Source organism: Lissotriton vulgaris, chromosome 5 (assembly GCF_964263255.1).
Source record: "Lissotriton vulgaris chromosome 5, aLisVul1.2, whole genome shotgun sequence".
Lineage (NCBI taxonomy): Eukaryota > Metazoa > Chordata > Amphibia > Caudata > Salamandridae > Lissotriton > Lissotriton vulgaris.
The window spans coordinates 1149021644-1149310001 of NC_141693.1; the positions used below are offsets into that span (position 1 = coordinate 1149021644).

The 288358-nt window shown below is 44.1% G+C and overlaps 1 protein-coding gene across 4 annotated transcripts; it reads left to right on the forward strand.

Moving 5' to 3' along the window:
- The first annotated feature begins 19114 nt into the window (after positions 1-19114).
- LOC147712123 (pancreatic triacylglycerol lipase-like) lies at positions 19115-220293 on the forward strand. 4 transcript variants are annotated; one of them, XM_086922905.1, is made up of 14 exons: positions 19154-19276; positions 21471-21519; positions 41993-42147; positions 95074-95199; positions 108490-108624; positions 116109-116217; positions 138049-138168; positions 138269-138388; positions 151615-151788; positions 160808-160926; positions 176042-176168; positions 190816-190927; positions 212088-212255; positions 220177-220293. In XM_086922905.1, exons 2-14 carry the CDS (start codon positions 21471-21473, stop codon positions 220238-220240), a joined length of 1578 nt encoding a protein of 525 aa, XP_086779031.1. In that variant the 5' UTR covers positions 19154-19276; the 3' UTR covers positions 220241-220293. The 4 variants fall into 4 exon arrangements, with proteins under 4 accessions (XP_086779033.1, XP_086779031.1, XP_086779034.1 ...); XM_086922906.1 differs by having other exon boundaries at positions 19239-19346; XM_086922907.1 differs by lacking the exon at positions 151615-151788 and having other exon boundaries at positions 19115-19276.
- The last annotated feature ends 68065 nt before the right edge of the window (positions 220294-288358 follow it).

Consider the following 288358-nt stretch of genomic DNA (forward strand, 5'->3'; position numbering starts at 1 on the left):
ACATTGGCCAACACATACAAATGTAATGAAATCTGAATGATGACCTCTTAGACCCTCAGATCATATGTGGAACAGTTGTACATTTGACAGGTACACATGCCAGCATGTAGGCATCAAAATAGATGACACCAGTGGTGTTGGCTAACTTATGATACTGTACATTCCCCACTTACGAAGGGGAAGAAGTGCACAGTGTCTGCAGCCAGAGTGCATTGTATGCCATGCCACAAGTAAGGGGTCCATCGTCAAATGAGAGACAGTAGTGAGGGAGCAACACTCCGGGCACAAGGATGACAAGTGGCCTGTTTGGGACCACTGTCACACATGAAATCAAAAGATAATGTAGGTTATCTGAGACATTAGACAGCCATGTGGTTGTTCAACTATTGAAACTCAATTTTGACTGGACCCTGCTTAATTCCTGGTCACATGGACAATAGTCTATGGTTAACACCATGCACCTACTACTACACCTACACATGCAACAATACTCCCATTGCGTGGGACATGAGTCACCTTCAAGCTTGAAAGGCAAATAGCGGTCTGTAACAAAAGACAGACAGTCATGCATAATGTTTCACTTAGGCCAATATTCATCCCCTCCTAGCTGCTGTTGGGCTCTCAACTGTCCATCAAAGTCCGGGTATGCAACTGCCAGTATGAGGGCCATGGGGAGGTCAGGGTCCAGCTACTTCCAGTGGCAAAATGAGTTCTTCATTCAATCTTCTGGCACTTCAATGGGAAATTGTGGAGCGCCTACGTACGCAAATATTTTTATGTATCAGTTTGAATTGGATCACATACTCAATAATCAAAAATAGACCTCAAATGTAATTCTATGCAAACAATACATAGATGACATTTTTGCTGCATGGAAAGGCTTGAAAAGAGAACTAATTGAAACAATAGCGGAACTAGAAGAAGTGAATGAGAGAATCAGCTTCACTCCCAATATTCAAAAAACTGAAATTACATTTCTGGACGTATTAATACAGAATAAGAAGGGTCAATTAGCTACCAGTGTTTACACCAAGACAACAGATAGCAATAACCTTCTACATTACAGAAGCTTCCAACAACCTGCGCTCAAAAATCATTTGCCATTTTCACAACTACTGCGAATAAAAAGGATCTCTTCATCAGAGGAATAATATACTACAAGCAAGATCAACACAGTCGAAAAATCCAGACTAAGAGGTTACCCAGAAAACATTTTGGAGGAAGCAATAAAAAAAGCAGATGAAGCAAAGAGAGAACATTTACTTTTGAGCAAACCAAATAAAATAGAAGCTCGATGAATGGTATTCATATAAAAATTTTCTACAAGATGCACAAGTATAAAGAAGTCCATATTAAAAAATTGGCCTATTGTAAGTCTCGAAGAAGATTTCAAAGGCATTTATAATCAACCACCAAGATTCGCGCATTTAAGAACCCTTTAACCTCAAAGAAATACTGAACAGAAAATCCGAAAATAAGAACACCACATATAAAGGCATAAAGGCCTGTGGCAATTGTAATGCTATCATTAAAGGAACCCACATATTACATCCCACAAAGGGATTGCAAGTAAAATTGAGAATACCACCACATGCGATAGTATGAATGTGGAATATATGCTAAAATGTCCGTCGGGTATGCACATGTAGGAAAATCAGAATGCAAAATCAAAATCCGTATAACCGAACACAAAAGCAATGTCAGAACGAAAAATTCAAAATCTACGGTTGCAGTACATTTCAATTCCATGAATCACAACATAAGTTTACTGAGATTCACTGTATTGAAGCAAGTATCAATCCTACGAGGGAGTGACAATACACAATATCTTCTACAAAGAGAAGTTTTTTGGATTAATCACTTCAACACCGTTAGTTCCAAGGGACTGAATGAGAGATTGGACTTAAATTGCTTCATTTAAATGCATTTTGTACTTTTTACATTCAGAATAATGCTGTTTATTTGGTTTATGTTTTGTCTACTTTATCCATTCCAATTTGTAAGGGATTAATGTATCGAACATTATTCACTTCAGCGTATCACTTTATTACTCAACGTACCCCCAGACATACATCTAATATATCTCTGAAGTCAATTCAACATTCGGCACACCCTCCGCCACTGTAACAATAAAGTTAGGTGAATTCCAATACCGCTGGGTTCACCAATCACCATAGGTAACTAATGTAAACATCTGACGATTGTCCGTCTTTTGTCTTCTCAACACATCCCGCAAATCGCTCCACGGGTCCGTCCTTTATTTTTTCACCACAGTAGCACTTCCGGGTTGATGCATTCAAATCGAGTCACGCTTTCCAAACATAATGGATTCCGGGAATCGGGTCGCGAACTCGGAGATGGAGTAACCGTTCATAAGAACTTTTTCACAAAAAAAGAGGTGAGATAATTAACCCCGCAATATATATTATTTTCGGACGAATATTTTGAAAAGAAAACTGACGGTCAGTTTATCATAGGTTATTATCGTTTTAAATCTATAGAGTTCGATTCTATGGACTAAAGGCGACGGATTGCGTCCACGAACGCAATGCGTTTACCATTGTTACAAATCAACAGAGTTTGATTCTATGAGCGAAACTAGATGGATTGTGTACACGAATGCCAATAAGGTCTGTTTTTTAAAACAGACGTATCATTTTTTACACAAGTGAACCAACTCATGCAGTTTTTAATTCACGCGCTCTTGCGTAGCTGTCACAATATTCAACACCAGAACCCCACCATCCGCCACAGCGCCGCCGACTTCTGCATATCGAGCTATTACGCTCCTGATCCAGACGACTCTCCACGCTGGGCAAGGCAGTACCGATTCCTCCATTGTTCATGGTATCTGCTGATCCGATGATTTGCCTGTTGTAATACGCAATTGCGTTAAAAGGCAGTGTAATATTTAAAGACAACAATGACTATATTTTTGTCCTGATGATGATGCCCTCACTTAACTTAGGCATCGAAACGTCGTCGGCCAAAAAACCCCCTTAAGCAATATGATAATTAAAATATTGTGAAATTCAATGGTATGGTTATGACGATCTCTGTCTGTAACACTGACTACAAGTACACAGACATATTTTTGCTTTGCTCTTTTTACCATTTTATTCGTTGTTTGTCTGAATGTTGTGGGTAACGGCTGTGCCCACTTGTTATTAATGTATTCATTCAGTTTTATTAAGAAAATTGTTAAATAAATTCCTTGTCCGGCTGGACAAAAGACATAACACTTATCCGGTGTGTGATTAATAGCTCAGTATACCATTGTGTCCACGAGTAGGGACCACTGTTTCTTGGAACACAATATGTTAAAACAGCATGTCCGGGTACGTTACACATTCACATCTACCACTGTTCACCTTCTGCATTTTAACTTGTCATCTCAAAGTATCTGCACTCAGTCACTCCACATAATATTAATGTATCACCCACTGCGCTTACCAAAAGTCATTATTGATTAGTTTGTATTTGATGAAGCAACCATACCAACATCAAAGTTAACCAACCAGCCATGGGTATATAAGGTTACAGAGTTATAATATAATTTTGACTATAACATATGTATATGGTATTATATGAAAAATGTCCTCTATGTTTCCAGAAATAAAGGCCCCGATGAAGGGCAGTGACCGAAATGCATTGGGCATGTAAATGTATTTGAGCTTATATAGCGCACAGCTACCCACAGTGGGTTTCCCGGCGCTTGCTTAGGGAACCCGTCCTGGTATTCCCCTGTGAGATAACCCCAGCAGGGTATCCACAAGGTGAAAGCCAGGCATCCCGCTGCGAGGGGCCGTTGTGGAGATTAAGCAAGCTATTGCCCAGAGTCGCAGAGTGTGAACCCGTGAGTCGAGAAGGCAACGGAGCGAGAATTATCGAGTCCGTGGAATTTTTTGCCCAAGACCCACCGAGGCGGGGAATTGAACCCTGGTCCAGGACCAGATCTCAGCTTCCGGGTCTGCCGCCTCTAACCCCTGAGCCACACTTCTCCACTGAGAAATGTTCTGAAAAGAATTCATAAAATATAATGGTAGATCACTGAAGAAAGTCATATAACGATGAATGATCAACAATAAATAAAAAATGTATGTGACATACAATTTTGAAGAGTGATTAAATTACTGAAAATTCAAAAGAGTGCAATTGGTGACGTCCTCTCGTCTAGGGAGCAACGCAAATCAAGTATTTATTTCATCCTCTTTCTCAGGAGGATTTACCAATTAGCGCCAACCACCCATCAAAGAACTTGAATAAAGTATACACCAGGTGTGCGACGTCCTTTTCCATTTGGATGCAACACTTTGGCAATGGCCATCAGCTGTGTAGTTTTATTCAGCATCCAATGGACACTGTTGTGGTGTTTTACAGTAGCAGTACTACGGCAGTCTAATGTTGTCGTGATGTCTCCAACAAGGGACCGCCAGTACAAAAGTTTGATCGTAATCTGCTTGGCGGCAGTATCACAGCCCTGATGGCCTTGGAGTCCTGACCGCTGCAACCCATGAGTTGACTACTCCGACCGCCATGGCCCATGCCGAGAACACTTTGACCGCTGTGGTCAGCGGTTTAGACAGCATCCAGCCTAATACGATGGGGGAAAGTCCGCGGCCTCAGCGGTCAGAATAGAACCACGGCCGTAGCAGTCAGATGGTCAGTCCAACAGGCATCATAACGAGGGCCCTAAGTACCTACATGCTGATGTCCCATCATCCCAGGCATAGTAGTTCTGTTTCTAGGCTGATTCCATGCAACAGGTGAAGCTTGCATATATCTCCCTTTCAAAATCAAGCGCAAAGTTGGTGCTTACACTCACTTGCTTTGATGGCCCAGTCCGAAATGTCAGTCATTTATCACGTTCATTGAACAAAACCTTAAAAAGCACGCCAGTGCAAGTTAGTAGTTGCTGTTTTTTTTAAATATCTGAAAGCTCAAAAGTAAAACTTTAGTAATGACATGAAATTGCTAAATAACATGTTAGGGTGTGTTTTATGTAAAGTAACGTATTGCATTGTCAGGCCAAGGACAGAAATCAAGATGATACAAGAAAAATATTTTCACTAGGTCATACATATATTTTCAGATCGGCTGTTCTTTGAGGTTTGTTGGAAGTCTTGAAAGGTGTTAGAGGTTTGAGTAGTTGCTCTGATGAAACATTTGCAACCTGCAATTATAACAAGTTCACGTCCCAGGAGGGTGGTGTTGTCTCTGCCTTTCCTTCTCCCAGGGCAGTTTTCTTATGTGAGAACAACTCCTGTTATGGATTCCGGTTTGAAACGGTCAATAGTTTTGCAGAAAGACACTTGCTGCTGCTTTGTTTCGACCTGTTTGGTCCTCAAAAGGAACCTCGGCTCTGCAGACCTTGCCCTAGCAGAAACCCCCCCCCCCCCCCCCCCCGCATCCTCAGAAGCAGAGCAAGCGGAAGAGCCTTCTCCTACGTCGCAGCCAAGGCCTGGAACGAGCTCCCAGTCTAATCAGACGCTCCCCCACCCAGCACACCTTTAGGAAGAACTTCAAGACCTGGCTTTTCGACTGAACCGAAGCTGCACACCCAAGCAGCGCCTTGAGACCCTCACGGGTGAGTAGCACGCTTTATAAAACCCTGATTGATTGATTGATTGATTGAACTGCTATTTTATAGAAACTTATATAACTCTGCGCCTACTCATTACTTACAACAATTAATGTAATTTTCACTGACAAACAGTGCCCTGCCACACTGGAAAATATTTGCTCTCCGTCCTTGTTGATTTGGGCAGCTGTTCACAGATACAATTGTGAAACCTATCCGTCAGATCGCAGTGAGTAATCGTGGGAGCAGGCAGTGGGAGCAAGTCTGGTGCAGTATAATCAGCGTTTTCCTGTCAATGGCAGTGCATTGCTCTTTAAATAAATTAGTGGGTATTAGGTGTCCTAGGATTGGTGTGGAAACCTGCAGGGCCTGGTTCAAAAAAGGTAACTGCATATGAAAAGCAACAACCTAGGCAATTACGGTAAACTTGTCATATAGAAAATCCGCAGAGAGGAAAGAAACAGGTATATTTCACATTCTATTGTTTATTAATATATTCATTTAAAAAAATACATATTACACACACAAAAGTATATTCTTCTGCAACAGCATATCAATATACTTCAATAATGAAATATCAGTCACAGAATTATACAGAAACAAATAATTTAGGAAATGAATTAAAGCAGTGAGGAGGCAATAATAGAAAAAATAAGAAAATGTACCTACCGCCTAGCTATTTTGGTGCTCTTCAGCACCCAATGCACAGGCTCCCAGACTCTCCTGCACCAAGCCAGACGCTGCTCTTGTGCTGGTAGTGCCCAGCATGAGAGAAGCACCAGGCTTGGGCAGAGCAGGCTGGTTTTATGCACCAGCAAAGAATGGGAGCCTGTACCTGCTGCTCTCACATATCCTGCTGCTCGCCATGCAATAGCACAGAGATAGCTAAGAGTGCATGTTGGTTTCGCCTTCCGTAGACAGCCGGCCCAACCGTCATGTGCACTTACTTGCAGTGCCCTGTGCCCACCACTCCTCCTCCTGCTGCCCCGTCCTCAAGACTCGCCCTCGCTTCACATTGTAAAATAAAATGATACTCAAGCAGTTTTAGTCATTTTACTTTAGATGTATTATCTGTTGGCTCCAGCAGTGGGACGATGCTCTCCGCCATAACAGACTGACCACAGCTGCTATTTGTTTGACATTCACAAATTATGAGTTTAATTTTACAATAGTAACTTTACAACTGCAGAGACTCAGCACATAAAATGTTGGGCCTGTCGTGAAGTATGTCTGAAGTTCTCAATCCCGACCATGATCAAAACATCTTAGAAAGTCAAAGACATAATAAAGGTTAAAGTGAAATTATGGTTAAGTTTGCTTCATTACATATGGTTGAAAATCTCAGGAATTTACTGAAAAAAAATAGTTAAAGTGCAATTATAGTTGCAAAGCAAAGCCTAAAAACCACTGAAATTCATCAGTTATGGTTCAGTAAAACTAACTATAAATTGTGCCCCGTCAGGAACTGTTATGACCTCACATATTCTATCACTCATGATGTTAAATGACATCACTGATGACATTACTGATGACATCATTGATAACATCCACTGAATAAATCAAACACCGATACCAATACTCTCCCCATTTCATCTTAATATAATATTTTTGGAGAATATCATTATTTAGTGAATATCTTACTTCCACTAATAATATAACTAATAGTCTAAAAATTATTCAACTATTGATACATGTAATTTGTGCATTATTACACTATGCAAATCGTGCACTGCCATAAAAAACTCTGCCTTGCACATTAATGCACTTCAACCTTATCAATATATTTTTTATAAAATACCTGTGCAACAATTTTCGGGACGGAAAACCAATGTTAAAAAACACTGTAAGAGAAACGCTGTTGGAAAGGATACCCACTACCTCAGTATCACAATGTTTACCATCACAAAAAATACATATAAGAAGAGAGCACACAACTGCTGTAAAAACAGTCAATATCATACACAACACATTCTTCATGATTTTGAAACTTCCCATGTAATTTAAACATGTTGATGGTATGATACAACCAACACTGCACTCAGCTGTACCTGCCTTCTCTCTGGCCCTCGGACCGACGTAGGCCAGATTACTCGCATCAACTGTGCGGTTCACGGCGATCGCATAGCGAGGTGGCCTATAGCCAGGGAACCTTTGCAAACACCAGTGCGGCTCCCGTTTGTGACGCTCTAGTGTTTCGCGGGTCTCGGCTGAGACCCGGAAGCACCCATATACATTGTAGCACCTTCTGGCCAGGCGTGGCCAGAAGGCTATAAATAAAGGGACGAAGGTTGCTCGTGGCTTCCGGTCCGATCGACTATCCAAAGTGTGTGGTGTCATTTATTGTTGTACATGTGGGCCCCGCAGTGTGTTGACCCTCACTCCCTTACACTGGCGACGAGGGTGGGATGTTCCTCGTAGAAACCCAAAGAACTCAAAGGAAGAGTGAGGAGACCTTACCGGCGCCGCTTCACAGCGTGGCCGCCGATCTGCACGTGGGCTGAGAGAGCGGTGAAACTGCTGCCTGTTTCAGGGGAGGCCGCTGAGCCAGCGAATTCCGGTAAGCAGCGTGAGGAGGGCTGCGTGAGGGACCGGTAAGCAGGGCCCCAAGACGGAGGAAGACACGGCAAAGAGCGGGCCGATCGAACCAAAGGCCCGGCTGAACAGCCGCGTGGTGCGCGCATGCGCAGTGTGTGCGAGACCGGCCCTAGCGTAGAAGACGCATGACGAGGCCTCCATGCAGCGCCGAAGCAGCGGCTCAGGCGAAGGGGCAAGAGGCACCCCGAGACAGCATGAAGCCAGTGAGCAGCAGACTGAGGAAGACGAGGTGGCCGAGGGGGATGAATAACAAGCATTGGCACATGCAACAAGGAGAACCAAGTTGGAGCCACAGTGGAAAAGACAGTGGGGAAGAAATAGTATGCCAGGACACGTAGTGAGACGAACAACAGACACTAGTGGTGGCAAACGAGGTGTGGAAGAAAGTCTCAAATGAAGACAGCAACAATGTCAGTTGTCCCAGACAACTCAGCGCAAGGAGGAGCGCAGCAGGCAGTGGCCCCTCCACAGGTGGCAGGGCCGGCAGGACAGCAGGCAGGGGGACCAGTAGTCCAGCAGTCACCACACTCACAAATTAACCCAATACCGCCATTCAGTGCACTGATTGACTCGGGGACGGCGGCACCAAGGTGGACGGTGTGGTTAAGCCGATTGAACAACTACTTCACTGCTACACGGGGAAAAGACAATGAGGTGAAAAGATGCCTACTGCTGCATTTTGGTGGGGATGAACTCTACAAATTATTTACACACTTGCCTAACACTGGGGTAGCAACGGACTCTGATGCTGCGGTACAAGCGCTAAATGCACACTTTGACCCACAGTTAAATCCCCATTATGAGCGTTTCAAATTCAGGCAGTCAAGTCAGCGGGAAGGAGAAACGATGGATGCCTTCCAGGCGAGGTTGGGGGAACTAATAAGTACATGTCCAGATGAGGACCAAACAAAAGAGGTGACGGCGCAGTTGATTCAAGGCTGCAGGAATAAACATCTCAGGACACTGATACTGAGAGGCAACCCCGAATAACACTGGATGAGATATTAATGTTGGCCAGGTCACACGAGTTGTCCGAAGCGCGAGCCACAGCGATGGAGGCTGCCATAAACCCAACAGCAAACACTGAAGCTACAATAAAAACGGAAAGGGTAGATGTAGTACGGAACAGTGGCCGAGTAGGACGAGGAAGATGGCTGACCAGAACGCCGCGCCGCACGCCATGCAGTTTCTGTGGATATGAAGAATACAACCAAGATGGCTGCCCAGCACGTGGCAAGGCGTGCACCAAGTGCGGAGGACTAAACCATTTTGCCAGTGTCTGCAGGGGTGGTGCGAGAGGAAGTTTTCGAGGACAAGGAACAGCAGGCAGGAAGACACCAACCAAAGCGGTCAGACAGCTTGCCCTAGAGGAAGCACACCACTCGAAAGGAACTAGAACACTCCCGCTATCCACAGCGGTTAGATGATTCTTCGACCGAGGATGAAGAAGAGTGCTACTATGTCTCGTTTGTGAGTGAACTCAAGAGGAGGAGGAGACCTCAACCGAAATGTCAGATTCAAATTGACGGATCGACAGTCACTGGAGTCATAGACACAGGAGCCACGATCAATGTGATGGGCATTCAGCACTACAAGGCGCTAAAACCGAGGCCACAACTGATGCCGTCGAAAGCTCGGATTCTGACATATGGTAGCAAGACCCCGCTACCATTGCGAGGAAAAATGACTGTGCGAGTAAGAGCAGAGGATCAGGAGCTGACAACAACTTTTCATGTGATCGACAAAGAGGCAGATTTGCTAGTAGGAAGTCACACAGCGGAAGACCTCAAGCTAATTGCTTTTGCTAATGCAGTCAAAGCTCTGCACACAGAGGAAATCCTTCAAATGCTTCCATCATTGTTTCAAGGTCTGAGAACCATTAAAAGACCACCAGTCAAACTACACATTGATAAGGCAATACAACCTATAGCATTGAGGCATCGGAGAATCCTGTTCCATCTCCGATTGGCGGTTGAGCAAGAGCTGAGGACGTTGGAGGAGCAAGGAGTAATAGAGAAGGTAACTGGGCCGACGCTATTGGTTTCACCGATGGTGATTGCTGAGAAACTCCGACAGCCAGGCCAAATACGAATATGCATTGACATGCGGATGCCCAACAAGGCGATTAAAAGGGAGAGGCATCTCACACCCACGGTAGAAGATATACTAACAGACCTGAATGGAGCCCAATGGTTCTCCAAACTAGATCTGAATGCGGGCTACCATCAATTGAAACTAGCTGAGGAGAGTCGCTCCATCACGACGTTCTCAACGTACCTGGGCCTAAGAAGGTATAAGAGACTAAATTTCGGGATAACCTCAGCTGCGGAAATTTTTCAAAACTCAATCAAGGAGATCTTGTCAGGACTGCCTGGAGTACTAAACGTCAGTGGTGACATACTCATCCACACAAAGACAAGTGAAGAACACCATCGAAGGTTGAAAGCCACGCTTCGGAGATTGGCAGAATTTGGAGTCATACTCCACAAAGAGAAGTGCCAATTCTTCAAGCAGTCCATAGAATTTTTCGGATACGTCTTTGACTCGGAGGGAATCAGGGTGGATCCCCGAAAGTCGTCTGCCATAAAGTGTGCTCCAGCCCCAACAACAACGTCGGAAGTGCGAAGTTTCATGGGCATGGCGCAATACTGTGCCCGTTTCATCCCTCAGCTTCCCACCATAGCGGAACCACTGAGGAATCTTATGAAAAAGGAGAATCCCTGGCAGTGGTCCAAGACGGAAGCCGAGGCATTCGACAAGGTGAAGGCAGCGCTACTAGACAGTACAACGATGGCGTATTTTGACACGGCTAGACAGATGGAAATACTGGTGGACGCCAGCCCTGTAGGTCTGGGCGCGCTCCTAACGCAGGAGGTGGAACCAGGAGTGTGGGTTCCCCTAGCTTTTGCGAGCAAGGCCCTTACAGCAACGGAGGCCAGATATTCACAAATTGAGAGAGAGGCATTGACGGTGAAATGGGCCTGCAATCATTTCCACCTGTATATATCGGGGCATCCTTTTCGGATGGTCACAGATCATCAACCGCTGATACCGTTGTTTAAAGGAACAGCTCCGCACCCCCGCCTCGGATTGAGAGATGGGCCATCCAGGTCCAACACTATCAGATGGACCTTGTCTACAGACTGGGGGCGAAGAACCCCGCGGATTTCCTATCAAGACATCCCCCGGTTGAGACAAGCGTGGCAATAGATCAAGAAATACTGACTGAAGATTTTGTGGACATGGTTTCTCAACTGTCATGTCCCCAAGCGCTAGCAGCCAACGTCATCGTGGCCCAGTATGACAATGATGCAGTAGTGACAAGAGTAAAAGGAGCAATAGAAGCTGGGTCATGGGAAAACTTCTTGCGCAATGTCAGTGGCTGCCAATGGTTGATGGTTGGGCACCCGAACCGTATGTGCCAGCGGCCACCCAAGAACGAAGGAAGAAGACCAACGAAAGGGCGAGCCGTAGGAGGCGAGCATGAGAGAAAGAGCTAGTCCCCGGAGACGCTGTGTTGATACGAACACGTAGACCGGGAGGAAAATTCCGGACCCCATATGAATCAGAGCCATGGACCATTAAGACGACGAAAGGCACTGCTGTGACTGCACAGAGAAATGCGGAAGAGGTGACCAGGAATGTATTGTGGTCCAAACGCATCCCATCTGTGCCCGCAACCCTGGTAGCTGATGCAAGGTCAACTCCTGAAGTTACTAGCCAGACTGAGGACGCCGGTGACCCTAGCGCCGATGGTGGACCTGCCACCAACCCGCCATCTCTGGTAAGAAGAGAACCTGAGCCCCCGACAGCCCGGGGTCAAGGTCACCACAACCTCCAGCCAAATCCCAGGCCAAGCCAGAGGTTGGCAGACTTTGCATGTTGACTGTGGGGAAAAAGTTCCAGGACAAAATACCAAGTTGGGAAGGGATGTGACGCTCTAGTGTTTCACGGGTCTCGGATGAGACCCGGAAGCACCCGCATACATTGTAGCACCTTCTGGCCAGGCGTGGCCAGAAGGCTATAAATAAAGGGACGGAGGTTGCTCGTGGCTTCCGGTCCGATCGACTATTCAAAGTGTGTGGTGTCATTTATTGTTGTACATGTGGGCCCTGCAGTGTGTTGACCCTCACTCCCTTACACCGTTGTTGAACTTTCGCTCTTCTGGGATCTCTCGTAGCGGTATTACTGGGGAGGTCGAAATCAGCGGCAGTCGGATGCTGGGAGCTGCATTTCAGTTGGGATTGTCGGCGTTGCGGTGCCGGAGAGGGAGGGGCGCTGCTGCGCTGTATGAACACCTGTGTGCCTGGTGGGTGTGTGCGGGCCCTGCATATCAAACAGTCGGCTTGGAAAGACGCTCCGGGGAGCTAGTGACAGTCCTGAGGTGCAGCGAGGTGGCAGATAACCCCGTGAAACTGCGCTAGCCCCACTGCTGGAGAAAACGCTCTACCCCTGGGAAGAGGTCACCAACATAGGGCATCTGTTGCTAACTTCTGTTGTTTTGCTGTTCGTGGTGTTTTGCTGTTTGTGGTTCCCCTGGTGGGACAGGAGTCCCAGCGCTACACTACCATCCTTTGGAGGAGGCTGGGCTGGGCCTTCCCCCATGGTTTTCTTTTCTGAAACTGAGACTGAAGGAGAACTTTTCTAAAAGACGTTTTACTGTTAGAACTTGTAAGACAAACGCTTTTTGATATATAAAGTGTGTATGCTCCTTTTAAATAAGGTTATTTTTTCTTTTTTAATTTTAATTCATTTTAATTTATGTTAATAGCCAAATTCCATTTATTTAGTTCTTAAGGTTTTAACATTTAATATGAAGAAGTATATTACGAAAGCCCTGTGTCATTCTCCACTGGAAGTAGTGCCTCCTCCTCTTCCCCAAACATCTATTGATAAGATGCTCCAAGGAGCAACAGGGGTGGTGGCAACTGAAATAGAGCGCACTGAACGCAGATTATCATTGACCTCAGATTTCCAATTGATCTGTGTTGAGCCCAGTTCTACAACCTTGTTGAGTGACACTCCTCCAACACTAAAAACGACAATACAAAGCACCTTGTTAATCAAGAATGTTGGTACCATACCAAAAATATCTCTAGGAAAAAGGGGTCCGGCGAGAGGGGCCAAAAAGCCTGTTATGAGTAAGCCCCATACTAAGACAACCAAAGTTGGGGCAAAGAGGAAAAAACTGAAGGAGATTCTCTATACGACCCAGAAAGTGACCCAGAATCACAAAACGCTAATAAGGCCCAGGAAAAAATGGAAACTACTGAGCCCACCTGGTTACCTACTTTATTGAAGTCCTTTGACATCCAATTAAAAAACTTGTTAAAAGAAGAGTTTGCCCACATTCATGCACGCATGGACAAGTTAATAAATTTATATGAGACCAGGAAAGAGAGAGAAGTTGCCCCTGTAGCAAGAGATATTTCGACTGTTACTGAGGTCCCTGTTGGGCTGAGGCCAATTGAGAGAGGGGTTGGAACCTCTGATCAGGGTGGGGGGAAATGTATAACTCACCCGGGGAAAAAAAACTATAACAAATGGCCGAGTAGCGGATAAATATGGTGGTGGGGGTCTTCCTGAAAAGGAGGGTGTAGGCCTAGGTCAAAGCCTAGGTCAAAGCCCAGTGACCAACGTTCCTTCAGATAAAATTCATATCCAACAAAATTTACCAATACTTGATTTGCCCCCAGCTTCAATACCGTATGAAGTTATCCTCTCTGGTGCTCCATCTCCCAGTCTAGGAATAAAAGAGACCCATTATGAGCTAAAAAACAAATGTCTCCATTTCTTCTCTAGTAGAGGGCAAATAGTAAATCCAAATGATATTTTACTGACACATAGAGTTAGTTGGATGGGAAATAAGACTAAAGATATTGAAGGAGAGGGTATAGTTGTAAACTTAAGGAAACCTCAATTCACACAATACCTCCTACATTCCTACCAGACTCAACAACTTACAAATGGTCACATTAAATGTCTCCCTCTCACATATTTTTACGAGACAGGGGTTACTAATGCAAGGAGGGCTGATCAAGGCAACGGATTTTATGATTGGCAAAAAGTGCATTCGCATCGGGGACATAATCTCTCTCGTCAAAATCCTCACCAGCCCAATATCCCCTTATTCAATAGATTTTGGCCATTGGACGAGGTCAACTGACTAGGGGGGAAACTTGATGAAAACCTAAGAGGTAGACTAGATGGTGATAAATTAAGGAATATTGGACCCCAGTCGTCTATAGAGACTTGCCCGAAAGGTTCCCGCACTGTCCTCCCCTTTGATCTAGAGGTTCCTCCTTCTTTTCTTCCTTTTCCTGATAGTCCAGCTGCGACATCTTTAAACATAATGGACCCTTCTCTAGTAACGATATATAATGTGAGCACACAGATAGGGAAAACACCTATCTCTACTACTTTGGAAAAATTCCATCCTAAGCTTAAACTGTTTTCATGGAACATTGCTGGGTTAAAAACGTTAACTGAACTGCCCCAAATGGGAAAAACTGATAGACACTTGTGACATATGTATATTCCAGGAAACCTGGGCTGTTGAGAATTTCAAACGACAAGGTTTTGCCTCCATTTTTATTCCTGCTATCTCTAATGGCAAGGGAAGACCTTCGGGAGGACTTATAACATGGATTGGGAGTCACTTAGGGTGTGAAATTTCAATGGAGGGTCAGACAGGGCCTGATATTTTGAGTCTTTGTTTGACATTTAAAAAAAGATTTTAAAATTAAACTACTTAATGTGTACTTGATGCCTGTAAAGAGTGGTAAGGAGTCCTACACAATAGAACAGTTAGAAGCTGTATTAGAGGGACAGCCTGATGACGGCTTGATTCTTGTATGTAGCGACCTAAATTGCCACTTTGAACCAATCAAAGACTTTGATGATTCATATGGACGGGAAGAGGATGAGGTATGGGCAATTCCTGAGATTAGCACCACCCCGATCAAGGCATGGACCTCTTTGGCATTACAATTAAATGCCCTGACCCTCAAACACTCACTTCGAGCCTGTTATGGTCGATTTGGTTCTGACACTTCGGGGAATTGTACCTATAACCGGATAGGCCATGAGTCAATCCTGGATTATGTTCTGATTGAATGCAGGGGATGGTCCCTGGTTACAGATTTCAGCATACTCTCTAGGTATGATAGTGATCACAATGCTCTCCTAGTATCCCTAATGCTCCCCATAGACAGAGAACTTACCAATTCAGAGCCATCCACTAGGGAAGGTCTTTTTCTCTCAAATAATAAGAGAAAGGTAAAGTGGATACAGATGGAGAAGTGTGAAAAAATCTGATCTCACTTTATGAGAGTCTTATCCCTGATTTTGTGATGCTTTTTGAAGGTGCTGGTATAAGTTTTGAATCATTAATAAAGTTGGGGTTGTAAATGATACCATGTATTGTAAGCTGAGAGAAGCATTTTGTAGACCTTGCACTAAAAGCGGAAAGAGTCAGAAAAAGGTGACTTGGTTTGATAAAAGCTGTAAAAAGGCCAAGAAAGTTCTTATTGTGGCAATTAAAGATAGAGCCAAAATACCATTAAATTAACAAAAGCTCAGTATAAAAAATGTATTGTTGACGCTAAGATTACTTGGGGAATTGCACAATGGGACAAGATGAAAAGTGCCTTGGAAAGTAAGAATGTGAAGGCCTTTTGGAATTTAGTTGCAACTGGAAGTAGCGAAGGTCGGATACCCATGGACTCAAAAATTGCGCAGAGAGTTGGGAGGCTCATTACCAGGCCCTTTATGCCCTGGAGCATTGTATTAGTACAAATACAAGCACATTACCCACTAGTTCTTCCAGTATAGACACAGATTTTCCCTCGATCACTATGAATGAGGTTGAAAATTCAATTAATAGGATTATCCTATGAAAATCACCAGGTTTCGATCATGTCCCGGGAGAACTTTACAAGAAAGAGCCTAACATTTGGAGTCCCGTTCTGTGGGTGATTTTTAATGCTATTTTATTTGGAATGGATCTACCTGCATCTTGGCTAGGGACAGAGGTCATCCCCATATATAAAAAAAGGTTCTCCATTACTCCCAGGTAACTACAGACCTATTAGGCTGTTAGATGTGTCTCAAAAGGTCTTCGCTAGAATTATTCTAGATCGTGTTCAAACCTGGCTAGACGATAATGAAATCTTGTCCCATCTTCAGGCTGGGTTTAGAACCAAAACCTCTACAATAGACCAGGTATTTAGGCTCCAGCTCCTCTACTGGAAATCGGTGAAGTCAGAACGAGGGAGTCTATATCTGGTCTTTGTTGACCTGCGTAGTGCCTTTGACATGGTCCCCAGAGAAGCTCTCTGGAGGGTGTTGTGGGAATTGCGGCTTCCCCATTATCTTCTAGAAATAATAAAACGCCTCCATGAAGGGAACTATGCTAGAGTTAGATATGGTAAAAATGGGGACCTTACCACTCCCATCCCAGAAATAGGGGAGTGAGACAGGGGTGTGTCTTAGCCCCTACACTCTTCTGCATATACATCAATGGATTGGTGCATGCCCTTGGCCAATGTAGGACCATCGATGCCCAAAGTTGGCACAGGGACATGTGCCGGCATTGATGTTTGCAGACGATACGCTGCTTCTCTCTAAATCCCCTATGGGGCTACAAAGAATTTTGGATGGATTTTTAAATTTTTGTAAGGACCGGGGCTTGGAGATCAATGTCCAAAAAACTAAGTATATGGTCTTCAATCCCTGAAGATCCACCCATCCTGGCCCCCACTTGAATGGAGTTCCTTTAGAAAGAGTTCAGGAATTTGAGTATCTGGGGGTTACTTTGAACGAAAAGATGATCGGGGGACCTCAGTTAACTAAGGCAAACCTTAAATTAATTCAAACTTCGGGGGGACTGGCTAAATTCTTTAGAAATACGCACTATAAACCTCTAAGTCCTGTGATAGAAATTTACAAAACACAGTTAAGAAGTGCTACTCTTTATGGTGCGGAGTTATGGGGCCATTCTAACATCAACTCGATTATGACTACCGAGAACAAGTTTCTCAAGCAAATAGTTGGGCTCCCAGCAAGCACTCCTTTAACCCAACTGCGCCTAGATCTTGGCATCAGACCTATCACTCATGGGGTTGGTTGTAGGCCACTCCTCTATTGGCAAAGTATTTGGACAACTCCTGAACTAGCCATATTTAAAAAAGAGTTAATCGAGATTCTTAGTTTACCTGGGAGTGAGAGCTATCCGTGGATAGCCTATATTAAACAAACTTTGTTCGCTTTAGGCTATGGTGATCTTTGGGAAATCCGAGTACTACTTGTTTTAGAATCACACGTAAGAAACTGATTGGAAGATATTGAGATGTGTACCTGAGGAATTTGTACATAGGCCCCAGGGTTGGTACCAGGATATCTTCCTTTCTGGAGGTTAAATGCACATATGCCATGGAATCTGTGCTTGATGTGATTCACCCAACTCTTGCTAGGAAACTCTTCCTGCAGTTTCGACATGGATGTCTCCCGCTCCATGCTGTGACAAATAAATGGACAAATGGTCTGGAAAAGCGTTGTCCTGCATGTACTGCCAAAGAAGAGACTGACATACATGTGCTGTTCTTCTGTGAGGGTTATCGTAGAATATGGCAGTATGAGCTAATTAATTTATGCAGGAATCTGGGCTCTCGTCGATGTATGGAAGTATATAGACTTTTAAAAACAAACACTGATTTGGCCATTGTTTATGCAATCTCTAGGTTTCTGTATCGCATGTGGTGTAGAAGGGCAAAACTTCTCAAATCGCAATGATTTCTTTTTTGACCTATGTAAATATTTTATTGCTATTTTTATTCTGATTTACTGTGGATTTAAATGGAATTTGATACTATGTAGAATGCATTTTACCTTCAATTTGTCTCTTTTATGGCCTTTCGCCGAAATAAAGATATTGTGACTGACTGACTGACTGATACAACCAAACATCCACTCCTGAATAAAGAAAAAAATAATATATGTCAATTAAGTTACCACAAACAAGAACACGTATATAGTGTTAGGTAGTCTATTAGCATGTAACATACATTAAGATAACTATACAGTGATGTCATCAAATATGTAATTTAACAGGACATGAGTGATGGAATATGTGAGATCATAAGTTGTGTATGGCACAGGCAAAGTTATGGTTAGTTTACTGATTCATAATGGGATAATTTCAGTGTTAACAGGCGTAGCTGATGCCTCTTGTTGGGGGTTGTTTAAAGTCAAGGTATTGTGCCAGGAGGTAATGTCTTCCTTGAGGAAGGCTGATAAGGGGTAATGCCTTCTTTAGTTAACGGCAATTTTCATTACAATAAGCCCTAATATTTCTAATAACCACCCTTAAAGTAAAGTCTCACTCCTGCAATCGCGTTCTATGTTCAATTTGTCTAATTTGAATAACCCTTTACATTCCAGAAGGGTTCAATCTGGTGTTAAATTTACAAAGCATGTATTTGTAAAACAAACATTCACTCTTCAGTCTCTCCTTTACCGACCTTGGAAGGATGAAAGGCTTAGTGGTTGTGCAGGCTTTAAACATGAGACCATGCGTTTTAACACTGCTCCCTGCAGTGCATGCTCTAATCCAATTAGCCAATATATATCTGATTCACCATTGAAAATATGAGGTGTTAAAACTGACGAACTCAGAAGTAAGAATTCAACCTAAAGCTCACAGAAAAGATGTTCAAAGTGGGAAGAAAAGATCATAAACATATCTCTGGGTCAAGCGCTCAATCACACCTCAGTGCCACCGAGGAAGAGCTGACGACCTGACGCAGGTCACCCCCAGAGACGCGCTCACCAGTGCCAGCACAAAACAGATCTCCAACGAAGGACGGGCCCTGGAACTCAGCCCATTAATAACTGCAGACATATCTGGGAACGCAGCCCACTAATAAACTTGGTGACTGCAGATGACCCTTGGACGGAAGATATGAACCCGGTCCACGTGTTTATCTCAGCTGCTGCCCTCCCATGGCTCAGGGTGCAGTATTTGAGAACAGGTGCTCGGCCTGTTGCTTTGGCGCTTCAGACAGCGGGTGAAGCCGACAGCAGCAGAAGACAGGTCGGAAGGTGAGGTTACCCTTCAGATTTTTTCCCGTTCCCACCTAATTTATCGACACTGCGGATACCTCCGACAAAGGTGCATATTGAGGGAGATCCTTGGGTAGGAATTCGTTTCCCAAATTCTTTATAATCATAACCAATAAAACTTAATACTGGGGGGTGGGGCGGTGAATCGGAGTAGTATATATCTAATGTTTTGTAAAGCATACAGTCAACTACGTACAAGTGATATATTCATTAGTCAATTAGGCGCTATATATATTAGTGTTGTTTATTAATCCTTCCCTCCAAGAATTAAGATTGAAGGGGGGAGTGGTGGACTTTGAAATCTCTGAAGGATCCCGCCCTTCCCGGCTGTAAGATGGACAACGACGTTATATGTAAAGTCAGCATTGTTCTAACCTTTCTCAGTAACAGACAGGCATCTCTCAAAGGCGTTCAACAATCTCAGACATCCTTTGCTCTAGTTGAGCCCTGTCGGTAGGACAGAACTGTTACATTTTGAGGGTAATATAATGTTGTGTCAATAAAATAGCGTGGAAAATATTAGTGAAACCCTGAGCGAATGAAGGGTACTCTCTTTAGCTCATTTACACACTCTCGAGGCAGTCCCTGGCAGTGAATCCTATCAAAATTCCTCATTACATCGCTTCCATCCAAAAGTATTACAAAGCAGGATGGCCAGGACTAAAGGGTGTTTCAAAACACTTTAAAAAGTTCAGAAATATTTTTTAGACTTATAAATGTAGACTATAAACAGCTTTTACTAATATGTTTAGGCAAATTGCAGTAAGCATTTCCTGGTATTCTCTGGGAAGTAATAAAGTAGTTTTGCCACTTCCATTATCGTTATATCACCTTTACCAGAAACCACTTAAGTACTTGGGCCCCGAATCACAAAGGTAAAGTTAGACGATAGTCTAACTTTACGACTGTCGGTATTCACAAAGGGCATTTACTACTGGCAAATGCCCCTTGTGAATACTGAAAGTCGAACTTCATGACTTTCAATATTCACAAAGGGCATTTACAAGTAGGTTATGCCCTCTGTGAATACCAAAAGGCGTAAAGTTCGACCTTCGTCTAACTTTACCTTTGTGAATCGGGCCCTTGGTGTGTAGCTCTTTCAAGTGCCAGAGAAAGCATTTTTGCAAATCTGAAGAATCAAAATAGAATCTCTTGCAAAATTAAACACATCAAAAAATCTTAGATATTTGTTGCAAAAAGAACTTAAAATCAGTTTTATACGACAGGCTTTTTATTTTACCACAGTAGCTTAGAATTTGTAGAAACATGCTGAAATATTCTAACTCATCTATAATTACCTAAAGAGTGTAAACAATAAACATGTTTCCTTAAATATCTCCTTTCTGCCTGTTACTGTAAGCTAGATAAAACAGATCTTAAAAAAGAAAAGCAAACTTCGATGTGCTCCATGAGCTGAACTGCCTTTGCGCTCAGCTGCCTGCTCTGAACATTGTGATGTCAGAACTCAACTGTAATACATCAATTCTTTATAACAGGCGCCCCAGGTGCACCAAAAGCCGCCTATTATAATCAAGCAATTGCAATGAATCAGGACTCGCATTTACGCAAGACCTAATGCTTTGCAAATGGTAGTGATCACGGACAACGGGGGTGGAGCATGGACAATGTGAGTGCAAAGGCACGGTAGGCATGACGACAACGGGAGGGACAGCGGCGGGTTACTTGAAGGCACGGACAATGGGAGGGGGAGAAGGCACGAACAACGGCAGGGATTGGGGGAGTAAAGAAGGCACCAAAGCACGTTGTGCCTGCAGTAGGACAGCTGCCATTGTCAATAAAGTAAATAGTGCTCACCCAGCAGATAAAGCATGCCATGTTAGCAGCAAAGTAAAAGCTCCGGTCCTTCTGTGCGGCAACAAAAATGGAGACAGGGCGATAGTGAGGCGGGACTAATAAGCCTCACAATGAATCGGAAGCCAGTGTTTACCAAGGACATTGACACCAGCCAATTAAAAGTATGGGCAGAGAGTGGGCGAGGCTTCCCCAGCAATTCCACAACATACCTTACTACAGCATGCCTCGCAGAGTGAGCAGCGCATGCTCGCTGCAACGCTAGGCTCGACCTAAAAATTAGAGAAGGATCTTTATGCAGGGCTGGCAGAATTCCATCTATCATAATTAAATGAATCTGTTATCTCTTGTGTCTTTCCAGATGCTGGGAATCTGGTTGGTGTCCCTTTCTCTGTTGGGCACGGTCAAAGGTGAGAACACATACATACATGTCTTTTTTTCTAAACATTTTTATTTTCAACCCTTTCACTGCTGGGGTGCTTGCTCACTTCTGTGCTGGAGATTTCTTTTCCCAAAGAATCATAGCATTAGATTGTTCAAGGACATATACCTCTTTGCTCTCTTTGCGTGCTCGTAAACACTTTATGTTTTTTGGTGTATTCAGGGCTATTTAATGGTATGCACTGCATCAGTGTCTCTTTCTAACCTGAAGAATGGGACAGTCATAAATACCCAAACATTAACCAAGGAATTGTGGCCTTAAGTGGCTGGATTCCGGCAATACCAAATATGTGTGGGTTTTCCTAGGGATAGGTAATCCTCACAACCAATTATATAATATTCGTGCAGATCACGTAACTGTGGAAGAATCAGTGATAATGGTACTCTTTTAATTTGTTGACTGAAAACAAACTCAGAACTATATGACAATTTTAAAAACTATATTTTCAAACTTTATATGACTGATGGAATCTATTGGTGCAAATCAAACCTCCCAAGCCCTAAAGGCTGGTTCATAGAACAAACTGAATTAAAAAAAATTCAGATTTTTAGCAAGTTGTTTCTGAAATATGGTAATTCCCTTCAGTTTCCCTAAACTGGAACATACTAATTCCTGACCCCTGACTTTCTTCCTGAACATGGGGTGCCAGTCATGGATGTTTTTCCTATGGGCTCAGGAAGGCAGACCTTCCTGCACATAAACAATCTTCCCCTAAACGCAGACGCCCTTGCACTATAGTGCAAGGGTGCCTGCGTTGGTGCTAGGATGCCAAGTTTAGCGCCAGTGGAGGGGGAAACGCAGGGCTGCACCATATTGTTGTAAATATGGTGCAGCCCTGTGTTTCTGAAGTGGGGGACTTTTGGCGTTAAGCCAGGAAGGCTAATGCTACACTCGGTCACTTCATTGTAAACATGACCCAAAATGAACGCATCTTAGGGTTTCTGTTACTGGGTGCCTGACCTCCCTCACCCTGATTGACTGGTTGGGAGATTATGCTGAACAAGACATTCAGATTTTAAGATTTGTTTTCCAAACATGGCAATTCCTTCCAGTCTCTCTCACGTAGGAACATATCCCTGCCACAACTTGACACTCAACTTTGTTCCTCTAGGTCTCCTGAGAGTGGGAGTCCCAGACATGTAGGGGTTTTCTATGGGTTCAAGGGGTACTCACAGGCAATTATTTGGATGCAGTGCAATTTTGGAAATTTAGAAAGCAGAAGGCAAAATGTTGGTTTAGGGTATCTGTCTTTTATTCCCAGATATCAGCCTCTGACTGTATACAAACATGCCTCAGCCATATATTTAGATTCGTTATGGTGGAAAAGGGTATCCACCCAATCGCGCACTGTTCACTTAGTGCATTTGCACCTTTTATTTTTATTTTTTATGAGCTTTATTTAAACCAAAAGTATATCTTGTTCTTTCTATATATTTTTATTTATTTTATGCTTATATTTACCACTTCATATAAGCTGTGAATTTGCTATTCAACTATTTCATAACAATTTGCTGTCAAATGCATTTTTTCAGTACATTTTCATATTACATCATATTTGTCAAAATTTTCAGTATTCTACATGGCACATATAGTATAATTCATTTAATCAACACTTCTTGGTTGAGCCCAATGCATTTCGGCACTCGTGAGTGCCTTCATCAGGGGCAGTTCTGCAAAAAGATAAAAGTGAGAAAACATGGTGTAAGTGTGTTGGCTCGTTTGATTCTAGGGGGTTCTCTAGGTTTGTAACTTTTTAGTTTGCGTACCTTAATGTTGCTGATGTGTAACGTGTGAAAGCTGTGCTCCAACTCGATCACTATACTTCTGTTTAAAACAAAATACAAGCCTCTCTGTAATTATCCGGGTTTCATGTGTATAACTATTTGTGAACTACCAGCCACTTAATAACCTACGTACCTTCAGCTATAGTATCGCGAATTTCTGAAACAACAAACGAAAGATATCTTAGCACCTTGATTTTATATACTTTGTTTGACGAGTCTACCACTCAAAAGGCAACGTACCTTATGTTAATATGCCTCGAGTTTCTGCAACAATAAACGAAACAATGTCTTAGCATCTGGTTTAAATAAGATGGAAACTTTAAACGATTTTCGGCGCCAAGCCGTATTTACCTTGTCTTGCGTTTTCGACTTGTTTCTAAAGAAACCAGAATACACAGGTATAATTATTATAAGTTGCCCTTCGCTCCTCATTACTACCAAATGCTCTACTCTCCACTTCGGTGTTACACACACCAATCGTACCTGTATAAAAGCTTTCTGCCGTCCTCTACGAAAAACCGCAACCTGGTAAGACGATGTATGTCCTGCATTTCCGGACAAATACCGATTCACCAGGTCGCGATTTACCGAAACATCTGAAACGCATTAATACCTACACATAAGTACCTATTGAATACGGATAGTATGAAGATAGGGAGCACACATAAGGTGATAGAGCCATGGTCCATGGGTCCACCCAAAAATGTAAAGTACTGTTTTTATTTGTAGAGGTTTGGGAGCAATATGTGTGACAGACGTTTTTCTGTTCCACACACATTGCAAAACGTTCCATCACAGAAATGTAGAGATTATTTTTAAAAAGTCATTGACCTATGCAAAGTTTCTGGGTTGGAAACAGTTGTGGGATCCCCACAAGGAGTCTACATTTCAGAAATGTCCTGGTTTGGTAGGTTTCCCAACATGCCGGCTTGCCCCAGGCCCAAATGTATGTTTCTGTGCACCTGCAAAGAGCCAGGTGCTATTTGCAATTGTTTCCGGCTAAGAAAAAATCAGATCACTGTCTAAGCTCCTCACTGGACAGAGACATGAGGGAGTCCATGCCTCATCAATGTGTGAGTGCAGACGTGTGTGCATCTGCACCGCAACATAGAGGCAGGTGCTGTTTGTACTTTTTCTGAGCATAAGAACACATCTAAAAGGATTCTTGAGGCAGTACAGATGTGTGTATCTGTTCCCCAGAAAGGAGTCAGACACTGTGTGGATTTTTTCTAAGGATAAGAAAAAATCTGAGCAGCATATGGTTCCTTGCTGGGGCACAAAACTGTGTTCCCCAGAAAAGAGTCATACACTGTTAGAACTTTTTCTTAGTTTAAATAAAATCCGAGCAGCATCTGGTTACTTGTTGAGGAACAAATACAGAGATTCCTCTCCTGATGCTTCTCTTGGATAGAAAGCATTGCCTGAGGAAGGAGCTCTTTGAAACTGAATGAGTAGGTGGGGATTGGAAGGAGTGATGTTTGTGTTGTCACAATTGTATTAATGAGGCTTGGGCACTGGCAAACTCTTTCCCCACCCCCAGGCCAAGAATCCATCTATCTACCTAGCAGTGCTACAGGTCCACTAATAGCATTTAATTTACAGGTTTGTGGCACATGTAGTGCACTTTACTAGGGACCTATAAGTAAATTAAATATGCCAATTGGGTATGAGCCAATGTTACCCTGTTTAGAGGAAAGAGCACATACACTTTAGAATTGGTTTGCGTGGTAAAGTGCTCAGAATCCTAAAGTCAAGAAAAATTAATTTAGTAATCATAGGAGTAGGAAGGCAAAAGGTTAGGGGGTGACACTGCAGAGAAGGCCATTTTCTAACACACAACCCCCCCTAGCCTAAAGCCAGGGGAGACTAATAAATAACTTGATGGACTTCCCTGCTTAGGGCTAGAGAACTGGGGCAGTGGTCCTTCACTGCAGGGGCACGTGCCAGTTCTATATCTCTCTGAACTCAGATGGATCCCTCTGTCTTTACTCTCTGGGACCACTGAACTGACCCATGGGGAACCCCTCTGCTCATCTGTGAACCCCAACTTTGCAGCACCCAACAACTTGCTGACAAAAGTATCTCAGTAGGCAGACAGTACCACCATAGCCAACAAAGTGATGATGCCCATTCCACCCCTTGGATTAGATTTTTGTCCCCAACCCAAGTAAAACTCTATCCATAAGGACAACAACCAACAAAAGCCACTGACCGCTGTCAGTGTCAAGAGCCAGCCCATCGACTGCCAGGTGGAGGCCCTAAGCGGGGTGTAGGGTAAGCTCCTCTTCCATCTTTAGGGTTGGCAAGGAGTACTCTATTGTCTCCTGAGCGTTCTCTGACCTCTGAGGTTTGCTAGAGTTGGGGGGACAGTGGTCCCAGGTGTTTTGCTCGTTTTTTCCACTCTCCCTCCCTCCAGATCAGGGGTGATATCTTGAAACTGGTCCTTCAATCCAGGGTCTGTACCCTTAGGCTGAACACATGCTTGGCTAGCCAAAACCTCTAGGGGGTGCCACCACCCTCTCAAGGGTGACACTATGTCTGGGTCATACAAGAGTTTGCCTGGTGCAAGTTCCCAGTCCTATGTCCCTGTGACAGTTCATGAAGCCCCCTTGGTCAGAAGTGGCCTCACCACAGTAAGTCCTGGGGTACTCCAGTCTTGAAGCTGGCAACCACTGAACCACTGGTTCTCCCACTGTGAACTGTTTCCACCTCCTGCCCCTCGATATGTGCTCCCATAACCTTCGTTTGTGAGAAGCAAACCCAGAAAATAGAACTGGTAGGGCATTGTGGTGGCTGCCCCATCCAGCTCTCCTGACATTGTGGAGCTCCTACCCATAGATGGTCTCTTGGTACAGACTGGGTTCCTCTGCCTGTGCCACCTTTTGGAGCGATCCAAACTCTGGGGCTGAAGATAGGGGACCCTGGGCCTTTGCTCACCAAAACCTCCCCTTCTATACTTAGTAGACATTCAAACCCTTTCCCCCTCACCACACTGGGGTCTGCATGGGTCTCTGGGCATCCCCCCCCTCACTCTGATGGGATCACATGAGCCACCTTCCTTAGGATCACTTCCCAATGCCTTCTCAGACCCTTTAGTGCTCACTCAGAGACATGCCTTTTTTGCAAACTCCCTGGAACAGTGAGCCTGTAATCAATAAGGTGTTGGCGTAGCTCTGAAAATAGTGGCTGAGCATGTGCTCTCTGGGGACAAAATTACACAGCTCCTCATAGGTGTTGATTTCACTACCCTTCACTTAGTCAGCCAGTGCCTTGCAAAAGTAAACCAAGAAATCCTCCCGTTACTGGGGAGACCCTTCCTGAAGATCCCCAAAGCTCAGCCTGCACTCTTCTAGGGTTAATTCATATTTCTTTACATTGTCTTCCTTCATGGTGGGATACCGCTGCCTGTCCCCCATTTCTAGGGAAAGTATGGGTTCCCTACCATCACTAGGTATATGTCTCCAAAGGTCAGCTCTCCAATCTTCCTTAGGGATCCTATGCACCTCCAGAGTGATCTCATATGCCTCAAACCACCTCTCAATGTCATCCCTCTCCTCGAAGTCGGGCACCGAGTTTCTGTGTTTGTGAATCCTTCCTTCACCTGTGGATAATGTAGTTTTGCTGCCACCATTTTTGCTAGACTCTAACAACTGTTTGACTTTCAAGTCCAGCTCTTTAAGACTCAATTCATGAGCCAAAAAGATGTTTCTTTCTTAAAAGGCTCTTTCAGCCTCAGCTCTCTTCCATGAGGGCTATGCCTTACTTATTCTCTCTTCTGCGGTCAGTTCGGCCAGCTGCTGCTTCAGGTTCCTCTTAGCCTGTCTGTCCTTCAATTCCTCAGGGACGGGGTTTGGCAGGAGGCACTGATTCCTGCATATGATCCAGCAGGGGATTCCATCTCTGTGTGCTGGGAAAATGTTAGTGTGCAGTTCCTAAGGTGTAGGGGTGTTCAGGTCTCCTATGGGTTGTCCTCACACACCCTGGAGGATGTCATGCGTCATCTTTGGGCACTGCTTCTCATCGGGCCGGTGATGCAATGCCTGACGAACACCCGCGAAGGGACTCTTTGCCAGAGATCTTTTAGAGGAAGCCGTTGGTGTGTGAGAGTATGTGATCAGGGCAGTGAGATGAGCGTGTGCTGTGATTTAAAATAGGTCTAGTACTGTCCTCTGTGAAAAAAGCGATGGGTGGAATGTAATTCCTTTGGCCCGCATCCCAGTCATTATTTTGCTCACCATGCCTTCACAGATTAGACACAACTACATGGAAATATGCCTTGAGCCTCCTTCAATAAGAACATCTCAGCCCATGCTGTCAAGCCGGCCCTTCTCTGAACCAGAACACAAGCAACCCAAGACTGTTTTCACCTTGATTGTGGCTTGTCAGTCAGACACAGCCTGGTTCCAGTGGCACAGTGCGTAACCCTGAGCAGCCATGGTTTAGGTTATTGCCCACACTCTGAACAACTGATTTCCACCCACCACCATTTAGATCGGAGCCATATGTTCAAGGCTGAACAATTCCTGGCAGCAGCATTTCCCACCCTTTGTGCACAGATAATCTGGCTTCAAGAGATCATCACGTACATCAGGGCAGCCAGGCTAAACATGAGCAACTTAGACCATCTGCACAAAGAGTGAAGTGATCCACTTGGACTGATTTCATTGGTGAAGTATTGAGCTTTGCACATCCGTAATACTGATCCTGACACCTGCGTCTGTGTCCAACTAGGTGAAGTTGCTTTCAACTGTAAGTTGAGTGCATCTAGTTGTGTAAAGTAGTCAGTTATCCTCCTCACTCTACTTTGCTTCTAACTAAGGTAAAGTGGATGAGCAACACATCCCAGTTACTAATGATATGATATTAAGAATCCATTTTAGAGATGCCCTACCAAATACCCAAAGATCACTCTTAATGACTGTTTTGAGAGTTGTTTATATTAAGATAACAAAAAGCTTTGCTGAGTGGGTGAAGCAAATATAGGTAGGTGGTCCTCCAGCGGGCAAAAGGTGACCATAGACTCGGCTGGCCAAGTGAGCCAGGGCCCAGCCCCCCGGTAGGAAAGTGCCCCTTTTTTGCATGGTTACCCCCCACTTTTTGCCTAACATCTGATGCCACCCGACTTGATGTTCTATGGGTCCCTGCCAATCAGGCTCATAGGGCCTGTGTTCTTTCCCAAAACTGTACATTTGTACCCCCGATTGGCACCTCTCTGGCCACATTTAAGCCCCTTGTAAAAGCTACCCTGGGAGCCAAGGGCACTGTGGACAGTGAAGGCCTCCAAGGGCAACAGGACAGATTGTACTACCCTTATAGGCCCTGTACCTTAACACACAAACACTCCCATTGCAGGCTGTGTGTTTTGAGGCACAGAAAAGTGAATAGTCATAATGGCCCACATCCCTGTGGGCCATGCCTTCAGACCACTGCCTAGGCCCTGAGTAAAAAAATACATTTTCAACAAAGGAGGGAGGGAGAGGGAAAGTGGATTCGATCTCCCCTGGCAATTTACATAAACAAAGTAGAATCCACTCTAGTGGTGGTAGTGGTCCCTACAATGGTGGGGAGCACACAGTGTTGTGTAAAATACCCCTCGCACACTAACAGGCCCCTTGGCGTCATGCTTCATCATCGGGGTCTTCGCACCCCTCTACGGGATGCGGCGTGCTACGACTTACGACTACGTAGGAGCACTTGAAGTGAACTATGTGTTGGTGAGTGTGGGGCGTTTTAAGTGTGAGTAGTGAAGTGGTGAGAGGTGAAGGTTTAAAAAATACCTGGCTCGTAGGGTAAAAATAAACTTTATTAAGCCCTCGGCTGGTATCGTTAAAAGGGTGCAGGGTGAGGTTGTTACTGTGTTTTAAGGTACATCAACCTCGGAAAGTGCGTCAACATGACATGTTTCGGAGTGTGGAAACTCCTTCTTAAGGACGAGGGAGTGCACAAACCTCCTCACCTTACTCACATGTAGTATAGATGTTAAAGTGTTAGTTACAAAAATATTATCTACAAAAAATTAGGTGTAATGTTCCTAATGATGTTTTTTATCCAGAAGTCTGTTGCGCCCAGTTGGCGATACTAGAACAGGACTTATATATCAAGGCAGGGTGGCCTCATGAGCCCTGCGTGGTATGGGGGTAGTCTTCCGGCTCAATGTGGCTACGGTTACAGCATGCTTAGATGGGCTGTCAGCCCCTCAACGCGGCTCCAACGATATTTTACACAACACTGTGTGCTCCCCACCATTGTAGGGACCACTACCACCACTAGAGTGGATTCTACTTAGGCCCTGAGTAAGACACCCCTCTAGCAGGGGGCACTAGCCCTAAGGTAAGGGCACAGAGGCATGGGTCCTGTCACCCTACAGTGTCTAAGTCCATTCTTAGACATTGTAAGTGTAGTAAAGCCACAAAGAGTATATGCTCTGGGAGCTGGTCACTACGAACTCCCACAGCTCAAAAATGACTTTACTAAAACATGGGAAGTTTGTTCGCAATCTTCTCAGCACATTAAACCCACACTGATGCCAGTGTGGAATTTAATGTAAAAAGCACTCAGAGGGCATCTTAGAGGTCCCCCTGAAAATTGACTCACTCTGGTGTGGTTCCTGAATAGCTACCAGCCATTTTCCACCATCAGACAGGATTTTGGACATCTGGGTAGAGGGCCTCTGCTCTCTGGGTCCAGAGACAAAGCCCATCCTGGGCATAGGTGTCATGCCTCCTCCCCCAGGATGGGCTGGGTGCACGGAAGGGGAAGCTTCAAAGGCCTGCTGCCTTTTTTACGCTGTCCTTCCCTTTTCCTGCCTCAGCAACTGGCTTCCACCGGTTCCGACCCCCACTTTGGATGGGAGAATCGGTTGGAAATCCAAGTTAGGAAGAAAGGTGTGCCCACCTTGCCAACCCCACCCATCAGGTAAGGTAGGTGAGGTGGATCACACATCTCAGTCCTCTCCATCTTGAAGATAAAGGGACTCAGCCAATTAAGTAGAGGATCATGACCCCCTCCCACTGTAGGGTGGCATAATAGGGGGTGTACTCACTCTAAGGAAGGGCCCCATTGGTCCTGACCTACACACAACTGTAACGCCCCTAAATTTAGTATTTTTAGGTGACCCTGAAACTTGCCTACTCAGATTTGAGGAAGAAAGAAGAAGGACCGAAGAGCTGTGCTGATCGAGGAAAAAACTGAGGACACCAACTGACTTGGTCCCAGCCCTACTGGTCAGCCTCAACCACAACCTGCCTACAGCGTGGAAACCGGTGTGTTCCACAACCGCAGACCCCAGAGGATCTGCCCTGCACTCAACTAACTGACTCTGTCTCCCGTGAGCACTGGATTCGCTCAAACTAAAGACTAAACTCTCATAGTCCGGACTATGTGATTCTGCACCACTCTGCACCCTGGCTGCCACGGTCCAAGGCCGAGTGGCTCCATACTCCAAAGAGGTCCCCCCGGTGATCCTAAGTTGGGATCCGGTTACCCCTGACCTCCCACAAGCTTCAACGCTAAACCTGCAGCCTTTTACTTGAAGGGTCCCCCGACGGACTGCGGAGGAAAACATGGCGGCCGCCGGTTAGGGCAGGTCGCGTCTCTGTAGAGGAGTTCCTGTAAGCCCGTGGAAATGCGGTGATCTCGGCATGCAATTCGGCATGTAATCGGCGCGACCGGCTTACTCCCTGAAAAGGCGGAACCTGACTATTCCTCGCTGAAGCTAATGCTTTTCCTTTCGGCATTTTCCCAGATACCGACGCCCACATCCACGTTTACACCCGAGGCGCCTTCGAGGTAGGTGCCGAGGCAGGAGCCGCTCGGAGCGGAGCGGGGCAGCGGAGCTCCGTGTGAGGTGTGTGAGGTAAAGTCAGTCACCGGCTGCTGGGGGCTACTGGGGGTTACCTGCAAGTCTCCTGTCGTGTTGCGGTTCCGTCTCTTCTTTTGTATTAATTCACATGCTGGCAGTGTTCGGCGTCTGACGCCCGTAGCAGCCTAAGGCAGGAGCTAAGCAAGCAGCACAATTGTTTTACGAGACAGGCACAGAAGGTCTACAGTAATCGTTTTGGCTCCCTCACTCTTTTACCCCACAGGGGAAAGAAAAGGAATTGGGAATGAATAATTAAGGAAAAAGGAAAAAAAAAAAAAGGGGAAAATTAGAACAGAGTGGATCGTGGCAGTACTGGCTTGCTTTACCCCAATCAGAATCATCCAGCTTGTCGGTGTGTGGATGTGTGGTGGCAAGACCCCGCCTTTTGCCACACTCTCCCGGTGGGCAGAGGCAGCCATGGAGCTGCGAAGGAGCCGCAGAGCAGCTGCTAGAGGTGACCTCAGCAGTCTTACCACATCATTAAAGTGCCCTACCTCAATAAAAGGAGCTCAACCGGACTCCTTCAGCCTGGATAAAACCCAGAGAATCCGTCGCATTAAATCAAAGACAAAGACAAAGACAAGGCTAGGGGCAGAATCAGAGGAGGAAGGTGTTGGAAAAACATTCGTCCAGCCACTGCCATCAAGTAAGGAGCTCGGGAAGGGATGTGTGGATACTAAAGGGGGTAAGGTTGATTATATCCTCACTGATACCTTTTCTAAGTTGGGTCTTAGTCCTGGTGACGCTAAAAAGGGAGCTCAGGAGGGAACCAAGGACGTGGCTGTGGATCTAGAATTCGGACCTAAAGAGAGCACTCCGGGCCCTTCTGTTTTTGTGTTTTCTGGCACTCACATCGCAAATTCCGCCATTACAGTAACTGCGGCCGCTAACCCGCGGTCGGCTGGGCTAAAAGGTACTAAAGATTCAATAATTGGACCTAAAACAAGATCTAAAAAAACTAAAGGTAGTGCAGCGAAGCTTACCTTCTCGCTTAGATCTTACTTTAAAGTGTTACCTCAAGTTCTAGAAATCCCCAGTGGTCCACTAGAGGACAAGAATAAGATGGGCGATACAGATGTCACTCAAGACTCCGTCCCGGTGGAGGCGGTAGAAGTTGGGGAGGAAGTAGACTCTGCTGCTGTTCATAACACCCCGGATGAAGCTGGGCTTCTCGCCGCCCAGGACAAGGATAATGCAGGAGAGTCCTCGGGGATGAAGGAGAAGATTTCACTGGAGGATTTACTGCACAAAATTAAAATCGGTTTTGCTGAATCTAAGCGTAACCAGTTGGAGATTAAAGCAGCTTTTGATGCCTTGGATAAGAGAGTAGATCTTCTCTCTGAAAGGACAGATACTCTTGAAAGCACAGTAGTTGATTAAAGCTAAATTAGAGTCTGCCAATGAAAAGATTTACTATCTAAGGCGAGACGGGAATGCAACAAAAGAGAGAGTGGAATCTTTGGAGAACTACTCAAGGAGAAACAACATTAGAATTCTAAAAGTTCCAGAGGGGAAAGAGGGGAGTGATATGAAAAAATACGTAGCTTCCCTGCTTAAAGAGTCCCTAAATTTAGAGGAATCCATTGAAGAGCTAGAAAAAGATATTCAGCGAGCTCATAGAGATCCCTTCCGTCTCAAACAGGGAAGGTCTAAACCTAGGAAAATTCTAGTTAATTTTCTGACCTATTCGGTAAAAGAGTAGATCCTAAACCTAGCTCTAAAGTCCACTGCTTTAAAAGCTCCAGACTTCTCATATGTTGTCAGATCTGATTTATCTAAGTCTACACTAGACAGACAATGGGAGTTAGGCCAGAAAATGGAGAAGTTTAGGGCTCTGGGAGCAACTGTTCAAATGAGGTTCCCCGCCTTTTTGCGGGTTATGTATAACAACAAAATGCATAACATTCATTCTCCATTAGAGGCTAACGAACTTTTGACCTCCATTTATGACCATCAACAGGGTAACATCTAGCGTTAGTTCTTAGGGTAATACAGTCATTGCAAATTGAGTCACCGAGTTAAAATATCATGATAAGAAAGGAGGTGAAGGGGATATAAGGTCGAAAATAGGAGAAAAAATGAAGGGATGAAATAATGGGGAAAAGAAAAGGGAAATAAAAAAGGAAAAAAAGGAAAGGGGAAAAAAAAGAAAAAAAAGGGGAAAGAAAAAAAAAAAAAAAAGAGGAAAACTTAATTTGAAGAAAAAGGGGGGACGGGTGTAAAGAGGAGGTGTAAAAAAAAAAAAGTATAATAAGGTATTCACAAATATTTGAAATTAAAAATATATATACATAACTTTTTTTTTTTTTTTTTTAAAACAAAAAAAAAAGGGAGGAAATCGTATTAGAACAATACTTCTGTTATGTGTGATGGTGTGCGTATAACACCTAAATTCACCTAATTTTCCAAACTTAAGTATTTCCATTACTTTTAGTTTAAATAATTATGATGGCTTTCCCCTAGAAAGAATCAAGGCATGCCGGGCCATATTCAATCATGTAATGACCTGGGCAAACGGAACTCCATAGAGAGGCAAATCTGGCAGCAAGAGCCAGATTAATTAAGGGGGGGGGGGTTTCCAGGGTGGGGTGGGAGGGGGGGAGGGGTAAAACTATAAAACATCCTCCCTGTTCAGTCACAGTCTCAAACTTACTAGTTCGATTGAGTGTATTTTTATTTATACTCCACTTAAGTCTTACTGGGAGACACAATCCTTTATTGAGTTGGAGTAGGAGGAGGGGTCTGGTCACTGGCTGATGGTAATAAAATTCCTGTCCTGGAATGTCAATGGCCTGCGTGTTAAGAGTAGGAGACAAAGAATATTGCAATATCTGAGGGACTCACCGGCGCAGGTCATAGTCATCCAGGAAACACATCTTCTCCAACATGAAGTGAAGGAAATCCTGAGTAAAACCAGATGGGTTGACAGTTATATTTGCACTAATCATAATGCGAATATTCGTGGTATATTAATCATCTTCAAAAAGCAAATCAAAGCCCAGATTCTTGCATATGAGGAGGATTTAAGCGGCAGATGGCTATACGCTAGAGTCAGTCTAGTTAATAATATATACAATTTGGTAGGCTATTACGGTCCTAACCAGGATGACCCCTCATATTTGATTAAAATTCAGAACCAGTTATTATCAACACAAGGTCTGATAATCTGGATGGGAGATTTTAACCTGGTACTCAACCCAAGGCTGGATAAATCCCCTAATTCAAGGGCAGTAACCTTTAAAAAATCCAGGCAGGTGTTGGGGGATGTTATGTCGACACTCGGATTGGCAGATCCATGGAGGGAGAGAGCGGGTAGGGCACTCGGTGTTTCATACCACAACTATAAATATAATCATAAATCAAGGATTGATTACGCCCTTTTTAGTTACTCACTCAGAGACCATCTTAAGGATGTAACGTATTTACCTCCACACTTATCGGACCATTCCGCTATAATTTTTTGTTTGCAATCGGGCCAGCAACCCTCTCAGGCTTTGTGGTCATTTGACCGCACTATTCTTCTAGATGAAGAAGAAACAGACCTTCTCATCCACGAAACAAAACTTTTCATGGACACAAATATTAATTCCACACAGTTAAACACAGTATGGGAAGCCTTTAAAGCTTATATGAGAGGCTACATAACTAATAGGGCCTCTTACGAGGGAAAATCTACAGAGTTAAGATCAATAGTATTGAAAGGGACATTGCATTATTGGATCAACATATTGGTACCGGAATCGGAACCAATACGGAGCAAGAACAACGTAAGGGGTTAAAAGAAAAGCTAGAAAACATCCTGCAAGAAAGAGTCGCCCTAAAATGGGAAGTAAGTAAAATCTCCAATTTTGAATATGGTGAGTCTGCAGGTAAAGTCCTGGCGTGGAAAATTAAATCGGACCAGGCAAAAAAACACATAAAACATATCAAAGTAGATGGAGAGGCAATTGAAAGAACATCTGTTAAAGATATTGGGGATGCATTTTTGGAGTTTTTTCAAAAAATATACAAGGAAGAAATTTTGGAGGACCCCATTTCAAATCATAGATGGTTGGAGAAGATTACTCTTCCCACTCTCAGTTCTGAACAAAGCGAGCGTCTTGATAGGCCTATCTCAGAAGAAGAAGTGAAGGAAAGCATTAAAAAGGTGAAGAGGGGCAAGGCAACAGGCCCGGATGGCCTCCCTGGCGAATTATTACGGGTCATAGCCCCGGAAATAATTTTGGTGCTGACAAGACTCTTCAACGAAATCCTAATAAACGGTGTGGCTCCTCCGAAATCTTGGGGAGAAGTGATTATTGTCTTGATTCCTAAACCCGGGAAAGACCCAGCCAAATGCGGCTCATATAGGCCGATTTCACTTTTAAACAGCGATTATAAGATCTTTGCGGCTGTGCTGGCAAACAGACTGGGACGTGAGGTTGGGTCAATTATTCATACTGACCAAAAAGGCTTTATAAAGGGTAGACAACTTGCGGACCTAACATACGATTTGATCGGGGCAGTGGACATTGCCTCCACTTTTTCCCTTCCTTTGGCGATTATGACCCTTCACACAACTAAAGCGTTTGACCGGGTAAATTGGAACACTGCTCCCTTGACCGAAGCGTTCCAGGAAGTCCGACCATGTCTGTTTGACTGACGCCGACCATGACTGAACGCAGCCTAAGGAAACCGACGCCGAAGCCACCTCACCCCTGGACACCTTTCCGGCCTTGGCTGGCCAAACCAACCGTGTTCAAGCATCCTCCTAGATCCCCAGTTGTAGGCCACCTCCAAGAAGATCTCCCAACCAACCTTGCAACTGTCCGAAGCAAACAGTCTCCACTGAGAAGCACAGGGACCGTGACGTCCACTTTGCCTCCTGCACCCAGCCACCTTGGTGCCACTGGCGGTGCAGTTGTAACAGTTGTTAGCCCCTGCAGTGCCGACCGCAGCCTTAGGAGCTCTGCTCCCACACCCAAGTAGCTTGCCTGCCAGCAGACCCCATCCAAAGGCCCTTAACCCGTTAGCTAACGTTGGGCCCCTGCATTCTGCACACAGCCGGCCAGTGCAGCTGGTGATCCAACTAGAGTGACCACTTGGACCTTGGGGACACTTGGTGCTAATCCAGAAACCTTAACTTCGTAAATCAAATACTTACCTCTAAGTTCGATAAACATTTTTCCTCCCACATGGAAACACAGTATGAGATTTTGGGTCAAGAAGGTGTTCTATGTAGAACTACTAATGTATGGTGAAAAGTGAGCACTATTGTAACATAATCTGAAAGTAATCAAAGAATATTTACCATGTAATTCCAATTATCCTAAAAAGCAATATCAACTTGTAGCTGTTACAATTATGAGAACAACAGCATTTCCTCACACAGTTGGGCATTTGCCAGAATTTATATCTACCTGTACCTAGTCCTGCTTGGTTCTAAAAATAAACCCCATAAGTATACCTTTTTATACTTACCTAATTGATCTGGATTCTGTTTCTGAGTTTGTGATATCAGCCTTGATTGAGTGAATACAATAAATGTTTAACACACCCTACTGGTAAGCTTAACTGCTAAACCACACTACCACAAATAGAGCTGTTAGTGATGATCTAATTTAGCCTCTGCTATACCTCAGGGGATCCACTGGACTCTGTGCACACTGTACCTTACTTTGGTATAGTATATGCAGAGCCAGCTTCCTACACCCCTATTCTGTAAGTGGCACTCTTAGGGGCTAAATCTCCAATCATATAGCTAGTAAACGGGCTTTTGTTATGTGTAGGTACATAAAGCATTTATAATCGTATGTCCACATCTTTGAAGTAATGAATACGGTCAGATATTGTACCTTGGTTTTGAAATTTAATTTGTCTTCTTGACCCATATTTTGGAGTCCACACCGTGCATTGACCATCTGAGGCAATTTAATAAAAAGCACAGAGGTCGACCTATGGCCCAGATGTGATTCACATATAAGGTGGAGATTGCAGGTAGTTCTGTGTAAGGTGCTAGTAGCTGTGTACCAAAACTGAAAATTCCACCTAACAGAACGATGGCTGGAGTCTGGTGTGATAAGTTGTGTGCCTGTAAGTAAACACCAGTGGCTTCGCAATGACTGGAACAAGGGGCTAGATGTAGGTAATTGCAATTTACCTACTCTAAAATACCAATTTTACCAATTCGGTATTTCAGAATCGGTAAATGCAATGTAGGTAAAAATTCGATATTTTTTACCGATTCAGTAATATTCAGAATCTGACATTCGGTATTTACCGAATTGGTATTTACCGATTTGGTATTTACTGAATCGGTATTTCCAATTCATTACTATGGGCCAAAAGCCCATAGGAATGAATGGGAAATACCGATTCGGTAAATACCGATTCGGTAAATACCGAATCGGAAAGCAAATAAAAGTGAAACTTAAGTAGGCAGCCAATCAGGTGCTACCACCCTCCCCCTCCCTACCAGTAAGTGGCTAAACAGGCAGCTGCAAGTAATTAGAAGCTTCTGGAGAGGCTGTGAAAGCTGAGCTGAGTCCCTGAGCCACAGGAAAAGTTTTGTGCTTTTAAACTTTGAAAATGGCAAGCAGCAGTGAAAAGGAACTTCCAGAGAGGAAGAGAAAAATAACATTTAGCACCATGGAGCTGTAGGTCCTCGTGGAGGAGGTGGTGAAGGAACACCAGCAATTGTTTGGCAAGCTGTCCCTGACTGTGGCTGAATCTGCCAAAAGGAAGATTTGGCTGGACATACAAGCAAAGGTGAATGCTGTAGGAGTGACTCCAAGGGACATAGATGACCTGAAAAAGAGGTGGTATGACCTGAGGAGCCTGACTAAGAAAAAAATTGCAGAGCTGCACAAAGAGGCAAACAAAACTGGAGGAGGGAAGAACCGTGCACCCCCCCTGACTGAACTGGAGGAGCTGGTGGGGTCCACCATTGAACCAGAGAGCGTCTGTGGACTGGGAGATGCAGACAGCTCAGCCAGAGCTGCCACCAGAAAAGGTAAGAGGCATGTACAGCAATCACCCCCATCCCATCACCTTCCCTTTTTCCTATGTGGCAAAGTTAATCCCAGTCCAGTAGAGGTAGCACTATACAGGAGCAATGCATTATGGGACATGTAGTCATTAAATGATACACCATGTCATACAGCACAGCAAGCAACAAGTTAGGCAAATCATATCAGACATAATCAAGCACAGGCAACATGTACAGTGTTTCAGTGTGAATCATTTAATTGTAGAGGCTGTGAGGCAGGAGCACAGATCTAATGTACGCTTATATGTCCACAGGCGAGACATCTCGCAGGCGTACCAGGGAGATGGAAGGCATGGCACCAGAGAGGGATGACAGCTAGGAGGCAGCCACAAGTGCAGAGAATGTCACAGAGGACACAGGTGCACCAACAACGCAGCCGCCATCCCAAGACCTTGAAATGTCTCCACATCTGCAGGCGTCCCCAGAACGTTCAGGATCCCCTCTGCCACTGTCCTCACCTGAACTGCTTGCGTCACTGCCTCTAACAACACCTGCATCACACAAGAGCAAGAGGCATGTAGTTGCCCCACTAGTCCCAATGGAGTCATCAGCAGGTGATATGGAGGGGGATGACACTCAAACCTTGGCTGGGGAAGGAAGCACTGCCACACAGCAGTCCAGTGCAGAGGGTGCCTGTACAGGTACCAGATGCAGCAGGCCCAGAGATAGCAGTGTTGCAGCACATGTGGAGGGTCCCAGTGTCTTCCGTGGGCTGGAGGGTAGCATGGTCAAGATTCAAAGGATGCAGGGGAAGGCCATCCAGTCTGTGCAACGCCAGATGAGGAACCTGAACACAAATATGGAAGACATAGGGAAGGGCATTAGAGAACTGGTTGATGTGAACAAGGAGATGGCTGCAGGGATGCGGGACATGACATAATCGGTGCAACTTCTGTGCAGTAAACTGGACCAGGACATGTTAGCAAGGCACAAGGAGAGGCAGCATGCGAGCAACAAATTAAGGCAATGAACCGCCTGGCCACAGCCACTTCCCTGCTATACAGACGATGCATCAACTTGCAAGAGGGACTCACACAAAACAGCAATGAGGTGTCTAGGGGCATTGCTAGGATGACCAGTGCTGTAGAGGTGCTGATTAATGCACAGACAGTACAAACTGCTGCTCTGGATGTACCGGAAAGTGAGGAAAGCACCAGTAGGAGCAGCATGACAAGCCCCCTTGCTGTTGAGACACGGAGAAGCAGCAGGCGCCATGGTGAGCCAAAGCCCAAACACACAGTGAAGAGAGCCAGCCACTTACATCTGGCACTGGTTGGCATGGGCGGAAATGACTTGTACAGTAAATGGGTAAGTGACCCAGGACTACCATTATTAAATGGATTACATTTGTGTTCACATTTGTGCTTCTGAGTACCTGCGTAGTGCTAAATATTAAACTACGTTGGGTGCATACTCCACCTGTCTGTGTCTCTTTACTTACTTAAAAGTAGTTGCGTGTGATCTCTGCCAGTTTGTGTCTGCCATCTGTCGGTGTCGCAACTCATGCTGTGTTGGGTTCACGCAGTGCATGTTCATCATCATGGTCCTCATAGTCGCTCAATTCCACCTTGGTGCCCTCCTTAGTAGCAAGGTTGTGCAACATTGCACAAGTTGCAATCATCTTACAGCAGATGATTAGTGAGTACTGCCGTGCCCCTCCACTTTTGTAAAGGCAGTGGAACCTGCTTTTTAACAGCCCAAAGGTGCGCTCCACAATGTTCCTAGTAGATTTGTGTGCGACGTTGTATCGTCTCTGGCTGGGGGTTGAAGGGTTGAGGTAGGGTGTCAGGATGAAAGAGCGGGTAGCATATGCACTATCCCCTATTTGAAAATGAAAAAGCCATTACTCACATGCACACATACACATACATCTGCAATATGTATCAGTTTTGAAAGTGTTTAATCTAGATAAAAATAAGAAATACGCTTCTAAAAAAATATAAATTCTGGGACTTGTGGGAAGAATATCATAAGAGGTGAATTAAGGGGAGTGGTATATATAAAATGTGCATATAATATGATGGTAACATCCCTGGATTTCCCACTACTTCCTCTGTAAACTGTCCAATGATTACGCTATCGCAACAATGTCGAGGAAGGCTTGCAAGAGTAGCAAAACATGGCTAGCTCAACTTACTACGATTAATCAAGCCTCCTCCTTATAAGTATATGGACGTAAGGGGTCTCTTTCCTCAGGGGTGCCACGAAGTTGAGAAAGGTCCCTGAAAACTCCTGACTTTAACTGTTGCGTAATGAGGACAAAATAAAAAGAAAAAAATATATATATGTATCAAGGGAGTGTCACACAGTGTTTTACCTAGCAGGTATACTTCGTCAAATTCCCCCGCTGTCAGGCGTGTGTAGATCCCACTGTTCTGAAAGATGTAGGAGTCGGGGGTACTTCCTGGGAACTTGGCCGCTATGTCCGTGATAATGTTCTTGGCATCACAGATTACCTGTACATTGATTGTGTGGGTTGACTTTCTGTTTCTGTAAATGTACTCTGTGGCAGCAGGTGGGCATATTGGTATGTGGGCGCCATCAATACAGCCGATGACATGTGGGAAATGTGCAATTTGATAAAAGTCAGTCTTGGTCTTGAGCAGTTCGGCGAGTTTCAGGGAAGCTGATGTAATGATGCATTCTCTGCCTCATGGCCTCTAGGAACTTCCTGAAGAAACGGGACAGGCAGCTCTGGGACACCCCACCCACCACAGCAATCACACTCTGCTAACTCCCAGATGCAAGCAGGTGTAGGCTACACAGCACCTGCACATGGGGTGGGATGGCGTGCGCCCTTGGGGTTGGGTGCTCCAAAAGTGGGCGCAGGTCCCTGATCAAGTCCAGGATGGTGTGGGGGTGTAGCCTGTACCTTTGCAATATCTCTGGCTCAGTTAGTTGAAATAGCGTTATCTTCTGCCTGTAGACTTGCTCCTCCCTTCTACAGACCCTCTCTCCTGCCTCTCTCCTGCTGCCTGTAGCTGTAGCCGCTTTGCTATCACGTAGAATGCCGCCATTCTGGTCACACTGTTGCATTTTGGGCCCTTTTTTTATAGCCTGCACCTGCTTACCACCTGCTTTCAATCCATGGTAAATACCGCATCTTAAATACCGAATTTCATGAAATTCGGTATTTTAGAAGTTACCTACATCTCAAAAATCATTTTTTAGCATTTCCTATTTACCGATTCGGTAAAATTACCGACTCTTATTTACTGAATCAGTATTTTTTTTTACCCTACATCTCAATATCCAAATACTGGTCGGTAACGGCCGAAATTCGGTATTTTCGGCCTTTACCGACCGGTATTTGGCTACCTACATCTGTCCCTAGGTTCTGTATCTTGGAGAGCCAAGTGAGTTGGTTTGGGTGAGGTTATTTAGAATCCTGATGTCAGGGTCTTCCATTTTCTGAGGGTGGCTCTTTGATCCGATGGTAAGCAAGGAAGATTAGAAGAGTGCAGATCTATAATGCTTTGGTGGTGATATCTGCTGTACTCATTAAAACTTGGAATAAACCTAAATAAACAGAATATTTCTTTTTTAATCAGTTATATTAATTGCACAATATGACTAGATTTATAGTAGCATTGTTTGAATTTGGCAAAACCCACATATGCCAACTGTATTTAATTTGTTATACAATATGTTATTCATTGGAGTAAAACTGGCAACAAACAAAAACACGTTTAAACAGTGAAACGTGCATGGCATTTCTCATCTTGAATATCCAAAGTATCAACAATTATGTATTGAACTTGCTCCACAGCAAAAGAAGTCTGCTACGACCCACTTGGATGCTTTAGCGATGACATCCCCTGGTCGGGGACGGCAGAAAGGCCAATCTCAAGGTTACCCTGGTCGCCAGAAAAGATCAATACACGTTTTCTTCTGTACACCAGAGAAAATCCAAACAACTTTCAGGTAAGATACTTCATTGACTCCCTATATTTTATGGCAATTTCCTAATTCATTTTTTTTAAATTAGGTGTATCTCCCCATAAAAGAGACTGCCCAATGTACCTACAAAATGCACTGCCTACTAACCTTTGAATCAAGATTAGTCTTTCCTACATCTCTAAAAAGAGAGACCACCGTCCTCTGGTTCTCTCAACCCATAAGTACCAGCACCAACCCATCTATTTGTACAGTGAGATTTTTCTACCTACTAGTAACAGAAAACACTCCCTACTTAAATGAAAAACAGAAATATTTGGTTATATTACCTACCTTTGGAGAAAAACGTCCTACATATTGAGTCTTCTGCCTACTATTGCAAAAAACCAACATCTAGCAATACATTGTGGCTAGAAACTTGGGCTAAGGAAGGCGACCGACTGCAGACCTCTCCATTGTATTTCGCTTGTCTTCCACCAGTCATATAGATGAAAAGTGCATCCATTCACACTTTATTCTTATACAATTTATGTTTGTGCCTGGTTAACATTAGTGTCGCCTGTCCCAGGTTGTTGGAACCTTCCACAGATGCTTACCCAACTGCTAAGTCTTGTAGTTGAATCAACCTCTCATGCAAACTGTGCAGGGGGGCTAGGAGCAAGTCCCATTATTTTAACAAACTCACTGCACCTTTGAGTCTACCCTCATAGCACCGTTGATCCAAGAAGCAGAGAGAGAGTGGGACGCCCTGACCGACAAGTAAAAGATGGCATTGGTTGTGCAGTCATGCTTGGCCTGTGCATCCACATACACTGCATAAAAGAGGGCTGAAGATTCAGATGGATCATGCCGGATAGAGGGCAAAGCTTCCTGTCTTTTGAGGCGAACCTGTGACACCCCCAGAGACATACCCAAAGCCCCCTTGTGAAAAGCTGGCTTGGTATAGGTGTACACTTATGTAAGTGGGCACCTTCCACCAATCCAGACAACCCATATGGTGATTTGAGTGGTCTTAGACAACCTTAGAAAGCTCTCCAAGTGGTAGCTGTGGGAAGCAGCCTTCAGGCTTAGTCCAGAAGATGTGTAAAGCAGCTTGTTTTACCAGCACATTATTTTATAGGAATAGATTAAGTGAAAAGAACCACACGGAGTACTTTTTTAAAATATGTATTAATTTGAAGACTCTCACTAATACATGCAGATATCTCCTAGCCGGAGATATACACAATTCACACAATACTTTGCAATAGAAAAAGATAAAATACACAGTGGTCACCAGGGGTAGACCAAACCTTATACTAAAATAGTGGTATGTGAACCACAACTCAATTCAAGACTATACCCAGAAGACGTAAAAGTGCCAGGGACCCAAGGAACCACCCAAAGTAGGTAACCAGGATCCCCACGGAGGCCATGTGCAGAGTGGGAACACGACCGCTGGATCATGCAAGTCAATGGGTAAGTTGCAGTTGCAATTTTAAAGAAGAAGGACCCTTCCCGGTGGACCCTGAAGAAACCCAGAGGACAACAGAAGGTTGGAGAGCCACCCCACCCGTGGATACCTTAGGAACCAGGATACCTGCCCCAGGGAAGCCGGGTGCATAGGTGGCAGGTGGTGGCAGATACCACCGTCAAACTCAATGGAGGACTACAGTAAGCTGCGGTTACTGGAGAAGGTGAAAGTGTCTGGTGAAACCCAAAGGTGGACTCAAGATGTGAAGAACCTGCAAGCAGAGGGGACAGAGTCTATGCCACTCAGGAGTGACCAGGAGGTAACGAAGACGAATGCCCACTGATGTCGAGCATTGCAGGAGAGCTGACAATGACCTTGAAACTGCAGCTGTGTGGACCAGGTGATGCTGTGGAACACCAGGAGCCATGCAGGAGCTGTCCCACTTCAGATGTCGAGAGTTCAGAAGTCGGTGTCTGCCGGGAGCACCAACAAGCCTTTGCAACTGCAACCAACGTGGAAGTTGAAAAGGTGCAATGTCGGGACCAGCAAGGTCCAGGAGTCTCACCACAAGCAGGGGAGTCAGGGCAGGACCCGAACAATCAGGGGATCCCAAAAAATTCATATATGACCCTCAAGAGGACCCACAGGCTGGAGGCACTAGAGTCCCAAGAGGACCTCGAGCAGCTCACCAAAGATGCCGGCCCACGGTGCAAGTGATGCGGTGAGGAAAAAGAGATGCTTGACGTGGTGCTACTTAGAGCCCAATGATCTTGGTGGAAGGAAGTCAACAAGCTTTGCAACTTTAAGTTGACACTGTGCACAGGTTATCGGTTCCTGCAGCTCCGACAAGGGATACTGGCCTCAAACGTAGTGAGAGGACAGGGGAGCCTCAAGGGATGTGAAGAACCACTACCTGTGTTGCTGAGCCTTTTGGAGTCCTTGGGAGCCCAGGATCACCAGACCGGTCAGCTTAGTTGCGGTACCTGTAGATGCAGGGAAGTGACTCCTTCACTTCAAGGAAGATTCCTTCAGGTGTCTTGGATGCCCACAGGGCTTGGCAGGTTCTTGTATGGTGCACAGACATGAACGTTGCCGCAGATGAGCATGGCGATGAAATCAGAAGCAGCAGGAGTTTTCCCTGTTGCAGCCTTGATGCCCAGTGCGAAGTCCAGAGTGCCCAGACAGTTGAAGAAGAAGTGGTGTCTAAAATAATCTTGTCCCATGACGAATCTAGGGACCCACCCTCAGGTCAGCACTTAGGTACCCTAAGGAAAGAGTTGGGACGATTCAAGGATCCCTCTGTTGTAGCAGGGTTTCCGTTCTCCCACAGAACTGTGCATAGAGATCTAGAACCTCAGTGAGTTAGGATGATCCAAAACTCATCTCAGTGTCAGAAATCCCCTTACCTAGCTAGCTACAGTGTCTCATGGATCATTATGGAATGAACCATGTCTTAGACAAACCAGAACATGATCTTTAGAATACCTCAGGAATCGTGGAACACATGAACACTCTTTCGTTATATAATCATTTCAAACCAAGACTGAGAGTCAAAGAACACAAGTGCAAGTTTGAAATATTTATTATTCAATGCAAAGTTCTCAAACGCAGTATCTTGTATAATACCAAAATGCAGATTATAAAAATCAGAGTCAGCAGCATAGTCACTAATCCATAGTAAGCAAAAGGTGCTAGCATGTTATAATGCAAAACCTATAGAAATCTATAGCACCTATATTTCGCGCACCCTATCTAACATATTATTTTATATATATGAAGGTCTCATTCGGGCTTTAGCAGGGCGGCCCCATACCTCTCAATGTCAGTAGGAGCAGTTCACATCAACAGCTACCAGCTCTCTTCATGCGCAGCACCAAGTGTCTGCGTTCATTCCGTGTAACTCTATCTTAAACCCGCGTAGAGCCCAAAATGTTGGCATCAACATTATTTGTGTTATGTCTAATGTGGTGCGAGGATCAGGCCTCCCAGCAACCTTGTGTTAGGTTAATCTTAGAGTGTGCAGCTCTCAGTGTGCAGACAGTTGTACCAAGTGTACCAGGCAAAGCTGATAGCATAGAAATAACATATTATTCTCAAATAAACCACCTCACCGCTTCTAGGGTGAAAGCTACAACAACAAGTATGTGTCGTGTGCAAAACTAAAGCCGAAGGCAGAACCGGCTGTTTAAACATGTAATACACTCATGCTAACTTAACGCAATATATGTAATGAAGTATCCATATGACACCCCCCCATTGGTCCGAGCACCGTCAAACATAAGGGAAAAGGCAATACTAAATCAGATACAAAAATTGAAAGCAAAGTTCAACAATCTTGAGCTAAAATAAGCTAAAAATATGTATGAATGAATATGTATGAAATGCCTACAGTGGCCTCAAATCAAAAATTTAAAAACAAAACCTTTGAACCAAAAGTCATCCGCCAGGTCGCAAAAATTATGAAATGTAGGACCAGGTCGCATCAATTCAAATGTTTGTAACAGGAAAAACAAGGCACTTATCCGATTTCCAAAGTCATGTGCCACATTGACGTTATCCTCAGCGACATCACGTGATTGTATTCTCCATCAGCTGAACATAGTCCATCCCTCCAACTCAGCGAGGGGAAAGTCATATTTCACAACAAAGCATTCCTCCCAGGCATCTCACGATTGGAAAGTATATGCAAAGAAAGTGGCAACAGCCTCCAGAATGAAATCACTGCCATCATCCGAAAATAGTTCAGCAATCCAATTTAGCAATGGGAAAGAACATACGTGCTCCTCCAGCATCGGATCCTCATGTACCGTCAGAGGACAACTCAGTGGGTTCACCAGATCGCTGTGTGTCAGAAAGGCATCCGCCGCTGCAGAAATCTCCCATTGGCCCAGAACTCCATTTATCGCTGCCAAGGCCATAACTCTCTCGCCAGAACAGATCAGCTCGTGAGCCACCACGGGACGCATTAGCTGATCAAAATCGACGTCAGGAGCAGTCCTCAAGCATAGGCACAAATCAATTGCCCAATCGAACTCGCAGTTCAGGCAGTGAAACACAGGTTGGACACACGTGAAGTCGGTGAACCGAAATGACAATCTATAGGCCGTGCTTAATGCTGCAAGCGGCAATGTTCCATAGTAATTGAGCATCCGATTACGGCACAGTGTCAGGAGGCGTTGAACGGCGTCTTGCGCAGGATGGGCATCCATGTTTTATGAAGAAAAACACCAACAGAATGCCTGCTGCTACAGCCAGCAACACAGGTAGTCCACCAAACAGACTCGAAAAAATAGTGTGGAAAAACATGGGAATGATACCAAAAACTTTTTCAAACGTAGTCACGAGGCCACTGCTTACTAACTTAAAAAAATGTGCAAGCCCAGACGTTGAAGAAGCATTAAAAATCTGGTGCACCAGTTCGCAGAAATGAAACGGCAAATCAGTATTTAAAAGCGCCTGCACCTCTGTGCGGGTGTTAGCTATGTGAAGGACATAAGTTTCCCGGGCCGAACTCAGGGTCACTTGTTTTTGAGACAAAAGGGCCCTTATTCTGCTTAAACCATTGAATTTTGCTTCCAAGGTTGGAATCCGTGGCCAGATGGAGACATCTGAAGACCCATGCGTGGGTGGGTATAGAACATTCTTGCAGCACACCACACGCTCTGATACAGTTACCACATAAGCCACACCAATTAATAAACCACAACATAACTCGTTGTTTAAAAGTAAATAACTACCATTAGCTAATAATGTGAACGTGGGAACCACTGCTGGAACTGGCGTGCCTTTTAAAACACATGCTAAATTTGGGCGGTCCTGATTACAAGAACCGTGTAACTGAATGTGTCTGCATATTAATGACTGGTCAGGTGACTGTGTGCAATCCTCACCATTAAGATTCACTTCTTTTCCATCCTTCAGACATCTGTATGTGTATGGTAATGACCATGCCTCGTGTAAGAAAGCTTTGCCTAGTGGTTCATATCGTCCTATAGCAATATACCGCATACAGTTAGTAAATTTATATAAAGGAAATGGTAATGTAATTAAACTATGAATCAGCCACGTGGCAGTAGTGGTTTCAGCAACAGAGAAAGGCAAGGATTCTAGCTTCTCAATATGTAACATAGAAAATGATGCATCACGCATTGAAAGCATGCGCTGTTTTTCAGTAAGATTAAAAGGTGCGAAAAGGGATGAAACGTTCAATGAGTTCCAGGGAACTCGACCTGCCTTAATTGTCTGTAGAGTCCAGGCAAACTGCATTACAGAACGTAATTGATTTTGACCATGGTATAACGTGGACACTTCATCATGTACAATATCAACAACAGAAGAAACAATATTATCCAACGTGTAAATCCTGGAAGAAAGCATGTTAATACTGTTATCTACTACTGCTAGCACTTTTTCCAAATTTGCTTGATCAATCGCTCTCAGGCGTTTAGCTGCCTCAACCTGTGAAAACTTCCAAATTTCATTGTATACAGCATAAATAAAGCGTTTAGATCTACCCCTAGTCGGGCCTTTTATAAAATCATTTAGCTCTATATTCTCATTCAACTGGGACAGATGCAGTTTAACTGCAGCCAAAGTGGAATGTTGTAACCAGTTCTGACACAATTTACCTACTGAATAAGTGGTAACAGTGTGATCTGTTTCGAACCTGGGATCTGGCCTGATGTGCGTAAAACCTTCAGATAAACCCAAAAACCTACGTTGGCAAGCATCAGTGCTTCTTTGCCACAAAAGCCACCCCTCCGGATCAAAATGGGAAATATTAAAGGAGGAATTCTGCAAAAGCGCTTGTATCCCACTGATGGATATTGTAGTGAAATTACTCCAACCTGAATACTCTTCCAAGTCAGGGATAGTAGGGGTATTTAATTTTTTAGATGTAGCCAATCCAAAACATGTTGTTTGAGAAATAGTAGAATTTAAAAACAACATGTGATTCGGGATGAGACATGCACGATGCAAAGCCTCAGTGCCTTGTACCTGCCAATCTTTGGTACCCCAAACCGATTTAAGGTCAATAGCATCCTTCCATAACTCATAGCCATCCACAGATAACCTTTCTAAAAAGGATTTTGAATACAGCAATTTTGTATCAGTAAGTCTAACTTTGGGCATGAATTTCTGGTTCACTTTAAAATAAAACGACTCAGGATTCGATTGATTAAAATCTGTAAAATAAGAGTATTTTCCCAGAAATGTACTTGAACTCCCCTGTAAGGGAGTAGGGCAATGTTCCCACTGAGTGTAATTCACAGGAACCCTCCTGGAACTTGTCTTGTGTAAGAAATGATTCCCATAATGTTGATAACAAAACAAATCACCATAATTGACAGAATCTAAGTACAAATCCTCAGCATCAAAGGCCGCATAATATTTCAAATCAGAGAACAATGCTTCTACGGCCTGAAGATCCCAATCATCAGAACGAACATCTTGCTTAATCACATCTCCCATGTTTACTCTAAGCACATTAGGAACATTAATAACTTCTGTGGGGCCATGTATCTGAAACCTAACCGCATCCCACACAATCCCATCAAGGACTGGCCAAGCAGTAATCTGTACTGAATGTAAGTCTCTCTTTAGTCTGTGTACTGAATGTGAGGAGGATAGAGGGGCCAATGTTCCATTAAGGTACCGAATTCCTGTTCTTTCTTTCACATAATGGCCATCGATCAGTCGGAAAAAATAAAACACAAAACCAATCGACATAAAAAGATGAAATAAAAATAGTATTAGCCAAATGTATGTCCAAGGTGGAATTAAAAAATGTTTTTTAAACAACGTGGCATATTTTGCAATAGTCGATGGTTTCTTTGAAAGTTCCGAATCAGAGTCAAAAGAGAATCTGGATTGGTTAGCCAAACGAGCTTGTAAATCGGACATGGATAAATCAGCAGGATCTGCATAAGTCACCTCATCAATGTTAGTAACAGGAATAGTATTTAATAAAGGACTGGATATGGCAGGCATCTCGAGGGACACCTCCTGATCTGCACCAGATGTAATAGCCAGCACAGAGTGCCTCACCATGGAAGGACAGGATACAGCCGGTGTCATGCTATGAAGAATCGGCCACCCTGTGTGTCTTGACATTGTCAATAGAAATAAATCTGTTTTCTTTACGACCTGGAAGTGGTGGTAAAATGACTGTTCTTGTGCCCTTCACTCCAAGTACTCGGACTGGTGCTCGATATGAGGGACCAAACTCTTTCTTGTTATCGATCTTCTCTCGAACCAGTTCTCCAACTTGGGGTAGCCAGCCAACTACCTGGATCTGCAACGCATCATCCGGCGTGGAGGGCAAGTGTTCCTTTGCAAGACTGTCTCTGGTCTTTTGTAGATTCTGTAAAACATTGCAATGTTCATCTACGTCAAAGGCCCCGGCCTGGGCCTTGTAGTCCGGCCCATCAAGGTCAGGTACATACATCTTGATACCAAAGAGCATTTCGTATGGGGTCCGCCCACCCAGAGACCTTCTAGGGAGATTATTAAGCGCACGCTGCACGCCATAGAGGTGGGTCAGCCAGTTTCTACCAGTGCCTATAACACGGGCTGTCAAAGATTGCTTTAAGTCGCGGTTCATTCTTTCTACTACAGAATTGCCCTCAGGCCTGTAGGGGCTTGAAAACTTCACCTGTACTCCCAACGAAACCATAGCATCCTTATACGCCTTAGAGGCGAAAGCCGGACCCTGGTCCGAATGGAAAGTACCACAAGCAAAGATTCCCACAAAGACACGCAAATCCTTAATGACAGTTCGCGAATCAGCGCTTCGATGCGGCCATACCCATACAAAGCGTGTGCATGAGTCAACTGCTACTAAGATGTATTTATACGCAGTATCAGAAGAAAAAGGACCGCAGTGATCCAAATAAACACAACCAAGTGGTTTATTAGAGATGTACAACTGTGTCTGAGGCGGACGCGCAGCAGTAGAAGGCTTGATCTGCTGACAAATGTCACACATAAGGACATAATCGCGCGTCTGTTTGTACAGTCCCTGCCACCAGAACCTCTGTTGTAGCTGAGATACAGTGGCTGAGACGCCCGCATGCGCAGACGCCACACCTTCATGAGCCGCTGTAATCAGAGAAGCTCTGCGATCCGAGTTGGGAACTAGACGCTCTCCAACTTCAGGAATTTTCACATAAGGAACCTTATCGGGACTTAAGTGGTATGTGTACTTCGAAGGGAACCCCGCAGGATATTTACCTCCCTTCTCCGTGGCAGCAACAGCCGCCAAGATGTCATCATCTATTTTGCTCTTGGACCTCGTGACCGCTGCAACTAAGTATTTTGATACCGCTGACTTCGCTGCTTCATCAGCAAGCGAGTTGCCAACAGCGTGGACCCCCACGCGCTGGTGGCCGAGAGTATGAATCACAAACACGAGCGGCAGTTTCTCTTTAAGTTCCGCCACTCGGACCCAGATCATTTTATGTTTTATTGTGCTACCCTTGGAATCACGAAAATCATTCTGAATCCAAAAGAACAAGTTCTCATTGTAAGACTGGACACAGTAGTAAGAATCACTTACGATTAAAGTCGTCACACAAGGATCAGCGTACTCCAATGCGAGCATAAGAGCACGGAGCTCTGCTAATTGTGCGGTGCAGTCCCCTAGCGTTTGCGTATGCACAACACTGGACTTGAACTCATCGTTCACCATGGCACCGACCACAATGGCGCAAGCGGAAACGTAGGCGTGTTTAGAGCCATGCGCAACCTGCGCCGAACCATCCGTGTAAATGATACAATGGAAATCCTCCAACGGCCGCATTGATAAAGGAGCAGGATGAACGAATTCATACTGTAAGTACTCCTGCGACCGTAAAGCGGCGTCAAAAATAAACGTGACATCCTGAGATGTCAAGGATGTAGCCCACTGAATCCACCGAGGGTGCAAAGCTTTAGAATTCGGTACACTGGCTTTCGTGACCGCCTCCAAGGCTGGACACGGGGTGACAACCAACATGCGCTTTCCCTGCGACAAGGCACGTTCCTTAAGAATTGCCATCTGCACAGCCGTCAAAACTTTCTCCACAGTGGAAAAACGCAGTTCAGCCGAAGTGTACAAGTGTGACTTGTAAGCAATAGGTACAGTATCCCCTTCATTAAAAGTCAGGTACGTGAAACCCACCGTCCCAGGGATAATTCTTATCTCCAGGTTGGTCTGGTTATCACAAGTCTGTAAGTAGTCAGAAGCTAGCATATCAGCCTGCAAGGACTGCAGAATGGCTGAATGCTCAGGCAGCCAGCATGATTTGGAAAAAGATGGTTGTACCAAGGCATATAAAGGCTTGATACGCTGGGCATATTCCGGAATGTATGTCCTCCCGAAATTCAAAAAACCCAGCAAAGACTGTAATTTTTTCAGCGTTGTCGGAGAGCGCAACTGCGCGCACTTCTCCAGGAACTGAGGAGCCAATCCCTTTCCTTCATGGTTAAGTTCATAACCTAGAAACAACACTGTGTACTCCGCAATGTGCGATTTTGCAAAGTTAAACTTGTAACCCATGTCTGCAAAGTTACAAATTATGCTGTTTACTCGACACAGATGCACCCAAAGCTCGTCGTCTGTGAGACAAATATCATCCACATACGAACATGCAACTGGATCGAAACTCTCTAAAAGAGAGACTATGCGGGCGGAAAACACTCCAGGACTATTTTTATATCCCATTGGGAGTCGATTAAACTTTTTTTGTACGCCGCCGCACGTAAAACTGGTCCATTGGGAACTTAGACCATCTAATCTATGTGCATAAAAACCATTGGAAATGTCAAGCGTGGTTTTGAACCGTTTACGCTCAAGACTATTCACTAGGGCAGAGCCGTGAGTATTCTGTACTGCACAGTTACGGCAATGCGAGTTCAAATGCCGGTAATCCAAAACCAGACGATATGAGCCGTCCGGTTTGTTAACAGTAAAAAGGGGATTATTCATTGGTGACACACACGTTTCAATTACACCTTGATATTCCAATTGTTCAAGGATAGCCGGGACCGAAGCTTTAGCTTCACGCCGTATGGGATACTGGGGTTGTGGCTGCGGCTGTGACCGTAAAGGAATCTCATGGCTAGGGGACAATTTATCCCAGCCACACTGATTTCGGTACACAGCCGGCGCAAGCGCCAGAGCCCACTCTTCTGCAAAATGCAGCGCTTCCACTCTCGATACAGTGTGCGCGAAACTGGGGAGGATTACCTCCTCCCCTCGCGGAGCTGCGAGAACAAAAGGTGGGGGCCAGTCAGCCTCCGAAAGCAAAATGTCATACGTGTCCGAAAGATTCTCCCAAAATACCCCTTTTACAGTTCGCTGCATGTCACCTTCAATTAACAGGACAATTTCAAAAAGTCTTTCAGGGGGAGCAACATGTGTATCAGCTGTTTCAATCACAATAAAAGTCTCAGTCGCTGTCACCTTCAACAGTGGACGGAGGGCCTCTCTCACTATGGTAATCCCCGCCGCGCTGTCCAGCAAGGTCAGAGCCCACGTCAGATTCCGAAGCCGCGTTCTCACTATCTGGGGCATATCGATGCGCCGTTAAGGCTGCGACTTTCTTCTTGGCAAACTGCGGTCTCTTTGGCGTAGAGTCGTCCCGCTGTTCCCCTTCACTCCGCGTGCGGGGCTGGCCACGTCTTTGCTGGCCACCCCTGCCCCTGCCGCCCCCTCCACCACCGGTTGACGGAGCCGACGAGTCCTGAAAGGAACGAGGAGAGCGTTGGTCAGATGCCTGATATCTGTCAGGCGATTTAATCGTAGCGCGATCGCGCAATTCATAAACTCGATCCGACTGCGCAGGTTGTGAAGGCGCCGGACTAGAAACCTGTGTCTGTTGTTGTTGTTGCTTACCCTGATTCTGTTTTTTAGGCCAATTTTGTTTTTTGGACTTGGGTTGTCCACCCGTTTCCGAAGACTGTCCCTGGGGCTGCTTCTTTTCTTTCTCAAGAAAAACCTTTACACCCTTAGAATTGCGGCCAACCGTTTTATAAGCCGCCACAATAATTCTTGCCAGCTGACGGGGTTTCTCGGCATCGGGAACTAACGCCAGACCATTGGCCACCTGAAAGTTCACTGCATCCCCTTTTACATTAGCAAGGATAATACCGCAAACCGTCTCAAATGAACCGCTCAGGCGCATACCCAACTCGACCGCCGACTCCGGTCCGTGATCATCCTGAACACGTTTTAGGACCGCAGACAGGTTCGACACTGACGGGGTGCCAAAGCACCTCGAGTAAACCGCCGCAAAAGTCTTACCCCATGTTTCACAGTCAGCAAGTTCAGGGGCTAAATCCTTCGGTAAACTAAGCGTAAGAATCCGGTGTTTTTCACCCGGAGTCGTATTAGGAAACACAGCCTCCAGCTGGTCGAATTTCTCGGCAAGCCAGTAAGGAAAATCATCCTTATTTTCTGGCTTTCTGCCCATTACGGAATTCACCAAGACAGGACTGATTTTCAAACCAGCCTGTTCCGCTCGAAGCTGCGCACCTGCGGGGGCTGCGCCATGTATATTACGACCAATGTAATGAACAAGCGCTCTAATCACGTCAACCGCGACATCATGCAGTCGCCGCAGATCACCCACATTACACGTGGCGCGATTAGGATGTGGAGTAAATCCACCCAAGGCGGGCCAGGCCGTGCCCGCAATGGACAACGGACCTAACCTCGGAGCCGTTAAAGAATGGGGTAGGGCGCCACCAAACCAAACTCCGTGCTGCCAAACATCTATAGGTACTTCCAGTGCTCTGTACGGAGCATAAGCCGCCGGAACAGCCGAGGCAGTGTATGAGTGGTAGACGCCCGAATTAGCGTTTACTTCCGGAAACGTCACCCAGGAATAAAACAATTCGTACGGGTACGCATGTTCCGCACTCACCACTAGAACCACAGCCAAACCTTCCGCAGGGACATTATATGCCCGCAAGTGGTCGCGAACCGCGACGCGGCTATGCTGCGCTATGTCCACGGCCATGTTAGCACTGGAAGTGAAAAAAGACAAAGAACACTTTGTCGCACAACTGGGTAGTAATTCAAAGAAACCGTTTAAAGTAGAATTCAAGCTTGAAAAGACCTATTTCAAAAACAGGTAGGTTTTCCGACACCACCGTTTACCGGAAACGGGAATGAAGGTGTCAAGGTATGAATGATATACTACTCGAGTGTCATGTTTTAAGGCCAACCAAACCGTTGGGCGCCATGTAGCAGGGTTTCCGTTCTCCCACAGAACTGTGCATAGAGATCTAGAACCTCAGTGAGTTAGGATGATCCAAAACTCATCTCAGTGTCAGAAATCCCCTTACCTAGCTAGCTACAGTGTCTCATGGATCATTATGGAATGAACCATGTCTTAGACAAACCAGAACATGATCTTTAGAATACCTCAGGAATCGTGGAACACATGAACACTCTTTCGTTATATAATCATTTCAAACCAAGACTGAGAGTCAAAGAACACAAGTGCAAGTTTGAAATATTTATTATTCAATGCAAAGTTCTCAAACGCAGTATCTTGTATAATACCAAAATGCAGATTATAAAAATCAGAGTCAGCAGCATAGTCACTAATCCATAGTAAGCAAAAGGTGCTAGCATGTTATAATGCAAAACCTATAGAAATCTATAGCACCTATATTTCGCGCACCCTATCTAACATATTATTTTATATATATGAAGGTCTCATTCGGGCTTTAGCAGGGCGGCCCCATACCTCTCAATGTCAGTAGGAGCAGTTCACATCAACAGCTACCAGCTCTCTTCATGCGCAGCACCAAGTGTCTGCGTTCATTCCGTGTAACTCTATCTTAAACCCGCGTAGAGCCCAAAATGTTGGCATCAACATTATTTGTGTTATGTCTAATGTGGTGCGAGGATCAGGCCTCCCAGCAACCTTGTGTTAGGTTAATCTTAGAGTGTGCAGCTCTCAGTGTGCAGACAGTTGTACCAAGTGTACCAGGCAAAGCTGATAGCATAGAAATAACATATTATTCTCAAATAAACCACCTCACCGCTTCTAGGGTGAAAGCTACAACAACAAGTATGTGTCGTGTGCAAAACTAAAGCCGAAGGCAGAACCGGCTGTTTAAACATGTAATACACTCATGCTAACTTAACGCAATATATGTAATGAAGTATCCATATGACACTGTAAGGACGGGCTGGAAAAGGGGGAGGATACCCCCTTGTCCAGTTTCATGCCATAGTGGGAGCCAACGGCTCCCTGAACTGGTTTGAGCTGGACTATGCATGGAGGGCACCAAGTGTGCCCTGCACGCGGACTATGTGACACTGGCAAGCGCCCCCACGCTGCACCAATACATTAAACCCTGTCTAGGAGGTGCTCACACCGCCCTGTGACAAGATACCTATTGTTCTGCCTTCTGCTGCCTGAGCTTGGCTCATCAGCAGGAGGGCAGAAACAAGTCTGTGGACAGCAGCAGCCCTAGTTTGCTGACGGGCCTGGAAAACTGGTACCAAGAGCTCCGAGAGCCTCCCAAATGACCTTTACGGTGCATGGTATCATACCCCCACATCATACGATTCCAACATGTTTGATACCAAACATGATAGGATTTGTTACAGCCAGTTTCGGTATGGCCATCGCCTAATGACACAGTGCCCCTCTATATGTCATGTGGCTGTCTCACAACCCAGAAGAATGGACTACATGGGCTGTAGGGGTGTCCTGCTCATGCAGTGGAACCCTCACACTTAGAACCGAGCACCCTACCTTCAGGATTGTAAGGCCTGCTTGAGGGGTGACTTATAGGTTTTATGTGCAGTGACCTTAGATATAGGTAAACCTATATCTTTCATAAGTGGTGCTAGCACCAACGTACACAGGCTGCAATGACATTCCTGTAGTTATAGTCTGAGTGATCCCTCATGGGTGGCATAATACATGCTTCAGCCCACGGGGGACCTCTGGTGCACCTATGCCCTGGGTACCTTAGTACCACATACTAGGGACTGGTCAGTTTACACCAGTGCCTAAGTTCTTACCAAATCAATTTAGAGGAGAAAGCACAGAGACTAGGGACCTGATTAGCAGTATCCCAGTCAGACTAGTCAGAAACAGTATTACATCAAGCAAAAAGTGGGGGTAACCAGGAAATCAGATCCTACTTTCCTACATCCCTGAAACCAAGAATGGACAGTGAGAGGGGCTCATGGGGATGACGATATGGATAAGAAAAATGTGGTGGTCATATCAGTGGTAGGGTAAAGAGGTTGCCCCACTCCCATGTGCAGAAACCATGAAGCAGCATAAAAGGATGCCCCTAGCCACTGAATACATGAGGATGCCTTAAGAACCTGCAGGCCTAGAAGCAGAGAAGAGGTGAACTACTGCAAGGAAGGGTAAAGCAATGCCTCCCTCTGTAAAATTCCAAAAGAGAGTAGACCATAAATCTAGGTAAAGTATAAATCTAGTTTAATAAGATGAGCACAATATTGCAACTGCAGGAGTTCAGGCTAGAATGGCCAGAACTCCATTCCATATGATGCAATGACAACTGTATAGCAGGTGCCATAGTTAAAAGTACATAGAACCATTAAAAGGGCAATAGATAATTAATAGGGAAATATATAAACAGATTTACATGAATTATAACACACTTTCCCCCTTGGAAACATTACGAAGATATCATAGCACATTTAGAAACACGTCTTACATTCCAAACCTGTCCATCTTTAGTGACTACGCTATTGCGATGAACCTTGACAACTTTCACAGGTCTGCTGAACTTAGCATCACCTTTAAGGAGAATACCAGGCTTGCGTATTCTTACAAAATACCCAACCACAAATGTAGGTATTTTAACTTTCATGCGAAGATCATAAAGATATTTACTTTTCTGTTGTTTTTCTTCAACCCTTTGGGCTATGTCTTCCTTCTCCAATTCAGAAGATTGAACTCTAACAACCTTCTTAAACCACCAGGGACATAATTTAGATACTGGATCTCTCCCCTTAAGTAAATTGAAAGGTGAAACTTCAGTCGTTCAATGAGGAGTTATGCGGTACAACCATAACTTCTCTCTCAGTTTATCTTTCCATTCTGTACCAAAATTCCGTGCCCAAAGAATATCCTGCTTGGGAACCCTATTGAACCTTTCCACTTGACCATTCCCTTGAGGTTAATAAAGACATGTGGTAATAGGACAAATATTATGAAACTTTATAAATGTTGTAATCTCATGAGATTTCAACTGTACACCATTATCTGATATAAGCACTTCAGGGCTACCTTCTCTGGCAAAAACTTCTTTTAAGACCAAGACAACACTACTGGTGGTGACATGCGGAACTAACTTTACCTCAGGCCATTTAGAATGGTAATCCACCATTACCAATGCAAATCTACAATCCTGTGGTAGAAAATTAAAAGGGCCAGCAATGTCTAATCCAACCTTTTGCCATGGATAATCGGGCCACTTGACAGGAATAAGGGGAGCAGGATTACACTTGAGTGTTTTCTCACTGCACACACATTCAGGACATTCCCTTACCATTCTATAACTAAACCTGTCTAATCCAGGCCACCAAAATACCGACCTGATAAACCTATTCATAGAAGACATTCCCAAATGGCTTTCATGACTCAAGGACAGAATGGAATCACATAACAACACATGTGGAATACATTTTCCTTGTCTGAAAATCAAATCTCCTTCTATAATAATCTCATCAGAGATTTTCCAATAAGGAAATAACTCATCTGAATTTTCCTTCTTAGAAAGCCAAACAATTCTGGTATAATTAACTACTTGCTGTAAAAGACTATCTTCAATCATGGCCTTTTTCTACAATTCTTCAGAAATAGAACTAAATCTTTCTGATAAGACTTCATAAATGCTTGCAACAATTTCGTCATCATCTGTAGTATCATTCACATCGCAAGGAAGTCATGATAAACAATCAGCTGTAACATTCACTTTTCCTGGAATATATTCAACAGAAAAAGTATATTCTTATAACCGTGACATTAACCTAGCTATTCTGGCTGTGGCATAGAGGCCACCACTAGGAGATAAAATGGGAACCAAAGGTTTATGATCAGTTTTTAAAACAAACCGTGCACCCCAAATGTAGTTCCTGAAGTGTTCCACACCCCACATGTACGCTAGTAATTCTCTTTCAATCACTGCAGAACGTCTTTCTGTAACATTTAATGTGCGAGAGGCGAAAGCCACATTCCATTCTTCCTTACCAGCACACTGAGACAACACACAACCAAGTTCATACAAACTGGCATCAACAGAAAGTAGTACACAAGTTTTTCCAACAGAAAATGGCTTGAGAGAAGGAGCAGCAATCATTTTCGCCCTAATGTTTTCAAAGGTGTCCTGTTGTTTTTTACCCCAAACAAATTCAATTCTTTTCCTTGTTAGTTCTCTTAAAGGTTCCATTTTAGAAGCAAATTTACTTAATTTACTATAATATTCGCAAAGTCCTGAAAAAGAATGACGTTTTTCTTTAGAGTCAGGAGAAGGCGCTTTGAGAATAGCACCAACAAGTGATTTTTTGGGAACAACACCTTCTTTGGAGAGTGTGTGTTCTAGATATTCAACAGATTCTTGGAATAATTAGCATTTGCTCCTCTTTAGAGTAAGTCCATAATCCTTGAGAATGCCACACACTTTTTTAAGATGTTCCAAATGTGTTGCTTCATCTGGTGAGTAGATCAAAATGTCGTCCTGGAAACATTTTACACATGACTCCATTTGTTTAAAAAATTGTCACATAGATCACTTAATTACAGATGCTGTAGATGCTAAGCCGAAGGGCATCCTCTTGAATTGAAAATGTTCCTGTGGTGTAATAAAAGTAGTCATGTGGTGAGAATCTTTGGCTAACACAATATGATGGTACCCTGACCTAAGGTCCAAAGTGGAGAACACTGTAGCACCCCCTAACGTACTTACTACCTCATTAATATTCCGCAGGGGGTGGCAATCAATCAAAATATTAGCATTAAGTGCACGAAGATCTATGGACAACCTCTAAGATTTGTCTGATTTACTTGCCAAAACGATCGGAGAAACCCACTCCGATGATTCAATTTCTTTAATTACTCCCTTATCCAACATACCTTTCAAAAGCATCCCAAGGTCATCCCTCACATTGATGGGCACATTCCTAAATTTTTGTTTTACAGGAGATGCTCCTTTCTTAAATTTAATCTCATAAGTGAAACCTTTGAGTTTCCCTAAAGAATCTGAGAAAACTTCTAGAACTTCTTTCCCAATAACATCAAAACCATCACCTTTTCCCATAACACCCATGCTATCACTTTATCCAATGATCATAACAGCTTCTTTGTTACGGGATTGAGAATAATCCCTAATCTCCAGTTTTCACGCCAATCTAAAACATTAACACCTTTCCTTGCCACATACAGTTTTATAAAAGCTGACCTACCTTTGAATTCAACCTCTGAAGAAACATATCCCTCAAGATCAATCGTGGATCCATCAAAGCTCTAGGCTAAGATATCAGGGGGCATAAATCTTTTAAAGACATGACTTTACCAAACTTTTTATTGAAGTAAACGTCAGTGATAATGGTCCACAGAGATCCTGAATCAGCCATTAGTTCTAAAATCTCATTTAAAAACTCAACTTCACATTTAGGTGAACTTAAACTCTCCTTGAGAGAACACACATCAACAATAGAAATAACTATACCTTTTTCACTAACCTGATTTCTATAAGAATGGTGGATACTTCTCACACAAGAAACGTCATTGATTCTAGAGCCAACACTTTTTGTATATCGATAGTTCTTCTACGATCATCCTAGCATGCTTTAGCAAAATGTCCTACCCTTCCACATTTGATACACTCTTTTACTATGGCAGGACATAAAAATTGAACAATGCTACATGGTTACTATCTCCATATCTAAAACAAACAATATTTCTGATATCTCTATTTTCCTGGTGAAACATCTTGGCGAAATATGTCTTTTTAACAACACAAACCTCATCCATCCATTTATTACTACAGTCACCTTGGGCATTAACATCTTCAATGGTTTTCATCCAGTTATTAGATTGTTCAAAAGCTTTTGCAGTGGCTTTTGTGTCATGTAGATTTGGATTTCCTAAAATCCATAATTGCTCTTGGGTTTTCTTGCTTCTTACATTTACAATAATCTGGTCTCTAATCATCTCATCAGTTAGATTGCCAATATTGCAAGAAACTACAAGACTCCTAAGTGCTGTCCAAAACTCATCAAATGTTTCAGCTTCCCTTTGGGCCCTAGTATAAAACTTATAGCTGTTAAGTGCTTATGCTAATCATGGGTTTAAAACGAGTTTCCATACTCATAAGTGCTTCTTCAAATGTGCTGAGTTCAACATGTGCAGCAGGTACAGTTCTAAAAACGGCTTGACCCTCTGATCCTAAACAATGCAATAAAATACTTGTTTTCCTCTCATTACCCATCCTCTCTCCATCAATTGCCTTCATATACGTTAAAAATGTCTCCTTCCACCTAGATCATGCAATAGGAGGTTCTCCTTTGGATTGCAAAAAATCTGTAGGTGGATCAAATTTCATAGTGACACACTAAGAATCAAAGGTATATTAAATGTAGTACAAACTAAATCCTAGCAATTGTGTGTTAATTAAAAAAAAAATAGTGTGCAGCCATGCAAAAAAACTGTAGGAAATAGATAACAAATAAATAAAGCAACAATGACTGATATATTGAAAGTTGTACACATAAGTGTGGTATAAAAAAATATGTTAATAACTGTAAACACAGTAATCCATTATGATTAAACTCTTGTGAAAATATAGTCAAATTCTCAAATACACCTTTTTCCTGTAAATAGAATGAAGAGCTGTGCGCATCAGCGATGTGCATAAATATTGAAAATAATTGATATTCCAAATACCTTATATTTTCAAATTGAACAGCGATGTGCTCAAAAGCGGAAAATGATTGAAATTGAATGCGCTGCCGTGCGCCTAGGCGATATGAAGTAAACACAAGTATGCTGTGGTGCGTATCCACGGAAACGCACTTGAAATAGAAGAAAATGTCTGCCACGTGATAACGCCTTTAGCGTGATGTGTTGTAAGCAGGGGAAAACCAATCAACCCTTGCAGGCTTAGGCGCTGTACGATTAAGGTCAAGGTGTGCTACAAGGGACTTAATTCAATAAAATAAACTTAGTTATGAGTTGTACTAATGTAACACACTCGAAGGAATCCACAGGATATCTAACTGAATATACAATTGAAATAAATCAATGGAAGGGTAACAATAGAGCACACAGAGATGGAAATTCTGAGAAATTTATATTTACTCTAAGACATATGGTTGGGGAGACAAATACACAAAGTGAATTAAAGCAATAGTTAAGAACAGAGGTAAACAATAATTTCTCTACAATTCACAACTAAAAACATCAGTTCCTGGTGGATTAAACAGACAACCAAAATTAATTATTAAAGAGTGGTCATGTGTTAGTGCCAAAGCAACGTGACTGGAGATGATGGAAGTGCCTTTAGCGTGATGACACAAACACGACGGGTGATGACGTGAAGCGTCTTGTCATGTGCTTATCTAGGTTCCTGATCGATACTGTGACCTTATGCCCCTATTCGGCTATAAAGCCCTTTATTCCCTATATTGGCATAACCGTTCAAGTGCGATTTTCTGAAAAGTCATCTCTGGCCTCACACGAGCAGAGCCACAGAGCCACATTCCAGCATGACTCTCTGCTACTTCCTTTGCGACCAATTAGTGCAATGACAGAGCAGCAGTCACTATCTGATATTCCTAGATAACACTCCGAGTTCTTCAACAAGATAAAAACTTAGCAAACCTGGAAATCCCCGCTTGCTATGTTTTGATTAGTAATAGAACTCTAATGAGCAACTGATAACTGCCACTTCCTAGTGACATCTTTAATTGACGTCTTATGTCCAGCAAACTTGCGTCAAACCCGGCACCTGTCAGGTATAAATATTACCAACGTTGCCTTAAGCAATGAGCGTTGCCTGTTGCTGATGCCAGCTGCCTGCATGACCAGTGTTGGTAAAAACTAGCACTCTGTCGCTGCAGCCTGCTATCCTGTGGTGGTGAAGCTACTGATTACCATTATCGCCGCTACAGCGCGAACTATGGTTCAGTACGCTTGAGGAGCCGTGCAGCCGTCCTCTGCGAAGACATCCAGCCCAGCTGCCCGCGGACGCTGTCACCCCTCCTTCCTCGACGCGCTGAGAGAAGCCGCTGCCTTTCTCGTGCAGAGAAATCCAGTCCCGGCGCTTCCAGTTTACCCTCGCAGGTGACTGGGATATCGAGAGAGACTGAAAAAACAATAAAGGAGTAACCCCTCGTGGGTAGAGAGAAAGATAACTCTCTTACAATGAGCACTAGTGCTCTGGTTAGCACATTTTGCCCCAACCTGTTACTGGATAAAGCATATCCTTATAGAAGACCCCTCACTCACCAACCTAGTTGGTGACATGCTTCATCATCGGGGTCCCACCCCATAGGCCGAGTGCCTACAGGGTGTGCTGCGACACCTGATTACAGTGGAGCTGGTTTCGTTTTATGTGTACAAGACTATCAAAATTGTGTATTAAAAAGGGCCAACACTACTCACTTCAAGTATTTATTCTTGAGCGCTTGAACCCTTAGTAAAAATAAAGTGTGGCACCTTTGCCCAATTAGGAAGGCTTTGGTGTCAAAAAGTCGTGTTAAAATATATAAAAATAGCGAAAGTGTGCTATGTGAATGTGAATGTACAAAACTATTGTTTAAAAAGGTCTACATGTTTCAACCCAAACATGGATTCAAGGGTTTTCGTCAGGACCGTAGGTGATTTGAACTGGGTGGTCCGCCCACGCTAAGGAGCGTCCTGCCCTAGTTCAATTTAGAGATCGTAAATAGGGATCTCGTGCAAAAAGGTGCGTTTTTCACTTTTGAAAAAAAACCTATGAAAAGACAGGGAAACAAAAAACAGGAAGGGGTCACACACGGGGGTAGACAAAATGGATTGTACCACATATAACATATATATTCATGATTATTTAGGAACAATCATAATATCCACGTGTGGAATCATACCAGCATATCACTATCGTGATTAGAACATATCTACTGCGTGGGTGGCCACAGAAATATAGTGATAAAATGCCGGGAGGTGCCTTTCAATCAAAGGGCAGCCGCCAAATGAGAGGTGTCGATATGGTTTGGCGTCTGGGATACGTGAAAATCAGGGGTCGATAAATGGGAGAGTGACCTGTTAGCGTGCTGCGCTGTGAACGGCTGCCAAATAATTGTGAGCAGTCGTGAGAAAAAACCGTCTCAATAGTATTGAGGCGGCTAGTTATTCAGTGCTTACGCTTGAAAGCGAAACTCTCGCTTCATAGGCACCAGCGTTACCAAGTGGACAGGATTCCGTTCTCCTGTAGGTGAAAAAACAAGTTTCCAGTGTCAGCGCTGTGATCAAAGCGCATTGACAATCGAGTATTGCCCCAAGTAGAAATAGTAAATAATACAGGCGGTCGTTCCCGCTTAGCGGTCCTTCAAGTGTACTTACTTGTCGCTTCTGTTCATCAGACCGATTAACCTACTTGGTTCTTGCTCGGCGTGCCCCGTGGAGTGTCTCCGGTGCCTGTTTGCCGGTAATGTGAACACTTCCTCGTTGGGCGTGGCCGGGTCACGTGTGGTGAGCACGTGATCCGGAGATGGCCAATCACAATCTTCGGTGAACACTGTTGTAGGACTTGCCCGAGTCAAGCAATGTATACATTGCCATGGAGACAGGTGCAGTGATCTCGGGCGGACAGCGCTCGCGTTGCTTAGCTATATTTCTTGGGTATTTTTATCGTGTTTCTAAGCACATACATGGGAGTGGATGGGCAATATTTACAAGGTGTTTAGTATACAGAGATTACTTTCAGGACATAGGAAAATGATTGTTTTTTAGAGACTTTGACAAAACCGGACAGGCATAAGATAAATCCGTCGGGTGGGGTGCTCTCTTATGTCAGTACATTGTTCCACGGAATGTTATCGTTTAAGCCGGTTTTGTGCGTGGAAAGTCTGTAGACCCACCTCTGTTCCTTCTCGTATAGGCGTTTTTCTAGGTTTGTACCAGGTTGTATTTGTTCAATTATTGTCCACTTTATGTCATCAGCAGTGTGACCTACCGACAAAAAGTGTTCAGTAAGCTTTGTATTCGTTTTCCTGCACCTGATGGTGCTTCTGTGCTCTCCTATGCGAAGTTTTATTTTTCTGCTGGTCATTCCTACATAATGCAAGTCGCATGGGCATGTCAATCTGTAGATGACATTCTCGCTATTGCAGTTGGTCTGTCCTCTAATTGTCCACACTTTGTTAGGTTCCAACAGTAGTGTTTTTGTATTTGTGGTAAAGGGGCAGACACTGCAACTTCCGCATTTGTAGTGACCAGTTACCTTAGGTAGACCCCATAGATTAGTTTGTGTTTCTTTCTTAGGGTGTATCGCTAGGGGTCTGGTATTGACTACCGCATCTTTTATGCTTCGTGCTCTTTTGAAAGAGAATAACGGTTTGTTCCATCTTAGGTTGCCTGTATTCAGAATGTTCCAGTGCTTTTTTATTATTCTTGACACGTCATTGGATATAGTGTTATATGTTGTAACACACGTCAAGGGGATCTCTTCCGGGACCCTTTCTTTTGGTTCCAAGAGCGCTGCGCGAGGCTGATTACGAGCTCGCTTCTGGCTTTTCTGGAGGATTCTTTTAGGGTAACCTCGGTTTTGAAGTTTCTGAGAAAGATCTTTGGCTTGGCTCTTGTAGTCATCCAGTTCACTACAGTTCCTACGGATTCTAAGGTATTGCCCGTATGGTAGATTTTCGCGTAGGGGTCTGGGGTGAAAACTTTCAAAACGAAGGAGGTTATTTTTGGCAGTAGGTTTGTAATGGGTAATAGTAGTCAATTTCCCATCTTTTTTTGTGATTTTTACGTCTAGGAAGACCAGGGTGTCACTGCTTTTTTCATATGTGAACTTTAGATGATTGTCTCGAGTGTTTATCCAGTTGAAGAAAGAGGTTAGTGATTCCTCTGAGCCTTTCCAAATGGTTAGCACATCGTCGATGTACCTACGCCATATCAGGAGATTGGAGCTATAGGGGTTTGTATCGCTGAGAATGTATTTCTCTTCAAAATCAAATACATACAAACCCGCTATGCTTGGAGCAAAAGAACTGCCCATGGATGTCCCACCCGTCTGTAGGAATATTTGGCCCTCAAACTCAAAATAATTCCTTTTTAGTGCTAGCCTTGCACACTCGAGAATGAAGTTTTTGGGTGTTCTTGATGTCCATGTTTCCTTCTCTAGAGCTCTTTCTAGTACTTCCAGCGTTGCATCTTGAGGGATGCTGGTGTACAGGCTCTCAATGTCAAAACTCACCAGGATGGTGTCATTATCCACAGTGAGTTGGTCAAGAATTTGTAGGAGACTCTTTGTGTCCTGTAGGTATGTGCTGGTTCTTTGTACCATGGCTTTGAAGAAAACGTCGCAAAATTGTGATAGTGGTTCGAGGACTGATCCCAAACCAGAGACAATTGGTCTACCTGGCGGTGGTATCCTGTTTTTATGTATTTTAGGGAGGGTATAGAAGTAGGGGATTTTCCCTTCGCTGTTGCAAAGGAAATTTGCCTCCTGTTTAGATATAAAACCCTTTGTTTCTCCATATTCCACTAGCGATGTTATCTCGCTTTTCAAGTCTTCTGTTGGATCCACTGGTAGTCTCCGATAACTATTGTCATCTGCTAGAAGTCGAAGACATTCGGTTTGGTAAGCTGTGCGATCTTGCACAACAATTCCTCCACCTTTATCAGCAGGTTTTATCACTATTGTTTCACAGTTCCGCAGGGTTTCGAGGGCCACTCTTTCCTGATTAGTCAGGTTCATGAATTGTTTCTTGGGTTTTGTATTCTCAATTTCATTGAAAACAGCCTGCTCGAATGTGGAAACTTCCACAGGTATCGAGTGTGGCGGAGGGGTGAAAGTGGCTTTGTTTCTCAGACCTGTCTCATTAGGATCTGGATTCTCCTCAGTGATTGGTCTTTTTTCGAAAAAGGCTTTAAGTCTGAGTTTTCGAAAAAAAGACGAGAGTTCGCAGTGAAGTCTGAATTTGTCCAGATTCGCTGTCGGTACAAATCCTAAGCCTTTATTCAGAACTGATTCTTCGTCTGTGCTCAATGGTCTAGTTGCGAGGTTGGTTATTAGGTTCTCCGGTTGCTTGGTCCTGCTTGTTGCGGTCTGGGCTTGTTCTGGTTCGTGCTCGGATCTTCCGCTGCCCAGTGTACCTGAGCTCCCTGGTTTTGATTTCTTCGTTTTCCCCTTCCTCTTCCGCCCCGGTATAAAAAAGGGGGTGTGTAGGGGTTTGGTTGGAAAAACGGCTGCTGGAATGGTGGTTGCCAGCCATACATTGGCATATTTTGTGGGTGATAGTATGGATCAGGTGGTCCTTGCATTGGTACCGGTGCGTAATGTGACCAGTTCCCTTGACCTCTACCCCGTCCTCTCCCTCTTGGTTTGGAGTTGCTTCCTCCAGAATTTATACTTGAATTAGAAGTATTGCTTGAGGCATTACTGGAGGCATCTGAGGTATCTTCTTCTTTAGATTGAGGGGTAAACTCTGGGTCAGAGTATGGGTATGCCTTGGTATAAGAAAATCTCTTTAGATCCTTATGGAACTTTTGCACTTTTTGCTGGGTCAAATTGTCTTTATAATCTGTCATTTCCTTGTTTAATTCATCAAGTTTTTTCTTAAAGCCTGTAATCGTAGTCTTCATGTGGCTTTCTGTCACCTGGATCTCGACTTGTATTTTTTCGGACAGTCTTAAGGCTGTCTTTAATATCAAAACGATCCAATCGTGCGTGCAGTGCCATGCTATGGCCGCCCAGTCTTTTCGGAAGGCTTCGTCTTCAAGGAAAATGCGGGGTGCATTTGAAACCAGTAGCCCTTTAGGAGCCATACTGTTACTCAAGTATTCTTTTAGAATTGTCCCATGCAAGATGGTCCTGATTCTGTTTCTCTTCATCTCTGTAAGATTCTCCCAATCTTTTGTTGTTGAAATACTTTGTGCTATATTTGCATCTGCGAACACAGATAGGTCACTCATAATCTCATCGACCTCTGCAGAGGTATATGATAGACCCTGGTTTTCGGCCATGTTGCCAAAGGGTTTTGGCAAGTGTAGTGTGGTGTCTAATATGTATTATACAACTCTCGCAGCTGTGCGCTGCCTAAATTTTCACAACAATGGAGAGAGAGAGGGAAAATAATAATGCTAGGCACTATGTGAGGTGGGAACTCCTGGTCCCCCAATTAATCTGAAAAAACAATAAAGGAGTAACCCCTCGTGGGTAGAGAGAAAGATAACTCTCTTACAATGAGCACTAGTGCTCTGGTTAGCACATTTTGCCCCAACCTGTTACTGGATAAAGCATATCCTTATAGAAGACCCCTCACTCACCAACCTAGTTGGTGACATGCTTCATCATCGGGGTCCCACCCCATAGGCCGAGTGCCTACAGGGTGTGCTGCGACACCTGATTACAGTGGAGCTGGTTTCGTTTTATGTGTACAAGACTATCAAAATTGTGTATTAAAAAGGGCCAACACTACTCACTTCAAGTATTTATTCTTGAGCGCTTGAACCCTTAGTAAAAATAAAGTGTGGCACCTTTGCCCAATTAGGAAGGCTTTGGTGTCAAAAAGTCGTGTTAAAATATATAAAAATAGCGAAAGTGTGCTATGTGAATGTGAATGTACAAAACTATTGTTTAAAAAGGTCTACATGTTTCAACCCAAACATGGATTCAAGGGTTTTCGTCAGGACCGTAGGTGATTTGAACTGGGTGGTCCGCCCACGCTAAGGAGCGTCCTGCCCTAGTTCAATTTAGAGATCGTAAATAGGGATCTCGTGCAAAAAGGTGCGTTTTTCACTTTTGAAAAAAAACCTATGAAAAGACAGGGAAACAAAAAACAGGAAGGGGTCACACACGGGGGTAGACAAAATGGATTGTACCACATATAACATATATATTCATGATTATTTAGGAACAATCATAATATCCACGTGTGGAATCATACCAGCATATCACTATCGTGATTAGAACATATCTACTGCGTGGGTGGCCACAGAAATATAGTGATAAAATGCCGGGAGGTGCCTTTCAATCAAAGGGCAGCCGCCAAATGAGAGGTGTCGATATGGTTTGGCGTCTGGGATACGTGAAAATCAGGGGTCGATAAATGGGAGAGTGACCTGTTAGCGTGCTGCGCTGTGAACGGCTGCCAAATAATTGTGAGCAGTCGTGAGAAAAACCGTCTCAATAGTATTGAGGCGGCTAGTTATTCAGTGCTTACGCTTGAAAGCGAAACTCTCGCTTCATAGGCACCAGCGTTACCAAGTGGACAGGATTCCGTTCTCCTGTAGGTGAAAAAACAAGTTTCCAGTGTCAGCGCTGTGATCAAAGCGCATTGACAATCGAGTATTGCCCCAAGTAGAAATAGTAAATAATACAGGCGGTCGTTCCCGCTTAGCGGTCCTTCAAGTGTACTTACTTGTCGCTTCTGTTCATCAGACCGATTAACCTACTTGGTTCTTGCTCGGCGTGCCCCGTGGAGTGTCTCCGGTGCCTGTTTGCCGGTAATGTGAACACTTCCTCGTTGGGCGTGGCCGGGTCACGTGTGGTGAGCACGTGATCCGGAGATGGCCAATCACAATCTTCGGTGAACACTGTTGTAGGACTTGCCCGAGTCAAGCAATGTATACATTGCCATGGAGACAGGTGCAGTGATCTCGGGCGGACAGCGCTCGCGTTGCTTAGCTATATTTCTTGGGTATTTTTATCGTGTTTCTAAGCACATACATGGGAGTGGATGGGCAATATTTACAAGGTGTTTAGTATACAGAGATTACTTTCAGGACATAGGAAAATGATTGTTTTTTAGAGACTTTGACAAAACCGGACAGGCATAAGATAAATCCGTCGGGTGGGGTGCTCTCTTATGTCAGTACATTGTTCCACGGAATGTTATCGTTTAAGCCGGTTTTGTGCGTGGAAAGTCTGTAGACCCACCTCTGTTCCTTCTCGTATAGGCGTTTTTCTAGGTTTGTACCAGGTTGTATTTGTTCAATTATTGTCCACTTTATGTCATCAGCAGTGTGACCTACCGACAAAAAGTGTTCAGTAAGCTTTGTATTCGTTTTCCTGCACCTGATGGTGCTTCTGTGCTCTCCTATGCGAAGTTTTATTTTTCTGCTGGTCATTCCTACATAATGCAAGTCGCATGGGCATGTCAATCTGTAGATGACATTCTCGCTATTGCAGTTGGTCTGTCCTCTAATTGTCCACACTTTGTTAGGTTCCAACAGTAGTGTTTTTGTATTTGTGGTAAAGGGGCAGACACTGCAACTTCCGCATTTGTAGTGACCAGTTACCTTAGGTAGACCCCATAGATTATTTTGTGTTTCTTTCTTAGGGTGTATCGCTAGGGGTCTGGTATTGACTACCGCATCTTTTATGCTTCGTGCTCTTTTGAAAGAGAATAACGGTTTGTTCCATCTTAGGTTGCCTGTATTCAGAATGTTCCAGTGCTTTTTTATTATTCTTGACACGTCATTGGATATAGTGTTATATGTTGTAACACACGTCAAGGGGATCTCTTCCGCGACCCTTTCTTTTGGTTCCAAGAGCGCTGCGCGAGGCTGATTACGAGCTCGCTTCTGGCTTTTCTGGAGGATTCTTTTAGGGTAACCTCGGTTTTGAAGTTTCTGAGAAAGATCTTTGGCTTGGCTCTTGTAGTCATCCAGTTCACTACAGTTCCTACGGATTCTAAGGTATTGCCCGTATGGTAGATTTTCGCGTAGGGGTCTGGGGTGAAAACTTTCAAAACGAAGGAGGTTATTTTTGGCAGTAGGTTTGTAATGGGTAATAGTAGTCAATTTCCCATCTTTTTTTGTGATTTTTACGTCTAGGAAGACCAGGGTGTCACTGCTTTTTTCATATGTGAACTTTAGATGATTGTCTCGAGTGTTTATCCAGTTGAAGAAAGAGGTTAGTGATTCCTCTGAGCCTTTCCAAATGGTTAGCACATCGTCGATGTACCTACGCCATATCAGGAGATTGGAGCTATAGGGGTTTGTATCGCTGAGAATGTATTTCTCTTCAAAATCAAATACATACAAACCCGCTATGCTTGGAGCAAAAGAACTGCCCATGGATGTCCCACCCGTCTGTAGGAATATTTGGCCCTCAAACTCAAAATAATTCCTTTTTAGTGCTAGCCTTGCACACTCGAGAATGAAGTTTTTGGGTGTTCTTGATGTCCATGTTTCCTTCTCTAGAGCTCTTTCTAGTACTTCCAGCGTTGCATCTTGAGGGATGCTGGTGTACAGGCTCTCAATGTCAAAACTCACCAGGATGGTGTCATTATCCACAGTGAGTTGGTCAAGAATTTGTAGGAGACTCTTTGTGTCCTGTAGGTATGTGCTGGTTCTTTGTACCATGGCTTTGAAGAAAACGTCGCAAAATTGTGATAGTGGTTCGAGGACTGATCCCAAACCAGAGACAATTGGTCTACCTGGCGGTGGTATCCTGTTTTTATGTATTTTAGGGAGGGTATAGAAGTAGGGGATTTTCCCTTCACTGTTGCAAAGGAAATTTGCCTCCTGTTTAGATATAAAACCCTTTGTTTCTCCATATTCCACTAGCGATGTTATCTCGCTTTTCAAGTCTTCTGTTGGATCCACTGGTAGTCTCCGATAACTATTGTCATCTGCTAGAAGTCGAAGACATTCGGTTTGGTAAGCTGTGCGATCTTGCACAACAATTCCTCCACCTTTATCAGCAGGTTTTATCACTATTGTTTCACAGTTCCGCAGGGTTTCGAGGGCCACTCTTTCCTGATTAGTCAGGTTCATGAATTGTTTCTTGGGTTTTGTATTCTCAATTTCATTGAAAACAGCCTGCTCGAATGTGGAAACTTCCACAGGTATCGAGTGTGGCGGAGGGGTGAAAGTGGCTTTGTTTCTCAGACCTGTCTCATTAGGATCTGGATTCTCCTCAGTGATTGGTCTTTTTTCGAAAAAGGCTTTAAGTCTGAGTTTTCGAAAAAAAGACGAGAGTTCGCAGTGAAGTCTGAATTTGTCCAGATTCGCTGTCGGTACAAATCCTAAGCCTTTATTCAGAACTGATTCTTCGTCTGTGCTCAATGGTCTAGTTGCGAGGTTGGTTATTAGGTTCTCCGGTTGCTTGGTCCTGCTTGTTGCGGTCTGGGCTTGTTCTGGTTCGTGCTCGGATCTTCCGCTGCCCAGTGTACCTGAGCTCCCTGGTTTTGATTTCTTCGTTTTCCCCTTCCTCTTCCGCCCCGGTATAAAAAAGGGGGTGTGTAGGGGTTTGGTTGGAAAAACGGCTGCTGGAATGGTGGTTGCCAGCCATACATTGGCATATTTTGTGGGTGATAGTATGGATCAGGTGGTCCTTGCATTGGTACCGGTGCGTAATGTGACCAGTTCCCTTGACCTCTACCCCGTCCTCTCCCTCTTGGTTTGGAGTTGCTTCCTCCAGAATTTATACTTGAATTAGAAGTATTGCTTGAGGCATTACTGGAGGCATCTGAGGTATCTTCTTCTTTAGATTGAGGGGTAAACTCTGGGTCAGAGTATGGGTATGCCTTGGTATAAGAAAATCTCTTTAGATCCTTATGGAACTTTTGCACTTTTTGCTGGGTCAAATTGTCTTTATAATCTGTCATTTCCTTGTTTAATTCATCAAGTTTTTTCTTAAAGCCTGTAATCGTAGTCTTCATGTGGCTTTCTGTCACCTGGATCTCGACTTGTATTTTTTCGGACAGTCTTAACACGACTTTTTGACACCAAAGCCTTCCTAATTGGGCAAAGGTGCCACACTTTATTTTTACTAAGGGTTCAAGCGCTCAAGAATAAATACTTGAAGTGAGTAGTGTTGGCCCTTTTTAATACACAATTTTGATAGTCTTGTACACATAAAACGAAACCAGCTCCACTGTAATCAGGTGTCGCAGCACACCCTGTAGGCACTCGGCCTATGGGGTGGGACCCCGATGATGAAGCATGTCACCAACTAGGTTGGTGAGTGAGGGGTCCTCTATAAGGATATGCTTTATCCAGTAACAGGTTGGGGCAAAATGTGCTAACCAGAGCACTAGTGCTCATTGTAAGAGAGTTATCTTTCTCTCTACCCACGAGGGGTTACTCCTTTATTGTTTTTTCAGATTAATTGGGGGACCAGGAGTTCCCACCTCACATAGTGCCTAGCATTATTATTTTCCCTCTCTCTCTCCATTGTTGTGAAAATTTAGGCAGCGCACAGCTGCGAGAGTTGTATAATACATATTAGACACCACACTACACTTGCCAAAACCCTTTGGCAACATGGCCGAAAACCAGGGTCTATCATATACCTCTGCAGAGGTCGATGAGATTATGAGTGACCTATCTGTGTTCGCAGATGCAAATATAGCACAAAGTATTTCAACAACAAAAGATTGGGAGAATCTTACAGAGATGAAGAGAAACAGAATCAGGACCATCTTGCATGGGACAATTCTAAAAGAATACTTGAGTAACAGTATGGCTCCTAAAGGGCTACTGGTTTCAAATGCACCCCGCATTTTCCTTGAAGACGAAGCCTTCCGAAAAGACTGGGCGGCCATAGCATGGCACTGAACGCACGATTGGATCGTTTTGATATTAAAGACAGCCTTAAGACTGTCCGAAAAAATACAAGTCGAGATCCAGGTGACAGAAAGCCACATGAAGACTACGATTACAGGCTTTAAGAAAAAACTTGATGAATTAAACAAGGAAATGACAGATTATAAAGACAATTTGACCCAGCAAAAAGTGCAAAAGTTCCATAAGGATCTAAAGAGATTTTCTTATACCAAGGCATACCCATACTCTGACCCAGAGTTTACCCCTCAATCTAAAGAAGAAGATACCTCAGATGCCTCCAGTAATGCCTCAAGCAATACTTCTAATTCAAGTATAAATTCTGGAGGAAGCAACTCCAAACCAAGAGGGAGAGGACGGGGTAGAGGTCAAGGGAACTGGTCACATTACGCACCGGTACCAATGCAAGGACCACCTGATCCATACTATCACCCACAAAATATGCCAATGTATGGCTGGCAACCACCATTCCAGCAGCCGTTTTTCAAACCAAACCCCTACACACCCCCTTTTTTATACCGGGGCGGAAGAGGAAGGGGAAAACGAAGAAATCAAAACCAGGGAGCTCAGGTACACTGGGCAGCGGAAGATCCGAGCACGAACCAGAACAAGCCCAGACCGCAACAAGCAGGACCAAGCAACCGGAGAACCTAATAACCAACCTCGCAACTAGACCATTGAGCACAGACGAAGAATCAGTTCTGAATAAAGGCTTAGGATTTGTACCGACAGCGAATCTGGACAAATTCAGACTTCACTGCGAACTCTCGTCTTTTTTTCGAAAACTCAGACTTAAAGCCTTTTTCGAAAAAAGACCAATCACTGAGGAGAATCCAGATCCTAATGAGACAGGTCTGAGAAACAAAGCCACTTTCACCCCTCCGCCACACTCGATACCTGTGGAAGTTTCCACATTCGAGCAGGCTGTTTTCAATGAAATTGAGAATACAAAACCCAAGAAACAATTCATGAACCTGACTAATCAGGAAAGAGTGGCCCTCGAAACCCTGCGGAACTGTGAAACAATAGTGATAAAACCTGCTGATAAAGGTGGAGGAATTGTTGTGCAAGATCGCACAGCTTACCAAACCGAATGTCTTCGACTTCTAGCAGATGACAATAGTTATCGGAGACTACCAGTGGATCCAACAGAAGACTTGAAAAGCGAGATAACATCGCTAGTGGAATATGGAGAAACAAAGGGTTTTATATCTAAACAGGAGGCAAATTTCCTTTGCAACAGCGAAGGGAAAATCCCCTACTTCTATACCCTCCCTAAAATACATAAAAACAGGATACCACCGCCAGGTAGACCAATTGTCTCTGGTTTGGGATCAGTCCTCGAACCACTATCACAATTTTGCGACGTTTTCTTCAAAGCCATGGTACAAAGAACCAGCACATACCTACAGGACACAAAGAGTCTCCTACAAATTCTTGACCAACTCACTGTGGATAATGACACCATCCTGGTGAGTTTTGACATTGAGAGCCTGTACACCAGCATCCCTCAAGATGCAACGCTGGAAGTACTAGAAAGAGCTCTAGAGAAGGAAACATGGACATCAAGAACACCCAAAAACTTCATTCTCGAGTGTGCAAGGCTAGCACTAAAAAGGAATTATTTTGAGTTTGAGGGCCAAATATTCCTACAGACGGGTGGGACATCCATGGGCAGTTCTTTTGCTCCAAGCATAGCGGGTTTGTATGTATTTGATTTTGAAGAGAAATACATTCTCAGCGATACAAACCCCTATAGCTCCAATCTCCTGATATGGCGTAGGTACATCGACGATGTGCTAACCATTTGGAAAGGCTCAGAGGAATCACTAACCTCTTTCTTCAACTGGATAAACACTCGAGACAATCATCTAAAGTTCACATATGAAAAAAGCAGTGACACCCTGGTCTTCCTAGACGTAAAAATCACAAAAAAAGATGGGAAATTGACTACTATTACCCATTACAAACCTACTGCCAAAAATAACCTCCTTCGTTTTGAAAGTTTTCACCCCAGACCCCTACGCGAAAATCTACCATACGGGCAATACCTTAGAATCCGTAGGAACTGTAGTGAACTGGATGACTACAAGAGCCAAGCCAAAGATCTTTCTCAGAAACTTCAAAACCGAGGTTACCCTAAAAGAATCCTCCAGAAAAGCCAGAAGCGAGCTCGTAATCAGCCTCGCGCAGCGCTCTTGGAACCAAAAGAAAGGGTCCCGGAAGAGATCCCCTTGACGTGTGTTACAACATATAACACTATATCCAATGACGTGTCAAGAATAATAAAAAAGCACTGGAACATTCTGAATACAGGCAACCTAAGATGGAACAAACCGTTATTCTCTTTCAAAAGAGCACGAAGCATAAAAGATGCGGTAGTCAATACCAGACCCCTAGCGATACACCCTAAGAAAGAAACACAAACTAATCTATGGGGTCTACCTAAGGTAACTGGTCACTACAAATGCGGAAGTTGCAGTGTCTGCCCCTTTACCACAAATACAAAAACACTACTGTTGGAACCTAACAAAGTGTGGACAATTAGAGGACAGACCAACTGCAATAGCGAGAATGTCATCTACAGATTGACATGCCCATGCGACTTGCATTATGTAGGAATGACCAGCAGAAAAATAAAACTTCGCATAGGAGAGCACAGAAACACCATCAGGTGCAGGAAAACGAATACAAAGCTTACTGAACACTTTTTGTCGGTAGGTCACACTGCTGATGACATAAAGTGGACAATAATTGAACAAATACAACCTGGTACAAACCTAGAAAAACGCCTATACGAGAAGGAACAGAGGTGGGTCTACAGACTTTCCACGCACAAAACCGGCTTAAACGATAACATTCCGTGGAACAATGTACTGACATAAGAGAGCACCCCACCCGACGGATTTATCTTATGCCTGTCCGGTTTTGTCAAAGTCTCTAAAAAACAATCATTTTCCTATGTCCTGAAAGTAATCTCTGTATACTAAACACCTTGTAAATATTGCCCATCCACTCCCATGTATGTGCTTAGAAACACGATAAAAATACCCAAGAAATATAGCTAAGCAACGCGAGCGCTGTCCGCCCGAGATCACTGCACCTGTCTCCATGGCAATGTATACATTGCTTGACTCGGGCAAGTCCTACAACAGTGTTCACCGAAGATTGTGATTGGCCATCTCCGGATCACGTGCTCACCACACGTGACCCGGCCACGCCCAACGAGGAAGTGTTCACATTACCGGCAAACAGGCACCGGAGACACTCCACGGGGCACGCCGAGCAAGAACCAAGTAGGTTAATCGGTCTGATGAACAGAAGCGACAAGTAAGTACACTTGAAGGACCGCTAAGCGGGAACGACCGCCTGTATTATTTACTATTTCTACTTGGGGCAATACTCGATTGTCAATGCGCTTTGATCACAGCGCTGACACTGGAAACTTGTTTTTTCACCTACAGGAGAACGGAATCCTGTCCACTTGGTAACGCTGGTGCCTATGAAGCGAGAGTTTCGCTTTCAAGCGTAAGCACTGAATAACTAGCCGCCTCAATACTATTGAGACGGTTTTTTCTCACGACTGCTCACAATTATTTGGCAGCCGTTCACAGCGCAGCACGCTAACAGGTCACTCTCCCATTTATCGACCCCTGATTTTCACGTATCCCAGACGCCAAACCATATCGACACCTCTCATTTGGCGGCTGCCCTTTGATTGAAAGGCACCTCCCGGCATTTTATCACTATATTTCTGTGGCCACCCACGCAGTAGATATGTTCTAATCACGATAGTGATATGCTGGTATGATTCCACACGTGGATATTATGATTGTTCCTAAATAATCATGAATATATATGTTATATGTGGTACAATCCATTTTGTCTACCCCCGTGTGTGACCCCTTCCTGTTTTTTGTTTCCCTGTCTTTTCATAGGTTTTTTTTCAAAAGTGAAAAACGCACCTTTTTGCACGAGATCCCTATTTACGATCTCTAAATTGAACTAGGGCAGGACGCTCCTTAGCGTGGGCGGACCACCCAGTTCAAATCACCTACGGTCCTGACGAAAACCCTTGAATCCATGTTTGGGTTGAAACATGTAGACCTTTTTAAACAATAGTTTTGTACATTCACATTCACATAGCACACTTTCGCTATTTTTATATATTTTAACACGACTTTTTGACACCAAAGCCTTCCTAATTGGGCAAAGGTGCCACACTTTATTTTTACTAAGGGTTCAAGCGCTCAAGAATAAATACTTGAAGTGAGTAGTGTTGGCCCTTTTTAATACACAATTTTGATAGTCTTGTACACATAAAACGAAACCAGCTCCACTGTAATCAGGTGTCGCAGCACACCCTGTAGGCACTCGGCCTATGGGGTGGGACCCCGATGATGAAGCATGTCACCAACTAGGTTGGTGAGTGAGGGGTCTTCTATAAGGATATGCTTTATCCAGTAACAGGTTGGGGCAAAATGTGCTAACCAGAGCACTAGTGCTCATTGTAAGAGAGTTATCTTTCTCTCTACCCACGAGGGGTTACTCCTTTATTGTTTTTTCAGATTAATTGGGGGACCAGGAGTTCCCACCTCACATAGTGCCTAGCATTATTATTTTCCCTCTCTCTCTCCATTGTTGTGAAAAAATATCGAGAGAGACCCCTGAAGGAGATACCAATCCTCCATCATTCTATTCAGAGGTATGGTGTTGACTAAACCCTTAGAAGAGAATTCTTGAAACAAACCTTGGCAAAACCAACTTAACTTAAGCTACTTACTTACTCCCCCTTCTCACGTGTTAGGCCTAGGTCAGGCACACCGGGGTAGGCTTAGTTAGAAGCACCAGTTGAGTATGTTAGCCTAATGTATATATGACTGTATATATGTTTTATTACTTTTAAACCATTGTATGGCTAAGAAACCATATCAATGCTTTTACAGTTCTATTTCGCAATTCTTATCTTACTGTACGTACTTTTTATAATAACAGTTATTGCAATTGTGGCAATACATTTCTCTTGTACGAGAAGAAAGACTGTTCAATAAATGTTAACCTTTATTGATAAACGCCCGTCTCTCTATTCTCTACATATTGTGAAAGTAAACTGCACCAGACTGACTGAGTGAAATCTATGTCTATTGTTTCACACGACCCTAGAGATCGACTCTTGATCTGAGGAGCAAAGTTGTCATGTTGCACGGTTGTTGGAAAACTGAATCCCTTCTTGTCTGTGCCAGGGAAGCTGATCACTTCCTATGCAGAGAAGAAAGTTTCCAGTGACCTCTGAGCTAGTTGGTAACACAACCCAATTAAGTTTAGCATAGTCAGTGGAGGCCTGGAATATAGCCAGTTCCACGTCGATACTACTGTTTATGTTATTCCAATGCGCAGGGCCTAGTGGGAAACTAGGAACTACACTACATGGCGCCCAACGTTTGGTAAGGCGATAAACTAACGTAAGACTTGTAGAGTAACTCAGTCGTGCATATTTCACACCCCTTTCACCCGTAAATACTCCAATAGACGTCTGGAGTGGGTGAAAGGTTAAAATCCGCCCGACCTTAGTAGGAAGAGATTCCTATGTAAAGCTCCGGTTTATTCAACGTTGAAGGATACAGTGTTCCAAAATATTGTGCATCTAATCTTTGTCTCCTTGGAGACCTACTCTGCAAAAACCTGCATTTTTTGAAATGTCAGTAGAAAACGGAACCTCTGGGGCCGCAGTAGATGCGACTCAGCAAGGTCCCGAACAAGCAGACCCGGGTGCTATCATCATCCCGGTCCAGTTAAGAAGATCTATAACTTTAAAACTTATAGAAAACGGACTGACACCTCAAGGTGGTACAGTAGTTTTCGTGATAGAGGCTCACGAGTATCGGCAGACAGAGGTATTCTATTCATGGATAAACTTTCCAGCGGTAAACGCTATAACACAAGAGTTTCACTATTACAAAATAGAGGAACCTCCGGGAGAGTACGCTCCTTTCGAGGAGATTGAAATCCCACTTAAATTTCAAGAGCACCTGCTCTGGTTTAATGGCGCCCTAAAACACAATAATCACATAACTAGGCTCGGTCCTCTAGGTAGACCAGGAGCCACGTGGCCGGTTCTAGCCAGCTACACACCACATCCTGACATCATAAAAATGTCCAAGGAAGAGCTGTTAGCACAGCTAAACACATTAATAAAAATACATAGGCAGTTAGTCCAATATGTAATACGGACTGCAACAGTCCAGCCAGCTGTTAATACTCCACAGCTGACCCCTCATCAGGGGAACACAAATAAAATTACACCACAGAACATACAGTCATGTCTTGGTAAAACACCCGTAAAACGGGAACAAATTCCTTTCTGGTTAGCCCAGAAAATCACTCAAATAGAGGCAGTATTTCCTGATACTACCCCTATTGAGAAACACAGAATCTTGACCATCTGCCTTCCTATGGGAATCGCACCACACGTGGAGGACTGCGACACTTGGGGTACAGTCTTTGCTTCCATTTACACAAAAACACACGGTGTTCCGTCTATGGCGGTAATACCAGACGTGCTAAAACAGATTCAAAATGAATTCGGTCCAGAGCCCGCTTTAAATCTAGGTATGAAATTACTGAAAGACTTCAAGCAGGTCACGGCTATATTATTAGCCAATGTAAAGGGAGAAGCAGCATCTGTGGCGATTCGCCAGAAGTTGAGGGAAACAGATATAAAAGATCCTGTTGAGCTTGCAAAAATCATAGAAAAATGCTATGAAGAATTAGGTAGAGACAGCTTGGGTGGAAAACCAGTTAAACCCCAACTGCTCGAAAATCCTGAAAAATTATTTATTAAAAATAATTTAAATACTCCTAAAAAGAGCTGGGATGGAAATAAACAATCCACTCCCAAGGAAAAAGTTTTCCAGTCCAGAGGAAGGTCTCCTCGACGGAGGGAGAGAACTCCGACTCGAGAACGCCAGTCTCCCCAACGGGAGCCCTCTGAGAAAAGATATAACCTTAGAAATAGGGATAATATAAAAAAACCTGATAGATATCAAAGTATTGATACACGTCCCTCTCGATCTTTTCCACAGAATTCGGAAAGAAGAGGACGGCCAGACCCAGGAGAGCACACCAAGTCCAAAGACAAGGAACCTGCTCAAAATAAGAAATCTCAATTTCAGAAAAAGAAGGTAGCCAGTATTAGAGTAATCAATCATGCCGAGAATACTGAGGACACAGTTGAAAAACGGGGAGTGGGCATTGACAATGTTGGACAGTGCAGCAGAAATCAGTATAGCGCGCAAGAACTTGATGAGTCATCTGGAGACAGTGGACACGAATGAATACATTCAGGTTGAAACTGCCGACGCCAGACTTAGCGAGCCCCATAAAATATACGAAATAACATTGCGTATGGAGGGTGATAAGACTAGGAAAATTAAGGGTCTATTTTGGGATAAGCTCTCAAAAGGCTATGATATTCTGTTAGCTGAAAAAGATTGGCCCCCGGAGTTTGTCAGGGAGTGCCCTCGTGGCGAAGAAGTGATTATGCCTGCCTTCTCGAATCACATACCGATTCATAAAAAATATACATATGCAAGGAAATGGGCAGTAGCCCAAGCACCTGCATTGTATAAAAATCATGTAGGATGGGATGAGGATTCACCACCTCACAAAATCCAATTAAAAAGTGAACCAACTGCCCAACGGCAGTATCCCATAAAGCAAGAAGCTAAAAAACAGGTCAGGGAGATCTTAGATCAACTTGAGTACCAGGGGGTGATTAAAACATGCACCTCTCAAATGAACAATCCTTTGTTTCCTGTCTCCAAGCCAGACAATTCATATCGTCTAGTTTTGGACTACAGACATCTTAATACATGTTGCAAAACTTTTGCAGTACAAAACTCGCATAGTGCAGCCCTAATGAATAACATAGTTAGGAAAAAATACAAAACGACATTAGACATTTCTAATGGCTTCTTTTGTCAAAACATTGCACCAGAAAGCAGATACTTGACCGTTTTCTCCGCATTTGGGTCGCAGAAAAAATTCTGTCGACTCCCACAGGGGTTCAAGAACAGCCCAGGACTATTCTCAGCTAGGGTAACAGAGTTACTACAAATCTATGATGATGAAGCATTATCTTACGTGGATGATATTTATCTCACAGACGACGACTTGGATACTCACTTGAAAAGAGTGAACACCATTATACTTGGGTTCGCAGCAGAGGGTTACAAATTCAACTTTAAAAAGTCCCGAATTGCCCATCTGACAGTACTATTTTTAGGGTACGAATTATCAAGTGAAGGGAAAAGCCTAGCGGACAACTTCTTAGAGAAGTGCGCTGTACTCCAAGCTCCAAAAACGCTGAAGAATTTACAATCAATACTAGGTTTTCTGAATTTCGGAAGAACTTACATCCTAAATTACGCAGAGAGGGTTAAACCTCTCTACGAACTAATTAAACCTGATTTAAAACAAATCAATTGGACTCAAAAACACACAGAAATTTTGAGATCACTGCAAACAGACATGTTAGCAAAAACAAAATTAGATACACGTGACAACACACGTGATCTTGTAATCCGAGTCATCCCAGGAAGATGCGGATTCACGTACCTAACCTCTAATGAGGGAGAAAAAGTACCAATTTCAATTAAATCTCACTTGTACACACAAGCAGAAAAAACATTCAGTCACACAGAAAGAACTGTGAACGCAGTGCAAATCGCATTAGCAAATGAACGAGAACTAGCACACGGCAAACGGATTAATATCCTTACAGCGGAATCCGCCTTCGAAGCGCTATTCAGCCCAGTAAACCTGCCTACAGTGTCACTGGATCCAAAATGGATACAGTGCATAGATTCTCTAGGAGCGGAAGACGTGAAATACTATTTCGCCCCGCAATACGAAGAACTGAATGATTTAGAATATGAAGAAGAATATCCTCTGCCAATAGAAATCCTGCCTCTCCCACAATACGCCTGTATAATCTATACAGATAGCTTTGTACAGCATTTCAACGTAGAGAGCAAATCCTACAATACAGCGTGTGCGATCATTAAAGGTCGTTGGCTGTGCGGTAAATTCAGACCGAAAGTAACAAAAACTGAATCTGTAAGAAACTGTTCGGTTCAGAGAACTGAAATCAGATCTTTAAAGATGGCGCTCGAAAATGCAGAACGCGAATTCCCCACACTTATAGTGTGCGATTCTCATTTTTGCGTCAATTCTTACAACAATAAACTGCAGAGTTGGATCGAAAACGACTACAAAGATGACACAGGTGCCACAATAAAGCATAAATTGCTTTGGGAACAAGTAGCTCTTTTACACAAAGAACTACAAAAGACTCACGTGATTCACGCACAGAGTCTTCAACGTGATGGCGTTCACGTTGCAGGGAATTCATTGGCTAATACAGCCACCGCGGAAGCAACTAACCCGGCTTCCGTAGCCACAAAAAAGCGTACAGATAAGTATATAGACGGGGAAACCATGCTAGCAGTAAAAACGACCGTAAAAGGCGACTGTGCAGCACTACCCGTAAACTATCCACTCAATTATGCATACATAATCGATGCAAACTCCGTTCCTTTTGCTCGAATCCCTGGAGTGGGGGATAGAGTAATTCCAAACAGGAGCAGGAGGGGCTTCCTCCTACTGGAAGCACACATGGGGTTGGGTCTGAAACACCAAACAATCAAAGCCTCTCTGAAAGAATTGCAATCAGAGTACTGGTGGCCAGGAATGAGTATAGATATTCAATGTTTTGCTCAAAATTGTGCAGACTGCAATAGAGATCGCAGTAATGAACAGGCCAGTGTAGTTTCAGGATCCCTTCTAGACAGCATAAGGCGGTCTATCTGCGCAATCAAAGAAGAGAAGCGCGTCCCAGTGTACACCATTAAGACGAAAAGCACTTAAAAAAAGAGGCCTCCAGCGCTCGGCTGACGCTAGAACTGTTATAAAAAGATTAGCGAGTCCATATCGGCACATACGCAATTACCACGTTCCATTCTGACCAGGGTCCTGCTTTCAGCTCTCGAGCCTATAGGGAGGCCATGGCCAGCATGGGAATTGGGTTGCGGTATTCTTGTCCGTCGCACAAGTGTGATAGAAAGAAAAAACCGGGATATAAAGCAATCTATAACAGCGAAGGTATTAGGTTCAGGCGCTGGGTGGGTCAAACATTTAATAAGTGTCCAGACTAGTCTTAACAACATGCCAAGAAATTCTCTGAAAGGTTTCAGCCCATACGAACTATTGTTCGGAATTAGAATGAACGTTCAGGACCTCGATAGTCAGATGTCAGTGGTACAAAAAGAAACAAAGCAGTTTGAAGTAAAAGACCGTTTGGCTGTTTTACAGGAACTGAATGAAACAAGAAAATCATTAAGCAACATAAAGTTAAAGCAACAGCCAAATACCACTGACGAGGCACCACCCGCAACAGCCCCAGCAAGGCCTGTCTGGATTCCAAAGATTGGGGATCTAGTCAGAGAAAAGATCGCGGTTAAGAAGGAATTTGGGCCTTCTTACAGAAAAGCAGTACCTGTCTTGGCAGTCACCGGAACAAGATCAGTTGTGCTACCGCCCCTTGCTGGTAAAAAGGAGAACAGAATCGTATCCATCGATCTGGTAAAACCACAAGCATGTGGCCTATAATCAACAGTAGGCCCAGTGGACTCCCAAGAAACAACAGAATACCCAAACTTGCAACAATCCAAGAGGTTCAAACTGAAAGACTCATCACATTCGATCAGCCTGCAGTGCACAATGAAGGACTATGCAATACAGCCATGGAACTCGTGCCTCTTGAAACACAGATTGAAACAGTTCGTCAAGAAACACCAGTCTACAATGATGTGGCATCAGAAAGTGCTACCGAAAGACAGATTGAAAGAATTGACAGAACTGCCTCTGGTTATTTCATCAACTTCGACAACTTCTCTGAAGATTTTAACGACCCCGAAGTGATGCCAGAAACAAAAAAGTATTCTAAAGAAAATACAACAGGACTCCTTCAACAAATAAAAGAACTATATCTGGATTCACCGTTGATTGAGCATTGGATTATCACAGGGGTATTCATACTCCTACTCTGCCTAATTTTAGTTTTAATTTTAGGAAAGTTCATTACAATTGAATGGACACAGCAAGTCAGAACATCAACCTAGTCCTGAAACCACACAGATCATCCCACGTGAAGAAAAGAGAACTGTCAACAGTAAATGTCACAGCAATTCCAATACCTGGTGGGGTAGTATGGGAGAAAACAGACTATGAGATCTATGGTCCGGTCGAAATCCTGAAGTATCCTCATCAACTAAAGGTTTCCTTAAGTGACTTTGTTACACCTAGTACATTCTCTGATGATTGGGACTTTAACAGTATTAATGACATGATGTCTGATTTAGTAATGTCAGCTAGATTCACAGATCATGATTATTTACAAGGTTCATCTAGTTATGAGCAGTTATTCTGTTACACCCACTATGGGGATCATTACTTGCATAAATCTGCACAGCCTAGAAATGTTTTTATGTATAATCAATGGGAACATTGTTCTACACCACCTAAAAGCAGTTCTAAAGCATTTTTTGAGAAATTCAAATACTTCTCAGGGTTTAACACAAGTGATGCAGATACGTTTTATTATAAACTGTTAGATAAAACAGGAATGAAAACAATGCTGACAAATTCTAAATTGATATATTCAGAAGCATTTTATGACAAAATGATGACATTTGGTTTTGATTATTGGAAAAATAATATTGAAACGAAAACAATTTGGGGTACAAAAGATTGGCAGGTGCAAGGCATAGAAGCACTATTTAGAACCTGCATGATACCAGAACAAATGTTATTTTTAAATGACACTGTACACCAAACATCCTGTCTTGGCCTAGCTAAGAACAAAGAAATGAAAACACCGTCTATACCAAAGCCAATACCAGAAAATGCAACTGCAGATAATGAGTTAGACGTGTCACACATTTTACATTTCAACAGAACACATCCTGATTGGAAAAAGTGGTTAATCTGGCCTACAGACACAAATAACTGTCAAGATAGGTTCCTGAATAAAACACAGGGTTTAAAAATGACCAGATTAGACTCAAGATATTCCCAGAGACAACATCCAGGAATAATAACAACATACAGTGTAGGGAAACTCTGCCTAGAATGGCTAACTACATCCACACTGGCTGAAATTAAGCAACACTTGTCTTTATTAAAAGATGGTGCTGATTTGCGCGATTTCATTCTTGGACCACGCAAACAGCGTCAAAAGCGTTTCATAGCGACCAGCATCTATGCTGCTTACAACGAGGCTTGGAAAGTAAAGCAAATTGAAACTGCTGAAAAGATACGAGAAATTGATCGTATTAATTTGGAGAAATCACTTTCTGTAGTAGACAATGGGTTAATGACTCTGTCTTCCAGAATATATTCTTTGGACAATATTGTATCCTCTGCCTTTGATGTGATAGACAGAGATTTGCTAATGTTACAACATGGCCAGTCTCAATTACGCTCTATTATAGAACTAGGCTGGACGCTGCAAAATCTTTGTTCAGGCTATGTGCCTTGGCGTTTAATCAACACAACGTCATTGTTTTCCATTTTTAACCTTACTGATAAACAGATCAGTTTGGCACAGAAAGGAGCAGACTATACAATTTTGAGCATCGAGAAACTCGAGAGATTACCATTGACAATGTCAGAGAGCCCTGTCATTGAATGGATAATACACGGAATTATCACAATTCCGCTTACAACTTTCCGATTTCATAAGTGCCTTGAGTACATACCTGCTGGCCAATATGAACAATTGGGTAAAGGATACTTAAAATCCGAATGGAAATTACCATACACTCATTCTTGCTATAGTGACAGCGACAAAAATGTATTTCTTAGTGGTGAGAACTGTAAACACTCACTAAGCGGTATACTTTTGTGTCAGGGTATTAATTTACACGGAGCATGTGATGGCGATTCTAAAAACCTTTCATGCCACCAGCTAGTCACACCTGCAACTCAGATAGAGCCCTTCTTTATGCAACTCGCAAACGGGAGTTACATTCTAAGAACGGATCACAGGTGCTGTGGCCTCGCGCCCGGACTAAGTTATCTAGTAGAAGTAACGTCCATGGTCAAATGCTGTATGCAAGCATTGTTTCCGAGCGGGCCTCCAGACATAGTGACTCCCATCTGGCCTCGTCTGAATCTCTATTCTATACGAATTGATACATTAAGCAAAATGAAATCTGTGCTTTTACAGACAACAGTGCCTATAACGTCATCTAAAGAGACGTATGATCTTCTAGTCGCAAGGACGGCTACTGAGGTTCATGACCTTTTATCAACAAATTGCCCCGTGCATTTCGTACAAATACTCGACCAACTCCTTAACATGTCTAGTGCTACAAGCATCCCAGGCATATTTAAGACAGTCTTTACGGGACTGCTAACACCCTTCCAGGCAATTTTGGGAATATTTCCTAATTTTGTGCACTCCATTTTTGGTGGTATTCCACTATTTTTTGGACTCATCGCAGGGATTCTATTTTTGACCCTCCTGCTACGTTATGGCAAGCCTCGGCTCAGACATAGCTCCCATGGGAATGGAAGAGACAATCCTAGCAATGCGCTACAGGGACAGGATAACTAACGTCCTCGGATTGGCCAGGCTGAGAGATCTAAACATGACCTGGTTCTTTTCATTCAGACCGATATGGCAAAATTGCATTTTACCTGTGCTACGGTGTATGCTTTGCGGCGAGGAATGCGTGTTGGACATCTGTCTTTCACTTCCATCAGCAGTACCAATGGACGTCGATACTTTGCTAAGTCCAATAACGGCTCACGCATTGTGTTGTCCCCAGCGGCTACCAATCCTGATGACGGCATTTGTGGAGACTCCTGTACTACAGCCAAGTGGTAACAGTGGAGCGAGTGACAAAAGCAACATCATCCAGGTACAACGTGCTGTGAGCATTGCTGGTCCTGACTTCGATGACAGCAATCATTCTCACACCTGCCAAGTTACAGCGCTATCTAATTTGGTTGAACTATCACCTGATTTTGTAGACCAATTCTTTGCGAGCCTGTCTGATACGATGTTCTCACCCATAGAGAAACAATAACTTTTGAAAAGCTTTCCGACACACAGCGTTCCTATGAACTCTGGATTCGGCCTTCAGTTTTGATCAACAAAAAACTGCCAGGAGCTTTGGTAAAACTGATTTTTCTTTGAATTGGACAATTTTTAAAATATTGACCCTTTTTTTTGGCACGAACAATTCTTTGCTTAACGTAAAAACTATTCTTAGAGAACAGAAGCTTCACACTTCCATTTCTAAACACATCTAGAGACATAACAACATAACACCAGCCTCTAGCACACATGTTATTACAATGCATTTTTATGTGATGACTTATCTCGCATTTCTTCTGTCAGAGATACTTCATGTGTAATTCTTTATGCATAATCGTTCATTGATTTTATATGCAATGCCTTTTGAATGATTACTATGCTTTTTTAAAAAAAAAAAACGTACAGTACCTAAATTCCATGTATTACAAGTACGCCTATTTCGAATGCATTTATGTATTTTGGGGTGGGCTATGTTACACAATGTTACACATGCATCTAATTGCTTAGTTTTAGTAATTTTGATGGACATGAATTCGTGGAGTGGGTGTCATGTGCTTATCTAGGTTCCTGATCGATACTGTGACCTTATGCCCCTATTCGGCTATAAAGCCCTTTATTCCCTATATTGGCATAACCGTTCAAGTGCGATTTTCTGAAAAGTCATCTCTGGCCTCACACGAGCAGAGCCACAGAGCCACATTCCAGCATGACTCTCTGCTACTTCCTTTGCGACCAATTAGTGCAATGACAGAGCAGCAGTCACTATCTGATATTCCTAGATAACACTCCGAGTTCTTCAACAAGATAAAAACTTAGCAAACCTGGAAATCCCCGCTTGCTATGTTTTGATTAGTAATAGAACTCTAATGAGCAACTGATAACTGCCACTTCCTAGTGACATCTTTAATTGACGTCTTATGTCCAGCAAACTTGCGTCAAACCCGGCACCTGTCAGGTATAAATATTACCAACGTTGCCTTAAGCAATGAGCGTTGCCTGTTGCTGATGCCAGCTGCCTGCATGACCAGTGTTGGTAAAAACTAGCACTCTGTCGCTGCAGCCTGCTATCCTGTGGTGGTGAAGCTACTGATTACCATTATCGCCGCTACAGCGCGAACTATGGTTCAGTACGCTTGAGGAGCCGTGCAGCCGTCCTCTGCGAAGACATCCAGCCCAGCTGCCCGCGGACGCTGTCACCCCTCCTTCCTCGACGCGCTGAGAGAAGCCGCTGCCTTTCTCGTGCAGAGAAATCCAGTCCCGGCGCTTCCAGTTTACCCTCGCAGGTGACTGGGATATCGAGAGAGACCCCTGAAGGAGATACCAATCCTCCATCATTCTATTCAGAGGTATGGTGTTGACTAAACCCTTAGAAGAGAATACTTGAAACAAACCTTGGCAAAACCAACTTAACTTAAGCTACTTACTTACTCCCCCTTCTCACGTGTTAGGCCTAGGTCAGGCACACCGGGGTAGGCTTAGTTAGAAGCACCAGTTGAGTATGTTAGCCTAATGTATATATGACTGTATATATGTTTTATTACTTTTAAACCATTGTATGGCTAAGAAACCATATCAATGCTTTTACAGTTCTATTTCGCAATTCTTATCTTACTGTACGTACTTTTTATAATAACAGTTATTGCAATTGTGGCAATACATTTCTCTTGTACGAGAAGAAAGACTGTTCAATAAATGTTAACCTTTATTGATAAACGCCCGTCTCTCTATTCTCTACATATTGTGAAAGTAAACTGCACCAGACTGACTGAGTGAAATCTATGTCTATTGTTTCACACGACCCTAGAGATCGACTCTTGATCTGAGGAGCAAAGTTGTCATGTTGCACGGTTGTTGGAAAACTGAATCCCTTCTTGTCTGTGCCAGGGAAGCTGATCACTTCCTATGCAGAGAAGAAAGTTTCCAGTGACCTCTGAGCTAGTTGGTAACACAACCCAATTAAGTTTAGCATAGTCAGTGGAGGCCTGGAATATAGCCAGTTCCACGTCGATACTACTGTTTATGTTATTCCAATGCGCAGGGCCTAGTGGGAAACTAGGAACTACACTACAGTCTTTCCACACACTTGCGTGAAGATAGAACAGCAGTGTTCCAGCAAGAGCATCTTTATGGTAATGCGTGCTCGAAGAGCAGTCAGCAGAAAACAGCGTGTCTTACAGTACCAATGATGACGTTGGCATCCAGCAGGTAACAGTGATTTTAAAAGATGCAAAACTTGAAAAAGTCCTCATATTGCTTAAAACATAGCTGTAAGTTTAGGAATATTGTAGAAAATCCAGAATAACACAGTGGTGAATAATGTAGACAGATTATTCACATGAAATACACAAACTTCAAATCCAAGCAGAGGAAAGAAAATGTAGATTCCAAAGTGAAATCCCAAAATGAATAGTACCGCTACTGTGCTCCAAGAAGTAGCAGGTACAGTGTCCCTCTTCGCCAATGTAAAATTCCAAAAGAGAGTAGATCATAAATCCAGGTAAAGTATAAATCCAGTTTAATAAGATCAGCACAGTTCTACAACTGCAGGAGTTCAGGCTAGAACGCCCAGAACTCCGTTCCATATGATTCAATGACAACTGTAGAGCAGGTGCCATAGTGAAAAGTACACAGAACCATTAAAAGGGCTATAGATAATCAAAAGGGAAATATATAAACAGATTTACATGAATTGTAACACCCTCCCCTCAAAATATGAAGTCCAGAGGGCCAACAACAAAGGAAGGAAGAGAAAGAACAGACGATTTAATGTAGGGGACCTACGGTGCAGTAGGAGAGCCCCCACATTGAAAGACTGGTGGCACATATTGAATGGGTGCCTGATAGAATATTCCCTAATTGGCAGGGCAAATAGTGTGATCCAGCAGCATTCACACCCCACACAAGGCCCCATCAAAGGGCAATATTGAATAACAATGGGTGAAGACAAGGGTTCGAAAAACGCACAACAAACTGATTGGAAAATGTTCCTCTCGTAAGGAAACCTCTGAAGGAGGTATGAAAAGTCAATGCAGGAGAAGACGACTGAGGGACACTCTGGAGTGAAAAGACCCATCACTAGGAAAGTCCTGTTGTCAGTCGGTGGAGCTAGATTACTAGAACAAAAAATTGATATATTGGCCTTTGGCATCACCCTGCTCAGACAGACCTCAGGGAGTTCTATGAAGCAGTGGGATCCGTGGAGAACTCAGTGAGTGACCACATCACCTTAAAAAGCCTGAAGGAAAAGATTAGACTACTTAGAGGGGACTAACCACAAGAGGGCCCAACAACTGAGATCTTTGTGGAATAATTCATTTGCAATAACATCATGCTGAAATGGCTGTCAACGTTTTTACCCACCAAAAGTGCTTGCAGAGTCTTAGAGTCCCACCTAAAGACTGGAGCAAGACCATGGGCCATAATTACATGCTTCCTAATTTGAAGGCACCCCGCCGCATTCCTCCAATCAACTTTCTCCTCAGCAGTTGCCCATTTTGTGCTGCGGCTACCTGAGTATAGGAGAGTGATAAGGTAGAAAGAATTCCAATAAGCTGACTGGTCTTTCTTTTGTACATTTAGCACCAGGATAGTGTTGGGGATTTCTGATTTTAAGACTTTTGCCAGAGATAGCAAAATTGTTGCATGTTGAATGTGCCTTTGTCAATTGATCCTTCATGTGATTTCTGGCCTTATGGAGTTTGTTGTCATTGCTGAGTATGCATGAAGGGTAAGCCTGGACAGGTACTACCCTTACTAGACTTAGAGCCTGATTTAGAGCTTGGCGGACCCGTTTCTCTGTCACAAAGCCAACGGATATCCTGTTTGCCAAATGTGCATTATATCCTATGGCACTTTCAATAAAGCATCAGGATATCTATCATGTCTGTGGTGGAGAAACCCTAAGTCCTACTCAACCCTCTTCCCATGACAGTTAGTTAGAAAAGAGAGGTAAAGAAGGAATCTGTTGGGGTGGACTTGACCCATGTGCCTGTTTGTCCCCGTTTAGTGTTCATTCACCATTGCTATTTATCGCTTAGAAAGCCCTGTACCCATTGGCAACAGGGCTGGCTCCAGACTGTGGCCAAATTGTGTGCAGCACCCAGAAAACCTGAGAAAGAAACATTTTAAAAGTACATTTCTAAAAATCAGCGGGGAGATGGTCTTTGATCACAAGCAGCTACTGGTACTACCTTTGAATGTTTTCAGCAGCTGCAATAATTTTATTCCAAGCCTGCATCAGCGAAAAGTTAGACCGGTCTCTACAAATTGTAAATAAATAATTAGGAAATATGTAAAAACCAATGGGAACTAGCTATTGGATAGAAGCTCCATGTTTATATTGCGGAAAAAACTTTTGTTTTTTAGGAAGACCCTCACCCACCAACCTAGTTGGTGGCATGCTTCATCATTGTGTCCCACCCCGTGCGCCGAATGCACCTACGGTGCGCTTCAACGTCTGATTAAAGCGGAGCAGGTTGTGTAGAGTGAGTGTGCAGTGAAAGTGGAACGTGTGTAGGTTAAAAACTGTCCAAAGGGTTCTGAGATTGGAAAAATGTAATACTGGGCCCTTGGCCGTATTAAAAACAGAGAGGTGGATATTTGTGGAGGTAAATTATGTCTCCAATATCATGTGCGGTCTACAAGTTTCAGCCAGGTCTCAGGATTGTGCTGGCTTTTGTCAGGACATATGTGAGTGAAAAACTGGTGTTGGTCAAAAATATTTTGTGTGTTTAAGACCAAAATCTCTTGCACGCGCTAAGGTGCGGTAACTGGAAGAGGAGGTATTCCTCTAATAGCTCAGTACCTGTTTGGGAGGAAGAGTAGGCAAACAGAAACATACAAGCATAAACCTTTAGGAACTGTTGGCTTCATTTTCTACATTGAATCATGTGACTGAGTTGACGTCGTGTCCATACACTATGCGATAAATGAGCGGGAGTGAAACGGTTAGTGACGTTTGTGGAAAAGTGGCTATTTAATCATGCCGGATTATGCGCTACTGTGCAATAGTTCGATAGCGTCTGGCCAGCAATCTGCTTTAGTTTACAGTGGTGAGCATAACAAAGAAAAATATGCTTACTCTGAACTTTTCAGAATGAGCCCCATGAATCCCGTCGGGGGCCGGACCTATAATCACACACTGTGTGTGTTAAGGGAGTAAAACAAAAAAGTTGTAGCGTAAACGCTGGCCGTGGGTAGGCTGGCATCCACCGGCCGGCTGAGTGAGAAAACCCCCCTTTATTTTTCCTTTTTGTAGCACATTACGTACTTCATCAAGGTCTCTGGCCCTCTGTCCATACCTACTGCGGCCTGCAGCGGGACTCCGTTGATGTCAGCCTGTGGCCGGGGGGGGGGCATTTAAGTACCCCGTGTTAGCTCCAGGTGCTGTGCATCAGCGCCAATGTATCACGTCGGGTGTCTGGTGCTTGTGAGTAGCGTCTGATGCAGCTGAAACTGTGGAAAGACTAAGTTTGGTGTGTGTGGGCTGGGGATATTAGTTGAATAAATAACATTATAGCCAGCGTACAGCGGTGAGAGTACGTATTACTATCACACATATCCGCCCATCAAGATGGCAGAGAATCCTGGCCTGACCTTCACTGAGGATGACATCAATGAAATCCTCAATGCCCCTCCTTACTGGTTGACTTTAAAATATATCAGACCATTGCCCAAACCACTGATTGGGAGAAACTGACTGAGCAAAAACGGAACAGGATTCGCTCCATTCTCCATGGTGTGATCCTGCCTGAATACTTAAACACCAACACAGCACTGGAAAAAAGGGGTGTTTTCTCATTCAGCCGGCCGGTGGAAACAAGTCTACACATGGCAAGGCTTTGCGCTACAACCTCTTCATTTTTCTCCCTTAACACACACAGTGTGTGACCATAGGTCCGGCCCCCCAACGGGATTCATGGGGCTCGTTCTGAAAAGTTCAGAATAAGTATATTTTTTTGTTACACTCACCACTCTAAACTAAAGCAGATTGCCACCCTGATGCTATTGAACTATTGCACAGTAGCGCATAATCGGCATGATTAAATAGCCACTGCTCCACTGCTCGTTTCACTCCCACTCATTTATCGCATAGTGCACGGACACAACGTGAACTCAGTCACATGATTCAATGTGAAAAATGGAGCACGCAGTTCCAAAATGTTTATGTTTGTATGTTTCTGTTCGTCTACTCTTCGCCCCAAACAGGTACTGAGCTATTAGAGGAATACCTCCTCTTCCAATTACTGCACCTTGGGGCGTGCAACACATTTTGGTCTTAAACACGCAAAAGATTTTTGATAAACACTAGTATTTGACTCACGTAGGTCCTGACGAAAGCCAGCACAATCCTGAGACCTGGCTGAAACATGTAGCCCGCACAGGATATTGGAGACATAATTTACCTCCACAAATATCTACCTCTCTGTTTTTAATACCGCAAAGGCCCAGTATTTAATTTTTCCAATCTTGGGACATTTCAGACAGTTTTTAACCTACACACGTTCCACTTTCACTGCACACTCACTGTACACAAACTGCTCCGCTGTAATCAGGCGTTGAAGCATTCGGCGCCTGGGGTCGGACCCGATGATGAAGCATGACACCAACTAGGTTGGTGGGTGAGGATCTTCATAAAAAACAAATGTTTTTTCTACAACATAAACATGGAGCTTCTATCCTATAGCTAGTTCCCATTGATTTTTGCTTACATTAATAGGGGATGTGAACTAGCACATTCTTGTCCTCTCTCTCTTGCTTGATACATAACTAATTAGGAAATCTCCCACATTTGTAAATATGTAGACTAACCTTTTTATTCCATGTGATTATTGTGTGTGATACACGTTTAGTCCTTTGAAATAAAAACATACAGTTGCGGCCTACACAATGAAAAGGTTGTGGGACGGGTGGAGGGGATGCAGGGGCAGTCAATAATTAAAAAACAAAAACGCTTACCTGCTGCTGGCCACATCACTCCTCGCGCCTCGGTGTTCTGCTGCTTCCTGGTCCCAGGACACCCTGGGACAACAGCAGAGACTCCCTCTGCAATATGGCACTGCTCTCACGCTATGAGAGCAGCTCGGGGATTGGCTTGAGTGGGCAGCTTTGACGCTTTGCTCTGGACAGGGAGTTTGTGCTGTTTCTCCAACCCAGCTGTTCAATACAGCCCAGTTGGAGAAACCTAAGTGCACACGTGTGTGTGGCCGGCCTGAGACGGCCAGCCAAACATCCATGCGCACTTATAAGTGCACAAACCAGTCCTCCTCATCCTTCCTTGGCCCTGGCCCTGCCCCCCTGCACACGATTATAGTATATTGTTTTTTTTTCAGCTGCGATCTCTGAGCCAGTGGGGTGATGCTCCTCGGCCATTGCGGAGTAGTCTCCTAGAAAATATAAGCCTTTGATTCATTTTATTGGTCTGGAATCTCTGTTTATTACCGAAGAATGACCATGCTGAATAACTTCAAGCAGGAGTGGTGGGCTTCGTTTCCAACAATGCATGTAAACTGCAGCAAACATTCGGAATGTAATCTAACCATAATCAATCTTTCTTCCAACAACAGGAAATTACAGCAAAAAATCGAGAAACCATTTCATACTCGAACTTCAAACCAAGCCGAAAGACAACCTTCATCACTCATGGATTTATAGACCAAGGAGAGGAAAAGTGGCTGTCAGACATGTGCAGGGTAAGAGTTGGGTCATGAGAACCATTTAACTGGTTTCATGATGATTTGTAACTGTTCAGGTGTATATTACGATGAATACTGGAGAGTGCCAGGAGAATGTAAAGGTAAGTACCAGCAGTGCGAGCTCCAGATGATGTTCTTACTTGCAATACAACACCCATCTCTTGGTATGAACAAGGTTCAACTTGGTGGTTGTCTCACATTGACTATAAAGAGTTAATAAATGGACCATGGGATAATTCAATTTTCTGATAGTGACAGGCTCCACTGCTATCGCAGTGCTCGCCAGGTCAGGACTGAAAGCCCATAGCAGCCCTGGCAATTTTGTCGGCGTGGCCCCCTGGCAGAGGGGTGCAAGTGTGAAGCACTGCTGCTTTTGTTACTGGAGGCCGATATAGCAGCACCTGCAAAACCTGCCTCCAGCACTGATGTTTTGTTACTAGGGGCTGGTATTGATGCAGCGCTGCAAAATCGATCGTCAATAACAAAACTGGCCCCCACTACTCCAAAACCAGCACTCACCCTTCCAGCCTTTCGGGTAAATACCCATGCCCGCTATGGCCAGTTCAGCCATGGCGCCATCCAATGAAACAATGAAAAACAGGTCCCAAAGTCAGAACCATGTGACCATGTGTAATAATCCATAAACAAGAATGGGCTCCTCTGCCCCATTTACCTGTCCTACATTTATATATCTGTACCTGATAAAAGCAGCCTTGGACTGAAAGTGGTGAACAGCTGATACTAATTGTTATCATGGCACACATGCTAAATGCACATGCTGCGCAAATGTCTGGGTCATTTCTACTCGGAATCAGTGGTTGACTGCCTCCTTCATTTGTCCCCAGTCCTCTGTGTTTATTTCCCTTCTTTTATCTCACCCTGCCCTCTCTCTTAATGTTTTCCTTAGCTTCTACTATGTTCCTCTCCTATGGCACCTTTTGAAGTACTCTAAGATTGCACTGATAATCTAATTTAAGGGCCACATTTCTTACCTAAACTCGGTACCTATTGGAGGAGTAGGTTAGCTCCCAGCACGCACCAGTGTTTTGTAAAACATATGAAATGGCCCTCAAATATCTATAGGATTTATTGGAGTAAAAATCCCAAACCACATATATCTTCAGGGCCTTATTTATGGAGGCCTGTAACACTTTTACGCCGCCGGTACTTCACTTTTTGTGACACTGAGGTGGCTTGAATAATATGCCACATTGCACCATATTTACAAAGAGATGCATCTAAGTAAATGCATCACTTTGTAAACGCCTGTGCTACATTATGCCTGCGTCAGGTATAATGTATGCAGGGTGGGCGCTCCCCTGCAATAAAAGGTCATAGAAGTGGCACAGTGAAATCTGTGAGATTTCACTGGAAAACTTCCTTCTATGACTCTACTGCATCAATATCTTGCGCCTGCCTCACAGCAAGGATAAGACTGATGCAGGCCCCTTCACATGGGGCTTGCCCCATGTGAAAGGACACCTTGCTGGAGTTCAGACACACCCAAGCAATGTGCCACTTTTGCTCCCATAGACACCTCAGAAACGACCAGGGGTGCTGTACATTAAATACGGCAAAAAACACAGTTGATGGACAGAATGTAGAACAATGTCATACATTCACCCCAGTACAAGGATCTGGGCCTAAATCCATCATTTTTTTGCACTCCACACCACCGTGGGTTAGACACTAGCTATATGCAAATCAGCTCTGACCCTGTGCCTCATGGGAACAGTCCAGTCCGAACTACCAAGCCATGTCTTTCCCAGACCGGAATTAAGCATCCAAGGACCGGTTTCTGGCTATCAGCCTTCATCAGCCTGGATAGCTTGACTCCAGTGGTGTGGAGAGCCTGGGACTCACGTCTGAGTATACCCAGCACACTCGGGGTGAAAATTGCAAAAAACACAGTTGATGGCCAGAATGTAGAACAATGTTATACATTCACCCCAGTACAAGGATCTGGGCCTAAATCCATCATTTTTTTGCACTCCACACCACCCTGGGTTAGACACTGGCTATATGCAAATCAGCTCTGACCCTGTGCCTCATGGGAACAGTCCAGTCCGAACTACCAAGCCATGTCTTTCCCAGACCGGAATTAAGCATCCAAGGACCGGTTTCTGGCTATCAGCCTTCATCAGCCTGGATAGCTTGACTCCAGAGGTGTGGAGAGCCTGGGACTCACGTCTGAGTATACCCAGCACACTCGGGGTGAAAATTGCAAAAAACACAGTTGATGGACAGAATGTAGAACAATGTCATACATTCACCCCAGTACAAGGATCTGGGCCTAAATCCATCATTTTTTTGCACTCCACACCACCCTGGGTTAGACACTGGCTATATGCAAATCAACTCTGACCCTGTGCCTCATGGGAACAGTCCAGTCCGAACTAACAAGCCATGTCTTTCCCAGACCGGAATTAAGCATCCAAGGACCGGTTTCTGGCTATCAGCCTTCATCAGCCTAGATAGCTTGACTCCAGTGGTGTGGAGAGCCTGGGACTCACGTCTGAGTATACCCAGCACACTCGGGGTGAAAATTGCAAAAAACACAGTTGATGGACAGAATGTAGAACAATGTCATACATTCACCCCTGTACAAGGATCTGGGCCTAAATGAAGGCTGATAGCCAGAAACCGGTCCTTGGATGCTTGATTCCGGGTTGTGTGGAGTGCAAAAAAACGATGGATTTAGGCCCAGATCCTTGATAAGTGGATCTTATCTTGATAAGCTCATGATAAGTGGAGGTCAATTGTAAGTAGTTGCAGTGCAGTGAAGCGCCTCTCGTATACCGCGGTTCTGTAACCGGTTAGGAGTATACATCAAAACGATGAAATGAGAAAGATGGCAACACTTTCTGCAAGTGCACCAGGGACCCTCTTGATACTCCTCCACTCACTTGCAAAAAGAACGCCCTTCCACACAGGTAGGCTCCAGGCCATGCCGAACATACTAATAAAACTGTGTTGCCATCTTTCTCATTTCATTGTTTTGATGTATACTCCTATCCGGTTACAGAACCGCGGTATACGAGAGGCGCTTCACTGCACTGCAACTTCTTACGATTGACATCCACTTATCATTCCCAGGTACTTTCTCAGTTTCCTTTGAGTCATGAGTCACGAGTCTGAGCTTTTAACTCATTTTAATATTAGTGCACAACCCTTACACCATCCTTCCTCATTATTATAATTTCCAGTTTCGGCTCCATCCAGTCCGTGTCCTGAGGAGAACCCTTACTGACGTCGTGGTTCAAAACGCGTTGACCCTGAGTCTTGGAAAAAGAACAAGGGTGCCACTAGGGCTGCTTAAAACCTACACAGTGTGATCCCTAGTTTTGTAACCCCTCAAATTATTTTCCTATCCTTGGCTTAGTCAGACAGGCAGGCTGCTCTTTTGAACTGTATGTCCGTCTGTCTCTTTGTACCTAATAGAAAGGACTGGTTCCTAATGTGAATGTATTATTAGGTATTTGATTTATTACTTTTTGGTGTTGCCTGTATGAACTTATAGTATTTATTTTGAGCACTTGTACAGCACTTGTATATCATTGCACATTGCACTTGTTCTTATGTATTTTTCACTGTTTGCTGACTGTCTATTTGATGACATATATAAATGAAACAGTTGAATGTTTTTCTAAAAATATAAAAAAACTAAAATAAAATAGATGACCCTCCAGAACTAATCGGCTGGGTGGGATTAGAGATGGAAAAATAATTCTGTCTGGCCCCTTTGTTTGTTTAGCATATTGTAGTGGTCCAAGCCAGTTCAGATACAGGACCCAAACCTTTGTTCTTGCCCTGGTTGTTGAGCGGGCGCCTGCTCACAAGGTTTACACACATAAATGTTGTGTTAAAACTTACTCCATTAATTGAACTCGGGTCCCCACAGCCCTGGGTACTCGATATGTCTGAAAAAGACACGTTGTCTTTCAGTGAGGACCACATCCAGAAACTTCTCTCAGACTCTACACTCTTCTCATCCGTTAAATTGAGTAACACAGCAAAGCAGTTGAATGTCTCAGACAAACTAATAAGACTACAAAAGAAACATGTGAGAACCGAACTACACGGACACTTTCTACTTGCCAATTTAAAAGCCGGGGTTATACCTTGGGGTTTACAGATTAAAAACGTCCCTGTCTTTTTCACTGACGACCCAGTGTACAGAAAGGGGTTCAGCTGTATCAGTACGAAGTGCAGCAGAGATTTGATGGTTCACACCATTGAGACGGCACAAAGAATCTGTAAAAAGGAAGAGGAAGAAATTGAGGAACAGCTCCAAGCCATTAAAAACAAATACACTGAAACAGAAGCCAAACTACTGTTAGAAAAGATAGAAAAGGATTTGACAATGTTTAAAGATCATACCATCAACTTCAAAACGACCAAGTTTGAAAAAGATCAGAAGAATTTCAGTCTCGAGGCAGTATATCCGTACCTCAAGGACGACTTCTATACCCGCCAAGATTCCACTAGGTTTTTGAACACCTACCAGGGCAGATCTAGAAATAAGTTTTCAACGTTCTCGGAGACATCCTCCTCGGAATCTACCAGAGATTCAGACGCTGGTGAAGGCCCCTCAAATAGAAACCCTCAAAAGAGACCTTTTTTAGGACAGGGCCAACAACAGAAGAGAACCAGATTCAAGCCCCAATGGGAAATGAAAACACGGAAACAGCATTACAAATCATAACCAAATCTCCAATTATCAACCTCTCCAACAAAGTGCTATCTAAAGCTGAAAAGGAGGTCCTCGAATTGGGTCTTTCGTTTGTACCTGGAACATTCATGGACTTCACCAAAATCAAGCTAGAAATGATGGAATTCTTTAGGAAGGTACGTCTCAGATGGTTCTTCTGGGAATCTCCCGACCAACTTCAAACAGAAGCATCTGGATTGAGGAACAAATCATCTTTCTGCCCTTCCAATCAGAACACCTCTAAAAACATCATCACCTTCGAACGTGTTGTGATGTCATCATTGAATGTCTTGGAGAAGAAACGTGCTTATGTACCATCGAACTTAACCAAGGAACAAAAAGAAGCTATCCACGAGTTGAAGAATCAGCAGGACGCAATTATCAGACCAGCTGATAAGGGCGGTGCTGTGGTTCTTTGGTCTAAGGAGCTTTACAAAGCCGAAGGAAGAAATCAAGTATACAACAGGGCTGGTATCGTCCAATTTCACAGGACCCTACAAGCCAAATATCACAGGAAGTCAAGCTACTGGTCAATGATGCCAGAGAAAAAGGAATAATAGGCCCCAAAGAAGCAGAGTACCTGATCAAGAAATACCCTCGGGTACCCCACTTTATACTTCCTACCAAAAGTCCATAAAGACGCCAAGACACCTCCCGGTCGGCCCATTGTATCTGGGTGTGACTCTGTTTTGGAGCCTATCTCCCAGTTCGTTGATGTATTCCTCAAACATTTAGTAGTGCAAGTACCATCATACCTTCGTGACACAATGGACTTCATCAACAAAGTCGAAATGCTACACTTTGACCCTACCAAGCAATTGATGGTGACAATGGATGTTGCGTCACTGTATACGCAAATCCCCCAACAAGACGGACTGGACGTTCTGGAAATATATCTGGAAAAAAGACCGCGCCCACACCGGGTCCCTACCGAGCTACTCTTGGCCTTTGCTGGACTTGCGTTGAAAAGAAATTACTTTTCATTTGAGGACAAACTATTCTTACAGGTCAAAGGATCAGCGATGGGCTGTCCTTTTGCCCCTGAAATGGCCATTCTGTATATGGGGCAATACGAGGAGAAGTTCATCTACAACAACAATCCGTACAAGGCACATATCCAGCAGTGGCTGCGATACATAGACGACGTGTGGTGCGTCTGGAACGGAACAATACAATCATTGGAGTCATTCCATGCATGGCTCAACAACCGCAGTTCTGATATCAAGTTCAGCCTCACCTTTGATTCAAAATCATTACCTTTTCTAGATGTGGAAGTCAAGGTTACTATGGATGGGTTGGCATGTTCTTTGTACCAAAAGAAGACGGACAAAAACAACGCCCTGCACTTCAAAAGTTACCACCCCCGGAGCCTCAAGAACAATCTTCCCTATGGACAATTTCTCAGGGTAAGAAGGAACTGTTCAAGAATCCAAGATTTTGACATCCACTAGGGCTGCTTAAAACCTACACAGTGTGATCCCTAGTTTTGTAACCCCTCAATTTATTTTCCTATCCTTGGCTTAGTCAGAGAGGCGGGCTGCTCTTTTGAACTGTATGTCCGCCTGTCTATTTGTACGTAATAGAAAGGACTGGTTCCTAATGTGAATGTATTTTTAGGTATTTGATTTATTACTTTTTGGTGTTGCCTGTATGAACTTATAGTATTTATTTTGAGCACTTGTACAGCACTTCTATATCATTGCACATTGCACTTGTTCTTATGTATTTTTCAGTGTTTGCTGACTCTCTATTTGATGACATATGTAAATGAAACAGTTGAATGTTTTTCTAAAAATATAAAAAAAACTAAAATAAAATAAATGACCCTCCAGAACTAATCGGCTGGGTGGGATCAGAGATGGAAAAATAAATCTGTCTGGCCCCTTTGTTTGTTTAGCGTATTTACAATACGGCGCACCATGGCGCAAGGATTGACAGATGCTTCAGAAATTCTGACGCATCTGTTGACCCAAAAATCACGCATTGCTGGAGTCGTGTCGCAAGCACGGCCCAACACTAGCAATGCAGGGGGAGGCCTATCCTCGGTGTGCTGCATCACTCCCTATGCCTGCTTCAAGCAGGCGTAAGAATTTGACGCAGTGGTGCCCTAGAAGTGCCACAGTGAAATCTACAAGGCTTTTTTGCGTTGGAACGCCCACCCTGCATACATTATACCTGATGCAGGTATAATGTGATGCAGGGCTTTACAACGTGATGCATCTCTCTAGATGCGACACATTGTACATGGACCTCATTTTTACGCTGCCGCTGCGTCACAAAAAGTGACGCCATAGCAGTGCAAAAAAGAAGCAAGGGGCTTGTAAATCTACCCCACAGTCTTTAGTGGTAGGAGAGTTCACTTTCAACATATTCTTGTTTAGGATTGAAAATGCATCATGAATATCTAGCCATATATGATCCAGGTTGCATGTGGCAAAACGTGGGGCTTCCCAAAAAGACTTCTGAAATGCTTGTCAATAATAGAAGGTCTATGGGAGAATGCAATTTGAGTGTTTATAATCAGAATTGGTGGTGTATTACTTTGTTATGTATGGATCTCATAGAGAGCCTCTATTGTTTATTTCAGCTTCTAAATTTCATAACCCATTGCTATGACAAAGCAATAGTTCACAATAAAACTGGTTACCCACGAATGTGATGTCACATAGACCTTCCATACCAGGCTGACAGCCTACCTGAGAGTAATTCAGTTCTGCACTGCTTGTCTGCTTTGATTAAAAGCAGAAAGCACAGCTGCAGGAGGGGGAAGGAAGGCATGGAAGGTGATCGGTGTTGGTCAAGGATGGCAGGTAATGTATTTTTTAACCTTCATAACAGAGGCCAGGTTATGTATGGCTCCCCATCAGTGCTTAGTTTATAAAATATTAAGTGCCAGGGCTCTGACCAGGAGGCCACTGCAGCTTGCCCCACCCATCGCCCTTTTCATCGCTGACAAAACAACTACTAAACATCTCTCTCGTATGTAAATGAGACAGAGATGATTATTCCAAGTCCCCAAAGCTAAAGGAATGGCTGGGGAGGCAGATATTTGCAAATTTAATGTATATTGCATTCCTAAACAACCTTTGTTCTGCTCATCTCTTAAATTAGATGAGCAGCGGGACTATGCCATAGAAACATCCCATTACCTCGCAGGATGCGCAGTCTTACCTATTATTTTTCAAAATGGGCGGTCTCCAAGCTGGTCCCTCATTCAGACTACCAACTAGCCGTGCCATTATCCTGCCGAGTATAAATGAGGAACAGCCGGCACCTAATCCGACCCACGTGATATGATAGGTAATCACATGATTATACTCCACAACGACGGGCGCCATATTTAAATGCAGCCACATACTCGCCAAAGCCGAAAAGGGAGTCCCTTTGACAGTTGCATTCCACTGGGCGGAATCAGAGTAGACATGGTAAATAGTTAAAATTCAAATTGGCTTAGATATATTTCCATGACTAATACCCCACCCGAAAAAAAAAATATATAAAGCACGATAGGATTAAAATTAAATCGAACCGATCTGCCCTTATAAAGATCAGTATATCAAGTTAGCGAGCCATAAAAGTGGGCAGAAGACTGCCATTGGGAAAGAACTGGAGCGTAAGGCCAACCATTACAGTATCCACAAGACACATTGATACAGTGGTCACGTGGGTAGCCAAATTGCATAACAGAGCAGTCTTATAAGGCAGCCATCTTGAACGTTAGTTTTCCAAGTCATGTCAATGTCCCGCTTGAGATATAGTCTTACTACATGTCCCACACAAAAAGTCAAAAACTGCAAGTTTAAAACCTGCCAGTGTCCATATCCACTGTCAAAGTATGCCCGGTCCCACAACAGGAAAATGGGCCTGGACAAAGTTAAAGATCCAAATCACAGGATAGGAAAGTGGAGTGGAAATGTCAATATCCTGCTTAAGTTATAATCATGCGACACGGCCCACACAAAAATTCAAGAGCTATACATTCAAGTCTACTATTGTCCATATCCACTATCAAAGTATGCCTAATCCCACAACAGGATAATGGGCATAGAAAAGGTTGAAGATCCCGCTCACAGGACAGGAGAGAGAGGTGGACAGTCATTATTTTTTTTTAAAAGGCAACTTTATACCACATGAAACCACTAGATGGAGTAATACCATACAACTTTTCATTATTAATATTATGCAGTATATTCAAAGCCTAATAGCATGACATTTAATATAACATATATTTCAAACGGGACTCAATAATCACATCAATTCTACCCTCTCTCTTTATCTTTATCATTGTTTCTTTTCCAGTCTCCCTCGCATCCATTCCTTTCCTACTCCTTTCTCATTTCAAAAAAGTTAAATCAACCACGTTCAAAGGAAATAATGCATTTCCCCATCAGTATTGTGCCCCAGCCGAGTCACTTTCAAACGACAAATCCAGCATGCCTCCAAATGTCTGAGTAACAGATCCCTGTTACCTCCTCTGGTCTGTACTGGTACATGGCCTATTGCATGGAACCAAAAGGATAAGTCGTCTGGATGTTCACTAGAAAAGTGATTTGTAATGGGATATCTATTATCCTTCGACTTGATGGCTCGTCGATGTTCCTTAATCCTTAGTTTGAAGCAGCGAATAGTACTGCCAACATAAATGATGTTACATCTACATCCCACAATGTAGACCACATGGGTGGTGTTACAGTTCAGGAAATGACCTATATTGAATCTTTTTGATGTAGTGTAGCTGGAAGTAATGGTCTTATTTCTTCCCAGCGGGCATACATTGCATGTCCCACATATATAAAAACCATTAGGTTTAGGTGGTAGCCAAGTCTGTGTTTTTGGTGTAGTCACATAGCTTGGACATAGGGAATTTCTTAGAAATACCCTTCTCCTATATGTGACGGATGGTCTAGTCTTAATCGAGTCCATAAGTCCAGATATTTCTGTCAGCAGGTGCCAGTGTTTGCTCAAAGTATTAAAAATTGCACTGCTGTGTGTTGTGTAATGTGTTAAAAATCTTGCTTTTGAGTTTGTTCTTTCAGTAGGAGCTTTGTCTTTAAGGGTATCGTTCCTCTTCAGGTTCAGTGCCCTTGCTTCTGCTTTGTCGAGGACTCCCTGTGTATATCCCCTCTTTGCGAATCTGCTTTTTACCTCGCTAATGTTGTTTAGAAAGGTTTCTTTCTCACTACATGTTAGTCGTATCCGAGTCATTTCGCCAAATGGTATATTATTCTTCACTGAGCTGGGGTATGCGCTTGTAGCGTGTAGGACAATAATTGCATGAGGTTTCCTTCCTGAAGAGTATGCTATGAACCTGGCCCTGTTGTATGTAGAACTGTATATCAAGGAAATCAATATGATCCCTGCTATACTTCATTGCGAATTTGACATTGTAGGTGTTATCATTAAGAAATGTCACAAATTGATGTAGATCTTCCACTGAGCCAGACCATAAACAAATCACATCATGGATGTACCTCCCCCAATACACAATGTAATTGGTCCAGGGGGAGGCACATCTGCCTCAAGCATGCTCCCTCTCAAACCAACCCATGAAGAGGCAGGTGTAGGAGGGAGCAAACTTGGAGCCCATCGCAGTGCCATGTATTTGTTGGAACCAACGTTTATCAAAAAGAAAGAAATTATTGGATAGTATGACGTCAATCATGGAGACAATCATTACATTGTAATCGAACAATCCTGCATCCTCCCTGTCCAGAAAGGATTGGATCGCTTTAGTCCCAAACTCCTTATCAATGCACGTGTAGAGACTCTCTACATCAAGGGTTCTATCTATGGTGTTGACAATTAGGTGCCGGTGCCGAGCACCAGAAACCATTAAGTTCCAGTGCTTAGCCAGGACATTCCTGCATCCTCCCTGTCCAGAAAGGATTGAATTGCTTTAATCCCAAACTCCTTAGCAGTGCACGTGTAGAGACTCTCTACGTCAAGGGTTCTATCTATGGTGTTGACAATTCGGTGCCGGTGCCGAGCACCGGAAACCAATTAAGTGCCCTGGCTCAAATTAAGCACTGCTTCCCCACCCTATTACCCCTCTGCATCTGCATAGTCGTTGCAAGCAGGGGCAGGTGATTTGGGGGGCCATACATAACATAAAATTATAGATGGTTAAAGAGTGAATTACAGGGATATTTTTCACCTCAGGTTTCTGAGTGAGATCATAGACAACTCAAGCGTTGCTATCATCGTCTATTTGACGTCAGTCGAACTCCCTCGGTTAAAAGCATCCCCATCTATAGTTCTATATAAAATACATGAAAGCCTACATTCCTCATATAAAAATCTGTCACAGACGTCACAATGCTTGCTTCCTGAGCCCGCAGGCAGTGTGAAAAGCTGGTCACTAAGCAAAATTGCAACTGTAATTTAAACTTTTATGACCAATTTTCTGAAAGTTGAGTTGTTACCAGTAGGAAGCCTTTTAATGCAGGCAGTGTGAAAGTTTATTACATGAAAGCATCAGTCTCTATGCATGTTACCACACATTATGAACTCTTATGAGCTATAGTTGATTTGTTTAAAGTGATTTACATTTAACTGCTCATAAAATATTTTTGCAACAAATTGCTTGTTGTCTAATGATGTGTTTAAAAACACATCCATGTAAAGAAGTCAAAGGCCAAGGATTTAATTTTTTAGGGGGAAGGGTAATGGTGTGCCATGGATTTAGGCCTAGATCTCTGTACTGGGGTGAATGCATCACATTGTTCTGCATTCTGTCCATCAACCGTTCTTTTTGCATTTGTCACCCCGAGTAGGACAGGTATGCCCAGACATTGGTCCCGTGCTCTCCATGCCACTGGAGTCAAGCTATCCTGACTGATGAGGGGTGAAACCCCGAAACCGGTCCTAGGATACTTGTTTCCAGTCCAGGGAGAACCTGGCCTGGCAGTTCAGGCTGGACTGTTCCCATGAGGCACAGGGAAAATACTGATTTGCATATGGCTGTTTTCAAACTGGAATGGCATGGTGAGCAAAGAAACTATGGATTTAGGCCCACATCTCTGTACTGGGGTGAATGTATGACATTGTTCAGCATTTTGTCCATCAATCGTTCTTTTTGCATTTGACAACCCGAGTGGGACGGGTATGCCCAGACTTGGGTCCCATGCTCTCCATGCCACTGGAGTCAAGCTATCCTGGCCGATGAGGGGTGAAACCCCCAAAATGGTCCTAGGATGCTTGTATGCAGTCCAGGGAGGGCCTGGCCTGGCAGTTCGGGCTGGACTCTTCCCATGAGGCACAGGGTCAAGACTTATTTGCATATGGCTGGGTTCAGACTGGAATGGCAGGGTGAGCAAAACAACTATGGATTTAGGCCCAGATCTCTGTACTGGGGTGAATGTATGACATTGTTCTGCATTTTGTCCTTTTTGCATGTGCCACGAGACGTGGGTCCCGTACTCTCCATGCCACTGGAGTCAAGCTGTCCTGACTGATGAGGGGTGAAACCCCGAAACTGGTCCTACGATGCTTGTTTCCAGTACAGGGAGGACCTGGCCTAGCAGTTCAGGCTCGACTGTTCCCCTGAGGCACAGGGTCAAGACTGATTTGCATATGGCTGTGTTCAAACTGGAATGACATTGTGAGCAAAAAAAGTATGGATTTAGGCCTGAGTCTCTGTACTGGGGTGAATGTATGACATTGTTCTGCATTCTGTCCATCAATCCTTCTTTTTGCATTTGACACCCCAAGTGGGACGGGTATGCCCAAACAGGGGTCCCGTGCTCTCCATACCACTGGAATCAAGCTATCCTGGCTGATGAGGGGTGAAACCCCAAAACCGGTCCTAGGATGCTTGTTTCCAGTCCAGGGAGGACCTGGCTGGGCCGTTTGGATGGACTGTTCCCATGAGGCACAGGGTCAAGACTGATTTGCATATGGTTGGGTTCAAACTGGAATGGTATGGTGAGTGAGCAACAAAACTATGGATTTAGGCCCAGATCTCTGTACTGGGGTGAATGTGTGATATTGTTCTGCATTCTGTCCATCAATCGTTCTTTTTGCAGATGGTACTTTATCTAACAAATATTCACTTCTTCTGGTGCCGTGGATAGAGAATGAAATAGTGTTACAGAGAATTGCAAATCGCAAGCAGCAAAGCAATAGGTGTGTCTATTTATAGGCATATTTGGATATTTTGAAAAAGCTTTATTAGATTTCTTGGTATACATTACATTTAATGGAATTGGCAATGGCAGCAGATACAGAAAGGCCCATTAGTGAAAGTAAGCTAGGTTTGGGTTCAATATGTGTGGGTTATCATTATAGTTGTATTGTGGGTGCTTTTTTATAAAAATGAATGCATAAATAATCCTCCATTATTCTGCCCTACTGTACATTTGTTTTAAACTTTACAGGCTGCTTGTTGGTGTCCTGAAACACAATGGTCCAGAACCCCCACAAATTAATGATTTACAAGTTATGCCAATCACACCTACAGATCCATAGATAGCTTAGGTTCTCAGTGTGTGAAAATATAATTTAAGCTTAGGTTCTCAGTTTGTGAAAATATAACTTAACCATATTTATCGCTTTTTTATCATCTGTCTTTGTACTAGCGAATGTTCGAAGCAGAAGATGTGAACTGCATCTGTGTGGACTGGAGCAGTGGATCCAGGACTCTTTTCACTCAGGCAGCTAATAACATCCGGGTCTTGGGGGCGGAAATGGCTTATTTTATTGAAACTCTAAAGGTGAGCCCCAAAAAATACTAACAAAGTTGTTTTTTTCTCTCTATTGTGTGAATATGAAGTACGTTAAAGGTGCCCTAAATTGAATATTAACAATGGAAGCTGTTACTTTGCTACAAATTGGTGTTGTTGTTGTGTGAACATTTATAGCTGCCATGGGTCCCCATGGCAAATGTCTTACTTTAAGTCAGTACCGACTTTTAACAGACATCATCACTGTTCTTGGACTTGAGATCTTGCTGTTAACATTGTAACTATATAGGGAGGAGCCAAGATGGCGACCGGGTCGGACGTGTAGTCCCTCGGCTCCGCCGACCAACTCTTTTATTGCGCCTATCCTGTCCCCGATCCTGCGCTCAGTCGACACGACGCGGTAGCCGTAATGCCCCGCCGGCTTGTGGGGAAATCCTGAGGACCGCGCTCCCCTGCAACCGGGAGAAATACTCGATTGAAGACCGAGACCCGCGGCGGCCCTCAGACCGGGGCCTCGAGTAGATTATGGCGCCGGATGGGGAACGAACAACATCGGGAGTTGGCAGCTGTGTCTCGCCGGCCGGTCCAATTGGGGAAATCGCGGCCGGCTCCGGCCCTCCCGCTTCATCGGACGGCAGGTAACGGATTGCTTATGCCCGGCGCCTAGGTCCGGAATGTTTTTCTACTTGCGGGACTATTTATCGTTTGTGGCCGATTGTTTGCCCTACTGCTGCCCTGCTGCCAGCGAGTGGTCTCCCATCTACATGCCCCACCGACTTCAAGCGTAACGGCTGGCTTGTGGGACATTGCCAATTGTTGCTTCCTGGTGTCTGCCTGCCACCGTATCTCAACATAGCCTTATTGTGTACTGTGAGGCACCAGCCCCTGGTTCGGAGGGCTCCCATGTGCAGTGAGTAATGGCGCACATTCTTGGGAAGTCGGGCCGTCGAGCTGCTACGTCTCTGGTGAGCTGGGGGATGCGAGTGGATGTGAGCGTGGGTGTCCCCAAGGCTACGGTGCTCTACTGGCGGCCATCGTCTCCTTCCGTCAGGAAATGACTTTCTCCGCGCTCACCCTGATTGGCAAGGTTGATAGTATATTGTTTACACCGGAGGGCTCAAACATGGCGGACTTGCCGGACCACAGTGCTGCGCTTCCCCCCGGGTCCGACTACCATATGATGGCGGCCCCACATCATAGTGATTGCCTTGAGACTCCAATACCCGGGGCTGCCTCTGGAATTGACTACACCTGCCTGGACCGGTGTCTGACCCTTGGCCTGCGTTTCAGACATGAGTCTTTTCCCCGTGCCTCGCCCCTTGGCACCCAGAACTCGCTTCAACAGGAACAGGACATCGAAACTCTCCCCATCCGTTTAATCTTGGAGTCTCCTAGGGGGGTTATGCACTCCTTGACTGGGCCGTTTGCCCTCAGTGTCCTTGCTCCGGCAGTGTGCGGGAATCGATGTGCCCCCTTTGGATTCCTGCCCGCACCTTTCTGGGATACCTTTGTTGGCAGGGAGGGGAGAGTGAAGACGGGACAGGGATGAACGTTCTTTGTTGTTGCCTGATGGTTTCCCGGTTGCGGACCGTATTGGATATGGACCATGTTGGTACTTTGGGCTGTTCGGTGTGCTGACTTTGCGCTTTTTCACATTGTATGCTTGTATCACGATCCTTTTATCGAACAATATATCCTGGGCTACTATGTAACTGCTTGACCTGTGGGAAGATGGCGCCGAGGGACTGGTAGTGGGCTCCTCCTCCGCCTTTCTTTATATATGACTTTCCTTTTTCCTTTCTTACTTTTCTCTGTTTCTATATTTCGGGTATTCTTTTTTGGGAGACAGGCACACTGCTAGGGGGGGGTGGTAGGCTGTAGCCTCTGTATGCGTGTAGGGTGGGGGGGGGATTTCCTTTTGTCCGATTTTATTTCTATGGGCCCTTTTTTCTTCTTCTGACTTCTTTTCTTGTCTTATTTCTGTCTTTGGGTTGTAGTTTGGTTCTTTGTGAGGTGGGCTCTGATCGACATGAGACGTACTGTGTGCTCAAGTATCCTGATGTGTATTTCGTCATACCGTCGCATTGCTTTCCCTCTTGGGACTCCCCTACTGAACATTGCATACTTGTGTTGTAGCGGGATTGACCGGACTGTGACTCCTCTTGCCTCTATTTCTTTAGTATAAAAATCTCAACAAAAATTTAAAAATTAACCTTCACTCCTCCTGTCTCCTGGTAGTACGAGTGGGTCCAGTATATCTCTGATCGATTGCTTATTTGGACTGCCATGCTACTAGGTTATCGTATAGATTGCTACTGTGCATTAAATGTTTCGCGGCCGGCCAGGTGGTTGTGGGCCCGTATCTGTTTGCTGAATCTGAACAATAAAGGTTTAAAAAAAAACAAAAAAAAAACATTGTAACTATACGTTAAAAAAACAGAAGTAAAAGTTCAGTTGGATAAAAGCCAGGATTTGTTGATGGTATCAACAAAACAATGGGACATCTTGAAGGTATACATTTTGATGGTCTGTGGAAAGTCTTGTGTCATGTTTTCAACTCTATCCCATGTGGTTTGTACAGCACTCTTTTCACAGGTACCTGTTACTAAATCTTGCATTGAATGTTTAAAGCCTGGAGTGTCTTGTAGTTCATCTGCTATCGATACTGAAATACTGACTTCTTAGAAAAGGGGGAATATGTATAAATGGGTTTTTACCCATTCTGTGCCAGATGGTGAATGTGATAGTACATATTGCTGACGATTCTTATGAGCCAGCCATTTCATCAATCCGTGAAAGTATTAAACACTGCTGAAAAATCCAATATGATTGTAATATTTTCAATAATATTTCTGCAGTCTTAAAGATGTAAAAAATAAATAGATCATGTGTAAAACATGCTTCTAAACCCAACATCTTTAATACAAGCAGACAAATCAGGAAGAACCAATGGAAAAGAAACAATATTTTAGAGACATCTCTAAACAACAAAACTACAACAGAATAATATTAGACCAGTATTTCTTGCTAATACCTTGTATAACAAAGTTACATTGTATGAGCTCCTTCAGGAATCGAACAAAAAGACTAATTCTCTCTAACTTTCCTTTCTTTGAATGGAATTTTAGTTTGTGCCTGTGCAGGTGTTTATCAGGGATTACATGTTTACATGGATGAGGGCTGTTTCCCTGTCGGTGGGGGTTTAGCAGTTGTAATAGGTTTAAACCTATAACAGGATAGCCTAAACATTGCCTAAAAAGTTATATTGCATGAATGATTGGTCTAACCCTTATGACCCTCATTCTAATATGCTCCCCTCCTTCCTGTACTTGTACCCATATCAAATGTAAATGTCACGTAATGCCTCCATTGCTTACACATACCTATCTTAATTTCTGGGTGAAGTGGATATAAGTTGTTGCATTACTCGTAATATGAGTTTTGTGGGAGACTATTCATCCTTTTAATTTACCTGAGGGTGTCATTCATAAGCCTGCAGGCCATCCTGCTGGGGTAGTAGGTGGCCTTGCTGCAGACCACACTCCATATTTTTTAGTTCCCCACCTTCTGGCAAAGTATTTATGAAGAAAGGGTTGTCCCCAACAAGGCAGGATCACTATTATTATAAATGTACAGCCAGGCGGGCTACACAGCATTTATTTTTGTTTCACAGAAAGAAACTCCGCAAAAGCAAAACAAAACAAAAGCATCTCCCTAACATGTAGAAAGGTTTTCCCCTGTACTTGGGGACACTAGACATTGTTTTCTTTTTCCTGCCTTGGCCAACAATGTCACACACAGTAAATGCTGGAAGGAAAACTATTATGTAGCGCTAAACAGGAGCTTTGTCGTGCCAATTAAGGGTTTAAAATTGCAGAGCCAGCCTACCCTCTGCCATCTGAACCCTGGCCATTATTCATGCCTAAAATAGGCAGAAGAACAAGTGTTTGGTAAATCATGATTTACAGCAATTCCATCACTCTGGCAAATCCTACACCAACCCATCTGCATGTGTTACTAGCAGGTGACATCCTAGTGGCTTAAGAGAGCCTTTTATCCTTCTGAAATGGATGGAAGCACTCGCTTTGGTGGTGAGTGCTAAGTATAACATATATTATCATTATTAAATTACCTCTCATCAAAAATCTACTAGTGTTCATCTATGGTAATGCTACGGTTTCATTTTCTGTACAATAATTATGTGTACTCCTCTTATCGATAAGACTTCACAGTTTACATTAAGGAACATATAACAGGAAAATGAATGCGTCTGTCTGTAACGCAACTGGTGCTCATGTAAAGTGCTCTGATACCTTCGGGTCTTGCTCGTGCTATAAAAACTCCCCCCCAAAAATAATGTATTACTATGCATTCAGTTTACTTATGAATATGTCCAATGTGTGGTTTCAGGTTTTTACAAACTTGGGTCGAAGGACTCCAATCACTTACCTCTGTACTTGTGTCAGTTGAAGGCTATTTAATGGATCAGGTAATTGAAGGCCAAACCAAATTCATATTTGTAGTAAAGGGTCCTATTCCAATATTGGAGATAACCATAGTCTTTGCTCTGATGCATCAGGGGGCAGGGTACACTCTAGGAGGGAAATTTTGGAAGTGTTCAGACAACACCTGCAGAAAGTATACACAGCAGAGCCAATAGTCAGAGCATATTGGTACACACCGTTTTTATGGGGCTGTCACTGACATGCCTTTCGCCAGCGGTGCTGTCGGAGTTTGAGGCACAGGTGAATGTTGAGGAGGTCCATGAAATGTTATGGATGCTTTCTGGGAAGTAGGCACCGGGGGCGGGTGGATTCCCATCAGTATTTTATCAGGTGTATTCTGCAAGGCTGACCATGACCCTCCACAAGGTGTACGAGTAAGCATATGAGTGAAGACCCTTGCCCCAACCATGCGGGAGGGGGAGATATGTAAGCCTTTAAAACCAGGAGGGGATGACTTGGAGCCCGATGCCTATACTCTCACTATGATTAACCCAGACATCATAATATTGTGCAAACGACTGGCTCCTTACATGTCTCATCTGATTAATGAGGACCAATGTGGGTTTATACCCAGTTGTAACAATGGTATAAATATACAGTGGTTAAATCATATCATGCACAAAGAGATGTGGACCTAGCCCTGATGTCCATAGACCTCGAAAAAGCCTTTGACACTGTTGATTGGGCGTACTTACTGGAAGTGTTGCGCTTGGTAGGCTTTGGTCCTCGGTTCTGTGCTGGTTCAAACTCCTATACACTGCACCAACCACCCGGGTTTGTGTACATCAGAGTAATTCTGAGGTTTGGTTGCCGGAGCAGGGCACGCGCCAGGGCTGCCCACTCTCACTGCTGCTCTTCGTGCTAGCTGACAAACCACTGGCGAATTGGGTGCAGAGGGACCTTGGGCAATGGGGCATCTGTCAGGGGAGACACAGCACGTGATATCACTATACTCGTGACAACACCCTCTTTTATATTGCCTCACCCTGCGAGGCAGTACCTAAGCTGCTGCAGCTTATGGAGGACTTTGGTAACTAATCTGGATGGCATCTCAATAGACATAAATCTCTGTTCTTCCCACTGGTCTGGTTGGCTGCCCGGCTTACTGGGATATATGCTCAAAAAAGTAAGATAGTTTGTAAACTCTTGCAACTGCTTATATTGTTAGCTAGACATACAGTCGCAATAACGTGGATTGGGAAGCGCATCCCAGACATAGATATGTGGTTAAGGGATGTGCATGAATGGACAGTGGCAGAAGAAGCCCATATGAAAACCTGTCAAAGAGACAAAAAACTGCGAAAGGGCCACTTTTCGTGGAGGGAGCTTAGAAATACGTTCCTGAATTCTGACTCGAATGTGAGTGATCAGAATGAGTTGGATATGAGTGAGAGCACAGCTGGGGGGAAATGGACTGAGTAGAATGACCTGTCATTGCCTCTTGATATTTTGCTATACCATAACTTGAACGGGCCTAATTGAACATGTTACCCTGCTTTAAGTACACCAGCCTGCTCTGATCAGTACTGTACACCTGTGAAGTTGTGTTAAAAATTAAAAATAAAGGTTGTAAAAAAACATGGTCTTTGCCCTAGTAGGTCATGTGCTGTGCATGATACACTTTTTTGATCCTTCACCCTCTTTTATATTGCCTCGCCCTGAGATCAGTACCTAAGCTGCTACGGTTTATGGAGGACTTTGATAGCTAATCTGGAAGGTGACTCAATAGACATAAATCTCTGCTCTTTCCACTGGTCTGGTTGGCTGCCCTGCCCTTGGAACAACTCCCTTGTATCGGGCTACGCTAGGAGAATGGGTATTTCTGATACATAGGTGTACAGATGGCGGATGAGGATTCTCAGGTTTTACACATTAATGTGCACAGTGTGGTTGATTCGCTAAGGCTGTGAGGGACCTTTTGGAGCACACTGCCACTCTCATTGATGGGCAGACTGGCACGGTCTAAGATGATAGTGATGCTGCGTTGTTTTGGTCACAGTATACGACCTGCGCTCCCTCGCGGTGGCCTGAACTATTGATTTGTCCTGGTCAAATGCGACCCGATCACCTCAGTTTGCGTTTAAACTTTGAAGCTCTACAATTCCAGATATTCTTGAAAAATGTATAACTCCGGTTCTACCTATTGAATTTGTCGTTTTTGTCTTGTTTTAATAAACTCTATTTTTCTATCCAAGTGTGGTATCTTTTTGTGTAGTGTGTGCACTGTTTTACTGTTTTAAGTATTGCAGAAATACTTCACACCTTGTCTCTTAAGTTAAGCCTGACTGTTCTGTGCCAAGCTACCGGGAGGTGAGCTCAGGTTAATTTAAAGTGTGTTACTGACTAGGTTTTTGGTTCCTACTTGGTCAGGTTGCATCCTTCTGCAAACCAGAAACGCAATTTCTAACAATATCCCATCCGTGTTTTTTTTCACACTCATTATACATTAGTTAGTTCAATTACTCAATTAAATTAAACGGGGGCTTGTTACACAAATTAATATTATCGGCTTGGCTGGTAAACTTATTCATTAGCCTTTGCTCACATTTCTCTATGGGCTTGAAAAAAATGGCGGTTCTATTGCAATCAATCATTTAATGGTGTATGAGGAATATAGGGCCTGCTGACTATATTTTAATTTGAAGACTTATTTTAGTAAAACAGGTTTAGTATAAGACAAGTATTCTATAAAAACATTTACCTGGCCCAAATGGTTTCTATGTAGAACAAAATTACTTTTCTTTTAACAATGTCACCACTGAAAACAGCAGATGTTTAAATTAGCGTTGTGGTGCATAGTCCCATGCATCCCGAAAAACACTTGCACACTTCTTATGCTGTTCCAGTCACTGAACCTTCAAATCCATGTAAAAGTTTCGATTGTGCATGATCGAAAAATTTAGCTGTTGTAACATTTTGTTGCATGCGTTTTTTAGTCCCATATTTTTCTGACCTTCCCGTGTATTCTCTTGTTTATATGTTCATAAATAATTGTTTTCACCCCTACAGAAGAACTATGACTATTCTCCTTCCAGCGTGCACATAATCGGGCACAGTATGGGGGCTCACGGTGCTGGGGAGACAGGAAAGAGAATAAAGGGCATTGCAAGAATCACAGGTATGTGGTGTGACCTCAAACGTAGAAAAGGTTAGGGATGTTGTCTCTTGATTATTTTCATCATCATTGTTTGCGGATGTACTAATTTACAGTGTTGACAAATTGTGATGTATGCTCACATGATCATTTTACCAATCATGTCTCACTTTTCAGTAACTTATCAAAAAGGTGCTTCCATAATGTTTTGATGAATATGTAGTCACCTTTTTGATAAGTTGATGAAAATAATCAATGAATATGAACTTTGAGAAGTGACTACAGCAGACAGGTTACAATGACTGCTATTAAGGCTTTTTGAGCCTGCACTTTAATTCCGGGCTTAGAATCTCATGCCAGTGCTCCATCATAAAAACATAAGGACCTATTCCTTTCTGTATTAGAATCACAAGGACTTTTTTTAAAAAAAAAAGTGTATTATGTAATACATAGATATGTTTGGGATATAACAATTGATCTGTCCTAGTTGTTTATGCATGCTCCTAAATCAGGACTCACACTTGACAACCATCACTCACACCATACATTATGTGGACCTGGAGAACACTTACCAAAAAGGAATATGCTCAAACAAAATCTATTTTTTTAAAAAGCTATACAATTTATTAAAAACTTAATTGCACAAGATAACTATAAAAATCAATTTAAAAACATATATAACGCAGGAATACACAAGTATGAACACAGTTTGAAACACAAATTAAAAACCACCTAATGTGGACGTGGAGAAAATTAATCTAGAAAGACACTCCTATCTGTCTTTTTCATTTCATTTCGGAACATAGTTTGGCAACAACAAGAGGAATATTATTCCTTTAGATTGAATTCATTGTTGGCAACGCCGAATATGACTTGTAGGTTTGCGTCGACGCGTTTCGGAAGCAACAACTGATAAAGGCTTCCTTCCTCAGGACAGTTTCTATTTTTATTCTCCACACATGAAGATGTCAGACCTAATGTATAAAGATACAATGCAGTGCAACTGTTACAACACCATATGAGTTCCTATGAAACAACCACATATTTTCACCTTGCTTTATCTATTGTTCGTTTACCCATAGGGTTGGTTTCCAAAGCATTTCATATAGTTATGAGTATGGACAATATATTCCTCCATTAGGAGGAATATATTGTCCAGCGTTTACCCATAGGGTTGGTTTCCAAAGCATTTCATATAGTTATGAGTATGGACAATATATTCCTCCATTAGGAGGAATATATTGTCCATACTCATAACTATATGAAATGCTTTGGAAACCAACCCTATGGGTAAACGAACAATAGATAAAGCAAGGTGAAAATATGTGGTTGTTTCATAGGAACTCATATGGTGTTGTAACAGTTGCACTGCATTGTATCTTTATACATTAGGTCTGACATCTTCATGTGTGGAGAATAAAAATAGAAACTGTCCTGAGGAAGGAAGCCTTTATCAGTTGTTGCTTCCGAAACGCGTCGACGCAAACCTACAAGTCATATTCGGCGTTGCCAACAATGAATTCAATCTAAAGGAATAATATTCCTCTTGTTGTTGCCAAACTATGTTCCGAAATGAAATGAAAAAGACAGATAGGAGTGTCTTTCTAGATTAATTTTCTCCACGTCCACATTAAGTGGTTTTTAATTTGTGTTTCAAACTGTGTTCATACTTGTGTATTCCTGCGTTATATATGTTTTTAAATTGATTTTTATAGTTATCTTGTGCAATTAAGTTTTTAATAAATTGTATACCTTTTTAAAAAAATAGATTTTGTTTGAGCATATTCCTTTTTGGTAAGTGTTCTCCAGGTCCACATAATGTATGGTGTGAGTGATGGTTGTCAAGTGTGAGTCCTGATTTAGGAGCAGGAAACAATATACCCCATCGGGAAAACTCTTTTGTTTTACTTTTAAGTATATTGGTGCTCTATTTCCCGTTGGGTCATCAAGAGCCCCTCTCTTTCTTTTATACCTATACTGTTTATGCATGCTACAGGATTATGCATGTCCCTTAACACAACTTATTTTTGTGGAATAATGTAGAAGTTGGCACCTGCACAAGCAGGCAATCACTAAGTTTGTCCTTTCTTTGCCTAGAGAGAATTTCTCTCTTTCAATTTTAGTTCACATCGGTTAGGTATTAAAGTGATTACCCTACACCTTATCATCTTCATTTACTCAGACCACCTGGTTACGAATGCAGTCGCTCAATGCAATGTAAAAATATGCATTTTGAGGTTCCCAGCATTACTTTCCTAGGTTTGAAGACTGCCAGAAAAGGTATCAGAATACATCATAACGACAGTAAAAGCAGTTCTGAAATGGTCAACTCTGCGAATGGTCAATGCGTTGTTCAATTAACAAATACGGGAGCAAAATTCTCTTGGGTGAGAAACAGGAACACGTCTTTCAACAATTTAAGGACACCTATACATCTGCACCAATTTTAAGACATCCAATGTAACTTCTTTACTTCGAAGTTGGAACAGATGCTTTCTTAAGTGCAATTTAAGCTGAATTATCTCAATAAAATCCGGAGAGGGATGAACTGCATCTGGTAGCTTACTATTCTTAAAGCTTTCCAGAAACTGTGAAGAACTATACCATCCATGACATGTATAGTCCTGGCTATCAAGGAGCCTTTTCCGCACTGGAAACATATTTTAGGAGGAGTCAATTATAAGATCACTGAAAAGCCTGACCATAAACATGAACTCCATCTTAAGACCATGAAATGCACCCAGCTACCATGCTGGATGAACTTGACTCTTTCCCCTACTTGGTTACAACATAACTTAACCCCTCCCCTGCTGGTGACGGAACCGCTCCGTCATCAGCCGCGGTCGCGCTGTGCTGATGACAAAGCGGTTCCGTCACGCCCCGCTCGGCACGCCTGCGCAGCACGCACGGATTCCACGCCTGCGTTGAACGTTCCATTAGGCGGGCGAGGCCGTGACGGAACCGCTCCGTCATGAGCACAGCGCGACCGCAGCTGGTGACGGAGCGGTTCCGACACCAGCGTGGGCGCGCCGCGCTGCCCCTCCGCCCCCTTAGCGCTGCGGCGGAATAGCCGCCGCAGCGAAGGGGTTAAAGACATGGAAATAGACATGCAAAGGCTTACTCCATTGCTCTGCAGCCTCTGAGGTAACTGACAGGGCTCATTGCATTCTTACAAATTACCTTTTTATAGCTTGTTAAAAACACTCATCTGGAAGTTGAGAAACAACAGTGGATACAGCAGGAACCACATGAAAGTTCTCTCCAAAACAGATTACATCAGGGTGAAAACATTGTCCTTGCAAAAAGATGCAGTCCACTAGCTGACACACCTGCTGCTGGCTGTAGCAAATGTCCAGGACAAAGAAAGATGTACAATTTAATTAGTTAAGATTTTTCCGTGCTCGATCTAAAGACCTCAATCAAGAAATACAATCAAAGATGATCAGTATGCGGTCAAGCCAGGTCATCTCATCCAGCTGAATCCAGGGAGTAGGAACCTCTTCCACCTTCACAACAATCTTTTTGAATGATCTCTATGGATTTGTATTAGGTGTGCTATCAAATGGTACCTTTTTGTGCAAAATCTTGCAATAGTTTGACAGCATAAATCTAAACCCACTGTCAGCAATAGCCCATCATCTTCGTAAGAGTGCATACATGGGAGATGGTAACGGTGCAGGGCAGCTTACGGATAGTCTTAATTTTGTCTGCAGATAAGTGTTGCTATCCCACTGAGACTACAGGTCCATCTCTCCCCTACCCTTCTCAGTGAAAGTAACGGAGACGATTGTCAAGCTCCAGCTCACGAACTTTATCGAAGCCAACTCCATCCTCAACTCCTCCCAGTCTGGATTCCGCAGCACGGAGACAGCCCTCCAAGCTACCACAGATGATATCTGCACACTCTTCGACCAGGGCCAAATGGCTGCCCTCATCCTACTAGACCTCTAAACAGCCTTCACCACTGTGTCCCACCTCACACTCACCACCAGACTTCACGACGCCGGCATACAGGGAACCCCCTTGACTGGATCCGCTCCTTTATCACCGGCCGAACCCAAAGAATCAGACTCCTGCCCTTCCTCTCTGAACCCACAGAGATCAGTTGTGGAGTACGCCAAGGATCGCCTCTCAGCCCCACGCTCTTCAACATCCACATGGCCCCCCTCGCCAACATCTTCAGACAGCATGGACTCAGTATAGAATCCTATGCCGATGACACTCTGCTCATCCTCTCCCTCACCAAGGAACCCGACACCACCAGGCTTAGGTTCCTGGAAGGAATTAAAGGAATTGCCTCCTGGATGAGCAGCAGCTGCCTGAAGCTCAACTCGGACAAGACAGAAGTCCTCATCTTCGGACCCACCCCCTCCGCATGGGACAATACCTGGTGGTGCATTGCCCTCAGCATCCCCCCACACCCACAGACCACACCCACAACCTCAGCATCATACTTAACTAATCTCTCAGCATGACCTGACAGATCAACACTGTCTCCTCCACATGCTTCAACACCCTCTGCATGCTCTGCAAGACCTTCAAAGGGATCCCACCCCCAATCCAGAAAGACAGTCACCCACGCACTCATAAACAGCATACTGGACTATGGAAATGCCCTCTACGCTGGAATGAACAAATCCCTGCTTCGAAAACTCCCTACCATAACGGAACATCACCGCCGGACTCATCCTTGTATTCCCACGACAGGGCCACATCACCCAGCACCTACGAGACCTCAACTGTCTCCTCGTCGAGAAGAGAGTGACCTTCAAGCTACTCACTCACGCCTACTAATCCCTCCATGACACCAGGCCCTAGTACCTCAATGAAAGAGTCTTTATCTATACATCCAAGAGAAGCCTCTGCTCTGCCGACCACGCCCTAGCCAAAACACCTCACATCCGCAGAGCCAGAACAGGTGGAAGATCCTACTCCTACAACGCGGCAAAGACCTGGAACGAACTCCCGCTCAGCGCCAGGTGTTCCTCCACTCGGCTTGCCTTCAGGAAGGGCCTCCAGACCTGTAGATGTTGCTGTACGATCTCCGTCCCCCCATTCCCTTGAGACCCTCACAGGTGAGTAGGGCACTTCACAAATCCCTGATTGATTGATGTTATGGCCTAGTTATCAAACATGCGGTAAGCAAAATTGTAGTTTGTTTTTAGAAGCCTTGTGCCCCTTCTTATCTAATTCAGTGAGTAGACTCAAAGAGTCAAACTTGCATTGGTTTTCTAAACTAGAAGCAACTAACAAGTCATCAACATGTTGATCCAGTGTAGATCCTCCCAGAAAGACAAGGGAGATCAGATCCTTTAGAGCCTGTTAGACAATAGAAGGTGATCCCCTATATCTTTGTGGTAATCTACACCACGTGATTTGTCTCCTAAAAATGTGGAGGCAAAGGGGTATTGACTTTCAGGATATATCTGGATAGAGAAAAAAGTTTACAACAGAGAATTATGTAGTGGGTGCTTGTATACATGAAAGAATGATGGCAGGTTTAAGTGTGACAGGACAGGTTGGCAATATAGCAGTATTGTTTGCACAGACAAAAACAACATGCTTCTTTGCCAGTTTTTTTGAATGAGCAAAATAGGAGTGTTCTAAACACTCACAACACTAGAATTCCTTGTTTCAGCAGAGCAGCAATGGCAGGGCATATCCTAGTCTCTGCTTCTGGACATAAATGATAGTGGGGAATGTGAGGGATACTTTTCTTGGGATTTACCTTTGTCTTTCCTGCTTGCACTGGATCTGCTTTACTCCCCCGGCATGCCCATTGGTTGGTACTGCTTCATCACTGTGTGCATCATATGGCACACACCAAGCATCTCCTGCTGGGATGGGGAAATTCAGGGTAAATAAGGAAGCTACTTGTTTGTGCTGAAAAGTCCAGTTTAACTAATAGGTGCAGAGGGCTTCACTGCAATCCCTTTCAAAAAGAAATATGACAATGACTTCAACTGCTGGACCAACCATGTGTATTTAGCCAAGAATGGCTACCTCTGGACAGGTAATGCCCTGAACCTTAAACACAGTGCTGCCAGAGTAGATAGAGAATGTTGCCTCTCTTTGCAGTGGATTTTACCATTCGTCCTTCTGAAATGCTCTACACCACATTGGCATGACTGTATATAAAGTGCAAAATAGGAGAAATCTTTGCTCACATTTGCACTCCTCACTGTCCTTTACCTTAATATCCCCTTGCTTGTCTCCCCTGTATCAAGGTCAAGTTCTAGCTGCCTGCTAAATTCAAAGTCTCTAGAAGGAACTAAGTCAGGCTCTTCTTTTGACATCTTGCAGGCTAAATACCTAAACATTTTCCTCTTCCAATGCATATTATGAATATATTTTTTCATTTTGAAGGGGTATCACACTCTTCAACGAGCCAATAATCCAAACTAGACGATTCCTCAATGTCTATAGATATGTAAACTCAAATGGAGTCTAGTGGACTGTGAACTTTGAAATCATATTAAATTTGAACCGTGTCCGGTTTTCTAGATGCATTTATACCCTTTCCCTAGCTGCTCTCTCTCTCGGCACAATGGCCTACGGCTCAAGACGAAAGCGCTTACTGCCAATGCCGAACTACAATAAATACGTCAAGCCTGGTGTTCGCATATGGGAGGCACACCAGTCGAGTGCAATATCTTCTCCAAGACAGCCAGCGGTCGAAGTGTCTAATAAAATATACCTGGTGCCACTCATTTCACGAAGAGCGGCAAGAGTGAGACTGCGATCGGCAGTAATAAAGAGCCAAACTGCACTTGCATTCCTGTAAGTTGGAATCTCATACTAGGGACTGTGTGCACATCCCTGCTCGCTCCCGCAGCAATACTTCATCAGAGTTAATTTGTAAGGAAAGGTGGGACATGCACCAACCATCAGCCATTAGCATACTTCCGTTTTCAAATAACACACACAAATGCCCATCCTAATTAAAGGAGGAGTCAGACCCCACAAAGCACATACAACAGATCACCAGCATAAGCTCTGTTTAGGCTCGACCTAAAAAGTGTTTTCATTAACACCTTAGATTATAACACTTCATAATAAGGTATTTATTAGAAGTGATAATTTTAAAACATGAACTTTGTAATGTGTATGCCACCCACATCCTAACAACAATGTCATTAGTGAATCGAGAGGCATGTCATTTGTTAGAAGCACCCTCTAAATTGTTATTATACCTGGGACAAGATTATAGTTTATTAAATCACAGGCTAGGAAAGGTTTTGTATGACACACATCCTAAATTCATGCAATTCAAGGTGCTCTCACATGAGGTAATTAAAGAAAGGAAGGTAAAGTGAAATAATACAACTGCTAAAACGGGCATACCGTTTGGTCAAGCAAGGATGCCAGGATTAATCCTAGGATTTCTGGTTTCACATGGTGGAATTCAGCCACTAGATAAGTATCTCACTATTTATATCAAAAGGTAATGCTCTCTTTCATTCTTGGTGCATGAGGTCAGAGTGTGGGTGGCAGACAGAAAGCACTTGAAGGCTCAGTTTGTTGTCCACACCATGCACATGCTTCGCTTCCCCCAACACCCACCTTATCTCACCGGACCTTCACAATGCAGCCTTCGACATGCGACAGACCATACTTTTTGGCCCCTGGGGAAATGTTTGCAAGTATATATGGTATGGGCCAAGCGGAGGATGAGGCATTAGAGTATTGTCTTCTCTCCCACCTCCGCCAAAGATGTTGATGGCTGCAGCCCTTGCCTCTCTTCCACCATGGTCTTATAGGGTACAGACCAGCATTGCTGAGGGTAAAAAGTCTGGACTGACCAGACTGGTAGAACCGGGTCCAGACTTTTCACCCTCAGCAATGTTTAGTTTGTAAAAAAAAAAGTTCCAGGCCTTTCTTAGGAGGCTACTGCAGCTTTCACCCCTTATTGCCCCTGTCAGCACTGCCAAAGCTAGTACTAATACAACTGCTAATCACACTGGTTCAAGTGTGAGAATTCAGACCTCCCCAGGCCACCCAAAGCTATGAGAATTGCATGGGTGGCAGTCACTATTAACGTGTAGTATATTTTGAATTATCAAACACTCAGGTGTTGAACTGTCAAAAATACTGGTGTTGAGAATTATGTCTTGGTGCTGAGCGCCAGCAAATACTAACTCAAATTAAGCACTGAGTCGCTCAGTAATTTCAGGTCCAGAATCACCAACCACTCGTAGTATAGCACAGCAGTGTTGCCTCTCGGGGAGCCCCCTTCATCATAAGCTTAATAATGGCCTAAGAATAAAGCAGCCCTAATTGAAATTAATGTTATTCTTCCATTTGTAATAAAATAATCACTGCTGAGAAATGTTGGTACTCGCCCATTTAACAAGTAGAGCACTGTCACTGGGAAATGCTAGTGCTATGCCATTAAATGCACTGCATCTCTGCTGAAAAGTGCTTTTCCTATGACCTTTATATTTTTAGCAAACATGCAAAACTGTGCTTTGGTTCCCGAACTCTCCCTGGCAACAGGGTGGATGACAGATGCTTAGGAGGGTAAAACGGGTGAAGGGGCAGCTGTGAGTCCCTGGTCACTTATTCATGGTACTCTCTTCCGAGACCACCAAAAAGTAATGTGGGTGAAAATGCCCTACCTCTTTATTCATTAAATGAAGTGATCAGCCAAAGATCACACACTCTGGTTAAATCAGGATTACAACGAAGGTGAGCGTTTTTTTTTTGCAGTTTTTATATAGCGTGAACTTGACCAATGTCCTGGAGGGCTTTATATGAACACCAGTTATATTACACAAGGACACATTTATTTTTGTAGACACTGGGAGATTAAGGGATTGCCAGAATCACAGGATGTTAGCATCGCTACCGAGACTCGAACCTGGTTCCCCAGCTTCAAAGTCGGCTGCTCTGGCCGTTGGGCCATATTAGCACAAAACTCATGAACTCTCACCAGGCAAGTTGCCGTTTCAGTTTGAGAGGCAATGCGACTACACCACACCAGAATCCACTACTTGGAAACATTTCACAAAACTAAACACACATGCACATTGTGTAATCAGAGTCACATGCAAATGGTTTTCACTAGAAAAACATGAGAAAGGGCAATGAATGTTAAGGCTAATTCTCTTGACTCTCCTTCTCTTCGTTTCCTGGTCACATACATGGTCTCTGGCCATTCAGAGAATGTGAGATACACTTTAGAGGTCAGAGGTCATAAAGCGAATAGGCCACGTTACAACGCATGCAATACATTGCATGCCATTACAACGCGGTTGTTACAATGAACACGTTAGTACATCGCATATCATTACAACGAAAGTCGTTACAACAACTTGCTGTACGGGGCACTGGATGTTGGAATAGTATAATTTACTATTCCAACTCAAGTCTGTGCAACAGTAGGTAAGGTGTTGGATTTAAAATCCAACACCTTCTGCCCTCTACAGCAAGTTGTTGTAACGACTTGCCTTTTAATGGTTAGCATTGTAACAACGCAGTCGTTGTAACAACCGTGTTGTAATGGCATGCGATGTATTGAATGCGATGTAAACGATGTTTCCCTATAAAGCAGTCCCTGCAGCTCCCAGGAAGAGGCTAGAAAATCACAATAGAAATATGAAATTCAGAAAACAGAAGCAATGCAAACAAATGTGTCAGTTCTAAACAAAAGAAATGGAAGGTGAAATAATCTTATCTAGGTGAACCAACTGCCCACTGATTATTTAGAGAATTCACCTCCCAAAACACACAAATATGTGCCTGCCTCCCTGCCATTCCCTGTGTTTAGGCTGTTGAATGGCATGCAGCTATTAGTCTGAGCGTGTTCAAAGCATTTATTACCGCTTAATGCAGCTCCTTTAAAACTGAGGTTTTTACTAACTACACAAGGTGGCTGCCAAGCTCGCCCTTCATTCCGTACTTATGGTCTGATTGTGGGCGAGAAATGTTTCGTTTAATTTCTGAAACCATCACAGACCACACCCAGAACATTTTGAGTATCCCGACCTGCCCCGCGCTATGAAGCACGGCTCTGCATACCGCAGACTACAGTAGCGTAGTCCACTAAAGTAAACAGTTATATAAGAAGATACAGGTATGCAAGCAGCATGTGCGTTGCTGCTCATTCCCGAGCCAGTATTCCATGGGAGTTACCTTCGGGGAAAAAAGGTGGGGTATGCACCAACCATAAGCCAAGTGCATACTATGCTTTTTGAAGGACACAGACATAAGCCAATCCAAACCGGTGGGCTGTGTCATACCCCACAATGTGCATACAACAGATCACCTGACAGCTGCACTGTCTAGGCTCGACCTAAAAATCAAATGTAATATTAAGGTAAGTGAATCTAGATTTCCATGACTGTAACCTTGCAGATTATGAAAAAGAAGAGTTGCCTACATTACCTGCCAATTACTTTTTAGATCAAGGAGAAGAGGCTAGATGACTCCAATTTGTGAAGCGCTTTGACAAAAGCCCACCAACCAACCTCTTTTTGACCTGCCTTGCTGATTTGGGCTACACTGATTGTGGCTGCTTACCAAGGCTCAGAAAGTCAAATGAGCAGTCAGTCCAGAATGTGTGTGTTGTTTATGGTACACAAAAGCAAAAAAAAAAGAAAGGAAAAGAAAAGAAAAGAAGAAAGGACTGTATGCTTTTCCATGTGACCCTATCTCCTTCGGGAAAGCTTAATATCCGTTTTTAAAACAGTAAATGTCACACTCCACAGACCTTATACAAGGATATAGTGTAAAAAAGGCTGCTTTATTAAAGACAAGTGCACATCACATATCATAAAAACCCTAAGCTTTTGGCTCACAAAACTATACCTCACAATAAATTAACTCACCTACTACTCCTTACTCCTACCCCCAACCTCTAAGTACCCCGCCCCTTAAAATCTTTACCTTGCAAATGTAAATCCTACCCTGGCATTGAACTGTTAACATTTACATCTATAACATGTATACCTACATCTATTACCATCTAGCTGTCCAAGTATCCTGCCTCTTAACTCTGTAATTTGTTGTTTTCTCCATGTTTAACTTTCTTACCACCCTCTCCCAATTGCCCTGATTCCCCTATGTTTACAACCCTCATCTTAATGTATATCTGCCATAGCAACTGAAGCTTTTAACGACCACTCAGAAAAAGCCTATCCCCTGCACCCCATTTTTCTGCCCTTCACCCCAGGATCTACACCTACCTTCGCTTCCATGCAACGTTTTCTCAAGTGCCTCCTTGATTTGAATCAAATATAGCTCTTTCCCATACTTGGATAAGTGCACCCCATCCCCTCTGAAAAAGTCTGGTACGTCATACTGTGACTTCGGATGTTCCACTCGCCCTGACCTTTCATCTCTGCAGAACGTTCACATATCCCTATTTATTTTGTGCCTGGCCTTATCAATCGCGGCGGGCCTCTGATCCCCCCTCTAGTGTCGCCTTGGTATGAATTCCGTCAGTGTGATGAAAATTCCTGTCTCCTGTTATCCAGCATGACCCTCTTAATCTTTTTATATCAGTGCCAATCCCTTACAGACTGCCAAATCATTTTCGCCCAGGTGCAAAATGAGGATATCCAGACATATGTGTCGATTAATTCAAACATCCCAACAACTCCCACCATTTCATACCACCTTTTTCATGCCATTTCACTTTAAAGAGGTGATCATCAAGTCTGAGGTTAAAATCTTTTCCCTTCTGAGGTGCATGCTTTTCTGCCCATTATATAAATGAATGTCCTACGATCCATATAGTTAATTCCATCACCTCCACCCAGCTTCTGCACCTGAACAGAACATCACATATGAGATACTTTCAATGGATGTTTTCCCCTCCTTATTTCTCCATACGCACATACCGCTTAAAGCACTCAGATGACCATCTGCCCAACTGCAAAATCCTATCCCTCCACCTCCACTCCAGCACTGCTTCTGTGGACACCCCTATCCTGAAAGAGTGTCCCATATTCAGCTTGCCCTTCTCCCAAGTTGCCCAATGCTCTCCGCAATACCCAAAGCAACTGGTGTGCCGACACCCATGTCCCATCCCTGTGGCGAAAAACTGCTCCTGACACCGCCCCATTCACTACGCGCCTGGTCTCCATCCGCCCCAGGGGCCCATTGAGCAGTCCTGGTTGATGCACTACTAAGGCCACCGGAGACCTTACTGTGGCAGTGTTGTAGCCTTTCCATGCCAACCACGGACTGGCCACCCAGGACCTTGCCCTCTTTTCCCCTCGGGTGTATCAGCAGTATATGACACACCCGAGTCCCTGCGAGTCTGACCCTGATAAAAGAAAAGGTAGGTCCAGCGTACCGTTGTTGGTTTCCCTATCTTCCCCCCTTCGTCCTGCTCCAGCACCCGAACACAACCTCCCCTTTGTAAAACACCCTGCTTCCTCCTCCTCCGCCCAGACGCCCCTGCCTCCCTGCCGCAAACTGCACCCCTGTCCCCTCCCCGCCCCCCTCCCTCCTCCTGCTGAGTGGCCTTCTCGCCTTGCCGGCCCAATTCCTTGTTCTTGCCAGAGTCGCAAGAACATCCTTTCAGGGGGCCTCACACCACTAATCATCCTTTCCCAGTCTGCAAATCCCCCCTCCCCTAAACTCCATTCTAAGGCTGCTGCTATCAGCCTAGATGCTGGGCCTTCCACGTTGGCCTGCGCTCAGTTCTTCTCATCCCTTCGTCCCTCCCCTGCTGCACTGGGTGGTCTTTGGATGCCTGTAGGACCCACCACCCGTCTTCATTCCACCTGTCCCTCATTGCATGGTGGGCCCTCTCCAACCAACCCCCTGCCGCTAGTGACACCAGGTGACACCCCCTTCCATGCCTTCTTCCCTTTCCACATCCTCCTCTACCCCCCATTGGCTGATCTTCCCTGCTGTCACCCATCAGCTCCCCATTATTTTTTCTTGCCTGCCCATGCCAACGTCTCTACTCTCTCTCTTCTGCTCTTTGGCAGAGAGCTTATTGGTGCCATTCCTCTTCTCAGGCCCCCCATTTTCCTCTGCCCCCACCCCTTCCCCATCCCTCCTCCTTGACCTCATGTTATCCCTTCTTTCCCTCCCCAACCGCCAGAGCACTCTCTCTAGGGCTCATTCCAGCAGCCCCCACTGAACCGGCTGGCCACGCTGAAAGCCGGCCTTCTTTTCCCATCATAAAGTACAACGCCGGCCAGCTTGCTGGGCCTTTACCAATGTTCCTCTAGCATTATTGAGCAGATATGGTTTTACATTTGTGAGATGGCCTCCTATCAGTGCCATACACATGATCCTAGTGCAGGGGTCTTCAATCTGTGGGGTGCGACCCCAGGGGGACCGTGGAGTCATAGATAGGGGTTCGCGCATTCCCGGTTGCACTTCTGCCTGGAACTGGAATCCAAAACACTTGTTTATTTTCACGCCCGCCCTTTCCCCACTGCTGTCTTTGAAATTACTCTGCTCTGCTCTCGCTGTTAACTGTTGCCATGCTCTGACCTCTGTTTTGGCTTGGGGAAAGCCCACATAGGCTATCCTGGGCTCTGGGGTAGGGTGGAGTTGGAGGGGGAGGGGAGGAAGGGTGGAGGCAGTCAGACTCCCACCTGGGCCACCGAGACCAATCTTTTCAAACAAAAATGGTTTTTCGAAGACAAAATTAGCTACTCTTAACAAAAGCTAAGGACCAAACCCCAGAGGTAAATGCACTATGTGCAAATGGAAATCTCTTTGTAGGTCACACTTCTGTGTGTACTTGTTTTCCTGGTAGTGTGCATGCAGGGCCAGCAACGCAACTACAGTCAAGTTACAGGGGGGCTAATAAAACATTTGAGGGGGGGGCAATTCTTCTAGCAATTAGCAGATTGACGATGCAGGTGCTCTAAGAAGGGGTGAAAGAACAACAAAGCCTTGTTAACAAGTAAATGGTCTTTTAAAGAGAAGATAGCATCGAGGTGATCCATGAGGTATGAAGAGAATTTGCTGCGATGTGGGTGAGAGGGAGCAGCGAAAGGGGAATAGAGGGAGTACTGGGCTGGGTGCCGAGGTAACATGAGAGAGGAACATTAGTTCAAGAAGGTGTGGAAGAACAAAGGAGAGATGGGAACGATGAATGGTGAGACTGGAGAAGTGTGAGATACAAATAGATAAGACAGAAATTTTAAGGGAGAGACTTTAGGTGAATGAGAAGTGCTGAGGGTTGAGAGAGGAGACTGGGCCAGGGATGCAATGAGATAAATAAGAGAGGCTGTTAGAGATGAGGGGATTGAAAAAACAGAGCAGCGAGAGATGATTAAAGGTGCAGTGAGAGGTTGAATGGAGAGAGTTCAGTCAGAAGTTGTATAAAGGGGTGAAAGAAAATGGCCTGCAAAGGGATCGAAGGATAAAGGGGATGGGGTGGGAGGAAAGAGGTGTTTGTGAACTGCTTAACTCTGCACAAGCCTGCCAGGGTTTCAAGGGTCCCGTGCTGCTCCCGGCAAGGGCCAGGTGAACTTCTAATGTGGCGACACTGCGGAGTGGAAGGCCCTTCACAAAGGATGACTAGACATCTTACTGTTGTTTATTACTGTATTTTGGTTATACACTGGTACTGGTGAGGTGAAATCTTTGCTTACTATCCCAAAATATGCTGCATCACATAGCATTATTTACATTTTCTTACCACACAACTCGATCAACCCTCCTGCATACTTTGGCCCTCTCCTGCCTCATAATTCCATTAGCCCTGCCTTTAGGGCAGGCTGGCATTGCCAAAAGGGATGGCCAGTCAGGTCAGTGTGTGGGCTTTTATTTTTTTGCTGCTTGCTGGCCTGTTGTATGGTCTGGTGGACTGTTTTTACTGTTATTTTCTGTGCTAAGACCACAAATATTGTCTGCAGCATGCACAAATGCATGCAGTTTCCCATTCCTTGCAAAACATTTATACAGCTCGGCTTTTACAAGTTTAAAACTGCCACATAATTTGGTCCTCCCTTGCCTCATAATTCCAGTAGCTCTGCCTACAGGACAGTCTGTGGGCTTTTTTGTGGCTGCTTGCTGGCCTGATTTATGGTCTGGCGGACTGTTTAAATTGTTGATTTGTCACTCACAAACCTTTGACTTGCTAAACACTGTTAAATAATATTTCCCCCTGTAAAAATGATTTTCTGTGGGAACTGGGGGCGTGTATGGTTATCGATAATGAGGTGTATCGAGTTCTAGAAATGTTTGTCAGGAGGGGGTCCTTCTGTTTGAAAATGTTGACAGGGGGGGTCTCGGCATCCAAAAGTTTGAAGACCTCTGTTCTAGTGTGTGTCATACCATTGGCATGGCATGTGTGTCTAAACAAAGCAAATGAAAAATGAATCACTTGTTTTAAAAGTGATTCCATAATTGTGAAAAGAGGGCTCAGCTCGTATTATATAGTCATTCAATACTTAAATACGAATTCTACCGTAACAATCGTCTGTGGAGCACAGAAATAGCTATCTAAATTGTTCTAAATAGACCTATCTTATAGCACCCTTGATTTTTATTGTGTATATTAAGAAACATACCCAAAAGTCAATATTTTCACACTGTGCATTTATTACAAAAACCTCCTACCATGTAGGGCAATACTGCAAGGAAAATCAGATCTAGATAGAACAGGGAAAATTAAACACCAAAGCATCCAGAGAATTCACAAAAAGAGATAATACCAAGCCATGTTACCTCGATGTTAATAATCCAGAAAGAGTGAATTGCATTTCTTACCTTGGATTATGGTTTTCCATATTCATGACCTGAACCTCGCCACCTAGAAGAAAGGCAGAGCTAGCTGATAGCCCATGGTGGATTCCACTATTTCCCATGAAGCAGAGAGCTGGGCAAAAAAGGCTCATTGTCAGAACCCTTTTTTGGGTGGGCAAGGGCAAGCTGGGTCTATAGGGCGTCAGTCGTGGGTGCTGTGGTTATTTTTCTCTGATGTCCGACAGTCTGCCCTGTTATGACTGTTCAAAATGAGCCAGGTGCAACTCCTTCAGCATATGATGTTCATTGCTGTGATGGTGAACAGTCATCTCAGGGATGTAATGTGGGGGTGCTTCTAGCTCAAAAAGCAACCCAGTGCTTGCCTGTTTTTGAAAGAAAGCACTTGAATACAGAAATAACCACAGAAACCTCGGGGCTACACACTACAGGCAACAAATATGAATACTTCACTGGTGTCTAGCAACTGCATTCAGGAGCCATTACTCTCCCTCCCCCTTCTTCCTCCTTTCTCTCACCTTCTCCTGGATTTGAGTTCTGTCTTGGGCAGGTACCACTAAAGTATACTAAACATGAAGTCAATTGTTATTTTGCACAGCACACCACCTCAGTTTGGACCCAGCCATTTGTTAATCAGTCTTAACCCTGTTCCACTGGGAACAATCCAGCCCAACCCTCCAGTCCAGGTCCTCCCTGTACCGTAACAAAACAACTGGTTGTCCCTCATCAGTCGGCTATAGCTCATTTTTGGGACAGAGAGTGTATGTGTCCCACGACTGGGCATACCCATCCCACTTAGGGTGATGCACTAAGGTATAGAAAAACGTGATAGATGGAATGCCGGAATTAATCTCAGCCACTAGTAATTTCTCAGGCCCCATCCCAGTCCATTGTTATTTGACACACCATGCCACCTCAGTTTGAACCATGCCATATACTATTGATTCACTAACCACGGTACTATGCTACCACTGCTCTATATGCTAAAACCTTGACAGGATGGTAGTCCACTCTCAAAAAAATGAGAGCCTGCTTGGTGCATTACTCTAGAACAGGACCAGGGCTTCACTCATGTTGGGGCCAGGCCTTCGCACACGTTATATTGGTGTGATCTGGGGCTAAAGTAAAAAACCAGGATACCAAATACTTGCAGTTAGGTCATTAGGGCAGGGGAACTTGACTATGCACCATGCAGGACATTCCAGTCCCACCTCACACCAAAAGTGATCTGAGTCATTTAGAAACAAATATTGTTAAACGCAATTCCTTCCCATGGATCTTCCCTTCTGCAGCACTGGAAACAGGAAATGCCTACCAAGCCCAGGATGTGAGTAAAACGGTTCTGTGAGATGCTGCAAAGAAAAGCCTAGCTGAAGCAAACCAGCTAATAATAGATATAACCTAGGGATGTGTAGTTCCCAAGCATATTTTTAAACATGATTTTTTGGTTAATGGGACATCTAATAAAACATGTTAATCACTCATTTATATAATTAACACTTTTTTAACAGACGATAAATTCTGTAAATCAATTTGCGCGTAACAAAAGTAGACCTCAGCATCAAACAAAAAATTCAACCTTACTTGTCCAGCATTTTACATAATGTGCAGGATGAACATCAAATGACTAAGAGTACTCAGTTCTCAGCGACTGCACTGGGAGGTGGGACGTAGATTATAAATGACAGTAGTGTGAGCAAAAAACATAAACCTGAGTGAGAGAAAATGGATACTGTGGCATGAATTCTAGGCCCAATATTATTCATGCTATGGGGATTAATTCAGTATATTTGTGTAGCGAGCCTGTTGATCACGTTTCTCCCCTGTGTAAATTCAGGGACATTATTGTGTGTAGGAATTAATTAAAGATCAATTGTGCCAGCCTTTCTGTAAGGGCCCAATATAATGGAACCAATCTACAAGATCTAAGCGTAGCTCATTTGTAATACACTGAAATAAGGACAGTTAGTGCTAGTGCAATATGCAGGTCTCCATTGAGTAAATGGGACACATAAAACGTTTCTATCAATTAACTTTCCCTACATATCAAAGAAAATATTGTTCTGTTCTACTTTGCTGCATTACTAGTCTTTATCTGTTATGGTCCTAACTCATCAACAGATGCAGCTGGAAGAAGGATGCTACAGTCCAAGGGGCACATGCATCATTTCAAATTGCATTCGCAAATGGTGCGATTCGCAAAAATCGGCCGTTTGCGAATGCAATTTGAATTTTTGGGATGCATTATAATTTGTTATTTTCGCAATATAAGAAATTGCAAAATTGCGATTACTTAAATTGCGATTGCATTTAAGGAATCTCAAATTGAGATTTCTTAAATGCAATGCATGAAACTTTAAAAAATAGCAAATTCGCACTTAGGGGGAGCAAATTACCATAAGGTTGAACCTTTGTTCATTTTTCAAAGTTTCATGTTGTGCACACACATGCCCTTAGGGCATGTGTGTGCACAACATATGTGCACAGATTGATTTCAGGGGTGCAACAGGGTGTCCTTTGGACACCCCTGCACCTTTGAAATCGCATTCTTAATTTGCGATTCGCAAATTGCCAATCGCAAATTGAGAATGTCTTCCCATTCATTCTTATAGGTCTCTACGCCCATAGGAATAAATGGGGAGCTATTCCTTAATTGCGATTCACAATTTGCGAGTCGCAATTAAGGAATTTTAAGAAATCGCAATTTATTTAGCAATTTCTTCATGCATAGCCATTTGCGATTCCTTATTAGCGATTCCTTATTTTTCACAAATAATGAATCGCATATGGCCATGTTGATGTATGTGGGCCCAAGTCTCTACTGGGAATCCATTCCAATATGGCCACCATGCACACACTCTACATCCACACTCCAGACATCACCACCATCCCAGTATGTCCCATTCTCAGACCAGCCCTTTCCTGTCAGGTGCTTCATGTTCTACCTGTATATAAAAGTCTCCGACCAGGGCGGGGTAACTCCTCAGGCTTGATGAGAATGTTAGATTTCTCGATCCTGCTCTCCTCCAGTCCAGCTACTCCTCTGCTCCAATCCTGCTAGGTCTGTCGACAGCTCTGCTTCATTCCTGCCAGTTTAAGCTCTGCTCCAGTTCTGCCATCTGTACCTCCAGATAAGGCTTGAGTCTTACCCAAATCCAAAACCTTTGCCTTGCAGGAACTGTCCTACAATTGGGACCCAAAAGGTATCCATCACTTTGGAGTTTTATTTCCTTTGGGTTTTTCTTCCTTGCCCTATTTTCCGGAGGGCATTCTCTCGGTAGACCATGTTACCACGAGACAGAGTGTGTGGTGTCTGGAAGGCGGTCACCCTTTCCTCAGACCCTCAAAGGAAAAGGTGAAGGATGGACCCCTATATCCAGACATTGACAGTACCTTGAGTGGAATAGACAATATGGAATCAGCACCCATCTGAAAAGTATTCTTTGGCAGTCTCTATTGTCCTCAATATGTATAAAAGTGCAAGATCTGTTCTTGGAAGAAATCCAAGAACACATGTGGATTTCCCTTCTTAGGCTAAGAAGGGAAATCCACATCTGTTCTTGGATTTTTTCCTGTCTTGGATTACCACAATAAAGAATTTGAATAAGAAACTTTGCAACAGTCCGGACCTATTTATTACAAGATCTTGCACTTTTATACATATTGAGGACAATAGAGACTGCCGAAGAATACTTTTCAGATGGGTGCCGATTCCATATTGTCTATTGCATTTTTTGGGCTTTGCCCTTGAAGGAACAGACGGGGTTGTATTCCTTGGATTCACAAGCACCATCACCATAACTTTCAAGCCACAGGTGGAAGCAGGTGCCGTTTCGTTTTGCCTCAACCCTTGCTCTTTGAAATAAGTACCTTGAGTGGACCTGAAGTGATACCCTTAATAGACTGCACTATGCTGACCTTTTCCAAGTAAGTTACCCTAGGAACTGTTTTGGTTGCGGTCGGAGTGTGATCCAAGCTCTGAAAGATGTTATGTGTTGAAAAGCTTTTTCCTCTGTTTCTGTCCAGTATTTTCCAAGCTTCCCACTGGTCAGCAACACTGGGAGGGATGAACTACCTTTGTTATGGTTACATTTTTTTCTGTTAGGAAAAATGATATAAGATCATATGTTATTTCTTTGGCTCGTATGTTTTTTAACTTTTCTATTGTGTCACATAATTCACCTGACCATTATGTGTGTATTCCCTGGGAACTTTTTTGTCCGTTCTGCCTTGCTTCATATCGATATATTTATTTTCATTTTAAAATATAACATATTTTTTTCCATTTTTATGCTAAATTCAGAATGAGCTGAATATAAATGAAAATTGGAAACTTTGAGTTTTTCTACAGAACAGAGCCAGAAAAGTCAAAGAATCATCTTGTTCCTTAAATGGACCAACTATATGCGTCTGGAGAGGGCCATCGGAATCGCAACATTACCAAATGCTATCAGGTTCTACTCTGTTGTAAATTATATGCAAATGACACTCTTGTTGCCAGTAGGTGACAGAGGGCCACATGTATCATGCATTTTCCTGATTGCAAACGGCCGTTTGCAACCGGTAAAATACATTTCGGTATGTATGAATTCCAATTTGCGATTCGGTAACATGTTGCTGAATCACAATTTGGAATTGCAAATGCATACCGATTTGGTATTAGGAAGGGCGTGTTTAGGGAGTCCCTTCCTAATATGCGTCCCTTTCTAATACCGAATCACAGGGGTATGTAAGAATGTTTTGCGACCAAAATGCAGTTGCAAAACATTCGCATTTTACCTCCTACTTTAAGTAGGTGGTAACCCATTCGCAAATTGGGTACTAGTCCCCAATGCACCCCTTTCACCTTTGGGAATGGTAGTGAAAACGTTTCTGCCTGCTCTTAAAAAATGAAAAGCAAACTTTTCAATTTTCTTTTTTAAAAGCAACCCGTTTTCCTTTAAGTAAAACGGGCTTCATGAAAAAAATTATTGCTTTATTTAAAAGCAGTCATGGGTCTCAGCAGTCCACCATCTCCATGATTTTAGCGATTCCTAATGTGTCGCAAATTGCAAACTACCTCATTAATATTTATAAGGTGGGTCAATTTGCAAGCCACTAGGTATCTCTAAATGAGATTCAAACACTAAAAATAGCTATATCTAGTTGAGATTTGCAGAGAATCACAATTAGCTAATTGCATTTTCCAATAATGATACATATGTCCCATAATGACAAATAAGGAGATGTTTGCATTGCAGAAAATATACGTGATAGCTTGATGCATTGTTGAATTAGTTGATTGGCTGACCAATTGGTTGCTTTTGACATTGATTAATATACTGATTGAATTTTTTGATTTAATGAATGTTTGCTAATTTATTGAGGCAGTGGATTGCTGATTGACATATTAATTGATAGATCTATAGATTGAGTGAATTGATTGGTTTGCTGATTGGATTGATTGAGTGCAAGCTTGCTGGTCAGATTATAGATAGATAGATAGATAGATAGATAGATAGATAGATAGATAGATAGATAGATAGATAGATAGATAGATAAATGAATATATTGGTTGGTTGATTTGTAAACTGACAGGATGATTGAATTATTAGGAAGTTTCTTGTTTATTATTTTACTGGCTTCTTCGTTACATTGTAAGAAGATTGATTAGTAGATCAATTGACTTATTGATTGGTTGGGCTGTTGTTTGATTAAGTGATTCACCAGTATGCTAAGACTATTGTTGATATATTTATTTTATGACTGTGTGGTATGTTGATAGATTGTTTGATTTGTTGAGTAATTAATGGATTGATTGAGTTTCTTGGCTGGACTGTTGGGTCGACTTGTTTACATTGAAGAAGAAATTCATTGATTAACTAATTTATGTACTATTGATTGACTAGTCACATTTCTTTCATTGATTTGTTGAGTGATCTTTAGGCTGATTGGATTATTACTTGTTGATTGATTAATAGAGTAAATTTTTCGTGATTTCTCTGATCGGTTTTGCTTAATTTAGCTGAGAGCAGAATAGATTACCTGTATTACCAATTGATTTATTGGGTCTGAATGATTTGTTAATCACCACCATGACACCAAAGTGCCTCAATATTGCACTGTACAACATTTTTTAGTTTTTAAAATCATAAGCCCTATGTCTTCATGTGTGTGATATACTTTTTTCAGCGCTGGACCCATGTGAACCTTATTTCCAAGGCACCCCGACTGATGTTAGACTGGATACCTCTGATGCAGTATTTGTTGATGTCATCCATACTGATTCTGGACCTTTAGTTCCTAATCTAGGTAAATTTTAATCGAGTAATGCATGCGTTGTTGGAGCTGAAAGACTGTCTGCCTCATCCTTCCAAAATCTCCAAGCTCAGTTTTGCTGTTGGTCTTTCAGGCTTAGGGATGAGCCAGGCTATCGGCCATCTGGATTTCTACCCAAACGGAGGAGTGCAGATGCCAGGTTGCAAGAAGAATATAATCTCTCAGATTGTGGACATTGACGGCATCTGGGAAGGTAAATATAGTTATAAGTTAAATATAACCCGAGACACTAGGGCTCTACAGTCAGAAGAGCAAGACTAGAAGAATAAGAAATATCTTCTGCAAGAATCCCGTCCCACCATATTAACAAAATAACAATTAAGTACATATTAATACATGAAATTTTTCCACAAAAGAGAAAATATATCGAAACCTGATGCTAGGCAGAATTTGGTGATATTATCTATCCCATGTTAAACAGGACTGGCTGCACCAGGTCCATGATTGTTTGATGAACGGCCTGTATGATTGGTCCAGAGCGGATTTAATAGGCTCACTCATGTAACATATCACTATTAAGGTGTAGGCCAGCTCTCTTTGGATTTGCTGGAGTCAGTTCAGTTCAAAATACTTTATTCGGTTAAAAACAGAGAATAACCATAAAAGTAGCATGAAAAAAAGTACAGTTTACAATGGGTCAGGTGATCATTATTTAAGATCTCAACAGAGAGACATATGAGAAAACAAAGACATAGATACAACATAAAAATTAATTCATATAAAGGGATTTACGACATTTAAAAACTAATTAAAAAAATTGAGCGAGTGATGCTACCATAAAAACAGTTTCCATTTTTTGAAACTCTAAAAACGCTAAGTGACATCTATATACATTTAAGTCTTTAAGAATGGGGATAATAAGTTTTCTACGATAAAAAGTATAAAATTTACAAAAGAATAAAATATGAATATCGGATTGTGGGGACACATCATCACATGGGCAGGGACATAAATCTTTCGACCAACAATTCATCACAGGAAAAGATAATAACCTAAAAACGATGTTAAATCTAAACCGGGTTAAAAGGAAATGTTCATGGTTGGACATGTATAAAGATAGGTATGGCTGTAGTTTCTCTCCACTTATAATTGCCTGATGGGCAAAAACAGTCTTTTTTTTCACCTCCTCCATTTGTCTTTTTTCCCTGAGGTGAGCAATACACAGATTTTTCAGTCCTCTTCTTGAGATATTTACCATCGACAATGGATCCTCGAAATATTGGGCACAGCTTAGTTCTTCGAAAAAATTTCTGACATAACATATCCATTTAAAATTGTTAATATTGTCCAATACTAGAACGTCCTTTAAAATAGCCCGGTTAACCACACAGTCATCATTTGTCCAAACCCTGTGCCAAAGAAGAATCGGCTGGATCTTAATTGTGTCAGTGACAAACACCAGACCCAATTCAGCATGGCATATGAAGGTCGCAGTACTTTCAGGGACGGACAAGATGTGGCGTAAGAACTTATTTTCCATAGTTTGAATTGTACTAACATTGGAGTAACCCCACAATCCTGAGCCATAAATAGCTACTGCTATACATGTGGCATTATAGATGGTTAAAATTTCCTTTATGGGTCTTTTTCCTAGCTTTTTTATAAAACACTGTAAGGCCATGATGGTTTTGGAAAATAACAAGGTTCTAGCATTAATTGCAGTAGTCCATGAGCCACTTTCATGAAACAAAATGCCCAGGTATGGGAAAGTAGGAGTCTTCTCTAAGGGATTGGAATTTATAAAAATAGGCTTCAAATGCCTGCTTGTTCTTGTCCCACAGTACATAGACAGTGTTTTAGAGCAATTAATTTTCAAGTCCAAGCTAAGCATGAAACTATTAAAAGATGTAACCAGAGTTTGAAGTGCCATTGGGGTGCGTGCCATCAGGACTGTATCGTCCGCGTACAGTAGGGCAGGGACAGGCCTCCCACCCACCATAGGCATGTCCCTGCCCTCCTGCACGAGGCGATGCTCCAAACCATTTATGTACAACAAAAATAAAAAAGGCGCTAAAACGCACCCTTGGCGTACGCCACGACCAATCCCAAAGTGTCTGCTGCATTCTCCCTCTTTCCCATACCGGACAGTTGCAGTGGCCCCGGAATATAAGTCTCTCAGGAAGCATATAATAGCATTATCTACCCCCAATTCGGCCATAATTGCCCACAATCTGTTATGTGACACGCAATCAAAAGCCGACGATAAGTCAACAAAAGTGAGGTATAGACATTGTTTTTTAACCCTTATATACTTCTGTTGCAAAATAAACAAATTTAGTCCTTGCTCTATAGTCCCTAAACCCCTTTGGAACCCATATTGGAAATCACTTAGTACCCCATTTTCTTCTGCCCAGCTTTGCAACTTAACTAAAACCACTCTCCCAAGAATTTTTATGGAGGAGCCCAATAACGAGATTGGCCTGTAGCATGTGCAGTTCTGCCTATCCCCTTTCTTGAAAATTGGGACTATAATTGATGTAAACCACGTAGGGATTAGGTCTTTTGCCAAAGCAACATTAAAAAGCTGGACTAGCATTGGCCCCCATAAATCAGTATTAGCCTTATAAAGGTCGGCTGGTATGCCGTCCGGTCCAGCCGCCTTACCCTCCTTAGTTGCCTTCAGGCTCGCAAGGACTTCAGGAAGAGATTTGCTGGAGTCACCCAGACATATCAGCTCATGCACTGCCATTTCGGTGGTCAAAGGTGAAAAGATTTTTATTGTAGTTATATCTATTGTATTTCCGATGTTGAACTTCAGTGGTGAAAACGAGTGCCTTTTGGTGCTACTGCATTAAGATATCACAGAACCTTATATTTAAAAATATTTTGCTGTTTTTCAGTTTTGGCAATATCAAAAAAAGATACCAAGCCCACCTTGCCAATGGATTTATGAGTAAGCTTTTTTTTACAACGCAAAAATGTGACTCATACAGTGTAGGGCAATCCAATTTCTTGATGTACTGTAGACCTTTTAAGTATAGGCAAAAGCATATTTTTTTTACAAAAGCGAAGTGTCGGTCACTGCCCCAACATCCACAGATTGGTTCTTATAAATCCAATTAATTATACACGCTAAAATAGATGCTCACAATTTGGGTAGGAGGTCAACGTTTTACTGAAAAAATATTCATCTAGTTTATGCTTCTCCAACATGTATCTCGTGAGCTCTACAGCTACCTGTAAGTATCTCTTCTCTATGCAGCCCAGACTTCTAAATTAAAAGATTTTACTTGGTTTCATTAATATATGTATACCAAGCATGTATTTTCTTATGTTTAAAGAATTTTTATTAGAAAAAGTACAGCTGCGTGGTCAAATAAACACATAGGTTAGCAATGCCAGCGGCAGGATGCATTTCAGGAGTACAATTCTTCCGACCGGGCTTTAGCGGTCGCCGCGGTATCCTGCGCCGTTTTTGGAGATATGCTGAAGAACGAAAGAAGCATTTTCGCACAGTCCTGTACCTTTCCGGAAATAAACAAGAACCCCCAACTACCCTCCCCTCCCCACCACCTGCCCTGCCCAGCGTATCGCATCGTAAAAATCAATCATCCACATAGCAGCCTATCTCTGTCTCACTTGTACTCATTGGGTCATTCCCCTCTCCCGCCACCAAAACAGCGCTTCACAGTGGGGGCGTGAGCCTCAGTAGTCTTAAGTACCTAGGGCATGTGATTTCCTTAAATTCCGAGGCCAATAGTGAATGAAAGGGCTGCCACAGCTCCTCAAAACCGGTGACATCTCCCGCTAACGTAAGGGACAGTTTTTCCATCCCCAGGACATGCCACAACCTATGGAGCCAACCCGTGTGAGATGGAGTGGTGGGTGTGCGCCAGTGTACCAGTATGTTTTGTACTGCCGAGCCCAACATAATAGCAATCTGCCTTCCCTTTTTAGATTTCAGTGGGTACATTAAGCCATTTGGGAGTCCCAGCAGAGTATACGCTGGGAAGCGGGGCAGTTCGATCTCAAAGCACGCATCAATGTCATCTATCACCTCCGACCAATAGGTTTGCAATACAGGGCAGTCCCAGAGGATGTGTGTCAGTGTACCAATCTGCCCACATTCGCGCCAGCACTTGTCACTAAGGAGCCTATTCATTTCGTGCAATCGTTCCGGGGTATAATACCAGTATGTGGAAACCTTAGTAAAGGTTTCCGTAAGGCCCACATGGTAGGCCGAATGCCTTGCTCTGTGTGAAATTTGGTCCCATTCTTTATGGCTAAGCTGCCGCCCTAATTCCTTATTCCAACGCTCCCTACCAGGAATGTGGAAGTGGGAGGGTGGGAGCTGGAGCATTCTGTATAGATCCGTTATGAGTTTGGCATCTGAAGTGCGTGTGACTAACCACTTTTCATATGGCAACAGCTTCCTATCTGCTGAATCTCTGACACTCGGCTGTAAGGCCCAATGTCGAACCTGCCAGTACCTCATGCGGTCGCTTTCGGTCATCCGGTACTCATCCTTGAAGTTCTGGAAGGTAATCACCCCTTCCTCAGTATATATGTGGAAGAGAGCTCTGCAGCCCCTGTCTCTCCAGTGGGAGAAAGCTCCTTGTTCTGTACCTGGTGTGAAGTCAGGGTTGTCTACGATCGGCGTGAATGGCGATGGAAACGAGGTGAGGTCAAAAGCGCGGCAGGTAGTGTCCCACACTCTAAGCGGGAACCCGTGTGACGTAAGAAGCGTAAAGGTTGGGGGGGCGATGTGGCCTCCGGAGACATGGAATTTCCTGTAGGGGGCGTCCGGCCACAGCTTGGTCTTGGAAGAGCCAGTGTTTATCGGATTCCCACCTACTCCACTCCACCAAGTATCGAAGTTGTGATGCTTGGAAATATTTGCGGAGGTCGGGAATTCCTAGCCCCCCGGCTTCTGGCGCTAAGGTCGTGAGGACGCGGCGCATTCGGGGCTTACGTCCTTGCCACACAAAGCGGGACACCTCAGTTTGCATCTGTTGAATCCAACCCTTGGGGGGTTGTAGAGGCAGGGCACGAAACAAGTACAAGATTTGGGGTAAAACGGTCATTTTGACCGCTGCCACTCTACCAAGCATGGAGATCATCCCTTTATTCCATCTCCCAAGTTCTTCCCTCACCTTCACACCCATCGCGTCATAGTTAAGGGAAACCATGGCTTGCAGTGTCGGGGCTAACGCAATCCCTAGATATTGCACTTGGTCTCGCGACCAACGAAGGGGAAATAGCCTCTGCAGATCGTGCACTGTCATCAGAGACAGGGATATGCCTAAAGCCGTGGACTTTTCAACATTCATTCGAAAGCCTGCCACAGTCTCAAAGGCCTTAAGTTCAGCCATACATGCAGGTAGTGCTCGCCTCGGATTTTCCAATGTAAAGAGTACATCATCCGCATAAAGGCTTATTGCGTGAGTAAAACCACCCATTCTCACCCCAGTCACCGCCTCATTTTGCCGGACCCGCTGGGCGAAGGGCTCCATATAGAGCGCGAAGAAAAGGGTGGAAAGGGGGCATCCCTGCCTTGTACCGCGCTCGACATCAAACCGCTGAGAACTGCAACCATTCACCCGCACAGTCGCCGAAGGGGATTTATAGCAGTTAAACACCATAGTCCGGAATTTCTCCCCCACGCCGAACCGCGCCATCACCCGTTCAAGGTAGGGCCAGTGCACCCGGTCAAACGCTTTCTCTGCGTCGACCGAGAGCAGCATCCTCTCCCCTGGGATACGCGATGCTTTTTCTAAGATGTGTGTTATTCTCTTAGTGTTGTCCACTGTCTGGCGCCCGGGTACAAAGCCCGCCTGGTCCGGGTCAATCAGGCCAGGAAGGTGCAGTGCCAGTCTCGCGGCCAGGATCCCTGTGTAGATTTTCAGGTCTACATTTAACAAGGAGATCGGCCTGTATGAGCCACAGAGTTTCCTGTCTTTTCCCGGTTTAGGGATCACTGACACTGTTGCTTGTAAGAGGTCTGGGGTGATAGCTCCTGGGTCAGAGAAGGAATTAAACAGTTTGGTCAGGACCGGAGCCAGTGTTGAGCTGAACGTTTTATAGAAGAGGGCGGTATAACCGTCCGGGCCTGGGGCTTTCCCCAACTTGAGCTTAGCGATCGCGGCGATCACCTCTTCAATTCTAATGTCTCTCTCCAGATAGCTTGCTTGGTCCGGTGAGAGGGACGACAAGGTAACTGAGTCAAGATAAGCATCTGGGTCGTCCATGTGCGCCGTCTCCGCTGTATACAGGTCAGCGTAAAATCGGCGGAAGGCCTCAGCAATTCCTTCGTCGCCCGAGATCTCCTGTCCCGCAGTCCCCGCTAGCCCCTTCACCTGGCGATTCTGATGTGCCACCCTTAGCTTGGCTGCTAGGAGGCGGCCACAGCGATCCCCTCATGTATAGTAAGCGTGTTTTAGACGCAATGCGGCATACTCCGCCCTATCCATGTCCAATGAGGACAAAAGTTTTCTGGCCACTTTCAACTGTTTCCAAACCCTCAGTGCCCCAGTGCGACGATGTACTTGCTCCAGCTCCCTAACCTTCTGGGTGAGTTCATCGCGTTTTGTCTTCCTCTCGCGGTTGTCCGCCGCGGAGATTGCTATGAACTCCCCTCGTATTACCGCCTTGAGGGCCCCCCATTGAGTCGACAGTGAAGTATCATTGTTAGAGTTGTGTTGTTGGAAATCCTTCACTACTTCTAGAATATTCTGCACCACCGCTTTTTTATGTAGGAGTGTGTCTCTAAGTCGCCAGATTCCCCTCCGGGGGGGGCCCCGCGGAAGAAGGAAGGTCCCCGAGACTGGGGCATGGTCCGAGAGAGAAATGACTCCTATTTCTGAGGCGGTAGCCAAGTCACGGACCGGCCCGGAGACCAGCAGGTGATCTAGCCTAGCGTATGTTTTGTGTGCGTGTGAGTAATAGGAAAAATCCCTGTCGGTGGAGTGGAGCTCGCGCCAGAGATCGTGTAGGTCGGAATCAGTTAATTGCGCTTTCACCGCCTGTGGGAGTTCCCCAGTCTGCGGGGATCTCTGAACCGACCTGTCCCTCGAAGAGTCAAAGACCAGGTTGATGTCCCCTCCCACTATGATATGTATGTCCGGTGATGCCGCGATATCTTCTAGTGCTGTGCGTAAAAACCTTTCCTGGTGTTCGTTCGGTCCGTAAACTGTGCCTACCGTGAATATCAATGTTCCCAATTTAAGTCTGTAGGCCAGAAGCCTCCCCTTCTGTTCCACCAATTTGTGCAGAACCTCCCCCTTGAATGTTATCGATAGTAGGATGGCCACCCCAGCCGTCTTAGTTGTGGTGGAAGAAAAGAATTGTGTGGGAAAATGGCGGGACCTCAATCTGTGACAATCATTGACTAGTAAGTGGGTTTCCTGAAGCAGACAAATGTCCGCCTGGGAGTGCTCCAATAGTGACAGTACAGCTCTCCTCTTCGTGGGATTGTTTAGCCCTTTAACATTGAGGGTGACTATTTTCAACTCCTCCATAGAGAGTCGGAACCACTATGGCTATGCGTGCAAAGTAGAATGCGTGTTAGCTCGGCGAATGCCAAGTGAACGTGTGTATCTGGACCACTACGTGTAGCTACCGTAAAAACACTGGGCAGGGCAGCCCCCAACTCTCCCCCCTCAACATTCCCCAAATTTAACTCCCAATAGACCTTCCCCTGTCTGTCCCACAACTCACCCCGAAACTTCTGGCCAAACATTCTCCCCCCCTTCAGTCTCTCAGTACTCTTCCCTTCCCCCCAACACCTACTCAATCCAAACCCCCAACAATCTCGAAAAAAGAGGTGCCTGGGGAGGCTCAACCTCCGTGTCCTCCTTGGTTTATAGCCCAAATAGTCCCAGGCCTGCCCCTACCGGACAAGCCCGTGGTAAATTACCTTCGTGGGTGACTTGCCACCAGTACTCCTCCCTCGCCCGCCCGCACCCGCCCCCCCTAGAGCCTGCCATATCAGTAATGCATTGCCAATCTCCCCCCGGAGCCATATTATGTGGTCAGCGCCACTTCATCCTCAATCGTTGAGGTCTCTGTAGCTGTCCGGATTGCATTTGCCATCCCCTCTCTGATTGTGGGCGAGTTCGGTCTTCGTGAAGCCCCCGATGTCCTGCGCCTCGAGACTCTACCCAGCCCCCACTTGATGAGTCTCTCCTCCTCGGTGTGGGCGATTCTTCTTCTTCCGCTGTGATCCCGAGCACCTCACATACCTCCTGAAGAGACCGCAGCTGGTGTGAAACACCATTCCACCTGAAGATGAGGCGGAAAGGGTGCCCCCATGAGTAGGGCGTTTCGTGTTGCCTCAGGAAGTCCGTTGCAATTTTAAACGCTTTGCGCTTCTGGAGTGTGGTCGCGGCTAGGTCCTGGTACAGCGCCACTGGGTGGCCCCTAAATGTTATTGTTTGCCTCTTCCTCGCTTCGGTCATTATCCGTTCTTTCAGCGGGAATTCCGGGAGGAACGACAGGACATCCGGCGGGGGCCCCGTTGCACGCCGCTGCGGGCCACCCTATGGGCTCTATCTATCCTGATGGGGAAGTCCGCAGGTTCGCCAAGGATGGTACGGAATAGCTCCTGCAGGTAGCCTACGATGTTTGAGGTCTCTTCTGAGGGTGGTACTCCCCGGACCCTTATGTTGTTCCGCCTTGATCTGTTCTCCAAATCTTCATTATGCATTTGAAGATCTATATGCTGGTCTCTGAGGCGGAGTACTTCCTGTTGCAAGTGCGTGATCTCTTCGTCCTGTCGTTGCGTGGAGTTCTCAACTGTGGCCACCCTCTCTCCGAGGCCATCCACCTCTCTACGTATCTCCCTTACTTCACCGGCCACTTCCTGTTTCAGCGCTTGGAAGTCCTCCCGTAGAGTTCCGAAAAGGGACTCCAAAAAGGATCTGTTGACAGGGGGCTCTCCACTGCCCCCCACGTGGGAGCTAGTTGCGTTTCCAGGTGGTGTCGAGCCCTTGTCTCCTTTGCCCTGTGGTTTGCTGAGCATGTCCGTGAGCGTGCGGGAACTGCCTTTGCCGCCCTTCTGTCCAGCCATCTTCCCTACGGTTCCGCTGTGCGTGCTTTATTCGCGGCAAGTCCCGGCTCAGTTGATCCCGGCCCTGTCCGGTGTCTCCGGTGTGTGTCCTCGAGAGCCCCGTCTGCAACACCAGTCCAAGCCTATAAAAGGGCTCAGCAGGCAATCGATCCGGCGTATCCCAGACCCCGGCCGCGGCGACTACCCTGACCGTTCCAGATGTGCTCAGCAGTGAGGTTTGGGTTCACTAGTCGTTCGACCGGATAGCAAGAAAGGCGCGCCACTGTGCTAGCAGCCGTTGGTGCTGTATCCCGGTCCACAGGTCACTCTGTCCCTCAGGGTAGATGGCTCACCACCGCAGCCCACACCACTAATCCGCGGCAGCCCCAGACCGACTCGTTACTGTCTCAATAGTTGCTGTGCCACTCAGAGGATCCCACCGCACCTCCAGCGATCGCCCACTCAAGGGGGGCCCAGTTCCCTTCAGTCCTTGCTCCCGGGGTCGCTCCCCCTTCTCGGCTGTTTACCAAGAGCGAGGCGCCTCCGCGTCCCGCAAAGTCTTCCGGGGTGCGCCACAGCTCTTCGCCCCCCACCGGAGAATCCACAACACCCCCGGTCGCTCCTCACCTCCTCTGCTGCAGTTGGCGGGGGGGGGGAAGGCCTCCCCTGGTGTCCAGCTCTGTTGCAGTCCGCCTCTGACGCTCCGATCTGCACCTCACCGGCCCACGGCGCTATCTGCAGGGTGCCAGGGATCGTCTTCCCCGGGGTTCGCCGCCCCTCCAGTGCTGCCTCACCAGTGTATGTAGGCCTCAGGTCGCCTCCAGCCAGGCCGCAGCACCGTTCTCAAGTAGTTGCTAGGGCAGGGCCGGGCCAGGCCAAGATGCCTCCCGCCTCCGGAGGACCGCTCAGCGTTCCCAGGGTCCAGGTTCCCCTCTCCACTGGGTCGCGGACACGCCACCGCTCTCTTCAAGATGTCACGCTGGGGTTCGCCACCCCACCAAGTCCTTCTTGCCCGGGCTCTGGATCGACGTTGTCTCCCGTCCAGGCCGCAGACGCGGCCTCGGGTAACTTCGGGGCGGGCTCGGAGTCACTGCCTCGCTTGGCGCCCTGCCAGCTCGCCTCTCTCTCTGGCTTGCAGTGTCGCCAGGCCACCGATATGCTGCTCTGTACCACCGGGCTCCGTCCCTTGTCACCGGGGACTGCGCCACCCCCGGCCGAGGCTGCTCCAAGATGGGCCGCAGCCGCGGCCTCGGGTAGTCTCTGGGGCGGGGCCAAAATCAGGATTCCTGTCGGCGGAATGTGCAGCGCCTCCCGGAGCCAGGCTCGCCCCACCGCTGAATCACCGATGCGGCGCCGACTCCCCTCAGACCTCCCATAGGGACGAGCCTCTCCGCCGCCTCTGCCTCGCCGGAGCACCAGGCCTCCACCCCCTCCCGATCAGGCCGCAGCCGCGGCCTCCGGTAGCCTCCAGCAGTCTCGGGGGCGGGCGCGGGTCCGGGGCTCACCGCTTCACTGGACGTCCAGCTAGCCCGCCTCGATCTCGTGCAGTGAGCTTCTCCAGGCCTCCGGTGGGCTGTCGCGCCCCGCTAGGTCCTCTTCTCGGCCACCAGTGGGTACGCCGCCTCAGTCAGGCCCTCGGTCCGGACCCGCGTCACCACCGCCGCTCGGGGCTCCAGCGGCCGGGGTCACCGCTCCGGCTACTGTGACTGGTTTGGGGATCGCAGCCCGGTATCGCCGCTCTCAGATGCCCTCCAGGCTGTGCCCAATCTCCCGATTTATTTTAGGGGGGAGAAGAGCTATGTGTTAGGGCTCAGGGCCTAGGCGGGAGCGGGAGCTCGGGAGGAACACGTCCGTTCACTCCGCCATCTTGGCCACGCCCCCCAAGCATGTATTTTCTGATGGTTTTTTTCAGAAGCTGAAGTTTGGATAAAAATGGTTGGATTTGTAAAATACATTTGAAGCTGATTTGAGTGATAAAACATGTTGCATTGGGGAGACGTATTCATCATGTAATTACCTTGGTGCCAGGGGCATTGCAGCTATGGCTCTCGTGTACTACCCATGTAGAGACATTTCAAATTGATAAAGCGCTTTTTATATGACTGCTAGTGTCACCTGGCCCATGGGGACATTGTCATTCTCACTAAGTTAGCATGAGCACGCTGCAGCCTGTCCGCTGCTTTGCACATGTTACGTGAGCTCATTTTGAAAAAGCATCTTTCAATATTTTCACATAGGAACCCACTGTTGTGTTCACACTTTGCAGGTTCCTGTGATTTAGTCTGAACATTGTGAACAAGGTCGAACAATAATGCCCCTGGTTATTCTGTTCTGGTCAGGCCCTAGCACCTAGACAAAACATAAAGACAAAACATACAGATACAGCTGTTGTTTGGGAATACATACTTGGGTCTTATTGGACTACATGGATAAGTAGCACACACTTAGAGAGGGACCTTTCCAGGGAGCAGAGCATGACCGCACATATCATGTAGAACTACAATCTATATACTGAGGTATCGAGATCTTCTAATATATAATCATCCTGCATCTGTGCAAGGGGAGGGAGGTTAGGCTACTCTGCCTCTCACAATCACATCTCCTTTTATGATCTACAGACTACTTGCTATGCTGACTGCATTTCTGTTATGCAGTTTTCTGCTTATTGTGGCACGTATACTGCATATTAGAGCACGCTAGTTAAAATAAATATTTTAAACTTGTTTGTGTCTCTGTCAGATCTCATTGTGGACAAGTACAAGAGAGTGAGCGAAAGGGTATAACCGCAATTCCTGAGAGAGTCTGGAGTGAGGTGTCTAATGACTTGTTCCTATAGCTAGTTGGTCCTGGCCCTCCTGGGCTCATGGGTACTAAGGTGGTAGGATGACTCAGTCCCTATATACTTAGGTATCATAATCCTATGCACAGTTCTGTGTTTGCGCAGAATCCCTGTAACATGGCGCCGCCAACGTTTAGTCTGGTACTTATTCACAGGACCCCTGAGTAGTGCTTGTGTTTCACAATAACCCTTTTGTTGCTTCCCAGGGACTCCTGAGGTGGAAGGGCTTTGCCTTCTACAGTTGTAGGGTACACCTGTTTCTGTAGGTTTTTCAAGCTTGAATTCTAAACGGTTTCTTCAACCCATTTTGCGATATCGTTTGCTTTGACTTTCCAAAATATTTGGCACAACTGGTCACGATTCCGGCGCATAGCCGGACGGCGGTTACACAACATTTGACACTGCATGGAGTCCCCCATATGAGGGTTACCGTTATCATGGTGGTCGAGGCGGATCCAGAATACCACTTCAAGGTTTTTTATTCCTGGGTTACATTTCCTGCAGTGGATGCAAATGATTGTTTTCATGCTTACACGGTCGCTGCTCCACGAGCAGTGTATCGTCCTTACATGATGATTGAAGTTCCATTGACTTCCTGGGAGCATACGATTTGGTTTAATGGCGCCCTTCCTCACCCATCTCTTTTGTTCGTATGGGCCCCATAAGTATAGATGTGGTTTCTTGGCAGGTTTCGGCTAGTTTTACATCACATACACAATATCTAAATGTTACTATAGTGGAGCTTCGTCAACTCTATGCACAGGTTACTCAACTCTATAGACGAGTCATACAATACATTTCTTGTACCATTCAGGTGGTTCCGCCTGGAGCTATGCCTCCAGCACCAGTTCAGGGCAGGGGTCTTGTGATTAGTCCTATCATGATTAACTCTTACATGATCAAATGTCCTCAGAATTGTGAGGATCTCCCCATTTGGATAGCACAAAAAAATTCACAGATTGAAGCTGTTTTCCTGCACATGAGTACTGTGGAGAAACACAGGATCCTCACTATATGTTTGCCAAGTGTTCTGATTCCTCCTCTAGATGATTGCAACACCTGGGGGACGTTGTTTGCATCAGTGTATACACTGAGCTTTGGCACCCCCTCTATGAGCACTATGCAGAGTGTTCTGAAATGAGCACAGGATGAATACTGGGCTGGTCCAGCCCTGGATCTGGGGATGAGATTAGTGGGAATGTTGCCTATTGTCTACTATATGATTCTGGCTAACATTAAAGGTGACTCGGTTTGCTTGCAGGTGCGACAACGCCTAGCAGTGGTGGTGGATGCTGATCAGGAGTGACAGTTGCCGATTACGATTGCGGATGTCTATATATCCCTATGTCGAAATAATTTGGAAGTCAGACCATTTACACAAGTACAAACTAAACCCCCTCCGGACAAGGAAGGTCGTCCAGTCTTTTCTAAGAAGGGATGGAACAAAAATTGGCAGCATCAGAAGCCTAGGTCCCATGCGGGTTAGCCTCCACCGGAAGCTTTTGAGCATATATATGATTTACGTGACCGCTCTAAAATTAAGCCATCTGAGAGGTTCCAGGTTCCTGATTCCTGTTCTCCTCGTTCCTTTCAGGAATCGTCGACTCAAGAATTTGGCGAAGGCACAGACAAGGGAAGTCCACGCAACAAAGACGATACCCGCACCACCAGTTTGATGTGAAAGCCAAGAGGAAGGGAGCACCTCCGTATCGTGCCTCTTTTCAGAAGAAAATAGATGCCCCTTTGACTGCAAAGTATGCCCCAGATGGTAAGAACCCTCCTCCTGGACAGGAGTTGGGCGGTAACTCTCCTTGACAATGCAGCGGAAGTTACCATAGTTCAGCACACATTCCCCCAGCCTCTGGAGGCGAAAACAACGGACACTTTTATTACTGTTGTAACCGCGGACACCCACATAGCTCCCCCTGATAGAATTGATCACGTTGAACTTCAAATTGAGGGTGATATTAAACACACAATCAATGCAGTCTTTTGGTACAATTTAATTTCTTCTTATGACATTTTGCTGGCGGAAGTTGATTGGCCTCCCTGTTTGTCCTCGCTTCCTCCAGGGACAAGGATATAATTTTACCATCTTTCTCTCAATATGTCCCAGAGGAGACTAAACAAGCTTTTGCTTCAGAGTGGGCTCTGACCTTAGCTCCTGCTTTATAACACAATCAGGTGGGTTGGGATAGGGATTCACCTTTGCATATAATTCGTTTGCGATCTATACCTCAGCCTAAACCACAATATCCCATTAAACATGATGCTAAAGCGTCCGTTAGTGACACTCTGACACAATCGGAATATCAGGGTGTTATTGAACCCTGTGTTTTATCAATGAATAATCCTCTTTTTCCGATATTGAAGCCGGATGGTTCATATTGTATCGTTTTAGACTACAGACATTCGAACAGTCATGTTTGTACCTTTGCAGTACAGAAAACACATAGCTCTGCGTTAGTGAATAGCATCATTCGTAAGAAGTTCAAAATTAAGCTTGATATTTCCAATGGATTTTCCAGTCACACTTTGGCTCCTGAGAGATGTGACTTGACCACATTCAGCACTCTCGGCAATCAGAGACACTATGCAAGATTACCTTTGGGGTATAAGAATATCCCCAGGTTTTTTGCTGCACACATTGTGTCGATTTTACATGAAATCGACCCGGATGCATTTTTCTTCTGTTGATGATATTTACTTGACAGACTAATTAAATCTTCATCCCATGCGTGTAGTTCGCATAATTACACACATTATTCGACTTTAGGTTACAAGTTTACCTTTGCAAAATCACATATTACCATCTTGCAGATCTTTTTCCGGTCATGAACTAAATAATGAGGGTAGGAGTTTAGCACCCTACTTTTTGGAGAAATGTGCTCAATTGCAACCTCCATCTACCCTCAAAATGTTACAATCCTTGCTGGGTTTCTTGAATTTTGGCAGAACCTATATTCCAGATTATGCTGAGTGTATCAAACTGCAATACGTGTTGATACAATCTTCTTTTTCGTCTTACAGTTGGCTTCCAAAAAACACAGCAGTTCTGTGGTCTTTGCAATCTGATATGCTTGCCACTTAATTCTTGTTGACACGTAATAATACTGTGAATTTGGTCACAAGGATTATACCAAGGACTTTTAATGAAGGAAGCACAGTTCCCATAGCTTATAAATCGCATTTATATACTCCTTCTGAAATGCGTCTTTCTTCTACTGAAAATTTGTTGGCGGCGGTCCAGATGGAGATTCTAAAAGAACACACTCCCTGGCTCAGGGCAAATGCATTTTCATGGTCTCGCCTTTGCCCGCTTTGGACATCTTTGTCTTTCAACCAGTGTTCCCAATTAATTTTGGACATTAACATCTATTTGCAACTTTACATCCCAGGATCTACTGATACACTATTGTTATTGTCAACAAACAGTTTCTCCTTTTTCCTTTTCTCATTGTTCTTATTGTCTTTTGTGTGGTCATACCTCATCATAATCATTGATATATCAAATGGAAGAAAAAAAAATTCTTTGACCAATTTTATTGTTGCTTGATTACATGTATTGTCATTTAAAAAAACATTTTTTGATAATACCTATAAACCAAAGAAACAAAAAGAGAAATAAAATATAAGAATAATAAACAGAATATATTTTTGTATACTACGTGTGTCTAGATTAGTTATTTGTTTTGCATATCCATGATATAGTTGTTAGCACAAATGTATTAGTAGCACTTCTGCCCAGTGCAAACCTTTTCTCAAACAACCCGCTTTGGAAGCTGTCACCAAGGCGAGCATGCCCAATTCTAAAGCTCTGCATCCTCATTGGATACAATGGACTAGTTCATTGACTTTGACTGATGTCAATTTAATCTCTGATCCTTCTTTGCAGACACAAGAGTTTTTACAGTATGAACTTGTTCATCCTCTATCTTTATCCCTACTCCCTCTTGATCAGTATGTGTACCATTTACACTGATGGGTCTGCACAGCCAGCTATTGGTTTTAAATATTGTGGAAGGCACGATAGTGGGCAGTGACTTCAAATCCTCCCTGCTTTACACACAATCCCCTGGGGCTTGTACGGCGCAGTTGGCCGAGTTATTTGCTTTACTTTTAGCCCATGAATTTGCTGATACTGAAGTGCCTACTCTTGTAGTGTGCGATTTCTTCTACTGTGTACAATCCTTTAATGACAACCTATTCTTTTGGAAACAGAATAATTTTCGTGATTTTAAAGGTAGCCCAATAAAGCATGGAACGCTTTGGGTCCGGGTAGCCGCTCTTAAGGAACATTTGCCACTCACACATCTAATCCTTACATTGGGCCATCATCTTGTGGGAACACATGCTGTTGGTAACTCCATGGCTGAAGAAGCAGTAGCCACATGCACAGTAGCAGCAGTTAAAAGGTCAATGAAATTTATGATGATATTTTGGCTGCTATTGCTGTGACAAAGGAGGGAACACTTTATCCCCAGGATTTCCCCCTTTCGTTATACTTATTACTTGCCCACTGACCAAATTCTATTTATGACTATTCCCTCCATTGATGATCCCCACAAGGACCGCAGGCTTTCGCTTATTGTGGCTACCCATGAAGGAATGGCTTCTGAGCATGCATGAGAGACAACCACAAATACTCTTTTACAGCAACATTATTGGTGGTGGGGATTATATCAACAGACGCACGTACTTTCCTGTAACATTTGTCAACAGAGTAAACCTTCTATTGTCTCGCATCCACTACACACTCAACTCTACATTTCTAATCAACCATTTGGTTGTATTTATCTCGATTGCTGTGGTCCCTTGACCTCTGACAACGCTTTCAAATATATTTTGGTTGCAGTGGATTTATGTACTAGATTCCTTTGGGTTTGGCCGCAGAGCTGTGCTGATGCTCGTACTGTTATAAAAGATATGCATGTCTTTATAGGAACATATCCCTGTGGCACTTCCAACTCAGACCAAGGTCCGACTTTTGCCTCTAAGGCTTACCATGATTCGATGAACTCGGTGGGGGTTCAGGTGCATTTCTCATCTCCATATCGGCCTGAGGGCAATTCAGTTGTGGAGCAGATTAACAAAGACTTAAAGCGATCTTCAACAGCAAGGGTATTAGTTATGGGCCGGGCTGATTAACTCATCTATATGGGGTTCAATGTGCACTCAATGATCTCCCTCAAAGATCCCTGGGTGGGTGGACTCAGTACGAAATGCTCTTTTGCATTAAGATGTTTGTACCTGACCTTGATGTTCTAGACGTTGTGGCGGCTGCTGCAACATTTGACGTATATAACCATTGTGCTGTTACAGGATCTTCAAAAGAATCAAGATGCTCTAGCAAAATTGCATTTGCCCTCAATGACTGATACAGCAGTCTTAGTCCCTTTTTCTGGCTGGATTCCTAAAGTTGGAGATCTTGTTCGGGAAAAAGTGGTGAGCAAGAAAGAATTTGGACCCTCCTACCATACTCCGGTCCTGGTCCTTGGTCTAAAGGGCACCCAAACTGTAGTTTTACCTCCACTGCCTCGATGCAAAGATAATCGGTTAATTTCCGTTGAACTTGTCAAACTACACCATATGGCCAATTCTCAATAGCATGCCTAGAAGCGTTCCAAGCTGGAATGTTTTGCTCAAGCAAATGAATACCGTTCCTCCTGAGTCTCTCTAACACATGAACGTGGAGCTGGAGTCTTCAATTGATTTATCGCCTGTTTTGACTTCAACACCTGCAACTGTGAAGAATGTGTATACTACCCCGCCAAATTACCTTATGGTTGATATCCCTGACACTGTACTACATTCAGCTTCTAATGATGAACAACCTCCACTGTTTCAGCTCAGCTACAGTGGTTTCTTTATTGACCAGGATAACTTCTCTTCGGATACATCAACATTGTCTTTGTCTATTGCAGAGCCTCCTACATGGATTCCTGTTTTCATCTCGTGCTTGAAAACCACATATCTGGTCCCACCATGGACTTACATCTGGATTGTGTTGTCAGTGGTGTTCCTTTTCATGTCGATTGGATTCATGACTGTCTTCTTTCTTTTGATTAATTGCCACTATTTATCTGAATGCTCTGCTGTAGAACTAGTTAATGGAGTAGTGGCCCCTCATGCTTCTTCGCATAAAATGAAAGGAGACCAAACATTAAATAAAATTTCAGCTGTCCGGATCGCTGATGGCATTGTTTGGGACAAAGCGCCTTTTGATGTATATAGTCCGATGGAGACCTTGTAAATTCCGTACGTCTTCCGTTTTTTCTTAGGAGATGTTGTTTTGCCTGGAATGCATTTGGATGATTGGGATGTCAATGCTGATAATTCTTTGTTTTCTGATTTAGAATATTACACTGTTTTTGACTTTCTACCAGTCAAGCTAATGAACGTACCATACTAAGCAATGCAAAACACCCCTCACAGCTATTGACATATGACAATGGCATGGGCAACAAGGTATCACTCCTATGATTCACAGAAGGCAGCAACCCACATACCCAGCATTTTGTTGTGTTATAAACATTGTGTGTTTGGTGCACAGTCTGGATGAACACATTATCTTTATAGGACTTTCGGTGCTCCTCCTTGTGAGGTGCCAAAGTGACAAAAAATGTTCAGGCGGCACCGGCGTAGTACCATTTAAAGAATTCACAGGATATTTCTCCTCAAGGAAATACGCTATTCCATGTATTATTAGTAGAGAGATCAGAATAATAGTTACAAAAACTATTTTGTTTTTCACAGACCAAGTGAACCAAACAGGTCCGTTCCGTTCAGAACTCGGAGCTGCAAAGGGCTGTTCTTCCTCCCGAATGGGGCGACCAAAGGGATAATTTTTTTTTTTTTACTAGTACTACTACCAGAGGAAAAGACTTATGATTGGAGCCAACTGGAGGTGAAACAAGGAAATGGAACCGTATTCTCAGTGTCCATCTGATTCTCGCTGACAAACTCCTATTGTTCATCAGGCGTGGGAGCTGTTGACCGCCGGCGGTGGAGCTCAGATCCAAATCTCACATTGCAGGGCAAGGTATTTCTGTCTTGAGACTCACAGTCCTTTAGCCCTGATCGCTCACTGTCTGAACAATGCACCAATCTCCCTTTCCCTAAGCTACCCTTGATACCACAGGCAGGGCACGTTCCCCTATTTTTCAGCAATGCAGTCCATCCCTACTAATCTGACTTTTCCTTTGGTGCACTGTTCCTCGGTTGGGGGGGTAAATTGTACCTTGTCACTCCAGGCACAGAGGGGTTAGGAAAAAGGGGGTCAGGCTAAAAGGGACCAAGGGGCAGAGGCTCAAGCACCGACGAGCCAACAAGCTGGGGCTGAATGGGCAGATACTCTGGCACAGGTAGACCAACATGCTGGGGCTCCTTGATGGCCTTAATCCCAGGTGGTTCCCCTCATTCAGCATGGCGTGGCTCGCTTCCTCAGTTGGTACCCATGTCAGCTGTGCATCCCTAAAGGGAATGAAGTGTGGTACCTGCTCCGTCTCATGGTCACAAATCCTGTCTAGCACCAAGTGGTCGTATGGCAATGGCAGGGGTACCCTCTTGCAGTGGGTACAGTGGATCCAATTCTTCCAGCAGTCGACCTTCACTGCTGTTCTGGTGGCTAGGAGGACTTGGAGCGGTCCACTCCAGTGCGGCTCCAAGCTGGTTTTCCTCTGGAAAATACACACGAGGACCCAGTTCCCAGAACGGATCTCATAGCCTGGCCCATCTGGAGTTTGTGTTAAGGCTTCAGATGTCTGTTGGAGAATAGAACTCAAACTTTTAGTCAAATCAAAGAGTTAATCCACAAGCAAAGGGTATTCTGTTTCAGAAAACCAGACATTTTCCTGGCAGCCGAACACAACCTCATACAGTGACAGTCCTGTTCTAGAGTGAGCAGTTGTTCTTCTGGACCACAACCCTAAGGGTAAAGCATCTGGCCACTGCAATCCATGCTCTCCTTGATCTTTGCCAGTTTTAGTTTGAGAGTACCATTGTACTTCTCAACTAAACCTGCTGATTGGGGGTGATTCGCTGCATGAAACTTTTGCTTGATTTGCAACCCATCACACACCAGCTATATAACCACTGAATTAAAGTGACTTCCATTGTCACTCCAAATCAAATGGGGTAAGCTGAAGTGCAGGAAGAACTCTTTCAATAGTGCCTTCGCCGTTGCCATGGCTATATTCTCTTTAGTGGGGTAAGCCTCAATCCATCTGCTTAATGACACAGACAACCACTAACCCATATTTCAGATTGTTAACTCGTTCCATTTAGATGAAATCCATCTGGAGAACCTCAAAAGGGGAGGAAGGTGGTGCAATACTGCCAGAAGGTGTGGGGGTAACTTTACTGGGATTGTGCATCATGCATACCATGCAGTACTTCACCAAATGAGCAGCAACTTTAGGGATATTGTCGTTCTGCCATGCGGGATATTACAATTTACATAACCCTTTTGCACTATTGTGGGCTGGGGAACTGTTAAGGCTGACAAGAGCCTGTGTATCAATTGGCCATTCTGAATCTCAGACCCATGTGAAGTCAGCAATCCTTTCTCTGCCCAGAGTCACCCAAAATGGTGAGCGACTCCAAAGGCATACTGGCTGTCAGTATAAATATTGACAGACAGTCCCCCACTCATTTCACAGGCTCGCAGAAGGGCAATTAACTCTGCAGCTTGGGCCGGTTGGTAGGGAACCCGTTATGTCTCAGCTACTGTGTGTAAGGTTGTTATGACATACGCCGCTGTTGTGGTGCCTGCTGGTAATTTGATACAAGAGCCATCAACATATGGCTCCCCTTGAGGATCAGATAGGGGAACATCAGTCAGGTCTACCCGTCCCTTCGTCTCCTCCTCCATATGGAAAATGAAATCATGCACGTCCGTGTCCTCACTCATAGAAGGAAGGGGTAGTAACGTGGCTGGATTCAGAGTTGCACATTTTTTGATGGTGATGTGTGGTGCAAACAGGGTCAGCTCATAGCCAGTCAGACGTGCACTGGTAAGGTGCTGCGTCTTCGTACTGTTCAAAAGTGTGTCAACAGCATGCAGTACTGTGACTGAAAGGTCAGTAACAGCATGCGGTACCATGACTGAAAGATCAGTATCAAGAACGAGCCCTGCCGATTGTCGAATGGAGACGGCCACGGCCGCGATCATCCTTAGACAGCTCGGGAGAGCTCTTGTGATGTCATCAAGAAGCGCAGAAAAATAAGCAAACGGCCTCTGCTTACTTCCAGGCCCATATGACTGAATGGGGCAGTATTCCTTAATTGCGAATCGCAATTTGCGATGTGAAATTAAGGAATATGTAGGATTCGTAAAATGTATTGCAAATCATACATACATACCATTTTTCGATTCTCAAATAGCGATTCGCAAAAAAATCGCTATTTGAGAATCGCAAATTGACATTTTCATACATATGGTCCTATATCCCTTGTTCCCTCCACCTCTGTCTTTTTCCGTCTTTCTCATTAAAGGCAGAATATAAACACAGTATAAATTCCTGATGCGTACCTGTTCCTGTACAGTTGTCATTACTTTATATTATGGTTGCTCTATCTGTGATGTCTGAAACATTTTTAAAAAAATGAAAAAACTGCTATTCACAGGTTTAGCCAGAATGATGTGAATAGTGAAATAATGAATCAAATTCACTCATTTGAGATCACACAGTTCGGTAAAATGAGCTAAGATTAGAAGTCTGCTTCCCATAATTTGGTGGTCTCAAAGGTAAACAATAGACTACCTTTCATTTCGGTAAAACAATGACTCCAGTTGCTTTTCTGGGCTTCACTCTTAATTGCACTTTCATAACCACTAACGCACATTTACTTTAATCGAAACTCCCAGTGTGGGGGTGGGGGGTCATTGTTGCTTTAAGAGATCAAATCTGGATTATGCTGTGCAGTGGTCAATTTGTAACAAAAGGAGTGCTGGTGCCCAAATTTTTTTTAGGAGACTGCCACACACTTCCACCACTGATGCAACCCACTTCCACCACCCGCTGAAGCTGTGAATTCATAGGAACCTATACTTCTATTTTGAGTGAAACAGTACTTTGTTTATAGAATCTAATGCAGCAGTAAAACAAGGTAGCTTTTCATCTTATGAACCAAAGAGTGACTAAACAGAATCTACATGGACACACTGATGAGGGATTCAGTTACTCTCCATTTGTAGCTCTCCACTCCTGGGTCATAGTACCTTTTCAGTGCCAATGCCCACCTTCCCATACTCAGTTAAGTGCATTTAATTAATTCTGGACAGTTCCCATAATCAGAAATGAAACCAGAATAAAAGAGGTTGGGTTTAAAGCCCAAACAAATTGTTAATCTGATCTTTTAAACCCTATCCGATACCTGTATACCATTTTCACCCAACCTGACACCATGCAACCCATACATTCCCATATAAACACATAATATATACAATTCTCGTTGTATGTTGTTATCGTCTCATTGACGATCCACTATGGTCCATCAACAACTCCTTTCGGTGTATCCATTCCAAATGTAGAGTTTGCTTTGCTACATACATATTTTATGGTAGGAATCTTTGGATCTGAGATGTAAGTAGGGACCACCTTACACTACTTCGATCAAGGTGCCAGGCGTGACGTGGACTCACCACAAACTGCCGTTTCTTGATGGGGAGTAGGGCTACAATGTGACATGCCATTACAAGCCAGCCCTTTATAAAACAAAGACCTACAAGAATAAAGAAAAGTTAAAAGATGAATGATTACTCTCATCTCTTGTCAATTTTTCAGGGACACGTGACTTCGTGGCATGCAACCACCTGAGAAGCTACAAATATTATTCAGACAGTATCATAAGCAAAGAAGGGTTTGTTGGATTTCCCAGCCCCACCTATAATTCGTTTGAATCGGTAAGTATGACTAATAACCCGGGTAGCGGGGTGAGCAATTCATTCAGAATTGTAGGAGTTTGCACCCATATCAATGCCTCACCGATAATTAAGTATGGGTGGAAAATCCGTTCCGCTCGTGGATTTTGCGGATTTTCGGTAAATTCGCAATCCGCGAGATTCGCGAATTTCCCGCAAAATCCGCAAATCCGCGAGCAGCAGATTTTATGGCTTGCTCGCACTGTTCGCGTGAGTTAGCGGCTTCCCAGTTCAACTTCGCGCCCCGCGAATAAGCGCTAAATTGCAGAAATACGATCTTAGCAAAACTGAAACTACTTACCAGGTTCAAAAGTTCAAGCTCATCATTAGTAGCCATTTCCTGTAGTGCTTCCTGAGGGGCCCCTCCAGAGTTCAGTTGCCTACTTGCAACTATTATGTGACCCTGCTCTGACCCTCAGAATAGTTACACATATGCCACAAAGGTCCTGAATTACAGCTAAGGGAGACAAGCAGGAGCCAGGCTGGAAGTTCAAATCCAGTGACACATTAATCAGCCCCTAATTCATTATTGTCAGTTGGGGCAGGGCAGGTGTTGTAACTAATTTTGCAACAATGAAAGCACTTAGCAAGTGCAAAAGATCACTAATCAGGAAGCACTAAGGAAGCAGGTGCCAGCTAAAAAAATATTCTGTGACACATTAATCAGCCCCAAATTAATTCAGGTCACTTGAGGCAGGGAAGGTGTGCTTTGCTTTGCCACAATAATGTACACTGGACAACCAGAGGGTGCTGTGATGAAACAGAGGGTGGCATGGGTGAGCCAGAGGGTGGCATGTGGTGACAGAGGGTGGCAGTGATGAAGAAGAGTGTCCCAAACAGGCTGGACACGTAGAAACAACAAGTTCGCAAAACTTGCGACCCGACAGGTAAGTTCGCGTTTGCGAAATTGTACAAAAACCCTCGCGACCTGGCAGAAATCCGCGCGAACACAAAAAAAAAAAACATCCGCAAATTCGCGGATTTTGCGGATTGCGAGTTCGCAAATCCGCAAAATTCGCGAACGTGAGATTCGCAAAATTCGCCCATACTTACCGATAATCACCCTTGGAATTTATGAGACAGCAATAATAGGAAAGAATGGTGCAACCATATATTTTCAGATTAAAAAAAATACATATTGCTTGCACAGTTGATTGCTTTTAGAATTAGGCAAAAATTCTGAACATGTGGCCTACAGACAAATGTAAAAGACACACCAGCTCCATGTTTAAAAAAAAAAATATATATATATATAATATATATATTATATATATTATATATATATTTATTACTCAGTGGTTTTGGGGCAACTGTTCGATTCTGGTACTGGGGGAGCCGCCCTCCAGTGGGCTGGTCGATTGAGATTCCCACTTGCATCCATTTCTGTATACCTGAAGTGAACGTAGCAAGCAGGAGCGGTTCCATGATGCTGGTACATCCGTTTGGGTGGTGCATGTACCCTACGGCTAGGACTGCTGTTATGTATCCATCAAGTTTTGCCCTTCAAAAAGCAGGGCAGTAGCAGAATCGAACAGTTGCCGCAAACCCACCGAAGGGGAGAAACAACCACAATGACCACAATGCACCGCCAGCACACACCAAGAAAGTGAGGGCGGAGCGCCGGTAGGCATGAAATAGAGTGGTATTGTTGAGAAGCGGAACTCGTTATCACATAAGCGCCTGGGAAGAAGGAGACTGTGTCTCCGAAACGCGTCAGCAGTGGCAGGAGAGCTCACGCTCGACTAAGAGGCTCACTTGAAATTCAACAATAAAGGAAAGTAACCTACCTGAAGTGGTGTGCAGACTTGCTTTTTGAAGGGCAAAACTTGATTATATATATATATATATATATATATATTACTCAGTGGCTAGTTCTAGTTGGGTCTGCTGTTTCAACGTTTTTTGTGTTTCTAATTACTTTGGCTCTGTTTGACGAATTTCCACAAAACCTTCCAAAAAAGAGCTATTTGTTCACTTGTTTGTGCATGAAAATTTCTGGGTCATCTTTCGAGCGGGTCCAAAAAATAAACGTGGGCCCCAAAACGCAAAATCCCCATGCAGTTTTCACATACTTCTTTAAAAAGGGCTACAGCAAATACTGCTAAACAAAATTACACCAAATTTGGCAAGAAGCTAGATTTTGGTCTGCAGATTGTGCTTTTTGTTATTCGGTGTAAATCTGTTCAGTAGTTTTTCTAGAAATTAAGGGTACAAATATTTGCATACCTGGACGGTTGGGTCAGTGAGAGGCCCCCAGAGACTCTCGCAGGAGTGCTAATTTAAAAATAGAGTGTTCCAATTGGACCAGGGAGCGTTATTTCCTTTTGGCTCTGGCTGGCTGCTAGCAACAGGAGAAACAATTTGCTGGCAGCCATTACAGGGCTTGAGGAGTTAGTCTCTTCTAAATAAAAGTAATATAAGGGGGCAGGGGAGGGATACCCTGCCACCACTAGGTTCAATGGGGGGCCTAGGTCCCATTGGGGGGGGGCAGAAGCACTCCCTCTGATCCAAATGCAAAAATAATCAGGAATTTTTGCCATGATCCTGTGGGACTCGCATGGGATCGAAAAACAAATGGCAGCTGGGGCCGCATTCTTCAATTATAGGGCCTGGGGCGTATCCCCGGGTGGGTAACTCCGCTCCGCCAGCAGAGTTTCAGGAGATTTACCTACTCCGTGTTTCGTTGCGAACTTAGGCAAAAATCCTATGTGCAAGACGTGCACCCTAGGGGTTATCTAAGAGGAAGGAGAGTGGCCATGGCAAGGAGGAGGCAGCCACTGCAGGTAAGTGCCTTTTTTAAACATTATAATTACTTTGGGAGGGGTGTGGGAGGGGAGCGGAGTTGTTTTCAAAGTACATGGAACTCCGGGTAGAGGCACTACGCAAGCTCCGCCCGGGCTTACTGGGGAGGCGCCCCCGGGGCAGCATTGCTCATTTAAGGGAAGGGTGGTTTGTGGCCCCTCTTTGCCATTATAGGCCAAGGGAGACCAACCCACAGGCTGCATAACATATGGAGGAATGCATGGCCCTCTCCCGAGGCTGATTTCAGCTCGGGGTTCCCCATATGTTTTTATGGGAGGTGGGTGAATGCCCTACTCTTAAGGCCACTTTTGACACCAGGGACCCCATCCCTCAGTGCCAAATCTAATACATATGGGGAGAGGGCTGTGGGGGGCCCCTTCCCCAAGCCATTATAGGGCCAATGCAGCCCACCCACGGAACTGGTTTATGCCAAAAAGGGGTGCGCTAACGAGGACACAGCAAGTGAGCAGGCCCTGGAGACTGCACATCCCTCTCTTTTTTCAAAATTAGCAGCCTTGTGGGTTGTGTTACCCAGGGCCTAATAAGACTTAGCGAGTTGGGCCACAATGGTCCCTCTAGCCTTTGAAATAAAGATGGGCTTGGGAGATGAGATGCCATCTTTTAATATTAAAACCGCATCCTATGCTGATAAAGCTCAGTTGATTCTAATATTAAATATAGATTCCACTGACTCAGAACATCAGTTTAAGCTATGCCTCACAGAAGTCATCTGTTGGATGACTTCCCCCTTAAATGTTACACTGAAAAAACAGATATTATGCTAGTAAGTCTAATCATTTCAACGCAAACTTATGGTGGACCATCGACATTCCTCCCCACCCGATGCTGTAGAGGTGGTAAAGATTCTGGGAGTAAAATGTGATACCTCTCTATCTTTTCGGCCACAAGCATGAGCTGTGGCAGGGAAGTGTTTCAACTTGATAAAATACTAAAAAGTTCTTTGATCTGAGTCCCTGCTCTGTAAGAAAGACAGTGGCAATAGCCCCCATTACATCAAGATTAGATCACTGCAACAGTTTGTATGCAAGCACCAACAAGATGGTATTGAAGATATTGCAGATAGTGCAACATTATGCATCACATCTGGTACTGAAACTGCCACACCGCTCCTCTGCTTCACCATCCCTTAAAACCCTTCACTGGTTACCTATCCACAAAAGAGTACTATTTAAGATCTTGGTAATTACCGTGAGAGCGTTCAGAGCACTAGGGCCCTAATATTTAACTGCTAGGTTCACATCTTATGCTACTGCCTAATTGCTCAGATCCTCATCAGCAAATCTACTAAACCTCTCTCTTCCAGGTGCAAGACAAAAGGAGGCAACTCTTCTCTGGTCTTGGTTCCAAGGCCTGAAACCTCTTACCTAGTCATCTAAGATCCACACAATCAGGACCTCTTTTTCTGGAAGTTTGAAAAAACCTGGGGCCTCATTTATAGTTTTTTTTACCATAGTGCAGAACAGCAGGCCTTGCTGGTGAGACGCCCTCTGGCAAAAGAAAAGGGCAGGAATGCGACAAATCTATTAGATATGGCACATTCCTGTTCTTTTCCCCTGCGGAGGCACACATGGGCTGCTGTGCCCCATCGCAGGCACCTTTGCACCATGGTACAAGGGTGCCTGCATTGCGGGGTTGATTATTTTATGCAGGACAGGAAACCTTCCTGTACAAAAACAATCACAAGAGTCTTTTTCCTCTATGTGTGCTGCAGAATGGGTCTCCGGGGCCTAATGAGGCCCATCGCCACTTTAAAAAAATACAGTCTTAGGGGATGGGGTTCCCATTGCAACAATAGGTTTAGGGTGGGAGCATATGATATTCCTCCCCTTTTAAAAATGATTGATATAGCCCCAGGGGATGCAATACAAGGGGCCTATAAAGGGTCTGGGACCCCGCGGCCAGGCCCTGTGACCAAACCCCTCCCACACATGGCCAAAGGCCCTGCACAGCATGGAATTGCCTAACTGTGGCTGTGTGCAGCGGGAGTTGGATTTACGCATGGTAATAAAATGTTACTTTAAGTTAAAAAAACCTAGATAAACAAAAGGTTAAGGTAACGTTACAGTTTGGTAAAATATTAATTAACAATGTAACGTTTTAAACAAATCATAGAAATTCACCAGTTATAGTTAACTCAAGTAAGGGGATGTGGCCAAGATGAACCCAGTCCACCGCTCACCCTCCTATGGGGCTCGCGGTCACCGGTGATGATAGCCCTACAGTCGCTGTAACCTTGAGGACTATTGAGAGGGGAAGCAACCCCAGTGGACCTCAGCCACATGAGGAATTCACCCCATTTGGAACAAGGAATTCAGCTGCTTCCAGCATGGTATGCTGGTGTAGAAGTGGGGCCTGCGACTGCATTGGGCTTCTCGATCCCCTCTACATATAGCGGCATAATGCTGGTGCTGGCCCTCATCCGCAGCCCCCGATTGTGGTGTAACATTGCTGGCAAGGCCCCTGGGTGCTACCGGGAAATTGGTCCTGGCTGCGCTAAGCTGCTTCGCCGACCCAGGCCCCAGCTTGGTGAGGGAGATATGAGGACCCTGCCTGCAGCACTGTGCACGATTTGTTCAGCAGTGCTTGGGGTGACCACCCACCGAGTCCTGCGGTATGCAGCATCAAGGATTCACGCTGTATTCCACTCTTCCCTTCTGTTTGCCTTCAGCATTGTCCCTCACTGTCCGGTGCACGGAGGAGCCTGGGACTGCTGTGTAGTGGCCTTGTTGGGCCTATAGTTCCTCTCCCTCATGGCTGACCAGACCTGTGCAGTATGATGCCTGGCCCAGCCTTCTTGCTTTACACCACTGCCATGGGTACCATTATTTCACCTATTAAACGCCCCGAGGCCACCACTTCCTGACGCACTGAGGCATTGGGAGCAAGGCCATGAACAGTGGTCGATAGGTTGACCTCCATGTCTGCCCTGCATATTTTGCTGCCTTAACTGCCCCAGACGGGGTTGCTGGATTCACTTCTTCCGCTCACCTTCCTCTGTGACTTTCTGACTTCCTATGCTCATCCCTGCTGAGTCACCCGCCTTCCTTGCTGCACAGAGATCTATCGCGAACTTCATTGAGCACATTGTGCTGCTCCCCCACAGGGACTGTGATTGTGGGACTTGGTGAGGTTTTGTGCATAATGGACTATTCTCCTTGCAGGTGCTCCTGCTCCTCTGATTGGCCACATGGGCCGCCCCAAGCAAGACAAGCATGATGCTGGCACATGGGATGCCAGGTGCGCTGATGTGGGAACCCACTGGACGCATTATTAGATTGTATGCTGTCGGACTACTAGCGAGCGTTCAACGAGATCTTAAAAGTGGTCTCGGACAGTAAATCCTCCCTGGAGCTGATGCCTTGGTGATTGACATGGGCCTCATGCGTGACAACCACAAGAAGTTGAAGAACTGGCTGGAGGACTACGAATCTACATTGGCTGCACTCAAACAGTTGTCACCGAAGCAGTGGGTGGAGTATCACAAGGGCCACTCCTGCTGCAATATTGTAAGGATCCTGGGGCTACCAGAGTGAGCTTAGGCCACAGCATGGAGCTTTACCTTGAGTAGTGGCTTTCACAGAAGATGCTAAGGGGTAAATTCTTAATCTTTTCAGTGGATCAGTGGTCCACCTGTTTTTCCTCTGATGCCTATTGTTGCTTGTCTCTTTAATCACGGGGAGAGGGTCCATATACCACAGGTGGCATGTGCAAGGGCCCTTGGGAGTAAACAACTCCTCTGTGAACATTTTCCAGATTATACTGCAGGCGTTTAGAGACACAGGACATCGTGCTTGGAGGCGAAGAGGCAACTCTGCAACCTGGATATAAAATATGTCTTGCAGTTTCCCACCACCTTAAAGATCATACATGAGGGTCACACCACCTTTTGTCCAACTCTGAAAGAGGCATGGGCCTGTCTCAAATGCCGGCGTGTCGCCACCCAAAGAGGAGAATGGTGGTGGTGCCGGCAGTTGAGGAGGCCCTGAAGGCCCTGAGGCAGAAAATGGAAGACGGTCCCACTAAGAAACAGGTGGCCAGGGAGAGGGCCCAAGCAGTAGCAGCTGCAGAGTGATGCAGCACACCCCTCCCCCTCTTTTGGTCAGGGCTGAACAAGGGGACCATGCAGCAACCGACAATGACCTGGCCCTGGCAGATGCCCTGTTGCAAATTAAGTACATGTATTCCATTTCACATCAAGGATGGAGGAAGAGAAGCAAAACTAGAGGTGAGACAATGTCCCTCCCTGCATTAGGCTTAGCAGGAAAATTACTAAGGAAGAGAGTGTGTTTAGTGAACTTAAGAGGAGTGTGAATGTACTAAAGAAAGAGGTAAAAAATGAGGTTGGGTGTTGATGTGTTGTATATGCGTAGAGTGCGAAGAATGGGTTGAGAAAAGACATTGCCATAAACACTCAAGGTGTGCAATGCTGCCCTTAAAAGAGAGCAGAGTGGTGAAGGGATTTTGAAGGGTAGAAGCACTGTTGTACGAAATTGGATTCTTGTTTGGGGTGGGTGATTATCCACATGAAGGAATAATCCCAAATCTTGTCAGGGTGAACCCTCAAAGTCACTAAATTAATCACAGCTCAACCCCCTGATAGCTATGGCACGAAGCAGGAAGGTTTAATTTAGTGCAGTCTAATTTATGCAGTTCCAAAACTGTAACAAATTAAAAATGCAAAGTAATAACATTTCTACAAAAATTAGAAAAATTGAATACAATTATAAAAACCTAATTATATCACAATGACAAAAATCCAACAAGAGGATCAGGAGAAATTAATTTTTTTTAAATTTTAAGTAGAAATTGCACCAAAAAGCACAAAGAGCCAATAAAAGTCAATAATCGCAATAGACCTGGACATAGGTGCAATTTAAGGTTCACCACAATGCAGCTCGGATACACCAACCTGGTTTGGCTTGGCCAAAGATTTTACCTTTGGACTTATGGCCTAATTATGAGTTTGGCAGTCCGAGCACAGCCAAACTCATGGTGGCGCAGCAGTGGTGATCTGCCACCACCACACCGGCAGTCCAACTGCCGGATTACAACTTGGGTGGTCGAACCACCATGGCACTGCTGAAACCGCCAGGGTTCAGAGATCCCTGGTGGTGGCGTGAGGGCTGTAAAATGCTTGGGGGTGCTCTGTGGCACCACCAAGCATATTATGACTTTCCTCAATGCCAGCAGTCTCATGGAGGCTCTTACTCCTAGGTCCTTATGCCTAGAAGCCCCCCCCTTGGCCAGGTGCCTGCGGGTGCATGCATGGGGGACATGTTGTGCCCCCCTGTGGGCATGCACCCCATTCCTGCATGCCATAGACTTCACAGTGCACTGGCGGTCCTGCTGCAGTGCAGTTTGAAGCTCACATATCAGCCTTTAAACTGCACCGCCGTGAGACCACCACACCACCCGCCATACCATGCTAATACTTTTATTCTAGTGGGTGGCGACCCTGTTTGGCAGTGTGGTAGCGGGCGTTGATGTGGCAGCCTGCTCCAATGCCGCCAAACTTGTATTCGGGCCCTTAGTCCTTTAAGACCCTATTCACCAAAGAAGTGCCCATCTAAAACTCTCCAGGAGGCTTTTCAAGAGTCATAGGATGCCAGGCAGAGGTCAAAAGCAGGGTCCAGTTCAGGTCCATTTGCCACTGGTTAGTTCGGTACTTCCAGGAAAAGGCCTTTTCTAGCTTGTTGTATCCCTGTAGCTTGCAGCTTGAACAGGAGGTCAGCCTTATGACCTTTGGAGCTCATTTATTTGTCCAGGATATAAGAGGGAACAGATCCAGTACTTCAGGGCCCTCAGCTCACAAACACCAGGTCTAGTCCTCTTCTGATATTGTGCAGTTCCAGAAAGTATTCTCAAATGGGTGCCCAAAAGGAGTTAGTTTTATGCCTGGCTCTAGCACGTGGTTGGGATGACATTGACACACCCTAACCAATAAGGTAAAGTTTCCCGGGCCAAACCTACCCATTTTGGGCATTTTCAAGATGCCAAAAGTCTTTAGCTACACTTAACTTGAGTTCTGAGAGCTCGGGGTTAGTGTGATAAGTGGACTATGGTAATCCTAGTGACCTTCTATAAATGGGAACTGCCTGCACACCCCACCTGAGAGACCTGCACTGGCTCCCTATGAACAAGAGGATTACCTTCAAACTCCTCACCCACGCACACAAGGCACTCCAGAACATCGGACCAGAGTATCTCAACAGCCGACTCAGCCTCTACACCCCCACCCGCCAGCTCCGCAGACCGCGCCCTCGCCACCGTCCCCCCCATCTGAAGAGTGACCGGCGGAGGCAGATCATTCTCCCACCTCACCACCAAAACCTGGAACACCCTACCCATCCGCCTGCGGCAGACCGAAGACCTTCTAACCTTCAGAAGACTTCTCAAGACCTGGCTCTTCGAACATTAGCAGCTCCCCCCCAATCGCCTTGAGACCCTAACAGGTATGTAGTGGGCTCTATAAATGTTATGATTGATTGATTGATTGAATAATCTGTTTAGTGAAATTAAATTGAATGTGAACTTCGTGTTCTAATTGTACGCTACCTTGAAACCCGACCTGCTCCTGTCAGGGTAACAATCTATGAAATGGGGCATACAGAACGTGCCCACCCCTGCAAGGTGCACAACCCAAGACCCTAAGGTTCATATAATGATATAATCAACATTTATCTAGTTTTAAAGCGTTGTTTCAAGCATTTATTTCACTTTCTTAGTAAACATAAACTATAATTGCCATTACTTATGGCTTATATTGCATCTATCAAACATCAGCATTATGATGTTATAATACAATGTTAATATTACAATATTCACATCTCATTGCAAAACAGTGCTACACTCATTGTTTTATGTCCAAGGCTGTGCTCCCAATGCATTTCGGGAAATCTCTTTGCCAAGGAAACTCGAAAAGTAACAAATAACAAAATGTATTCAATGATAATGAAACAGAAAAACAAAAAGCATAGAAACAGAAAAGGCTTGCCCATGACCCATCAATTTGCTGTGTTTGCACATGCTGTTGCTCTAAGCGTTCTCACCCATGCGTTATTGTCTACTACTACCAGGTGTTACTGGAGAGAACTGTCTGCACTGTTATTACCATATCCACCCTAATTGCCAACAGTATGACTGTAACACATGTGATGAAACCACCAAAGCACAACAACTACCACCATATGAACTCACTGCATGCTTGTGCATTTGAGAAATGGTGATCCTAGTCCAAAAGCAAGTAAGAATTGTCCTATCGCAACACCTAACCACCTTCAATAAAAAGGGTTCAGTTCCCGAATGGAGGGTTTGAGCAATTCTGCATCTTTCTTTTATCTGACTGTCTTTTATTCAGGAACAATGGGCCTCATTACGATGGCGGACGGACTTTAGTCTGTCAGCAGTTGATATGGATTTGGGTCCGGCTGCCTATGAGGTGGCCTTTCCACAATCCTAATCACGATGCGACTTCCACCACGATGGTCGCATCACCTATAGTTTGCGATAAGCATCCCGCCACAATGCAAAATAGAGGGTACACATCCCTGCACTACGTGGCAGGCAGACAGCAATGCCTTCCACATGGGGCAGGGATATGTAGGGGGGCACCAATGGTGCGCTCGACGGTACATGTCCCTGCACCTGGGACCCACTACGGGCCCCCAAATTCGTTCCCGCCATTCGTTTTGCAGCTGGTTGTCCGCTGCAAAACGAACGGAGGAAAGGGATATCATAATCCTTACGACGGTGCCTGCACGGCACCGCCGCAATTTTAGCTAATGTTTTTCTTCTGACAGGCGGTCGGAAAAGGACCACCTGTCGGTAACGTGGCGGGCGGTCTTTACAACTGCCACGCTTAACTAACCATCATAATATGGCGGGAGGAAAACAGCAGTACGATGGTGGAGGGCCCACTACCGACCGGCTGGTGGGGTGGGCCCTCCGTCTTTAAGTGATATATAATATATATATATATATATACACACACATATATATATGTATATTCCAAATCCTGTTGTAAACGCCACGTCTTAAATCACACGCTGGAGTCAAACAGGACACAGACCCAAACTTCGTGCTGATTACTTCTTTATTTGCCCAAGTGTCTGAGACGCGTTTTGCGGCGTGAACGCCGCTTGTTCATATATATATATATATATCAAAACACTACCCTTGCAGGCATAGAGTGACGCATAAATTATACAAAAAAGAAGCAGAGAACACTGGGCAGTTCCCATTTTTAGGTGGAAGGCTGCTCCTGTATAGAGCACCCTCAACACCAGTGACACTCTAAATTTGCTCACCTCAAATGTCTGCTTTTCTATCAAAGTTTTTAAGCATAGGATTAGTACAGTGCTATCCATGCCGAGATAGAAAGGGAGATATGTGTGTATGTATATATATATATCTCCAGTTTACGAATACTAAAAGGGTCCATGAATAGAGCAGACCTCCCCAAGGTCTCTAAGACGTTCTTGACATAGGACAACCAGGAAATTTTAAGACCCTCCTTACAGTTTAAACAATCCCTGATTGAAGGTGGCAAGAGGACTCAACCAGAGTGATAACGGAACTAGTTTGATATAATCTTTGATGTACTGAAGACTGAGCTTCTCATGACAAAAGTGGAATAGGATGGAGGAAGATCAAAAAAACGGTGCAGACAGTGATACTTTTCAAGTTGGATAGCATACGCCAGCCGCAGCCCGTGTAGGTAAGAGCGGTGGGGAGGTGGGGGGATTTCAACAGACAACGATGTGGGAAAATGAATTATGTATTGAATTTTTCCTTGTGGTCGTCTGTCAAATCCACCCCCCCCCCCCCCCCCCCAACCCGGCACCCACTGCCCCACTGCTCTTACCTGCACAGGCCACGACTAGCTCATTCATTTGAGAATCCCCAAACTCCTGCTCTATACAGAGAACCCAGGACACATTTTCTGCTCTACATTTCCATCAAAGGGGCAAAGGGCTTGCTGCACATTGCAGTAGATAAACAGAATAAGGTTCCAACTGAATTGTATAGTTTCTTACTCCGAACAATCAGACTATCACTCTTGAATTAGAGTGAGCACAAGTAATCTCCAAATATGGGAACTGAAAAACTTTTGAGGGAACGTTATCATTAATTGTTGAAGCCCTTACGGATTGTCTATGACATCCATATACCTTTTGTTTTGAATTAATTAAAGTTAGTCCCCAAACCTAATTCTGACATAAAATGTGAAAAGTCTCTGGCTAAGAGCAGAGCTTCAAGCTATTCGGAGTTCCAGCATTTAAGACTGCGTCAGTTAAAGGTAAACATAGAAAAGGGGGTTGGGGGTTCTCCCCCCCCCCACCAAAAAAGAAAAATGTTGCCTGATCAACTCTCTTCTGTGCTTATTGTCCTTCGGGCGAGGAGCAACGTAATTGTGTATGTCTGTCTACGTACTGCCTTTTACAAAAAATATAAAAAGGACAAAATAAAACAGAGAAAAAAAAGAAGAATTCCGTCCATAGAAAGAAACGAAAAACCGTGAGTATATAATTTTCTACTTATTATAAAACCTTAACCATGAAAATGTCATTATCATGCATAGTTATACAACGAAAATAGTTGTAAAGGTATGGGTGGTAAAGGCATTTTCGAGGTAAATGATATTTGTGGTAAAGCCATTCACGTTGTAACGCATGTGTGGAAAAGGCATGCGTTGCAACTGAATGCTTTGAAACATCATACAACCCCGCATAAAATAAGACCACTACAGGTAAAGATCCCTGCTCCACTAAAACATTATTCAAATCATTAATGTAGAGAAGTAACAAAATGGGTCCTACAACACAGCCCTGACTCACAAAATCCATATTGGCAAGGGTTTACAATTGTGTACTCTGAGGCCCAGCCAATAATCCTGTTAGAAGTCTTGCTTCTCTGAATTTGTATTGGTGAGGCAATAAGATAAACTTCTTAAAGATGGGTACAATGTTGGCTGACCACCAATGATGTGGTATACAATTAGCAGCTATCTTATTAAAAACATTTGTAAGTAATAGTGCTCAGAAATCAAGATTGCTCTTAAAAAAAGTAAATGGGCAACCCCTCAGGTCAAGGCGCCTTAACGGACGTACGCATCTGTAAAGCATTGATAGCCTCACATAACTCAACAAAGCTATCATTACAATGACAAGGAATTTGGTCCAGGAGTGGCACTTCTGGACAGAGCTACGCAGAATAAATTTGGGAAAAGTGAGCAACCCACTGTTCAGCAGTAATGTGCACAAACTTAAGCTAGAAACGATAAAATCCCTATCCCTGATTACTCAGAAAGTGCATAACATTCATAGGAATCGCAAGCAAGCATTATAGAATCCAATTTGTGCCTGCATAAGACATGTTTGTGTCTTTAAAAGTTGCCTTATAACGTGAGTAACATGCTAAATTATTGCAGTATCCTTTTGGCCCTGGCTTCTGGATATCAGGGGCAAAGTGCAAAGTGTCCTTAAGTCAACAAAAAAGTAGGAGTCAGCAAAAGGTGAAAAATCAGGCCTCGCCACTCAGAAAAGGTGGTTTTCCAACAAGTCTTCGTGGAGTGGAAGAGGGCAGCACTGATGTGAGTGTGCCCTGGTATGTACCAGATAATGTAAGTCTGGGAAAGGTCAGTGCTTTTCGAAGAAGTCAAGTCTCCTAACAAATTCAATATTCATAGCTAATGTGAACAAATTCTCCTTTTCTGTTCACAGTGGCCTTGGTCATTAATTAATTTCAATTTTTTTAGTACTGTTTATTTCTTTACGTTTGCTTTTTTGAAGGAGGAGACAGGTAGTTGTAGTACATATAAGTAAAAAAAAGTGTAGTATATCATCTCCTTCTACTTTCACCATTCAGTCATTCATTCTGAATGTATTATCCCTAATGTTTCCCATACAATGTACTGATGTGAAGCAACTGTTGAACACATTTGGGGTTGGTCGGTGTCAGAGCATGCACCATGCATGTCATGGGTTCCATATAGAGCCATGGCAGGACGGACCGCACATCATGTGTGAAAATTGACATCAACCACTATAAATGGCATATAATAGCCCGAAGTCTTGCAGTAACAATATAACAGAGGAAAACCTTGGGGCAGAAATAGGACAGAAGCTTTACTAATGGATGTAGTGGCGTAATGAAATTTGAGGGTGCCCACCTGCAAAGTACATGGAGGAGGCCACCCAACCATGGACCCAGTCAGGAGCTCTCAGGCCAGGGGCCCCATGCACAGCACCAGAAAGGGGCCCCTTGGAGCTCAGGCCCGCCCTCCGCAACACTGGTGGTGCGGGGGCTAATGCTACCCTACTGCTATGAACTTCAATGGAAGCACATGTTCAACATCACAACCGCATTGTCCACATTAGGATTCTCATTACGATGTCGGGTTGAATCACTTCTGCCTGACGCCGACTCAGTCATGGGACCGACCAACACCCGGTCGTCGGTCCTGACCACCCCATTAGGATGTGATGTAATCAAGCATTTAGTACTGTTCAGTTGCATTCCTATATTTCACTATGGGAGCATGCATTGGGAGATGCGGTACAAACCTGAATCCTGTGGCAGGTAAATAAAGTGCAGGGATCTACAGGTCTCCGCTCGGCCCGCACCTGGAGGCCCTTTACCCCTCTAACCTGCTTTCCGACATGGTTTCCAAGTCAGACAGACCGGCATGGAAACCATGTCGGAAAACATGCATTGTAATCTCAAGGGCGCAAAGAAGTGCCCTTGAGATAACAGGCCACATTCCGACTGGCAGACAGGCTCTCCAAGCCTGTCGGAAGCAGCCGGGATGACCACTCAAATTCCTTTCCCACCGCATCCAATAAAATGAGGCAGTCAGAAAGGAATCCAACCGTCCCATTGCGATGCGGCCCAAAAGGCTCCGACCAAAGGTCAGAGCATTTACGGGTTGTATCATAAACGGTCCCTGAGAGGGAAATCTTCACTGTAGCCATTTGGGCCAACAGTTTATCTTTCTGAGATTGATAACATGAGTTAGATTGAGCGGTTAACTCACAGTTATAGGATGGTTACTAATATCACATGTAGGTACCAAGGTTTTCCTCAAATTTTGTGGTGTGCACTATAAATGAATTTGATATTAATAATCATTGAAAAAGTGGCATATTGAACTCTCTGATTGTCAGAGTCCATGTGTTTCACGCCAAGAACTTCTCCCATCCGAGAACAAGAAAATAGAATGAAGCATGTTGTTGAAGAGAGTCTTAAATCACAAAACACCTTTTCCTTTCTCCAGGGCACTGGATTTCCCTGTCCCTCTATAGGATGCCCACAGATGGGCCACTACGCCAACACCTACTCTGGTATTACCAAAGTCAGCCAGAAATTTTACTTAAACACGGGTGATGCCAAGGATTTTGCACGTAAGTTTCATACCTGCATGCAGTTTTTTTTAAAGAATATTTAAATATTAATTGTATCCGTGATAATATATATCTGACCAAAAAGTCCTTAAAGTAGGGGTGTTGTAAAAGACAATTCTCTCTAGCATAATTACCACAAAATTACTTTTAATTATGCATAATTGTATAAGAAGCGTAATCAAGCATTTAGCACTATTTTCTTAGTTCATTATGCACATTTGCATCCAAAATGGTCCAAAAGATGCATTTTGCAGTACGAAAATAGTACTAAATGTTACAGGCCATGAGCAGCAGTTGAGAGCAGTCGCTCTCTCCCTCTCATTTTGTTGTTTCTGTGCTCCTGAAGTAGGATTGTTGTCCCAAATTAGCCTTTATTACTCACGCTCGAGTAATCACGTAATTTCGCATCACAAGAGAAATTAGTTAATACTGAAAGTACTCCAATTACTCTGGTGTAATTAAAATTTCTCCCAGACCTTCCTAAAATCAGAGCAGGAAGGAATTGCAGAAAATGGAGACATGGAATGTGCTTTTTCAAGCTGTTTGTTAACATCACTCCATTTTCCTTTAGTAGCCCATGATCAATAATATTGTGAGCAGCCATCTACATATTCTTTTTTTGATGGTTGTTTTGACTTAAAATTGATTGGCCTGCTTTCACCCCCAATGTCCTTTACCCTGTCTTCTCCTTCTGAAGACATCTCTAGGGTCGCGACCCAGAACTTTAGTAGCACTGATGTGGAACACTCTGTGAAGCCTTGGAGGATATTTTCCTCCACACATGTCACATGATCGAATGAACAGGTAATCAGTTATTGAAAAAAAGTTGCTGAGGAAGGACTGATGGAGAAGTGAACTAATTGTAACTGGTTTACTGGTTGGCAGTAGACTAAAAATTGACCTGCCACCCGGATGAATGGGTAATTGAGGAGCAAAAAACTTGCTAATAGATGGTTGATGAAAGTGACTTACGGCATATAGAGCGAATAGTCGGAATACTAACTGTTGTGTTTGCAGTACTTATGTCCACTTAGGGACACCGTACCCATTCCCTCTGGCATGTCATGAGCTGACTGTTCTAGAATTCTGGCAGACAGCCGATGATGAGTGAAGACTCCGGTGAACGGTTGCACTGCCCCAGCGGGTCTTGACCGGAGCTGTACTTGTGTTGGTTATGCCAATACATTATTTCTTCATTCTACGCCTGTTCGCTGCCTCTTTACAATTTTTGGCAACGAGTGACCAACACAAAGATTCTACGTCGTGCAGCCTTCAATCTACAAGACGATTTAAGACTTATTCGAAACCCCTTCACACCAGGTGTGATTGCTGCTACACACAGTTTTAGGACAGCACGGAATTTCAGATGTAGGGCTGTCTGTGAACTATTAACGCTCAGGTCAGTCACTACATTCTAACATGGACATTGTCATGGTCCAGTAGTCTGTGCGTGTCTGTGACTTTCGCTCAAATAAAACAATATGTGTACACCAGTGGCCGCCGTCATGCTGTTTGGAAGAATTTGTTTAGCATATTTGGGTTGCATGTGGTGAGAGTAGATTTGGTTCATACTGATTTCAGACATTTCAGATAGTGCGCCACACTGCTGTGACGCTTTACCGTTGGATCGTGCAGCTAGGTCACAGCTGTTTGCGTGCTGTGTTCAGTTGTTTACTGCACCCGCTGTAAGCACACGCATTAACATAGCCTAGGTAACAACGTGATGAATCATCTACGTCACCGAGCACCATTGTGGAGGAATATCTCTGTCTTCAAGTGGCAGCCTTCTAGACTACTAGGATTACGTGCCTAGGCTTCCACGTCTGCATGCAACGCAGCGCCCTTTTGGAAACACATTTTCACCTCAGTGCTGGTGTGAGAGGACCGACTTCAGCGCTCCTTCAAAATTTAAGAACTTATTGCAAATAAGCGCTGGTCAATTGTGCTCTCCAATGCTATTGGGCACAGCAGAGAGGGATCAAGTGTAGCTCTTGTAATGGGTCAGGCTGCATTCCATGTTAATTATTAATTGTCTACGTGACCTGCCAGTTGACAGCTTGCTCCTTCCAGGTACTTCCTGATACTGTTTGGTACCCTTTTTTGTGGTTTACCTGAAAGAACCTTGCACTTGGTTTACATCACATTCTACTACAAGATACTGTACTTGCATTCAGTAAACTGCTCCTCCCTTCAAACATATAAGCATGTCTTCTGGATACATATGGAACCTAAGTCCTCCAAAAATCTTTCTACCATCTGTGGGTGAACCAGTACTTAAATGGGAGGAGTGGAGGGAGTACTTCACAAACTACAGCGCCACTTTTGATGATGAGGAGGACTTTTTTTTTGTTGAAAATTTCTTTATTGACATCATAAAGTCACTGTTATATAACATATTTCCCTTTGCATTTAGTACATAAAAGTAGTACAGTGTCCACAACAGTATAAAATCCAATAGTTCCATTTTCTGTTTTTCTGCGTAAATGCTTAGCTCCAACTCCCAAGTTCCTACCCTTCCCTCCCCCGTCCCAGCACTCTCTCAATCCACATAATGGTTCTAAGTCGGCATTGACCCGTTCATAATTATTCACTTAGTATCTTTTTGGGTCTCTTGGTCTCTTACATTGAAACATAATCAAACAACAGACAGTGTTAGCGAGGTCTGCATCTCGTACCAGGGACATAGCTTTCCGGACTCGGTGTTCATGTGTGGCTCTTAGTGCACGCGGTGTCACCAGGTCAGCATGGCATGATGAGGAGGACTTCACAGCAGAAAAGAAATTTCAAATACTCTTACATTGCTTGGGAGCAGGCGGTATTAAGGTGAATAATGGTATAAATAAGAAAACTAGAGCTGCGGATGAGGGCTATGTGTACACCATGCCATCAATGATTTGAACAGTTACTATAAACCCACAGTCTGTGTGGCTGTAGATAGGTACAAACGTTTCCACAGGAAACAGAGCACGGAGGAATCGATAGATGAGTGTCTTTGCCTTAAAAAACATAACTCTTACTTTGGTGAACAACATGATGAGTTCATCAGTGATCAAATAGTAATGCAAGATTTGAATACTAATATTCATGAACATTTATAGGACAAGGGTGAAAGTCCATTGCAAACTGTCAATGACGTAGCAAGAAAGGCCGAACCTACTAGGAGGTGTGCCAGGGCAGTCCTTTCTCAAAATAAAGAAAAAAAAGATGAACATACTGTAGCTAGGGTGAGGGATTCTAGAACATTTAGCAAAGCAGGGAAAGTATATTGGTAGCAGCAAAGCAGTTACTAGTAAAGCCTATGTTAGTAACAGAAAGTAAGATTCAGATGCGGTAATACCAACCACTTGGCCAATGAAAAGAAATGTTCATTAAAAAAACTTACATGTTAATTTTGTGGGGTAGGAGGGCATTTTCAAAATGTATGCCAGAAAAGAACGACTAATTTTGGCAAATTGGTAGAACATGAGGATGAAACGGCAAACATTATGCCTGATGAAGAAGATGTTAACATGTGTTTGTGATTTGTCAAAAGTAGGGGTAAACATTTCCATTGTGGCCCTATACTATAGCAAACAAACTGGTGTGGGAGGAAAAGTTTGTACCATCCCTGGGGGAACAATTGGAGACATCTGATATTACTATCAAGATGTTTCCAGATGATCCCCTGGAGGTTTGTTTAGAATGAGGAGGAATTCAGCAAAGGTTTACTATGTAAATTTCCCCCAAACATTTCTGGAACTACAGGTGTTTTAAATGAGTGTAAACATAGAATTCATGTTAGGCAGGTGCCATTCTAAAATCCACAAGGCCGTCTTTAATTTACAAGACGAAGTAAAAGTACAACTTGAAAAATTGCTTGAAATTGGTATAGTAAAACAGGTGTAGTTTTCTGAGTTGGTGGCTTCCATAGTTGTGGCTAAGAGGGCCAATGGAAATTTGAGGCCATGTGTTGACTTATGTGACCTCAATGACAACATCATTGTTGATCAATTCCCTCTTCCACCGATCAACGAAATGCTGGCCCACACTAAGGGTGTGAAATGGTTTTCAACCACAGACCTCAAATCGCCCTATAACCAGGTTCCCCTGCACCCAGACAGTAAGAGCATTACCACTTTAATTACGCCTTTCGGTCACTACCGTTTCAAGAGAGTCCCTTTCGACTTGGCTTCTGCTGCCACAATATTCCAAAGGTTGAGGCACAAACTTTTTAAGGGTGTAAAAGACATACTTATGTTCCAAGATGACATTTTAGTCATGGGGAAAACTATAGAAGAACTTGACACTAAATTGACACAGGTTCTTAGTGTCCCTGATTCAAAGGGTATAACAGCCGAGCAGAGCAAATGTAAAGTTGCATGCACAGAAGTAACCTATATGGGACACGTAATCACACGGAATGGTATCATACCCAAGAAGGAGTTATTGAATGCCATATGAAATACTCCTGAACCAAGTAACAAGGAGGAGCTACTCTCGTTTTTGTGTCTTGTTGAATTCTACTTGAAGTTCATCCGGAACTTCTAATGCAAAATCTATGACCTAAGACAGTTGCTTACGCACAAGAAGATGTTTGTGTGGTCAGATGCATGTCAAAAATCATTTTGTACACTCAAAAAAGAAATGTGTTCTTTTCCTCCATTGCAAGGTTTTGACCCAATGTTAGCGAACATTATTGTAGGGATTGTACATATTCTCACACGAGCTGTGTCACGAGCGTTCAGCAATGTCTGGCAGCTCGTGACACGGGCGTGATCATGGGGACGTAATGTTATGTTTTAAAAACATGTAGAATGCAGACTGTTAAAGTGTGTCTCGTTACTGTCATTCTGACTTGAACCTGAAGACTGAAGGAACGGAATAAACCTTGTCTGCTTCTAACCATCTTCCGTGTGGTTATTGACTTCCCTACACTGGCGACGGGCGGGAGTTGTTACCTGCATAAGAGGAATTCAACTTTATTCAGATTTTACCGTTTATTGGATTTTACAGCGCTTTCAAATATACACGAACAGTGCTGGAATACCACTAATTATGGGAAGCAGAAACGGAAGATCATACTTTTTATTCAAGGGAAGCGGAAACTGAAACTTTTTTTTTTTTACAAGAAAACTGCCGTGGATTACTCACTTTTTTTCTCCGACATCCATTGGAAATTAACTTCGACCATCGAGCATCTTACACGCGCGAGAGCTCGCGCATGGTTGTTCTATTGCCGCTGATCAACGCGACCTGTGAAGTCATCGCGCAACGTCAGAAACAGTGAAGACGGATTCCCGGAAACTGTTTTCCTATACTAAGGACTCTGTCAACACTCTCTGAATTTTAAAGGCACAGCGCGCAAATAATAAACGACCATTTATGAACTCCACAACTTCAAGAGACATCGCGTTGGAGATCTCCTTTATTACAAGGTTTTCAGTGACACGCACACTGCGTGTCCCACAATTTGAAAATTGATAACATTGATAATTATTAATTTTAAGTATCTTAGTCATATTTCCTTCTTGATTATCCTACATTTAGCTTATATTCAATGTACATATAACTTATACTCACAAACTGCATTAGACGTATAATTGTGTGTTGAATTGACTTATAGTTAGTGTATTTAACAGGAAAATTAACATGTCAGGCATTGTACCTCCACCTTCATTTTTGTCTTCACCTGGTGAACCACCCATGGCTTGGGAGATTTGGGAACCTGTTTTCTTGGCTTATGTTGATGTGTTAGAAGAAGGGGAGTGTGAGCCAGAAAGAAAACTATCACTTCTAAAACATTGCTTGGGTGGTATAGCTTTAAAAGAATTCAAAACATTACCAGCTTTAGTAAACCCAGGGAACATCAATGTATATGAATATGCCTCTTCACAGCTAAGTTTAAGGTATGGAAAGAAAAAGAATGTAGTCATGGAGAGATTTATATTTTATTCTCGCAAACAGAGAAATGATGAACCAGTAGAGGATTTTGTATCAGCCTTGAGATCCTTAGCTGTCACATGTGATTTTGAACACATATCATATGAACAAGTGTTAAGAGACCAGATTTTAATGCGAACTAACAACAAAAAAGTACAGGAACGTCTTTGGACAACTTCTGATATGTCACTTAATAATGCTATCGATATTGCCAAATCTATAGAACATTCAGAGAAATTTGTCAAAGAGATTAGAGGCAATGATAAAAGTGATGTTTTTAACATAACTAAAGATGTAGATAAACCCAAGAAAAGTTTTTATCAAAGGAATGAATACCTATCTAGGAGTGATAACAAATTCAAGAATCAGAAATATGAAAGAAAAACTTCCAAGCTACTATGTTTTAGATGTGGCAGTGACAGTCACTTAGCAGACTATAAGTATTGTCCAGCTTTAGGGAAAACATGTTTAAAGTGCAACAAAAAAGGCCATTTCACAAAATGCTGCAGATCAGCACAAGGAAAAATGAACTGCATACATGAATACTGTGATGATTGCCAACCAGATAATGAAGAAAAGTTTCAAGTCAATACAGTTATCAACGCATGTGGGGACGAAAATTGCAAAAAATTTCCATCATGCATCATAAATATTGATGGAGTGAGTTTAGAAATATTCGTAGACTCATGCGCATGGTATACATTAATTTCCTTAAATATATTTAAAGACAAATTCCCAGACAGAAAATTACATGAGTCTGATGTCTCTCCTGGTGGATACACAGGCCACAAAATTGACTTAATTGGTTACTTTTTAGCAAACATACAATTCGCCAACCGACACATGACAGGAAAAATCTATGTGTCAAGATCTGGATTGTCACTCCTAAGTTGGCCACACCAATATGAATTAGGGATGAAAATTGATCCCAGAGCCAATCCACCTGTTTACGTTGAACAAATATTAAGTGTTCCAAGTGTCACTGAGAATAGTTCACTAATAGTAGAGAAGTTGCGTGATTCTTTTCCTACGGTTTTTAGTGGTAAATTAGGCCAATATAAGGGATTTGAACACACCATCAAGTTAAAGGAAAACGCCATCCCTGTGAGACATAGAGTAAGGAATGTTCCTTTATCATACAGAATCAAACTTAAAGAAATGCTAAAAGATCTCTGTGAGAAAAACATTATTGAACCCATAGAGTCATCACTTTGGGTTTCCCCCATTGTGATTTCGGTTAAATCCAATGGGGAACTCAGATTATGCATTGACCTCCGCAGTGTAAATGCAGCAATTTGGGTTGATTCACATCCCTTGCCCAACCTACATGAGATGGTCTCGACACTGGCTGGCGCACAAGTATTCTCGTGTGTTGATCTAGCCAGCGCATACCATCAAGTTGTATTAGCCGATGAATCTAAAAACATAACTGCATTTATCACACCTGAAGGATTATACAGGTTTTGTCGCATGCCTTTTGGTTTAGCGAGTGCGGCCTCAGTGTTCCAAAGATTAATGAGGGATACTTTGGAGGGTTTAAGTGGGGCCATAGCATTTCAAGACGACATCTTAGTATATGGAAAAGATGACAATGAGCATGACAACAATTTAAAATGTGTGATTGCTGCATTAGCAAACAAGGGGCTAACACTGCGCATTGACAAATGCAAATTTAAACAAAAGGAAGTAGAGTATCTCGGACATACTATAAGTGGAATGGGAATCAAACCTAAGAAAAATCATGTCAAGAGCATCATAAATGCTCCTGTACCTACTTCTAAAGAACAACTTGTAGCATTTTTAGGCCTTATCGAATTTTATGCCAAGTTTATACCGAATTTTTCAGTAAAAGTTGATCCATTCAGGTGCCTACTAAAGAAAAACGTAAAGTTTAGCTGGACTGAAGAAATGACAAATGCTTTTCAATCTTTAAAAATGTTTATTATTAATGCACCGTGTCTCAAACCTTTTGTAATTGGCATGAAATGTATCATTATGGTGGATGCTAGTTCTTCTGGTTTAGGTGGAGTACTCCTCCAGAAAGATAATGAAAAAGAATGGGTTGTTGCTTATGCATCAAGAGCTCTGAGAGATGCAGAAAAAAATTATTCTGTAATAGAGAGAGAGTTACTGGCGTGTGTTTGGGGAGCTGAGCACTTTAGACCTTTTTTGTGGGGTACAAGATTTTTGATAAAGACTGATCACAAGCCTTTAGTGTATCTCATGGCTCCAGGTGGAGGCAGAACTATGTCGGCACGTCTTGCAAGATTAGCGTCGAGATTACAATCTTTTCAATACACTATTGAATATGTTCAAGGAAAGGCGAATATGCATGCCGATTGCATGTCCAGATTGATTTCTGATTCAGGGACATCCGCAACAATTAAGGAAGAAGAATGTGAAGTAGCTTTTACTTTTCACGACATTAATTTGGTATGTGGTGAACAAATGTCATTAAAGGAAAAGGATTGGATGGAAGAGATGAGTAAGGATTTAGAATTGTGCAGTGTCAAGAAGTACCTTATTCAAGGCTGGCCAGAACAGAGGAAGTTAACAGGGAACTTAATGGGTTTTTATAAAATTCAAGAAGAACTTGCAGTAGAAAATGAATTGATTCTTCGTGGCGATAAAATTGTTCCACCTTTTTCTATTAGGAACTCTATTCTTAAGATTGCCCATGAAGGACATTTTGGGATATCTTTCACCAGAAGGCGTTTGAAGGAGTCATTTTGGTGGCCAGGCATTGACTCATGTGTAGACCAATTTGTACGTTCTTGTTCTTATTGCTTAAATAGTGACAAGACTGCTGTTGCCTTGCGCCCTGAACCATGTCCTGTCGAATTACCTTCAAGTCCCTGGCGTAAACTTGGGATAGATATCATAGGACCTTTTAATTGCTTACCCAGACAAGAAGCTTTTGGCATAGTACTTATAGACTATTTTTCTAAATGGCCAGAAGTCAAAATGGTAAGGGAAGTCACTTCGTGTCAAATAATAGAATTCCTAGATGAGATTTTTTGCAGGGAAGGCATTCCTCAGGAGATAGTGACTGATAATGGGCCGCAGTTTGTGAGCAAAGAAATAGAACAATTTTTGTTAAGTGTGGTATTATCCATAGGAAAATTGCAGTTTTCCATCCAGAAGCCAATGGCCAGGTTGAGAGGTTCAACCGTGTAATTAAGAAAGCTATACAACTCTCTATCAAGGGCAATTTGAATTGGAGAAATGCATTACAATCCATGTTGTTAGCTTATAGGACATCACCTAATTCAGTAACTTTGGTCACACCTTTTGAGCTACTAAGAGGAAGGAAGCCTAGTACTAAATTAGTTCCATGGTGGTTAAAAGGAAATTTAGCTGGTACTGAAAATTGTATGAAGGTAGATTTTGAAGCAGTTAAAAACAGAGTTCAATTGTATAAAGACAAAATGAAACATAATATGGTCAAGAGAATTGGTTCTACGTCTTGTTGTTCCATTAAAGTGGGTGATTATGTCCGTGTAAAAAGGAAGGAAGGTGTAAGTAAAGGTTTACCAGTTTGGTCAAGTCCTAAAAAAGTTATCGAAGTCTTCAGAAACGCGGTCAGGGTTGATGGTGGTTCTGTGTGGAACTTAAGCAGAATTTCATTGTTTAAAGGTCCCACTCAAATTGTAAATGATGTTGACAGCAATGTTTTTTTTGATGTGGGGAAACAGAATGACAATGTGGAACATCCACGTGAAGAAAATAGCACTAACATTACCAGAACAACACGTTGTCATCGTTTGCCAATTCGATTTAATGACTTTGTGATGAACTAGGAATTTAAAATTGTGTTTTTTTTTATAAAGGGGGAAGGTGTGTAGGGATTGTACATATTCTCACACGAGCTGTGTCACGAGCGTTCAGCAATGTCTGGCAGCTCGTGACACGGGCGTGATCATGGGGACGTAATGTTATGTTTTAAAAACATGTAGAATGCAGACTGTTAAAGTGTGTCTCGTTACTGTCATTCTGACTTGAACCTGAAGACTGAAGGAACGGAATAAACCTTGTCTGCTTCTAACCATCTTCCGTGTGGTTATTGACTTCCCTACAATTATCACGACTGATGCAAGTGACAAAGGACTGAATGCGGTTCTCAGCCAGAGAGATACCCATGTGGTGTAATGCACCATTGCTTTTGCTTCCCGTTCTCTTACACTCCCAGATGAAAAGTTAGACTGGAGGCAACAGCGTGTATTTGGAGTCTGGACCCTTTTCGCCAATTTGTTTGGGGAAACAAGTTCATTTTATGCAGCAACCACAAACCTTTAACAAAGGTTCTTACCACTAAGGGACTTCATTTTGCATCCCCCAGGTTTGCACGGATGTCAGTGCGATTGTTCGATTTTAACTATGAAGTCCAGTATGTGTCTGGGGTGAAAACTTTGGTGGCTAATTTGTTTGAGTCGCATGCCGGTTCTAGTACATGATACTAAAGACAGCGAGAGTGAATAGCTGTGCATGGCCAACATTCATGAGGACTTGCATGGTATATCTATGAACGAATGGAAGTTCAAACAAGCAAACGATGCAGCCATAGGTGAGGTACTTGGTATGCTTGCTAAGGGTTGGCCTGGAAAAAACGTATTCCCGAAGAACTACATCCTTATTTAGAGGTTAAACTTGAGCTATCTGAGGAAAATGGGGTGAATCCTAGAAATTTGTCATGAAGGGCACTTGCGCTTTGGTAAGTTTGGTTAGTTTTTCAAGCAGATCAATGAGGTTGTGGGGCCCACCTTCACGCACCAAACGTGGTATTGAATGTTTTCCCTACTAATCAAGGTACTGGATACTGGGCCTGAGACAAAAGGTGTGTACACGGTTACTTCACATAAAATAAATATGAATGCTCTTCCCGAGTTATCAGCAGGCCCTAAATAAATAATACCCTAAAACTACAGTACAGTGCAAAATGGATAAGATTCCCAGTTGTTTCACATCTCTAAACTTAACTATTCAAGATACTTTTTCAAATATATGTTTTAGGAGCTTTGTCTTGCAGTGTAGTTGGTTGGCGGTACTATACAGAAGACCATTCGCCCATGGGAAACCATGCTTCATATCATCCTATGAGAGTTCAGCACCACTGATCTGTGTAGACTCCTGACATGTTTTAACATTTAACTCTATGGAGGTTCTTCAGGGCTGCTCTGGAGACCAGACACTTTTCATATGTACTCTTGTGAGTCTTACTACTAAGTTTGTCCATAAAATTTTAATTAATTGGATTACTTCGAGAAAAAGCAATGGGTTATGGTTTCGGAAACCTGTCTGTCTCCCTCTTAGGGTTAAGCACACTTTAGATTTTAAGAGAAGATACCTGAGGCAATAATATGCTGACCGCAGGGGGTCAGCATAAATCAGTTTCAAGGATAAACAGGGTTCGTGTGGATCCAGTATCACACAAGCCATTGTGTATTCCAGCCATATTAAGCAACAAGGGTCAGGCACTAACTCCTGCATGGTAGATTTTTACTGGAGCGATGTGAACCCTTTCATGCGTCGGCTCTCTATTTGCAGTCACCTTACCACGGATCTGGATTTAGCCAATGAGCCGCGAAATGGGGATTAGATTGAAAGAAACTTGTGGACCTATGTGTGATTTTCAGCTCCAAATCAATCTGTTTTAGGGACAGGCTCTTGAATTAGGTGCAACTGGTGAAGTGCAACAAGCTAAAGGCAAGGCAAAAGGACAGATGTTACATGTACATCATCATGAACAATCAATGTGACGCATTTATTTAATCATAAATACAGCGAGTGCATAGTTTGTAGAGGTATAAGTACAAGGGTCTATGGCAGCTCTTAGGAGGCCGTTGCCGCTTGCACCACCCACTGACCCTTCCAGCGCTGCCAGATGCTATTACCAATGGCCTTGACCCACTACTATTATTCTATTTAATGTATGTTAAATTGGTGAACTGTGTCCTGCACAGACAAACAGCGCCACCATGTGTTAAGCTGTCATAAAAATTGCTGGTGTTAAGAATTAGATGCCGGTACAGAGCACCGATAAACACTGACACAAATTAAGCACTGAATTTAGGAACAACTTCTAAGGGGCATATTATCAAGGGGGTTTATTTCCGCTTTTTTGGCTTTAAAAGCCAAGAAAGCGGAGATAAAATGATCTCCCTATTACCTAGCTGTCGCTAACACCAGTTAGCGACAGCTAGTAGGAGATAGCGACCATCTTGGGCCCCACTTTGCGTGTCAGTGATATTTATCACTAATGACATGCAAAGTGGGCGTGCCAAGATGTTAGCGACTGGAAACAGTCGCTAACATCGCTATTTCCTATTACCAACTTTTGGAGATATTCGGGCTAAGCGCGAATATCTCCAAAAGCTAACACCTGCCTGAGCAGTTCTTAGCCATATTATCCAATGGGAGGTGGATAACATGGCTAAGAGCATTAGCTCGGTAATGCATGAATATCGCGAACTTTTCAGCGATATTCATGCATTGCGGCCGATTTTTATCGCATTTGCGATAAACCTTGGTAATACCAAGGTTTATCTGCGATAAAAATCGCCGCAGCTCAGCGGTAAATTTTTGTCTCTAACCAAGCAATAGCGATAATTATCGCTATTGCTTGGTAATATGCCCCTTAGACATGCTATATACTATAGTTTCTCCAGTATCAGACCTTAAAAATTGTGGAGCATTTTGGTGATGTGTTGCCCCAATCTGACGACATATTGGGGCAAAAAACTTAGTGCAGAAGTTTGCATAGGCTTTGGAGAAAAATAATACATGTGCTATAGGCTCAATTTCAAGTTTATAAGTGGGACATTTTACATCAGTTAACCATTGGCTACACAAGCCATTCAGAGGAAGTATGCCGTACCTCAATTTTATATAAAGTTGTTTACATAAAACTGGCATAAGTGTATCTAAGAATGGCTCAAAATTCATTGTACTTTTAAGATCTAGAAATATATAGGAAAGGCGAACATATCTGGTGCAAACCAAGTAATTTCCTAAGACATGTAGCCAGTACTTCTCTTTTATGCAATCTTTGTAATGTATATGGCTTCTCTTGTATTGTTCCATAGCACATCCAGATTCAAGGCCAATGGTATATCATTGTTTCCACACAAATTTAACCATGGTATTATAAAATATCCTCGTAGTCCAAGTACCTCCTCAAGGGACATTCTATAGAAGCGTAATTTGTGTGTCTGCCAAATGTGTAGCAAGTACAAAAGTGGTCTAATATTTACTTTGCGTACAATGGATTTTATTCACATATGCAAATAAAGTGGTAACAATGGAGTACTCTGTGGCATCAAAAAAAGGGATCTAATGAAATGCTTTCCACTTTGGCCAGACTGGGAAATGTTTGATGGCCACATATTCCAATACCATTAAGGGCCGACTCCAGAGCATGAACGTTATAAATCTGTAATGCTGGGGTGACCGAATGCAACAGTGTTGATCTGTGTACCTTTAATATACTCTGAACCATACTGATGTCGGTTTAAGGTACTTTAAAATAAGCTTTTTCAGTGTAAGGACATGTGGAACATTCAATGTTCCATGTGTCTTACTTTTAAATACCATTCACCCTGTCTTATGGGCAATAAGGCTTACCTTCGGGTGACTTATTAACATTTAGGAGGAAGAATTAGTCCTGTCAAAGTGTGAGTGGCTGGGCAAATATTCATTAGTCAGGACCTGGCTATGCAAGAAGCAATCTATTTGCTACCACTGAGTCATCTGTGGAAAACCACTTCCGGATTAGCGACCAGACCTTTAAGGAAGCAATTGCAGATCTCTCAGCTTTCAACTTCAACACTGAGGAAAGATAAAGACACAGGGGCATATTTACAATAGATTGGCGGAGCGTGGCATTAAGCTAAAATGGCTAATGTTGCTCTCCGCCATTCTGACAACACAAGGATGCGCCATATTTGCAATGATATGGCGCACCCTGTGTTTTCCCTAGTGCTGGTGCTAAATTCAGCTGGCTGGCGCCAACGCAGGCACTCTTGCACCAGGTGTCCCTTCCGGCACATAAACAATCACTAATGGTGATTTGTAACTTCTGTGTTTGCTTTATTGCGCAGCATACATAGAAGTTGCAAATCGTAATTTTTTTATGATTATTTATGTGCAAGAAGGGACCCCTTCCTGCACTTAAACAATCATTCATGGTGATCGGTGTTTCTATGTGCGCTGCACAATGCAACACTCATGGAAACAGCAAAAACGTGGATAAATTAATTATTTCTTCTCGTTTTGCCATGTTAAGACCAGGTTTTCTTTGGTCTTAATTTTGGTAATATCCCATATTTATGTCACCCTTGTAAATAGGGGGCAGCGTAAAATACAATGGGTGTTGCTGCAGAACGACCAACGCAATACACATTGCCCGCTCCCTTCATGCTAAGGGAAGCGTGAAAGGGCACCTATTTACAAGGCAGTGTGAAGCTATGTTAAGTGGCTTAACTCCGCCTCTTAAGTAAGGCGAAGGGCTTATCACCAAAAGGAACGTCACTTTTTGTGACGGTCCTATGGCGAGAAGCCCTTGTAACAGTTTTGCAAAAATTGGACCACAGAGATAAGGTATAGCCCACTGTATATTTATTTAGGCGAGATACCTATAACAATTAAAGTGCTTTTAAGGGGGAAAAAACAAATGCAGTACTTATTTATTCTTTTTGGCTACATTTTAATGAACGTACCCTTAATCGTGCAGGCTATCGATACAAAGTGTCGGTCACTCTGACTGGAAGTTCGAGAGTGACCGGCTATTTCAACGTCGCACTCTACGGAAGCAATGGCAACACTCGACAATATGAAGTTTTCAAGTAAGTTTATTGTGAAATGTGAAAACACATTGCCTGTTTAACAGTTTGTATTACATTGAATAAATTGTCGTATTAAAGAAACCAGAGAGGACTGTCTACCTCGTGGAATTCCTCTGCGGCATAGTGTAAATAGAACGTGTGGTGTTGGTTCCACGTTATTATTACAAATCCATTAATTACTCCTTATTAACGTCTGGGAAATTAATAACGAGCGATTGATTTCGAGAACCAATGTGTTTTACTTTGTTTTCTAAACATATTATTGCATTGAAAATTTCGTTAAAGTCAACATTGTTTTCGTTTTTTATTTTCAGCAGTAGATGGCAGTGTTGGTTCATCTACTCTATTTTTATTAAAGGGTGAATATGTGGATTTATTTTAGGCCCTCTTGTACTGCCTGCTTTGCTTACCTCTCATACGCTCTTCGGGGCCACTGGAATACTGCGACAGGGGTGGATTCCATTGTGCTGCAGAGTTGCCTATATTATGTGAGGAGAAAAGACAACATATGCAGCGTAGCGTGGCACGTTTTGTGACAATATCAGTTATTATCAGTGATCGAAGTGTATTAAAAAAAAGTATGGGAACTGTGATGCAGTGCGCAATGGGGCGGGGTGAGTGAGAGTGGGGGCGTGGTCACAGGTGTAACTTCCTAACTTTTTTTAGTCTGACACCTTTAGATAAGTACTTGTAAAATAACGCACATCTTAAGTGAAATTTAAATGCAGGTTATGTTTATGTGGGGGGGGGGGGTGCACTATTGTACATTATGAAACCTCTATTAGTTAATGCTCTGGACCAGGGAACCACAGGAATTAATCCTGGTTGGTGCAGTGGAGAATAGTGACTGGTGTATGTTTAGTGCTACAAGGTCCCAGTTTGTGACAGAAAGCACTATGAACATGCAAGTCATTTTTTTAAACTTGCAATGCACACAGTGTAGGATAAGCTGCTACAAAATGCACAAAGAGTGCTTCCAAAATATAGATTTTACTAATACCCTTGCTGTACTTTTTTTAACTGTCTTTTAAAAGCACACACTTTATTTGCGTTGCTTGTTGCCGTTACTACGGCGGTTTGTGTGAGGCCAGGTAGTTGTCCAGTGAGCGCCACATTTCGCATTGCTTGTGGGGCGTCTGCGTGTGTTTGGCCGTTATGGTGTCTGCCTATGCTTCTCCACTCTCTCTTCTCCACTCTCTCTTTTTTCTTTTCTCAGCCACTGAGACCAGGGGAGTGGTAATCAACAAACGTGCGAGAGACAATAAGAAGGGAACCAGGGGGGGACGGAGGGGGAAACTAAAGACTCGCGATATATACGGAGCCACGAACTAACGGAACACACTGGCAGATCTGCACAGCCACAGTCAGAAGCACTAATTGCCGAAATGATGGAACTGTGTCAACCCCCCCCCCCCCCCGTCCCCCCGGGCGTTTTCTTCTCTTTCCTTTGTGAATTACCCCCCCATGTATATGTTACGCACCATGTAAATATAATTTTCAATAAAAAATTACTGAAATAAAAAAAAAAGCACACACTTTACAGCTTAGATGGCAGCTCCATTACAATACCTCTCTAAAAGGATGAATGTATGTCATCAGGATTCCATTAATTAAAGCCAATACTGGCTTCCAAGCACCTTTTACATTTTAAGATTGACCAGCTGGGCACATTTGTGTTTCTTTCAGGGGAGCAGGCACCCTGGCAAGAAGGCTTCTTTAACTGTCTGCCCTCCCTAACCTTCACAGCACAGGAGACTCCCTGACATTCATTTCAGTTGAAGCATTTCAACACTTGGTACTAAACGTCGCGGGACGGTTGTCTTTTCACCAAAAGTAGGGGAACTATTTTTCTAAAATAAAAAAAAGTATAGGCACGTCATGCCCACTTTGACCACTGCTTATTATTTTGTCCTTTTTTAAACGTTAATACTGTCTTGGAAAGGTTTAACCTCATTAGTAGCAGTTTGACACTCAAACACACCAATAGGCAAGTGAAAAGTGACCAGTCGACTTTTGCAAAGGGCCATCAGGTGTTGACGAATTTTTTGAACATTTGATCCATTTGAGCTAGAAACCATTTTTTAATATAAAATCGATACACTATGCAGCAGATGATGGATTATGTGGCAAATCCATGATTATTACACAAAGACACACCGCAGAAAAGCCACTCTCTGAATGCACATCTATCAAATTCGTCTGCCGGAAAGTCACATTCTCCAAAAACCAGTATGTTGCAGTGCTCTCCAAGCAAGAAGCCTCCCTACGCCTATGGGAGACCAAATCAAACTCTCCAGGGAGAGGCAAATCCACCTAGAGGTTTATACATAGACTGTACAAATGCCGAGGCACATAAAAAGAAGTCCAAACCAGTGAAGTAGGCTTTAGCCATCATAATGTAAGAGAAGAAGTCCATAAGTCGATCTCTGATTTTCTCCATGTATCCTTTATTGTATATCAAAAACTGTTTTCATAATGTCCGAAACAGGCATCCAACCTGTGTTTAGTCAGAAAGGACGTTCTCAAGGCTGCAAACAATTTGAATCTATATCAAAACAGTAGAACATATTTCAATCTCCTTGTATATACATAAAAACATTTTATATAAAGGTTATCTGCCCAAATGTTGGACATTTTACCCATTTACTCCCATGAAGCAAATCACAAAGCAAGCACTGTGAATAAAATAGAAAAAACGGATAATATATTATAACTACAAGTCATATATATACCATTACGCATGCCAAAAAAGTGTGATGCAACAAAAGATAGTGTGCCAAAAATAGTGTTAATGATTCCTCATTATAAACTGTATAGTAATATAGGTGCGCGTATTCAATATCATCAGCAATTACACCATTCAAAAGTGACATAACCTTGAAGAACATGTACCACCAAAAGAAACTAAAGTAACCACCACCAAGAATGTAACAAACTGACAAATTGTTCCCTCAATTGTCTATATTATCAAAGTGTATTCAGTGCACTCCATCTTACCTAGACAAATCGGTAGAAACATTCGTATTCCAAGATTCGATTTCAAACAAAATCCCAATCGTCATAATAGTTCAACACCTAGTAAATATACAAGCAAATTGGAAACGTTGGAGCTCGTGTTTAAAAAAAAATAATACATGAGGTCAGGTCCAAAGTATGCACAATCCATGTCTGAATCACTAGCTGTTAAAAACGCGCATTTTCACTGCCTCGCTGTAAACGATAGAAGTTCAGGTTCAGCAAAACTAGATAACCCCTCTCATATCAACAGAAGACCGATATCATACATCAGAAGGAGTAGCATTATGAAAATTAGTCCTATATGACCATAAATCTTTCGATATTAGACACAGATGCCTAAGCAGTAAATCGGAAAATTACAGATCCACCGATTATAAAGCATCCTAAAACATACCACTTGTACTAGAAATCAAGTGTGGAAGAGAGAAGGTCATATCACCATAATAATTGGGGCGTGAATATGATCTGTGAGTCAAAACAAACCTACGCGGGTATCTTTTCAATCCCACCCCAACAGCACCATGTATCTATGTACTACCAAAAGTGCATATGGGTAATGAATTTCCACCGGGTAGGCCCATTATTTCCAGAAGTGGGGCCCCCATGGAGAAATTGTCTCTGAGTATATTGACCTGTTTCTCCAACCTTTGGTACATAACTTGCCATCTTACCTCAAAGATACAAAGGATTTATTGAACAAAGTGGAGGATTTTGTTTTGGTCACAGTAGACGTCAGTACATTATATATGTGTATTCCCAGGCACAAGGGTCTGGAAGCAGTACAGTACTTTTTGGACACTAGAAATGCAACCCTATGTGAGCATAACATCATGGTTATTGACTTGATTACTTTGGTTTTGGACAACAATTTCTTTGTCCATGATGGCAAATGGTACAGACAGTCGGGGGGAGCTATGGGCGCAAAATGATCCCCGTCATTCGCAAACCTCTACATGGGCATATATGAGAAGGCAGATACACAGGAACCTTTTTAAATTCCTAAACCGGAAGCACAGCCAAATGACTCGATGAGTCCAATTAATTAAATACTGTTATCATTATTCTTTTTGTACTCCTTCTTTGAATCCATTACTTGTTTCTACTGTTTTTTAATCTTCGATTAATTTTACTCATTATAATTCAATCGGTGATAGATCTTCAAAAACATAGGAGGCAAAGTGATTTCCATAAGCCAAGTGTTTTATTGAGTAACCCAATGCATTTCGGGACGAATCCCTTCGTCAGGGGTATCTACAGTAAATGAATGAATATACATTGACCTCATTGTTACACATCAACCTTCGTAGTGCATTTAAAAATATACATGATCATAATATTCATGGGTTATGCTCAATATACTGAGAACACTACTGTTATTTAAAAAAAACATGAGCAACAGTCCCCTTCCTTTATTCTCACATGAGACCACCCAAACTTAACTGACACCACTACCTTTCTTAAATCGAACACGCTTAACAAGCTGTTCGAACCCTTTTATGTAATGCTGCCCTGTTGCGCTTACCGTGGCATCTGTAGTTTATCATTCAAGTTAAAAGAAACAAGACCGCGCATTCCACCAGCTAGTATTTCATCAGGCATATTATTACATGCCATCTCAACTGGTTTGCGTTTTAAAAGTGCATGGACGCACGTCTTTCTCTCCGTGAAAACATAATCCCCTGCTTCTAAGCAGTTCGTCTATTTGTCATGACACGTCAATTGCCTGCAGGTGCTCATGCTTATTTAACTAAAAACTTCCGGTCATCGTGAGTGTTAAACCAACATCCTTTCTACCATTTAACACTACATTGCCCACAATTCCTTGCAATCTATCTCTTTCAAATCTATGATTCCCACGTTGCTCATATTCTGTACCAATTAGCTAAAACAAAACAAGCTGACCAACCATAATACTCAGTGCGCACTTTCTGAAGTTCAATGATGATAATGTTATTCAATGTTTCCAAAGTTCGTAATGGCAACTGAATGCCTACCGATTTCCAAATATACATGGCTGGAAACCATGTCTCCTGTGTATTTCCACTCTGGTACGTTCCTCTATTGTCAGTCCATTAGTCCTTTCGTTTTTTCATGTTTATCCAAATCTTCTGATGGGTGCAAACTAACCCTGGGCGTAGTGGGCGTAGTGGGCGTAGTGGGGTTTCGCGGAGCTACGTGAAGTGGGCGAGAAACTACGCCCACCTCCGCACTCCGCGTAGCCCCACTACGCACCACAGGCCTCCCTCCCGCCCTCCCTAAATACTTTAAATTACATCTGTAAAAGAATTAAAAGGCACTTACCTTGCCCGCCGCTGCCCGCCGCTGCCCGCGGCGTCTCCTCGGCACCCTCTCTTCGTCGCTTCCGTCTTGGGTAATAATGCGCATGCATGGGCGGCCGCGCATGCGCATTTCTCGTGAGAAATGCGCATGCGCGGCCGCTCGCTCATGCACAATATTACCCAAGACGGAAGCGACGAAGAGAGCGAGCCCCGGGGACGCGGCGGGCAGCGGCGGGCAAGGTAAGTGCCTTTTAATTCATTTACAGATGTAATTTAAAGTATTTAGGGAGGCGGGTGGCGGCCAGCTACGCTCCGTCTGCGGAGCGTGCGTAGTGCCGGATTCTTCGCCTGCTACGCAAAATGCGTAGAAGCCGGCACTACGCACACTCCGTGCACGGAGCGTAGCCGCCCGCCCACCCTTAGTGCAAACTCGCTTGTAGGGCGGCAATTAATGCAATCAATAAAGTGAATTACGAGTTGCACACCTGGTTTATTGTTTGTCCTCTAAACGTTACCAATTGCACTTTGAAAGCGTGCATGCACGCTTTCAAAGTGCAATTGGTAAAGTTTAGAGGACAAACAATAAACAAGGTGTGTAACTCATAATTCACTTTTTTGATTGCATATATGAGAAGGTCCATGTCTGGACCCAGTGTCCATCAACTTACACAGAGCACTTCATTCTATGGACAAGGTACATAGGATGATGTGCTCATGTTCTGGTCAGGAACATCCAGAGCCTTGGATGATTTTATTGTGTGCCTAAATAACAACATTTTCAATGTGCACTTTACATATCAATCAAGTGATAAAAGCACAGATTACCTAGATACCACATTGTATGTCGCAGAACAAAAGATTAAGTCCAAACTATTTTGGAAGAAAACATGCAATGTAGTATCACATGCGTCTAGTGCCCACCCACAAACTCAGATCACAGCCATCCCGTATGGGGAGATGATCAGGGTGTGGCGCAATTGTAGCGTAGGCACTGACTTTGAAGTAGAATTAAATAACCTAGACAAAGGTTTCGTTAACAGGGGCTATTCTGGACAGATCATAACAAAGGCGAAACATAGGATTGACAAAGTTAAACGTACATATCTCCTACAGGACAGACAAAATTCAGGGAAGATCTGCAACAAACAAAGGAAACAGAAGCCTGCCCTTGTGGTTCCTTTCAGTGGGGCCACCCATGACCTTATTAAGATACTGATCAGACTTTGGCACATCTTGAAAATAGATGATACATTACACAAGAGCATTTTAGAAAAGCCAAACATCGTACATAGTCGCGGGAGAACAATTAGACAATCTCTTTGTCACAGCTATCTAAGACCCACCCCAACCACTACCTGGTTACCATCACTGCCGCCTGGCTTCTATAAGTGTGGGTGTTAGACCTGTCTGCTTCTGAGAGTCCCCTCACCACTATGATTTCTTTTGTTCCCCTGTACCTCCCAAAATTTGTCGCTTTTCTTTGTCTACCAGGACTTTTGTGTGCTGTTTCATGGGGCTAGATGTTCCTTGACGCCCAGTTGCTCACAAGGTTTTTGGCACCTATTTACAAGGCACCTGGCGAAACCTGTGACATTATAGACTGGGATTGGCAACCTGTATGAATGGCCTCAAAATGGTGGCCATCCTTTTTCCTCATGTGAGTGACTCCCCTTGGAGCCTCCATGAACCTTGACCTTTCAAGGTTTTGGCGCCCTTTTACTTGGAGCGCATTCCTGACAGGAATTCCTTTATTTCCCTCAGGTACACAAAATGGCTGCTCTAGAACCACAGTATGGTGGCTGTTAGGGTCCCAAATACATCTCAAAAGTGCCATGTCATTGGCCTAGCCAGAGAAGGTTCTAGAACCCACTGGCACGAGCCAGCACCTCAGGGCACTGGCTATATAAGGTCCAGTCCCTGGTGGCCATTTGAGATGATCAAGAAGACTAGGTCAGATTAGATGATGTTCCAGATCTAGAAGGAGATTCCAGACTTGACACCAGATTGACACCTGCTCTGTTGACCCCTGAGGTGGCTGGTAGCGCGGGCAGTAGAGTAGCAAAGGTCATTGGCGTTGATCCTGACTGGTGTTCCAGTCAGCTGCGTGTGCGGTGACCTCGCGCCTACAGTGCCTACCCAGCGAGTGCCTCATTACCCCCAAGAGACTGTGGCCAATTTCGTGTGCCTCCCCGCCCCCCCGGTGGTGAATCACGATAGACTCCACGTGTCGCGAGGAGAGAGCAAGTTCGCAGCGACCACGATCGTCTTCTGTGCCCCTTTGCGACAGGCGCCTCCAGCGAGGAGCTCGGACGTCTCCGAGCCCCACCGGCGTAGAGTGCTTCCTGCGCAGTCTGAAGGTGAGATGGTGCGCCGGGGCGGGAAAAGGCCGGCCTTCGTTCGGCGGGACTACTGTCTCTGCCCCTCCCCAGTGAATCAGCAGCTGTAGCTGTGGGCGGGAACCATCCCTGTATGAGGAAGTCGGAGGGAGGTCTGTGGAGCCCCTGAGAACCCCGTCGCTGGCGTGAGAAGTGCTGTGCCCTGACTGAATCACTTTCCGATTGCAGTCGATGTGAGGTGGGCCCGTTTCTTCAGGTGGGGAGCGGCGTTGCAAAGGAACTGTGAACCGGCATTTATTTGACTGAGCGCAAAGATTGTGTGCCCTCTCCGGCAGCCCATTCGTCAGTCTAAAGACTTTGAACTGGTGCCGCCTGAGTGCTAGCGGTGACAAGCCCGTAGGCGCGCTTAGACCCCACCGGCAAGCAGAGATCTCATCCCGGTGGGAGCCGAGTGTAAATGAAGTGTTCACTGTGTTTCCTTGCCTTTTAGATAACGTGCATATCCCCCAAGTGATTCTTAAAGAGTCCCAACAGTCCTTTTGTGCCCAGAGAAGCCTGTATTCACTTTCAGTGAAATCATCATAAACTGTAAGAGTTATCTTTCCAACCTGAAACGTATTGCAAGTGTAATGTTCCTGAAGTATTTAATTGGTGGCAGCGATACCAGAATGAACATGTGTTTGTTTATTTAAATGAACCAGTATTTATTCTGCTAAACAAAAGCAATATTTATTCTATTTATTGATGATATTTATTCCTGATATTTATTCTATTTATTGATAATATTTATTCCTGAGCTTATTTATTGTATTTATTCCAAAATCGAAACCTAGCAAAGTGTGACCAAAAGAAATGTATATGTGCTTTCCTAATTGATCCCTATTCACAACAGAGAATTTTTATATAAAGGAATCGTATTTTTCTACAGCAGTGGTGTGGTGTCCTTCTTTTTGGTGGTTGTACAAGGAGATATTAGTGGGTCAGAGCCGGCTTAACATGATAGCCTTCACTTGCCTTGACACTTGAGCCAAGCTACCCCCTTTGTGCTGGGCTTGCCCATCGCAGGTCCAACGTAAAATTGGTGCTCAGCGGGTGGGATTACGAGCCGTGCTTGTTTTGGACCCCATAATAATTCAGTGTGCGCCACAGGTACACACCCGGAGTTTTCTCCCAGCGGCCCTCCAATTCAATATTTTGCTTTTTCCAAATTCTCTTCTGGAGGTGGGTGGAGGTGACCCTCAGAGTTCCTATCCTTGTAACCTACTTCGAGGTGGTTGTCCACACTTTTCACTGACAAGATGGAATTCGACATGTCAGAGCTGGAGACCTATACTGTGGCACAGCTCAAGGAGTTCTGTCAGGAAAGGGGAGTGTTCGTTAGGCGAGGGGCCAAAAGAGAGGAGCTCCGTATTAGTCTGCGAGCCTGGGTGGAAGCGCATCCGGAGGGAACAGTAGAGGAGGAGGAGTCAGACAGGGGTACTGTCGTTGAGAGGACTGCGGAATGTCCCCTGGGGGTGGGTGAGATGATAATCAGCCCCAAGGTAGCCTCACGGGAGGGCAGCAGTGCATCAACAGGAGTGTTGTCAGAGACCGATTTAGCTGACAGAAGAGAGGAAAGACAATTGAGGTGGGAGTTAGCCAAGCTGGAGATGGAAGGGAAGAGGATGGAACACAAGCTCAAGTTACGAGAGCTCGACCTCAGGGCCCATAACATCACCTCCGGAGGTAGGGATGCCCTATTGGCCCTAGACCGGGAGGATCAGGTAGACTACCCCGCCATGAAGGTGGCGCTCATCAGGAAGTTTGGGTTGACCCCAGAGAAATACCGGCAGAGGTTTAGGGGTGGCCATAAACTGATCTCACAGAATTGGGTTGACTTCCTGGATTATGCCAAGAAAGCCCTGGATGGGTGGGTCCAAGGTAGTGAGGTGGAAGACTATCAAGGGTTGTACAATCTAATACTCAAGGAACATCTACTCGAGAAATGTCTTCCCGAGCTGAGGCAGCACCTGGTAGACAGCAAACTTACTTGCCCCCGTAAGCTTGCTGAGGAGGCGGACATTTGGGTAAGTACCCGAGTGTCCACAAAGGGGACGGGAGGAGATTCTCAGAAGTCCGGACAGGGCGCTCCCCAGAATAAAGAGGGGGAGATAATATGAAAAAGGAGTTCTCCAAAGGCCCCCAAAATAACTTTAAGGGGGAAATTTTCTTCTCCAACTCTAAGGCTAGCCCGCAAAAGAACCCTAATCCTGGCCAGAGTCAGCAGCCAAGGGTTGTCCATTGCTTTGAGTGCGGCGGTGTTGGACATTATAAGGGAGACGCGATGTCCAGATGAAAATCGCCTTTCATGGGATCGATACACTTAAAAATTCCAACAGGGGTGGGGATAGAACTCTACACCCTAGACAACTGGAGAGTAGAGTAGAAGGCTTATAAGACTTAGGGCAGTGGACATGGGTCTAAATGTAGATAGGTAGCTACATACCTTTCTGTAATAACAACTGTAAATGAAGCTTGATAATGATCTGTGTTTATAACTGTTTTGATATTATTGAATCCCTCTACATGCTGCAGTAAACACCAATGTGCCCAATGATATATTGAGGAATCTTTTTGATAAAAACTGGCCCACTGTTTAGGGTTTGGGATTTATTTTAAAATGATCTCATTGTGGTATCCATGCAAGTTTGGGATGTTTTTGATAATCTTTTATATACTGTTTACATGTCTGGTCATCTCAGTCATTAATGTCATTCCAGTGGAGATTAAAGTCTTCAAGGAATATTTGAGTATTTTGTTGTCCAGCATTTGTAGATACAATATCAATGAGTTGCTCTATGAAGGTGAGATTATCTCCTGGTGGGTGGTAAAAGGTGTGCAGCAAGCACACTGGTTTGTTGTTTCTCATGATGTCTAGACAGAGGTATTCACAAGAGGATAGTGCAGATGAGAGGGAGCAGTTCACTGAGAAGTTGCAACGATGTATGCAAGCAATACCACACACTGGCCTATCAGTTCTATCAAGTCTGGTGATAACATGGTTGGGGGTACTAATATATCGAGAATAAGCGTAGAAGACTCATTTAACCAGGTTTCAGTCAATATTAGTAGATCAGGTTCATGGGTGAGTATGAGGTCAGCTATATTGGTTGCATGTCTTGAGGCCGATCTGCAATTTGGAAGTATACATTTAAAACGAGCTCCATTGGAGGTTGTACTGGGTTCTTGTGTGAGGGGGACTTGCGTGAGGTTGTTGTCAACTATGCTTCTTGAATTATGTTTTGTAACTCTGTGATTATTAGAGGGGATGGTTTGGATTAGGGAAGGTAAAGGCAGGTTATCGGAGTGCGCTGTGTTGAGGGTGGGAAGTGGGCGATCATAGGAGCAGAGTAGGGAGAGTATGTCTTTAGTCGATAAATGATTGTTCCTTCGAGTTGAACTGGTTGAGGCATTGGGGTAGGGTACTGTTTTCCATATGAGGGGCTGAAGGTTCGGCGAGCATTTGTGTAACTGTTGGATGAGTATGAGGTGGTCACTGTGGAAGTTTATGTTGGAATCTTGTTCAAAACGTTTGTCTTTGGGTTGGTGTAGAATCAGGTCATGTAGAGTTTGGATGTCAGTTTTGACTTGTTGTATTATGTTGTATTATGTCAGTGAACCATTCCCACCCTGCTGCAACACCCCACCGCACAGCCCAGAATGAGCCTTCTCCTGCACCAACTGTCACTTCACATGCAACATCACACCCTTTGCCTACATCACCATATTTCACCCAACCTAGACCCAACACACCTCCCACTCCCACTAGCAAACACTCACTCGGACATAAAATTATCATGTAGGCTTCACAACACCAGTTCCCTCAGCAAACTTGCCACACAGATCTAGAAAATCCTGAACAACAATGTCCCAGACCTCCCTTTCCTCACAGAAACATGGCACCTGACATCGCCAAGGCCCTCCCATCAGGATACAAGATCACAAGAGAGGACCAGCAGCACAAACCAGGAGGAGGTGTCACAATAATATTCCTGGAAATCATCAACTGCACTACTACCACAGACAAGGAGAACCCCTCCATGGAGCACCTACACTTCAAACTGCAAAACTCAGCAATTTACACCTTGAACTGAACCCTCATCTGCTGATCTTCTTGATTACAAACCCATTCACTGATGCCATCGCATATTTCATCACCCCTCTGTCCATCGACTACTAAACCTAAATCCTGCAAAGGGACGTCAGCATTGACATGGAAAATAGAACTAACCCAAATCTGTTGCACTCGACAAAATCCCCGGACTTACTCACTCCACTGGACACACCTTCGACCCTGTCTTTACCACTTTTAACAGCATAAAAATCCCTGCAACCATGCTTCTCTCTTGGACCCACACCCTGTGCATGAACCAGCCCAACCCCACTGAAGACCTACTTTTAAACGTGACCTCAAACAAATAGATCAGAGGATCACAGAAGGCGCCAATTCCCTGGAACCCCAGAAACACAACAACCAAAAGTAACCCAGAAGCAGACAAATTGGTACCAAATAACCAGTACTTTCAACCAAATAATACTGCAAACAACTGGAAAGAAGGTGAAGAATGAATCTCAAAGAAACAAACAAGGGCACTTATAACGAAGCACCCAAGCACTACCACCAGCAGATCAGAGAAACTAAGAAGAGGACACTAGCAAAGCTGAAAGATACCAGCTCCAAGAGCTGCAAAGAGATCTTAGGCATCATCAAAGACTTTACCACAGACAGTATCGCCCCCTCCCAAAATCAAAGACATCTTCAACAATTTCTACCCGCAACCAGGCCCCTGCAGCCTCACCTCCAGCCTATTCACAAACATTGTCTGTAACACCCTGACTACATGGAAAACAATCACCACAGAAGAGACGGTCAACGTTATGGGAACCATCCACTCGGAGGCACTGACGCATCCCTGCCCTATCACATCTACAACATGGTCACATTCCCAATCAGTGAAGTACTCACCACATCTTGAACACCTCCAACACTACTAGGACATTTCTAGAGGCTGTAAACACGCAGCAGTCAACACATTTCTAAAGAAACCTACGTCAGACCCCACCCACCTTGCAAACCACCACACAATCTCCTTACTAACTACCCAGCTAAGCTAAAGTAGAAAACCATCAACAAGCATCTTGCCCACTACCTTAATGCACATCAACTCCTAGACACATCACACTGCCTACATTTTAAATGTAATAGCTTCAGTTATGTACTCCTTAATTAACAGTGTTTCAATTTCTACGTGACATGCTTGCAAAGAAATATCATAGTTTGGTATCACCTGTTTCACCCTTTGGTCTTCCATTCCTTTCAGACAGTGCAGCCTTTAGGATACCTAATTTTCAGATGTACCTGTGTTAGTGCTAAAACCCAATTCACTGAATGATGTGTGGCTCAGCGGGCATGTTTTTGGGCCCCTGACAATTGTGACTTGTACTCTTGTTTTCAGTTACCTTCCATGATGTGAATTACATCATCTTTCGTTCATGGGTGTCAGAGGTCACCAGCATCTTCAGACAGTGTTCATGTAGATTCATTCCATTCTTGCAGGCAAGGCTTAGGCTGTGGCACTGGAAAGTTTCAAATGTACCCCTGTGCATTTTCTGTATGGGGTGCCTCAGGGATCCACACTCCCTGCATTTTCACTTTAATACATAAGTTGTGGCATTGATCCATTTATTCTCCTGCTTTAGTCTCTGATATCATGTTTAGGCATGTGACATTCTGACCTACGTCAGAATGGATGGAGGTCCAAATACTCTTTTTTTCTTTTAATCTAATTATTAAAGAGTTACAACACAAAAACAAAACACACACCACTTCTCTTTGAATTACAGCAAGCCAGTAGCATCGTTGTCCCAACATATATACAGCATTAAGCAATTGCCTCAGTGTAGTGGCCACGGCCCCCATAAAATCATATCTCATAGATGTAAGGCCAGTATCGTTTCAGGGTTGCCAGATCCATTCCTATTTTTTCAGGCATTCTCTACTGGTATAAATGTGCTTTTCGATCATAGAACACCAGTCCATGACCATTTCCCATTCTTCTAAGTCTGTGGGTGGGTGAAGCCCCATCACTTGATCCTGTTTCTCCTGTCAGCCATGAAACTCACTCTACAAAAGATTTTTGCATAGTGCCACATGGCTACCTCGGCATCTGGCCATTTTACTGAGCATGGGGGTGGGGGTGGAAGCCTGCTATAGCTATAAGGCAACATTCTATTGCTAGCCAAAATTGCTTCATGACTGGATAGTCCCACCTCGTATGTAGGAGAGTTTCCCTCTGGCCACAGTTCCCTAGGCAGCAATCGTTCTGAGTGCAGATGATCCTGGCCAGAAGCGATCTTGTTACGCACAACCTCTGCAAAATCTTTAACTGCACCAATCTGAAGCCTGCTCTTATGGCCACCACGTTGTTTGGTCTGGCAATCACTTCCTCCCTCTCCCCCTCTTTGAAAGGACCCAGTTCTTCCTCCCATTCCTCCTTACGGTCAACCAGGGGGCATGGGTGTTAGAAATGGGGGTCTCTAGTTGGCAGAGGTAGGTACCTTTGTCCAAATAGAGATCCTTGCTTCTAGTCAGGGTAAGGGGGATACACTCCTAAAATAACCCCTGCTCACCACCTTGCTAGCTTGGGATGAGCAGACAGGGTTATTTCAGAGGCAGTATGTAAAGCATTTATGAACACATACAGTAATGCAGTGAAAACACTACAAATGGATACCACACTATTTTAGAAAAATAAGTAATGTTTATCTGAAACAAAACAAGACCAAACCAACAAAAATCCACAATACAGTATTAAAAATAAGACTTACAAATGGTAGAAATAGTTCAGCTCAATGCAAGTTGTAAATGCAACACTTTTCTCACAAAGTACCTTGGATGCATCACGCAAAACAAACAAAATGGCCGCTGAGAAGGTGATGTGTTGATTCCTTGGTTCCTTACTACAGCGCAGGGGAGTTGTTGGGTCGGTTCCTTACCGGGGAGCAGGTGATGTGTTGTTTTCTTACTTCGTGGGCAGTTGATGCATTTGTTTTTACTGCAGCCCCCAACGATGTGACAGTATTGGTTCCTTCATGCGATGCGTCAATCGGTACGATGCGTGGTTTTGTGCAGCCCCACAGCAGGCTTGCGTCGGGATCAATGCGGGGATCTCGGTCTTCGGAGATCATTGCACGTGATGCGTCGTGCACCAGTTTCTCAAGCCGTGGCAGGCACTGTAACAGCTTCTTCAGCGATGCGTCGCAAAACAGGTGCGGATGCGACACGTTTCTTTGATGTTGCATCGTTTTTCCAGCACCCAGCGACAAACAGTCTCTAGAGGTCCTAAACAGCAGCAGGCACCTCTATGCAGGTTGGAATTCCCAGCAAGGAAATTCAGGGGAGCTGGTGGTGAAGTGTTTGTGTCCCTGAGACTTCAGAACAGGAGGCAAGCTCAGTTTCAATCCATTGGAGATCTTTTCTTCAAGCAGGTGACAAAGCAAACATCAAAGTCCTTTTCCTCCTTTAATTGGAAGCAAGCAGCCACAGCAGGCCAACCCCAGACAGCAAACAGCACAGGAGCAGTATTCCTCAGCGTATCCGGCTCTTATCCTTGGCAAAGGTTCCTCTTGATTTCCCAGAAATGATCTAAAAGTCTGGGGTCTGGGCCCCTCTTTTTGTACACAAAAACCCTTTGTTCTCTAAAGGCAGAGAGTGCCTGTACCCAGCCAAATCCAGTTGTCTTCAGTGGTGCAGCTTCCTGGCAGGAGGTAGAGACAGCATCGTTTAAGGCAGACTAGCCCATTCAGGTGAAAGGAAATCTATTCAGCCCAGCCCTGACTCATCAGACTTCTGGAGCCACTGTCCCTCCCCAGCCACTGTCATGCAAAATCCAGTCATGCAATACACAAACCTAGCAGAGGCACACTGGATGGTTAGGCAAGAAAAAACTATTTTTTAAAAGTAGTATTTTCAAACACAGAATGTAAAAATCACCTGCTCTAAAAGATGCACTTTAACATTCTGAGTTCAGGCATACTAAACTTTGTTTTTCTACCTTGTTGCAGTGTCAGTTATGTTTATAAGTTGTTATAAATAAACTCCCCATTCTGTTCTGTGGGAACAGGTAGCCTTGCAATAGGGAAAAACGAAATTGGCAGTATTTTACTATCAGGACATGCCACACACATCATGGCATGTCCTACCTTTCACATACAATGTACTCTGCCCACAGGGGTACCTTGGGCCTACCCTAAGGGTGACTAGTATGCAGAAAAAGGAAGGTTTAGGGAATGGCTAGTGTGTGCACTTGCCAAGTTGACATGGCAGTCCGAGACTGCACACAGGCTCTGCAATGGCAGGCCAGAGTCACATTTTACAGGCTGCTTCTGTTGGTGGCACAATCAGTGCTGCGGCCCACTAGTAGCATTTGATTTACAGGTCCTGGGCACACACAGTGCACTGTAATAGGGTCTAATAAGTAAATCCAATATGCCAAGGATGGAATCAGTAATCCATAACATCAATTTACAAAGAAAGCTTATGCACTTTAGCACTGATCAGCAGTGGTAATGTGCCCAGAGTCAGAAAACCACCACCAACAGGTCAGAAAAAATACAGGAGGAAAGCAAATCTTCTGGGATGACCCTGCCAAAAGGGCCATGTCCAACACTGGGGTATTGTGTATATTTTTCCAGTATAAGAGAGATATTGTTTTCTGTGGGATCTCCTCTGTCAGCAGTCTATCATCCATGGGCGATGAATTCGCAAGGGGAGCACCTCTTGCGACATGAGTCACCATGGGATGAAATAATTGCAAGTACATAAAAGCCTCTGAGCTTGCCAGACCAAACTCCCCTTGGATTTTTCTTCGGATTTTTGTGCCGCCCACCCTGCACACATGCCCTAACTTTGTGATCTCAATTAAGTCTCATTTCCCAAATCCCCATAGATTTCCCACATCCAAGAGGATCTTGCAATCCCACAATGGGGTTTCTCTAGTTAGGGTTCCTTTCCATTATAAGCATCGCAATGTTCTGGACAGTTGTCTGTGCCCCAAGGTTGCTAGAACGAGGTGATTTTGTTTGGCTTGTGAAGAATTACAGAGAGCTAGAAAATGTGATCCTTATGGGATTTGGGACCCCTATTGCGTTCAAGGGTAGCATGTCAACTAAGTGAAGCAGCCTGAATGTGTGTTTTTCTTGGTGTGCACATGGGTGACAAGCATTGCACATGCATTTTGAGCAGGAAGGCCCGAAATTACCTGTTTCCAGGAGATTATTGGTGGTCTCTGCCTGGATTCCACTGGGTGTATGCCAGCATAGGTATACCACTTCATAAAAAAACACATATTCTGCAAAGGTTAATTGGCATGTGCCACAAGAGAGGGACTAGGAAATTTGCAACAGGGTTAGCCGCTTGCTCTCTGCTCTTTGTATGAGAGTTATTTAAGCAACCCTGTGGAATGTTCTTACAGTTGTCCATATGGAATCAGAAGGCGAGGTTTGCACTGTAATTGGTGAATTTAACAGGCACATGTCACAGAATATGGCATAGTACCAACTTTTGACAAGGGGGACAGTGTTTTTGTCGCAGCTTTAAGAAAGTCTATGTACATGCATGTCTGTAGTTATTATGATTATTATTACTATTGCGTCTTGTTGAGCACTCTGCTACCCCGAAGGATTTCAAGGCACTGAACCAAGGTTAGGTGAATCAAGCAAACATGCTAGAACAACCAGGTCTTCAAGTTCTTGTGGAACACAGTGAGGGAGGTACAGCTTCGTAAATATTACCGAAGGTCATTCCATAGCTTCAGGCCTAGATACACGAAGGACTAACCTCCCATGCACACCAAGCAGATTCTAGGCACTCTGCAGAGAGACTGGTCGAGTGATCGAAGTGTGCACACAGGCTAGTAGGGCACCACCAGATCGTGAATGTATTTTGGGCCCATGCCAGATCTAGCCTTGTGCATGTAGCACACGACTTTAAACTGTATTTGCTTATCCATGGCCAGACAGTGGAGCTCACAGAGAAGATTCAATACCGAGGCACACTTTGGAATAGAGTAGCCTGGTCACTACATTCTGGGCTACTTGCACTTGAATAGCTGTACCCTGGAGACCCAGTGTCAGGAGGATGGAATGGGAGACAGTTTCAAACGCAGCGCTGACTTCTAATAAGATCGGTGTGGCTGTGCCTCCCTCATTCAGGAGTTGTATTAATTGTTCTGTGACTCCTAGGAGGATGCATTTAGTGCTATGTTCTGCCCTAGAGTCTGACTGTGATTGGTGGAGAAAGTTTTGAGCTTCCACAGAGGTGGTGAGCTGCGAGTTCACATCCGTCTCCAAACTCTTGGAGTGGATGGGCAGCATTGAGGGCGGTCTAAAATTAGACCAGTTGGTGGTGTCAAGTTTGGGCTTTTTTAGAGGTAGTAAGACCATGACATGTTTCCAGGCCAGTGGGATGCATCCCTTTAGCAATGAGTCCAACTATTATTTGGAGTAGTTCTGGGTCCAGTAGATTGAGTTTATATTGAGGGAGAAGATCGAGCGGTGAACCTGATTTAATTGATCAAAGTAGAGTCAGAAACTGAGGGGTGTCCAATAGGGGCAGCGACTCCATTTTAGGAGTGGCAAAAGGCATATATGATAAATGTTCTTCCCTTTTTGGGACGTGATCCCAAGTGCTAACACTGGGGGTGATGTTAGCAGCCTGCCAATCAGCAGTATGAAGCATTGTGAAGTGAAGCGGAATATTAGCCACCTTTTTAAGGAAGAAGTGTACCAGTTCTTCACATTGATTTTGAGACAGTGAAGGTGCTGGAGTTGTTTTACTTGACCATGTTTAAAAGTGCCTTTGGGCTGATTTTGGCCTTTAGCGATTTTTTTCTGAATAGAATGCTGCCCACACAGCACCCATGGTTGTGCTTAAGTGCTGATTTATACCCTGCTTTTTGGTACTCATTGTAGGACCTTCTCCAATCTCTTTCTAAGCCCTTGCATCTTTTTTCTCTAAACGAAGTGCTTCACTGAATCATGGGGCAGAGGGATGGATTCTCAGTGAAGACCCTGGTGTTACTGGCAGTATTGTCTCTAGAGAGTTTGTGATCCAATGATTGACCAGGGGTAGAGCTAGGTCCACTGTCTGATTCATATCTGGCAAGTGCGGAGCAGTTGTGCATTCAGAGCGGGGGAAGGATTTGCCCAGGGCAGTGGCCGGTCTTGCAGAATGGGTAGCCAGATTCCTGAAGGAGAACGGCACTGGCAAATGGTCCAACCAGTGTAATGGCGAGGGTGGGTCTGTAGTGAGATCAATGGCATTGAAAAAGATGGGCTCAAGGAGGTAGCCTGCCTCTTTTGCTGAGTTGATAAGACCTAAATTCAGCAGACTCAAGTCCTCTATGAATGTTGTAGCTAGATTACACCTGGGAGCTTCAAGGTGGATGTTAAGATCACCTTAGAGTGTAAAATTGGCACATTTCAGAATGTAGGAGGCAAGTAGGTTGGGAAATAAAAAAATAAATACTCTAATTTGTATAATGCAGCTAATTACCTGGGAGGGTATCCAGGTGCTTTCCATAGGTACGGCGAGATCAAGTAATTTGCCCAGAATCACAGGATGTTGAGCCGATGCAAGACACAAATCTGGATCCCGAGGTCCAAAGTGGGCTTCTCTGGTCGTTGCACCACATCCTCTCCCCTCCCCAAATCTAAAGTTGGCAGCTCCACATATCCCGGAGGCTGGTAGATCAAAGCCCCTGATGCTGTGCGTTTGTGGGTGAAACTTAATGAAAAATAGGAAGATTGACTTACTGGAATGGGTAGCTCCTGTACTTGGCATTGGTATTTGTTCTTAAAAAGAATGGTGATTCTGCCTCCTGCCCTGCTCTGCCGATCCCTTCGAACGATAGCATGATTAGATGGGAGTGCGGCTATTACATCTGATAGAGATGCCTCATGGAGCCATGTTTCAGTTAGATACAAGGCATCCGGATCATTGTCCCACTGAAAATTTAATATGTGCTGTTGATGCTTGGAGAGGGATCGGCAATTAATATCAAAGAAGCAAACTTCAGTTCCTGAGATACTACTGGAAGTGCTTGCTTTATTGCTAGGCGAGTTGTGAATGCAGGTTTGTGATTAAAAAAACTGTTATTCCAACATGTTATCATGACAGGAAAGTAAAATAAATGAACATGCAAGATGATTAGTGAACATCACAGCGTTCAACCCTCTAAGGCATCATGGCAACAATCAGGTCCTAAACAAAAAAAGTAATTTACATTTTGCTGTATCATGAAAGTTAACACATCAAAGAGCACACACAGGTTCTAATAAAAAAAAATACCCCTTCAGCCCCATTTCCGAAATCTAATGGGGGCACAATTGAGTCAATGTCCCATCCACAAATACCATGGTCATGATGGACAACCCATTCATGCAATGGCAAACCATGAAAAAACACTTGAAACCCATTATCTGAAGGGTCAGCTCAAAGACCTCCCTCACTGTCCTCCTCCTTTGTACCTCCTACTGTGCTTCAGAGGTTTGATGATGAGGTCTTCTAAACAGCTAAGACTGTCAGTGGTCAGAACTAAAAAACAAAGACAGGGCAGTAACATGGAGGGTAAGAGGGATACATATAAACAATGCCAGTGGAAAAGTTGTGATAATTTCAAGGCCTCACTACCTGCTAGCTCTCCGGGGTTTGAACAATCCTCACACAAAATCCAACAAAAAATGAACTGGTGTGAGGCAAATGAGCAGACATTTGATAAGAGGAAGGCATTTTTTGAAGAGATGGTGTTTGATTCTCTTCTAAATTGTAGCAAGTTCTTCGACTCTTATTTACCCAGTGAGAACAGACTTTCAGTGCTGTACCTTTGAGTGTGGGAACTATTGGTCAGTTTTTCCTACCGCTGTGAGATATTTTTTAACACAATTACATATTGTTGATGTCCTTTAATTATTGTGTAACCATCCATAGCAAAGTGTTATATGTTGTATGGTATTGCATCATTTATATGGTAATTCATAACAATGACAATGCCTCAAAGAGCTTTGATTTAGGAACACTCCTCGGGCATCCTACAGACAGATTTCGAATTTTTACATTGGCAGCCCGCTTAATATGAAAGCAAAATAATGATGATATGACCGGCTTCAATTTTAAACAACCTTATTCGTCAGAATAGCTTTAACCTTATACATAGATGCGCTGAGGAGACGGACAAGAATTTAAAGTGTGGGCTTCTATAATTGTGCTAAATCAGCTGCAGAGTGATTGATTGGCCATATGTGTTGTGCCATATGTTATTTTATTATAAATTTCACAAGGTGGGGATCAAAGATGCAGTTGTATGAATTTACCGTCTACTACTTTATTTTAGTGTATCGTGTATTTTCACAATAAACAATGCATTACCCCAAACTATACTAGGCGAGATATGCGCTGTCTGACTGTCATCCTTTTATATTTTTTTTTAGGGGTACATTGAAGGCGGGGACCACTTATTCAGCATTTATTGACGTAGAAGTTGATGTTGGGACTATTTCCACAGTCAAATTTCTCTGGAACAACAACATCCTGAACCCTACCTTTCCGAAACTAGGTGCACAAGAAGCCGTGGTTCAGAATGGAAGAGACGGCAGAACGTACGTATTTGCATGCTGTGCAATGCCAGCCTTTTATTTCATGACTGTGTTTTGGCTACTGTCTCCATGTATCCTTACTGGGACTTCATAGCGCCTGGAGTTCCTCTCTGTTAAACGTACTATTAATATGAACCGTAATACTGAACACCTGTAAGACAGATCTAGGTTTGGTCCTTCCTTCATCTTGTAGTTTTGAAAGATAATTAAATAAATAAATGCAAAGCTGTGCTTTGAATGGTTTGAAATTATCCATAAACGAAAGAACCAGTCAATATATGCCTTTTGTATCCTTAGTGCGGCAGTCTTGGGCTGTTGTCACCATATTTCAACCACAGGATGTAAATAATCTGGATATGGTTCTGCCGTTCTGCATTCCTTGGTCATGGCCTTCCTCAGAACAGAGGTGTAATGCGGGCTCCAGAGTCCTTGCAGTGCAAGAAGATACATTCATACGTCTAAGGCATTTGTATCTTAGGGAGGAGGACTGCCTTAGTGAAATGTATCCTTGCACGAGCCCTCCTATGGGTAACTGACCCCACTATATTTAACATCTGTAGATCAAGCAAAACTGCTATGCAAAGGAGTTCTTCATCATTTATTAGGTCGAGCATGGGCAGCGCATACACTGCTCATCGAAGCATGCTATGTTCAGGTACATACTTGAAGCTCCGCCCGCTCTCCTCCCATATTTTTCATCAACTTGTGTCATTGTCTACTGTAAACAGTGGCTGTTCATTGGTCAATAGGCTTAGTAGCCCCTCCTTAGTACCGCTTGTCTCATTTTGTAACCTCCCATGGCAACACCCCGTTATGTATGTTGTTACTCAGTAGGCTTTAATTACAGCCTCCAAGCACTATTTTCTCAAATAGTTTTGTCCTACCTTCTATTGCAGGCAGGAAGCGCTCTCTCCTAATGTTTTTTGAAAAATGTTATAGCGCAAACGCATTTGAAATGCTATAGGTCTCGCATTTGCGAGAGTTTAAGCTACCAGCATTTTAAATGACAATGCCTTTTAAGTTATGCCAGCATAATAGCAGTTGGGGGCATTTTCGAGCCGTTTCTGGGCTCTGAATGACCTCTGGTAACCAAAGTCTAAACCGGAAGGTCCCGCCATCTTGGATTGGGAAGAGGGCATTTTGCGCTCTAGTGGGAGGGCGAACACAGGCCCTCGTGCTATAAATTGAGGCAGAAGCCTCGTGCGCAGCCTGTACACATAGGCGGCTCCCCTGACACTCACAGGGAGCTTAGCCGGGCACTACACGGCATCACTGAGCCGAAATTGCTTTAAAAAAATTTATTTTCGAAGTTGGCTAGAAAAAATTTGTTTTACTTTTAAATTCACTCCTTGTTACAGCGCCTGGTCATAATAGCTGTTGGGGGCATTTTCGAGCCGTTTCTGGGCTCTGAATGACCTCTGGTAACCAAAGTCTAAACCGGAAGGTCCCGCCATCTTGGATTGGGAAGAGGGCATTTTGCGCTCTAGTGGGAGGGCGAACACAGGCCCTCGTGCTATAAATTGAGGCAGAAGCCTCGTGCGCAGCCTGTACACATAGGCGGCTCCCCTGACACTCACAGGGAGCTTAGCCGGGCACTACACGGCATCACTGAGCCGAAATTGCTTTAAAAAAAGTTATTTTCGAAGTTGGCTAGAAAAAATTTGTTTTACTTTTAAATTCACTCCTTGTCACAGCGCCTGGTCATAATAGCTGTTGGGGGCATTTTCGAGCCGTTTCTGGGCTCTGAATGACCTCTGGTAACCAAAGTCTAAACCGGAAGGTCCCGCCATCTTGGATTGGGAAGAGGGCATTTTGCGCTCTAGTGGGAGGGCGAACACAGGCCCTCGTGCTTCATAAATGGCCGCACTCACTCGTCCGCGCAGCGGGCGGGCGCGCCGATGGCGCGCCGGAGGCAAGCCAGAGGCAAGCCCGTCTGGGCCCGTCCGGGCCCGTACGGACCTAGGGCCAGACATGCTGCCCAAAGCAAAGCGAGGGCCTCTCACATACTCGCAAGAACAACTTTTGTCTCTCTGCCCCAAAGCTTCCTGCCTTTGTCCGAGGAGATTGAGGATGGATGTGCTTTTCAAAGTCTGCGATCTATGTACTACGGAAATTAAAGAGGCACAGAATGCTCCCCCCCCCCAGGGAACCACTTCGACTAGCCCTCCTGAACTGTAGATCTTTACCTAGGCACTCCTTACACATCCACCATCTGATTTTGGATCATAAGCTTGATGTGCTATTTTTGTCGGAAACATGGACATCTGACAGTTCGGACTTCGACATGGCGAACGCTCTTCCCCCCGGATTTTGTATCTTCTGCCTGCACAGACCGCGAGGCAGAGGGGGCGGGCTGGCCATTATATATAGAGACACGTTGACATGTAGGGCCGCTGAAGGATCTATCAAGGATGCGGAAAGTTGTAGATTTAAGATTCAACTGTCCCCCAACGACTCACTGTCGGGGCTGCTGATTTACCGGCCTCCGGGTAATATCAAGCAGTTCGTGAACTCTCTGCTTGAAGAGGCCCCAATGCTAATAGCGTCGGCACCCAATTTTCTCCTGCTTGGAGATTTAAACCTACATTTCGACTCAGCGGAGGATAAAGTTGCAAACGACCTAAGATCCGAACTTGGGTTGGGGAACATCACCCTCCATAATCAGGAGCCCACCCACGTCAAGGGCCACTTATTGGATACGGTGTTTTCTAATCTTCCCCTTCTCTCCATGTCACCGTCCCTGCCTCTCCCTTGGACTGATCACTTCCTGATCCCCTTTCAAATGGGTTTTGTTACAGCTCCCCCACCTCCCCCGGCAGCCACAGCACAAGTACCAGTAAGGGTATGGTCGAAACTCCCGGTCAGCGATCTTACACGCAAGCTGACACATACCATCCCGGTGCTTAATAGGGATCCTATAGAGGCAGATGAGGCTTTCTGCGAATGGCTCAGCACAGCCTTAGATGCGGTACTTCCCCTGAAAATAGCCAACAGGAAGACGGGGGGCCCCAAATCCTTATGGTTCACCCCAGAGCTGGGTCTTCTGAGAAAAATTTGTAAAAAGAAAGAACGTGACTGGCGGAAAAACTGGGCAGGAAACTCCAAAGAAGAGTACAGGGCAGCCATGAGAACGTATAAAGTGGCACGCAATGCCACCAAAGCGGCCTACCTTGAAAATAGGATAAAATCATCAGCCAGTTCTTCAAGGGAAACCTATAAAATTCTCAAAGAGCTGCTCAAAGTTCCAGTATCTCCAGAACCCTCAGAGGGGAGTACGGACCGCTGTAACCTTCTGGCCCAGTACTTTGACCAGAAAATTCAAAACATCATAGCCGGCCTCCCCTTGCCCCGTCAGAGCCCGCCCTTAGGGGAGAGCTGTCTGGCCACTGATAGAGTCGTGCTAGACAAGTTTGCCCCGATCACTAGGGAAGCTTTCTGTAAAGAGCTGGCCGCGCAAAAAAGTGGCTCTCCGACGGATCCCATGCCTATGTACATCCTAAAGCAGTTTACGGATGTCATAGCGGGTCCGGCAGTAGATCTACTCAACGCTTCCTTTGCCGCCGCCAAGGTCCCCCCCAGTTGGAAGCAGGCTATAGTCAAAGCCCTGCTAAAAAAAGCGGGCCTTGACCCCGCCGATTTGTCCAACTTTCGGCCAATCTCCTTACTGCCAGGGATGGGAAAGATCGCTGAGAAATGGGTTAACCGGCAACTCTCGTCCTTTTTGGAATCCAACGAGTTGTTACGGCACACCCAGACTGGCTTTCGGCCCGGTCAGGGCACTGACTCGGCGCTGATCACCATGGTAGAAGAGGGCAGGTGCATCTTAGGTTCAGGAGGATCAGCAGCCCTGGTCCTCCTGGATCTGAGCGCGGCATTTGACACGGTGGATCACAAGATCTTGATCCACCGGGTGGAGGAGCTGGGAGTAAGAGGCCTGGCGCTCACCTGGCTAACGTCATTCTTGAGTGATCGAACATATCAAGTGTGCGAGGGCAACAATAGATCAGTGCCCACCCCCCTTCAGTGTGGTGTCCCGCAGGGCTCATCACTGAGCCCTACGCTTTTTAACATCTACATGGCCCCACTGGAGGGGGAGGTCGCACCCTTTGGAGTGAAACTCGCAACGTACGCGGATGACACCCAATTGATTGTTTCGCTCTCGCTCGCAGAAAACCATGGTGAGAAGTTTGCTGCCTGCCTTACCAACATCATCGATTTACAAAAGGGGGTGGTGATGAACAGAGTGTCTGAATTGAGCAGACCACTCTTACCCAGTCCAAAGATCAGGGCTTGATCCATCACCGTTATTTATCTCACTGCCCCATCCCAGCTCAGAACCTGGCTATATGCAAATCAGTCTGTCCCTGGCCCAGTGCATCATGGGAACAGGGCAGACTAAACTACCAAGCCAATTCTTTACCAGAAAGGAGACAAGCTACCGGGGACCGGTTTCTGGCATTTCAGCCTCTTCGGCCCGGCTTGCTTGAATCCTGATGGAGCAGTGAGAAAGGGACTCATGTCTGAGTATACCCTGCCACACCTATAGTGGCCAAAATCGATTTACAAAAGGGGGTGGTGATGAACAGAGTGTCTGAATTGAGCAGACCACTCTTACCCAGTCCAAAGATCAGGGCTTGATCCATCACCGTTATTTATCTCACTGCCCCATCCCAGCTCAGAACCTGGCTATATGCAAATCAGTCTGTCCCTGGCCCAGTGCATCATGGGAACAGGGCAGACTAAACTACCAAGCCAATTCTTTACCAGAAAGGAGACAAGCTACCGGGGACCGGTTTCTGGCATTTCAGCCTCTTCGGCCCGGCTTGCTTGAATTACCAACATCATGGCATGGATGGCCGACTCAAGACTCAAGCTTAATGCCTCCAAAACCGAGGTGATGTTGCTGGGAAATCTCTGCACCTCCCTCCCCAAATGTATGTGGCCGGCCTGCTTAGGAGACCCTCCGACCCCGAAGGGATCCATAAAAAGTCTTGGCGTCTGGCTTGAACCGGAGCTGTCGATGCACACTCAGGCGAAAAAAACCGCAGGGTGTTGCTATGGGCTGCTCCGCTCAATACGGAAAGTTATGCCCTTACTCCCACTAGACTCCAGGAAATTGCTGGTACAGGGCCTTATTTTGTCAAGACTGGATTATAACAACGCCCTTTTCCTGGCTGCACCGGAATACACCCTGAACGTGCTCCAGAGGGCACAGAATGCAGCCGCAAGACTGCTGACGAATACACCCAGAAGAACGTCAGCGAAACCGGCCTTGAAAGCACTCCATTGGCTGCCCATAAGAGCGAGAGTGAAATTCAAAGCGCTCTGTACAGTGTTCAGAGTCCTCCAAGGCACAGGCCCTCCGATCCTCAGAGATCTGATCCGCCCTTACAAATCATCACGAACGCTCCGCTCTGGCGAGGAAAACCTGGTAGCTATCCCGAGAGCAAAAAGAGCAAGGGCCGGAGGACGCCGCTCCTCAATAAATGCGGGTCAGCTGTGGAACTCCCTCCCAACATCAATGAGGAAAGAACCTAACTTGACCAGATTCCGAAAATCTCTGAAAACGTTCCTTTTCCCCCAGAATGACTAACATCTCTGGATGCGGTTCAGAGGAGGTCTGTCTGTGTGTACACGTAGCGCTGGGACGCTCAAGGGCAGCCATGCGCTTTAGAAATTCTTTTTCATTTCATTTCATTTCATTCATTTCATTTCATTTCATTTCATTCATTTCATTTCAAGTATCTGTTTTAAAAACAACACATAAATAAAAGGCATTGCATTGTCCTTTACAATGCCAATAGCTCAAACTCTCTTAAATGCAAAACCTATTGCAGTGTAAATGCTTACTTATTTTACCATTTTTGCAAATCTAAATACAGTCAATCAAGTGTGATAAAAACACTTAATGTATCATATGAAATACTTACAATATTGTATACGTACAAAAAAAGTCAATGAATAACAGTCATGTGTTTAGAATTCTGGGAATTAAAGTATAAATAATATTAAACAAAGATTGAACAGAACCCACAGACTGCCAGGTTTTCTGGGTTATAGCTCACACATTTGGTTTCGAAGCTAAGCTGTAGGAGCATCTGGATTCTTGACGAAGACAGAATTCCCAGTGAAAGCCATTTAAGTCATGGTTTGTAGCTATGAATTATTAAGACTTCATTGATTTCTTATTTGCAAACCTCAGATACAACTTCAGATTTTTAATTTGTCAGGCAAAAAAGTAGCAGTTACAAAAACAAAATGTATCCAGGATTAGCCAGGCTAACTGCACCAGATTTCTCTAGCAAGTGCATTACCCACTAGAGTTACCTCGTTGTTATTAAGCCCTGGAAATTGCTGGGTACACTAAGGGCATGATTCACAGAAGTAAACTTACAGCTTTGTGTAAGTTTACAATTGTTTGCTATTCACAAACCTATTTTATGAGTAATATTGTTACGCCTGCGGAGTCTCCGAATATAAAAGGATTGAACTGTCCTACCTTTTATTTTGTGAAAGCTTCCCAGTCAAAAAGATACTAATTGTAAAATACCTTTGTGAACAGCAAACAATCGTAAAATTACACGGCAGTGCAAGTTTACCTTCGAGAATCATCTGCCCCTAAGATCTCTTTAGCAGGTGCCCTAATATGCAAAGATATTTTAAAATGTTTGTGACCAAGTAAGTAAGCCAGAATAGTTGTATTAGCACATATGTCTCTGTTGACAATTTCTTTGGGTCAGAATTTTAAAAAAAAGAAGTGTAAGTTGACTATCAGACTCCGCTCCTCGAGACCCTGCACCCTCGGACTCCACCCCTTATCTTTTGCCACAGCTTGAAACACATTTATGGAATGCCACAGTAAATTATTTCCAGCATAGATGACAGTGTTAATGTAGCTAATGTGTCGAAATATATTAATCTAAAGAAATAAAAAGGTTCAATTATGGGGAAAGAAATGGTGTACTCCTGGTTTGACAACCTAGAACTAATGTAAGGAGGAATCAAATGAATGACACAACATCTGTTAACACAAACGAATTGACTGATGAGTCCCAAGAGGTAGTAAAAAGCCTACATAATGGGGAGAGTTAAGCAGTTGGGGAGAAAGCAGCAAGGTTTCTAAACTACTGTTACCAAAATTATTAAGGCACCATCATTTTGATTTGAAAAACAAATATTGAGACAGAAGATGGGAAATACATTATGCACTGCCTGAAAATGGGAAATCTGTGGAATTAGTTCCTCAGTAGAATAGGGAATTGCATAAAGTCTTTGCTTATGCGATATATCTGAACCTATGGACTGCGCATAATACTCATTAAATACCATTGTTCCAAAGTGGCAGAGCCAAGTAGTAATACCTTTAATTCTAAAACGAGACAATAGGGAAGTAAAATTTGCCATGCCAGACATGCTCCCTTTCGGGGCCTGTGTCCATGTGGTGTCAGTCACGTTGGTCTAAGATGTATCATCAAAATGTATGCATCTAACTGTTGCTGCTGATGCTCCACTATGTACCCTCTTTTATAAGATAAGTATGTGGTATATGTGTGCAATGAGATGCTTTTCTTGTTTTTGGAATTCTTGCCATAGCTGCGTTGGTTCAGACGCAAATAATGCTCATGCAAGAGTTCATCATGCAATAGTGGATTATTGGGCACAACAAATGTACTTTGTAGCAAATCAAATGTGAATCAATAATCTATCAGCACATCCCAGTCCATTCTCCTCCTACCCCTTCTGCTCCCATCAAACTACTTTATTTGTCCATCCACCTTCTAAATGCGTCTTGCTCCTTTGATCACAGGAAGCTCATTCACTACTGTTGCTAATACTTGACAGTGCTGTGTGTCATTCTGGGGTTGGCTGTTGAAAGAGTATATATTTTACCAGTTGTCTAAATATCCTTTTTTTGTCTACTTAGGTCAACATTCTGTGGCAGTGGAACAGTCAGGGAGGACATCCTGCAGACCTTGACTGGATGCTAAAAGACAACGGGAAACTCCACTATTTGTGCAAATAAAGCCTTTCTTAGCATCCACCTCTGTGTTTTTGTGACTCCATTCTAAAGTACGACTGATGCTGCATTTGTTGTTTTAGATCTTTTTACGTCCATCTACAGACCACTTTACCTGTATGTCACAGTTCTTGTCAACAACACCAGCTACACATGCAGAGAAAAGGGCTTTTGATCTCCTTCTTTCAACCCCTGGTCACTTTGAGTCAGCCTCCTTCTGTTATTGCATCATCGACGAGCCTGCCACTTTTGAATCATCCAAAGAGAACATTGTGCCAAAAAGGAGTCCTCCCAGCCAAACCTGGCACCACTGCTCCCAGAGATATTATAGCCCCCTCGCATCTCAGTGGCCCAGGGAAAACTTCCATTATCTCTGCCAGTGTCTCTGTCCAACCCAGATCAGATCTTACCCCCAAGCACTGCCCTCCCAGACTTTTCAGGTTACGGGTCCTAGCAGATTTCTATACCCCGTCTGTGGGCCAACCTATAGAAGGACAGCCGTCAACTCCCTTATCTCTCCAGGGCATAATCTGCAGCCTAACCCACTTTGAGGCCTCAGACACACCCTCCAGGGACCCTGGCAGGTTCTCCTCTTGCTTCTGCTCTCACCCTAAACACTGCCATCAGAGGCGTTCTGAGCTGTGGGACCTAGCAGCTCCCCATACCTTGATCACAGTCCAGATTAAAATGAGTGGCTATCTTCTCCCTGTTGACTCCCAGCCGCAAACTTGCAGCCCAGCACCGCTACTCTCAGACATGGCCTCTAGCCTTAGCATGGCAACACAACCACCAGCCACTGCAGAGGCCACTGATGCATTAGGTCTGGTAGGTTTGGAATTAGCCAGACATATCTAGCATTAGAAATTTCACAGCATACTCAGTTACCAGTGGCGTCTCGCATAGGTCAAGCTGCGGTGCGGTGCGGCAGGGAGGGGCAGGGTGGGGTGGTAGTAAACTCGGACACACGACAGAACGTAATTATTACGTTACTTCATTCGTTCATATGTCCGAGTTTACTACCCTCACCGTGCCCCTCCCCCGCCCCACAGCCCCGCAGAACGCCTTATGCGAGTCACCACTGTCAGTTACTATGAATACAAGCATTCATTTTACATAAAATCTTCAATGTTGTAGTGCGCCAAGAGCAAAGCTATTGCTGACACACTCAAGCAATGCTGAAGCGAGTTTACTCAAGTACATTTCACAACATGGGAAGCTGAGAGAAAACTCATTGTTGTTTATCCTAATGGTGGTAGCAAAAGTCTTCCAAGGGATAGCAGCATTTGGCAATCGTTAATGGTAGTTAAGCCTTTTGCTGATTTTAGATGGGCCTCTTTTAAGGACCTCACTGTCGTGACCCGACAGATAGGACGACAGGACAGGACAGGAGGACACTAGGACCCTGTGGGTCATGAGGGAGGTGACCAGGTCACCGGACACCACATCCGGTTAGGGACAGGAAGGACAGATTGACCAGGACGGGCAGATGGGACGGACGTGCATGTAATCTGCAGCAGAGATACAGAAATAAAGAATACTTGAGCAATTGACCTGCGTGCCGAGTTTGGTGTTTTTACGGCTCCCACTAGCGAGACACGACAACTGGCGACGAAGGGTGTAACGAGCCGACGCGTAGATCGTCGCACATCGATCGACGGCGACATCAGAATATCAGGAAGAACCAGGTGCCCACCCTGGATGTGCCAAGAAATAGGGGAGGAAAGGAGCAACATCGGAGCCCACCTAACCGCTTATGAAGAATCGCCAGCAATCAGCGGTAAGCAAGAATGGAACGCGTGATCTCAGAATAGAGGCACGAGCTCTCACAAGAGTCTCGGCGGCCATTTTGAGATAAGGCGGCTGGGCCAATCAGAGGCGAGATCGGGGAAGCGGCCATTACTAAGTCAGGCGAGCGAGATTTCGATAGCGAAATCTCGCGAGAAGAGCAGCGGCCATTTTGGAAAAAGGATAACACAAAGAGGGACCATAGGAATCAACAAGGCGGCCATTTTAGGGTCAGGCAAGGAAGAAAAGAAGCAGAAAAACATAAGAAAAAAGACAAGAATAAAGGAAAAAGGACTAGGAAAGCCCAGAAAAGGCTAAATAAAGTAAAATAAAGGAAGAAAAAAGAGAGACAAAAGATCACAAAAGAGAAGAGAAGACAAAAGGCAAACAAAAAGAAAAGAGAGAAAAGAGACAGTAAAAGAAGAAAAAGAAGACAAGGCAAAGAGAAAAGGAAACATAGAACAACGCACAAAGGAGTGAAAGAACAAAAAGAGAACAAAGCAGATAAAGGCAAGAAGGCAAGAATGGCAGACCCAAAGCCCAGTGCACAATACAGGAGACCACTGCCGTTCAACTTATCGGAGCCACAAACAGGAATCAGATGGGAGAAGTGGATCAGACGGTTTGAAAGATATATGGAAGCGACAGATGTAACAGATGGAAAGAGATTAGGATTACTACTGAATTTAGCAGGGGATGACGTCGAAGAACTTCTGGTGACACTGCCTACTGAAGAAACAAAGACATATGAGAAATTAAAGAAATGCCTACCGGCCAAATTTGACCCACAACGGAATGTTGACTTCGAACGATATACATTCATTATTGCGTGCCAACAAGTCGACGAAACGCTAGATGACTTCGCAACAAGGCTGAGAAAACTGGTGACACATTTTGGTTCGACAAATTCGATAACGAACAAGCAATAAGGTTACGAATCATAGAAGGCTGTCGTGACACAGGTTTCAGGGCAAGAATACTAAAACAACCGACCTCATTGGAAAATATCCTGTCACTAGCGAGAGCAGAGGCGAGAGCAACGGAACATGCCAAGGAAATGGAAAGAGGGAAGAACGTCGAAATAGAAAACGCACACCTCATGACAAACAAATATCGCACAGGCCGGTGGAAGAATGACTGGAGGGAACAAAAAGAGAGGAGACAACCTGAAGGAACATGCTACAGGTGCGGAATGGAATTTCCAGACAGAGGCCCGTGCCCAGCGTTTGGTCAGACATGCAAAAGATGTAATGGAAGAAATCACTACGCCAGTATGTGCCAAGGCGTACAATTCAGAGATGAAAGAGGAAGAACAGGAAGACAACAAGAGTCGACAACAAGATACGTCAGGTATGTCGACAGAGAAAGGAGAAGTTCATCACGAGGGTCAGGCGAAGAAGAGGAAGAAGAGAAAGTGGAAAGACTATACCACATGTCGGAGATTCACAAAGAACTGAGTGGAGGAGACGAAATAGGAGAAACAACACACCGTACAGGCAGAAGCACCCAGGAAAAGACGGATTTGGCAAAGATAGGAGTAGGAACACATGAAGCGGAATTTGTACTGGACAGTGGTGCAACATGCAATGTCATGTGTGCATCAGAGTACGAGAAGATCGAAGCAAAGCCGACACTGAGAGCATCCAAGGTGAAGATCTTCACCTGGGGGTCAAAGAAAGAGGTAACAAACCTGGGAAAGTTCACAGAGGAACTGAGGTATAAAGACAAAAAGAACAAAGAGGACATCCATGTGCTGAAAGGTGACGTCCCAGAACCATGCCTACTGAGCAACAGCAACGCCCAAATAATGGGTCTCATTACTATGACATACGACAAAAAAGAAAATGAAAGACGCACTGAGAGCAAGCAAAGAGAAGACGCAGGGACCAGAGAAAGAGGAAGAGAACGAAAAAGAACCACTGAAGGAACAAACAAAACAAAGGGCGGCCGTGGAAAGAGAGGAGCCAACAGAGATAGTGCCAGCTGGCCCAGGACATTGGGCACACCGCAAGGAGCTAGAAGGAGACGAAGAGAGGCTGGCAAGCGGAGAGCAGAAGGAGGACAACCGACAAACAAAAAAAAAAGACGATGGCAGAGAACAGCGACCGAAAAGGAATGTAAGGGGACAAAGAGACTAAGTGATAAAACGTAGGAGTCAGAAACTGGAGAGACGGGTCGACCAGACACCTGTACTCTCTATCTATCTCTCTCTCTCTCTCTCTCTCTCTCTCTCTCTCTCTCTCTCTCTCTCTCTCTCTCTCTCACTCTCTCTCTCCATCTCTCTTTAGCTATCACTGTCTCTATATCACCACAACAATGAGTAAATGCTGTAAATAGTGATGGGGCGAAATGAATCAGTAGAACTGTACCATGAACATTTGTTTCGACAGATAGGACGACAGGACAGGACAGGAGGACACTAGGACCCTGTGGGTCATGAGGGAGGTGACCAGGTCACCGGACACCACATCCGGTTAGGGACAGGAAGGACATATTGACCAGGACGGGCAGAGGGGACGGACGTGCATGTAATCTGCAGCAGAGATACAGAAATAAAGAATACTTGAGCAATTGACCTGCATGCCGAGTTTGGTGTTTGTCCGGCGCCCACTAGCGAGACACGACACTCACCATTTCTACTGACTTCTGATGGACCACTTGCAGTCCCATTGGTGGTGTACCTGGCGAAGGTGGCAGCTTGAGATGTAGTAGATAACAAAGTCATTATTGGTGAAGGTTTGGGAAGGGTGTAGTGTCATCTGCATTAACATGATGTTGATCTTGAGTTTGTCAGACCACCAACAAGCTGGATCAACAGTGGCCTTCGCCTTTGTCTTTCAATCAGAAGACCACTTGCCTTACTTAGAGATCCATCACCACCCCCCTTTTCTGAATCGTTTTGTCCACCATAAGCGTGGAAGGGTATGCTCAGACATGAGTTCCTTGCTCACTGCACCATCAGGATTTAAGCAAGCCGGGCCGAAGACGGCTGTAATGCCAGAAACCGGTCCCCGGAAGCTTGTTTCCTTTCCAGTAAAAGAATTGGCTTGGTAGTTTGGTTTGCCCTGTTCCCATGATGCACTGGGCCAGGGACAGACTAATTTGCATGTAGCTAGGTTCTGAGCTGGGGTGGTGCAGTGAGCTAAAAAACGGTGATGGATCAAGCCCTGATCTGTTGACTGGGTACGAGTGTTCTGCTTAATTTAGATACTCTGTCCATCACCACCCCCCTTTTCTGAATCGTTTTGTCCACCATAAGCGTGGAAGGGTATGCTCAGACATGAGTCCCTTGCTCACTGCACCATCAGGATTCAAGCAAGCCGGGCCGAAGACGGCTGTAATGCCAGAAACCGGTCCCCCTAAGCTTGTTTCCTTTCCAGTAAAAGAATTGGCTTGGCAGTTTGGTCTGCTCTGTTCCCATGATGCACTGGGCCAGGGACAGACTAATTTGCATGTAGCCAGGTTCTGAGCTGGGATGGTGCAGTGAGCTAAACAACGGTGATGGATCAAGCCCTGATCTGTTGACTGGGTATGAGTGTTCTGCTTAATTCAGATACTCTGTCCATCACCACCCCCCTTTTCTGAATCGTAAATAGTGATGGGGCGAAATTTATCAGTAGAACTGTAACATGAACATTTGCTTCGACAGATAGGACGACAGGACAGGACAGGAGGACACTAGGACCCTGTGGGTCAAGAGGGAGGTGACCAGGTCACCGAACACCACATCCAGTTAGGGACAGGAAGGACAGATTGACCAGGACGGGCAGAGGGGACGGACGTGGATGTAATCTGCAGCAGAGATACAGAAATAAAGAATACTTGAGCAATTGACCTGCGTGCCGAGTTTGGTGTTTGTCCGGCGCCCACTAGCGAGACACGACACTCACCATTTCTACTGACTTCTGATGGACCACTTGCAGTCCCATTGGTGGTGTACCTGGCGAAAGTGGCAGCTTGAGATGTAGTAGATAACAAAGTCATTATTGGTGAAGGTTTGGGAAGGGTGTAGTGCCATCTGCATAAACATGATGTTGATCTTGAGTTTGTCAGACCACCAACAAGCTGGATCAACTGTGGCCTTCGCCTTTGTCTATCAATCAGAAGACAACTTGCCTTACTTAGAGATCCCTACCTTGTCTGCAGTGATCATGTTGCCCTAATAGCGCTTCTGTCTAGGTGGCAGAAGCACCTTCGGCAAACCTGCAATGCTCCCTGGCTGCCATGCTAAGGTGGCCGGTCTGCAGTTTTTGGGGCAGTTTTTTATTTTACATTTCAGAAACGAATTCCAAATGGTCTAGGTTCCAGTCTCAGAGTTGACTGAGGTTCCACCATTGGAGGCCCATCAGTTCCCTCAAAATTAGGAAGGGTGAGTTATTTTGACTGTGAGGGAGAACCATGGATTGAATGTGGTTTTCTCATACAAGGCAAACTCCAATTGATACCCTTTGCCATTTATACATGAAAATTACGTATAATATTAGCTAATGCAACGTTTTTATGTTTATGTTTTTGAGATTTTTTGCGCACAAATACTCTAGGGTGTCTCGGCGCATGCAGAACTTCCTAATAACAGAAGGCATCTAAAGGGATCACTAGTTGAATAACCAAGTCTTCAAGAGCTTGCGGAACATGATGAGAGTAGGGCAAGTTTATATAGCCAATGGGAGGGAGTTCCACAGCCTGGGGGTTGCTACCAAGAAGCGCCTGTCTCCCCATGTGGTGGTTCTGGTGCGTGGCACCGGGAGCATGTGTGTGGAGGCTGATCGTAAAGATCTTTTGGGAACATAGATTCGGAAGGTGTCCTTCAGGAACCTAGGTCCTGAGTCATGAATGGCTTTATAGGCGATGCAAAGAGCCTTGAACTTTATCCGACTCTTTACTCTCAGCCAGTGTAGGTGGTATATGGCTGCGGAAGTGGGGTGACGAGTTGGAACGCCGAGCAGTATTCTAGCTGCCGCGTTCTGCACTGATTGCTGCTTGGATATAACCTGCTCCTGAGCATTGAGGAAAAGGGCATTGCCATAGTCCATTTTTGAGAAGACAAGCGTGGTGATTAAGGTTTTTCCTGCAGTTGAGGGGAGATACAGCAGCAACTTCTTGATTTTCCTCAACATATAGAAAGAGGATGCCGCCACAGCGTTGACATGATGCTTAAAAGACAGTTTATCATCGAACATGATGCCGAGATTCCTGCCCTTGGTTACTGGTGTGGGGGGGGACCCATATCACTGGGCCACCAGGTCGCAGACCACTCAGGAGAGAGCCTGCTGAAGGTCGGCACCTCGGTCTTATCCGAGTTCAATATTAAACTGTTATCCGCCATCCAAGAGCTGATGGCCATCATCCCTTCCTGGAATCTAGCGGCGACTGCGGGACCATCTTTTTGAACTGCCAGCACCAGTTGGGTGTCATCGGCATAGGTGGTTAGCCGCAGCCCGTGAGCTTTTATAACACTCGCCAAGTCTGCCACATATATATTAAATAATGTGGGGCTTAGTGAGGATCCCTGAGGGACCCCGCAAGGAAGAGTGAAAGTGGGCGAGTAGAAATTGCCCAGTTTCACCGCATATGTTTTCAAATAGCGTGTGGCATGATCATTGAGTGGTGATGTAAATATGTGCATGTATTGCGGATTAGTGAGGGATGATGCAATCTCAACAGACACTAATGATTTCTGAATGATAGTGCCAATTCGAACATGTATTAGGATTCTTGATTGACTGTACAAATATGCTTATGCACATTTTCTACACTCGAGACTTCTGTGGACAATCTGAACAAACATTCACAATTAATATGTGATTTGAATATGCACTACATATTACTCAGTGATAAAGCAAATCTGAACATTCAAAATGGTGGCTATTCTTGACATTTTGTGGGCATTCTTGACACAGTGGTGCCCTACGTTACCTAGGGCTTGGACTTATATGACCATTTATTATGATTGGCTACAACCTTTCCGTTTATGGATTGGTTACAGAATGGGTTGCTCCCTGACGCCCCTGTACGGACTCCTCTGGGCATGTGACCCTGCTTGTTGTACAACACTCATTCTTATTGGCTGCTCTCTAGGTAGATTACTCAGACAAATACTGTGGCTGTTCTCATTATAGCGTCCCTTTATCACTCCACAGTGACTGAACAAAGCAAAAAGTATGACTAGTTGTCAAAATAATTGTTCCCTGAATGCAAGCAATGTCAGGAGTGGAAGGATATAAGACATCCAACCAGAACCCTCTGAGACTGGAATGTCCGTAAGGGTGACAAACACGAGAATAGGGAGGAATGCATATAATCAAGAGGAGACAACTGAACCAGACAGGAAAGCTTTCCAATCATGAGTAAATGGCCGACCCTCGACAGGCACCACTGACACACTACATGACTTTGATTTTCCAGCTCTACCACTCCTTAATTGATCGGATGATGCCGGACTGAGCGTCGTCCTAAGAAATTGTTCCCAATACATGCGCTATTTTTGTTTCAGCGCTAGATACTGGCGGACACCAGTCCCAGCGGGAGCAACTCAATGCTCTTTTCTTCAGTTACAGCTTTCACGCCTTTATTGGGCCCATCTCCCCTAATTATCCCCGGCAATGTACGGTTTAGAATTCAGCCGGCTCACAATTGCTATGTCCTGAAGATGTTCTCAAATCACTGAGATTGAAACAATGTCTACCCCCTACAACAAGAATTCCATACATTCTGTACAATTTATTAATGAGGAGTTCACTTATATGTTGTCAATGCGATGTATATATTACACCACGCTCGTTGTCACTTTTCAATGTGAGCACCTGAACTGTTTCTTGCATATTTTCATAAATTAAATAACAAATGTTATTTTGACAGGTACGTTGTCCCTTGTCACACTAATTATTGCTCCCTGAGATATTATGTACTGATCTAGACTTAAGCTCATTGTCCCTAATTCTGACTCTACCCTTGCATCCTTGCATCCCATTGGTTTTGACCATTTTTTGGCCACATAAGAACCATTGTTTTCATAATCACTATTCCACCCCAGGTTCACTTATTGAGGTACCCTTGTTTTTCTTACTACATGCTTTTTGATTTGAAGCAGTCAAACATCTAAAAGAAAAAAAGAGTTAGTGGCACATAACTACTTAGCATTGGAAGAACATGCTGTTCTGTCCAACTTTAATGTTAAAAATTTTGAAATTCCCAGAGTAGGAACAAAGAGAGCTTTAGAAAGACTCTCTTCTCTACTGTGGACTTTGAAAATACTTTAGCATAGGCACAATTTTTTATTAGCATTTATGTAATGAGGTGTAACAACTTTGGGTGCTGTACTGCCTTGAGTCAGAGAGCAGAACAGTGCCAAATCAATGTAGAAATTGCACTGTATCTCAACCCTACTCTCACACACTTTAGGGTGCCTTGTGTCTCACACACACTTGTACCATAGTGCAAGTATTGTGTGCAGTCTAGCATTACTGTTTTGTACTGGCAGAGCACCTTTCCAGTAACTAAAGACTAAGCTTACACATAATTCAAAACGTTTCCAAGATTTTATGTGTGCTGTACTGTACAGCACATAAGCATAGTTGGAAAGGTTTGGAGAAAATAAACTTTTCTCTGTTACACCCGCCTCGAGGAGGTGTAAATGTATTTCCGCAAAGCCCTGTCCTCCTCTTTAAGCAGATAGGTCTTTGATTAAAAAACCAAGGGTATATGTGAAGGAACACAGCGCAGCAACTTTGGTTGGTACATTGTGTGGCATCAAGCAGAGCAGCACCATATCCAATCAAATATGTTGCTGTATCTTTCCTCCTGAGCTAGCGCACTTTAGACTGCCTTATATCAAGCACCTACGCTTGCACCACCATGCAAGAGTAGGTGAGTGATGTCTTGCATAGGGTTTATACTGGAAGGGTATGTTAGGACATAGTCTAAAAGGTTTTCAAGTTTGCATGTGTGCTATACAGTACAGTATACATGCAAAGGTGACAAAGTTTTAAGAAAATAAATCTTTTCACCAATGTTGCACCAGCTTCAAGGAGGTGTAGTTTTTTGACACCTTGCCTTGTCTACCTTTTCTAGTAGATAGTGCTTTGTATTAAAAACCATGGGTGGTTAATTGAGAACGCGCATTTACCATCCTTGGCATGGCCTCTTGATGAAAAATAGCACATGGTGATTATTTGCTTTACATTAGGGTGACTAAGGGCCTCATTTGGATAGCAGAGGGACTGCCACCGACAAGTCGTTGGTTGCAGTCCCACAAACATCCAGGCCATCAGTCCAACTGCCGCATTACGATGAAAACAGTCTGACTGCAGCGGTCTGGGGGACAGAATGCAGCCTCCGACAGGATCAATGTATACAAACGTGGAAACCCAATATACCCTTATAGGCTTGGGCGGTTGGTGATCAGGATAAAGAGTAGCTACATGGGATTTTGTTTTGAATCTTACTCAATTATTTTTTATATATTCTTGGTTCTTTCAATAGAACCAAATGTATCCTCAGGATAACTGGACAATTTTGTTGAACACTTTTTGGAAAGATAGTACATTCATAAATGACAAGTTTAAAAAGTAAAAAGGCACACAGCAAGGAAGGGTGTTATGTTAAAAAGAAATGTTTATATAGATATAAATCACAGAAAAAATCAATTGAATGGGGATACAGGTTGAACAAAACTATACAAAAACCATTATGAATAGCAACAAAAACACATTGAATTGACAATTCATAACAGTAAAATCAACTCCAATAAAAATCATAGATACAGTTGTGAATTTGGTTTCCTTATCTACTTATTGGAGTTCATTTTACTGTTATGAATTGTCAATTCAATGTGTTTTTGTTGCTATTCATAATGGTTTTTGCATAGTTTTGTTCATCCTGTATCCCCATTCAATTGATTTTTTCTGTGATTTATATCTATATAAACATTTCTTTTTAACATAACACCCTTCCTTGCTGTGTGCCTTTTTACTTTTTAAACTTGTCAATTATGAATGTACTATCTTTCCAAAAAGTGTTCAACAAAATTGTCCAGTTATCCTGAGGATACATTTGGTTCTATTGAAAGAACCAAGAATATATAAAAAATAATTGAGTAAGATTCAAAACAAAATCCCTTGTAGCTACTCTTTATCCTGATCTCCGACAGGATCAAGCATCCTGTTGGGACGGCGGTTGGACTCCTATCCTTAACATGAGGGTGGTGCCTGCGCAGGCACCGCCGTAGGGATTAGGATGTCCCTTTCTGACTACCTTTTGCCTTTTCATGGCAGTCCCACCGCCATGGAAAGGCAGCGGGAAAGGGACTTTGGGGCGACAAGCAGGGCCCCCGTCCCGCAGACCACTGCTAAGTGTCCTGGGAATTGTATACAAAAACAGTTGCCAACTTCACATTACTTTTCGCCTCGCAATTGAGGAAAACAAACCAAAATTACTATATAGTCTGTTTGGTATATCTACTTGATACCTTTTTACTTTTTATTTCATTGTTTTCAAGTATTTTTTGTTTGAAAAAGACACATAAATACATAAAACACTTTCAACATAAATTCACTGAACGAACAATTACATTCCACATTACATATATATACACTGTATCAATTTTTATCAACATTGAATTTATATTCACAAAATGATCTCTGATTCTAATCTAAAACCAAAGGACAAAGTAAACATTTGAGTACTTATTGTTCAAAAGACAGCAACTTAATGCATTTCAATTTGTAAGTATCATTTAATATGCTGCAATTAGATGCGTTCCTGATTTAAATGGTGACGCGTTTCAAACCCATTCTGTCACTTTATGGGTTCTCATCAGGGCTCTGTCTCTTTTGTTTGTCTACAGGATATATGTAAAACAAAAAAGGAGAATTCTATTTTAGTATTTAGTTGTATTTCTTTACTACTTCCCCCATTCGCTCCTCCATTTGCATGTGGCACAACGTGTACCTGAATTCCAGCGTGTCACCGGTCGTCTGCTTTACAATTCACTTGCTAGCTCTTATGTTTCTTTATCTACAATGTAAAGTATATTTATAAGGGATTTTGTTTACATTTTGTTTGAGAGCTCGTTTACAAAAGCATTGCGAAAAGCCTACCTTTACAGATCTTTATCTTTGTGTGTGCACCCTTATCAATTGTTTGTTTCGTAGTATGTTCAGTTACTATGATCAAATGGAAAAACTTTGATTTAGTATTTGTTTTCCATCTATTTAATTCATCTGATTATACTCCTATTAGGGCAGTTTCTAAGACATACCTGATCTCAGTTTGGCGCATTCATGCGCGGGGTGCTGCACGTCTCGGCTTGTTGAGTTATAAGGTTGTCACTGTGTTTCCCTGCAAGTTTGAAAAATTCCATCACCGAGGGGCACTCGTTTTACTTTTATGTTTCCTCTTCCTTGCATTCGAGATGGCATACCTGTTTTCTTTGATAGCGCGATCCCACGCTGAGAGCTTCGTGCGTCTGTGAGACCCTTGTTCCGCTTTCCTACTCCCTTTTCGTCCTCTCCAATAGTCTTGTGTTTACACAGAGACCGAAATTTAGTTTCAAGGACATTTTACTTAGTATCAATTTTGGTGTTCATATCGCGCATCTTACCTGCTTCTCTTGTGTGCCAAGTTTGGATCCGCTTAGTCCTTTGACACCGCGGCGATCTTTTAGTGTGTTATTTATGTGTTTGACAATATTCAGTGAATGGCGGCCATCTTGTAACAGGCAATTTTTTCGAGCTTATAAGTTAGCTAGCTTTGTTGTCTTATTTAAACACAATGGATAATGTGTATTTGAACTAACAGTATATTACATTTTACATTCTGTAAAACGCTCATTTCAGTTTTTAATATTGTAGCTGTTTTTACATTATGCCAAACGCTCGTGTCAGTTTTTAATATGCGGATACCATTCTTAATTATTTGTCAACCCCGCATTAATAGTACAGACGGAACATTATTTTAATCAGAGTCGCGAAACTTCTGACAGCGTGTTTAATCCAGTTAGAGCGCTGTTAAATTTTAGGATCAGATATGCTTCTTTATGCAGAAGTAACTTTTCTGTATCAATGGGACAGGTTGACTGGTTTACATTGTACAAGACCGACCATCTGAAATCAGTTTCCCCATGTTGCTTGTCAATAAAGTGTTCAACCATAGGGGCTGATATCACCTTATTTTTGATGCGGGACCTGTGTTGTGTTATTCGCACATTTATTTGCTGATTAGTCTTCCCAATGTAAATTTTTGAACATGGGCATATGACTACATACACGACATTTCTTGTCCGACAGTTGGAGAAACCAACATGTTTCCATTTAATGTTGGCATGTTTGAATTCTTTTCCCTCAATCGTATTGGCACAGGATACACAATTTCCACACTTGTGGTGTCCTTCAATTGGTTTTAACCACCATTTAGATAGTAAATCGCTCTTCGGTTTAGGCAAAGCTATTTCAGCAATCACTATATTATGGCCAATGCTTCTGTTTTTTTTGTAGGCAAACAGAGGGCGAGGAAATGGGCATTCTAGGTTCTCAAGAAGGTGCCAATTTTTTAAGACCATTTGTCTGATCTTGTGAGTTTCAGGACCAAATGTAGTCACACAGGCTAGTCTATTTAGTTCTTGTTTTTCTTTTACTTCCAATAAACATTCACGCGGTGTAATGCGGGCCCTCTTATAGGAATGCTTTAACATTTTGCGTAGGTAGCCTCTATTCATCATTTCCCCACAGAATTTTTCTGCATAATGATCATAGTCTCCTATTTGCGTACAATTCCTCCTAATTCGGAGTATTTTTTTTTAATTTTTTTTTTTATTTGTAGTGTTTTATATAGCGCGAACAAGACCCGTGGGTATCAGAGCGCTTAACATAGGGGGTAGGTTACAGATTGAAAATATCACAGCATTATACAGAGCAAACATGTATGAGGTAGATATGTGGCTGGCCATATGGCAAATTTGCCTTTAGGCTCCTGGGGTGTGCACTACGATGATGAAGTATTGTGTTTTTGTCAGTTTTCTTCTTATATAATGATGATTGCAAACAGCCCTCAACACATATAATTTGTAGAAACGTCATTCTTTTTTTTTTTTTTAATTTTTGAAAACCTTTATTGTGCATTAATAAAAGAACAAATACGGGCCCACAACCATCAGGCCGGCCACAGATACTCATGAAGCACTAGTGCATGCAATACGGTGACACAGTAATACGTCATTACCATCAGCAAGCATTTAAGAGTTACACTGTAGAGCGCCGTAATACCATGTCCCAGGATCAATGAAGGTTAATTTTAAATTTTCTTTGCAGCTATTAAAGTTCGAATTGTACGTTTTCTTAATCATGAAAGAGAAAAAAATAGGCTAAGAAGGCAGAGTCCGTGCAGGCGGAACATGACAGTAGCTACAAATCACCACGCAATCTAGCAACCCAACAATCAAGTCCCCCCAGGCGGCATGGCGTCTAGAAGTATATGCAACAGGGGTATCAGTCCTAACATCCTACCCAATGTCCGCCACCACCCATCCCCTAGCAGTCCTAGACACGGACCCAAGACAGAATAAAGAGGAAAAACAAAAGTGAAGAGAAAAAATAAGGCACCATAGAAACTGAAACCTAGAAACTGAAATTCCCCAACCCCCCACCCTACACGCATGCAGAGGCTACGGCCTACCCCCCCCCCCCAGCAGTGTGTCTGTCGCCCAATAAACCCGAAATATAGCAAGAAGAAAAGAAAGAAGAGAAAAGAAAGGAAAAAAAGGCCATAATACCCAAGATATAGAGAGTGAGAAAAGAGCATCCTAATCTACAACTCTCATAAAACACAAATGAGTCGAGAGGAGGTTCAATTCTAGATGCTCCCGGTCCCCCCCAGCCACAAATACATATTCCACCCTGAATATAACAGCACAAAAGCAAACATCAATGCAAATACAGATGTGGAAAGTCAACTCGCAGTGTGCGTCTGAAATAAATGCAAAACAGTCCCAACCCCGTCTCAGCCAGCCAGTAAGTCGACAATAAAGAAAAGCAGCCTAGCCCTGGCCCGATCGTGGATGCGTCCCCGAATATACTCCCCGAGGAAAGCCCGCCCCCTCTGAAACAAAGAGACAATATGGCCGCATAGAGGGGGGGAGTGACTCAGGAGCGCAAAATGGCCGTCGACAGTCACCGTAAAATCCTTTGTCCACCATAGAAAGTTCCTCCGGGGCATCCGGAGAATATAGGCTCCTAAGTGGAAAGAGTGAAGGCCACAAAGAAAGAGCCATCGAGGGGGCCAGAGGTTGCATAGCCGGTTCCCGAGTCAATAGCGATGTTGAAGGCAACAATGAAGCAGACCCCGGAGGAGGGGGAGACAAAGTATCACAGGCGGGTCTGGCGGGCGGCCGGTCACGGGCGCCAGTAGAGTCCACAGCAGGCACATCATCACTGTAGGCATGAAGAAACACTGTATCCCCACGAAGCTCCGGCAAAGGCAAGTCCAAGCCTTGTTGGGACCAGACATTGCACTCCTGCCCCAGATCGGAAACCATTTCGTCAGATTTCTCACCCAATACGTGGAAGCCATTGCGCATCTCTGATCGGAATTCACACAGGGCGACCAGAATTGATCCACAAGATAGTGGTGGCTGCAGCCCCCTCGTCTCAATCCACGGAGAGGGTGCTTGTGAGCTGGCCCACGGCGCAGGAAGGGTAACACAATCCACGGGCAGGGATGTGCGCTCTCCCCCATGCCGCGAGTTACAAGACAAAGCCATGGCACCGATAATCCAGAGTAGTCACCGGGGCGGATGCGGCATGAACAGGCGCCAATCCAGGTCTCGATGCCACCAAAGTCAATTCCAATCGAGCACCCGTCACTTAGAACCGCCTCGCATCAGGCTGAAACGCCGGGACAAAGAGGCAGGCAGACGGTGCCGAGCAGATATGGCCGTGCGACCCATGCCGCGCACATCCAGCCCCGAACAAAGAATCCGTACCTTCAGAGCGTCTCATCCCAGCAAGCACTTTCAAGGCACAGCTTGCGATGGACCGCGGCAGGCAGCGCAATCAGGATTGTGTCTCGTGAGAATGACACCACTTCCAAGTCCTTGGCGCCGCGCGGGTAGCCACTAAGCCTCCGAGGCCCGGCGACAGGCGGTAGTGCAGGCGAGGGTCCAGGGCTGCAAACAGTTCTGCAATTATCTCCGGCTACCGGGCAGGCCGAGATTCCGGGGAAACACGGGTAGAGTCAGAACAGCATCGTAAACGTTCCACCGCAAAAACCACCAGGATAGAAAGCAGGATGTTGGTGCGGGGCACAAGGGCTGGTGGAGCCGGGAGCCTACACGTCTGCTCCAGTCGCCATCTTGGCTCCTCCCCCAGAAACGTCATTCTTGTACTACTCGACTCAATAGAAAATTTTATGTCTGGATGCCTCAAGTTGAGCCATTCGTGGAACTGCATCAACTCTGCGTGACTCCCCTGCCACAGGAGCCACACGTCGTCGATGTAGCGTAACCACTGAATTATGTGTCCCTTGTGTGGGTTGGTATTGTCCACAAACCTTCTTTCGTACTCGGCCATAAACAATACGGCCATTTCTGGGGCATAAGGACATCCCATGGCTGTCCCTTTTGTCTGCATAAAGAACATGTCATTAAATCTTAAGTACTTTTTTCTCAAGGCGACTTCTGCTAGTTTGAGGATGAATTGAGTGGGGACTCTATGCGGTCTTTCTCGGGCATCAAGGTAGAGCTTCATTATTTCTAATTCCTCCTCCTGGGGAATCTGAGTATATAAAGACGTAACGTCCATAGTTACCATCAAATGATTTCCAGGATTAAAACAGGGTTCCCTCTACTTTATTTAGAAAATCAACAGTGTCTCTCAGGTATGACTTAACTTTGTTTACAAAGGGTTTTAAAAAGAAGTCAACATATTTGGCTAGTGGTTCTAGACACGAGTCACACCCGGAGACGATAGGTCGTCCCAGGGGGCTCGTTCAAGTTTTTATGGATTTTAGGGAGGAAGTAAAGGAGGGGGGTCCTCGGGAATTTCTTCACCAAGAACTCTCCCCCCTTTGGTCCTACAAAGCCACTTTCCCTGCCTTGTTGAATGATTAGAGCTATGATGCCTTGTATCTCCTTTGTAGGATCTTCTTTTAGCTGTCTGTACCACATTTGGTTGTTGACTTGTGATAAAGCTTCGGCTAAGTATTTGTCCCTTGGCCAGATGGCAACTGCTCCGCCTTTATCGGCCTGCTTGAGCACAATAGAGGTATCGTCTTTAAGAGAAAGAAAAAAAAGTGTCCTGGGAAGGCACATGTAGTGTCCCCCCACATCTATGCACTTTGTGTCAGGCACCACACGGTGCCTGGCACATGGTGCATGGATGTGCACTAAGTACCTTTTACTACTGCAGCACTTCACCTGGGCCGCAGCGCAAGCTGCAGTAGAAAAAGTCACTCTCTGACCGCCTGCACGACGGTCCTATCATAATAGGGCAAGTGGGACTGCCGACTCATTGTCGGACGGCTACCGGCCTGCAGCGATGGCAGTCGGATGCTCGTCCGACCGCTATCGTAATCAGGCCCTAAGTTTTGTAATGGAAAACAAATACTAATTCAGCTCTTTGTCCGATGCAAAGTGTTAGTACATCCTTGCCAATAAGTTTGTATCTATAATTCATTCCCGGTCATGTGTAGGTGTTACGTTTTCTAACGGGTTCAGGACATATGGAAAAGAAGTAACGAAAGGCATTGAAAACCTCAGGATTCGTGCATGAGTTGCTATACAAAACAAGTGGACTCGCTAGCTTCACCGTAATATGCATGATGGTTTATTCAAGGAGATTCATTTTATTTTGTTAGCCACGTGTGCAACCACTCCGTTTTCAGGCAGAACAATATCTGCTCCATCCGGTGTATCCCGTTAGAAACCCCTTTCCCGACCCCATAAAAGTCAACGAGGTTGTTTCCTTCGACCAGAACATCCTCTGACCGGGACGAATGGCGGCCTCATCCCCACTGCACATGCTGGCCTAAGTATGGGTGCCTGGAAGGGAGGCCTCACATCCTCGGCCTCCTTAAGTACCTCCTGAGACAGAAGAAGCGCTTGAAGAGCGGCCTTGCAGGCGGCGCGCGCGACTCATTACCGTAGGGAGCTTCTTACCATCATCCCCACTCAACCCAGCCGTGTAAATTCTGCACAGGGCTTTTGTTCGCGCGTGCACACTCCTCCCCCGCAGCCGCTTCCACAAAGCATATCATTTCCGAAAATAGGTGACAGAATCAAGAAGATTGTTAACAATAGCAGCCGCTCGGCAGCCACTCATAACCGCGCCAGAATGGCCATTCCATTTTCCAGGGCCTCACAAAGGATGAATGCTTGTTGTGCTGGGCTATTACATTTAATGTCATGTTAAACGAACAACAAATTGCTGTTTTCCCTTTACCAGCTTTTATTGCTGATGGAGCGCTTCCCTCTCGACCCCTGGGAGCCGCAGTCGCTGTGAGCACTTGCGTCAAACAATCGCCTGTTGGCAAACGTGAGCTACTTAGCGGCGTGTGTTATTGGCAGTAAGTGTCGCGGGGCGTCCGTTGTCATCCATTACGCTGCTGCGCTTCTGCGCTATTTGTATGTGTTGCGACCGCCACCGATTTCTCCCATTGTGTGCGCGTCAACATCCCTTAAGGGGTAGGTCCGTTGACAGAGGGCCTCGCGCGCGCAGCGCGTGCTAAAATCCACGCGCATTTAGGCCCTCACTCCTGTAGCCCTTCAAAAAAACTGTCGAGTGGAGATTTAAACGATTAGCCAATGTTTTATATAAAATTCTTTAATTTGTGTTTTTTTATCTTTTGAGATTTTTGTAATTTATGAGGAGCGGCGGAATGCAATCTAGTGACTTACTTGCAGGTATCACTAGGATTACACTCTAAGACATACTTATTAGCGGGGGAGTAGCCAGAAAATTAAAATGCCCCGCCCCACCACCCATTTGCTCCGTATCTCTAATGCCCAGGGGTGAGGGAAGCGAGTAATCCTTACTAACGCCATATGGCCCTTTCATCCCCCTTTCCGTCCATCTATCACGCTTTCGTCCTTTATCATTAAGTCTATCCATTCTTTCAACATCACTCTCCCACCCTTCCTTCAACCCTTCTACTCACACTTACAGTCATTCATTCACCATTTTCCCATCCATACATCCCTTCTTTTCCATCCATCATTTCACTCTCCATTTATCAATTCACTCATCCAGCCACACTTCCATTCATCCATCTATCCACTCATAAAGCCTTTCATCATTCCAGCCATTCTTTCGTTCACCCACCAGGGCAATGTTGTTTCATATTTCACCCATCAATTCTTACACCCTTGCATCCATCTTTTCTTGCCATTTGGCTGTTCCTACTTATCACAGTTTCCTTTTTCTTTTCATATGCTATTCATTTCATTCTTCTTTTTAGCCATCTCTCTCACACTAGCAGTACAATAGCCAGTGTATTGTGGGCCGCACTGTAAGGAAGTAAATGGGTCCCGGGCTACTATCTGATTGCTAAAATACAGCAATAAATAGGGTTCAATGCGCTGCTTAAGCCTTTGGGTCCTGGTACCCATGCACCTGCTGGACTAATTGAAGCTATGCCCCTGCACACGGTTTCATTCTCTTTCTCTCATTATTTCTCCTTTTAGGCCTATTTTACTCTTATTGGCTTTCTACCCGTGACCTCTGTTATGTTTTTCCCTTTCTTTTTTTATGAGTGATTTTCTGCAGGCAGAACAAGTTCAGAAATAATTATAGGTGTCAACACCTTCCAGCTTAAGCAGTGAAAGCGGGGGTTCACGACGCCACTGATCTTTAGTGCAGCAGGTACAGTTCCACCAATGTTTGAGCAAGAAGAATAACCGGACACTCGTTTCCTGTTGGATAAAACCCTTTTCACAGAGGAATGTCAAGTGTACCCACCCAAAATATTTTTGGGGGCTGGGTACAGTCTACATTCATCTGTGAAACAGTTCCACCAATGCCCCATGGTGCGGGAAGCTCACTGTCCCACAATTATAGGTTGATTTTAGTACCAAATACAAAGGAGCAGTGGTGGCTAGTGACATTTGAAAGTGGTAAGGCGTAACATTTTAGCGGTACTGCACTGCTGCAAGCGTAGCGAGCGATCCTAAAAAAACTTATAGGGGGTTCACAGGGATTTCCTCTGAGAAAATTTTGAAAAAAGAGTTGACAAATGGTGCATTTTTAAGCAATTTTTAGGAAGCAGGAAGGTTAACAAAGCAGTACGATTTAATTATTTATCATTTAAGAAATTGCCAATTTTTGTGAGCTATAGAGGACAATCTTTGCTAATGCTGATGTTATCATTTACCCATTTTAACTGTTGAACACACTGATACACTTGTAATGGTTTTACTATACAATAAATACATTCATTGACTATGCAGTGCTGTACATCACTATGATGACATTATTTCCTTAAATTCGTTTTTGATTTTCATGCAAGAAACTCCTTTTAAAATAAAAGTGCAGAAAATATGAATGCATTTAAAGTTGTACTCTGTGTAAAAAATGCTGGCATGTAACAGCAAAGGCTTCCCATGGTATCGTTTCCCAAAATTCTCAGTAGAAAACAATCCCACGCCATCAACAGAGGCTCCCAAATTATCAGGTATGAGCAGATTAACAAACCCTGATAAACGGAAGTTGCCAGGGCGTTAATGCAATGGATTTGCCTGCACTAATGGACTCCATGGATCTGCGCTATCAAATAAACTGTGGTGCTAAGAGTGGTTTAAAGCAACACACAACATTCATATCAGCATATCAAAGAACATTTGTCGTGCGCTGTGCAGAGAAAGATTAGTGAAACATTTATTTAGGGTTGTACAACAGCCAAGATGTAATGCGGTGCTCCCTTGTGACACAATAATGTGAAACTTTCCGACAAGTCATTTTGCACTGTGACAACTTTTCATGGGCACAATAGGATATCACGTGTTTTGGCGGACAAAAATCCCCTCTTTATAGGTAAATGTGCTGGGATTACTCTTTCATTTGACTGAAGAAAATGGAATTCATAGAACAAAAGGCGAGTTTCTAAAGGTGAAGTTTGTCTTATGTATTGTAATTGGTCACTCAGTGCCTTAAAATTGTTTGTAAATTAAATAGACAAACATTTCCCATCAGTAAACTTAAAAAAATCAGTTTTCTGCCTTATATAATGTGATTTATCACCATATCGTATGTCTAGACTGAGTGCTTCTGAACTTTAAGAGCGGATTTCCACAGTGCTGCAGATAGAAACATTTAACTATATAGCAATAGCAGCATATACAAGCAATGGTTTCAAATGAAAATCTCAATTTTAGCCACCTGGGGACTGCAAGAGGAGCTTTTTTTTTTAAATGAGACTCTTTGAAAAGCTGCAGATTGAAATCAATACAGTGAAATCCCAAAATATGTGAATATGAATGGAATGGCACCAGAAAAAAACAAGCCTCACTCAGTGCTGAACTGAAGCGACTCAACAGGGAGCATAATTCACAAAACAAGATCCACATTTCGAATATATTCTTCGCTGATTTGGGGCACAAATACATAGTAAGTGTGGAAGTAAGGGGAACTAGTGAAAGAGGAGCTACTACAGTAAAAGTGAACACAAAAAGCAGGCACAAGCAGAATCCAGGGTAATTATTTTGAGCAAACAAACTTCAAGTATTGGCATCAACTTTCCATTTAAGGAAGCAAATAAGAATTTACAAAGGAGTGTGTCATTATGCCTGGCCTGAAGCCAAGGGATGTGAGCGTGTCTCTCTGATGCATATCCTTGCCCATCAACTTTGCTGCGGAACAATAAATAAACCATACTAATATAATAAAGAGAGAGCCCAAACCTTTGAGGCGGGTAATCTCAGGAACCACAGCACCAATCACAACACTCAATACAGCGTTGGAAAGGGCAGTTGCAGCAGAAGGACATAGGCTATGCAGACGCCCACCATATACATTTAAAAGGAAAAAGAACTGTGCCAGCAAAGTAGTCCCTTGTGGGAGTGTCTGCGTTGTGCTGTGGGTGTGTGCAGGGGGCGTGTGGTACGTTCCACCCTTCATGCCATGTCTCATATCGTGTGCAATTCCCACCCTGCTCCCTTTAAATACCCCTGCACCCCTTAATCATAACCCACCCGTACTCCTTAAAATACCCCACCACCCTTAAACACTAACCCATCTTAACCCTATAAATATACCCTGTACCCCAAAACCCAAACCTATACTTAAACCCTAAAAATACCCCTGTACCCCAAAACCCAACCCTAGCCCTGAACCCTATAAATACCCCTGTACCTCAAAACCAGAACCTACCCCTGAACCCTAAAAATACCCCTGTACCCCAAAGCCCAAACCTAGCCCTGAACCCTATAAATACCCCTGTACCTCAAAACCCGAACCTACCCCTGAACCCTAAAAATACCCCTGTACCCCAAAACCAAAACCTAACCCTAAAAATACCCCTGTACCCCAAAACCTAAACCTAGCCCTGAACCCTAAAAATAACCCTGCACCCCAAAACCCAAACCTACCCCATAATCCTAAAATACCCCTGTACCCCAAAACCCAAACCTAGCCCTGAACCCTAAAAATACCCTTGTAACCCCCAAACCTAGCCCTGAACCCTTAAAATACCCCTGTACCCCAAAACCCAAACCTACCACTGATCCCTAAAATACCCCTGTACCCCAAAACCCAAACCTAGCCCTGAACCCTAAAAATACCCCTGTAACCTCCAAACCTAGCCCTGAACCCTTAAAATACCCCTGTACCCCAAAACCGAAACCTACCCCTGAACCCTAAAAATACCCCTATACTCCAAAACCCAAACCTAGCCCTAAAACCTAATACCCCTGTACCCCAAAACCCATACCTATCCTTAAACCCTAAAACTACCCCTGTACCCCATAAACCAAAACTATATCTGAACCCTTAAAATACCCAAACACCCCAAAACATATACCCCAGTACCCCAAAACGTATACCCCTATATACCCATACTTACCTTATCAAAACATTAAAAAAACATGCTTTTACCATTCATTCATTTACAACGAATTTCGTTGTAAATGTATGCGTGGTAAAAGCATATACAATGTAATGCCATGCGTTATAATGGCATTGCGGAGTCATGGTACTTTCGTAATGAAAGTATACAGAGTGATGGTATGCGGAAAGAAAGTTGCGTAATAATGGGTGTTTACCCTCCCCCGGTAAGTACATTAGTGGCACGGCGGCCCACATCTCCAGCAACATACTCATATTTTTTCACCACCTATTTGAAAAATGCACAGGTCTCTCTCATTGATGGCCAGTACCGACATACACTTTTAGACACACCTCCCGCCACAAGTTCTAGAATTGCGAACTTTAGAGCTGGGGAGCTACGTTCGAATCACGTCATCAGCTCAACATCCTGTGATTCCAGGCAAATTGCTTTGTCTCCCCGTGCCTACCACAAATGAATCTGTTCTTCTGTAATGTAAATTGTGCTCATGCCATGTTGTCGAGTTCACACTATATAATATTGCAAGGAAAAATAAAGTAGGGAAACTCGTGTTCACACACTACTGAACGTGCACTCTTAAGTGCATCAGCAGTGAACTGTGAATCGGAGCGTTTCACAGGCCTGTCACAGATAAGAAATGCTATCTAAACGAAATCCTACAAAACAATATACTACTGGCCGGCAGCAATTCATACCCGGACAATGTCAGGACGGGCTGCTTGTAAATGATATATTATGACGAATTCTGCAACGCCTCCCATCAAGATCAATGTTGATATACAATAAAAATGAAGGCTGTGCAGAAAGCTGTGAGGGGTAGAGTCATCTCAGTTTCAGGCAGCCAGGCTGTGCACATTAGGCAGTCTTTGGGTCCGATGTAACTGCCCTGCATATTGAGCGAGTGTTTGATCAAGCCATGGTTCCCGGTTCCAGACCCCAAGCCCAGAGAGGTGCTTTAGAGCATCTGACCATTCTGACATGGAGCGTCCATCATAAGAAGCACCTAAGAACTATATGGGCTTGTTAAATGCGCCATAAAAACTGGACTAGAACAAACTTCCGCTCAGCAGTAAATACTTTTTTAAGTAATACCCTCGGTGCTGTAACCACTCTCAGGGCAGCAGAGGGCCCGGAGCCAGCTGTGGGAATACCCCAGGCATGCTCACTGAGACTTAGTCACTGAGTATCTAGTATCCCGAGCCCTGCTCGCTGAGACTCAGAGAGTCTCAGTCTCAGATACCCGACCCCTGCTTAGTCAGACCTGCCAAATAAAAACCCGTCTCGGGCCCCTTCACTTGGTTTTTTAGATCTATGGCTTTATATAATGCACACTCGACCCTCAGGTAACGGAGCGCTTTACAGTGGCAGCAGTTACATAAACAAGACACATTCATATTTTTGTTAGGCAGAATAAATGATTTACCCAAAATCACAGCCTTTTGAGCCGACGCCGAGACTCGAACTTTCTTCCTCCGGTCCGAGTCCGAGGTGTTCACCTCTGTCTGTTACCGCTACCTGTGCTTCAGTGGCTTAGACAAATGCCGCCTTGTGCCCAATGCTCTTCAGTGAGATCAGACTCTCCATACTGCCCAATGTTGTTTCAGTGGGCTTAGACCCACCTTCCCTCTTGTGCCCAATGCTCTTCAGTGGGCATATTCCCCTCCCTGTGAACCCTCCGCCTCCACACAATCCGTCTGAAGCTCTTCAGTGAGCTCAGCCCCTTACCAGCACTTCGGCTCAGTCAGGTCTGTTGTACCTGCAAAGCTTAGTGCCTGCACTTTCCCGCAGGCGAAGAGCTGGTGTTCTTGTAAAGAGCGGTAACACTCACAACACTTAACGGGGCGACGAGATGAGGCTTACTGAGTGTCTAGATTACCCAATACCTGCTCACTGTGACTCGCTGAGTGGCCTGGATCCCCAAAACCGAGCGTATTACTGAAGCTAAAAATGCCCGCCTGGGCCTTACCTGGGCTTGTGAACTGACCAGAGTTAGTTCAGATGACATCACGTCAGCAGGCAGTGAGTCTGGCCTAGTACTCTCTGGCAGGCGGCAGTAACAAGTTCCAAAACCGGTGCTGTTTTAAGCGGAAAACAAGGCAGCAACACTGTGAAGTAATCAGTGCTGGCCTGGCACTGTAGTAAATAATGACGATGATGACACAGATAAAAAATGCTATCCAAATGCAATTTCCAGTCACTGCAGAGTGCAGGCTCATGGGAGAGGTCCCACCCATGGTCCCACCCACGCCCTGTAACGACTTGGGAAAGGGTGTGGTACCAAGCTCCACTCTCTCCGATTGACGTGGAGGTTTTGTTATCCTGGGCTTGTTTTCAAAACGCCCGGGGCTAACTTTACCTCCACGCCATCAGAGGGTGAAGACTGCGCCTCACAGCTAGGTCTTTGCCGAGCTGATGACATCACAGCCTTCAGGGCTGTGAGGTTCTCAGCCGGCAAACACGTAGCGTTAGGCAGGGCTGCTTCCTTGAGCAAACAAGGCAGGGTGAGTCAATTATAACAATTATCATGACAGTGGTGACATCAGTGAGTGTGGGGCATACAGTGCCTGGGTTCAAGGCATTTTGGCAGCTTTTAAATGTGTATTTTATTTTTATGAATGACTGCTGACTTGCTGAGAATATCCAGCAAACTAACGGAGGCGGAGCTCCAACGCCCTCATAGAGAAACCGCCACTGCAAAGGAGCCCTTTTTCTTGCTCACATTAGGGCCTGGTACCTGTTTTAAAGTCATTGGACACCTGCATCCAAGATAGTAAAGACTCTCCACATTTCAACTAATGAAGGTGTCCGTCATTTTCCATGGACTTTCATGGTTTAAACAAGCATTGCAGGGGGCGTGGGGCAAGCAGGAGCTACTGGGCCCAGCCATGGAGATTTAGGCTTTTACTCCTGATAGCTATCGGTCTCGATCCAAGAACCCCATCCACATGACTCTCAGTAATATTGTGGGTCGAGCAGGGGATGACCGCAAGCTCACAATTCAAAATACTTTCAATAGCAGCAATACATTATTATTATCCAGTCAAATGCTCTCTTTTGTGAAAAAAGGAGTATTTATATAAAAACGCAAAGTAAAAGATGGCATACATAAACAATACACACAGACCACTCAGGTTAGGCTCTAGAGTTCAATAGGCAGGTCCCCGATTCCCACTTCCCTTTCACTAACGGTAGTGGTTATTTTACAATCACTACAGGTGACATTCAGGTTAAGCTCCTGTAGTAGTCTTGAGTTTCAGGATTCCCACTTAGAAGCCCCACTCTGACTCTTTCAAAGGCATATGTGTTCCTGGGCGTTAAGCGCTATGCAGCAGAAAAAGGTCCCAGATTAGGTGGTCTTCGATTTCCGTAGGTAATGTCCCCTCACCCATCTGGTAGACTAGCAGGCCTTCACCCTTTAGGAAATTAGGATCCTGGTTGAGGTCAGTGAGACCCTACTCAAGCAGCAACCACAATTCTTGTCAGGGTGAATCACAAGCAAATCCCAAATTAACCTGTGCTTGCCCATCTGATAGTTTGGCACAAAAGCAGTGAGGCTTAACTTGGAGGCAATGTATAAAGTATTTATGTAGCACTCCAAATGGTAATAAAGTGAAAACACAACACAAGAAAAATCCTACAGCAATATAGAAAAATAAAGTAAAATGAAATAAATTATTTGACACCAAAACAACTAAAATCCAATTAGCAGAACAGGAGATATGCAGTTTTAAAGGTTTAGTAGAAATCAAGTACTAAGAAGCAAAAAGGCCCAACTACGGTTTTCTGGTTGCGGTAAACCAAGTCCAAATTACCAGTTCAAGCTGACGGCAATGGAGCACAGGCCAAATAGAGGGCACCTAAAAGTATCTTGTGGCCTGGGCACCGAAATGCATGACATAGCCGCATAGTTAATGGGAGTAGACAAAGAGCAGCGATGCGAGGTCCTGTCTCGTCATCAAGGAAGCCAGTGGGGCTTGCAGATGCTTGCGCTACTTTGGCACAGAGGAGATGCATTGGGCTGTGTCGTTGTCAAAAGACGCCACTGGGACTTGCGAGGACTTGCATATAAGGTGCATAATCGTCGAGCATGAGCTATCTTGTTCTGGGTTGGAGTCGAAGGCTGGCTGTGCCGCGAAACATAGAGCTGCGCCAATGTCAAAGAGACGGTTATGCAGGGCTCGAGCTGTCCCCTCTGCCAAACAGCTTTTGCCTCTCTGGGACAAGATCGGAGCTCACAGCACGCTTCACACGGGCTGGCTTCTCAGAGGCAATCGCATCTAAGGGGTGAGCGAAGGGGAGGCAATGAGCCCGATGGTGCAAGCCACCTTTCATGACGTCACTTCCTGTCATGATGTCACTCCCAGTGACAGCGTCCCCCCACTTCTTTTTTAGGACTTGTGCCCTGCTGTGATGTCACTGTATCTTGACAGGGGCCAGCCGACTGACCCTTGAGGATTCATTGGAGTCCAGGGTCCACCTAGTCAGGCTGGATTCACAAGGGCATCTCACAGCAGAAGAAGCGTCCTGGTGCAGCGACCGTAGGATTTGGGCAGCTAAGCTGTCCTTGGTCAGCAAGCATGTCAGCAGGGCAGACTTCACAATTGGGCAGTCCTTCTTCATGATAGAGTCCCCAAATCCAACAGTGATCTGTAACCCTGAGCGGTGAACTCCGCTCGGCTTGCGGAGTTTACAGACTTTTCGGCACTCAGAATTACACGGAGCTTGTAGAGTTCTGAAAAACTCCGCTTCTCGCAGCAGAGTGGAGTTTTTTTCCTTGCTCGCATTCACCAACGTCAGGTTGGTGAGCTCGAGCGAGGAAAATCCACCTCCCGGCGAGATTTTTCCTTGTTCACGATTGTCATCATCAAGTTAGTGAGCACAAGCATGGAAAATAAACCTCCTGGTGAGATTTCTCAACCTGGGGGTTACATGTCTCGTTGCGAGTGGTCGCTTATGCTTGCGACTGCTTGCATTGAGAAACTGCCCGTTCGCGTTGAGAAAGCTACTGCTTAAGAAAAATCTACTTTAGCAGCAGAAAAGGAAAGATTTCGCTGTGTTGGTGCCATTCACAATGATTGCACAGTGTGGACAAGCATCTGGCACTTTGCAATCACTGCGAACAGCATTTTTCTATCGCACTCCGCCACTTGCGGAGCTCCACATAGCGCGGCAGAGTTTTTTTTCCCACTTTGCGGAATTTCGTGTAGCGCAACTCCATGAACTCCACCCAGGGTTAGTGATCTGAAGAGTTGGAACGGAGAGTCCACTGCATATACCTGGAGCCCACTTTGAAGTGGGAGAAGCTTTTCAGACAAAGATGTCAGAATTTCCTTCCTCCCTGGCCTGGCCAGCTCGTCTGGGGGCACAAAAGACTAATGTGACACCCATTTCAACTGTGCTGAGGCAAAGCCTTTGTGATGTCCAAGTGATGTAGGTCTGACAAAAAATGAGAGGAGCCCCATGAAACCCAAAGGAGTAGGGCACCAAATAGACTTTAGTCAAACAAGGAAATCCCCTTTGGGCAACCTAATTAACTTCAGCAAACACACTCACCAGCATAATCATACAATCAACTATATCACCAGAACATAACACATTCCCTTCAAAGGCCAAGTGCTGAAAAATATCTCCAAACTGTATTAATCATAAAACATTAACAAGTTAAAAACAGTGATTCAGCAATTAATCAACAGAATAATAAGTATAAAATAGATATCACCACAGAACCAGAAATAGACACAATTGGGAGAACCTACAAGAAGAAGAAGAATTTCTAATCAGTTAAACAGGCAAATACCTTAGAACAATTCATTTACATGACATTCATTATTTGTCCAATCAACTTTAACAAAATGAAAGAATGTCTGTAACAATCTATAGTGTGCCTGTTGACACTAGGTGTTGACGCGTTTCGGTGGGTGTAACCGCTTTAAACACCACCTTCTTCAGGACAAAGGATGATATCTCCCAAGACACAGTTTGAATCTGTATACAAGTATACAGAGAAACACGTTTTTACACACATATATTGAAAACAAAGATAAAACATTTGGCCTATGATGAGCAAATCTATATAACAGTGTTTCTATCCTAGTGATATCACACACATATATCCAACCTATAGGATAAATATGAAAACTTCCTAGCAATACCAGACACATACTCATATATCCCACTTTGTAAATATAAAGGCATCCAAATATATGCCCTCACTCAAATTGGGACAAACATCACTCTCACACCGACACACTTATACCTGTTTGGATTTAAACAAATCTTATCCAAAACGAGCAGCGGGAAATATCCACGTAGACCCTAGTTGAAGATAGGTAGACCTCACTCTCGTATCTCATATAAAAATCCTCAATTGTAGTGCTAGATTAGTTTCTGAAAAAATGCAACAGACAAAACTGTCTCATATGCCTGTATTATCCATATAACACTATATTCTCTATCAAACAGAAAACGAGATAACCATATACCTGCTTGGATTCAAACGAATCTTATCCAAAACGAGCTGCAGGAAATATCCACGTAGACCCTGGTTGCAAGATGGGTAGACCTCACCCTCACATCTCATTTAAAAATCACCAATTGTAATGGTGGATTAGTTTCTGAAAAGATGCAACAGACACAACTATCTCATTAGGCTAGATTCTCAATATAACACTATACTCTCTATTGGACAGAAAACACAATAACCATAACTTCAAGAGCTTTATGAGCACCAGAGAATAAATAAAATAAAATCTGTTGAAAAAAATAGTAAATATACTTTATGTTCTAGACTGACAACCGTAGTTCATGGACTAATCAGATAATATATTCTCATTACATAGTTATCTATTTATTTACCTTAAAAAGCGGTACAGAACATTTATCCAGCGTCCTCTTTCAGTATATTTTTCTTTGGAACTTCAAGTTGGTTAGCAGTACCCTCACGTTAGCAACACATTCTAGTGTTCTACAATAAAAAGTATAGAACAAAGATACTACTGCATGATTATCCTCACGAAGGACAGCTTACTACTTTATTCTGCCCTCAAGTCTCATACTGACAAAAGTGGTCCTTTGATTAGCTAACATTAGAACCTATGAACACAAATAAAGATGGGCTAAGAAAAAGGCTCTCACTCAATAGAACGTTAGAAACCAAATAGCTGCATTGAAAACGCCAGAGAGTGACAAACTCGTAAAGCAAGTGTCAATGCCTACACTCTCTCTTGGATACTAGTAACATAATCAATATTAAAAAAATTTATGAAAAGGACAAACCCCTCAGAATCCCTTTACTCACATCTTTAAGAGTTTTATAGCCCCCCCAATCTTTACCATGTGCTACCTCATGATAACACCTAATCCCTGTATCTTACAGAAGTGAGGGTAAAGGGCCCAGCGTACACACAGAATGGCAGGAGACCTCTTACCTTGCAACCGCTGAAAATCTCAAAAAACGCTTCGCGTACGGGGAAAACCCTCCTCGGTCTTAAAGTGTATGTGTACGCCAAATCATCCCACCCTGATTAAATCAGCCCCAGTAGAACATGTGACCAATGTCGTCACGTTTGGTTTTCTCGAACTTCGTTGGTGTGGCCTCAATAGCTATCCCTGTCACTGCGGCTAGATAGAGATATATCGGCGGACAACTCCAATCAGGGCAACCAAATAACGTCCAAAGCAATTCTTTGATTAAGACCACTATCTGTACTGAAAAAATATATATGATTAAAAAAGTACAATGTACTGTCAGAATATTGACACTGATATTTCCCTATGCCTATTTTATCCATGCGCTGATTAACTCAACCTTAATCACAAAACTACAGTGTCCTTGTGTACAGGGAAAATCTTCCTACATAGCTATGAGCGAAATATAATCACTCTCTATTTTTGCAAACTATATGCCCCTGTATCACTTTAAACAACATCCGGACTCTGTAATCCTGTGACAGTATCAACATATGAACAGCCCTATTTACATAATTTTAACACTAAATCGAAAAAAGATCAGTCTCAGTTATACACTAACAAACCCTTAAAAGTCAAAAGGCCCCTATTAACCGTTCCCACTCCTTCTATAGAGTTCAGGATGTAGAAAATAGAAACCTTCTCAGGGGTCTCACTGATACCTGGTCCTTTTAAACCAAAAAAGAAGAAATTGGCACAATAGCTGTAATATAAAAAGAATGCATTGATTCACCTCAGATGAGGGAGACTACGTCACACAGAAGCCTTAGCCAATGAATGAGGCAGTCTAAGGATTACAGAAAACTGGGGCCTTATATTTGTATTTGCATTTCCGGTTTATATAGCGCCAACTCACCGGCAGGTCTCAAGGCGCTTTGACCGAAAGGAAACAACATCTTACTCAGCAGGATGACCAGAGGGGGAGCGTGCTTAGGCTAAACTCAAAGCCTCTCTGAACAGAATTGTTTTCAGAGACTTCCTGAAGCGAAGGAGGTTTCCCTCTTTACGGAGGGACTCAGGTAGTTTGTTCCATATTTTAGGGATCAAGACCGAAAAGGATCTTCCACCTTTTGTAGCGAGTCTAAAACGGGGACAAACAAGCAGTTGTGCATCGGAGGACCTAAGACACCGTTCTGGCTTGTACAGCTCCAGCTGTTTTTTTATGTATGACGGAGCTTGTCCATAGATCGCTTTATGGGTTATACAGAGGCTCTTGAATTCAGACTGCTGCCTTATAGGCAGCCAATGGAGGCTCTGTAGCAGTGGTGAGGCATGTGAGCGTCTCTGTAGCCTGAAAATAAGGCGAGCCGCATCATTTAAGGTCACCTGCAGTCTGTTAGTTAGTATTTTTGGAAGGCCTAAGTACAGCGCATTTCCGTAGTCCAGCCTGAATATTATGGTCGCGGATATGACCGTACGCAGCATGGACCTGGACAAAAGAGGGGCTAATTTGCGTAGTTGTCTAATCAAACCCGTACAGGTGCCGGCTACGGTGGAGATCTGGCTCGCCATTGACAACTCACGATCAATCTTGATGGCCAGACTTTTTACTTTGTCCGCTGGTTTAGGAGTAGGGCCCAGATCCTGGGGCCAGTACAAGTCACTCCATGGGGAGCAGGTCGATGCGACCACTAAAACTTCTGTCTTCTCAGGGTTTATTTTCAGAAGATTCGAAGACATCCACCTAACGGTGTATCTGAGTACATTCTGCGCTTGGGTCTGAGCTTGTGCTGTATTATCTATACTCAGCAACAATTGGGTGTTGTCAGCGTAATTAAATACGCGACAACCCATCTTTGCCAAGGAGTTGATTAATGGCTGAAGGTACAGGTTAAATAGGAGGGGGGATAAGGCGGAGCCTTGAGGTACCCCACATGTTAAGTTTCCAACCTCTGAGATCTCCTCCCCTAGCTGAATCCTCTGTGTTCTCTCAGTCAAGAAAGATTTCAGCCAACAGAATGCTGACCCCTGAATCCCAAAGCTGGACAACCTGTCCAGGAGCAGTGTATGGCTGACAGTATCGAACGCCGCCGATAGATCTAAAAGTATCAGTACTGTCAGCCATCTCTCTCAACTCATCCAGCACCGAGAGCATCACCAATTCGGTGCTGTGGTGTGCGCGGAATCCTTCCTGAAGCTTGTGGAGAAGGTGGTGTGACTCCAAGAACAAGGCCAGGGACTTCAGCACATGTTGCTCCAGGACTTTGGCCAGGAACGGGAGCTGGGAGATGGGCCTGTAGTTTTTCAGGGACTTGGGATCGGCTCCTGGTTTCTTTATTAAAGGCTTTACCCGAGCTTCTTTAAATCCATCAGGTAGCTGCCCTGTAAGTAATGATTTGTTCAGCAACGAGAGGACCTTGATATATGCTTAGGGTTACATAACCAGCATAAGTTCAAGGGGCAGTCTTGGCTAATGTAAGCATGCAAAATGCCTAATATGGGTGTACAAGATCTGCTTGCTCAACAAAGTGTTATGTTATGTTATGTTAGTATGAATTTGTAGAGCGCCCGTTCACCCCAGGGTTTCTTGGCGCTGTGTACCGCTGGGGAACCCGTCCTGGCTTTCCCTGTGAGATGGTCCCTATTGGGCACCCCCATGGTGAAGCCAGGCATCCCCAGCAACGAGGGGGGCGTTGTGGAGATTAAGCAAGCTATTGCCTAGAGTTGCAGTGTGGGACCCATGGTTAGAGAGGCACTGTGGCGAGATTTATCGAGCCCGCTGTCATTGGTTCCGTACCCTGCCGCGTCGGGAATTGAACCCTGGTCCTGGGCCGACCTCTGCTTCTGGGTCTGCCACCTCTAACCGGTGAGCCACACTTCTCCACTTGCATAAGCATGCAGAATGCCTAATATGGGTGTACAAGATCTGCTTGCTCAACAAAGTGGGAGGAGAGTTACTTCTCCATACAGCAGCAAAAATAGCCTGACAGTTATACTAGAGGAGCAGGTGCATTCTACTAGCTAGGCCCTTCTGAGCATGTGCAAGGCTCTGAAGAGGGAAACAGCACATGGCGAGCACATGGCTAACTAAAATGGCTGCCAAAATACAAAATGGCTTTCAGCTCATGCTAACAAATCCCTCCAATCTTTAACAGATGGTACTTTTAGCATGAGCTAAAGACATTCCTATGATCCAGTAGGAACACAGAAAATATTTACACATTAATTTTCATAAATTTATCAATATCCTAATTCATTGCTAGGTGGGCATTTTCCATTCTAAACATTTCATTAAGCGGGTATATGTGAGGTATAAGCAGGAATACAAAGAGAACGGAGAGAGTAATGACCACTATTACAAACTGAATTATAATTTTTCTAGTCCTAAGCAAAAGCAAATCCTAAAATCATCTAGTAAACATTTTCAGGGCTCCTATGCATTTCAGTGACCATCCATTTCAGTTTCAGAATAGCTAACAGGACATCTCTAATAAAAACATTTTCCAATTGACTTTTACATTTTCTTTTTATGAGGGCTAGAACATCAATTATATCTGGGACCAGGAGGACCATACAGGGCCATAGGAATTAGGACAAAGAGCTGCAAAGGGCTACTCCTCCTCAAAAACGAGACGACTAACGGGGTACATTATTAACAAGAAAAAGAAGAAGACCATGGGGAAATTGAAGCTGCTGTACGACCAACCAGAGGGGAGTCTTCTCCCTGTGTCAGTTTGAGTCTCACAGGCAGGCTCTTGTTGTTTCCATGGTGGAGCTGCACAACTCGCAATTCAAGAAACACAGCCCAGTTTCAAGGGAAAAGTCTCTTATTTCAGGATAGGGCAGTCACCCACCAGGGCAAATGCTCTTAGCGATCCTGTACAGTTTCTCAAGCAGTGCACCAGTTTTCTTCACTTCAATCTAACAGGACCCGGAGACACAGCACCTGTACCCTAAACTCAAGTCCTTCCCTAACTCCTGTATTGCTCTGCTGGCGCAGTGCTCATTTATTGGGGCCAAACATTGCATCCAGTGTGCTCAGGTATCTCTTGACCAACAAACAAAGGAGCAAACTTCCATTCACTTTGGGACCAGGATTCAGAGGCCTGATGCTAGGATCTCTGAAGCAACCCTTGTTTCAAAAGGGGTCACCTCAAGCAAAGCCTCCTTGCTGTTCTGGTCGGTCTGTGACTCTCAGCTGGGCATCAAAAACGTGATCCATAATTTCTCCTTTCTGATTTGTGACCCCGTCTTTCACCCAAGACAGTGGCAGGGGTAAAGATTTCATCTCAGGTCTTCCGCCTTCACTGAGGTTCTATTTGCCAGCAATGCCTGTGCTGGTTACCTTCACTTTGGTTTCAAGCTGGACTGGTCCTGACGCTGACTCCCCAGGCTGAATCTGATGTCCAGGCCCCTCTGGCAATGGTTGTAAGGCAGCAAATATCTACTGGTGGACAGAAGAAAAGGTCTTTAGACAAGGCACAGAAACAGTCTATCAACAGAGAGGATAGTCTCAGAATTCTTCCTAGTCTTGGGACGCCTCATTTATTAGCAAGGCACCCAAGAACCACTTCATGTATCTATGTGAGAGTAAAACAAACAACAGCCTAGACCTATTGGCAAGTATAAAAGGAACTCTTTGGTGAACTGACAAGAGTAATACATCACCCAATCCCAAGCAGCCAAGGAAGTCTGTATTAATTTACTAAACTCAGAGAATAAGAGAAAAACAACACAGACATACCCTAAATCCTTACATTGGTGTATTCCTGTGTACTAATCTGAAAACCCTCAAAATAAAAAAGGAAATGTTTTACACTTTTGCTCATAAACTTTACATTACTTGTACAGGACTGCAGACACTTTTAAAATGATTCTTCTTAATAAAAACACCTACATTGTACGCTTAGGACCATGCACTCATGTTATAGGAGCGACAGGAACAATCTAAAACTGCTAATTTAACAGGGTTTCTTATCTTTAAAACAATATTTCCTTCCAAAAATGTTTTTGCTAAGGATCACATGGGCATCTTCCCTGCATTCTATTCATGATCCAAACTATGCAACATCAGCTCTAATAAGGACTCTCAGTTTATTTACACAGACTAGCTAATTAAAGCTAGCAATGCCCTTGCAAAACTATGTAGCATGAGAATAACATACAATAATGGTGTTATCACCTAAAAATTTTAGAACAAACACTACCCACATCTAGTTCCCCTTAAAGATCAAAATAAGGAAGCAACAACCTAGACTACTGATCCTGTCATAATTTCATCAAACAGGATGGGCAGTAACATAACATATATACTTATTCATTTTATTAATGCTAACAATGTTTAAAACAGTATTACTGAATAGCCAATTAAATGTCTCATTGCTATTTCACAGACAGTTTAGACAGGTTAAAAAAAATTAGAAAAAGAGAGAGCAACATACATTTGACCTAGCCTTCATTTGTAGAAGAGCTAGCCTCCTTACCCCATTTTGACTGTAGGAAACCTGAAACAGGTTTCACTTCTGTCAACACTATCAAACCCTATTTGTAGCAACTGGGCATAAACAAAGTTATAGGAGGTACATAGTACATTTGAGGAGGTAAAGAATATGAATACCCAACCCGCAATCCTTTTAGCAAATGTACAAATGTAACACGAGGACGAATGAATGCAAACTAAATTTCATTGCCTTCTCTGTTGTACAGTAATCCTCAGACTAAAATCATTAGTGCTGTATAAATATGGCAAAACTGTTTGTAAATCAAAGTTGACATATTCCATTATATCGTTTTCTATCATATGAGTATATAAAGTGCTTGCTTTTGCCAAAAAAAGTAAAACTTCTTCTCTCCCCTGTCGTCTTTCAAAATGTTCGAGAGGTCAAAATGTCAAAGCAAACTTTACTCTGGGAGCCATGCTTTACTTCCAAATATAGAACTGCCATTTAACCCTTCCCTGCTGTCCTATTCTGTGTGCAAGGGTTTCGATGCAGCTGACCCAATTCAAAGTCACCCTAAAGACAGAGCTAGAAAGCACTTATCCCCCTGTTTATCAGTTTAGGGTTAAGATAATAACTTCTGCTCATTTTTTATACATATTTTCAATTATAAGCAGTGTGCAGTATACTTTTCTAACAATATAGAGGTCAGCTGTTTGATTTATACCTAAATGTATGCATTTAGTGAAGCCTAAGGCACTTTAAAAGCTGCTCAGAATGCAGAATTTGTTTTTAAATGAGTGAATTTTGCCCAATTTCGACTTTGATATTTGGGGCACTTAAAATGTGAATATCCTATAATTTTTTTGCATAATAGTCATCCTCAGAATGTTCTCTACAAATCCCAGAGATTGGACATTGGAAATATCTCATTTATACCCTTATAAAAATGAGTTTTTTTACGCCTGCGCTGAGTGATTTGATATGCAAATTTCCTCATTATGGGGTATAACACAACTTAAATTAAATTTTAATGCTAAGAGTATTAAGCTTTATAAATATTAAATTCAAAAGTACTTATTTTTTAAATATTTTTCTCATAATTAATAATACTTTTTAAAATAAAACCAATCATTTGGATAATTCCACATAGGAAAAGCAAGCTTCATTTCTTGCCTATCATATTTAGACGCATCGATTCATAAGCCTAATCACAGAAGCCTAACTTGAAACATGAAAAGTTTTGCGCCACTTTTTAAAAGGACAATTATTTAACATCAGAACCACGAATATGCTTATGTAAAAAGGCTTTAAGAAAGGAAATCCTTACTTTACATTTTTTCCTGTTATCCAAAATAATGAACCTGATTTTTGTAACTTTTTAAAACAGCAGTCTGAAATGCAGGGTTTTACACCATGTTTTGTACTGACAAAATCCTAGCTGAGTTAACATTCCTGTCTCTCTGTGACCTACAATCAAAACGGCAGCTGTTCCTTAGGGGCAGTTAAAACACAGCTGTTGTAAAGCTTTTTTTAGTGTTGAAATGGCAGCACAGTGACTGTCTATTTAAAACTGAGGCATTTCACTGCATGTTCTATAATATGTGTTTAGTTCAGCAACATCCAATTTACTCAGTTGATGTATTTGCCTATTTATATCTTACACAATGTATCTAAGGAAAATGTTGTAACATTTTATAAATGTTTATTTACTGCAAAACACAATTTTGTTGTTGAGGCCTATTTTATTCCTATTCAATGTGAATTCTAATTTTATCTTTTAAGCATTAGCAGTTGTACATGTGCATAGTTGCTTACTCTTATCAATTTAATAGTAACATGTAGTTATTTAGCATATCATTTGGTTCATTTCTGGATATTTATTTAATTTGTATTTAATATTAATTAAATGACAATTTGCATAACAGACTGATGACAGCAAGAAAACACAAACAAACACATTGAGCTCATTCCAGACATACACAGAAGGGGAGTCAAACACTCAGAACACACAATACAGCGCACTTAAGGCTAGCCATTTTTACACAAAAGAGCGCAATCGCTATTTACTCATGGAAGTATCACTAATGGGAAAACCACGAACCACATAGACATTTAAACACACGATTAACCCACAGATCAACACTTAGGACAGAAACAAAGGACAGCCCACCGACTGTGCTTTAACCAAACCATTTGTAAATACTAGTTGTAAGTCATATTTACAAGAAGAGCTTCTCAATAGTATTCCAAAAGACTGCAAAAAACAGCCCAACAGACTGTTTCATTTTAAAGTAGCCAAAATACACCCAATTCACTAGCTTTGGCTGGCAGAACACCAAAAATCGCTCTGCATATCTCCATTTATAAAAGTGCGCAGAAAAGGTTCCTTGTTTATATTATTGTCATATTTTAATTCCATTGGGGTACAGAGTCACCAAGGAAGAAATATATTTTGTATACCTAAACCTATTTAGGTATTCCCTCAGGGTAGCCGTCTAATTTAATTCACATCTCACTATGGTACCTCCAAAAAGCAACAATTCTTCGATGTGTGCTTGAAACAGGCATGCAAAAAACAGTGCAGAATATGCAGTATTATAACCAAAGTAGCACTTAGGTACTCGTGTACTGTGTGCCATTCAAATCAATTCAAAACAGAGAACATTCTCCTCATTATCTGCCTACATAAATTGCAATTTATATATTACATACATACAAATGCAAATATTGGCCAATCATACAAATCAAAAGCCACAGTAAGCGTTACTAAACTACCTTACCAATCCAAGGCATCAAAAACCAACAGCAAGTGTTGCATCAAAACAACCCTTACCAATCACTTGGTGCCCAAATTCTAACTGCCAAGATCTGAATGTCTGAACGGTCGTTTTTAGAATACTCACGCCAAAAAGGTTCTCAGTCAGGAGTGACATCATGTGGAGGATCAAAATCAGGAAGACCAGAAGTACACTGAGCTGCAGAGACAGAGAATCCCCAGAATCTCCGCGCACAGAGTACCTCCTTAGTAGAGTCCTGTCCTGTCCTCCACAGTAGATTTCTGTCTCCTGACAAGATCACTCCTTAGACAGCCACTTCTCTGATGAGGTCCACGTTGGAGCGCCATTTGTAGAAAATAGAAACCTTCCAAGGGGGGCACACCGATACCTAGTCCTTTGAAACCAACAAAGAAGAAATTGGCACAGAAGCTGTAATATAAAAAGAATGCATTTGTCCACCTCAGATGAGGGAGACTACGTCACACAGAAGCCTTAGCAAATGAATGAGGCAGTCTAAGGAGTACAGAAAACTGGGGCCTTATTTATGCTTAGGGTTACATAGTCATCATTAAGAAAATGGGGTATAGCCCAGAAACAAGTCAAAGGACCTGGGTATTCGATAATATAGCAAACAAAGTGGTCACAGGACTTAATCCTGAAAAAAACAAAGGGAAGGAAAAAACATACAGAAAGCCAAATGCGCATCCAGTCTTATTGGTAATACCCAAAATAAATGTAAACACAGAATTGTATAAGGCAATATAAATATGCAATTTATTTCACATTCATATATACATATTTAAAAAAGAGAAATAGAGGGGATGCTGCTAGGTGCAGTAGAACGTGCAAAAGTGCGTGCTCAAGTGAAAGAGAGAAAATGAATATGAAAGACAATCCAATGCTTTAAACAAAAAAGGCTAAGGTTCTATTCCCTTAGTATGAGCCTGCCCCACGTATTTAATCAAACGATTTGCTCAAAGTTTTTCAAGAGGGGGAACAGGGGTGCATGCTTCAAAAATGGGGGAGATCATCGACATTTCAACCCTTTCGCTGTGGAGGGAGGATCAACACCTCTGATTGTTTGATTCTTTATATGGTTTCTCCCAGGCCCCCCTGCTCCCTGTCCCTCCTGAGAAAGACCCGTAGATGAGCTCCTCCATTGCACCATCCCAAATAAAAAAACTGTCATCAATGTAGCAGTACCAACCAGCTACATTTTTGTAAAATGGTGCAAGTTCAATGTAGATGTGTTTAGTCTCAAACTCAGCAACATAGAGGCATGCTAGACTTGGGGCACAGGTAGCCCCTATGCTGGTACTCCTCTTTGTTTATGTAGTTGGTCTTTAACCCCTCCCATGCTCATGACGAGCTCAGCTCATCATGAGCCACTGTTCCCGTGTGCTCATGATGAGCTGAGCTCGTCATGACCGTTAGAACGCCCACACGCGGGGCTAATTCCCCTGCTGTGCGAGCGTTCTACAGAAACAGGTGTGGCCGTGACGAGCTCAGCTCGTCATGAGCACATGACTACTGTGGCTCATGACGAGCTCAGCTCATCATGAGAACAGGGGCGCTGTGCGCGCCCCCTCCCCCCAGCACGGCGTGGGAATCAGCCCCGGAGGCAAGGAGTTAAACAAAAAGATATTGTTAGTCAAGACGATCCTAGTACATTCTACTATGAAATCTTTGTTGACTCCATCTAGTTCTACATTAGAAAGGACCCTACGCTCCACATCAACAGTGGCTTCCTGTGGGATGTTTGTATAGAGAGTCTCAATGTCTACTGTAAACAGTCACTGAGTCGCTCTATCAAACACTCTACCTTCAATGAGGGAGATAATGTGAATAGAGACCTTAACATACGATTTGAGACCACTCACCAGTGGGCACAAAAATTGATCTATATATTTACTTAGAGTCTTCATAAGGGAGTTGATACTACTCACTATTGGTCTCATAGGGGGATCCGTACTGCTCTTATGGACTTTGGGTAGTCCATATAGAGCGGGGATCCTTCGTTCTGTGTTGTGAAGAAAGTTAAATTCTTCCTCACAAATTTCAATTGCTCTCTTTTGCTTCTACGAGAAGATATTAGCAATCCTTTGCTAGAGTGCCTAATTTGTTTCTCTGCACTGGTTCATAATGCTGTGCTACATTTAACATTTTCTGTATCTTATTTTCATTGTCAATCATATTACAAACAACTTCACCTCCCCCTTTATTCGCAGGTTTGATAGTTAGGTTAAAATCATCTTTTAATTATTCACAGTCTCTCTCTCTGTCTTACTCAGATTTTGTGTGGAACACCCAGGGTTTTCTGAAAGAATCTTGTGGATAACCCTTTCCACAGGTTTTTCAAAAAGCTCAAGAGTCTTCCCAACCAGCCTTTGTGATATGCAAGTGATGTAGGTGACAGTTCCTCCCCCTCATCCTGCCATAGATGGCTCATCCTGACAGCAAAAACAAACCCAGGGATTGGCATGACACCCTCAGAAGTCTGCTATCTGCTAATTCAACAGAATTTGAATTTGAATTTAAAATATTTGTATAGTGCAGCGTACACCAAACGGTTTCTTGGCGCTTAGGAGGCATAGTAAGCAGGAGCAAAGCAATGAAAGGATTACTGCGGGAAAGCTTGATTGAACAGAAAGGTTTTCAAGCCCTTACGGAAGAGGGAGTAGTGTTTTGTCGACCGTAGATGGTCGGGGAGGGAGTTCCAAAAGGTGGGTGCTAGAAATGAGAAATTGGCCCCTCCCCACTTTTTCCTCTTATAGCGGGGTACCTGTAAAAGGGATTGGGAAGAAGATCGGAGCTCTCTGGTGGGGACATATTCCTTTATCAGGGAGATGATAAAGGCCGGGGCTGATCCCTGGCGTGCCTGGAAAACCATGCAACTGGTTTTAAAGAGGGAACGTTGCCTGACAGGCAACCAATGTAGCGCCTTCAGTAACGGCGTAGAATGATGTGAGCGGGGGAGGCCATACACTAACCGAGCCGCCTGATTTTGCACCAGCTGGAGCTTTCGTAGACTGTAGGCTGGAATACCGTTGTACAGGGCGTTGGCATAATCCAGCCTGGAGATCACTAGGGCAGACATAATCAACTTTAGTGCCAAGGGGGAAAAAAAAAACGGGAAACAGTGCGAATAGTGAGAAGAGTGAAAAAGCAGGAGGAGACGACAGAACTAATTTGTGAGTGAAGGGTGAGGTGATTATTCATTTTAATGCCTAAGGTCTTAACTGTAGGAGAGGGAGTGGGAGGGGAACCTAGGGAAGAGGGCCAAAATAAAGAGTTCCAGGGACTGGAAGAGCCGCCAGTGAGAACCAGCTCGGTTTTATCCGGGTTCAACTTCAGGTGGTTGTGGCTCATCCAGTCCCTGATGAAAATCATAATAGTCTGAAAGTTAGAGATAGAATGGGAAGAAGAAGAAAGATTGAAGACGAGCTGGAGGTCATCCGCATAATTATATACAGTGACCTCCAGCTGCTGGAGTGCGAAAATTAGAGGATAGATATAAAGATTGAACAAAAGAGGAGAGAGAGAGGAACCCTGGGGAACACCACAAGTGATCTTGAGTGGAGTTGCCGTGAAATCCCCCAGCCGGACAGCCTGGGTGCGATCCCGCAGGAAGGACGATAGCCAAACCAGGGCTGAGCCCCCGATTCCCGCCGCTCTGATACGTGAAAGCAAGATGGAGTGGTCCACCGTATCAAAAGCGGCGGAGAGATCGAGGAGCACCAGGGCCTGATGTTTGTTTTGGTCCATGCCCTCCCTGAGGTTGTCCAGGACCGACACCACGACAGACTCAGTAGAGTGCCTAGGCCGAAAGCCCGCTTGACAAGGCGCCAAGCCCCCGGTTGCTTCCACGTGGGCGCTGAGTACCGAGGTAACATGGCGCTCAAGCACCTTGCCCAAGTAGGGCAGCAAGGAGATGGGCCGGTAGTTAACTGGGGCGGACGGGTTGGCGCCAGGTTTCTTTAAAATAGGCACAATTGAGGCAGATTTGAGAGCTGGAATCACAACCCCTTGTGCAAGGGAACTGTTAAGGAGGGTGATCGGGGGCTGAGTGCAAACGGAATAGATCCGTTGGAGGATGCGGGCCGGACAGATATCGGCCGGAGAACTTGACTTTACTTTAAGGAGAGTTTCCAAAAATACTTCTTCAGTGAGAGGGGGGATCGAAAGTAGACAAGACTGGACAGTGGGAGGGAGGGGATCGACATAAGTAGAGGAGGGATATTGATCTTGATATTTGAAATTTTGTCCAGAAAATAATAATTCAGTGAGTCACACAGGGACTGGGTAGGAGGGGGTTTAGGAATAGTCCTCTCAGAAAAGGCTAAATCATGTACAATGGTGAAGATTTCTCTAGATTGGTTCTCTGCCGCCAGAATTTTTGATGAGAAATGGGCAGTTTTGGCTCCTAGGATGGCTTTTTTATAGTCATGCAATAGTGTAAGGTAGTGAGTTTTCTGTAGGGGACAGTATTCCCTTCTCCACAGCCTCTCAGCTTGCCGGAGGGTCAACTTTTTTCCTTTAAGTCTTCGTTGAACCACCGGTTTGCCTCCTTAGGTCTTTTGGTAGAAATCCGACGTAGTGGGGCTACTGAATTGCAGCCTCCCGCGAGCCAGGTATCAATCACAGTGGCTTGTGATGAGGAGGATAGGTCCGCCAGATCAGGTGAGGAATTCAAGAGGGAAGATGAAAGTGAGGTAAGATCAACACGATTCTAGTTCCGTGCCCAGGTGTTTTTTGCAAGCAGAACCTTAGTAGCAAGGTTAAGGTGAAGGGAGAACGAAATAAGAGCATGGTCAGACCATGGGCATGGGGACACGGATGCAGAAGAAATGGAATAATTGAGAGACCAAACTTGGTCTAACACGTGTCCATGTACATGTGTCGGAACTTGAATGTGGGAGATAAAATTCAAAGATTGGAGTAATTCTGTGAATTGGTTGGAGGCTGTGCATTCAAAGGGATCTGTGGGCCAGTAGTTAAAATCACCTAGCACTAGGACTGAGGCATAATTGACCGCCAGCGTGGCCAGCGTGGCCAGATCAGCAGGTCATCAACAGAGACCCAACAAGCACTCTGTGTGCTGCTAGTTGTGTTTTACCTAAACTCAAGGAAATTCCAAGAATTGGACGAGGATGGCTCACTCACGTAATGTGACATGCTTCATCATTTGCCACCCCGTCCCACCCTGGTGAGATGTACTACCGGGGTGGACTCGACCTCAGAATTGGGCTTTTCGGAGGGAGTGGTTTGGGTCCAGTTCAACTATGCTTAATAATCCACTGAAAAAAGACACCTTATAGAGCTATTTTAGATAGAAAATATAATTTAAAAACCTTACAAATGTAACGAAAAAAACATAGGTTACATGAACGTTACAGTTGGGAAATAGTATTTGAAAAACCTTTAAAATTAACTGAAAAAAACAAACGTTACAGGGACGTTATAGTTAGGCTGACATTTTACTCGTACAAAACCAGAGAAATTCAGCAGTTATAGTTAGGCGAGCTAACTATAACTCATGCCCTCACAATGCACTGCTTATGACCTCACATAATACATCACTCATGACATTGTCAGTCATATCACTGATGACATCACTGATGACACCTCAAATTCGCTGGATCCACAGCTCCCACTGAAATTAATAAAAAAAAGAAAGCATGGGCTCCCACACTTCTGTAATGTTTAGCCCCCAGGTGGGCCAGGTCACTGGAACATGACGAGCTAGAAAAAGGAGGGGAGTGTATGGGCCCCCCTCCTTGGGCTCACAAAAGCCCTTGGGACTGTCACCTTCCCGGGCACTGTTTTTATGGTATGCAGGGGGTGTTCCACATGGCAAATCTCAAATAGGTGCAGGGGCCACGCGTTCGCCTGCACCCCAGGGACCACCACCTTCCCGGGACAAAACATAAAATTAATATGGAGGCCCCCCATAACCCCATGCAGCCCTGGGGGCCACCACCTCCCCAGGGAAATTAATTGCAAATAAGGGGGGGCAAGCGATCACCCCGCAGCCCCAGAGACCGTCATCTCCCCAGGGCTGAAATAAATTAATGTAGGGGTTCCATCACAAACCCCCCCATAGGGAGCACCACCTCCCAGCAGCTAAATACTGCTATGGTTTTGGAGGCTACGTGGCCCCCTCATGGAGCCATGGATGGCCCTCTGGACCACAACCTCCCAGGTCAAGCTCCTGCTATCTTCATAGGTGCCACCTCTCAGAAGGTACCCGTTTGCTAGTTGGGAACTGACAGCTCACACCAAGCTAACATAACTCCGCTTTCTGCAAGCGGAATCTGTCAAGCAGCTCCTGCTTGATGAAAGCGGAGCTTTAATCTGCTTCCCTGCAAGCAAATATGCATGCAGGGAGAAAGATGAAAACTTTTCTCTGACGGACAGTGAGCTGCCTTTTAGCAGCCCACACTCAGAGCAATGCAGGCTCCCGTAGAAGGCGAGGAGCTGGCTGGGATAGCGAGGTCCTTGAGTCACCCCTCACAGTCCCATTGCACATTGGGTTCCCTGGGACACCCAGGTGACATGGCAGGGCCCCGGGGATGGGATCCCGTTGCCAAAAAGAGCCTAAGAATGGGCTACACATCCCCCTTCCCTTTTGAAGTATGACAAGGTCCCAGAGGATGGGGTCCCTGGGACCAGAATTGGCCCGGGAGGGGGGCATGGCACTCCTATTAGTTTCTGCATGGAAAAGAGCGGTGAACAGACAGGTCAAGAATATATCACACACAAGAGACCTGGAAAATTTACATCACCAACTAAATCGCTCTTCGTTAGATGCCTCCTACATAGTGGGCAAACCACAGCCTTACCTTGAGAAAGCACTATCAGTACAAACCCGTAAAAAGATCACTTATATGAGGCTACTCGCTTTGCCCATCGTGGATTTTAACCATAGCTGGGCTCGCCCGGAGAAGTTGCAGCTTGTAGACATTGCAACTACCATCAGGAATCTTGGCTCCATCTGTTGTGCTGTTGCCCAAAGTTAGCTAGTGAGAGGCATCGTTTGGTCATCCCTATCTGCAGAGCTCGGGGCCTCACACGATGCAGCAAAGTTTCGGACTTGTGCTTTTCTTCGATCTCAACCCAGACAGTAGCACGGCTGGGGAAATTCACAGAACTAATTCGAGCCACACTGTCCGCGAAAATAGAGCCTCATAAAGAAAACAGTCGTCCCGGAAGTATGGGAGCTGCGGACATATCTCCCCCTCAAAAATAATGCGCTTTGCACCCATACTGTTTATCTAGAATGTGATACTGTTTTTAAGGTTTTTATATTAATGCTTCACTAGGATGTAGCAACAAGTAGGGAATGTAATTTTTTTTTGTTTTTACACAACACAATTTTTTTATACTGTTAGTAAATAGTAATGATTTTAAGTAATCGAACAATAAAAGGTTTTTCACGGTTTTCACAGTATTAAAGAATTGGCCCCAGGGATGTGGTGTCCCAGAGGGAGAAACATCTTGAACAACGACTCCGGAACAACGAGTTCCGGGGTCATGCAAGCTGAACGTGTGCATGATTAAGGCTGAGTCTGTCTAGTGTTCGGCAGGGCAGAGCTCTGAGGAGCGCCACAGAGGAACAGGTAAGAGGGGTTAAGTTTCAGGGGATGGGGGGATTAGGGTTAGATTTTAGTGGTTGGGGTTTCGTTTTTAGGGGGTTTGGGTGTTCGTATTTATTTAAAACATGGGTAAATTAATTAAGAAAGTGTGCAGATCGTTTTAAGGAGGTGGGGTGATCGTGAACATTTTTAAGGAGGGGGAAATTAGTTTTAAGGGAGATGAATTTGTTTATTAAGGGGTATGAGTGAACATGTATGTTTTAAGGGTCTTTGGGTGATCGTGTTTCCTAATCGGTAGGGGAATTAGTTATTAGAGTTTGTGGGTGATCGTGTTTAATTTTAGAGTAGGGGAATTAGTTTTTAGAGGGCGGGGGTTTGGGGTTAGAATACAGGGTTTGGGGGGGTTTGGGTTAGATTTTCGGGGTGGGGATTTGGGGTTTATTTTTAGGGGTGAAGGCGATCAAGATTGTTTTTAGGGTGGGTATTTACAACAAGGGGTGGTGAGGGACAGAGTCTCTGAATTAAGCAGAAAGCTCTCACCCAGTCAAGAGATCAGGGCTAGATCCAACACCGTTTTTTAGCTCACTGCACCATCCCAGTTTCAGAACCTGGCTGTATGCAAATTAGTCTGTTCCTGTCCCAGTGCATGATGGGAACAGGGCAAACCAAACTACAAAAGCCAATTCTTACACTGGGAAGGAAACAAGCTCCCGGGGACCGGTTTCTGGCATTACAGCCGTCTTCGGCCCGGTTTGCTTGAATCCTGATGGTGCAATGAGCAAGGGTCTCACATCTGAGAATACCCTTCCACGCTTAGGGTGGACAAAAATATTTACAACAAGGGGTGGTGAGGGACAGAGTCTCTGAATTAAGCAGAAAGCTCTCACCCAGTCAAGAGATCAGGGCTAGATCCAACACCGTTTTTTAGCTCACTGCACCATCCCAGTTTCAGAACCTGGCTGTATGCAAATTAGTCTGTTCCTGTCCCAGTGCATGATGGGAACAGGGCAAACCAAACTACAAAAGCCAATTCTTACACTGGGAAGGAAACAAGCTCCCGGGGACCGGTTTCTGGCATTACAGCCGTCTTCGGCCCGGTTTGCTTGAATCCTGATGGTGCAATGAGCAAGGGTCTCACATCTGAGAATACCCTTCCACGCTTAGGGTGGACAAAAATATTTACAACAAGGGGTGGTGAGGGACAGAGTCTCTGAATTAAGCAGAAAGCTCTCACCCAGTCAAGAGATCAGGGCTAGATCCAACACCGTTTTTTAGCTCACTGCACCATCCCAGTTTCAGAACCTGGCTGTATGCAAATTAGTCTGTTCCTGTCCCAGTGCATGATGGGAACAGGGCAAACCAAACTACAAAAGCCAATTCTTACACTGGGAAGGAAACAAGCTCCCGGGGACCGGTTTCTGGCATTACAGCCGTCTTCGGCCCGGTTTGCTTGAATCCTGATGGTGCAATGAGCAAGGGTCTCACATCTGAGAATACCCTTCCACGCTTAGGGTGGACAAAAATATTTACAACAAGGGGTGGTGAGGGACAGAGTCTCTGAATTAAGCAGAAAGCTCTCACCCAGTCAAGAGATCAGGGCTAGATCCAACACCGTTTTTTAGCTCACTGCACCATCCCAGTTTCAGAACCTGGCTGTATGCAAATTAGTCTGTTCCTGTCCCAGTGCATGATGGGAACAGGGCAAACCAAACTACAAAAGCCAATTCTTACACTGGGAAGGAAACAAGCTCCCGGGGACCGGTTTCTGGCATTACAGCCGTCTTCGGCCCGGTTTGCTTGAATCCTGATGGTGCAATGAGCAAGGGTCTCACATCTGAGAATACCCTTCCACGCTTAGGGTGGACAAAAATATTTACAACAAGGGGTGGTGAGGGACAGAGTCTCTGAATTAAGCAGAAAGCTCTCACCCAGTCAAGAGATCAGGGCTAGATCCAACACCGTTTTTTAGCTCACTGCACCATCCCAGTTTCAGAACCTGGCTGTATGCAAATTAGTCTGTTCCTGTCCCAGTGCATGATGGGAACAGGGCAAACCAAACTACAAAAGCCAATTCTTACACTGGGAAGGAAACAAGCTCCCGGGGACCGGTTTCTGGCATTACAGCCGTCTTCGGCCCGGTTTGCTTGAATCCTGATGGTGCAATGAGCAAGGGTCTCACATCTGAGAATACCCTTCCACGCTTAGGGTGGACAAAAATATTTACAACAAGGGGTGGTGAGGGACAGAGTCTCTGAATTAAGCAGAAAGCTCTCACCCAGTCAAGAGATCAGGGATAGATCCAACACCGTTTTTTAGCTCACTGCACCATCCCAGTTTCAGAACCTGGCTGTATGCAAATTAGTCTGTTCCTGTCCCAGTGCATGATGGGAACAGGGCAAACCAAACTACAAAAGCCAATTCTTACACTGGGAAGGAAACAAGCTCCCGGGGACCGGTTTCTGGCATTACAGCCGTCTTCGGCCCGGTTTGCTTGAATCCTGATGGTGCAATGAGCAAGGGTCTCACATCTGAGAATACCCTTCCACGCTTAGGGTGGACAAAAATATTTACAACAAGGGGTGGTGAGGGACAGAGTCTCTGAATTAAGCAGAAAGCTCTCACCCAGTCAAGAGATCAGGGCTAGATCCAACACCGTTTTTTAGCTCACTGCACCATCCCAGTTTCAGAACCTGGCTGTATGCAAATTAGTCTGTTCCTGTCCCAGTGCATGATGGGAACAGGGCAAACCAAACTACAAAAGCCAATTCTTACACTGGGAAGGAAACAAGCTCCCGGGGACCGGTTTCTGGCATTACAGCCGTCTTCGGCCCGGTTTGCTTGAATCCTGATGGTGCAATGAGCAAGGGTCTCACATCTGAGAATACCCTTTCACGCTTAGGGTGGACAAAAATATTTACAACAAGGGGTGGTGAGGGACAGAGTCTCTGAATTAAGCAGAAAGCTCTCACCCAGTCAAGAGATCAGGGCTAGATCCAACACCGTTTTTTAGCTCACTGCACCATCCCAGTTTCAGAACCTGGCTGTATGCAAATTAGTCTGTTCCTGTCCCAGTGCATGATGGGAACAGGGCAAACCAAACTACAAAAGCCAATTCTTACACTGGGAAGGAAACAAGCTCCCGGGGACCGGTTTCTGGCATTACAGCCGTCTTCGGCCCGGTTTGCTTGAATCCTGATGGTGCAATGAGCAAGGGTCTCACATCTGAGAATACCCTTCCACGCTTAGGGTGGACAAAAATATTTACAACAAGGGGTGGTGAGGGACAGAGTCTCTGAATTAAGCAGAAAGCTCTCACCCAGTCAAGAGATCAGGGCTAGATCCAACACCGTTTTTTAGCTCACTGCACCATCCCAGTTTCAGAACCTGGCTGTATGCAAAGTAGTCTGTTCCTGTCCCAGTGCATGATGGGAACAGGGCAAACCAAACTACAAAAGCCAATTCTTACACTGGGAAGGAAACAAGCTCCCGGGGACCGGTTTCTGGCATTACAGCCGTCTTCGGCCCGGTTTGCTTGAATCCTGATGGTGCAATGAGCAAGGGTCTCACATCTGAGAATACCCTTCCACGCTTAGGGTGGACAAAAATATTTACAACAAGGGGTGGTGAGGGACAGAGTCTCTGAATTAAGCAGAAAGCTCTCACCCAGTCAAGAGATCAGGGCTAGATCCAACACCGTTTTTTAGCTCACTGCACCATCCCAGTTTCAGAACCTGGCTGTATGCAAATTAGTCTGTTCCTGTCCCAGTGCATGATGGGAACAGGGCAAACCAAACTACAAAAGCCAATTCTTACACTGGGAAGGAAACAAGCTCCCGGGGACCGGTTTCTGGCATTACAGCCGTCTTCGGCCCGGTTTGCTTGAATCCTGATGGTGCAATGAGCAAGGGTCTCACATCTGAGAATACCCTTCCACGCTTAGGGTGGACAAAAATATTTACAACAAGGGGTGGTGAGGGACAGAGTCTCTGAATTAAGCAGAAAGCTCTCACCCAGTCAAGAGATCAGGGCTAGATCCAACACCGTTTTTTAGCTCACTGCACTTTTGGCCACTATAGGTGTGGCAGGGTATACTCAGACATGAGTCTCTTTCTCACTGCTCCATCAGGATTCAAGCAAGCCGGGCCGAAGAGGCTGAAATGCCAGAAACCGGTCCCCGGTAGCTTGTCTCCTTTCTGGTAAAGAATTGGCTTGGTAGTTTAGTCTGCCCTGTTCCCATGATGCACTGGGCCAGGGACAGACTGATTTGCATATAGCCAGGTTCTGAGCTGGGATGGGGCAGTGAGATAAATAACGGTGATGGATCAAGCCCTGATCTTTGGACTGGGTAAGAGTGGTCTGCTCAATTCAGACACTCTGTTCATCACCACCCCCTTTTGTAAATCGATTTTGGCCACTATAGGTGTGGCAGGGTATACTCAGACATGAGTCCCTTTCTCACTGCTCCATCAGGATTCAAGCAAGCCGGGCCGAAGAGGCTGAAATGCCAGAAACCGGTCCCCGGTAGCTTGTCTCCTTTCTGGTAAAGAATTGGCTTGGTAGTTTAGTCTGCCCTGTTCCCATGATGCACTGGGCCAGGGACAGACTGATTTGCATATAGCCAGGTTCTGAGCTGGGATGGGGCAGTGAGATAAATAACGGTGATGGATCAAGCCCTGATCTTTGGACTGGGTAAGAGTGGTCTGCTCAATTCAGACACTCTGTTCATCACCACCCCCTTTTGTAAATCGATTTTGGCCACTATAGGTGTGGCAGGGTATACTCAGACATGAGTCCCTTTCTCACTGCTCCATCAGGATTCAAGCAAGCCGGGCCCAAGAGGCTGAAATGCCAGAAACCGGTCCCCGGTAGCTTGTCTCCTTTCTGGTAAAGAATTGGCTTGGTAGTTTAGTCTGCCCTGTTCCCATGATGCACTGGGCCAGGGACAGACTGATTTGCATATAGCCAGGTTCTGAGCTGGGATGGGGCAGTGAGATAAATAACGGTGATGGATCAAGCCCTGATCTTTGGACTGGGTAAGAGTGGTCTGCTCAATTCAGACACTCTGTTCATCACCACCCCCTTTTGTAAATCGATTTTGGCCACTATAGGTGTGGCAGGGTATACTCAGACATGAGTCCCTTTCTCACTGCTCCATCAGGATTCAAGCAAGCCGGGCCGAAGAGGCTGAAATGCCAGAAACCGGTCCCCGGTAGCTTGTCTCCTTTCTGGTAAAGAATTGGCTTGGTAGTTTAGTCTGCCCTGTTCCCATGATGCACTGGGCCAGGGACAGACTGATTTGCATATAGCCAGGTTCTGAGCTGGGATGGGGCAGTGAGATAAATAACGGTGATGGATCAAGCCCTGATCTTTGGACTGGGTAAGAGTGGTCTGCTCAATTCAGACACTCTGTTCATCACCACCCCCTTTTGTAAATCGATTTTGGCCACTATAGGTGTGGCAGGGTATACTCAGACATGAGTCCCTTTCTCACTGCTCCATCAGGATTCAAGCAAGCCGGGCCGAAGAGGCTGAAATGCCAGAAACCGGTCCCCGGTAGCTTGTCTCCTTTCTGGTAAAGAATTGGCTTGGTAGTTTAGTCTGCCCTGTTCCCATGATGCACTGGGCCAGGGACAGACTGATTTGCATATAGCCAGGTTCTGAGCTGGGATGGGGCAGTGAGATAAATAACGGTGATGGATCAAGCCCTGATCTTTGGACTGGGTAAGAGTGGTCTGCTCAATTCAGACACTCTGTTCATCACCACCCCCTTTTGTAAATCGATTTTGGCCACTATAGGTGTGGTAGGGTATACTCAGACATGAGTCCCTTTCTCACTGCTCCATCAGGATTCAAGCAAGCCGGGCCGAAGAGGCTGAAATGCCAGAAACCGGTCCCCGGTAGCTTGTCTCCTTTCTGGTAAAGAATTGGCTTGGTAGTTTAGTCTGCCCTGTTCCCATGATGCACTGGGCCAGGGACAGACTGATTTGCATATAGCCAGGTTCTGAGCTGGGATGGGGCAGTGAGATAAATAACGGTGATGGATCAAGCCCTGATCTTTGGACTGGGTAAGAGTGGTCTGCTCAATTCAGACACTCTGTTCATCACCACCCCCTTTTGTAAATCTTGTTTTTAGGGTGGGGGCATAATTCATTTTTAAGGATTGGAGGATCGGGGTACTAGATGGAAAGCATTTTTTAACACACATTCCTTTACAATGAAAAATTGTGGTAAAGGAATAGGTGGTAAAACATATTGTGGTTTAGATCAGGTCGTGGTTGCGACCTCCTTGTTAAGGAAGTCGTGGTTGGAAAACTCGTAGTTCGAACATAAAACTGTCTCCGGGACCCAGTGTGACTTCGGGGTCCCGTGAGGGACCCCATGGCCCCTCATTAAATTGTATAAAAAAGGAGTAAAACACTCTTGATAGAGAGCTGGCAGTTATGATCTTATCCAGTGCCCATTTCTTTCTTTGACCAAGTTAGAAGGTCTCCCGATCACAAGGAACCCTCCAAACTCTGATATACCTCAGGACCCAACCTACTGTCTTAATGGAATACCTCACTCCATCAGCTCCTTTTCTGGGTTTCTGGTTGGTGACAGCATTTGTTTACCTTTGGGATGCAGTAGCTGCATTCAGGGTTGATGTTTATTTGCCTCTTTGCAAATTAAATATAACTGCCCCTTCACTATTATTTTATTAAAGAATGTGAATGTTTGCAATTATTATCTAGATTGGTTTTCAAAAACAGATCCACTGCATGGAATTAGGGTTACCATTAGAGGATCACAAACATATTTTAGAACAGTGAATGTAACGTGGAAGATACTTGTTACCTTATTTTCATCCTCCCTTTTTGGTTCTTAGTCTTAGAGCTATTTGAAGAGAATGTGCAAGGTGCCCCATCAGAGCAGACTTAGAAGATTGTACTTGTCTTCTGTTATTCAGGCCAGCTCCTGCAGAGCATCCTTACAGCTGTGTAAGTTATGTTACACTCAGCATATTTTCTGAGGAGGAAAGTCCTTTGTCTTTTGGAGAATAGTCCAATTTATTCTCTGGCAAAGATAGTTACTCCAAAGTGGATAATGATCTTGCAACTAAACTCAAAATCTCCATTGCTTGTCTTATTACAGAGTGCCTGATAGTAGGGCGACTTTCCAAATAGGCGATGTTCTAGCAGCAAACCTCCTATATTTCATACAAAATATTCACAATTTGAGAACCCTAACTCAGGGAAGATCCAATTTGTCAAGCATAGGATCACTTCTAGAACCATTATCACAAATCGGTGGCTTATAGCTAAGTCTAGAGAACTAAAAAAGGACAAACTATGAGGTACCACTGAACATATCCGCCGGACCATCACCTTATTTGCTGCCAGTAGACCCGATCTTATTAATTCTCCTGGACGCAGAAAAAGCATTTGATCGGGTTTCCCGACAATTCTTATGGGCTGTCATGCGGCGGATCGGTTTTGGCCCTAGGATAGTGCAGGCATTGCAGGTATTATATTAGAACCCCACAGCCAGAATATCAATTAACGGAAACTTGACAGAACAGATAGGGATATCACGAGGGACGAGGCAAGGTTGTCCTTGCTCTCGGTTACTTTTCGCCCTGTATATTGATCCTCTGTTCAAAAGAATTGAACTAAACCCTGATATAATTGCAGTGAGTAGGTTCGACACCGACACAAAGATCATGGCCTATGCCAATGACCTTGCCATAATAACTCCGGAACCCAAGACGGCCATTAGGGCTTTGGAACAAGAGGCCCAAGAATTTGGCAAGATATCTGGATATGCCCTTAACAAAACAAAAACCCAAATTGTATTAAATAAGAAAATAAATTGGGTTGACGATAGAGTCACTCAGAAAAGCCAAATACCTAGGGGTTAATATAGTTTCAGATCTGGGCCTAATAGTAAAAGAAAATCTGACCCCGCTAGCAGCCGACATGAAGAAGTCACTCAAAAAAATTAACAACCTACACCTGACAATAGTAGGGAGATGCAATGTTGTAAAGATGACCTTTTCCCCAAAGTACTTAATTATTTTAGAACAATCCTGGTAGAGTTTAACAACATACTACATGTATTTGAATAAATCTTCTCCCAATTACATTTGGGCCTATTCACAGCCGAGAAGGGCTTTTAACTTACTCTCTCTACCTAGAGACAGAGGAGGGTGGGCGCTCCCTAATATAAAACTGTACTATTGGGCCGCTGCTCTGCAATATAGCTCTGAGCTATTGCACGATCATCCCGTTGAAAAGCCCTCAGGATTGCCATCTCCTTATACATCACTGCTAGGTGAAAGTGTAAAGAGTTGTGTCTGGTGTCAGCCGGAATTTGGCTACTACAAGCGGGTCAGAGTTAAAACTTTGATGAACGCTTATAAGGTCTTCTTCAAAGTACGTAAGCTTCTTGGACTTGCTAAACTAAATCACTATACCCCAATCAGAAATAATAATAATCTACCGCTTATTTTCAAAAACGCATATCTTCAAAAGTGGTATCAAGCTCGCATCTTAAAATGGGGCATGTGATTACCTCCGATGGTATATGGCCCTTCAATGTTCTTAAATATCGCTATAGTGTGAGCAACAATCAGTTATTTCAGTATCATGCTATTGCAGGTTACTTAACAAACAAGACCGGTGGACCAGCCGGGTTCGCAAAGATAGACCTTATAGATAAATTACTTGGGCCCTGCCTACCACAGATAGGAAGTATTTACTTAATGCTAAATGAACGAAGGCCCGACGACATAAGTAAAATAGACGAAAAGTGGCAGCTGAAACTGAATGTACCACCTAATACCTTCTGTCATAACCTAAGCCTTGCACAAACCCACCTACTGTCACCTAAATTGCAAGCACAATTTTATAAAACAGGATAATTCTTATATACAACTCCTAGCAGAATTGCTAAATGGGGAACCAGTAGTGGAGCAACCTGCCCGAGATGCGCTGAGTATAGCGCAGACTCAGTGCATATGTTTGCCACATGCTCAAAGCTGGAACCATTATTGGAAAAAGTACAGCGTTTTTTGTGTGGAGTTCTATTGTTAGATATCCAACTTAGAGCACCCACTATTCTGCTAGGACTGTATTGTACGATCGATCTGCAAACAGGGGGTGCTCTACGGTTTGTGGCAATGACTATTCTTAGGATCTGTTTTGCTTCATACTGGAAAGATCTGAATCCTCCCTCTTTTGTTCAATGGCAGGCTCGACTGTTAGCTACCTACAAACAGGAGAAGGCTATATATGACAAAAAAGGCAGACTTGAAAAAACAAAGGGGCTAGTGATCTGGGACCCCCTAACTAGGTGGCTTATTACACTGAATGTACACACATTACAGTAACTGTTTTTGTGTTATCATGATGTCCTTATGTTTTCCTTTCTTCGCCCTTCTCTCCACGCCTCTCTCCGCCCCCCTTCTCTGCTCTCCCCTCCCCGCGCTAGTCCTCCCTTCCGCGTTGGCTCTCCCTTACATATATTCTTAGCTGCTCTGACGCTGTTTCTTCTTTTGCTAACACAGCTTTTTTTTGTTTAAATATTGTTAAATTGATCCTCCATTAATTTGTTGACTCCCACTGCTTGTAATACTCTTTGATAATCTTGACGGACCTGGAGAGGTGGGTGGGGGGACTTCATCAGGAAAATATTTAATTGACTTTGTAATCTATTGTAAGGTTTATTTAAAAAAATAAAAAAGGGACAAACTATGATAAGGCTATTAAGCAGGTTTTCTTTTTTTTTTTAAGAGTGGTCCGCTCCCCTTTTTTATTTCAATATTTGCAGAGTATACAGTCTTTAACATCGTTGTGTGTCCCCCTCCTTCCCCCAACCCCTTCTTATCCAAAACAGAACAAGTTTACAATATTAATCGAGGACATCAAAATTAAATACAGAGGAACACCTAAGAAAGTGTAGGAATAATAAGAAAAAAAAAGAATGAGACTGCTAAAGCAAAAGGGAAGCGAAAAATAGAAGCAAAGAAAGAGATAGGGAAGAAGCTAGGTGAGAAAAAGAGGATTTAGATAAAAAGAATTAATCAGAGCGCTCAAGCCAGGTGGTGATAGGTCCTCATATGTCCAGACCCTTTTTCTTCCCTTTGCGACCTTTTTTGGCATACAAAGCTTTCTCAAGATGATACGTTGCCACTAGCCTGGCTAGCCATTGAGAGAATGGTGGTGGGTCTACCTCTTTCCATTCTGAAGATACACAGATCCTCCATCCTGTCATGGCTACAAACACCAATGTCCCTCCTTTGGCCCGGCTTAGTGTTTCAGATGTCCCTAGCATGATTGTTGTGGGGGTTAGTGTATAACCCTGAGAGACATCTTTTCGCAGGAATTCCTGTATTCTAAAAAGGACAGGGGCTAATTTTTGACAGGTGGCAAACATGTGAATAGAATCGGCACCGAACTCGAAGCACTGTGGACAAGTTGTCCCCTCCCCTGTGCCCCACTTGGCAATTCTGCTAGGAGTTAAGTATAGGAAGAAAATGGTTTTGAAGTGTTGTTACCTGTAGTTTAGCTGACAGTAAGTCACTCTGAGAGAGTTCTAATGATTTAAAAAACAAACTATTTGGTGCCTCCAGCTTTGATTGCCACTTGTCAGCTATTCTAGGGAGATCGTCCGGTGTGTTAGTGTTTAAAGCTGCGTATATAGATCCTATTCTTGGTGCTACAGGAGTTCGTAGCATGCTAATAAATTTGACCTCTGAGAACCCAGCCAGTCCCCCCACCTTCTGTGAGAGAAAGTTATAAATTGCTAAGTACTTGAAGGCGTCTTGTTGTTTTAAACTATATTTGCTTTGTAGTTCTGCAAAAGTGTTTACTCTCCCATTTGCAATTAAGTCCCCCTAGTTTTGAGATACCAGCCTTGTACCACTCTGCGAAATAACTTTGATCAAAAATGCTAGGCAGGTCGCAGTTTAGGCTAAGGGGGGTGTAGCGATTAAGCCTTCCAAGACCATATATCCTACGTATATTACAAAACACCTTGAAGGAGTTCATCAGTGTCTTAAAGCGGACCCGCTTGTAATACCCGTAGGATACCTGTCTGAAGAGACAACCATGCGCCTCTTCTCCCAGTAGTAGTAAGAATGGAAATGGCAGGCCGGTTGTAAAAGTGTGAGGGCGTACCGCGATTAAGTTGGTACTATATTGCAAAACTGATGCCCAGTAGTAAAGTACTATATTTGGCAGAGCCCATCCCCCCGTTCTTTAGGGAATGCCAGTTGTCTTAGGGCCCGTCTAGGCTGAGCATAAGCCCAAATGAACTGTGCAAAAATTTGCTGAAATTTTAATAGCTGTGTCCTACTAAACTCTAAAGGGATATAGCAAAAGTAATATAGTAATTATGGAAAGTACATCATCTTGATCACACTACATCTTCCCACCAGTGTCAAATGCAAGTTGTCAATTGCTTTAAGGGATTTCTTTGTCTCAGAGGCCAAGGAGACTAAGTTCTCTGCAACTATATTATCCTGGTTTGCCATTATTGTCACCCCCAAGTATTTAGCTTTTGTCACTACCCGGCTGATATTCCAATAGACTTCACTGTTGGTTATTATCTGCGTTTTGGAGCTGTTTAATGCGTATCCTGAAATCTTTCCAAACTCCTGTGCTTCTGACTCTAGTGCTAGTATAGCGTTTTCAGGGTCAGGGGTGGTGATGGCCAGGTCGTCTGCATATGCCAAGATCTTGGTGTTTAGTCCCTGTGTTCTCATAGCTAGAATTGCCGGGTTTTTCTCAATTTTCTTGATTAGGGGGTCTATGTAGAGAGCAAAGAGTAAAGGGGAGCAGGGGCAGCCTTGCCTGGTACCTCGTGTTATACTAAAGTTCTTGGAGAGCCTCCCGTTTTGTTACTACACAGGCCGTCGGATGGTGATACATAGCTTGAACTGCCTGTGTAAATTTCAGACCAAAGCCCATCCTCTCCATGATACTCCTCAGAAACCGCCAGGAGACCCTATCAAAGGCCTTTTCGGCATCTAACAAGATCAGGGACATCGGGTCTCCCGACACCTGTGCAGCATCAAATAGAGTGATAGCCCTCCGTATATGCTCAGTAGTGCCCTTTTTTGGAATAAATTCATTGTTGCCACTCTGAAACAAGGGATTCTATTATCGCAGATAATCTGATTGCCAGTAATTTTGAGTAGATCTTGGAGTCGCAGTTTATTAGGGTGATAGGCCTATATGAGCCCATTTCTAAGGGTGATTTATCTTTTTTATGAAATATGGAGATTTTTGCATTGGACCAGGACACGGGGGGTAGTCCTCCGTTAAATATAGCGGTGACCATGTCAAGAAAGATGTGTTTTATTTGGGGTGCAAAGACCTTATAAAATTCCACAGGGATACCGTCTATACCAGCCGCTTTACAGTCGTCGGGCAGACTAGATAGGGCAGCCAGAATGTCATCCCTCGTTGGAAAAGTCTCCAGCTGTGCACAGTCGCCTGGATTGAGCTGCCTGTGTTCTATACCTTGCAGGTAATTAGCAATTTCTATCTCTACCAGGTCAGCAGACTGATTATTTCCTTCCGAGTACAGAGCTGCATAAAAGTCTTGAATCTTATTGGTGTCACTAGTTTCTATACCTGAGGGTAGGCGTATTGTACATATTTCGGTGTTGACTGTTTTTTGCCTAGTTTTGACAGCGAGATGGTGGCCAATCCTGTCGCTACACTCATATAGTGTTTCGCGTGCAGCCGCCCATTTAGCCGCTGTTCTTTCCACGAATACTGCTCCTATTTCAGCTTTGATCAGTGCTACTTCAGCTTGGATGTTCTCTGTCTCTATTGCGCTTTGGAACCTTTGAATTAACGCGGTTTCTGCTTTTGTTAGTTTTGCCTGCAAATCAATTATTAGCTGTTTTTTCTTTTTGTTTTTCCTGATTGAAAATCTTAACGTTTCCCCCCGAATACCAGCTTTTGGTGTATCCCATATTATCGTGTTAGATGCTGACCCCATGTTTATTTCGAGAAATTTCTGAATCCAGGTTTGCATATGAATCCGGTAGCTAGCGTCCTGCAGAAGCGCTTTCTCGAAACTCCACCTAGGGATATCTTTCCAGTTCTCAAGCCCCCCCAATAGTCAGAATGAGTGGGTTATGATCTGACATGAAGCGTGGAGCTAAGCCTATTGCACATTTGTCTAGTAGGGAAGACAAGATCAAGAAGTAATCTAGCCTGGCGAATGTTCGATGCGGGAATGAAAAGTATGTATATCCGGGTTGTGAGGGGTTAAGTTTAGACCAAGCGTCGCTAAGCCCATGTGTCTGTGATAAGTTGATTAGTCCATTATAGTAAACAAAAACAAGAGAGGAGTACCATCAGAAGTAGCTTAGTTAAAGCGGTCTGAATGGAATGAATGGGATGAAAAAGAAGAGAGTCCTTCCTTTCTAAGAAACCCCTCACTCACCGACCTGGTCGGTGACATGCTTCATCATCGGGGTCCACCCTGACAGCCGAGTGCCATCAGGGTGTGCTGCGACACCTGGACTACAGTGGAGCGGGTATTTTGTGTGTGAAGTGAAAAAAATGTTAAAAATTGTCCTGGTATACTTGTGTAGAAAGTTTTTATTATCAAGAACTGGACAATATTAAAATATGTGTGTGGATACGTTTAGGTATTATGACCGTGTGTATCTCTTATGTGTGAGGTCTACATGTTTCAACCCGTTTGATGGAAAAGTTCCGGGTTTTCGTCAGGACCAAAAAGGAAAAAGGGGTGGTCAGGACACACTAACGCCCTGCCGGTCCCTATTTCCCTGTGCACAACTGACAAAATAGGTCAGAGTGAAAAAGCTCATAAACAACAATGGTTGAGCTGAAAAGCAAAAAGACCTGTAGGAGAAGAAATGTAAAAGGTCATAAGTATAATTAATACAAGCCTGTTACGAGGTGCCATGCTGCTTCTCACGTGTCTTCTGCTGTGTCGTACATTCCATTCAAGGATATTTGTGATCGGTAGTGATTTGCTATCACTAACGCTAGCACACTCTTCCATTGGTGATGTGCTCGGTGATCACTAAATACTCAATATAGGCATTCAGTCAAATTAAGCACTGAATCGTGCGTGGAAACACAAACTCACAGTGCTATTAGCGTGGGAGGACAACGCAGTGAAATCTACGTGTTACACCTATGACTCATACTTGCACACTCTGGTGATGTTGGTGCGCTAAGTGGTTAGGTGGTTGATTAATAAATTTATCATTCAAAATGAGTAGCACTCAGCACTTCCGAATGCTTGACATGTCTGCTCACGTATAGGTTAGAGTGAGCACTGATTGACGTAGTGGATTTGCCCCAACAAGCAAACACTCACACTCAGCAGTCACACAAACAACTCACACACACGGGCGCACAAAGGGGAAGTAAGGCTTACTCCTATTTAGGATCTTTTAGGCATCACGGGGTGGAGGGAAGGTAAAACCACGCTGCCATATTCTGCGAGGGGATTAAAGAAGATATCTGTCACGGATAGGGTCTCAGGATACTGAATCAAAGTTGTCAGTATCGGGCTTGGAGTATTACTTACAGTTCAGCTGGTCACAAAGTTCTAGGTACCTACTCGCCTCTCCGTGCCTCCCCGTAATCCATTATAGACCAGAGGTTTCCTGCCTTTATAGTTCCATTTGCTCCCTATTTCTTGGTCGTGCGGCAGATTGATGTTAAGATCTCCTCACAAGATTATTGGGGTGGGCCAGTGGACTAGCTCCCCGTATATCTGATTGATAATGTTTGGGTCATCAGTGTTGCTACTGTAAATTGAGCATGTAGTGAAGGGGGAGCCTGTAGGCATATGACATTCCGCAATCACCCATCTACCAAGTGTATCGGATTTGACTCTCTCCCTCTTTGTTTTTGCCCCCTGCGTGGTGGCTCCTATGATTTTGTACCCTAATGTATTCAAGAGCTACTTCTGTGATCCCTCCAAGTGGGTTTCTTGGAGACATATGATGTCCCCCCTAAAGACCTTATTCCTTGTGCAACTTTTTGTCTTTTCCCACCGTAGTTCAGCCCACAGACGTTGACCGAAATGAACCTGAGGACTCCTTTTTTAGCCATTAATTATTTTAAAAGATGAAGTGTCGGATAATCTCTGGGGCTGGGTTGCTCCCCCTTCCCTTCTCCTTTCTTTTGTCTTTCAAAACAAATCTCAACATTGCCTTTTGTGTATGTGTGTGAATAGGTAAGTAACTGTACGAAAAAGGATGTCCATGATACCTGTTGTTTCCCTTCAAGCGCCACCCCCGCACTTCCCCCCGCCCCCCCTTAAATCCCGAGCAATCGGGTATTACCTAAGTGATGGTTGCCATAAGTGAAGTTCAGCCGCCCACCACACCTTTATAGACATAAATTCCAAAACGGCTAGGTGCCACCCTACGTCACTAAGGGTAAAAATGTGTTCAACTAACCTAAAGAGGGGGCCCAAAAAAACAAAAACATAGTTTGCGAGTATAAGACAAGTGCAAAGCAGTAAATATTACATTGACACCAAATATTATAGTTTTAGAAAAGCAAGAGTAATTTGTATCAATCTCCATACTTATATGCCCCTAAGGGACTCTTTGTCTAGGCTTTTATCAAGGCCCCTTTTTGGATTTTGATCTCCTCTAGGTACTCCCGAGCTTTAATTTCTGACAGAAATATCTTGGAGCCCCCGTTACAAATGACTTTGAACCTGGCAGGGTTCATGAGATAGGCTTCAGCTCCCTGTTGCTGAAATGGAGAGATCAACGGCCTTAGGCTCAACTGTCTGGTGACAAAAGTCTGGTTTTGCAAAGAAGCTGAAACCGTTAGCCCCTTTTTTAGAGTTAGGATGGCCTTGATCATAAATGAGCTGTCTCAAAAGAAAGTTCCCAAAGTAGACTAGGAACACCCTTGAGTGCCCGCCTTCCGTGCCCCTGTTGCCATCGTGTTGTCTCCTCAGGTTGAAGGGAAAGCAGTGGGCTCTTTGCACCACTCGGTCCCAGTCCCAAGTTGAATGTTCAGGGTAAGAATCCTATAAGAGCTTCACAATGAACCTTCTGGGGTCCTCCCCCTCTTTGCCCTCCGGGATGCCAAGCAGGCGCAGATTGTTCCTACGCTGGCGATTTTCTTACTCCTCCATTTTTGCCATTACGTCTTCCAGGCAAGCGGTGTTCGCTTCGCTCTGTTTTTTGACTGCCGTAGCTTCGGTTTCTAGATATTCCGTGCGCCCTTCGATCATGGAAACACGGTCACTTATGTCTGTACATGTTTTATTTAGTCGTCTGAGGCCACCTTGCACCTTTTTAGCTGCACCCTTTGCTGCCCGGTTGTCCGCCCGTACCTCCTCTTGAAACTTTTTAATAGCGGCTAGTATTGATGCCAGTGAGGGCTAAGAGGGCTCAGTAGTGTCCGGCAGACCCTTCATCTTATCCCAGTCAGCTGGCTGTGCATCCTCATCTTCATCCAGGGGATAGGACATCTGTGAGTCTGAATAATCACACTTAAGTTGGCTCCGTCTTTTCCCTTTGTTTTTTGCCTTCTTAGTGGGCTGAACAGTGCCAGTGTCTTTAGCCAGTTCCTCACTGTCGCCTTCGCTTGAGTCGAAACCTCCTTCCTCTGAAGATGTCCCAGTGCCATCCAAGACGGAATAGAAGTTCTCGGGCCCTGTGTCTGGGGTCCATGGTGCTTGTGCGCCAGCAACAGCTTCCAAGCCCTGGATGTAGTTAATAATTCCGGATTCAGGCGTATTTGATGGAACCCCAGGATTCACTGACCCCTGTTCGAGCAGACAACCATCGTTGTATGTTACAATTGGGCCTATCTGGTTTGCCTGGACAGTGTCGGCTGGGGGGAGGGAGTCCTCCACTCTAACTACCACCTCTGATGTAGCCATGGCATTACTTTATAGTGAGGCCTCCAAAAGTACTCCTGCGGGGTCAGTTTCATGCTTCCGAGCTAGTGTGGGCACAGGGGTTTGAGTCAGGATTAGATCCAGGTCCAGAGGAGCGTTCTCGGGGGGACAGATGGAGGGAGTTTGCTACTTGTGCTAGTGTTCGGGTTCTGTCCTTTAGCCTGCCCTTTAACTCCTTGGAAAATGTTGGCAAGTGTAGGTACGTAGTTCGTGCTTGTACAGTCTTTGGTAGCCACTGCCCCTGCCCCTGCACCTTCGGATTTTCCCAACTGTTTTCTAGTGCCACTAACCTCTTGCCGGATTCGACTGCTGCTGATGCTACCCTCCGATGGAGCCTCGTCTCTGGGCTCAGTGGCGTTCTTTGATTTGTTCCCCCTCTTGGCGCCCCTGCCGCTCATTTCCATGTGGTAGTTGAGATGCCTCCGGAGTTCTCCCACTCTACTCTCCGGGTTGCAAAGCCGACTCGAGCCAGGCACTAAAGTTTCCACGATGGCAAGGGTGGCCAGGGAAAAGACCATTAACATCTAGGTAGGCACGTTGGAAAGATAGGCTCTGTCATCCAGGACCAGGAAATCGCAAAAATCGCAGGGTACAGCACAGGATCCCCAGAAATCAGCTCGTGCCAAGGTCACTGTTGTGTTCCTCAGCAGTGAGTCTCTCCTCGCTGCCTGCCTGCGCTTCCACTCGCTCATCGCAGGCCGCCTAGCTGATCGTACGCAACTGGCGTGAGGCTGATCGACCGCTCTTCACTTTGGCACCGTCATTGCTCCCCGGACCGTGAAAATTACTCCCCCTACTGAGCATGTTTTCAAACTCCATAAAATCCTGCCTTTCACTCCCAACAACGAGTTCATGATGAAACCTGATATGGAGGACCTATACAACACTATCACACAAAGAGTTGCTCTGACTTCTCATACGCTGAATTAGTCCTAGCAAAGAACTTTTTCCAATTCCAGGACAAACTAGGACAAACTAGACCTTAAAATCAGGACACATCCGCTGCTACCAGCATACAAATATAAATGTAAATTGTTATTAACGTATAAACGTATTCAACAACTGCAACCCTTTTCATGACAAATTTTGGATTTGGCATCATTAACATCCTGATGATCTGAAATGGCCATGAAAGGTCCACAACTAAATTCCTTTCTTATCTCATTAGAAAAGATTAATATTTTAGATTTACTACAAGCATTAATAAAGAAGAACTCGCTTTTCTTAATCCCTGCCTTATGCCCCTGTAGGTATCTTGACCAGCAAAATCCACATTAAAATCACAGACATAAACTTCCCTCCTAGGCTGTCGAAAGCACATTAGCACTGCCCTTCTGCCAGTGCCTAAGAAATAGCCATAAATACACAGACCTAAACACTTTTGAGGAAGATAGTAACCTTCTTCCCCCAAATATATCTTCCAGCTGCTATTCAAGCAGTCAGATCTGTCAAGAAACAAGTACAGAATAGCAAGGAGGAAGCACTCCTTGAGACAGAGAAACAGGCCATCCGCCAATATTAAAATCTGGCCCTATGTTGTCACATTACTCTAACCGATTTCCATTTTTCTTCTAACAGGGCAATGGAGTAAATTAATCTGTCATCCTGATGAAAGTGCTATACCCCATTTTAGAAATGTCTTCTGATATAGCAGGCATTTTTAGCATTGTAAGTTTGACGGACCGCTCTGTCAACATAACGTAGCTATATGGAAAATGTACAATTTTGTTTTTCAAAAAGATAAACCCAAAATTGGATTTTCTTTCTTAAAACAAAAAAAACACAATGCCCCATCTGTCATGGGTTATCTCCCATAGTGAGGGTGAATTGAGCCCTTTTCAGTGCCCCTTACCACCAGACACCTTCAAAATAAATTAGAAACACCAAACATTTGTCAATTTGAATGATAAGTGTTGGACTTGGCCCTTTTTGCAGGGCCATCCCTAAGCCCTTTGCCTTCCTCCTGTATTTCCTCTGACCTGTTGTTGGCTGTTTTATGAATCTGGACACTTTACCACTGCTGATCAGTGATAAAGTGCATATGCTCTCTATTGTAAATTGGTGTATTGATTGGTGACTCCATGATTGGGTTATTTGATTTACTTGTTAGACCCTAGTACAGTGCACCATGTGTGCCCAGGACATGTAAATCAAATGCTGCTGGTGGGCTTGCATTACTGGTTGTGCCACCCACAGAAGCAGTTTGTAAAGTGTGTGTCTCAGGCCTAACATTGTGCAGTCTAGTACTGCCATGTCGACTTGGTAAGTGCACCCACTTGCCAGTCCCTAAACCTTCCCTTTTCTATCAGACACCCCTAAGGTAGGCCCAAGGGCAGGGTGCATTGTATGTGTGTGGCATGTCCCAATAGTGAATTACAGCCATTTTTGTGTTTCACTATTGCAAGGTTACCTGTTCCACGTATGCCAGAATGGGGAGTTTTGATTATAACATCTTATAATCCTAACTGACCCAGGGAACATGGTGTAAATTCGAATTTAGTATGCCTGAATTCAGAATGATAAAATACATCTTTAAGTGAAGTTGGATTTTAACATTCTGTTTTTGAAAATACCACTTTTAGAAAGTTGTTATTTTCTTGCCTAACTATCCAAGCCTGCCTCTTCTAGGTTGTGTATTCCTTGTCTGGAGTTTGAGTGACAGGGGCTGGGGGATTCCGGGAGACAGGGTGAGTCAGCACAAGGCTGAATAGAGCTATCTGCATGTAGATGGGTGGGAGGAGTTGCACCTGGGACCTGAATAGGGCTGTGTCTTCCCTCCACAATTCTGGCTCAATCTCCTGTGGTGCGTCTGATGTCCCTGGCCTACACTGTAAAAGGAAATAAGGAGTCTTGTCGACAAAGTGCTCCAGGACTGAGAGACCCCCAGTTCTAACAATAAGCGATAAATACTGTTGAAGCATTATAATTATAAATACTTTCTAGTTGATTGTATTTGAAACAATATTTGAATCACTTATTGGCAGTATCTGCTCAAACACTGAAGCCTAGACTTACTATGCCTTTGCGTTGTACTTATGATGCAGAAGGCAACGCAAAGGCTTATGTAAGATTTACTAAGCCACCCAAGGTCTATGGCGATTTGCAATGCTTTGTATTACTTAGTATAACAAAATGTAACACAACGCAATGGCTTGTGCTCTATAAATCTAGCATTGTGCCAAAATGGTATGCCACTCGACTATGGCATATCAAGGAGAGATATGGTTATTTCTCCTTGTTACTTCCTCTTTCTATACGTGATGCATTCTGCAGCACACATAGAAAGAGGAAATAGCCTCTTAGGATTGTTTTTGAGCAGGAAGGTATCCCTTTCTGCACAAAAACAATCCTAACCATAAGCAAACATCCTTTCACCCTGCTGCAAGAGGGCCTGCATTGGTGCTATTCATCTTCAAGAGCGCCAGCGCAGATGGAAAACTGAAGAGCATTGTCAATATGGCGCTATTCAGCTGTCTCCTGTTCATGCAACGCAGAGCAACAACTTTGCTTGCTGTCCTGCGTTCTGTGAACTTTCAGTAAATAGGCCCCTCAATACATAGATGCATGTGGCTACCCTGCTTTAACTCCTTTACCTCAACTTTCGACTTGGTGCAGGAGTTCTATTAAGTGGGCGGGGAGCCTCGGCCAACGGACGTGCGCAGCACTACCGAGGTAGTGCTCGCGATGGCCATTGGCCAACGCGCGCAAGTAAGGGGTTAAGCGTTCTATAATGAGTGGACTTGACATGATGAATCCAGACTGCTTCCCAGATGAAAACTGAACGTAATTTCAGAGTGTTCAATATGCAGTTCTTCAACAAGATGTAATAGCCTGCTGTACATTGTACATTCTTGGTAAAAAATCTTTACTTTTAGTGGAGCAATAAATACATTTCCCACCACTTTTGAAAATGCAATGACAATCTGTTGCCACTGAGACTCACAATTACAGTTTTTGAGTTGTGTCTTATGACAAAAACTTTAGAGACTAAATCAGGAGGAGTCAGTGGCTGGTCAAAGGTCATAAATTATCATCTTTAAATAAATCTAATTATCATTGCAGACTTACAGATACACTGACAAGGTCCGAGGGGTGAGTGATTGTTTTGTTTTGGAATGCAAAGCCCACCAAATATTTGTAGGTTAAAAAAAAGCAGTTTCGACAAACAATTAAAAGCATGCACACTGCCAGAGACCAAATATAAAACATAAGCTCACCTGTGGCTGCAGTCAGATCTAGAAGCACTCGAATACCAGGGATGGAAACCAGGGGACGAGTGCACTCCCAATACCAACAGTGCCTTTTGTGATGTAGATCTTAGCAGTGACTTCAGTGACACATTAGGAAGCAGGAAACATCTATTTATGGAATAATGGAGACTGACTGCGTCCTAACCAAGGGCTGTCATATTACCAGCATCAGGGGTGACATTTGGTCTTCCCCTGAGGCGGCCTGTGTCTTGCTCACCAAGAGGTCGTTGAGCTCTGCACTTAAGCAATATCGAACGGAACTCACACTAAAGAATTCCTCGTTGGGTAGGTTTTCCAATACCTTCCTGGATATCAAGGTTGTTCCCCACTTCGAGAAATTCCTGAATTATATTCAGCCCTCACTGGCCAAGAAATGATATGTCCAGTTTAGACATGGAACATTGCCTTTGAGGGCACTGACAAATAAGTGGCCTAATGCTCCCCTGATACCAGCTTCTTGTCCTGGGTGGAAGGTTCTGAGGAGACAGATCTGCACGTTCTGCTCTTCTGCCCTTCCTACTCTAGGGCAAGGGATAAATGAATCATTCAACTCTGTAAATCCAGAAGACTTAGGGACTTCAGGGAGGTTTATAGACTATTAAAATGTGATACCACCCCTGTGATTGTGTTTGCGACCGCCAGATATTTAATGTCAATGTGGTGTATAAGAAGAGCAAGAATCAATCAAAATAACTGTGAATCAGTTGCTCCTGTGTTGGCATAATTATTGTAACTCAACCGGTGGCTCACATTCTAGACCACACTGGGTCTATTCATTGATTGCCCTACTTATAATCTGAATGGTTTCTATTATGTCTGTACCTCCACAGTTAGTTCTTATTTATTTTATGAATTCAGGTTCTTATGAATGTTGTATAATA

Coding starts and splice junctions, on each gene's coding strand:
- LOC147712123 (XM_086922905.1), top strand. CDS start 21,471: ATGCTGGGAATCTGGTTGGTGTCCCTTTCTCTGTTGGGCACGGTCAAA. Junction 21,520..41,992: donor TCTGTTGGGCACGGTCAAAG/GTGAGAACACAT, acceptor CTTGCTCCACAG/CAAAAGAAGTCTGCTACGAC. Junction 42,148..95,073: donor AAAATCCAAACAACTTTCAG/GTAAGATACTTC, acceptor TTCCAACAACAG/GAAATTACAGCAAAAAATCG.